The sequence below is a fragment of the Furipterus horrens genome, unplaced genomic scaffold (genome assembly GCF_987537825.1).
Source record: "Furipterus horrens unplaced genomic scaffold, mFurHor1.1.pri manual_scaffold_7, whole genome shotgun sequence".
NCBI classification, from domain to species: Eukaryota; Metazoa; Chordata; class Mammalia; order Chiroptera; family Furipteridae; genus Furipterus; species Furipterus horrens.
The window spans coordinates 11,242,609-11,530,966 of NW_028327177.1; the positions used below are offsets into that span (position 1 = coordinate 11,242,609).

General features: G+C 39.1%; 1 pseudogene; it reads right to left on the minus strand.

The window, feature by feature from the left end:
- Positions 1–173,739: 173,739 nt before the first annotated feature.
- On the minus strand, positions 173,740–175,042 carry LOC150004035 (histone H1.0-like; annotated as a pseudogene).
- Between the last annotated feature and the right edge of the window lie 113,316 nt (positions 175,043–288,358).

Here is a 288,358-nt window from a genome sequence, read left to right on the forward strand (position 1 = left end):
AATATACAATTTTTTCATTCTTTAGGATTTATAAAGAGCATTCACAAATATTACCTCATTTAAGTTTCACACAGATATTTTTTTAACTTAATCTCATTTTGATGTGCATTTTAGAGATGAGGAAATGGAGGCCTATAAAAATGAAGTGTTTTTTTCCCATATTATGTAGGTAATACATAGCAAAGCAAGGATCAGAATGCTTTTCTGTTTTAATTGGAAAGACTAAGTCCTTGAGTCACAGATACAGTTAATGCATTAGGAAAAGCAAACACAATTTAGGATTTGATATATTCCTTATTAAGTTGAATTGTAATTCTACACAAAATTGAAATTTTTCTTATAGCTATCTTATACTCTCTTGACTATGAGCAGGGCCTGGGTCTTATTGATTTTTAAATCCTCAGAGATAAGCAGAGTGCCTAATGCGTAGTAGATGCTCAGTAAACAGTTGCTGAGTAAGTGTTACTGAGGGTCCTTTGTGAGCCAGATGCATTCTGATTTTAATTATGAGTGGGAAACCAGTCCAGGAGGGAAGTTTGGGAGTCCAGGTGGAAGCTTTCAGACAGAAAGGCAGCAGAGGCGATGAGGTGAGGAGCAGGCTGGAGGACTGGGGGTGCCCCATGGTGAGCTTTGATATTCAATAATCCAGACCTTGATTTCCATGCGTGAGGTTCAATTGCTGCCTTTGTGTACAGATTCATCAGGAAAAGGGGAGGCTTTTCCTAAGTCGGTTTTCTAATGAAATCTGTACAGTAGGGACAGAAGTCAAGTCTACAGCTCTGGCTTCCTTTCTTGGACACATTTCAGAGGAGATCCATGCAGAAGTCAGGGGTCACTGGAGCAGAAACGTGCCTGTGATTACTGGTGCCAGTCTGGAAGCTGGAAGGATGTTTGCTGGCAAAGGTTGGGCTGGGGAAGGTTGGTGGTTCTTTCCTTTGATTTCCTTTCAGATCTTGTCAAGGTGGTCGGTGGACATGAGCCTAGTGGCAGCGAGACTGGGGGAGGGGGGTTGGGGAGGAAAGTGTACTCACTTTCTTGCTAGAACAGCATCTGTGACTGCTGGATACATGGCAGAACCATCAAAAGGACATGACAAACCTACCTGCACAAACTGGACAAGTTAAGCCATTGCCTGTACTGGTTTGTGACAACATAAAATTGTAAGTTGTCTTCCACAAAGAAAGGAAAAAGAAAGAAAATGATGAACATCATGTTATGGAGACGGATGCTACCTAGTCAAGAAACTGTTGCCTTTTCCCAGTTCTCTCTTCTGGGCGCGCCCTCATTATCTTAGACAAATGCTGCCAGTGACTGCAAGAATTTAAAGACGGAGGTTGTGGCCTTATTAGCTTGAACGATAGTTTCTCTTTTGCGCTATTAGGACTGCTCAGGTACGCTACGTGGACCTATTGCTAATGAGAGCTTCAGCCACTATGGGGTTAATTTATCATTGTACACGACCAAGGCAAATCTTGTTGGAGAGCTTAATTTATTCGGTATCACCACACTGATCAACTACAGAGGGTAAGGACAGGAACACTTGAAAGAGATTCAAGTCATCCATGTGTTACTAGTTAGGCGTGTGACTTTGAACAATAAATATATCACGCTGGACATTCATTTCTTCATATTGAAGAAGAGAGTGTTGGAGGAAGACCATAGAGAGAAAAGCTGAAAGGCTGATGAACATCTGACTTTTTTGAAGAAGTTATTCTCACCTCTTGAATCTCCTTTGCATCCAGAAGCTGAGATTATGAGCCTACTTGTGAACTGGATCTATTAAAGATAATGATGAACAGAACAGGTGCTTGTTGCCTCAGAAAATGAACACAACACACCTCAGTCCTAAAAATATTAAGATACGGGCACATCCTTGCACAGTGTGAGTGGCTAAGGGGCTTGTCTGCCGTGTCGATTGGATGAAATGCCCAGTGATGCACATGGCCACGTCCAAGAGATAGGAGTGGTTACAGCTTCAGAACATTCCCAGGTTGGAGTACAATGTCATCAGAGCGGAGCGAGTGGGTATTGGCATCCTCACACCCCGCTGGGGCCAGTGGAGAACGGTGTGATCCTTGTGGAAAGCAGTTTGGCGTCACACATAGAAAGTCATCCAAGGGCTCACGCCACCCGCTCGTTCTCACTTCTGGGAGTTTATCCCAAGATAATAGTGAAAAGGAGAACAAGTTATTCATGAAGGTATCACGGGAATATTGTTTTTCTAAGGGTGAAAAATTGGAACTGTCGAAACCAGAGGTTGGTAAACTTTTCCTGTCAAGGGCTGGTTGGTAAATGTTTTAGGCTTTGTGAGCCACGCAGTATCTGTCTCTAACACTCACCTTTGCCATCATAGTGCGCAAGAAGCTATAAACAAAATGTGAGTAAATGGGTGTGCCTGGGTTTCAATAAAACTTTATTTATGGAAACTTAAATTCAAGTTTTATATAATTTCTACATGTCATAAAACAGTTCTTTGATTTCCTTTTCAATCACTAAAAATGTAAAAAAAAAACATTTTTAGCTTATGGGCCTTTTCAAAACAGGAATGGGCAAGAATTAACTCATGGGCTATAGTTTTCTGTCCCTTGGTCTAAACAATAGGAGAATAGTTTATTAAGTTATTATATAACCATGTAATAGAATGTTATATAATCAGTAATATGATAAATTGAGAGAAGCATGTAATAACATGAGTTATGCTTATAATATATGAAAAATTCAGGGCATGAAATGGTAAGTACATCCCAAAATATAAGAAATGAAAACATTTGAGGTTAGGCTGGAAAGATTATGAATACATTTTCTTTTTATTAAATTTTCTTTAAAATTTTTATGTTGTCTCTATTTTTTCCTCCTGGAACTCTGCTTAAATATTTTCTCAATGTTCTCATTCTAGTCTTCATGTTTCTTAATCTCTAGTTTTATTCTGAAAAAAGGTGACTTGATAGAATAATAAAAACATCAGCATCAACATTTTAACATGGTTGAAAGGTCTACCCCTGTGAAAAGGGCTTTATATTCATTATATCACTTAACTTTTACAATAATCCAGTAAATAAGCCAAGGTTCAGAGAGATTTAAAGCTTGCCTAAGATCCGTACTTGGAAGTGGTAGATCATGGACTCATTGCTCAGGGATTTAAGCTAAAGATCATCCCTCTTGAATAGTGGAAGTGATTGACAGCTAAAGGAGGTTCTGAGTTAATGACTCTCCAACTCAAGTCCATGGGCTAATAGTAGTTCTTGGTGGCCCTTTACAGCGCTCTCTCAAATTGATGTGTTTATACATTAAACCAATAATCATTTATTGAGTACCAGTGTCATAACAATGCATATGACCTAGTTCTGGTTTCATATGTAAAGTTATATAAAAAGTATTTATGTAAATAAACCCCAAACTAAGAGTCACATTAGTCAAAGGGTTGCCACACGTTGAGCATTCAAGGAAACCCTAAGAAAGAGGAAGAGACCCCTGATCTGGAAGGGCATTAGAGCAGAGAGACCAGCGTGTGCAAAGGCATGGAATTGTGAAACAGCTTTGTTCATTTGGTGAACAAGTATTTTGGCATGGCTGGAGCACAGCTGCATGTAAGTTATGTTGGGCAAAGAAGACGAAGAGACATGTAGGGTTAGAATATGAAGATCTTGCGTGCTCTGCTAAGAAGATTGGCTACGATACTCTAAAATCAATTACCGTCGCCACAAATATGCTGCATTACAACCCCCACAACCTCAGTCGCTTACAACAGTGACTGCTCACATGTTTGCATTGGCTAGGGGGCTCCTGCTGATACTGATGGGGTTCATTGCCATGCCCGGGGCTTGGCTGGCTGTCAGTGAATCTCGCGTGGCCTCAGCTGGGGTTGCTGGAGTGACTCAGCTCTTCTTGTCTTTCGTCCTCTGGCAGGTTAGTTCTCATACGGACGTCGGAGCACCAGAGGGAGAAAGCCCCATCACTCCATGGCTTTTTCAGCCTCTGCTTATACCACGTTTGTTAATATCCTATTGGCCAAGGCTAGCGATAGGCTCTTTGAGTTTCAGGAGTGGAAAAGTAAACTGTGTTCCTGTAGTGGGAGGAACCCCAAAGTGACGTGGCAAAGATGTGACTCTAGGGAGGGGCAAAGACTTAGGCCTTTGGTGTCATCGGTTTATAGACCACCACCTGTCTGAGAACTATCAGGGCTGATGGTCAGTCATACGGATGCTAGAGCCCAAGTAGAAAACATAGATCCTGAATCAGAACAAGAGGTGTCTTGCTGGGCACCTGTATTTTTTACGTGATGGGTGATTGATTCTTCTACTTAGAAGGTTTGAGAACAGCTTCTGTAGGCATTTAAACAGGAGAGACAGAGTTGGGTTTGCTTTTAGAGGAGTCGCTCTAGCTCCTTTGTGAATATATGTTGGGGTAGAGGTGGAGAGGCAAGACTTAGGACAAGAAGGCCTGTTAGAGGCTGTTCCTTACCTGGCAGTGCAGGGTAGTGTTCGGCTGGAGGTAAGGCAGGCCTGGGATTGAATCGTGTGTCAGCTGTTTGCAACCTCTGTGGCCTTGGTGAGTTACGTGAACTCTGAGGCTCAGGTTGTCTGTCTCTCCAGTGAGAATAATAATAATTGCCATCACCAACTTGTCACAGAGGCTTTCATCACACAGGGGTGAGATAGTGAGCTGAGGGTGGTGGGGGCCTAAACATAAAGGGAATGAACCCCTGTTTAGCAAGGCAACCTGCAGGCACCATTGGACGCCACACACACAAGGGGTTGACTGACCACAAACCACTTATAATTAAGAATTATAGCTTCTAATTAAAAATATATCTTAGACTGTTCTTTAAAAAAAGAAGAAGAAGAAAAGGATGGGAGGCCGACCTTTTTAGGGTAGTTTTGAGTCCCCAGCTAAACACCTAATTGACCCGAAATGTTGTTCTGTCTCCTTCCTGAAACACTGCATTTCTGGTTATAGGATTTTCTTGAAGGTTCTAGGTTGGGTCTAGTTTGGTGGGAGATGGAGCGGGGCTAGGCGGGAGAATTACTTGACCCAGGCCTGGAATTCATGGGATGCACATTTAGACTTCTCATGGGCCTTCCAGGCAGTCTGCCTGGCAGGGATGGAAGAAAACTCCTCCCGGAACTGTCAACACACCACCTCGCTCATGTCCTTCTTCATTTTTCAATGCCCTGGGATTGTAAAAACAGGATACTAGCCAGGCTGCCCTTGGCTTCTAATAGGGCCTGGGTTTGAATATTCCTGCCTTAGGAATTTCTGGGTGCCACTCATCTAAGTTACACCTGGAGCAGCAAACGGGGCCTGGCCACTTGGGAGGCAAGTCTGGGCCTAATTCCAGGCTATGATGGTTTCAGTGACATTGCCCATCATCCTTGCTTGGCTAGGCCTTGGAGGAAAGCATTAAATATCTAGCAGCACCCGAGAGAAGCTCTGGGGGTCTAAGAGGGAGGGGTTTTGTCCTTAGAGCCACAGGGCTGGGTTGCCTGCAGGCTCATGGAAGCAAGCAGCCCGGTACTGCGGATGCAGAGGTGGTGGCAGCTGGAGGAGGGAGAAGATCCCCAGGCTGTCGCTCTGCCATCTGTCGGGAAGCATGCACTTCTTATGACCCAAGTGCTGGAAGTGCTGCAAGCAGGCAGGCTGATTAATTATTTCCCTGGGGTCTCCCTAACAGGGGATCGAAACTGATGCTTGGTGGGCGTGAAAGAGAGGCCAAAGCTTTCAACTAGTAGGGAATTTGTTTCCTGGCCTAACTGCAGCCACATGTGATGGTATAGAAAACATATGTGCCTCTGATAAAAGATCACATTGAAAATAAAGACTCAAAAGAAACCTGCACCACAGCATCCTGTTTCTCATCAAACACCAAGCGCCACGTTTTCAAACGTTTTGTGTTAGTGGAGGATGTTGAGAAGCATTCCAATGGGGCTGGGCTCCATTTCCATGAGCACCTTTGGTGTGTTTCTGCTGTTGCTAGCTGGTGAAATCAGTCATTTATCACAGTGGGCCCCAACCTGCAGCTTCTCCAGTCCACTGAATCCGAATCCACGGGAGTAGCCGCCGGAAGCTGGGCTTTTTAATAAGCTCTTCTGGCTGATTTGTGTGCAGCAGCCCTTGAACTTCTCTGTGAATTGAGAGATGGACAGCTACAAGTTTATTTTTTAATTTTTTATGTTCATTTTCTTTTTCTTAAAGATTTTATTTATTTATTTTTTAGAGAGTAAGGACGGGCGGGAGAAATAGAGGGAGAGAAACATCAATGTGAGAGAGAAACATTAATTGGTGGCCTCTCGTTCGTACCCTGACAAGAGATGGAACCTGCAACCCAGGCATGTGCCCTGACCGGGAATTGAACCCATGACGTTGCGCTTTGTGGGATGATGCCCAACCAACTGAGCCATACCAGTCAGGGCTGGACAGCTACAGGTTTAGAGAAAATATGCATAAATAAGGGTGCATGCTGAGTAGCAGTTTGACAAATTACTATGTATACCTATCTATATCTCTGTCTTTATTTCTGTCTGTCTGCCTGTCTGTCTCTCTCTAAAGTTTTCCCTACACTCAGGTAAAGGAAGGGATGGGGAAGTGGACAGATAACAGCAGGGAGGAATAAGAGATAGGCACTCGTAAGAGCTGAGGGTCATTATAGGAGCAGTAAACACACCAAGAGAGTGAATCTTTGAAATAATAAACAGCCAGTAGACACCTTAGCAATATCTGCAAATCCTTCTTTGTTTCTCTTCTCTCCTCTTCCAAGTGATCACCAAATCTTGTTTGTGCATTATGTTGATAACAGCAAGTTGCTTATCTCCCAGCCAGTCCTTTCTCTTCCCTTATAAACAGACCCTGGGGTTTGCTTGGGAATTAGGAAGAAATGTACTTCCTGGACTGTTGCAGTAGCTCTTCAGTTCTCTTTTTGTCAAAAGACTACTTCTCCTTTAATTCATCTTCTCCTATGACTTGGGAATGATTGTCCTTAAAAAAACTCTAATAGGCTTATTTTTTCACCTAGGAAAAAAATCTCTCTCTTTCTTTAAAATTGCAAACAGGATAAAATATAACCTCTCAGGATGGTTCTTAATTTGGTCTTACTTTTCTTCCCCCAAATCATCTCTGTAGCAAGTGATGTAGAGCAACAAATTCTTTGACACGCCTTCTATAGAGAGGTGGCATCTTTGTGCCCAGCTCTTGTTTCTGGGTGAGCTTTGTGATGATTTTTACCAACATAATATGGTGGAGGTGATGCTTTGCCTGTTTCTGGCCTGCACCTTAAGAAATGACCAACTTTCATTTTCTTTGTCTTGGAATCTTTTATTGTTTCCTTTTATTGAGACACCATGTAACAACTTAAACTACCCTGAGAGGCTAGGTGTAGATGCTCTATCAATGGTATTGGCTATACCCAACTTTTTCACCTACCCTCGCCAAAATGCCAGATATGTGAGTAAATCCATTTGGACTCTGCAGATGAGATCATCCTCCAGCTGAATGTTAATAAGTGACCTCAACTGATGCCTTTTAGAGCATAAGAATCTCTCGGCTTTGCCCTGCTCCAATTCCTAATTCACATAATTGCCAGATATAGCAGAATAATCACTGTGTTAAGCCTCTAAAATTTTATAGGATTTTCTTATGCAACAGCAAACCACTGAAACACTTTCCTACCAGTCTTCATAAGCACCCCCACGCTAATTAGTTACCTAGACCAATCATTAGTTTCCTTGTAAACGCATTACGCTTTCATGCCAGAAATGCCCTTTTCCGCCTCTCTACTTGGCCTATTTCTGCTCATCTCTCAGATACAGCTTAGAATTTAGCTTTCCTCTGAAATCATTGTTGAGCAGATGAATGAAAGAATTTCTTCCTGCTCCATCCTACATAGCCATGCATTCTTGGCAAATATCTCTTTTAAAGCAACATGGTGTTGTGATTCTTGAAGTATTTATCTTATTTCATAGTTTGATCATTCTTGGAGGGTAGATATTGTGTTCTCTTCATCTTGGCACATCCAGTGGCAGCCATGGTGCCTGGTCTATAGTGGGTGCACAACAAATGTTTGTTAAATGAAGAGAGAACTGAATAAACAAATAAAAACAAACAAGCAAAAAACATTTTGGTCTCTATATTTTGGAAGGTCCAATCATATCTTACTGGTTTGTGCCTGTTAGAGTCACATATATAATAAACAATAAACTATCGGCTCTAATTCCCCAAGTGATGCTGGAGCCCCCATGATGGAATTAGAGTCCTCATAAGGAAGGAAAAATGCACCAGAGCTTTCTCTCATTGCCGTGTGAGGCTCTAGCAAGGAGGCGGCCATCTGCAAGCCAGGAAGAGAGCCTTCACCAAGAACCAAACATGCCAGCACGTTGATCTTAGACTTCCTAACCTCCAGAACTGTGAGAAATAAATTTCTGTTGTTTAAGCCACCCAGTCTAGACTATTTTTTTATAGCAGCTGAACTGCCTAAGACATACGGTGAGCAATGAGTAGTATGTATTGGTTGATAGCTTCTTCTCACTTGACTAGTCATTTCCTTTGATTTGTCACTTTCCCTTCCTTGGCTAGTCATCAGATCTTGGACTTTCCATCCATTTGCTTTTCCTTAAGCATCATCAAGGAGGCTCTTCTGAAGGCTGGTGGGCCAACAAAACCCAGTAAACTATGTATGATCCTTCAGGTTCTTCTTGGGTCTTCTTTTGTCAATTGGTTTTCCAATGGCAGAGAAATACCATCAACTGAACAGCCAGCCCCTGTGTGTTGAGCTCTCTCTCAGGAAGCTGAGTCCTGTGCTTGGCACTAGCACCACTTTGTTTATTTAGGCCTCATAAGTTCTCCAGGAGGAAGGATTATTGTCATCGAGTCTCAGGAAAGTGAGTGAGTTTCTAAGAGCACACAGTTAGTAAGTGACAGAGCTGGAATTCAAACCCAAGGCAGCGTCCCTGCAAGTGTGGTATTCTTGGTTTACATCCTGGCCAGAGAATAGAGCCCAACCCTTCTGCCTGGACCTGCCTGGGGTTGAAAGAAGATACTCTTTTCATTTTAGAACATCTTAGATCCAAAGTTGTTACTGTGTTCTGTATACGAAGCAGTTTTCAATTTTTTCTTTTAAGTTTGGGAGGCGTTTCCCGATACAAGAAACAATAAAGTTTGGATTTAAATGTCAATTAATGCACTGAGACAAGGAACCCCAGCGTCCAGCTGGAGAAGGGGAAAGCTTGCCAGGCAAGGCACTCATCTTGGAAGTAATTGCGTATTTTCCTTGGCTTTAGCTTTCTGGAATGAGACCTTTGAAAAAGAGCTTTTTAATTTTACATCACTTTCATTCCAGTGGTGTGGACTAGGTCTTTGTGTGAGCTGTAGTGGGGACATTTATCTCAATAGAGGTTGGAGAGCTGATGAGCCATAAATTCTCCCTCTCAGCACCTTGTTTGGGTTTCCCTTTCTTGCAGCTCAGTTGGGACCTTTTTGCCCTTAACTAGTCATTGAGACAGGCTCTCGCTGGCAGAGGTCCGGGGAAGCTGTGGGAGAAGGTGAGCCAGGCCTGGAAGCAGCACCAGCTCTTTGTGCTTGGACAGTGTTGGAAACCTCCTTCTCTCTCAGACACTAGCTTCTGTCCCCCGGTGGGTGAATTCTGTGAAGGGAACATTTAGTGGATCCTCTACTCTTTGGGGGTTAGGGTTACATGGCAGATCTATGAGTGCTATGAGGGACATGCTGGCTTCTCTGAAACTGTGTATACCTCTTGGGTCCCATGCCTTCCCCCCAAAGTTTGAGACCAGCTCTGTGCCAACTTGTGTGGTCATCAAAATGGGCTCCCAGGAGCTGGTTCTTGGAGTGTTTATCTTCTCTCCTGGAATACTTCCTTCTTTCTCTCCCTTCAGGAGAAGGTTCTCCTATTGGCTCATATCATGCTTATACTTGCTCTCCCCTTACCAAAATACTCTACTGAAAATTCTTCCTTCAACTTGAAATAAATCAAGTTCAAACCAAGTTTGCAAAACAAATTCTGTAATCTTGGCCCTACTTAACCCTTTGGCTTTGGCCTTGATACAATACCCATGTCATATTCTGAACAGCTTGAATCGAACCCTGAGTGAGTTCAGTTCTCTTGACCATCTCACCTCAGGGCCTTTGCATATGCTGTTTCCTCTGTGTAAAACTAATTTTCTAGCTGTCCTTTGCCTTTGCCTTTTGTCACTGCTTGGCCACTGTCAGCATGGATGTTCCTTCCACAGGAAAAACTTTCTCTGACTCCCAAGAGTGGGTTGGGTACTCATTGCCCCCTGCTCTTCCCACTCGACATACGCTGTTTTCTTGTAAGGCTTTCTCACTACACTGTGAGCTCCTCAGGAGGAGGATTGTACCCCTTGATCTAGCAGAGTTACCCGTTAAATATTTTTAAATAAATGAATAACAAATGGCCACTATTTCTGTTTCTTTCACAGATCTTCACTTTAATAGGCTTACCTAGGTGACTTTGAGCTGAAGTAAAGGAAATTCAATTTTCTCTAGTTTGCATTCAACTCTTCTCTATGCGGCTCACTTCTTTGGAGAAGTGGTGGCTTCAGAGACGAGGTCCCAGCAAAGGAGCACTCTAGGACCCAAAGACACCAGAATGTATTTTGCTTCAAAAGGTCAAGTTTGATGTGATCGATCAGGCCAAACACATTAAGGCAAAACTTTGTGGTGAGTGGTAAAGAAGTTTCAGAGGGTCTGCAGAATGCACAGAACTCTCTCTGCTGCATTTACTACAGCACAACTGGACACTGGACACCGGGACCCTTGAGACAACGGCCACAAGAAAACCCAATGTCTTCAGTATCGCGTGTGTCCAAGGAGCTGTGCAACTCTGCTTCGTGATGACCTTTGCTGCCTCTCGTGTCTTATAGGGTGGATTTGCTTGAGAGAAGCTGGGTCACATAGGAAGTCCTAATTACAAAAGAGTTTGGGAAATGAATCTTTTAGCTTTGAAGTTGAGCACATGGGAAGGAGCCGTACATGGGTTCTGGAGGACTGAGTGATCCAGATTGTAATATCTGTCCTAATATGAGATGAAAAGTCCAGCTGGAGATGAGAAATTCAGTCTAATTACCTTTAAGGTAGCCACAACTTCGTATTTACAAAACAGTAGTTATTATTCAATGTAATTTCATTTTAATCAGAGAGAAAACATAAGTGACTTCATGTATGATCTATGTTTGCATAAACACAGATGAAAGTGTAGATGTTGAAGCATCAGACTTAGGCCTGGATTTGAGTTCTGACATGGATGGGTTCTTTTTACTTCACTTTACCTCACAGACAGCACAGTAGTGGTCCAGGAGATGTACTTAAGGACGTATCATAATGTAAGTGGGTGTGGCTTCTAGGGACTTCTAAATTCCCTAAGCAGAGTGAGGGACTCAGGTCAGGGGAACCCAAAACCACTTCACTGCCTTCATCCTTTAAAGACAGGGAGAAGATTAGGGACAGGCCAGCCCATGGTATCTGGACCTAATGTTCCAGATTCATAATTTCTTGCAACATCACAATTGTGTAACTAAAAGACTCTGTACTTTATTTCTCATTCTTGCTATGCTCTTGGGCCTCCTTGAATTATGAGGACAATAGACCTGACCATGACTTTCCACTGCAGACACTGAAGATCTCAAGTGGGTACACAATGAAGGGAGGGGGGAGAGACCCTTATTATCCAGTTGAACATTACAGATAAACTTATCAAACTAGTTAGCATAGTATTTATATAATGATAAAACTTTCATGTTTAGCTTTCTCATATGATATACTTTTAAATAGCCAGCGGTAGAAAATTTCAACACAATAAATAAAAATCTGCTGGACCATTAAAAATGTTCTAGGGTAAATAGATGAAATTCAGATATTAGAATCATCAGTAGGTTTGAATGGGGTGTGGGTACATGAAATGCTATATTTTTCTCTTGTTGAAATGACAAGTGATGAGAGGAGCTGGTCTAGGAAGGAAAAAATGTTCATGGGGAAGCTCATGTTGACTCCTTCTCTTTTAAGACCACGTGGAATGGTGGCTAAGAGTGTGCATCCAGGGGCTGGGCTAGCGGGCTTCATTTCTTGCTTTCATCACTCAAAAGATTTAATATCTTGGAAAACTTCCTTAATCTCTCTGTGCCTCAGTTTTCTCATCTCTAGAGTAAGGTCATAATAATAGTGTTTGCTTCAAAGGACCATGATGAGGATTAGATAAGATAATTTAGTCTAAAAATGCCTGTCCAAAACCTGGTACATAATAAATATTTCATAAATGCTGGATGGCGTTGGAGGCACTTGGCATTAGAAGAACATTTGTGGCTGGGTGCAGGAGCGTGGTACGAATGTCTGGTCTTTACTACTATAGTTCTTTAAAGAGACACATGGGATATGGAAAGGAAGATAGGACCAAATTAAGGAAATGTACCCCCCCAAATCAATAATTAATTATGATGGTTGAGGAAGATACTCCAAAGACCATAGTTTTATGGAGGAACTTAATCAATTATTCAAACCATCGTCTTTTCCAAATAGAGTTGAAGCATCTTAAAGTAGAGAATATTTGAGCTACACATTTGATAAAACCGAAATCTGACATTAAGGCAAAGGAAAGGAGGAAAGACCTAAATTACGAACTGAAATGGCTATGACTGAATGTCAGGGTTATAGCAGAAAATGTGAGAAGACAAATGGAATGCCTTCCTTATTTTCAACTGAGTTTTTACGGAGTGAGGGTGTAGAGGAGGAGGGGTTAGAAGGCTGATAGGACAGGAGGCAGCTCTGCCATCGGTGCCATATTGGTATTAGTATGTAAGGTGATGCTAGTGTGAAAGTGGTTTTACATGTAATGATATGATTTTAGCTAAATATTTTATGAGACTAACATCAGAGATGAAGGCTCCTCATCCTCTGCACTTACCCTACTTGCACCCCAGCTCCCCACAAACATTGTACCTACCCATCTATCTACCTATTCATCCATCCATTCATCCATCCATCCATCCATCCATCCATCTATATGTGTATCTACCTCTGTTTTTACTCTCCAGGTAAAATAGACAATGCACAGAAGAATTACATGACATGCATGCCAAAATCATCATATGGTTCCTTGCTAGGCCATTGAGAGCCACTCCTTCTGAAGTCAGGAGATAAACTCTGCTGTGAATCTGTTGTTATCCACTCAACTAAGCAACTCTTCCTGCCTTCAGCTCCTTCCCAGGTATGATTAGCAAAAGTTTGATGACTGATGGAGTAAATACATTTGGTTGAGCCATGAACACTTATGGGATTAATCCCCATCCAGACCTTCCGCTCAGACTCTATCCATCGCCTACCTTGGCACTGCTTGCTGAAACACATCTGAAGTTCATCCTTTGAAGTCATCTTCAAACAGTCTTTTACTCAGATCTGATGGTTTCTAGGATGTCGGATGTCTTTTCTTTTATGGTCTGATTCAATTTGAGGATCAGCCAGAAGTCAGGAGGTGACAACTTAGGTAAAACCAGAGTTGCTGTATGACATGAACGTTTTTACTTGCCAGAAATTGTAAGATGATGAATGATATGCTCAAATTGTGTGCTGTTCAAAATTGTTGCTATCATGAATAAAGTTATTGATGGATGGGAGTCAATCAAAAGGTGATATAGTCTTGAGGGAATTTTTCTAGAATAACTCTGATCCACTGAGGTTCCCCTTTTACTCTGTGATCATTAATTGTGGGTTCACTGATTAAACTTTTCAGTAGCAACAATTAAGGAGTCATCAGTGTAGGTCAACCTGGTTCAAGCCCTGCTGCCATATTGCTTATTTATTAAGCATATACTTCTGTATATGCATGTGTTTCTAGAAATGACATGGGTCCTTGAAGGTGTTCCCCTTTCTGCTCTTGGAGCTTTGCCACATTGAACACAGATGTCATTTAGGACTAGGTTGTCCCTTGGAGATTTAGTTGAAACTGATCCAAATCCCACTTTGAAGGCCAGTGGCAGTCTGGAGACTTCACAATTTCTGTGACCTTTTGGATCTTACTTTATCTACTTCTCTTTGTGTTCAATGTCTTGCTTTTGTCTGCATGGGTTATTTCTTTCTTGTCTTACTCTGTGTTAGATAGAGAACTGTCCTGTTCCCTCTGATAACCCAGCACACAGCTTTCATGTACCAACTGTCTTGGTTTCCTATGGCTGCTGTAACACATTTTCATAAAGTTCATGACTTAAACAACACAAATTTGTTCTCTTGCAGTCCTAGAGGTCAGAAGTCCAAAATAAGTCTGATGGACTAAACATCAGGGTGTTGGTGAAACTGAGTTCCTTCTGGAGGCTCCAAGGCAGAATCCATTTTCTTGTCTTTTTCAATTTATAGAGGCCACCTGCATTCCTAGGCTTGTGACACCTTGCTTCATGCTCAAAGCCAGCAACAGTGCACCTTCATATCTTCCTCTGAGTCTCCTGCCTTCTTCGTTCACTTATAAGGATCTTGTGATTGATTATACTGGGCCAGCCTGAGTAATCCAGGCTACTTGCCCTTTCTCAAGATCCTTAACTGAATCACATGTGCAGGTGAGGTACCATATTCACAGGTTCCAGGGATTAGGGCGTGGACATCGCTGGGGTATGTACATTATATAGTCTATCACTGCAGCCTAGGATTTCCTGGAGTTCCTTCCCGGTTTCCTATTATTTAATAAGCCACAGCAGGGAGAACCTAAGAGCCATTAACTCTGGGAGACATCATGTAAAGTTGGGGAAATTTTGCTTTTGTGTCCTGGTCTATTAGGTCTGTGCTCTTTGTCCTGGCTTCAGACCTTTGACTTTACCGATTTTCAGATTAATCTTTCTTTCTTTTTGGTGAACTCAAATTTTAAAGGTGTTAAGATGATGAACAAATTTTCCAGCACTGGGAGCAAGATAGAAGATGGTGAGAATTTGATAGATGTAGCAACTGAAATTTTCAAAGATTGAACAATCTGTACAATCTAGGGAGTGGTCAACTGAGCCTGAATCCCTCTCATTGCCTGATATTCTCTCTCTCTCTTTCTCTCTTTCTCTCTCTCTCTCACTAACCTGGGAATTCACTTTTTAGGAAAAAAAGTAAGAATTGCTATTACAGGAGAAATTAAAGTTCTAATCTGGCATCAAGCTATTAAAAATGGTGAAAATATATTTAGAAAGACCTTTAAACTGACTGGTTAATAATGGTGGAAACATTTGAACAATCATTTTTCAGTCACTTTTTCCTTATAAATCAAATAGAGTTAACTATAAAATTAAGAAACAGGAAACATCAATATCAAATACATTTAAAATTTCTGGAAGAAAAAGACATAGATAATATTTCTCTTCTATATCAGTGTTCTTAAAATCCCAACTCCTCTTTTGATGAACATAAGCATGTTACCCTCCACAATTCTGATATGTTCCCTTTGTTTGCTTGAAAATTATGGCATGTTCTGTACATTTCTAACAACTGAGAAGATGTTGTTCCATTTTGTATTTTGTATTCTGTACTTTGTGTTATGAAAAAACACTTTGTTCCAACTGTAAAATTCCACTGTAATTATTAGCTATGTTTTTTCATACTATTGTGTAGAGTATTCCTGACTTCCCTGGGCTGAAATGTGTATTTCTGCACAATTTAATTATGGTAAAGTGTGGAGGTTCTGGGTTTGGCTCAAGTGTAAATATTTTGAGGGTTGAGATCTTTTGCTCTCTCAAAAATATAATTTACTGCTTCTGGAGTAAAAACAAAATTAATAAATGATATAGCACGCAAGCCTGTCTTAGCCTCACACTGCTTAGCACTGTTTAAGTGCGTTACATTTGAATGAATGAGAAACATATGGGTGAAATGTCCCTTGTGGCTACTCAGAGATGGAAGAGGGGAGCGTGCTTAACCGAATGTACCATATTGGTATGAACACCGTGCTTGAGAGCACATTTGGACCTTTCCTCTGGATCCAGTGGGAGAACGGTCTTTGTCCTCTGTCCCTAAAAGTGCGTGTTGGCAGGGCTGATGACGGCTCTCCTGTGTTTGAGCCTTTGGCAGGGGGAATGTGGAGACTAGAACTGGACTGCAGTGGGATTCTCAAGGCATGATGGTAGTGAGTGTTGAGTTAGAGCTGGGCTTTATTTCTTCCTTTGGTAAAAATTGTACTCAAGGAACTGTTCTGAGAAAGTTGATTTCCAATAAAACAGTGGGACAGAGGGGCCTTCTTAGAATCAGGAGACACGAAGGGAGAATCTGGAAGTGTGGGTCCCCACCAGGTGTATTGGTTGACCAGTTGGTTCTGACAAAAATTGGGAATCTGGGTGCTGGGCCCTTGAAACCTAGTAAGTTTTAGAGATAGAGGAAGGCCCCCAAACTGTCTTCTCTTCAAAGGTAGATAGCAGGCGAATTTCATGCAATTCTCAATCTTGACACCTCCCAACAAGTTATTCCAGGAAGATGCTCTACCTGACTCCAATAGGTAAAGAAATTGCAGCTAGGAGGAAAAAAAAAGATCCACACGGTGCTGCCTTGCTAGTCAAGTTCAGACCTAGGCTGCCAAACTATTTCTTCTGAGCCCCATTCCCACGATCTTTGCCCTAAACCTGGCAGTGACACAGGTGGCCCTGCTTCCCATTCAAGATGCTATGACTAAAGCAACAGGAAGAAGTCCTGTTTTCATCTCTGTCTCCCCTGAGCCCAGGGAGCCGGGCTTTCTGCTCCTTAGATAGTCACACTGGTCTGTTTCTTCCTCTTCCCTCTTTCCTGTGTGGTGAGTCACCCAGTAATTACAGCCTCAGTGAATAGGTCAGTGTTTGTTGACCAGTTTTCTCCCAGCTGGACTAATTTCAGGGTGAAAATTCCATGCAAACAGGTGAACACAGGTACCTGGCTGAGACATGATGGTGGAATATGTCTGATGTCTCTGCTTGATTCCTCTCTGTTTTTTCCCTACCTGGCCACATTCACATTGATGGTCCCCAAAAGGTCCTTTCTGTGGGGGTGAGGATGTCACTGTTCAGTTTCAGGTTAAAAAAACCCTGTGGGACCCCACAGCTGGTTACTTGCTTCTCTGACTGAACTTCTGGCCAGAACCTGTAGACCTTTTCTCCCAAATTAATGCACCCCAGTAGGGCCTAGGACCGTTTGTCTCTTTCAGTTTGAGGGCGTTCTTTCTCCTCTTGTTTGCTTTCTGTGAGTCTTGCCTTTGCTTTTATTCTGGCCTATCTAGGACCTGTTAGTGAGTCTCTGTTCACTCTTAGGTTGTATCTTCCCTCAGGTCAAGTCACTTCTGCAATGCGATGGCTTTGGGTGCCTCAGTTTCTTCATCTGTCAATGGGCCTAGCCTACAGTATTGTGGGAATAAAGCAAGACGACATTTACAGTATCTGTCACTTAGTCATCATTTGAATGATAAATAGAATGTTTCCCTGTTGCCACGAAAAAAAAAAAAAAAGAAGAAAAAAGTTGAAGGTAAGAAGTTGAGTGACTGTCACATAATGTGATAGATCAGTGGTTCTCGACCAGGGGCAAATTTGCCCCCCAGGAGACATTTGGCAATGTCTGGACACATATCACCACTGGAGGGAAGGATATACTGGCATCTAGAGAGTGAAGCCAAGTGAGGCTTTTACTCAGTCTACAATGCACAGGACAGCCCCCCCTGAGAAAGAATCATCTAGACCCAAATGTCAATAGTGCTGATGTTGAGAATCCCTACCATAGCTAATAAATGGCATACTTTGGGCTCAAAGACATATCTGAATACTGCTTTGATCTCTGTGATATTAATATCAGTCTATATCAATAGTATCAATATCAGTAATAAATCCATAATAATATTAATACTAAAAGAACAAAAGCTTTATTAAGCACTTGCTATATACCAGACACATGTATTTATAGATTTCATCATCACAGTCACACTTTTAAAGCATTACTTTTGTCATCCTTATTTTACTTAGACGAAAACAAGGCTCAGTGCAGTTAGATTCTAGGTCGTATTTACTGGACTACATACTCCCTCCCCCAACGGGAGTCCTTAAGTATGATTTGGTGTCACCGCTGTTCTGTTAGTTGTTCCTCAATTCTTGGTGTGAGTAGGAAGAAGATTGGGAAAACGAGGTCAGCAGGAGATAGTCTAGGACTTCCCAGGAGCCCGTTAGAAGTTCCAGCTGCCGCGCGGTGTAAAGAATCAGGGTGATCAAGTCCGGCCCTCACACTGTGGTGAATTCTGGCCTTTTCACTGGGTTTCCCAAAGGCTGGCAGGGACTCTCCATGGTGGGGGGTGGGGCGTGAGTAGGTGACCTCCAGTTGCACTATTAAGTCCAACAAGAGGATGTCTCTGTTGACAGTTACCGTTGGGGGGCAAGAAAGAGTGGAGAAAGGGTAGGAAACAGTGCAAGATAGTAAAAAGCCTGCTATTAGAAGAGCCTCTCTTTTCTTCCTCTAGTGAGGGAGCTGGCCCTTCAGGGCTCCTCAGGGCAGTGGACATAGTGGTGGGGAGCACAGTGGACTGCGGTGCATGGCGAGCTTCTGAGGTCTTTGCTTGCTTTCCTCCTAGGAGTTGACTCTAATGAGCCATTTACAAGGAGGAAAATCTGCTTGAACGTCTTTTTGCATGGGAGGACTTCCTGTGGCAAAAGGGGTCACACATGTATCAGCAAGCTCTGTTCATTGTGCTCTGGCCATCTGGACCACCCAGGGGCCGTGTTTTCCCAAGGAGGGCAGGATGAAGGAGAGCGGCCGACACTACCGCCCCAAGGTAGTTACCAGATGGCAGAATGCTTGTTTTCACTGGATGATTCAGAACAACCGCGTCACCCCCGGAGAGCTAATCGGATTTCGTCTTCCACTCCGAGCTTTTCGCCTTTCCTGGTCCGGCGGTGGCGGTGGAGGCTGCCTCTTAAAGGCTGGAAGATGACTGTCTGATCCTGAGATGCTCTTGGTGTGGGTCAGCATCTGCTCACTTCTCTGGTGTGGCCAGAAGAGGTTTGATGGGGCTGGTACAAGACTGGAGTGAGAAGGTTCATGAAGGGGAGCCCAGGTTTGCCACTGAGGTGGAGGAAGAAACTTTCCTCTGCCCCCAAGATTCTTTCTGCTGGTCTAATAATCAAATATCTATGAGACAGATAAACAAGAGAAAGTGATCAAATTTACCTACACGTGTATGGGAACGCTGTGTACATGAGAGAGTTAGAGGTCCTGCCTACATGAGAGATTCAGAGATAGAAGGGGAAACTGAGGAATGTAAGACCCTGAGCTAGCTGAGGTGCTGCACCCTGGGGCTTCTGAAGGCCCTTGTAGAGAGCACGTGCCCAGTACTGGGCTGTTTGCCCTGCCATGGTGGTAGGTAAAGAGTCATTTCTGACGACGGCTCTTATTGTGGGCCAAGCTCCTAATTTAAATTCTTGTAAATAGTTAAGGAGGAAGCAGAAGTTTCTCTTGAGCCCACAGGGTCTCAGTTGTCTTTAGCTCAAAATAATCTGCCTACCACTGAGGCACATCTTGGGGTGACTCGTCCTGAACCCCTACACCACACTCTAGCCATGCAGCTGTGGGCAATGTTACCTAACTTCTAAGAATTTTGCAAAATGGGGCTTATCATTCCTATCTTATAGGGTTAAACAACAACACGGACAAGATGTGCTTGCCCCAGGGTCTATTTAATGCCTCTTTCATTACTATGCTTCACTGGCCTTATTAACAACCATCAAACACTTCCCTGGTATTAGAAGGCAGCTGTTTCTGAAATCAATGAACCCGTGTATTAGTGTATCAGAACAGCTGGGTACGCACGTGTGTGTGCAATGACTGGTCACTTTCTGCACTGCAGTGACATCCCGCTTTTTATCTGCATCGTGGCCCACCATCAGTTTGCGTGCCCCGCTGCCCCGCTAGTGCAAACTGGGTTAAGGGAGGAAAACGGATATGACACAGCTTGCTCATAGGAATAGCAGAGAAAACAAGATTTATTTTTTCGTTTAGAATATTCTTCCTTTAAAGTTTTTGTTTTGGTCACCCTTGGAATGACTGCCATCCCTGCTTCTCTGTGTAAAAAAAGAAAAAAGAAAATGGGGCACGGATTTAGATATTAGGGAGATTTTTTTTTTTTTTTTTTATTAGGGAGATTTTATTGCAAAGAGCTGGTTGACTGGCTCCCTCAACCGCCCCCGCCCCCACCCAACACTCATTTCCAGCAGCTGAATTGTGACCAGCAGAGGGCGCCAAAGCACAAGCTCAGTGATGCTGGAGTTTTAGATAGACCAAGAAGGGGTCAAGTGCTTGTTACCCGTCCTCAGAAGGTCAGTAGTAGCCTAATGCTACATCACGACGCCTACGTTATTCACTTCACTTCACCCTGTCACATGGGCACTGTATCACCTCACATCATCCCAGGAAGAAGGAGCGTGAGTTTGGTATAATAAGGTATTTTGAGAGAGAAAGAGAGAGAGACCACATTCATGTAAACGTTTACTAGCAGTATATGTAATAATTGGTCTAATTTATTACTAGTTATAATGGCTAACCTCTTAATGTACCTAAATCTTAAATTAAACTTTATCATAGGTATGTATGCACAAGAAAAAACAGTTTATATAGGCTTCAGTAATATCGGGGGTTTCAGGTGTCCACTGGTGGGGGGGGGGTGTCTTGGAATGTATCCCCTGGGGATGGGGGCTATGGTACCCAAAGTGGAATATTGTGGTAATCACTTCACAATGTATATGTATATATAACCATCACACTGTATACTTAAATATATACACATTTTGTCAATCATTCTTCAGTAAGCAGGGGAGAAAAAGAAATTATGGTATGAAGATTCTGATGTGGTGCTATTGTAGGATAAACATATGAAACTACATCGGAGGTAAGAGTGGAGAAGCCAGAGAGGACTTCTTGGAGGAGGAGATAATGCCTGAGCTAAGTCTCAAAGAACCAGAGGGAGTGAACTGATTTTGGCCAATTATTCTTGAAAATGAGTGGAAAGATAATGTTAGAGGTATTTCCTAGCGTCCATCAAGCCCTTCATGTATATTTAAAATTATGATGTTATTAAAGAAAGAAATTGAGCTCCCATAATTCACCTCTTTGATTTGAACCTATATTATTATTTGTGTGTGTGTACTACTATTTGTTGCCATGCAACTTCATATACATTTCATCATAATTGCAAGCACAGGCTTACTGCATTTTGCATTTTAAACATTAACTGTTGCAGCATGTTAAATGAAAGCATAGTGAGGAAGGTCATGGGCTCTGAATCAGTCTGTTCTGGTTGAGTTTCTTGATTCTCCCCCTTATAAACCCAGTGAACTTGGCTACATTATGTAACTTCTCTGTGTGCCCCAATTTTCTCATCAGGAAAAGAGAGCAAATAAGAGTAACTACTTTATGTTCATAGCAGCACTGTTTACAATAGCTAAGTGCTGGAAACCGCCTAAGTGCCCATCTGTAGATGAGTGGATCAAAAAACTGTGGTACATTTACACAATGGAATACTATGCAGCAGAGAGAAAGAAGGAACTCCTGTCATTTGTGACAACATGGATGGAAGTAGATAGAATTATGCTTAGCGAAATAAGCCAGAAAACGAAAGAAAAATACCATATGATATCACCTAATACAGGAAACTAAAGAACAACATAAACAAATGAACTAAATAGGACAAGGAGCAGAATAACAGTCAATAGAGGGGAGGGGGTGAGGGAGAGAAAGGGGATAAGCAAGGGAAGAGTTTAGTCAAGGAACGTGTATGAAGGACTTATGGATACGGACAACGGGGAGGGATATGATTGTGGGAGAGGGGGTGGGCTGGGTGGGGGGGAGCAATGGGGAAAAAATGGGACAACTGTAATTGAAAAACAAAAAAATACAAAAAAAAAGTAACTACTTTATAGAGTTGTTGTAAAAATTAAATAACTTCATGTATGTAGAGCAGTGGCTTGCAGCCTATGGGAGCAATGATTTTGACTCCCAGAGGACTTCTGGCAACGTCAGGAGATATTTTGGGTTATCACAGCTGGGAGATGGAGATGCTTCAGGTGTCCAGTGGGTAGAGGCCAGGGATGTTGCTGAATTTCCTAGAGGGCGCAGGCCAACCTCCACGCAAGGAATCTTCTGGCCCAGAATGTCAGGAGTGCTGTGGCTGGGAAATGCTGCTGTAAGTTGTGAGAACAGCATCTGGCACATAGGAAACTTTTAATTATTAGTTCCGAAAATCCGAAGTCGGAAACCTGACAATCCAAGATAAGTGTGATTACATCCTGCCTTTCCACATTTCTCTCCCACTTCTGCCTTGTACAAACCATACACACTAGCCAGGCAGTCTGTCTGCTCTCCCTTGACTGCGTCATGCCCACCCCTGAGCCCAGGTCTCAGTCCCTCTATCTGGACCTCTTCTATCCTCACCGTGGCAGTTCCTCTGCCTCCTTCCAGACCTATCTACTCTGTGGAAACCTCATCGCAATTTCTCTAGGAGTCCAGACAGCACGTTGTGCAGCCCATTCCAATGATGGTCGCGCACCTTTCCGCCTGCATGCAGGTTCTGGTCCCCGTGTGAAGTCCTGGATCACTCCAGAAGGCGCTGACTCTGAGCAAGGCATGGAGCTCAGTGGAATCCACATCCATGACATTAAACAAGGAATAGTACTACCTGCAAGGAATGTGCATTGTGCCTTCCTTGATCTAGTATTTGGGCATGGTCATTCAGCAGCTGATGGAGGCTTTGAGATGTAATGGAATGAGTTTTGCAGGCTGGCCCACTTGGGCGAGGTTAAATCTAGACTCTGATCTGATTAGCTCTGTGACCCTGGTTGATTTACTAATCCTTAGAGTCTCACCTTTATGATGGGAGGGGGGCAGCTTACAAGTGTTCATGCCTTTCCACCCCTGTTGACGGGTTTGCTTTACAACTGCCCATCTGTCTTCCCGTCCGAGGTCATTCCTGGACACCCCTCACCACCTCCATGAGTCACTCTCCAGGGTCCAGCATCGTTCTAGGAAACACCCCCTGATTCAGGCCGCTGCTGCGTCATTCTGTTTAGGTTGCACGCCCGTGGTGCTGAGCCAGTGCTACGGCTCTTCAGTAGAATTCCAGGAAGAGTGAGTCCTCAATGGAGCTACACTTGGCTGAGTCTGTGTGTTCTCTGCCCCTTCTCTTTGGTGTATCCACAATACGATCTGATGTTGAGATGAATCCTTGTGGGTTGTTTCCACACAGTTGGGGGTAGAGAGAACATCCCCGACTGGGGAGATTCTTAATGTGTAGTACAGATGGCACATGTTTCAACTTACAGAATGTATTGTCTGCTTTGCTGAGTCAAAAGACATGCAAATGTTTCTGGTTAAGCTGTTCATTAGGCTTTGCTTTTGCAAGGCATGGAGCTCAGTGGGGGAGGACTGGAAGGAACAATATGATGACAAGCCAGAGGTGACGATGCTTTTATATCTGATTGTCACGTGGGTGTTTATTGGGTGGCTCCAAGCAAGTCACTTACCCATCCTGGCAGGTTAGTATAGAAGTTAGAAAGTTAGAATTACGCTGACCTGTATCAGCTGGATGACGGGGGGCATGTTCCTTAACCTCTCTGAGCCTCAGTTCCCTCCTTTGTAAAACGGAAATAGTGGCAACATGAACAGTAACAAACGAATCGTTGCGGAGATGAAGTGAGATAAAACTCAGGGAATCTTAGCGCAGTGCCGTAGATGCTGTGGGTGTCCCATACACCTTCCCCATCTCACCCTGCAGATGGCCCTCTCACCGACAGCTTCTTTTGCTTTTCTTCCTGAGGGTGGTCTCTGGTCTCAGGAGGGTGCTCAGTTCTTATGTGTGGCAGCATGGCAGGCTGGGAGTACCAAGGATTTAATGCTCCGGGAGTGACCCAAAACAGTGTGGGGCAGAAGTTGGTGGGCAAATACCCCAGCCTCCTTATGCCCCAGTGGGACAATCCTAAAATACACTTCACATGATCTCTCCAACATCCCCTGTAGGGTTGGGCCTCAGTCGCCCACAGCGGTAACCTGGTTGTTAATATGTTCTTTATTGGTTTGGCTCTATTTCTTGTCTCACGCTTGTACTCCCTTGCTATGTCCCTTGGGATCCCATCCCAAATGAATCCTTATCTCAGGCTCTGCTTTTGGGGAAACCACAGGTCAGGGATGCCTATGTCACATGCCTGCTTTTGGCATTAAAATGTGAAAGCACTTTGAAAATAATACAGCCTCCACACGTAAGTGTGAATTCCTCTTCTACAGAGCAATACGCTGCTGTTATCCAGCGGTGGCACGGACTGCAGCAGATGAGTTGATTGTAGTGCTGACCCCTTTCAGAGTCCTTAACTGGACAACCAGAGACAGTACAGGTGTGGAGGTCATGCTGAACCCCAGAGGGAGCTGAGGTATATGATTATTTTAATTATTTTTTATTAAAAATTTTTCCTATGATAATATATACATTTGGTTTTGTTATATAGAGGACAAAAATGTTAACAAGTTGTTTTAAAAGTTTTAGGAAGCAAGAGGGTAGAAAAAAGGATTATTCATGTGGAATATGGCTGATGAAAAATGGCCATGAGTTCTCCCATTGAGAGGCGGGGTCTACTTCCACTCCTCTTGGCTTTATGCTGGTATTTCTGAATTATAACCAACAACTGTGCAGAAGTGGTGCTGAGTGACCACAGAGGCTAGGTTAGAAGGAGGCCTGCACATCCTGGAGGGTTCTCTTGGAACATCTGCTCATAAGACCCTCAGAACCCTGCTTCCATACTGAGATGATCTCAAGGATGCATGCAGAGGCCACGAGAGGATGCTCTGATTGACAGTCCTTGCTGAGTCCTCAGCCTACTTCCAGAATCAACTGCCAGTCATGTGGGTGAGATGCTCTGAGCACTGGCCCCATGGACCCTCAGACAACTAGACCCCCAGTCAAATTCTCACTGCAGTATAGGAGAGATCCCCAGCTAGGACTCCACATGAGTTCTTACTGAATTCCTGAGTCATAAAATCAAGAACATGGTAAAATGGTTCCTTTGAGCCATTGTGTTTTGGGATTATTTGTCATGCAATGGCAGATAAATAGGGAAGAATGGAGTTACAGAGTGGAGTAAGGTCATAAGGACATTTAATTTATATAAATAAAGCATATATATTTGGCAGTATGTGAGTGTGTGAGTGTGTGCATGTGTGTGTGGGAGAGAAAGAGAGAGGTATAGGGAGGGGAGAGGGTCAGGGAGAGGAAAGTATAAAGAGTGTGGACAATTCCACTTTTCATTCTGTCAATGAGCTATGACATGAAATAAGAGTGACATGGGTGTATGAATTTTCTTTTTGGTTAGTTGAACTCCCATCTTGTCACACTGGGTATGATTCTGTCATTCAGAGCAAGTTGACTCTTTTACCTGGTGCTCAAACAAGGACAACATAATGTGTTCTTAAATTAGAGAAAACAGAGAGGTTTCATGTTTTCTGGGAAATGATGTGCTAGTTTGGAGGTAATGATGCCCTACGAAGGCAATTCCAATATGAGATTTAAGCCTCATGATCTGAGCTGAGAAGTAGCCCTTGGCTTAAATGTGTCTTCGCAGAGGAGATGTTTGAAACGTATTAGCTGACAAATATTGGATGACTTTCGGATTCTAGGAAGGGCCCATTAAGCACAACCACAGTGACAGTGTTGGCTCATTGCCAATATTTCCACCATTGCTCATTGCTCAAGGGGATTTTGAAGTTTCCTCCATTCTAGCGCCTTTCACTTGAACTTGGGTTTTTCTCTGCTAGACAAAACTTGGGCTACTGCCAGGAGTATCTTCCAAGAGTAGGGAAGTACTCTGGAGGGGTAGGGTTGTGTAGCATTCAACTAAGATATTTACTATAATCTTTTAGGTGAGGATAGAGGATACAGGCCTCCTCTTGTTGCTTAGGGAGTTAGCAGTTTAGTTAGGAAGGCAGGCAGTGAAGACGGATTTCAAATGCGATGAGTCTTATCCGAGGTGGTGTTGCAGGAGTGAGCGTAGAGCAAGAGATTTAACCTTATCTAGGTGAGAAAGGGAAGCTGCTTTTAAAAAGTTGCCCTGAAGGAGAAGATACTAGCTAGTGAAGGGAGACAGGCAAATGTGTCTCAGATGGGCAACAGCGCATTCTGCAAAGGGCCAGATAGTAAGTATTTGAGGTTTTGTGGTCTTCATCGTGACTACACTGCCATTGTAACATGAAAACAGCCATAGCAAACTTGTTAAAAATGAGTGTGACTGTTTTCCAATAAAACTTTATTTACAAAAACAAGTGGTAGGTCAGATTTGGCCCAAGGTCCACAGTTAACAACCCCCTTGCTATAATCCTATCAAGCAAGTAATACCATTCCACTTACTGGCTGAAGAAATGGAGGACTGATCGCATAAACCTGGCAAACAGCAGATCTGAAATTGAAGTCTAGTTGACTATGACTCCAAAACCTGCCTGTTTTTCAATCATACTAGGTACCTCCTTTCTCAAGTATCTTTTCAAAGGTTTTATCAGAGCAGCAGAGCTATGTAACTGCTGGTCACAAAAATGCCAGGTTCATTGTGCTTCCATACTGACTATAGCAACCTGATAGGAACAGCTAAGTGGTCAGTGTTGAGTGACTGTTCAGTCTTTCTACAGATTATTCAATGTGTATTTATCTTACAATACATATTGTTTCCACTCATTGATAGTGGCTAATTTTAGATTGACTGTGGTTTGCTCTCCTATAGATAAATTACCCAGTCCAGTCATGCATTACTCCAGAGGTTCTGAGAACCAAGTGTTTCCTCTTGGCACAACCCTGATCTGATGTCAGTACTATTATGAAGACACTTTTGGAAGTCATGGTATTTATAGACATCTTGTTCCTTGGGAGGATGTCTGGGAAACTTAGAATGTGTCGTGCTGGCATTGGGGCGTCTTCTGTTCTGCATTAATAGTCTACTTTGATGGTGTTCTCTAAGGAGCTGTAGGCATTTTATCTCATGTATGGCCAAGGTTACTCCATTTATAGCATTTTAAAGTTAACTTTTATTTATTGTTATTAGACAGTTCTCCTTAGGAGCACCCAGATCCTTAGAGATTAAGTTATAAATGCTTCAACATGCATTTCTGGGGGACATTCAGATAGGGGTTGTCAATGCTGTGCTAGGGCTTCCTGCTTCCGCTGGGCGGTGGACCAAGTACCTATTGTCACGTCAGCCCCCAAACCCTGGTGGCGTGGACACCTTACAGGTGTTCTAGACACTTCACTGTTTCCCTGAGTTCCTTGATTCATTCAACAAATATTCATTGAACCCCTGTGTGACTGGCACTGTGCAAGGTTCTTGAGTAAGAAGACAGGTCCTTGTCTTTATGGAACCAACAGTCTAATGGGAGAGATTGATGTCAATCAATCATATCCATGAATGAATGTTTTCAAACTGAGATAAGTCCTTTGAAATAAAGAAACATGGTACCGGAAAATAGCCTGTCTCAGGCTGAATGGTCAGGGACGTTTCCCTGGGAAGGAGGTGCTTAGAGTGAGATCTAATGGGTGAATTAAATGTAGAAGTCTTTTTTTTCCTAGTGGGTCTAGATGAGTTATTGTTCCTGTGGCTTTCCCACTTTTATATCTGAGCTGGTTTTATCATCCACCCTCCACCTCTCTCCCTTTCTTTCCTTCTCTATTTTCTCCTCTCTTTCCTCCCCTCTCCTTCTCCTCCCTTTTTCTGTACAACATTTATTGAATGTGAATCCATAAAACACACTTGAATCCACAAGACACTGTGCTTGTCACTGTGAGGACAGACAGAGAAAAACAAAATACAACCCCTGCCCTCCAGGAATTTGAGCTTCCCCAGAGAAAAATAGCAGCAACGGCAACGTTAACAAAAAAAATAACAAAGAAGGTAATAGATGCTAATATTAATTGAGTACTTCGTGGTGACAGTCACTGTGCTAAGGCCTTAGAGGCACAAATTCATTTAAATTTGACCACCATCCTATGAGGTCAGAACTAATATTTTCTCACTTTACAGATGAGAAATTTGAGATAAAGAAAGGTTAAGAAACTTTCCCAAGGTCAAGGTCACACAGAAAGGAATGGTGGGAAAAAGATAGGCACAGGCGAGGACGAGGGAAGGAAGGGTGGAGTCTATACCTGTGTCACATCCTGGGCCATGTGCACATCAGCAGGTGGACTCTCCAGTTTCCAAGCAGATGCAATCCTAGCTTAAGAGGGTTTGTGGAGAGCTCTCCTCTTACCTAGCCTTCTGGAGAGGTCTTAAAGTGATTCTTTGCAGGGCAGGATTTGGAAATCGTAGCCATCGATAATGTCTGGTGATTGAATCTGAGAAGGGTTCATTAATCAGTCTAAGGCATTTGCTCCTGTGGGTTGGTGGCAGGTCCATGGGAAGTGTGTGGAGGCCCTCCTAGGGCAGGGGCCACCATCCCTATGACTCACCTCTACATCTCCAGGATGTAAGGTCCCTTCTGGAACCCTGATCTCCTCTGGCAGGTCTCATGACCATCATGCTGACACAGCCCATTGCCCCTTTCAGGATTCCTTCCAGCTTCTCATGGCTCCTCCCCAGCCTGGAACAGAATCCTTTGTGGTTTTCCCCAGTCCTGCCCAGCCCTGCCATTCTGAGATGCTTGCTTTGGAAATGGAAGGCATACGGCATCCTCTTTCAATAGAGTAAGTCTGTCTATCTGTGAGCTAAAAATGTTCATCTCGGGGCTTTATAGGATTAAATGCATTTTGGCAAATACTCTACGTACAAAGAGAAGTTGGAGTAAAGGCAGTCTATTAGGCTTTTAGGTTTCCATCATGACCCCTTCTTGCAGAATGAGTGATCAATGAAGATGTGGTCTCTTTGCTCAGTTCATCTTAATGAAACAAAGATCATTATTATTCATAAACAAGCAGAATGAGAAACAACCATTATAATCAAGATAAACACATACATATTGAGAACTACCCTTTCCCTCTTCCTTTCTTTTCTTTGCTCTGTATGCTCAGAGGCTGTCATGATGGCCGTTCCTGGTCTTCATTCTTTATACACAGATAAGGTTAACACGTTTTGGCAAATGTACCCTGTTTACAGCCAAACATTCTTGTCTCTGTGTGGTTTCTACTGGGCTGCCTTTACATGACGAAAAAAGGAGGTATCATGAGGGGTGAGGTGGATGGATGGGGAGGGGAGAGATTGTTTTGTTTGCTTGGGTGGTGCCTCTCTTTGGGCAATGTGTCAGAAAGCCATTCTCTTCAAGTTCACGTTGCAAGATTTAAAGTGATAAACAGCCCTTCCCATTATGCAAGGCGTGATGGATGAGCTCAGTGAAAGGCAAGACCAGTGACTGGGGTGGGGCTCTCCAGGCTAAGTGGTCATGAAATAAGGGGTTTAGTGCCCAGTTACCCTGCTCACGGCATCCCAGGAAACCTCACAGCAAGGTCAGGTGAGGTGCCCAAGACTGAAGAGTCCAGGTCCACGAGAGGAGGGCCCAGGAGTCTTGGACAATTACCTTTTTTCGGGTGAAGATAGTCACTCTCTCCTTTGTGTGTTGTACTTCTCTTTGCTGCTGGGACTTTCTCATCAGCACTGAAACATGCTTAGATTTCTCTCTTCATTTTCCTAAAGCTGGGCTACATCTCTTCCCCTTCACAGTCAAACTTGTTGAAATAGTATTCCGACTGGCTTTCGACATTTTTCCAAATTCTCATTCCTTCGGTGGTTACTCCAATCTGCCTCTATGCTTAAACACCACCCCTAGCTGGTCTGTCCAAGGTCATCTGCCCAGGACTTTCCTCTGAGTCCTACCCTTACACGGCTTCTCAGCCCTATTGATGCTGCTGCCCCCACCCTCCTTGGGAAGCATCCTCTTCCTCTGCCCTCCCTGTTACCAGCCACCCCTGACCCACCCTGCTTTCCCACCACCTTTGTGACAAAGGCACAGACAGTCTCCTTTATTGGCTCATCTTACAGACTTATACCTCAAAGGCTGTTCCTCCCCTCCTCAGGCTTTGCCTTTGCCTTTGCTCCTCTTCTGTTTCAGCATACTCACCCGTGTAGACCCCACCACCTCTGATGGCCATGGGCTCCAGCTCTCCATCACAGAGTCTCATAACCCCAAGCTCATATTTCTCTGCTAAGGCTCACACCTCGGTGTCTAACGTTATTCTAGAAAACCTTGGTTGTCTCATGGGATACTCATCTCCCTGCCCCAATATCTACTTCTTCTGTCATTCTTTGCAGTAAATGCCATCACTATTCTATTTTCCCCAAGCAGAAAGCTAAATCAATCTTTTGTTTCTCTCTCCTTTCATCAAGTCATATTCATTTTATTTTTATATGCCTACAATATGAACACTTCTCCCCCGCCTTTACTGCTCCTAGTCCAGGTAACAAATGTCATATAGTAGTGACATGAAAAGTGTTTGCATCTGGGAGTCTGTTCTCTCTTGCTGTTTACTCCCTCACCACATGAGTGAGCCTGGCCAGTTTGTTGCATGACGTGAGAAGCACAGCCCGGCCACCCCGGTCACCCGACCTGACAGCGCAGCTACTTAACCATTGGACACGCGACAGGCCCTCTGGGACCACGCTCTCTCTTCCACGGACACTCTTTCTCCCACATTTCTTGTCAAGGACCATGCATACCTCTGGAATCAGCCTGAATGTTACTTTCCTGGAAAGGTCTCACCTGAAGCGCTACCTGTATCAGAGGTACCCCTCGCATAAGCTCCCCTCCAGCCCTTTGTAGTTCTTTCACAGCGCATAGTGCGGCTTGTGCTTAATGCTCCTGACTGTGTGACTGTTGGTTTAAGTGGTAAACTCCGCAAGGGTACGGGACAGACACTTAGCTCATCGCTCATTGCGGGCCCTCAGCTATTTGTCAATGAACGGATGTACGCGCAGTTAAGGCCGGGGGAGAGAGGCTCTGCAGTTCGAAGGAAGGCCAAGTGGGGAGCCATAAGCAGCTTTGCATTTCATGCTGGCTTGGTTTCTCCTGTTACCCTGTTGTGTCTCTTGGCGCTTGTCTACCTGTTTCTTGATCTTTGTAGTCAGAGATCACACCTGAGGTAAATGGCCACTAATTTTACTTTTCATGATTTTCATGATGTAGGGTCTCTCAGGCCAGTTTAATGTCCTGTTTTCTGGCATTTTAGTGCCGTTGGAGTCACGGAACGCAACTCTTTTCCATCTGAGATGTAGAAAAAAAAGCCTAATGTGGCAGAAAAAAGTAAGGGCAAAGGAATCAGGACGTAGAATTTGGGCTCCCACCTGACAGTGACCAACTGCATGACCTTGGGCAAATTCTCAACACCTCTGAACCTTGTGAGGACCGAATGTGATAGTGTTAGTAAAATATGGAAGATGCCTCAGTAGTGCATCTATCTTGCCCACCATCCTTTCTCTCACATGGCTGTTTTTAGCCTATTTCCTCTTTTTTGTTTCTTCTTGGTAATAGTAGGCACATGATAAATCCTAATGCGGTGATTGAATGGGAGAGCTGGAGGACTAATGATTTCCTGCTCACCATCTTCTTCTCATTAATGGCAAGTTTAGTATATAGCACACGACCTGCTGAAACACGTCTTGGTCTTTCTCGCTCTTCAATCTGTTTCTCAGCAGGAGTCCAGGCATTGTGCACAGATTTTTCTCTAATCTCTACATTTGCTCTGTGCTAGACCTATGGCATAAACCTATATAGATAGTTCTGTGTTTGTCGGGGCTGAAAAAGCCAAGGACGTTACAGTCCATCTTTACTGGTGGCAAGTCCCTCGCTTCCAAAAGAAAATTAGAGGATGATACTTCAAATAAGAATTCTAGTTGGCTAAGTTTAGGAGTCTGAGAAACAAAAAGTCAAATTCAAGAAAATTATCTGGCTCATAGCCTGAGGCTTTTATATTGGAATATAAATGGGATTCTGTGTCATTTGCTTTTAAGTTTTCACCTCACAGAGTCCTGTTTTCCAGAAACAATCACATACTCATCCAACAACCACGTTAGCAGTCCCTGCGTCCTGGGGCTGGAGCAATGAGCCAACTTCCGGGAGATGATGAAGAATCTCTGTAAGACCTGATGCTTCTGTCCCTCATTGCCTCTCACTTGTCTTTAACTTCTCAACAGACAGGGAGGCCTTGGGTGGTGAGCAAACTGGATGATAGAAACAATGTAAAGAACCTTGGGAAACTTAGAGAAAGTAACTTCACCTCTTTTCTTGACCTGGGTAAGGACATAAGAGTCTCCAGGGCAGGGAGGACAGGAATCTTCAGATCTGAGGAGAGACAGTGTGTCCTTTCCTGGTCCAATGACTTAATGGTAGACATCCCACTTACAGACCATTTTATCTTGAACATTTTGGTCAGAAACAGATACTGTGCACAAAAGTGGATTGCTAGTTCTATGATTATTCCCACTTCAGTTTTCTTACTGCTCATTACACCAGCAATACTGGTACAGAATCTGTATTTATGATTATTTGAAAGGTCCGTGACAGGGGGGACCATGCCTGCTTTGTGTATAGCTATATGCCCAGCTCTTAGCATGGGGCATGGAAGAGTGTGGATGTTGAATTGTTGAATGATTAATGAATCACTAGTTTTATATGTGTATGTTATCACCTTTAATGTATGGAAATATCAATCACATAAAATAAATATATAAAACAAAAGAAAGAAAGAGAGAAAGAGAAAAAGAAAATAAATAAAAAATGAAGAATGATCCAAACTTTCAAACCAAGATCACAAATTGCACAATTATTTATTCAATAAATATTTATTAAGTACCATGCTTTAGAGCATTAATGGCCCCCGTGTCTTACCTCTGTCTGTAGCTACTTCTTTGCCATATAGCTTCGTACTTCCTCTCACTTAAAGGACAGAGATTATTTTCTTACCCCTTGAACTGGGGCTCAGTCACACAACTTTCTTTAACGCAGAGTATGTGGCAGCAGTGCCTGTAGTCACGCTCTGAGTCTCGTCCTCTGCAGTTTCTGATTTCCTTCTTCTATTCTGTCATTGTCATTCTATTATGCCATTGACATGAGAAGGCCATGCCCTGGCTGGCCACTGGTCCCAGGTGAGAACGTGAGAACCGTAGAACAAAGCTGCCTCTATAAGCCCAGCCTAGAGGGGAGCTCCCAGCCAGGCTTGTAGGTGAGTATATATATGAGGGAGACCAGCTGAGATAAGCTGAATCCAATTCACCCCATACATCTGCGAGCTTAATGATACTTGAATAATGTATTAAGATGATGAATTTTATTATTCTGCTTTTTATACAGCATTTTTAGAGCAGTAGCTGTATTGATTCAAGCACTTATTGTGTGGCTACTTTTGTCAATAGGGCTTAGTTGGTTGTTTCAGGAAACTTTTGCCTGGAACACACAAGAGGACAAATATATTCACTGTTGGCTTCTGGAAATTCCTATAGATCAATTTATGAGACAACAGCCTACTCACCAGGGCAAACAGTTTACTTATCAAACAACAATGTGCTTGTTGTGTGCTGTGTCCACCAATTCTAAACGATTGTATTGTAGGCTTTGCCCAATCCTAGTCAGTTTTCCAGCCATGAAAAACCCACAGTAAACTACTTGAGTGCTGACTCCAAAGCCTTATAACTATCCCGTTTCTGACCCCAGTCTTCTGGAGCACTTAAAACTCTGTCAAGGAGGGTGTTCTCTACTGCAGTGTGTTCTAACGAATTAGGCTTTGCTGAGTGACAGGTTATCTAGTAATATTTTGGAGGACTCAGTATTGCTCACTGTTTTTTAGATTAACCTTCATTTTTTAAATTCTTTGTAGATTTCTTTTTTCCCCTCTGCCATGATGCCTATAAAATGTTCTTCAGCCTTACGATGCAAAAAATTTTCCTGTCTTGAGTTCCATCAAAGATAGGGAGGTTTTCCCCAGATCTTCCTAATCAGATCCAGCTGGAGAGGGGGCCCTGGGCATCTGATGTTCTAGGATTGAAAACCAATGCTCTGGAAGATGGGTTCTCTCCTGGTGACTGTTACAAATGCCTGGCGCCATCTAGGTTTATAGGCAGTAGAAAACATGAGGTACTTGGTCTCAATGTCCCTGGTGATTTGCTCATCACCTTGAAAATGGCACTTGGAAATGGAGATTTCTGCACATAGTAACTCATCTGTCTGAGCTGCCATCTTGTCATGAATATGTATTTGACCTGAAACCATGCCTAAAATGGGCTGTTGAGTCACCTGTGCAGTCCAAACTCATCTATTCACAGGGTTAAAATAAACACAACAAAACAATGAAATGCTTCACTTCCTCCAAGGCAAAGTGATTTGATTAAGTTCATTGATTCATTTACTCACTCATTCTTCCAATCAGCAACTTTTTAATTGAACTAGGAGCATAAGATAAGGGATAATGGATTTGTGACCCAGTTAGCTTGTTTATGAAAGCTAGACATGAAAATCCATCTTGTTTCCACATGATTTCATTTTATACACAGAGCAGTGATGTCCTGTCTGTTATCTAATTTGTGGTGATGGTTTGTGATGGATTTTATGAATAAAACCAGGGTACTACAGGGCACCTTTCTGTTGAATCACTTTGAAGCCATTATTATTTAGACAAAGAAGTGGCATCACCAGGGAGCTTGTTAGAAATGCTGAATCTTGTGCCTGCCTTCCTGTCCTCTCCCCAGAACTCCTGATTTAGAGTCTGATTAGTCATTGAAACCTTCAAATTTGAGACCCAGTGGTGTGTCTCACTTGATTCTTAAAATAACCCTAAAAGATAGACGTTATAATCCCCATTTTATGGATGAAAAACTGAGGTCAAGGGAAGGAATTGAGTTGAATCATGTCCAACAAACAGGACACAGCAGAAGCTGTGTTTTGAATACATACCATTGCCTTGCCTAGGAGCTCAGATGCTGAGTCTTATCTCTGCTCTGTTGCTTCTTACCTGCATGACCTGGGACCTTAATTTCTTCATCAGTATGACAACTTAGCTGAGCAAGCTGATCTGTAAGGTTCCTTCCAGTTTCAAAAGTCAGTGATGTTAAGGAGCCTCTTTTACATGCGCTCGCTCATTGTTGAAGAGTGGGAAGCCGCTGAAGTCGGGCAATGAAAGGCTTTAAAGTCCTGGAATTAGTAGGACAGCTATTTTGGCTTTGCTTTACTGATGTGAGATTTATTGCTGACTGATCACGAGCATCTGCCTGTTAAATAGAATCCTGATTTCCTTCCTCCGTTCTCCTAAGCAACAGTGGGAAATAAAGTCACCCCTTAGGGAGGGTAGGAGAGACATCATTTTGGAACCATGAAAGAATTCCAACTAATCATAAGAAGGTGTTGGCAAAACATAAAGGAAGATGAGATAAAATGTGTCCTTGGTTGGGCTTTATAATTTTGAGATGATCTCTTTGGGAGAGAAATGTAATCACAGTATGAATAGGAGCTTTTCTGTGGATTAGTTAAATTCTCTTTTCATTTTAGGGTTATTAGGGATTTCACACATAGGGATTGTTCTTGCCACAGTAGTGAGAAGAGTGTTAGAACCAGCAGTTCAGAACAGTTGGAGCTGGATGAGACCTGATAGTAGACTTTTTTAATGGTTGAGAAAACAGAGGTCTAGAAAAGTTGCCCCTAATTACTGTGTGAAGCAGCCTCGATTGGAACCCAGGACGGTGACCCCTGGTGCCCAGTCTGCTGTTCACAAGTTTTTCCAAATAGTCACAATGATATACAAGTGAATTCTTTTTAACAGGTACTTATTTTTCCAACTCTATGCAAGATAAATGACAGTAGTTTTTTATTTATTGTAGTTACAAAGTTTTCTCTGAAACATGTATTTAGAACACAATCATTTGCACATTAAAATATGAACTAAATGGTGATACAGCTGGTCACAGATATACAACAGTTTTCAAGGTGATAAAAGAATGAGGTTTAGCAAATGCTCTACAATTTGCCCAGTAATCCTCAAACCCTTGGTATTTGACTATTCTGTTTCATGATTGAGGAGGGAGTCACGCGTGTAATATTAAAATTATATTTCATTCCTTTTTAGTCCTATCTTAGCAGCTGAGGCAGGAATCAGTCAGGCCTGTGATGATCCATCAGGCAGTCTAGGTGTTGTGATGCTGCTGCAACAAATGACCTCCCAGTCCCAGTGCCTTAGAGTCCCCATTTCATTTCTGGCTCCCTTGTATTTCTATCATTGATCGGGCTTCAGCCTTTCACTCAGACAGCCGGCCTGAGGGACAGTTCCTTAGAGGTATTGCTGGTATTTTGACAGAAAGGAGAAACTGACACAGAACCAGAAGATTCTGTTCAAAAGTGACATGTGTCACATCACCTTCCCTCACGTTTCACCGGTCAATGTAAGTCATGGAGTCCCTCCGAGTTTGTCCTTCCTTCTGCAGGAAGGTTTTTGGTACCAAATTGAATGTCATTATTAAGAATGAAATGGGTGATTATGCAAGGTTATGGGGAGAGCCAGGTCCAGGCAGACAGCCAGTGTTGACATGTCACCTGGGTGACTGTCCCTGTCTGACCAAATGTCACCTCACATGCCGTATGTAGAATCCTGCACAAGTGCACCTCATGCTTATGCAGATCCTGTGAAAAACCTGGGAAAACTGAGGTTCAGAGAGGTTAAGTCACTTAACAAAAGTCACACATCTAAAACCGAAACTCGAACTTTTTTTGGGCCAAAACAAAAATCTTGAACATGCAAAAGAAAAAAAGTATGTAGTGGTGAAGTATTATATGTCTAAGGTATCAGGTTTCTGAAAAGGCTCTAGATTTTTGTTTTAGTAATAAAATTTCACACGGAATAGAGGTTTTTATATTTACTATTGTTGTGTATTCCCCCCTTTTATTTTGTAGACCCAAATCCCCTGTTGGTTCACCATCCCCCAGCTGGAATGTCACAATTTTATCCATCGATTCCATTCTGTCTCCCAACAACAATACTCTCTTCCTCTCCACTCTCTTGCTGGGCACTGGGAGCTGGGCTCAGAGAGTCAGCTCTATGCAGGTCTGTTCAGAAATCTTTCCCATTGCGTTGTGTGTCTCCAAGGCTCCTTGCGAACCTCACTGCTAAACAAGCAAACGAATAAGGTCATGGGGGCACAAGTGCATTAGAAAGGTTCAGGGGGGAAATGTGGGTGGATCATAACGAGCGTGACTCTCCAGCTGCCCCTACAGCCAGAGCCCAGAACTTCCAGCCAGTGCTTCACATGTCATCGGTCTTGACTAATTGCAGGGGGCAGTCCATTAGGCAACTTCTTCCCAGAGAGTTGTGCCTGACCCCAGATGGGTTCGCCAACATTTATGAGGTAACATTTGGAAGACATCAAAGTGCGTGGTAATTACGCAGCAAATGGCTAGTGCAATGGCTCTGTGCTGGCGGGGCAGCTAAGACATCAAGTCGACGTGGGAGAGGGGATTGGTTGTTTTTCCTGCCACACGATCAGAGTTAGCAAGTCTGGCAAGGACTAATGAGGTGAGTGGAGGGGTGAGACCCCATGGAATTGCATCAGTGAGAGTCAGGGATGCTGGCAGTGCCCGTGAAGGCAAGAATGGAGAGAAACGGGCTGCAGGTCCCTGATGTCCCGAGGGAGTCCCTGGACTGGTTAGCAATAAGTGACAGGTCATTGTTTCAGATTCTTGTGCCCAGGATGAGAAGAGAGGCCAGAAGTTTATTTCGTGATATTCTCCATAGTGCTTCTTTCTCTCAGGAATGCCCCTCCCCCACCCCCTGCAGGACAACTAAGACAGAGTGACAGGCACACACTGTGGAAAGGGAGCCAAAGCCCCAAACACACGCTCTTGCCTCCTTTGCAAGCTTCTGGACCTGGACGTGAACTAGATTTTTCTTCTATCCACCAGGGCACTTGTTACGCATCACAAAGAAACCCGAAGTATGAGTGATAAATGATAAAACCTTGGGATCGCTAGTATAAAATAAACTGGCCAGCCTATATGGGAAATTATAAAAAATACTTCAAAAGTAACTATAAGTGATACTATGCTGTTGAAAGTTTTATAGTTGGGTGGACAGGAGCCCAATTCAGATGTTTGCAAATTGGCTTGGTGCACAATAAAGCATTGTAACCTTCCGCCCATGGAAAGAATGTATCTCGGTAGCTTCTCTTTTGGACACCCTCCTTTCTTTCTCCGCTCCTACAGTGCCCCCTAGTCTTCTGAAAGGAGCTGTTGAAGGTGGCTTAGTACATAGATTCATACAAAGCTTTGTAGGTTGAAAAATTTTTTTAAACTAATTATTTTTTAAGCAGCTAGAAAAGGTTTAGTAGAGATCTGTTGTTTTTCGTGCAGAGAATTCGTTTTCTTTGGATGACAGGGGTTCACGTTTCCTGGAGTCCAGGCAATTCCCAGTCATTGTGTCCCCTCTCCCATTCCCCATGGCCACAGGACTGATCACGCTTCTCAAGCTGGGGCGGCTGATGTGGGTCATGCCCCTCGCACTGATGGGTGCAAAGTCCTGTGAACTAGGCGAGTCAATCAGATCCACTTTCTTGGGAAAACATTTATACCAGCCATTGGAGGTAAAAGCTGAGCACATCGTAACTTTAACCCTCAAAAATCTTCTAGTGGAGCATGCGAACAGAAATGAAAATAATCACAAGGAAATACGGTGATGGCTACAAGAGGACTTCAGTGTGCACAGCAAAATATGTGTCATTAAACTCCTCAGAGGTGGAGTTGCCAGAACTGGGTATTTCAGGATAAGGAAGAAACTGTTAGGCAGCCAAAAGGAGGGAGGGAAGGAAGATTTCAGCAGAGGAAGAAAAAAAAAAAAAAAAAGACATGAAAACAGTATAAAACTCTGTAGAAATGTTATTATTATTGTTATATTTGATTCTTTATTTATTTGTAAATTGAGAGATTGGGTGAGATCTGGGTTTCTCAAACTGTGGTCTAAGAATTGTGGGGTGATTGATATAAATAGAAATTTCTGGAACCCATTCCATATTTACTGCATTAAAACCTCTATACGTCAGGCCCAACAATCTGTATTTTTAACTTAGCTCCTCAGGTGATTTAGCTGCACACCCAATTTGGGGTTACGTAATCTCTGAGATCACTTTCACTTATACTTCTGTGTCTACATAGACACGGATTCCTTTGCTTGGCAGACAGGAGGTGCTCATGAAATTAATGATAAAATAAATAGATGAATAAATAAGTGAACCAGTGAATGGACTGTGCATTCGTCCAAAGATTTAGGGCCTGATAGCAAATACTATTCCTGCTCCACCCACATGTTTTTGGAATTTACCTTTGTAGTAAGCGGTCACTCAACTTCCAATCGCCTGAAGATATTTTTCTGGAGCTGAAGCTCCAACTGTCTGCCTGCTCGGCAGTCCTCACTAATGGCTGATACATGTTAGCATGTAAACAACCGCCTCCTTCATTTTTATTTGGGATAATTCTGATATGGTGATCTACGCTGATTTCCAGAGTTCTCAGGAGGATTTAGCTTAAGTTATTCCTGGAGAAATTTGGTGTACTAATGCCCCTCCTCTTTTTGTCTGATTTCCTTTCTGTATTTCAATTCCACACCCCTGATGGTGTTTCTTGGACTCAATAATTGCATGTGACTCTTGGGTGGAGAAATTCAAACCAAGACTACCTCTAAGTAACACTGTAATTAGGATATATACCCCCCCTCCCATTACACTGCAGTCCCTATGCGTGCAGGTCCATTTTGTTCTCTGAAGGATCCCATCCACCTAGAGCAATGTCCTTCCTTCATATCAGAGGCTCCATGAATGTTGTTGAATTGAGTTTATTGTTTGGCTTCACTATTTCCCAAGCCGTCTTCCTGTTTTTCCAGAGAAGAGCACCTTCAAACTGTGCCGAAGAGGAGGAGCCCTGTGGCCTTGACAGGAGATGGGATAACTGGGCAGGTGGGGTAGCAGCACCACCTACAGCAAAGGGGCTGGATGAGGTGCCTGCCTGTTCAGGAGGGGTCTCCCCGACAAACAGAACTAACCATATAGTCCCCTTCTTAACCATCTCTAATGCCAGTGCTCTTAACCTTTTGGCTGGGAATTCATGTGAGAATCTGCTAAAAACTATGAGCTCTCTCCTCATGTACCCACCACCCCAAAAAAAGAACAAAAAAAAACAAAAAAAAAAAAAAAAGAAAAGAAAAAGAAAAAGAAAGAAAGAAAAAGAGAAAGAAAGAAACCTCTCTAAAACCCAAGGACATTTAAAGTCTAATGGAGAACCTCCTGAAACAGTGCTTCTCAAATTATCTATGGTGAAAGACAATTTTGATTTATTTTTCAAAATTTAATCTGTCACAAATCAATACTAGTTTCCAGATTGCACCATATGGAACTCCCCGCACAAGGGGGACCACACCTGCCCTTGTCAATAACCCAATATGGTTTGAACCCACTGATCATGTGCCTGGATGTCATATCAATGCCAAGTTTGTGAAGACTCACTCTCAATCCTGGTGCCCACCTTGGTGAATTGTCATCTGTGGCTGTGGCCTGCGGATCACACTCTGAGTGGCACTGATCCATCATCCAAGGACTGCAAACTGAGAATGCCTACATTAAGTGCTCCTTAGTTCTTCCAGAACATATTTCTCACTAGGGCACACAAAGCCCCTATAAACACTGCCCCAGCCACAGCGCATTAATTTTCTTTTTCTTTTTCCATTTTATGAATTTCACTCCTTCTTTTACTTTCCCCCGCCTCTCCCTACCTTGCCTCCTGTCAACCTAGGGGGGATTTATTGCTTCCTCACCTGTATTCCCCCTGATATTTAAAAGATACTATTTATCATAACATGTTACAATTATTTAGTTTATAGCTCTCCTTCCAAATAGCAATCTCTTCAAGTGTGGAGATGGTGACTTTACTTACGTCTTTTGTGTGTGTGAATTGCTGTTCACAGAGCCTGGAATATAACAGGTGCTCAATAATAGATGGATGATGAATTGAAGTGAAGTGAGGTGAATTGACCAGCAAGGGCAGGAGAGCCCCGATATCCAGCTCCCACGGAGTTCTGTGTGTTTCTTCTCTGGCTCCTTCACTGGGGAGAGATCAAGGGCTCAGCTGCAGGTGCGGGTTGTCGTTGATGAGAAAAGCAGAGCTGAAGATGTAGCGTTGGCCAGTGAGTGTTTGTCACCTCCTGGCAGAGATTTGGCTTTGGCTGAAAAAAAAAGGTTCCTTTAGATTTATCCCTGGCCTCTGGGGGCTGGGCTCAATGGGAAGAGGGGAGAGGGTATTTGGAAGTTTAGGTACAGCTGCTGTTAGGAAAAGGTACTCCTCCCTTTCATAATGTTTTACTCTCAGAGCAGAAGCTGCTGGCTTCCCAAGTGAATGATTGATGTTACCTCCAGGTGGGAATGTTTATCTTTTACTCACACGGCCATAGCTTACTGGAAACATTCCCTACTCAAATGTCAAAGGGGACTTGGAGATGATCATCACCTTGGCTAGAGTCAGGGACTGAACTTGAATTACATGTATATGGGGAAACAGCTGCTTCTTGAACTTGGAAGGCAGGAGCTTTCTAAGGCAAGTTGGTTATGCCAAGAATGGGCATTATGAAGAAATTAAACTTGTACACATTCTGGAAAATGAGTGTGGGCATTTTAAAAGAAAAACATGTGTCAGGAAAATAATGAGGACACTTGGCTAAGGTGAAGATGAGAGGAAGGGTTGGGGTAAACCCTTAAAAGAAATTTTAATTATTGGAAGACTAGTGAAAATTGATCGTGACTTGGGAGAAATTTTTGAGTGCTTTAAACCTGCACCAGGTGAACTGGATCATATCCAACTGGACAACATTTAGCTCATGGATAGAATGTATACCTGGAGATTCATTCTCTTATAGCAGCGATTTTTAATAGATGTGTGGCAAGAATTTTTAAAACGTGAAATACCTGACTATTTACTCAGGAGGCACTGACCTCTTTTCCCTTAGGTTTTCAAATAAAAAAGATGACAACAGCCAACACAGCAATATCTGTCCAGTGTGGATGAATGAAAATTGTGTATATTTTTAGATGTGTCAGATTGGCGAAAAATAATAATATATTTCTTGGCGTGTCACAGAATTTTAGTAATTAGTTGATACGTGCCATGAGATGAAAAAGGTTGAAAGTCACTGTGAAGATCAGGTGCTCTTGGGTTGTCAACCTGGCGCAGGAGTGTGCTGTCTGAGAAGCACTGTGGTGTGCGGTGTGGGAGGAGGTGAAGGTGAAGGCTGGGTGGTTTGCTGTGTGAGGCACTAAAAATGAGCTGTGTGATAGGCACCAGGCACCCAACCTGACAGCTTGGTATTCACGGTCATTGCTGTTGTTATATTATATTTGGGTGTGTTGTGTGTTGGTGCATGTGTGTGCACATTCTGTATTTTTGAGAGAATCTAAGGGCATGTACTGGGAAAGAGCCATTCTTTTGTCTTAGGTAACCTGGCAGAATTTCTCTTGAAAATGCTGTTCCTTAGAGAGTTTTTCACACAGTTCAGTGGTTTATTACCTACTGTCAGGACATAGGAAGAAGAAATTGTCTTAAATGACAGCAGGCAGTGTATAGTTTAGACATAAGGGATGGTTTTTAATAACTTGTAGTGTCAGATTTCCACTTGACTAGAGAGAGACTTGGTTGTTCGCTTCAATTCTAAATTATATCACATATTCAAACAGCGAGAACTTCATATTGTAAGTTCTACTGAAAGGGCATTAGAAATGTATATATGTACTAATTTCTTCAAAATTATGACTGATATAACTGAATATCCAGGTTGTCTGTATTCTGACTATCGATGCATGTGTTCTAGTTCCCTGCTCTGTCTCTTTGCCAACAGGGTGCAGAGAGCAGAGGTGAAAGTCATGCCCTCAGGAAGAGAGTTCAGCAAGACTCAACCATCATCTACTCTACTTGAGCTGACCCTTAGCTATGTCTCTGGTTTCTTTCTTCGCCCCCTAGATCAATGAGCTCCAGACACACTGGCTTCCTAGCTGTTCCCCCAGACTCTTGCCTTAGTGCCTACACTGGCCTTGCCTTCTTCCTGAAAGGCTCCTTTCCCAGGTGTGTGTGTGTGTGTGTGGTGTGCCTGGCTGGACACTGCCATCTCCTCAGTGGGGCCTTCTCTGACCACCCTATCGAAAAGGCAGCCCCGTCTCCCCCTATGCCTATCACGGAACTGGTCACCACATGTCAGCTTACTAATCTTCTAATTATCTGTTTGTCTGTTTCCCTGATGAGAGTACAAGATTGACAAGAGCAGGAACTTTGTCCATGATTCTCGTTGTTGGATCCCCAACACCTGGACCGGGGCCTGGGAAACAGAGGGCGCTCAATAGGGATCTGTGGGATCAATGAGTCCACGCACAGAAAATATTTGAACTATTTCAGTCTTTTGCACTTTTCAGTGTTTTAGGTAAAGAGGTGTAGTGTCCACTTTTTGTCGTTATTGTGTGTAAGTACCCTGGGAACATAAGGCTCTTGCGTGGATGTCACCATTGGGCTCCAGTCTGATCACTTTGAGCTTTGCCATTTTGTTTTCCATTTGTTATTTCTTGAGCCTGAGAAACTTGTGTGAGAAGGGGAAGCCTTAAACCTTGTGTGTTCTCCTAGTGATCCCTCCACCTCCTCACCACAGGTTTAAGCCAAACATAACCACGGATTATGTTTAAACCATCACCTTTGACAGCCTCACAATACAGGAAATCCATTCCTCTCTTTCCACTTGCTTTCTCTCTCTTTTTATCCCCACACCTCTGGTATTTTAATAGGAAAAAAACATCAAGCACACGTAATAAAGGAACTGAAGTGACCGGAAAACTATTACAAAAAAGACCTCTTTAAATATACACTTGAAGACTACATAAGAACAATATAATATTTCTTCCTTCAGTGAGTTCTGTAAATAAACCAAGTTCTAATAGAACTTGAGACTGTGTTTGATTCTCTTGCCCAGGATCAGAAATTCCAAAATTAGAGGGGAAAAATGAAAAAAAAAACAAAAAACCACTGCATGATAATGGACAGTAATTTCATGAAGAACCTGGTTTAAAAATGAGATATTATGGAAGAAAATATCATGAAGGTAATAATCCTAAGAGAATTGATTTTTAAGCACAGTAAATTAGAACCTTAGTCTTTAGGAACATACTATAGCTTATACAGAAAACTGTAAGTGTACAAGACCCCAGGGAAAAAGCCAAAATATAAATTATTGAGCATTCTGTAAGGCATAAAAAATTTTTTTCAAGACATTCTTTTAATAAATAGGCTAGACACAGAGGTAACACCTAGAGACATGTAAGTGGCTAAATAATGTGATTAAGAGCTCAGACTCAGAAGCCCCCAGACTCACAAGCCAACCCTCCTCCAACCTTTACAACTTTATAATCATGGGCACGTTACTTCATCCCTTCAGGCCTCATTTGTAAAATGGAAAAGGTGATACCTAACTACTAGGGCAGGTGTCTGGATTACTGGGTTATTATGTAAGCATGAAGGACAACGTGTAAGGCATAAACTTTTGAGGGGAGGGAAAAGCTGGCCAACTGAATCTTAAGGATACAGAACTATGACAACTTCCTGGGACAAAGGGTCCTCCACATAGAACCATACTTTGTGAAGACATACAACTTAGATCTATTTTTTACAAGGAAAGAAAAAAAACTGAACAATTTCAGCCCCTTCCAAAGAAGGAAAGTTTAAATTAAGAGGGAAAAGACTCTAAAAGTGTAAATGAGTCTGGTTCAGGAAGAAAACTGAACAGCATATCCAAGAGTCTGTCTCTAAAAGTAATGATGATAAAACCTTTAATAATGAAGAAGTAAGCTATAAAAAGTTTATCTTAAGAATTGGTCTTAAAAACTCATCTGTGCTCCCTAGTGGGTGCCTACTAAGGGTTTGTTCACTTCCCAGTATTTCTGACTGGTCAGTTCCAGAGAAGAGCCACTAAGTACAGTGAGCTGCCCACTGGTGGTTGCTATGTAAATGATATACTGCTTCTCACTCCTTTGTAGTCATGGTGTTCTTCAACATTCCCAGGCAAACTGGGCACATTAATTCACTGTGGAGACTTCGAGGTGAAATCACAATTTCCAAGCCCTCCATTATTGCCTCCTGAGGTGTTTGTCACAATTCATATAAACTGAGTTTCTATGTTTTGCTTAATGGTTAAGTCCCGTTCACCAGCACAGCATGAATCATAGCAGCTCCTGCCCCAGCCTGGTACTCGCTCACCACAGTCGGAGCAAAACTCAGGTAGAAGGTCCCACGGCAGCTGATGCCACGGCACACCATGGCGAACCTCAGCTTCAGCAGTGGAGGTCGGGAAATACAGCAGAGGCTGCTCAGTGTTCATGAGACGAAGGGGAAGCTGGCTCCAGCTGGCACTGTGGGGAGGGCAGGAAGGAACAAGTGAGCGAGGGGGTGATAGCCCCCAGTTGCTCTCTCAATGAATTGAAATATTTTTTGGTATGTGTTCAGGAAATACTCTCTGGATACTTGGAGTGTAGATTGTTGAAGGCAAGGGTGGGATCTTATCCACGCTGCATTGCCTTTGCCTGGCAGAATTCAAACATGAGAGGCCCTCTGTGTAGTGCAGAAAGGCGGGGATCTAAGGTCGTACAGATTTGGGCTCAAATCTTGGCCCAGTCATTCTCTAGCTCTCTGACCTTGAATAAATTTCAAGTTCCCCAAGGCTCAATTTTCACATCTATAAAATAGCAATAATAATAATAATTAACCAAGTGGCTTGTTGTGGGGACTATATGAAATGATGTGTATATAAGACAGTGAATCACAGTGTCTAGAATATCCAATAAGCATTAGTCGTACTGCTGATACTTTGTTATTATTAGGATCATTATTTATGTTGCATTGTTGGACAAGGCTGACCCATGGGCATTTGCATCTCATCTTCCTAAAATGTCTTCTGCATGGTGAACTTTTATTCATCCTTCAAAGCCTTTTTCAAACATGTAACTGGAATTGAGATGCAAACACCTTAATGTCTTAAAGCCTGTCGTAACAGGGGCTAGTAAACACTTTTTTGTTTTTTATTGAACAATGACCAGTGGGAAAGAGATTGTGAAGATTTCCTGAGAGGTCAGCATACATTGTAACTGAAAGTAAGGTGCCATCCAACTGTTGCTCATTGCTATTGGAAATAACAAGAGCGTGCCACCCTGGAGGGCATCCTCTGGTGGTGTGACAGAGAAGCTCAGGAAGTGTGTGACCTGGGACACCATGAAGTGTCTTGTATTGTGCAGCTAAAAGCAATAACTTGTCTCTACCATCTCCTCTAGCTTTCAGATTTCCAAGTTTCTATATTGCTGTGTGTGTGTGACTAATAAACATACATGCAATAAAATAAACATTGGCCTCATAATCCAGAATTCCAGAGTCCATCCCAGATGTTCCTCTCACCAGCTGCATAAGCTTAGCAGTCACTTACTCTAGTGTTGTTTTTTTCTCTAAAATTGGGATGACAGCAATACCTGTTTCACATGGTCTATGGGAGGAATATTAGGAACAATGAAGTAATTTTATATAATTCCATGAAATGAGTAACTACTATTAATTACCTCTGAGACAATGATGTTAATAGTGGAGAATAAAGAGTGCTAATTTGAAAGACAAAAATCAACCAACCCAAACATCATGGCACTCTTATCTGAATTTTAGGACTGCTGTAGAGGAAAAAAAATATTCTTGGAGAGAGAATCACTCCGTTATTTGGGAAAATAGTTTAATAGACCCCTTGCTTTTCAAGAGAAGGCCCAGAGATAGTCTGGATGCCAGTGGAGGGTGTTGAGACCCCTCTGCGTAATCAACTATAGGAATTTTCATCTTTTTCTCTTCCCTTCGTCCATCTCTTACAGGCAGAAGCAGAAAGACAGATGAGAGATTTGATAGAGGTACCCATTCTTACGGGGCTCGATGCAGGGAGAAAGAATCCAGCAGTAAGTTGTGGTTTATGCCCCAGAAAGGAGGTGGCCCAACCTAAGAGAGAGACCCCCATGTCTGAGTTGGGTACCCTAAGCTAAGCCTATATTAGGGTTTCCAGTTCTGTCCTGTTATTCACTTCTTTTATCCTCATGCCCTCAGTAGAGACGAGGTGACCTGTGTCCCTGCAGAGTGGGGCAGGGAGTGGGCAGCAGCCAGAGAAAGCTGGTGCCACAAAGGCCAGAGATGATCAAGCAGTTGCCTTGTGTCATCTGGAATTTAGAACAACAGACAAGAGGTCCCCGTCACCCTGAGGAGTTTTCAGATACATTTATGGGGGTGGGAAGGATGGAATTTCTTGCAGTCAATCAGGGATGGAGCTTGAATATTTACTGCCATATTTAAGGAGGGCTGGGGTACTGGGTTGCCTGAGCTATAGTTCTTTCCTACTAGATTCTAGGTCCCAGGTTGGCAGGGACAAAGCTTTTCCTGTTCACTGTTGTGTCTCTGGTGCCTTACATTGTGCCTGGAGTTTAGGAGCTATTGAGTATATTTTTGCATTGCCTTTTAAAACAGTCTGTTTAAATAAACTTGTAATTCTGGAGTACTTTTAGATTTACAGCAAAGTAAAGATGGTCTAGAGAGTTTTCATATGCCCTCTCCCAGTTATTCCTAGTGTTAACATCTTATATTACCACGGTCTATTTGTCAAAACTAAGGACTTAACATGGGAACATTACCCTAAACTAAAGCCAGATTTTATTCAGGTTTTACCAGTTTTTCCACCAATGTCTTCATTTTTTTTCTTTTCTGGACTCTCATCCAGGATATGACACTACATTTAGTCATCATGTCCCTATAGTGTCCTTTGGTCTGTGCCAGTTTCTCAGTCTTTGTTTTCTGTGACCTTGTCAGTTTTGAAGGACATTGGTCAAGCATTTTGTAGAACACCCCTCAGTTTGGTTTGTCTTTTATTTCTCCCACGATGAAACTGGATCTCCAGGTCTCTGGGCTGGTGCATCTGTTTAAGATTCTACCCTGAAGAAGTTGCAGAGGGGAGAGTGTCTTTGGCTGGTGAGATGACCTGGTGGGTGAAGCCCAGGTGGCACTGGAGCCTGGAGTGCTTGCTTTCTTTCATGCTGACCTGCCACGTTGCGGCGATGCCCCTAAGGCCAGCTATCACACAGCCAGGGTTTGAGGCCACTGATGGGTTGGCACCAAGCCATCTACGCTCCTGGACAAAGCAGTCAACTCATGAACCTCTCTCACAGTGCCTGGCCCACAGCAGGACCTTGATTCATGGTGGCTCTTATCATGACATATCCAGAGAGCTGTCTTATTTTATGAAGAATGACCTCATCATGACCACCTTGAGAGAGCCTGGAATCACACAGCCAGCCTTCAGTGACTTCCTCAGCTAAGAGAGCTTTCTCTGTGAGTGTTTCTGAGAAGGAACCAAGGTCTTTGGGAAAGAAGGAGAAGGAGGGGAGAAATAAGCATCAGTTATATATATTTTTGAAACTCTTTGAAGCTTATTGTCCCAAAGGCTTCCTATATTCCTCTCTTTTGCTGTCTTCAGGAATATTTAATATTTAGCTTCTTGAGTGATTTTGCCTTGATGAGTTGACTTTCTGCTCATTCCATTTCTTTTCCAACTAAATGGAATCCTGGTGATCTCAGTAGAAAGGCCCTGGGCTATAGGAAAGGGAGTGTCAAGTTTGAAGTTCAGGGATTTGAATGCTATATTACCCATTAACAGTATCATCTTGGCTAAGTCCATTATTCCCTCTGAGCCTCAAGTCTTTATCTATAAAATGAGATGAATAAAACTGATGCTACAGGAGTGTGTTGAAAGGACCAGAAGAGAAGTGAGATGTATGTGAAGATTCTGGTAGGTGGCGAACTTCTACTGAAATACTTGTTGCTACTTGCAGAATTTCCATCTCTCTAAGGCAGAGCAGTTGAAATCATATAGAAAAGAAACACTATAACCAAAAGGTTCAAGTCTCCTGCCTGGATACTTTGCAGACAGAGGGTGGAGGAGATAGAGAGGAAAATGGGTATTACATCCAAATCTTTCCTCCTCTTGGCCTGCTATAGTTTAGGCTTCTGTCCAGGGCTTGCTGGTACCATAGAATTCCAACCTGCAACCCACTCTCTGGGTGTCTCCAGGTCTCTGAGATCTTTGGGTGCTAGCCCTTGAGCTGAAGAAGACACATAGCGGATGGAACGGTGTTTAATGAATACGGATCCTGAGATGCTCCAGTCCTGGGGTGAAGAGTAGAGCCTACTGGAGCTTGAGGTTTGTTGCACACTCTTCCTTCCTATTCTGTGAGTTGCAGGTTACAAGCTGTTGTGGCGTTTCAAATTCTGAGCCTCCAACCAAAACATAAAACCCCTATTTACCTTTGTAAATGGATGATGTTCCCCCATTAAACCTTCTGATTGCCTAGGCATCGCCCATTGAATTCTTACCTGTATTGAAGGCCAATTTCTAGAAGACAGCAGGGATTTTCAGACTGATTGGGGCAGAGTAAGGAGAGAAGCAAGGGTAGGAAAGATTGCAATTTTTAGGAAACAATAAGCTTTTTCATCTTGGGTGAATTAAAAAATATTATGTCTCAAGTGGCTTCTTGAAATCTTGCCATTCCCACTGCCACTGGGTTATGGTCCTTATATTTTGTAGTGCATGTTATTTTTCTGACTTCTCATAACATTTAATTTTTACATATTATCTCATTTAATCAACACAACACCAAGGTTTGATTACCTCACCTGATGGCACTTTCTACTCCAAGTTATAGTGAGTAGTTGCACTGAAGAACCTTGTTTCTTTCTCAAGATAAGAGTTTTTCATGAAGGGATCATATCTTGCTTACCTTCATTATTTCCACGATGTCTTGCTCAGTGCATGGCACACGTGTTCCCTAGCTTTTTTGTTGAGTAAATACAGCTTCAGTGACACTCTTCCATATTTTTTAATGGCACTATGTTGCTCTAAGAACAGTGAGTGCTTTCAGAGAGTAAACGTATCTCATGAAAGCTTCCCAAACACAAGCCTTGAATTCAAGAGCCACAGCTGCAAGAAACCTGTTTGGTCCAAACTGTTGTATTTATTGGTTTCTTTTGGATTCATAAGCCCTTTGGAATTTTGCAGTTCTTTTGGATATAAGAAACGAGAAATCCGTCAGCCATCAAAGTTACTAAGAAAGCAAGAAGAGAAAGAAGCATGAGAAGATTGAGAGGTGGGGAGTGGCCCTGAGCTAACCCATCAACAGGGGGAAGGAAGGAAGTAGGAAGACTACAGTGTAAGCACAGGCACATGGCTTGAGGAAACTTAGTCCCGCTAAGGAGCACCGGGCTCTTGGACTTCTTGATTCCTTCTCAAGGCAGCCTTACAGATCAAGTAAGTGAAAAGTTGTATAATTTTCAGACATCTTGGACTACGGTGATTTGAAAACCAGATCCCACCTACAGCCTGAGCCAACTGTATTGACCCGTCTCTCCATTTGGCTTTGGGCAATTCTGACTTTTTGTCTCTCAAACCTATGAGAACCATTTGTGTTCTGGATGCATGAGCTGGCCAACATAGTATTCCATCTGTAACAAGGGGTGAGGTATGAGAGGGTGTAGCTATCTTCCTTGGTATTACTGTTATAGGTTATAGATGTGTTTCAGTGTTCCAACTTTTCTTGATAAGCAATGTTAAACATAAGTGGATTTCAACTCTTCCTGTACTGACTTGATATTTTAGACAGAATCACTGTCTCCGAGTTAGCAAGGCTCATGATATTCACTGCCTGCTGTACAAAAACTCCCCTTTATTTGTCCCAAATAAAGTAACTGTGGTTTAGAGGACACGCCATAGACTTGATTCAGAAGACTTGAATTTGAATCTCTGGGTTTCCCCTTACTAGTTGTGTATTTCTATAATCAAATCTTTATTGGGACACATACATGCATATGTATACACTGAAGTAAAGTGGCATGGAGGTTGTGCAGTTAGTTGGCCTGATCAGTGTGAATATTGGAATCACATGACTTGGTTTATGAAATCCCTTCCATTACATACCAGCCATGTAATCTTGAGATGTTTACATGGTGACTTAAAGAGAATAAGCTTCTTCACTGTACAAAGTTGTTGTCATGATTAAAAGAGCATGTTGTTACATGAAAATGCTTATTAGCACATTAGTCAGCACATAGTAAAAACCTAAAAAATGCTAGGGATTATTATTATTGTTATTATTTATATTCATATATACTAGCTATGCAAACTTGGGTGAGTCACTTAGAATCTTAGCTTCAGGTTTGTTATTTGTGAAGTGGAAATTAAAACTTAATTTCTGTGCATCAGAAATCACTATACAATTCATTATAGAAATTTATTCTTCAGGGATTCAAAGTGGGTATTCTCTAGTCTCTAGTACTGGTACTTGGGATCTGCTGAACCAATATATAGTTATTGTGTCCACAACATCTGTAATGGTTTAATATATTTCGACCATATCCATCTTCAGCCTGTAGGTTTTTTGGACTCTTTGTTTTCATATGGCAGCTTGCCAAATCTTTTGGTCATTGATTTACTTTTATCTGGACCTTTTCCATTTCTGTTGTGTCATTCTTATGGAGCAGTGACCAGAGCTATCCTGGAATATACCAGATGTCAAAAGTAGAATAAAGACAGGAGAGAATTAAAGTGTGTATTGGTGATTTCAATTTTGTTTTTGTGACTCTGTCCTGTTCAATCTAGGAACTAGAAAAGAGACAGGTATAATTAAACAAGCTTGCTAAGTAATAGTCCAATGTGAAGAAGGTTTTCTCAGGTCTGAGCCAATGGATTTACACTGGCCAAGCATTTGTTATTGATGGGCCACAACTCAGTTTATGGGCTAGTTGTTATTTATAAGGCTGACATATATTCAAGTGTGGTTGGAAGATTTAGAGGGAAGGATTTTTATTTTAAAGACACAAGATGCTTTTTTCTGTGAGCTCCACTCCATCACTAATTTTCTGACAGATAGGAGGAGACAATATGTAAAAAACACCACCTACTCCTCTGAATTGGCCCATATTGCTAGAGAGTCATTGATTCTTAGAATTGTCAACAAATCACAACTAGAAAAAGATTATTCCTGACAATGAGAACTGGAATAAAATTTCTCATTTCCTGGCACATGGGTGAAACTATCTTAATTGCTTTCCAAGAAGCCTACCCTCCAAATTGTTTGGGGGAAAAACAAGGCCAATAACATAACTTTAATAACATTTGGTAAAATTTTGACCTAACTAAAAGATATCCGGGTCTTTTATGTTCAAACACTTGGCTTTTAATGACATAGCTTTAGATATGTTTACCCTAAATGACAACATATCATTCATATCAATTCATATCATGAATAACTCAAATTCACTGAATTTGAAAGTTCAACTGCTTGAGCAATGACAGAAATCTAGACTGGAGTATTTTAAGTAGTCGCAGTAAAAGAGCAAATGTCAGCTCTTTTTGTATCTGTTGCGGAACAGTTCATCGACTGTAGATGCTGGAACCTGGGACTTAGAGGTCTCTGAACTCAACCCTTCCACGTTTTAGTGGTGCAGTAATGGTGTATACAGAGAAGGAAAACTCTGACTCCAAAAAACCTCCGCTGCCTTGCGGCATACCTCTTCAGGGGAAAGGCTAGGGGAGTAAACCCCGACAGAAAATCCGGAGCCGGAGTCCCTAAGGCGGTTTGACGTTGTAGTCAACACCGGCAACTCCTGCGGCGCACCTGAAGCCAAGCTGTATTGACTCCGTCTTTCCCTTGGACCCTTCAGCTGCGAAGAGAGGGGGTGTCTGCTGCATGGGCAACAGCAGACCCTCCATATCACCCTGCCCAGGCTCTGTAGCTTCAGCTCCACTGGAGAGGACACTCCAGCGTCATCGCAAGATGTCGATTCAACACGGGAGGAGACAGATACCGTGTCACTCCCGAGTCGGACTGCACAGCCATTCTCAGCGGTGCAGATAGACTCTTAAGAAGCTACACCATCGTCTCTCGAGACGGACGGCTGCTGATGACGACGAATGGTGTATAGACAAGGTTACACCTGCTGCATTTGATGTCTGGCTCACCAGTGCAATGCGTCTGTAATTCAGGGAAATCCAATGCTGTGGTTCTCAAGTCTGCTGGCTCATTAGAATAGCCTGAAAAAATTAAACACAACAAAACAAAACCAATGCCTGATTCTAAACCTACTAGCTCAGAATCTATAGGGTATGGTTTAGACTGCAGTAATTTAAAACACTCCAGATAATTCTGAGGCCAAATGAGGGCTTTATTTTATACTTTTAATGGCATCCCTGGTATGTCTGCTAAGGGACTCCTCCTTAGTCATCTTTGGGTGAAATTTTGTGAAGTGGTTACTGGGCACATTTTGTCATATTAGTTGTTGAAACTGCATTGAAATCTCAAGGTAATCAAGTAAGACTTACCACCCGTCCTTCCCAAGTGCACGGCCTCAGTATCAGTCCTAAGCATTTCTCATCTGAACTACCGCCAAGTGAATTCAAGATTCATAAGGGGATTTTTGTCTGTTTTGTTCTTTGATGTATTTCCAGTTCTTAAAACAGTGCCTGGCATGCAGCACAAGCTCAATATATATATTCATTGAATAAATTAATGGCTATTACAAGATCATTGATATATTAGCCAGGTTTTGCTGCAAACAATCTTAAAATCTCAGTGATTTAAATGAGTCATTTATTTCATGCTCAGATTGACAAGATGATTGTGCTTCGGCAGATTTAGACTGAGTTTGAATGGGCCAGACTGGACTCCAGGCTTTGGTCAAGTCCAGGTCCGATTCATGTCTTTTCATTCTGAGATTCTTCTCATGATGAATCATGAGAAACCAGAGGTTGTGTGATTTCTCTGAAGGTCTTGGCTTGGAATTGGCATACTGTCACTTCAGCCCACATTTCACTGACTAATGCCAGTCAATGGCCAAGTTCAACATCAGTGAGATGGAAAAATATCTTCCCACTCTAGCAGGGAGTCCTGAAGCAAATAACACTCATTTTAAATTTTAACATGTGGAGGGAATAAGAATTTGGAGGAAACTGAATTTGGAGAACTACCTGTTCTACATGCCTGGAATCTCATCACCTTGCTTAGAGTCAGGAAGGGCAAGATTTCATCATCCAATTCACTTCCAAAATCCACTCATTCCCTCACCTACTCCTAGACACACATCTTCCCCCAAACACACTTTTAAAATATTTAGTTAAATTAAATCTCATTTAAAAAGAATATCAGAATCTTCAGGATATGAGTCCTGTCCAAGTTTATACCTTCATATTTCACCAGACTTTTATATTAAATGTGTACTTCCTCTCTTGTTTTCTTTTTGTTATTGTTGAATTTCCAGATATATTTATAAACTCACTTAGTGACTTTCTCTCCAGAATTAATCACTACTTGTGTTTATATTCTATAATTATATCTAACAATTATTAAGCACTTACTGTATATAAACTGATTTAATTCTCACAAAAGCCTGATGATACATTACAGGACGTGAAGCACAGTTTCTACCAGCTCTTGGGTGGTCAACATGGAAGGGGTTGGGAAGAATGAATGGAAGGTAAAGACTTCCGCTCTAGCAATATGGTACATTTAGATTTTCAAGTTAAGTTCAGCAAATGCCCACTTATTATTCAAATGTTAATGAAAAAAGGGACTTACATGTCTGCTCGCAATAAGATAGTCTACTTATTCTCCAAACAAGTCTTATTTAAGAAAAATATTAATTAAAGAGAAATAATTATCATTATGTAATTCTTTTATCAATCCTACATTGTATAATTATCAATGATTGTGGCTTTTGATTTTCTGGGAAATATTTTTATTATAATTCACAAATGTTCCAAATGTGATTTTATGAAAAAGTCAGATAGGACATGACATATGGTTAATCTTATATTAACAAATGACTACATACATCTAGAAGATACTAAAGGAAGAGTATAATCAATTTCTCTAAAACTTTATCAATTCATCCTGCACCAAAGTTATTTTTTATCCTCCAATAGCTTTAGAATTTTGAGACTCAATTTAGTGTAGCTTGTAAGTTGGACCTTGCCATGCCCCAATAATCTTACACCTAGGTATATATACCTAAGAGCAGTCCATGTACATGTGCACCAAGGGTTACATGCAAGAATACTTAGAGCTGAACTATATACAATAGCAAAATCCTGAAAACACCGTAATGCTCAAGACAAGAGATGGTCCAAATATTGTGGACCTGTATAATTGATTATCACGCACCTGTGAAAGTGGATGAACTTTATATTACACTAACATTGTATCCTAAGGAATAGAGTATAGTATATATAATACCTGTTTCAGAAATTTCAAATGTAAGTAAAATGAGACAAGTTACTGGACTAAAAATTAAAAAGAAAGAAAAAAATGAAGAGAATGATAAATACAATGAATTCTATCTCAGGAAACAAAAGGGAGCAAGGCCAACACATAGGAAGGTATAAGTTAGAGGTCATGGTCTAGTTCTTAGAGTGGGTAGTAGGTTTGGATATTTGTTATGCTATTTAAAAATGAAATACAATGAAAGAGGATTGTACATGGACCAAGGATGATAGTGTGTCTTGAAGCAAGGATTATAGTTGACATAATTCTGTGCTTTTGTGGCTCAAAAACAAAACAAAACAAAACAAAAACAAGAACAAACAAATAAACAGAAATAAGATTGGGGCAGAAGTATAAGCAGTAGCTCTGGAAATTGGTAAAAAGAAGCTGGACAGAGATATCAGCAAGGCATGGAAGGAAGACATCTGTCTGGGCAGCAAGATGGACACTTATGCTTGTTCACAAGATGAGTAGATTTCTGCTCGCATCGTTACTAAGGCATGCAAAGTCACATAAAAATTTTAAAAAGGGAGTGGGGGAGTTAACAGGCATAGATGGCATACTTAATAGTTTTGACCATTTTTGTCTTTTTATGAAGTCAATTTTTGAGGTATAGCTACGTGAGTAGAACAACCCCATTGGAAGTATAACATTGAATGAGTTTTGACACATATGTACATGTATAGTTAATATGCAGAACATTTGTATTACCTGTAACTTCTCCAATGCCCCATTCTGAGTCACTTTGCTCTTCTCCTCTCTCAGGAACCACCAATCTTCTGCCACTGTAGGTTAGTTTTGGCTTTTTAAGGCCTTCCTGTAAGTGGAATCAGACAATATGTACTCCTTTCCATTTAGCTTCTTTCTCTTACCATGTTGTTTTTGAGATAACATCCATGTTTTCATATGTATAAATAGAATGTTAATTGCTGAGTAGTAATCAATCATAACGTGAAACTACACTTTGTTATTTACTCCCTTTTGATGAACGCTTGGGTGGGTTACATTTTTTGACTATTGTATATAAAACTGCCTTGTGGAACATTTGTATTACCTGCCTCCAAACTTGAGTCTCTTGGAAATTATTTGGAAAATCACTTTTATGATACCTTTAGTGCCATACCAGTTTATTTTTAAACCAGTGAAGTCCTTCATTCAGACAAGTTAGTGAGGAGGCCCAATGTTAATAAGTCTGATGGAACTGGAGAGGGAACTTAAAGTCTGCAACTCACCATCTTACTCAGCATGGATCCCAACTAAGTGTAACTTGAAATCCCATGGATTAGTTTGAAACTCAGTGGTGAAGTGGAAAGACTACCAAACTAGGTGTTTGGATATGAGTTGAAGGGAGATGTCAACATTAATATAGAGGAGGGGCTTTGGGGTGGCAATTTAGGGGCCTCATTTACAAAGCTTGAACGCTGCTTTAACTTGTAGGCTATGTATATGTTTACTGAGGCTGCTGGAATAGAATACCACAGACTGGGTGGCTTAAAGAACATACATTTATTTTCTCACAGTGTCAGAGACTAGAAGTTCAAGGTCAGAGTTTCGGCAGGCTTGGTTTGTCCTGAAGGCTCTCTCCCTGGTGCAGATGGCAGGCTTCTTGCTGTGTCCTCACATAGTCCTTGCCCTATGTGTGCACATCTCCAGTGTAGCTTTTTGTGTTCAAATTTCCTCTTATAAAGACACCAATCAGGTTAGATTGGGGCCCACACTGATCCAGACAATCTTAGGGCCTCACTTTAACTTAATCACCCTTTTAAAGGCCCTATCTCCACAGCCAGACACATTCCAAGGGGATTGTTAAGGCAGTGAAACTGTTCTGTATGAGACGGTCATGGGGGATGCATGTCATCATGTGTTACTGTCAATTACATAAAGCAAATCTTGATGGACATAAAAGGAGAGCTTGACAGAAATATAGTCCTAGTCGGGTATTTTTAACACCCCACTGACTTTAATGGATAGATCTTTCAGACAGAAAATCAGCAAGGAGACAGCAGCCTTAAGTGATACACTAGTTTGGATGGGTTTAATTGTTATTTTCAGAGCATTTCACTCCAAAACAGCAAAATATAGATACTTTTCAAGTGCACATGGAATGTTTTCTAGGATAGAGCATGTGTTAGGACACAAAATTTACACATCTTTTTAAAGTCAGAAGATGAAATAAAAATCTAAATTTCTGCTTTCTTGAGAAATTGGACAGTATGACAATACTAGGACTGTATCTCTGACCATCAGCATTGAGTAGGGCTGAGTAGGGGCTGCTGATTTTAGAGGTGTGAGCTGTTCAATTTGCCGTTGTCACCCCTAGCTTGTTGTCTTCATTTATATCACTGCTAGACACCTTTATAGACATTTGAGTTTTAACACTTAAGGTTGATGAATTATTGGGACTACTAAAAAATGACATTAGGACCTAACCCATGTATAGTCTTCAAACACTGAGAAGGAGTAATAATAATAATGGTAATTAGAATAAATGGCAACATGTTTTCTAAGGGGAAATAAAAACACTGAATGCAAAACACAAAAGGTGGACTCTAATGCAATCAGTAAACTTCAGTTAAGAATAATCTATCAATACTGGCTCATCAATTGTAATAAATGTAGCACATGAATACAGGCTGTTGATAATTGGGGAAATGAAGGTGGGGGTGGGGGGCAAATAGAAATTCTCTGTACTGTGTGCTCAATTTTCCTGTAAGCTCAAGACTGTTAAAATAAAAAAGGTAAAGTCTATGAATTAAAAAAAGTGCTTCCTTAGAGGCCAGCTGTGAGGATCAAATGCTTAGCACAGAACGTATAAATTACACTATAAATAAAAGCTCCCTTCCTGTAAGAACAAACTTTGCAGCTTTTAGGTAATATTCAGTTACTTCACTTTTGTGGCTAATCCCAAAGTGTCCAAACTCTCTAAAGCCACATGTCTAAGCAATTTGAGGGGCCTATTAAGGTATCTTCCCTGGGAGACAAAAATGATTTTCTGATGTGTTTCAGAATGAGCTGCAGAAAATCTGGCATTTACTGAAGCTCCCAGCCGAAGCGTTGATTTTGCCTTTGTTGCAAAGTAGCTCCCAGGGCTTCTCTTGCCAAGGAAACCTCTCAGCATCTGAGTGACAGCCTGGCTCGGCATCTATGTGCAATGCAGACCACACGGGGCTTCGACTGACACAGCGAATGCCAAGCCAGCTAGCAACAGGAGACAGGCCAGAGCAGTCCTGGGACTGATTTGTGGGTGGTTCTGAAGCCTGGTCTCCTCTGAGAAGTTCTGTAATTGCCCTGCACGTCTCATTTGGAAGTGGGCCAGGAACGTGAGTTTGCTTAGATTCTCTCTAGGCTACCCTAGGACAGCTCTTTCTTGTCCCCTTTTCCGGAAGATCCATAAACCCCCCTTTGGGGGGTGTTTTTATTTTTGTTTTTTATTAAAAATTTTTTGAAGTTATAGGGAAGATAAATTGCCCCAAGGAAAGTAAAACCAGAAATGAAACAAAGAAACAATCAAGGGACTAAATTAAGAGTTTGTTGGAGCTCCCCTGTAGTCATGACCTTTGATTTCTAATCTTCCTCAATCTGGTTTTAGGTTAAAATTATACGTAGACTTAGAGCTGGAGAATCGCCTTGTCCATTTCCCTCTCTTTCCAGAGCAAGGTCTCAATGCCCAGAGTTGATACAAATGGTATGGGGCCACTCGCAGCTGGAAGAGACGGCTCATTTCCTGCCTTTTGTCTTCTGAACTACCTGTTTCATAGATAATCTTTCTCAAAGAGAGCCTTTTTCTCTCTTATAGTAAGTTCTCACTTAACATCATGAATAGGTTCTGTGACTTTAGTCCAAACCACGCATGGTGAAGTCAATCTTAACCAAATCAGTTTTATCAAAGGCTAATTGATATAAACAAGAGTTAAGGTCCTACTGTAGCTCATCAGTACACAATGAAACAATGTTGGATGAAATGATATTGGTTGAGGACCTGTGTTACACTACTTTTGGGGAACAAGAAAAATTATTTGCCAAAACACTGTGGATGCCAAATGTATATCTTTAGCTTCATTCTTTCTACCCTTTCTATTTTCTTCTGATTTATGGTAACACATTTTGTAATAGGAAGGGGGCCTCCTTTTGGTATATTTTAAGGGACGTTTCTGTTGGGAACATTGGAGAATTGTGTAAATAAACTTAAGATGAGAAGTGAGGGTGGGCTGGTGATAATAATGGTCTTTGACTTTAGCGATGAGAGATGGTCCTAGTGACCTTGAACTGCAGGGCCGAAGTAAAACTTATTGATTAAGTGTGAACCAAAGAGTCAGACTGGATACTTCTCAACTCAGCAAGGACTAAGATTAGAAAGAAGGAGACAGGTGCTGGGTGGCTGTTTTGAGGTTTGGGGAATAAATTTATTACAGTAAGGGTTGGACCCTTAAAAGTGTCCATTGGACAGATTGGAACTTTAGACTGGACTGCCTTAGCCACTCCTTGTTTGGTTTCCTGATGTCTCTGACATGTTCTGATACTGACCTTGCTCTTTCAGAATCATATATTTATTTCACTTTCACTCTTCTCAGTGACCTCCTCCTTTAGGATCAGCCTTGGCCTCACTCACAGGCATCCCATTGGATCATGGAATCTGTTTCATCCATGGCTTTGGCCAATAGAATATGGCAGAAGTGATAGTGTGCTTGTGCCAAGTTCAAGATCTGGTGCTTTTGCCATTGCCAGGAAAACATGCCCAGGTGATGGGAAATATAGTTTACCAACCCCAGGAGTAGAATAAGAGACACGTAGAGCAAAGCCACCTCAGGAGAGCTTTTTCGGCCAACCTGCAGGTGTGTGAGCCAGGAATCATAAGAGCTGCCCGATGGAGTCAGTATGCAATAGCCAACTCTCAGCCGACCTACAGACTTCCGGCAAACATCAATGCTTATTATTGCATGCCATTGAGGTTTTGTGGTCATTTCTTATGCTGCAGAAGCCAACTGAGGCCTTGCCCTAAGTCACAAAGCTAGGAGTTGACCAAGTCAGGATTTGAACCCAGATTTGTCTGAAACCAAAGCTTCACCGTTATGCCAAGCTTGATGACCTGTGAAAGAGACCTGACCTGAGCAGTTTCTAAGAGAGGGTAATTAATAATCTCTATATTTATGGGGCACCAGCTATGTTATCTTACTGAATTTCCATTGCAAGCCAAAGCAGTAGGACTTATTCTTATTTTATAGACAAGGTTTGGAGAGGTTAACTTCTTTTCACAGTGTTCACATAATAGAAAGTGGCAGAGCCAAGATCCATAGCTTCTCTGTCTACAAAGCTAATGCATCCTCTGCTCCCACTGCAGTTGAGTACATTTCTGTGCTGTGTGTGCGTGTTCACGCGTGTGTGAATGTGTGTTGGGAGGAACTTTGAGGGGTCCCCCACTCTGCTTTGTGTCTTTTCCTTGTTTGATAGATTAAGTCACAAAGTGAGGATCCAGTTACCAATAAAGACTATTCTCCAGGGCCAAGCATATGGATGTGTTCTGAAATTTTTACAGGGGAGAATTAATGTTACCCACCCCCCCATGTTACATTCATGCTCTTATCAATGGCTATCATTGTTTGAGTTTTCTCATTTTTCCTGTGTGACATTTTCTCCCTTTCTCTTAACAAAGCAAGTGGGAAAGTGCATTGCGTCTTTCAAAAGGATTTCCCCAGAAGCATCACCAACACTGGCTTCCCAGCATGCTGCTCGTGTTGAAACCATTGTCAAAATATGGCATTCTGCCATCGGTGAGAATGGAACTTGTCATTTACTCCAAGGGCTATTGTGGAAATTTGTCCTGTAGTTGTATCCCAAATCAGTAAGATTTATTTTCCTGTCTTTACTATACAGTCACAGCCTTTACTTCTTTGAGTCATTTAGATTGTGAAAACCAGCTCTTAGAGATTAGGACAATGTAGGTGCATGGCAAAGAGAAGTGCAAGGGGATGGGGGGAGCTCCATGCGAATGCCTCTCCGGTGGGATCTATAATCTAAAGGCTGTTGTGGCCTGAGTGGAAACAGGCATGTCTGAAAATCACTGTCCACGACAGGGGTCAGGAGAAGATGACATAGGGACATTGTGGAGTTTGGTGGAAAGCACACAGAACCAACCTGAAATAGAATTCAGCTCTGCCATTTAGTGTACATGTGAACTTCTTCAAGTTCACTGGTTTCTTGGCATCTCAGTTTCTTCACTTATAATAGGAACTGTTAACTGGGAATCTTTTATCTTCAATGTAATTGAAGGCAGTTTGAGCTAGTAGTATTGGTGTGAACTCACAATACTGGTGTACCTAGCTTCAGGTGTGGCTCACTACTGGTGTTGCTCACCTTCAGTTATGGCTGGATTCAGGGGTTCAGAGTGTGTCATCACAGTTCTTCCCTTCCCCATTGCTCAGGAATGAAAGCTTTGTGGCTGGGAACAATCAGAAAAGTATTTTCACTTGGTAGATCTATGATCCCCAAGTTCAAATAAGGAACAATTATTTATTGAGAGTGGCAGAGGTTGCTTTCATAATGTCTAGAAGAACCTCCAAGTTTTATCTTGGCTCATGACCACTTCAGAATAAATGCTCCTTTGCTACTGGGTGGGATCAGCCAAGGTGCCAGCAAGAAATACATGACAGATTTAAACTGGATAATTGACCAGTTTAATGAAGTGATTATTTACAAAGATCTGTGCAGATGTTTGTAAGCCCAGAGGAGAATGTGAAAGTAACTGGTCCACCCCTGGGCCTGAGGAGCAGGGGCAGGAATGGGTACCAAACCTGGAGAGAGTCAATGAACGAAGAGGAGTGATTGACAGGAGCTGTGACCCATGGAAGAGGCAGTGCAGCTGCTGGGGAGAGGTAGCAAACAGTGGGTGCAGTCTGTGTCTGGCAGGAGGAGTGGCTTATCTCTGGCATTGTTTAGAATTGTCTGCATTTCTGAAATACACAAAGAAGAAGACAATGTGAAGGTGGAACAGAGAGATTAAAAAATGCTGGCCTTGCCCTCCTTGGCTGGTGTGGCTCAGTTGGTTGGGCATCATCCCATGAACCGAAAGGTCACTGGTTAGATTCCCAATCAGGGCACATGCCTGAGTTGCAGGTTCAGTCCCCTGGGATGTCTACAGAAGACAAGCAATTGATGCTTTTATTGCACATCAATATTTCTTGCTCTCCCTGCCTTCACTGCTCTCTAAAAATCAATAATAAAATAATAAAATATTTAAAGATGCTATTTTTGAAGATTGGAGTGATCATAAGCCAAGGAATGCTAGTAGCAGTTAGAGTTGGAAGGAAAAAAAATGAATTCTTCCTTAGAACCTCTGGTGTGTGCATGGCCTTGCTGACATCTTGATTTTAGCCCAGTGGTACTGATTTTGGACTTATGGCCTCCAGAACCAAGAGACAATAAATTCCTATTGTTTAAACCACCAAGTGTGTGGTATTACAGAGCCATAGGAAACTAACATACTATCCTACTCTTTCCTTTCGCTCTCTAAGACTTCACTATTTATATAGAGCCAAAAAGCCATATAGAAAGTCAGAAGAGGATTCATAAAAGCCCACGCATCGCCTCAAGAACAAGGCAGTAACAAACATCTTTAAATATTACCAAATGGTTGACATAAAGATTTTAAAGTTCTTGTTGGATGAGGGAATTATGAAGTCTTCAACAGCCACAAGAATAGGTTCAATATTGGTGTTAGGGATGGCAGTCCATATCCAGTATGCGGTAGATAGAACAGTGATGGGAAGAAAGAATGACAAAATAAAAATAAATAAATAGAAATAAAAAGTTGACTTGTAGTCAGTTTTAAAATTATTTTAAAATCATCTATAGACAACATACCCTTTATTGTTGGAAACCTGAAGGAGATAATTCCCACTCAAGCACTAGATAGAAGGATAGAGCCAACCCCAGCAACTTTGAAGAGAGCAAGCTGGGGGAAGAGATACCCTAACTTCACTCTCCTCCACCTTTTCATTTCCTGAATGTATCTCCATTCACCTCACTCAGCAGAGGTCATAGGACAAGATAGCTCACTGATGTCATCCCTCCAGGTAAACCCCTCAAAGCACAAAACAGTGTAGAAAAGGGCAGGGAGTGGATGTGGTAGAGGAACAAACAGAAAATATCCACCACTGAGTTGCAGCTTTGATTGGATATGCAACTCTGTGGAGTATCCTTAAAGAAGGGACTTGCTCCTCTCTGCTCCTTTTTCCTGCTGATTAGAATTCAGATGAGATGGCTGGAATTGGAACAGAAATCTTAGAGTACAAGGTAAAAGCACATGGTGCAGATAGCAGAACAATCAGGCAGAAGAAGGGCCCCATGATCACAGAGGCTCCACCCATGCCTTCATTTACATGAGAAGGAAATAATTTTCCATTTTGTTTTATCCACCATTAGTTGCATTGCCATTTGTTGCCAAACCTAATCCCATCCATTGTGATGAATCCTTTCTAGTTATTTATAAACATCTATATACTAGGTCTGGAGAGAAGAGCATGTAGTCACTGACGGACCCTGATTTTGGTCTCTGATGTTGATATTTGCAGAATGAAGTGACCTCATTCATATTTCCCCAAAAGGAAGGATAAAGGATTTGAAGCCACTAATTTTTGGATTAGGAAGCCAGAATCTTACCTGGGTGGGCCTGTGGGCCCTAGCATAAAGGGCACCTAGCGTCATGGGTCCTCCACACCTATTTTTTTAAATCAGGAATTTCAAAACACATTTGATGTCCTCTAGAGCTGCCAGTTGCCTTGAAGATGGGAAATAGATAAGAGGAATATGCCTGCATCATGGAAATGCAGCGAGTCTTGGGTAGTTTTCTTTTGGCTCCAAGTAATGAAATAATCAGAATAATTAAATAAGAGTGATCAATGTAGAGAGGTTTTGTATCTCATTAACAAGAAATCTGGAGGAGTGAGTTTGAGGCGGACTAATTCAGAAGTGTAATGGTGTCAGGACTCTGCCCCTTTTGGTTAAAAGAGGGCTGACTAAACTCCAGACAACAAATAGCATTGTCAGAGTCAGGGATAATGGAAGAAAGAGGGCATATTCTTCTTTGTATCTTTCTCTTAAGAAGGAATCTCTCTCCTAAAATTCTGTTTCCTCTTTGCCTCTGCAAATTTTCATCAGCCATCAAAGCCTTGATCTTGTCACATGGCTACCACCTCAAATGGTTCCTTAAAAGAGAAAAGGGATTACAATGATTGAACTAGACCGATCACGATCCATCCATGGGCTCAGAACTGTCTTCCCCAAGTACACTAGTGCCTCCACAAAACAGGGCGTATTAACGAGGAGGGAGGGGAGAATGGCTGGCGTAGTCAATCACAGAGAGAAGCAAGTAGAAAGGCCATTCTGAAAAGAAAAAAAAGGAAATGCAATGGATGATTCAGCTACAAAAAAGTTAAGTGATGTTTTAGGCTGAAGTTCATTGAACAAAAGTTTAGTGTCTGGGCCATGATTAGGGGACAGACAGTTGACCTCCACGAATGGAAGGAACTATGCGGTGAGGACTTGGAAGAAAAAAGATTGTAAGTAGAAAAGATTCTCTGTTTCTATATCTTGGACTTTGCAAGCTGTAATGCTATTTTGCTCAAAGTAGCCAGTTAATGGATGAATCTGTCAAGGAAAACGGGAAACTGATGCTCATTCAAATTAGGCAGTTGAGGGGAGCTCAATACAGAGACTTTTTATAAAGATGTCAGCAGGGTTTAGGGAAATCAACAAGCCATATTGCAGGATCTTAGAGCTACCAACAGTGTGGAGCCATTACCATCTGCAGGACTGAAGAGGCAAAGGGAGATGACAATTCATAACCTGTAAAGAGACATGTGTGAAGAGAGCCGCTTGTTAGAAACTGGCTTTGGGCAAAGAACCACGGCTCAGCCACAGCAGCGTGACAGAGGGGGTGTCAGCAAACTGAACATCCCAACCTCCTCTTCTTCATCTCCAATATAGTCCGTTCCAACTCTGGCTGGAAAAAAACTGGAAACTAAAACAAGGAACATGTTGATATAGCTTACAGAGGATTTTGGGGGGGCACAAAGTAGAGGGTGGAGAGTGAACCTTGAGGTGCAAATGGGAAATATAGGAGAACCTCTAAGAAGTAGAGCAGACAAGTGAATTTCGAGTGATGTGTTTCTTTTCATGTAGTCAACAAAAATGTGGATAACAATAGACAGCAATAATAGCAGGATGTTTTTATTGTACATTTTGCTAGAGGAAGCCTGGGACTTGGAGAACATAGTTGATGTATCCAAGTTAGCACATCTTGGGACTCACATCCATACCTGTTCATGAGCATCCACCCAATCCCATCACAGGCTGGATGAGGACCATGGCATGGTTGTTGTGACATTATGAATCAGCTTTAGTTGCCCTTAGAAATCAAGGAGGCAGGAAGAGCAAGTGATTATGAGAAACTCCTTTCCTGTTTTAGATTCTTACTGTGGGGACTATGCTTAAGATGCTGAAGAGCTGAGCAGACCTCACACTTCCCTTGGGCCCTCTTGTGTTCTGACAGTGTGTATCTGTCTTTGTGCATCTCATGTTATGGGACTGTCCTTTAATAGTTAGCACCAATAGCCATCTGGTGACCTCTTCAGAGAGAAGCTTTCATCTCTAAGTCTAGAGCCTGACTAAAGGGATTGGTCTTGTTTGCAATATCATGCTTATCCTGCAAATCTGGCAGCCTCCCACATTTTTGAGAACAGCGACTTTTGGATGGAGGAAATCTCTGTGCTGTCAAGTTGAATTATAGGACAAGAGATGGTGGCTCGTGGTGATGGCTTCATGGACCTGGAAACCTGTTTATGGTTTTGTCTCTGACTGTGCTTTTTACATGAGGATATCTTTCTATGTGATGTGAATTTTGGTATTTTGAGAGAACTCCTCAGCTTCATCTCAATTCTAGTGCCTGAAATCTTGTGGTCCATGGTACATCCCTTTAAGCAATTTGATGTGTCTTTATTATAACACTAGCTACCGTTTTTTTTTTCTTTTAAGTAATATACACATCATCTCATTTAATACCTATCACAAATTATGATACTGAGGTTCCTAGGCGTTCAAGTTCATACATTTGGTAGTTGGTAGAGCTGATATTTGAAATAGGCTTGTTTGATTCTAAATCCAATGTTCTTAATGACTACATTTTGTTTTCAGCATGGGTTGAAAAAAGGCATGAATTTGGATACTAAACTCATTCTTATATGAGCTGTGGGATCTCCAGAACATTATTTCTAAGCCTCAATTTCTTCTTCTCAAAAATGGGAGCTGGAGGATGGGGAAACCACACAGAGTAGACTGGCTGGAGCTACCAAAGTTAAACCTGATCCTCTTTAGAATGTTTCCAAAGCCAATCCCAGAAGGTGGGAATGATTTCAGAGTGTTCCCTTGATGGACAGCATCATGACCAAATTATCTTTTGACTGTGGGGAGGGTCAGAATATTGGCACTGGGGAGAATTACTGAACTTGAAATAATAAAAATGGGGTCTTTACCCTCCCAGTTGTGACTGAGTGAACTCTGCAGGACTCTTATTTCAGACTTGCTCTGAGACTTTCTTTATCTGTTCAATGTACACTGATTCTATAAACCTATACACAATAGTGTGGAAAGTCCCAAATGATTAAATGAGAAAATGCTATGTAGTAAATTACTCTATGCTAGGTTATGTAATTTATCACTATTTGTTCACCTTATTTGACTTTAAAAAAATTTGAAGACAGAGCCAATAAAGAGGTAACTATCATAGAACATTTGAATAATAATTTATGACAACAAGTTTCATAAACTTTTGGGAAATATAAACCCATTCAATGTACTGATAAATACATGGTAAATTGCTTTATTCTGTTACATATGTTAACTCAATGCAGGTGCATCTGTAATTGTTTGATGAAATACTTCTTCCTTGAGTCCGATGCCAGCATAGTGGTTTCCCCCTCTCCAATATAACTGTGCATTTGGCTCCCTTGTGTGGCTGGATAGTGAGCATGTGGGAAAGGGATGGGGAACCATTAGGGGAAATAATACAGGACCCTTGGCTCCTACCAAGACACGAGTCATGGAAACCCACAATGAAGGGTCTTAGGGGAGTAATTTCCTTCTTCCCATCTGAGCATCATTAAAGGCCTATTTCATAAGTAAGGGAAACTAGGCAAACATGTAATCTGAGTTCTATAATGTTGCCTAGAACTGGAAGCATTAAAAGCCCATCTATATATTTTCCACCAGATGAATCAGACTCCTACACGTTCCAGAGAAAGTCAGATGTGTATGGACCATGTGATTATAGCTGAAAAAAGTGATGGATTATTAAGAGAGAAATTATAGGTCTTTCAGATGACTTTCCAAACTACAGCTTTCATTGCCTGCCCCAAACATACCGTTTGGTGTCACTATCAGATAGAATGCAGGCCCCAAATTGGTCATTTATTTCTCCTCTCTTATAAAAAATGTACTACTTTGAAAAACCACTATTAGACAATAAAAGGCAAGTTTTTTCAAGGTGGGATCAGGACAATGTTAGAATTATCTTATATTTTTGTGCTTGAAATTATTTTGTGCTTGGATATAAAGGTTGGCTAGACCAGAATACAAACAATTAGGCTAAACCAGTAGATTTAGCAGGTATTTGCAAAATATTCTTTAAGATACTTCGTGTCTTCAATAGATGCACATCTTGAAGGTAGAGTAGGCAAACTATCTGATTAAGCTTTATTCTTACCCATGGTTTTGATGATCAAACTAAGAAGAAACAGAAGGAAAACTTAATTATAGGCCTTTGGAGTTTGCTGACCTGGGTTGGAAAATACCCAAACCTTCCCCATTTCTTTAATTTAAATTGCATGTTCTCCTTATGTTACAAAGTTTAATGTAAAGCTTTCCAAAGTAAGGGAGGAGCCCAAATGAAGTTTAAATGAAGTTCATGTAAGTTTAAACTACTGCTGTATCTGTCAGGTCCTCACATGATGAGATCTGAGGTTTATTCCAAGTTCAGAAGGGGAGCTAGAGATAAGTCCTAGAAAAGTAGGGAGTAGTAGAGGATTTTTTTTTTCTGGAACTGATTGAATGCAACTTGGTTTCAGTCAAGTCTAAGCTACATTCTCTTCTTTCTTAAAAAGTTATTGATTGATTTATTTACTATTTAGAAAGAAGGAAAGGAAGGGAGAAAGAGAAGGAGAGAAACATCCATGTGTGAGAGATACATGGATTGGTTGCCTCTTGCACACCTCCAACTGGGATCCTGGCTCACAACCCAAGCATGTGCTCCGACTGGGAATTGAACCAATGACCTTTTGGTTCTCAGGCTGGTGCTCAATCCACTGAGTCATACCAGCCAGGGCTAGCTATACTCTCTTCTTTTGAAAGCTGTAACAGAATTCCAAAGCACATGGGGAGTTTTTGAAACAGCAGAATTCTTTAAGAAATTGTTTTGTAGTTTAGTTCACTCACCCATTCTCTCATTGATTCATTAGTTCATGGCACTGTGATGTAGTGGTTAAAAGTATAAATTTTGTAATGACCTACCCAAATTTCATACCCAAGCTTTGTAAATATGGATTCTTTAGAATTATAAAACTCCTTGAGCCTTCATTTCCTTAGTGGTAAAATGAAGAGAATTATAGTAATATCTACTTCATAGTTTATTTAGTGAATGAAGTGAGTTCCAAGTGAAAACGCTCAATAAACAGTAACTTAAAAAGCCCATCTATTTACCCATTCATACATCTGTCCTCCCATCCATGCATCCGTCCATCCATCCTCATTATCTGCCATCTATTTCCCGAGAACCTCCCGTGAGCTTGACTCTAATCTCGGTGCTAGGGATTCAAGGTACGTGTTGTCCAGTCTGTTTGTAGATAGACAATTATAATATCATATGGTAAATGCTGTGCAGACATTAAGTAGAAAGAGTTTTCTAATTCACGTAGGGAGTAAAGTGGGAACCTCCTTTTTCCTCCTGGAAGAAAAGAGACTTGCAAACTATATTTGGAGGAGTACATAGGATTAAGGATATAGACCTGCTTTGGTTCAATAAAGAGGAGGTCTTTCTAGCAGAGATACTGGAAGATCGATTAGGAAGTCCTGGAAAGCAATAACTTCCGTCACTGGAAGAGCCATCAAGGAGAAGCTGGACGATCAATTTGTAGAAATATACATAAGGGGCCTCAAGCACTGAATACGTGATTGAGTGGATGATTTTTAATATCCTGAGAACTCTGAGAATCCGTGATTCTTAAGGGAGCTGGAAGTGCTTGGATGAGGTTCTCTGAGTGGCTAAATCAGTATAAGACCTTGTCAGTCTGCACAATTTTGCTTGGTAATCAATAGTAACCAGCATGGTGATATGTTCAGGTCATGATATAACTGATTACTTTAAATTTATTTTTATTTTGAAAAAGGACATAATAGCATCAAATGCATTGTCATTATAAAAAAATTCAAATACTATCAAAGCATATAGAGTAAAAATAGTCTTGTCTCTACCCTTTTCCTCATTTGTATTTCTGCCCCACTGCTCCATTTCACACATACCTCTTATTCATTCATTTTATTAATTTCTGTGTCTACATATGTACATATTCATATTTAGTTTTTAAAAAAACATAAATGGGATGATACTATAAATACTATTCATTCATTTTTAAATTTAATACTAATTATGGAGATGTTTTCATGACAATACATATAAACAGTCTTCATTTTAAAAAGCTACTCTCTAATAAAGGCTGCTTTGTGTTCCATTGTGTGCCTATAACATGATTTGATAAGCATTTACATTGTTTCCATCTTTTTGCTATTGTAAACAATGCTGCAGTGAACAAAGATATATATATCTTTGTGTCCAAATGAAAGTATTTTGGTAGAATAGATTCTACAGATTCACTGAAGTTGAATTACTCAACTAATAGGATGCATCAGTTAAATTCTGATAAATAATATCAAATGCCCTTCCAGAATATCGAATCAGTTTATATTTTCACTAACAGTGAAAGAAAGTGACTGTACCTTCAAAGTATTTACAAAAATAATATTGAAGCAAACCAGAATATGTCACCCCCAAATTTGCCTCTCTGACATAAAAATTGATCTTAATCTGAAGGCAATTAAGCAGCAGCAAACCCAGAAAAAGCTCCCCATTTTCTGCATCAAGGCAGGACTTACATCTCATTTCATTGAACACAGACTCTTATCAGCCCAGAGATGGCACCGGAGAAATCTGCAAAGAAACTTTACTCCATTACTTCCCACCCATTTATTTACCTTCCCACAGTTTGCAGTCCTTGGACAACTTAAAACTGAGTTCCTCTGTCCTGTTGTTTCTCTACAAATTATTGTTTTTTTGTTGTTGTTGTTTTTGTTGAAGATTCTGTGTAAGCTGGAGTTCTGGGCCACCCCTTTGAGTTACTCTTTGTTTTATATTTCTCCCAAGTGATGTGCACTGAAGGCATTAATAAACTTCGGTTTTCTCTTGTTAATTTGTCTTTTTGTGAAAGAGCCACAGCTGAAAACCTAAGACAGGAAGAGGTCATATTTGCCTCCTCTACAACATAGCAACAATCTTTTGATTTTTGGCCAACCTATTAGATAAAATTGACTTCTAAATGTTTTTTTATTTTTGCCTTTTTTTACTGCTGTTCTTTTACAGTTGTCCCAATTTTTCCCTTGTTGCTCTCCCCTGCTCCGCCCACCCAACTCAAGGTTGATTATCTTTTAACATATAATTCACATCTGTGAATTACTTCTTTATGTCCTTTGTATTTGCATGGGAAACACTTTATTATGGGTCTTAATTTTTATGTGGATGCATGTATGGCAAATACTTTATTTACAATGAATTAATTTATAAGTACATTTTAGTCTTTTCTCATTGCTTCTTGTTTTTGCATGTTGATTTTTAATCTGTGCAATTATTAATGTTGGGTCATCTCTGAACTCTGAGGTTAATACATGTACAAGGAAATGATCATCATAATTTCTTATCTTTGTTTTCAGTCTTCTTTCTCTTGACTTCCCTTCGTACCCTCCTCTCTCAGGCTGCGGGGCACTTCTCCAAACACTATGGATTATGAGCTTCTGTACCTGAGTCTTTGCATAGGCGACTTCTCCCCTAGGAACATCTTCCTCCATATCCCACCCTGGGAACTTCTATTCACCCCTATGAATGATGAGTGCAAAGGCAAAATCCAGCAATCTCCCAGAAAAGCAGAGAATCGGGGTCAGGCCTGAAACTGTAATTTAAGCAGAAGATGGGGGTTGGGGGAGAATGGAAGGGCAGTATGTTGGATCTGAAACCCAGGTCTATGTGACCCCAAAACATGTATTTTTTAATGACTTCCTGAGCTGCATGATGTCCATAAAAGTTAACTCATGGAGAAGAAATGGAAAAGGTTCCAGAGCTTGGTTATAGATGGTCATATTGTTTCCTTAATTGCAGTGCTGGTATTTGCTCTAGGTGTTGGTGCCAAAAAGGTAAAGTAAGTCACCAACCCATGGGGACTGTATGGGGGTGTTTTCCTGAGCCTCTCACTGTTTACATCTTCATAGGGAAAATTGCAGCCACTTGCTAAGACAGAGGCTTTCCCTTCCCAATGCCTTTCTCTTCTCCAAGCTCCAGCCTTAGAAGGCAAGTGTCCATGTGGTCTCAATCAGCTTTTCTCCCTGCACCTTTGGTTTAATAGGCTTCTGGCATTTGAATGTGCCTGGAACACTGCAGTTTTTTTTTTTTTTTTTTTTTTTTTTTTACATTACAAAACATGTCCATAAAATGTAAAATGAAACAAAGACAGGGAATTAATATCCTGTTTTTGAGATGCAGTGACTAATTAGTGTGACACAGGCCTGTGGAGGCTTAATGTAGCTAATCTTTAGCAGGTGTTTTTGCTGCCAGATGACAACATCTTTCTTGGGAGGAAGGTAGAGTCAAAAAAAGCACTAGAACACCAGGAAAAGAGAAGCAAATGATGGAGCTATCATACAATGGAGAAAACTTAGAACTTCCCTGTCCACAGTAGAAGCCACTAGTGACATGTGGCTATTGAAATGTAAATAACATACATTAATTTAAATAATTAAATAAAATGAAATACTCAGTCCCTCACCCTGGCCACAATGCGGGTGCTCAATAGTCACGTATGGGCTATGGGACAGATAGAGAACATTTCTGTCATGGTGGAAAGTTCTGTTAGGCAGCATGGACCCAATTAAACTAGGTAAGGAACGTCAAAGTGCTCAGAGAAAACTAGAATTCTAGCTCTGCCACTTTTTAGCTGAGTGGCCATGACAAATGACCGAATCTCACGCTGCCCAGTGTATGTTTCTACAAAATGAAGAAAATACTGCTTGGTGAAGAGGGGTTCCATGAGCCAGATGTGTGCTGTGCCCAGTACAGTGTTTCCTCTTCTGAGAGGTCTCCCCAACCACCCTATCAAACGGCGTGACCACCTCTGTTATTCCTAGGTACACCACTGAAACGCAGCAGAACACCCCACCTCAGTAGTGATTATTATGAGCTATAGGCACTTGGAAAAAGCAGCAACTGCAGAGAGAGGCTTACTCTAAACTTCCCCTATTTGCTTCAAGACATCCTCCAAAAGGAATTCAATTGTCATAAATCCCCACCCCTGCCCAGGAGGTTCACCAACCAAGGAAGACTGACTCATCGCTGGAGAGGAAACTGGAAGTGGACACCGCACCCAGGCGAACTGTGTCACAAACGCTCATCTGTCCATCTATTCCTCTGAGGGCCTATTCATCTTTCCTCAAAATCACTATTCCCCAAGATGTGGATCTCCGCTCCCCTTTCTCTACTGAGATCGTATTTAAGTCTGAATTCTAAGCCAGTTCAGGGAGTAACTCATTTTCCCTGGGTATCTCCCATGTATACATGAAGTATACATGCTACTAAAGTTCTGTCTGTTTTTCTCTTGTTACTCTGTCTTTTACTACAGGGGGTCAACGAAGAACAGAAGGGTAGAACAAAATTACTCTTCTCTCCTACACCACCCTGTAACTTTCTTTATAGAAGCTATTATAGCTGTGATGCTGAGTTCCATCTTACTCTTTTCTTCCTTTCTCACCTAGATGCTTATCTCCTTATTTATTTGTCTGTTGTCACCCTTTGTGTGGTTTTTACCAGACACCAACCAAGTCTGCAATTCTTTGATGCCAACTGGATGTCCAACAATTTAATTCAATTATGACATTAACCGCCTGGAGGTAGAGCAGACCCCACAGAGTAAGGGCTAAATCCCATTAGAGTGCTCCCATTTTAGATGTCAGCTACAAACGGGGTACTCATCCTACCCACACTTCTGCTGCGCCAACTACAAATTCAGGACGTCTCGTGAGCTTCTCCTCAGGTTCAATAATTTGCTAAAATGACTCATAGGACACAGAAAAGTGCTTTACTTAAAGATGACTATCTTCTTATAAAGACTACCACTCAGGAACAGCCAAACAGAAGAAGAGCATAGGGCACCCCAGCATCTCAATGTGTTTGCCAGCCCAGGAGCTCCCTTAGCTGCACTGTTTCAGGGTTTTTACAAGAGATTAATTATGGAGGAACAGTTGAGTAAATCACTACCTATTAGTGATCGATTCAGTCTCCAGCTGAAGAGTCATGTAAGGTGCAAGTAACGGCACCCCCATGAGAAAGGGCAATGGGCAATGCAGGCAGTCTCCAAGAAGATGCTGATGGACCAGACCAGAGTGAGGTAGCCATCCAGGCACTTGTGGTGCTGATGGGTGAGGCTGAGCTCCCTTTAAACCTCTCTGAGACCCAACTTCCACCAAGAACCCTGGGTGGAATTGAAGACCATAGGTTGCAGCATCACAGTGGACCCAGCAGGCTCTTCAACCAGCGCGGATTGAGGAGTTGGGGTTCGTAATTAGCGAGCTGGCAAAGGCCATCGCTAATTACCTGTTAGTTGCAGCCTCAGAGTACAGCTGGAGCCAGAGCAGGTCTGATGATTTCTGGGAGCTAGGTTTTGGCAGAAACAGTGTGTTCTTTCTGAATCCCCTTGGGCCATGCAGCCTCTGCCTGACGAAGCACTGGGGGCTGATGGGAAGGACTTTCACTGCACATTTCCTTGGGGGGTGGGGTGGGGGTGTTTGGAAGCCGAAGAGGAGAAAAGCATTTATAGCGATGGGGGAAACTTCTCATGATGGAGTCAAGGCTTTTCAAACAAATGGTGGTTGTTTTCTATTCAAAAGCAAAGATAAAAATTATTTTCAAAGGAAAATTTTATGCTTTTATTTGTTTCCTTAGAAATAGTATCCTAAAAACAATATCTTATTTAGAGATTGCTATGTGCCCGGTAGTATTCAAAATGCTTTGAACATATTAAGTCAATTAAACCTTAACAGCCCTGTGAGATAGTTAAAAAAAAAATTATTTATTTATTTGTTTATTTATTTTATTTTTAGAGAGAGAGGAGAAAGGAGAAAGAGAGGGAGAGAAACATCACTGTGTGGTTGCCTCTCACTTGTGCCCCCAACTGGGGACCTGACGTGGAACCTAGTCATGTGCCCTGACTGGGAATCGAACCAGTGACACTTGGCTCGAAGGCCGACACTCAATCCACTGAGCCACAGCAGCCAGGGCTGAGGTAGTTTTTATTGTTCCCATTTCGCAGATAAGGGAATAGGCCCAGGGAGGATAAGTAACAACTTGCACCACTTTTAATGATTAGTCACCTTCCAATGTAACATTTGCATTTTCTAACGTGTTCATAAGACACATAATAGTCTCTCCTGTTCTTCCTCTCTGTTATTCCTGCTTCTCACATCAGTCTTACTGATTTTCTCATGGAGGGCTGGACTATTTTTTATTTCCTGGGATGGTCCATGGAAGGGTACCAGAATATGTCACCTTTTTGCATATGAATTATTTTGAGCTAATGGCCATTGCGAACCAGCAGGGCAAGCTCTTTACCTTCCCCAACTGCCTAAAAATAGAGTATAAACCTTCCCTTTTGTAAAGGAAACTTACATTCATAAAGGAAACTTTCATTTCCAAAGAAATCTCCAAATCAGGAAGTGAGCTACTCCCTGAAGACTACTCTTAACACCTGAGAGACTTACCTGTGTATCCTGGCAACCCTATTCACAACCCACAGGTCTCCCCTCTTCACCTTCCCACAACTTGCCCCCCAACCCAGAGGCCCCAAACCTCTTTTCCATTGTTTAACTGAAGATGGTACATTTGTCTCAATTACCTCGCTGCCTCCGGGAGCCATGCTTTTCTTTGTGAGCTCCTGTGTTTATATATATGCAATTAAAAGCGTTTTTTTCCTCTTGTTACTGTTTTCAGTCTGATTCATGGGCCCCAGTCATTGAAGCCAAGAAGGTAGAGGGAAGAAGGTTTTTTCTCGCCTGTACCATACACTGTAGGGCATTTGGCTCTCACCTCCTGATGCCAGCAATACACTTCTCCTGATTACTAATGGCAACCAGGCCCTTCTTACATATACGAAGCACGCCCCACCAACCCCCAGAGTGATTCCAGCATTCCACCTCTGATGGAGGACCACTGAGGAGTTTTCTGTGTATTTACTTTCTAGACATGCCCTCAGTTACTTTTAAACACAGACAGTCCCGACTTATGAAGGTTTGACTTACAATATTTTGACTTTATGATTGTGTGAAAGCGATACACATTTAGTAGAAACCATGCTTCCGATTTTGAATTTTGATCTTTTCCTGGGGTAACGATAAGCAGTATAATACTCTCGTGATCAGGGCAGCAGCAGAGAGATGACTTTGCCTAACTGTGGGCTAATGTAAGTGTTCTGAGCACCTTTAAGGTAGGCTGGGCTAAGCTATAATGTTTGTTTGGTAGGTTAGGTGTATTAAATGCATTTTGGACACATGATATTTCAACTTAGGATGGGTTGATGGGGATATAACCCCATCTTCAGTTGAGGAGCACTTGTGTTGTGAATTGCTAGCAACACGGCAGGAATTCTTACATTTCCCTTTTTGGGCAGGTGTCCTATATGAAAAATTCTTGCTCTTTGAATGCAGATCCTAGAGTCTCTGTTGTCAGCCTTAGGCTCAGGAATTGGGCCCCACAGAGAAGTGAAAAAAGTGTTTACAACTAGGTTGTAAACTACTACTACTCTTAAAAGATAAACTGAGGCATATTGAACATTTTAAGAGTTTATTTGAACAAAAGTTACTGGAAGTGGTTAGGAGACCTCCATTGACAGGAGATGGCAGAAAAACTTTATAGAAAAGAGGCAGAAGCAAAACAAGGAAATTATTTGATTGGTTATAGCTTACATGGTTGCCTTGTTTGGAAAAAGAGTAGTTCGCTGTTTGTTGTCAGATCTTAATTTCTTGACCTAGAGGTATTCACAGGCTTAGGTTTTGGTTTGCTTCTGTAGGCTGCGAAGGTATTAGAACTACCCCAGTCTAACAGCCTTTTTGTTTAATTTATTTAATATTACTGTTAGGCACAGGGTCCATGAACATGTTTTAATTTTTTTTTTTAAGATTAGGAGGAAAAAAATGAACACAATCTAACTTGGAATGTATTTGTCTTCATAACAAATGCAGTCACAAAATATAATCAATGACTTTATTTAATTGTTAAAATTCTTTTAGATGGAGGAAGGAGTATGAATGGAGAAACTAAACCTTGGCCTTATGGACCAGAGGCTACACTGTCACTAAATAGGACATGTTGCCATGAATATACCTGAAATATTCAGTTTGGTTGGATTCTGCCAACACAGTCCAAGTTCAATGTGTTGGTTTGGAATTTGATGCATAATGAGATTTTCTTATAGCTCTTAAAAATACCATGTTATAAAAAGCTATTTATGCATATTGGGATGGAGTATCTTTATGACCCCATTTGGAGGTCCTAGGCCAAGTCCACAAGCAAGTCTTACAAGCAACACATTTCAGCTTGTTATTAAAACCAGGTACAAAAGCCAGATGGTGTGTCTGAGATCATCACTCAGGTCAGGGTCTCACCGCCCTTCTTACCCACTTTCTCCCTCCACCATTTCTTGATATATTCAGAGCTACTAAATCTCCTCCTTGCTTCCAAATTTTTACTCCATGCACAACTTCAATTTCCCCTTCTGGTCTTTCATAGAATTTTCCTTGTTTCTGATTATACTTAATAATTGGGCTTTGGAGACCAGGTTTGATTTCTGGCTTAGCTCATCCCTATGCTCTTGTAACCAGTATGTTACAAATGAGTGCTGCCTGCTCTTAGACCCTGGTTCTGTAACTCCATACTGACCTTGGCTTTTGAATTGGGGTCACCTCTCTTTGGACTGTAGAGCCCTAGAGGAGCCTCTGGATGCTCTAAGCCTTCATCTAAATAGAGCCAGTATGGACTCTCGGTGCTCTTGGGTGCAGCCTGACAAATTGTCTTTGTTAAAGAAGATAGAACCTAATGGCTCATATCAGCCTCCCACTTGGAATTTCTCTTTTTTTTAGACACGCACTTTGACCAGAGTTTTATGAATTGTAGAAAAACATTCTATTATAATGGTACTCTTACACATTGGTTCCTGAAAATGAATTGTTTTCATTTTATCATCCTTCTAGAAAATATGTGTTTACATTGACATTTATGGTTATAGTCTTGAGACGCAGCCAAGCCACAAGTCTAGGTTTGGGGTAATGAGCATGGGGCTGGGAAGATGGGTTGTCTGAATGGAAGATAAATCAAACACTGACACTGTGGCCTGTTGACTTGCACTAAATGAATGAGAAAAGTAACAAGTCATAGGTTATTTTTTCAAAGGTTGATATAAAGCCCTCTTCCTTTCCCCTTAAATTTAGGAGAGGAATTATATTTGATTCTTTTGGCTACCAGCCCAGCTTAAACTTTTGTCAGGGATTCTCTGAGCCAGTGATTCTTAACTCTACACTACACTCTTCAAATTCAGAACATATTTGTACTTAAATTTGCAGGATTACAGAATCACAAAGTGACTTGCAGAGTAACTTGGGATTGTTCATAAGAGGGTAAGCAGGAGTTCTTACCTTTTTCATGGGTTTCACAGATTCTTTTAGGGGAGACCATGAATTATCTTTGGAGAGTCTACATAACTCATACCATTAGATGTAAAGCTAATACATACACGTACTCATGTCCTGGAGAGAAAACCCATAACTTTCATCAGATTCTCAAAGTGGTGTGTGGTGCCTCAAATCTCTGGAGCAACTAGGATAAGGTACAGAAGCAGGTAGTAGTAGCTCCAGGTTTTGAAGACAGACTGAAGACACATGACTTCTCTGTCAAACATTCAGGGTCTGCAGAGTCCCTGAGGGTGTGTGAATTCTTGTTTTTGTCACCGTCTACTTTGTAGCCCAGTGACTAGTCTTAGGACATTGTTTCTGTAGATTACATCAGCCAATTAACAGATATCTTCGCAGGAAAAAAATACATACATTGTGAATATTTAATGTAATTGTCACTTCAATTTCAGAAATGTAAAAATGTCAAAAAATGTTCTCAGAACTGAGAAAATATTATAGCATAAGCAAAGTTATTTTTTGTTAAATAGATGAATGAATACATAATCAGTATGAATGAATAATCATAATAATAATTCCCACTTATTAACTATTATGTGCCAGGTATTTAATCAGGCCTCCTATATGCATTGTCTCATTATTTGAAATTTCAATACTGTGCAGCAAGTATTTTTATCTCAGTTTGACAAATGAGGAAATCCAGGCTTAGAGAATAAATAACTTTAAAAATATCTTAGTATGAGTGAGAGGCAGAATAGAATTTGAACTTGGGTTTGTTTGAATATAAATTTCATTCTCTAAAGTTTGGGAGGTAAAGCAATATATGAGTATACAACAAATTTATAAACAGATCTCCATCCTTTCCCCTGACCCTAATCAAAAATAGAATTCTTGATATTGGTCTCAGGAGTGCCTTGGTTTCTTTTATACATTCCCTACTGCCTATTTTGTGTCCACCCTGACATCAAGTAGTACTTTAAGTCATAAAAAAGGCTACAGGTCTGATAAGAGCTAATCAAATAGAGGTGTAGCTAAAGGTGTTTTTTTAAGGTGAGGAGGAGGGTGATGGTTGCCTAATAATATCAAAGAAAACCTCTACAAGGAATATGACTTAGCATTTATCACAAATTGTTATACATGTATGACTATATGTATGCAAATATATCTGTTTTATTCACAATATACCAATGGGCATATTGGTAGTAAAAATAGATCATCCTAAATATCGTGGATCTAGCAAAACACACACACACACACACACACACACACACATATATACTAAAGACTTAAAGCAGAGTGGTGGAGTTGTAATTTAAGAAACTAAAAACTGGGACAGGAATTTTTAACACCATGGGCAAAGAATTTTCCAGAAATAGCAGACATGTTTTAGGAAATAATTTGAGAGTGGAAGAAATCGAAAGATAATTATCATCCAAATACATTCACTAATATTTTCTTTAAGAGAATAGAAGAGTTAGGTAGGTTTATAGGTTCATAACCATTTGAGGTTCCTCTGATTTTAGTGAATTTCAAGCCCATTCTTGATAAACGTGAGCACTTTTGAGTGTCAGGACTCTGAAATCTTAAGTCTTACTTTGCCCTTCACAGTAACCTCTAAATCCCAGACTTCCTCAGTGAATCAGAAGATTCTTGTAGTATAATTCAGGTTCTATTTTCTTGGGTTATTATATTCACTCCATTCAGACTGACACATTACCTGAATCTAACGTTTAGCATATTTTTAGGACTTAATTTCTTCCTGGGGCATTGGCAAGAAGTTTGGTGAACATTCATTTTTAAATCCTGCAAAGAGAGATGTAGTTTAACTGAGATCCCTTTGCAGGTCTCTCAAGTGAGAGCCGTAATTTCTTAGGAACAAAAGTGGTAGCTAGCCTGCCAAAATGCCTTCTTTTTTTAAGTGATTTTTTTTTTTTTGTTCACTTCAGAGATTACCCAGAACTACTGCTGGTGTTTTATATAATAAAATATAATAGTTTAGAAAACACCTTTGTGGTGTTCAAAGAAATGCTGACGTAAGTTTGCTAATAGGTATACACTGGTTAATATCCTATAAGACAGTGCAACTACACGTCAGGTTTATCTTTTCTATCTGATAGAAATGTACAGGGTATAACATGGAACTTCATGGAACCTGGGCTCTGATCAAAAAGTTAATAGCAAAGACAAATTAAGGTGACTTCTCCTTGATAATTATACAATTCCTAGGTAAATTTGTTCATCCCTTATCACAGAGAAAGAACATCCTCTTTCCAAGTTTTGGAAATATGAATAAATAAATAATGAATGAGTGAATGAATGAATAAATAAATAAATGTGTATATGTATTTACTAATAGAAAGACACTGGAAAGTTTTAAAGAGGAAGTGAGATGATACGAGTTATATTTTAGGAGACTCTCTGGGATAAGCTTACTTTGGGGTGATAGACTTTAGGAGACGAAGAGAGGAAGCAGGAAGACCTAGGAGGCAAATGCTTTAGTCAAAGTGAGAGATTATGTTGACATGGATTACAATGGTAGTGGCTGAGGTTGAGAGAATTTATCTGAAATAGATTTTTAAGATGGAGCCAACAGGATTTGCTGATGTATTAGATGTATTGTGTAAGAAAAAGTGAGGAGTCAGGTTGAATGCCAGGCTTTCTGAACCCTGGTTATGCAGTGGTAAGGAACACAAATTCCCTGCCCACATGGAGCTTACAGGCTACTGGGTGATTTTCTTCTTCAACACAAACACAATTTCAATGACCAATTCCAAATTGTTTGTAATAAGTAAAGTATTATGAACAATATAAGATGCTGAGGTAGTGAACAAAGGATAGGAGCCACTTTAATAGGTGCTGAAGGAAAAATCTCACAAGAAGGCAGGGAGGTGCAAAGGAAGAAGGAGTTAGTTACTAGAGTCAAGGGAAGAACATTCCAGAAAGAAGACATAGCTACACAAGGGCTTGGGTGAGATGCAGAGAGGGTCGGGTAAGGTCAGAGCAGTAAGCATTGTAGAGCATTGCCTGAAAAACAAAAGCATGTCTTGGTATGTCTTTTTTGTTATTGTTCAATGGAAAACAATAGTCCAGGGGGAAAAATGATGGTTGCTTGGATTAGGGAGGTGGCGTTGGGAATGAGATAAATGAATAAATACTGGAAATTGTTTGAAGGTAGAGTCCATTGTTTGCATTATACTAGTCAATGGGGAGATATCCCAAAGGGAGTTCAGTGGGGGAATAAAACCTGTATTGAGCTCCGGCTTTCTCACTTATTATGGACATCACCTATGAACAAGAGACTCACTCTCTGGTTCTCAGGTTTCCCCTCTGTGCATCTGACGTTGCAAGTCATTATGTTGTGAGAGAACCTCAATGAAAGAGAATCAGCTGGCTCATGGATTACCAGAAAATGTTGAACAACATAACTTGAGAAGGACAGAGATTCATCAGAGCCTCAGGAACAATTAGAACTAGGCGATGCTAGGTCTAGATGCTTATGGTAAAAGAGATCAGCTTCGGAGGAGGAGGCATGAAATCAAGTAGACATATGGTGGCTTCCATGAAATAACCGGAGAAGTGGGAGGAATGGAACCTAGCAATGTGTGTGGAAGGGTAGTGTTGTTACAATTCTCAGATATAATCTGAGCGTATTAATTATTGAGCATCAATAAGTATTTAAGGTATAAAATGTCTACTGAAGACTCTTGGAGCAATGAATGATGTTCTGCTGTTCTGTGAGATTTTTATAGCAAAATGATAAAGCAGCCAGTTGCTGATATCTGTGAATTTTAAATAATTATTTTCACGCTTACCATTCTTCGCAAGTAGTAGAAATAAATGGTTTTAAACCTCTGAGCAAAACAAAGCATTACATGTCTAATTATACTGCGCTTTAAAAAGCAAACAGACCTATCCCCTCTACGTTTGTATTTACTCAACACTACACTAACGCACGCACCTTATGTGCCTTGTCTGTCACTTTTCCCTCTATCTAGAAAGCTCTTCCCAAATTTTTACAAGGTTTGCTTCTTTACTCCCTTTAGAGCTTTGCTCAAATGCCACTGTGGGATGTAGAATAAGCCCTTAAAGATGCCTAGGTCCCATCCCTGTAACCCGGACATGTGTTAGGTTACGTGGCAAAGGGCAATTAAGGTTGCAGATGGAATTAAGGTTGTAATCAGCTGACTTTAGTAGGATTGGCCTGGATTATCCAGGTGTGTTCAGTGTGATCACAAATCCTTAAAAGGGAGGGAGATGGGAGGGGGGAGAAGGAGGTGCAAGAGGCAGAGTCAGAAGATGTGAGTAGTGTCCTTCAGGGAGGTGCAACTGCTGGTTTTGCAGGTGGAGGGAGAGGGGCATGAGGGAAGGATTGTGGGTGGTCACTAGAAACTGGCAAAGACAAATACGTGCATCTCCCTCTAGAGCCTCCAGAAAAGAATGGAACCCTGCTGCCACCTTGATTTTTTAGCCCAGAGAGTCCCACGCTGAACTACTGACCTACTGAACTGTAAGATAATACATTTGTCATGCTTTGTATTTAAGCTACTAAGTTGTAGAAGAGCCGGGTTGCTGGTAGAGCAGTTTGGAGTTGCTGGGGGTCAGGAGGTGGAGCACCTGTGGGGTGGAGAACCTATGGGTTGGGGTTGGGAGGCCTGGGGGTAGTGGGTTCATTCTTTTGGTGAATTTAAAGCACCAGAAGGGAAAAGCAGGGTCATGCAGAAGGCCAGTTATCTTGGTGACCCAGGGCTTTTTGGAAAGAGGAACTTTGTGGGTGGGGTGGCCTGGCTCCTCACCTAGTTGCATAGTTGGCAATGTGTTATTGGACATGAATGTCTTTGAGGTGGATGTTTCAGTAATCAAAAGCTTACCCACTTACTACACCTTGCTATCAACTGAAGCAGTCTGGGGGGGGGGGGTGGAGCTGCAGGTATGAAAACAGATCCTCATCTGGCAATTCCAAACGAGGCTAAGTATGAAGCCTCCTGAGGCCACCAGAAGGAGCTGCACAAAGGATTCGGAGAAGGCTTCTAAAGTCAGAGAGAGCAACAGGAGAGGCGGATAAGGACATTGACATAAAAGAAATTGTACTTCATACTTGAAACGTTCTGCCTTCTATAAGAATTACAAACTTGAAGAAGTCATAGATCATATCTGTGTTGAACCAGCCTGAGAAAACCATGCAATAAGTTCAAGGTTAAATTATTATGCTAACCCTTTGAGTTTACATAGCTTTGTAGAGTTTATAAAATATTTTCACGTACATCTAATTTAAGCATCATAAAGATTCTGAACGGAATGTAGAGCAGGTATCTTTTTAATCTTAATTTAATCAATGCTGAAACCACAAAGGCTGAATGATGAGAGTATAATTATTAGCATGCTTCTTTAGTATCGATATGGTGCTTCCATGTGTCGTCTTACTTCATCCTCCTCACAATTTCCGGTGAGCAGGTAAGTAGGGCAGGTGTTCTTGCCCTGATTTTGCTGATGAGGAAAGCACCTGAGGCAGTTTTAAGTGTCTGCCTTAAATCGTGCAACTGTGAAGAAATGAAACCAGGATTCGAAACCAAATCTTCCCACGCACATCCAGTTCGGTGAGTTTATTTTTAATTTGTTCATTCTGAGGAACTTTGGTACATTCCTGAGAGACATAACAGAGAGAAAAGAGCTTGGACTTCGGGGTGGAGTCCAACAGTCTTGGGTTCTTCCCTTTCTGTAAATCTCTGGGTGAGTCATTTAAACTGTTTAAGCCATAGCATCCAAATATGTAAAATGAGAATAACGTGGACTTGTTGCAAAGTTTTATAAAACAATTGTATATAAAATGCCTAGTGGAGTGCTTGCTTCCCAAGTAGATAATTAATGAAGAATTCTGCTGCTGCTGCTGATAATGATAATTAAATTCTAGTATGCAATTAGCTTTACAGGTACGACATTCAGGGGACCAGTTTGGCCTGGGTTTGGGGGACATGGGAATAGTACAGTCTAAAGTTCTTCTGCAGGAAGTTTAATGAACATTCTATTTGGTTAAGATCAGAAGCATTGAAGCCTGTGGCCTTTATATGGTCTCATGGGTTCCTCTATTCAACTGGTCATTTTCTTGGCCAAAAAAAGCTGAACCTGCTACCTAATATTATCCTTGAGAGAGTAATAGACACTGATTTGTTCTGAAATCAACGAGAACAGAGGCAATGTTTATTATATTGTATGTGTAGGGGTGTCTCAAGGAACCGAAAAGCAGAATGCAGTCAGACCTTCGGAATGAAAGGCCACTTGCTCACTTCTATTCTCTGCTTCATGCTCTGCATGTGCTGTGCCATTCTCTTCCCCTGAGGACCAGCTCTTTCATCCCTTTTCTGAGTGCTTGTTCCTCTTCCTCGGCCAGCATCTTATTGTCCCAGGCCACCCGTGGGGACAAACTCAATAGTCTTGGTTGAGATGCTAAATTCCTGGGAGACTAAAACTCATCATCCTGGCCTGGGTCAAGTGTTCTCCCCTGATTGAGTTTATGAAGCTGCAGCCAGGCCTGAGACCAGGGTAGGGTCCTAGAGGCTGGGCAGGCACCCCAAAGTTGTTCACAAAATTCTTCTACTCTCTCTTGACCATTATTATGAGGGTCTCAATTCTCAAAGCACTGACCTTTTCCTATTTGTATTTGGGCCTTATGTGCTGAACATGTAGCAGTAAATGCCTTTTATTACAGCTCTCAGACCCAGGGCTCAGCTTTCAAATGCATTATATTGTTTAATTCTTATATAGAAGACCAACGGATAGGTGTCATTTTCTATTTTCTATGTGGGACGCTAAGGCACAGCAATGGTATAGACCTTGACCATGGTCCATAGGTAGTTTAATATAGAGCAGGCATTCAAACACCATGACACTGACCCTTATCATTTGCTGTTTGGAGTGGCTTAATAACATTCCTGCCAACTGTTTACTATTGCCCTAAAATTTTAGTCAACTCTAAGAACTGCCTCAGTGATTGCTTTGGGAGAGAACTTTGTTGACCTAAATATTATTGGAAAGAAATGAATCACTGACTGCCTTTGGGAATATCTTTTGTGGTATCCAGAGAGTATTTGTTGAAATGATGGAGAGAGTGGAGCAGTCGGGACGAGAGAAAGTTTGAGGGTAGAGCCTCTTCATTTACATACAAACCTCTTTTTCCCTCTAATGCTTTAACATCACGTGTTAAACATGGAGATACTCACCCAAGCCTGCACGAGTAGGGCAAACCTCCCTGGTGCTTGGTTCCTCTCGTTCTGTCTGAGCTGGTCAGAAGGAGCCACTCTGGGGCCTCAGGATGTGGTGGGTGCCCCTTTCAGCGCTGGAAAGCTTTTCAGACTTTTCCTTTATGAAGAAAGAATCACCACGTGAAACATGATCTGCAGAGATGTATATACTTTCCCGTTACAGCAATCAGGAGAAGGCTTTGCAAAGGGCTGCAGTTTCTACGGTAGCTGAGGCGGGGAGCAGGCAGGCAGCCTCATTTTACTAAGGTGTGGGTGAAAATCAGCTCATCTATTAATGTAAAAAAACAATGGGAGTGTAATCAGGGAGCCGGGATCTTATTGGGACATGACTTTTGCTCTGAACATGTGGATATTTCTTTCTTTTGGGAGAGGTAGGACGGATTGTATATTTAGCCGTCTCACCTGGGTTTGTCCTCTATTGTGAACTTATAGTCAGACCTCGGTTCTCGTATGTCTTGCCTCTCAAACAATTTGGTTCTTGACCAACTTGTTCATGGAAAAAATGTCTCGGTTGTCTAACAAAACTTCGCATCTCGATTCTCTACCCAACAACCCTTTCATGCCGATACTTGTATGACAACCAGCCATGCATCTCTCAGGCAACCAAAAAAAGGAGATTTGGTTTTCAATCAAATACTTCTCCAACTATATTTTTTTTGGAATGAATTAAGTTTAAGAACTGAGGTTTCACCGTATTTTGTGCCTTTCTTTTCCTCTTGCGTTAACTTAGTGCTTTTTCAGGTCTTGCCCGTTCATGGAAAAGCTATTTTTTCCCCAAATCACAGCTTCATATGAAAGAGATCCCACAGACATCCCTTAGTCATGATCTGTATTTACAGTGACATCTGAGTTCCTGTCACAGACGCTCAGCTCACCATCTTCTTAGCCGCACTTGCTTAGTGTAGGTCTCCATTTGTTCAGTGTCTGGGTGTGAGAGATATTGCCTATAGAGGGAGACAGAGGCTGTGTCAATGGTTCAGGCCAGCAGAAAGGTCCCCTAAACTGTTTTGGCCACTTCTTTTTTTTTTTTCTTTGTCATGACAGTTACTTTTCCTTGTCTTTGTACCTGACAGCAAGTTCCACAGGAGCCAGCCGTTCCTGATCAGAAACCCGTGAGAGAACACCACAACTCATGATCTGATGAAAAAATAAAATCAAGGTGTTCCTTAGGAGCTTTTGGCTTTCCATTCTATGAGTAGAGACCACCCAAGGAAAGCAAGTAGCAGAATCATTCGTAGATCGCAGCTGTTTTTCCTTCAGAGGAACCAATCCTTTATGGAGTACAAAATTGTAGTTGACTTTCAGCCTGAAGTTAGTCCTGCTCTACCGTGCCTGAGGATACTCACTTCCCTGGTCAATGACTTTCTTTATAATTCACCCTTATGTCTGCTAATGATAGCTCTGCAGGACTCAGCAGCTCTTAGAGATGGTGACAACCTGAGAGTGGGTGTTGTATAAAGTCTTTCTGATAATCCATAGCCAGGTTTCTGAGTTCTAGTCTTTCTTTCTTTAACTACATTAAAAAAAAAAAGAAAAAAAAAATCACAGCAACTCTAGGGCTTCGGTCCTGGAATTTGCAAAGAAAAAAGTTTTACCTGGCCTGAGTGATGAATTCCTTTGTTAGAACCGGCACAGCATCTTGTCTTGCCTCCTTCCCCATCTTGTATGGATGGAGAGTAGACTGGGGACTCTTTAGATGGTTTTCCTGTTCTAGGTTAAATAGGATGGAGTTCTTTGGTGAAGGGATGCCCCTACACCCAACAGAAGGAGAAATAGGGTGATGTTTTGTTTTTTCATTAGGTTTTTATTTTTCCTAGCAGCAAACAGAGTTCCTGAGAAAAGAAGTGGTTCTACTCTAGAAGGGAGACACAAGATGCATCCCTGTGTATTTAGGGACCACTGAGCTGTCAGAATAGGGCATTAGAAATGGGGGCATTGCTGAAGGATATGTGATGAGACAATTTTAATATTTTAAGAACTCGGAAGAAGCTGTGTTCATCCTTGATAGATGGGAGAGTGTATAAGCTTGGGGAAGAAACTGGGACAAGCGGAAGACACCTGCTCCTGCTAGCAGAGTCTCACCTGATTGGAATTCTTTATCTGTGGTGTGCTGGTAAACATGTAACAACCAGCTCTCTTAAAAAAGGCCTGGCTTTAAGTGTTGGCCAATTTTCATGGTGTAAATATTTCTAGTATTCCTTCCATGACTGGTTTCAAGCTACCAATGAGACATCACTAACTGGCAGAATTGGAAGAAAAAATGTGCCCACTCAACTCCCGTGAGATGGTGTGAGTAGGCTTTAGCACAGCACTGTTCCTTACCCTCCTGCAATGCCCTCCAGGCTCACATGCCCAGGCTCTGCTAGCACAGGGCACCTAGAACCCCCCAATTCACTCATTTCTGGACAAAGAGAGCCAGACTTGAATTTCGTCTCCTTTGCTAGTTTTGTAAGCTGGATTGGGAAATCTTAGAAATCTTTCCTTTCCTTTTCTGGGACAAATAGTAGTGTGTTAGAGGCTGACACCAGTTTTTCTTCATAATGAGGCATCATTTTTCTTCTTGGGCCCAATCTGGAAGATGTTATTTCTACCCAAATATCAGAACTTATAAGTTTCTCTCCCATCATAGTGGAGACACACAGACATGGCTTACTGGATATTGAAGCAGAAGAGACAGGTTTGAGTTTTAGCAGCGAATTAACAAGGCAGCCAATTCTGGAATTGTGAGTGAAAGCGGCTGGAGAGCGTATTGGCAGAAATCAGCCTCATGGCACTCCATTTGAAAACCACCCGGTAGTAAATAAATAGGAACTCTGAGCAATTGCAGACTGAGTGATCGATAGTTCTCTGGCAGTAGTCCCAGATGCTCTGATATAAAAGTATCACCACCACAGTGCAGACTAGAAAGATGAAAACGGAAAGGAATATGGATTGAATGGAGTCCGATGATTCTCCAAGGACCTCAGACACTGGGCTCCTCATGCATTAATGCTTTATTGTGCATTCCCTGTCACGGAAGGACTTTGTTTAAAATACAGGTCCTCAGGTGTGGCAGACACTGTAAGTACAAATGCACGTATTCCCCGGGCCCTCCTATTCCTGTTTATTCCAGAGACTTCTTAGACTCCATTCTACAAGCACCTACAATTCTCTGCCTGGACTTTGCTGCAGGGACATAGTCAACTGCATGCGTGGCAGGCTGCACATGCCAGGGAGTTAGTATGTCCCCAAACGCTCATGCGTGGGAGTTGAAACGTAAATATCCCAGTTCCTTACAACTTTGAGCTGTGTCCTGCATTAGTGGTTCTCAGAGTGATTCCAGGGACCTCTGGGGAATCCTAAAGTCCTTTTAGGAGGTCTGTGAGATCAAAACTATTTTGAACTAGTACCAAGATATTATCTGCCTCTTTTACTCTGATTTTTTTTCGCAAGGGTACAAGGGGTGTTCCCCAGAGGTGATAATGTTACTCCTATGATGGTTAATGAGATGTATGCTTGTGAATTGTTATTTAAACATTAGTTTTAGTTTTGATACCTAATGCAGTAGGAATCAGTGGCTATAATACACACGAATACTCTTTTAATAGTTTTTAAGCATAAAAAGGGTTCTGACACCAAAATATTTGAGCATGGCTGTTACACCATTTCCCAGAGCCGCAGGGAGATGCGGCCCAGTTGTCTGAAGCAGGCACCTGCCCATTTGCATGTTACGTGTTGGTTTCTTTCCATCCTTACCTCGCTTTCCCTTACTGATTCTGAGGTATCCAAGATAAGGCACCAGAGATTTGAGGTGATGCCCAGGAATCTGCGTTTTAATAAGCAACTTGGGTGAATCTGACATGGACGGCACATGAACCTCACCTAGCTAAGGTGTACACACATTTCTTAGAAAGAATGGGAATAGAGTGGGGAGGATGTTGGAAGTTTGCACATGAATCACTGTAATGTATAGTACATGTACATGCACGAACATGCCCTAACACATGATTGCTGTAAGCGGTTCTCTCTTAGTGACTGTACATGCATATTTTAATTCTGCTTCCTCTCCCAGCTCCTCAAGGCTTCCAAATCTTCGTATCAATCTGTTTGTCTTTTTCTTTTTAACTCTTTAATTTACACCTAGTTTAAGTAAGCACCTATATACTATGCATGTGATATAGTTCTAGTTCTGTAGTGAGCAGGGGAGTCTATTTGAAATTGTTTAGCATTATAACTATGTTCTTGGCTTTATAAAAATCTGAGCTAAAAGACCCTCACAATACTGTAAGAGATATCCCCATCAGAGTGGCAGAACAGATAAGCAGCCTTTTGTTAGGGAAAGCTATCAGTATTTATACTAATGCATGTCTGTGTTGAAATATTCATTTCTCTGTATCAAGATTTAATATGTGTTAAATAAATCCTAATGGGCAGCAGTGTAATACAGTGGGACATAGATATGAGTCCCTAAACAGTCACATCACTAGCCCCTGGGTTATTATGAAAATTAAAAAAGAGCAAATGTAAAACCCAGCACAGTGTGTCTCACTGAGTAAACATTCCAGAAATATTAGCTATTATTGTTATTACCATGACTGTTGCTATTACAGGTTTTTAAAAGTATAAGCCATGTTTTTAACACTCAACTACTATTGGAGAGTAACAGAAAAGAAATTGATGTTTGAGACCAATACAATTAGGTGCTGAAGGACAGGACACAGCCTTGGGGGCTCATAAAACATCAGAGAAGAAGGGAGTCCGAGAGACTTGTAGGGATGAGAAAAAAGTCCAGAGTGGCTGTTCCACTTGAAACATATTTCTTCTAAAATTAATTGGCAGTCTATTTCCAGACAATAATACATCAGCTCACACTTTACACAGAAGACCGAGTGTGCAGCGTGTCAGGATGCCAAAACTTGGGCTGCTTCTCAAAACCAATGTTCCGAGTCAGAGTGTCGGCTGCTACCTGTCGGCGCCCACAGGACCTTGGGGAAGGTCCTCGGGGCCTATCTCCTACCATAACAGTGATGCTTTGCTTCTGAATGTCTTTTTTTTTTTAAGGCATTTTGTCATAGTCACAACATTTTTCCTGGGAAGAAGCATGTTCATTCTGTGCCTATTTAATGGTTGGTAAAATTGAGGTATCCAGTTTGTCAGTCCTATATGTTATTCCTTTGGAACTTACAACTGAGTATTTTTATATATATATTCTTCACTTGCAAAAAACTCTAAAATAAATTCTATTCCATATGTATACATATGTCTATGTGTGTATATTATATATTACACATATGCAATATATAAAGACACACATATGTGGATATATATATTTGAGCCATAGTCATGTGGAGAAAGAATTTTTATCATGTGATTGAACTTTGTTCTCTCTCACTAAGGAAAATGTGTTGAGGTTCTAATTGCTTTTCCCCCTTGTAGTAAATGGCTCATTTAGATATACATTATGACAACTTGTCATCCTATGATCATTATTGGTGACTATCATCACTTTGCTAATACTTCATTTTATTGATTCTAAAATACCATTGATTTTAAGACACACTGTGTATCATCAAGAAGGAAGAAACAACGCTGCCAATTAAACTATGACATAATACTTTTCTAGCACTTTGGATTTCAATCCATATTTGTTAAGAGCTTTTAAAAACTAATTTAGATGTGAATTTGTATCATAGATACTTTTTTGAAAACGTAAGGAAATCCTAAGAAGTATCACGAAGGTCTTCTTAAATGTCTTCCCTTCCACACCCATATCCTTTGAATACTTTTTTATAGCTCAGAATTGTTTTGTTTCGCCGCCAGCACTCTGTACTCACCAAGCTGTGCATGCATTCTTCAGTTTTGGTGTTGGCACTTTCCTATTTGATCCCCCCCACCCCCCCAGCCAGAAGTTAAGCAGTTTCTGTTTAAAGTCACTGTGACATTTTGACAGATCGATGTGTAGCAATACAATGGCAGCCCTGAGTGAGGCATAACTTGGTCGCACCAGTACTTCATGGCTTTGAAATGTCTTTAAACTACGTCGTGGATTTTGGCAGCTCTTCTGTCTTCAGTTGTGCCGGTTGGTGTGTGAGAGGAAGTCCTGTGACTTGTGTTTTAGTGATCAAACGTAACATAGCTTCATCTACTTACGTTGTCCAAAAATATGAAAGTATGGTTGTACCAGTCAGAGTGGGCTAGATGATGCCAACATCTTGGGGGCTCAAAACCACAAGTTTTATTTCTTGCTCATGCTCCATGCCTCTCTGGGCTGGCTGGGAGCTTTCATATCATTCTTTCTCCAGGCCTCATGCTGATGGAGTAGCCACTGTTGGGAAGATCACTGGACATGTGGCCGAGGGGAAAAAAGAAGTGATAAATGATCACACTGCTCTTAAAGGCATCCCTTCCAGATTTGGAAAGGGCAATCACACCAACAGCCTGGGAGAAGAAGTGGAGATATTTGACAGACATCAATCATGGCTCCCCCCATTTACCGTTTTGGTCACAAAATAGTCTGTTCTTTCTTTACTACATGCAGAAAATACTGATTTCCCTCCCCAAAAGAACCAACTCACAACTTGAATGCATTCCCTGCAGCCAGCTGGAAAGGCAGGACCTCTGGGTGATGTAAGGTGGTTTCTTCACTGGGGGAAGGTATGTAGTGGTCTGTAAATCAAGTGTGAATATAGTTCCTCTGGGTCCATAACAGGAGCAATTCCATTTACTCAGGGGAAGAATGAGATAGACACAGTAGTCACTTTTCTAACAATTTTGAAATCCCACCGGTCAGACACGGCTCAGGTCTTCTGTGTTGGTGGGGAATGTTCCTTGGTTACCACGAGGGAATGGGGGTAATCTTCTTACTTAGCTCTTCTCTGTGAACTTCAGGTTCACTTTCTGGGAGTTAATTCTTTTCCATTACTTTTGGCCACAGCTGAAGAAGGTATTGGTGACTATGCCCTACGTAGAGGCTGAATGCTCTTAGCCTACTATCTATATTTAGACAACTGGGAAACCCAAAGTTGGTTTTAAGTCTCAAACAGCATGGTCACTTTTAATCCCACAGACAAGAGTGTAGCACCATAACTGGCTAGGGACTGTGGTCTGGGGCCCTATATTGGAGGTGGGTGGGTGTGGCTTCTTACAGGGACTTTGCAGGATGGGCAGAATCAGTCACACCTGAGGCTAAACATATACTTCTTAGGCAGCAAAAAAACATTGGTCATATTTTGAATTATTTATGTATGTGGCATTAGGACTGGATTGATATTGAACTGGGCACTGAAGGATAAGGCTGAAATCATGTTGGGTGTAACATGTTCATAGGCAAAGCTGACCGTATTTAATTTACTCGTCCAATGGTCAGAACAGCCTCCAGGCATCCCTTCCTTCTCTTACTGACTCCTCACAGGCTTCCTGTAGCTATTTGGTTGTGGGGGGAGGGAGAGAAAAGAGTCATGCATGTAGAGATGGGATTTAATTTTGGAGTTGAAACTACATATTCTGTCTTGTTTACCTATTTCCCAAGAGCTTCCTGAGGATCTTTACTGATCAGGTAGCTGAGTGTGTTCTCCACAAAGTCCACATGGGCAACATTTGAAATATTCCCTGCTTAGTCTTTCATTGCTGTTAGGACGGCACAGATGTTTTATCACACGGGTTTTTATATCGAAGATACAGATAAGATTCTACTTTCAGTGACCGTAAGGGATTCTAATTGCCGTTATTTCCTCATGCTCTATCAATCCGCGTTTCCTACCACATAAGGTGAATATTACCGAACCTCCTAAGAAACATTCTGAACTCACGGGCTGCACATTAATTTCCTTAGAGTCCAAATTTGTTGAAGGTGTCATGCATTTACTTGCTCTGAATTTCATCCAAGCATTAAATGACCTTGAAATATGATTAATCACAGTAGATTTTTTTTAAGTAACATATCATATTTTTATTTAACTTGCCACATATATTTTTTCCTTCTTGGCTCCTGCCTCCTAATTGTTTTAATGAGAAACCAGATTCCTAGAGAAAACACTTCTTGGCACAGATACAAATTCTCCCAAACTGGTAGACAGCAATGCTGCTGGGGCCGACTCTCCCAGTGGGACGGGGCATCTGACTGAAGTCAGGTTGTTTTCCAAAGGTTGGCATTGGGGCACCGGCTATGATACTACAGTCTCATTCAGTCTTTTGTTATTCTTGCTCTGTAACCTGACTTGGGTCCAGGAAGAGGAAATCCTTGGGCTTAATTGAAGACAATCAGCCTAAGGTCATGAGGGTAATGCTAAACAGACTGGAGGTAAAGGTAGAGTGGAAATAAGGAAGATGGTAAGACCAGAGTGGATTCAAAGATTAGACTCAAAGGTGGAAGCCGAATGCACCTGGAAGGCAAAATATGCATGAACCCTAAAATATACAGAGCCCTGGGGAGATATAAAAATAAATCAAGCTTATTTGGTTTATTACCTTTCCACTTCCCTGGTGGCTTGTCCAGCTGTTACCCCAGTTTGGGCAGGCAGTTTGTAGGCCTGATTGTTAGGTGTTTATCATGGGGTGCCTGCTAGAGCAGCTGCTGGTAAAAGAACCCTCACTCAATGCCTTCATTATACATCAGCTCTCAAACTTCACAGTTCCTGATATTAAACTGCTTTGATTGGGGATTATAGTGTTTCATTTAACTTTAAAATGGCACATTGCAATGTGATTTTAGGTAATCTGTAATGAGCCTCTGGGCATAGCACTGTTTTTATGTAGGTGTCTAAATTACACAGGAGAGTGGGAATGCTTTGGATGAAAGTGAGTAAGCAGCCTGGCCACGGAGGAACATCTTTCGTTAGCTGCATTGCTCCTTGCAGTTCTGGCTATGGCCAATAAAATATCAGAGGAAAGTTACTGATTGCTTAATGGATTCTCCTTTGCAAAAGCCATTGAGGGCTGGCCGTCAGTTTTTCCTGAAGGGTAGTTGTTCTTAATACCATTTTATGGATGAAGAAATCAAAGGTTGTTTATATGAGACTCATAAATTCTTATAGACTAGCACTGAGGTCAGAAAGCTGGACCATGGAGACAAACTACTAGAATTTGAATCCCAGCTCCATCACTTACTACCTGTGTTGCTTTGAGCAAGTAATTCATCCTCTTTGCCCTTTGTGTTCACATCTGAAAATAGGAATAACACTAGTTTCTACCCCCTGGAGTTATTTTGAGGAATGGTGAGCTAATATTTTACAGCATTGAGAACAATGCCTGGTTCATGATAAGCATGATAAAAGTGTTTATGCAGAACCATAGTTTCTATCTGAAACTTAGGAGTATATGTGTTTTAGAATTCAGAATTTTTTCAGATCTTAGGAAGGTGATACGAGGCAAAAGAGTATGTAAGAGCTACAACAGGGTTTGGGCACAGCGACCAAACATATTGACAGTTTTGGAGCCAGTCCGATGAGCAATCATTCTAAGTGGGGGAAAAAATGTATCAGCGGGTGCCATTCGTTTGAACTAGGTTTAGGCACTACATTACAAAAAACTTCTGTTTGTTTCAGAGCCTTTATGTATTTTGAAACTGTGGGTAAGGGATTGTGGATCTGAAATAACATTGAGTGGTAGACAAATGATCAAAATCCAGAAATTTCCAAGGTCCAGGCTAGAACATGAAGCCAAAGTTCCTTCACGTAACCTCTCCGCAAACTGAAAGCAAAACTGAAGCAACTCACTCAAGGGCACACAGCCGGTCACATCAAACACGGGACCAGATCCTCAGCTTCCTGCTGCCGAGCCTAACGTTCACACTAAACATAAATGTGTCAAAGCCTCTCCCCCCCAGACCCCCACTAAGCCCATGGAATAGAATACTTAATGAAACTCAAAAAACATGAATTCTGGGATTCTTGTTTGAGAACTATATCTATTCAGAACTTCTGGGTTCTAATGAGCACTGTGAATCTACAAAAGGGAGGTATGTTACACACCTTTCCGAAATTTATTTTCCCACGCATTTCTTATTTTGAGAACATCTAACAAAGCACACTTTGGGCCATCCTGTTTACCTTTATTCTAAATGGCAAGACCTTTCATGACCATTTGGGTTCATGCATGATAGTGATTCCATCATTATAAGGAATGATGTCCCATTTCTTTTCAGGGCCGTCACTCAAGGAGAGCTGCATGCTTAGGAACACTCACTTCTGGAGGAGGTTCACTTGATTGAAAAGACACTACAATATACAATACCCACCGTTAAGGGATCCGGGAATCTCAATGTAGCAACATTCATGAGTGCAAAAGTCCTGAATATTTATGGAAGACAGTCTTACAAATCAGAGTCAGTTTTGTTTTGCAAGGGATGGGGCTTGTAGGTAAACAAAGAAGTGAACCTGTAAAAACTGACTTCATCCAGTCTCCCATCCCACAACTCCACCAGAGGAGCACCGTTTCCTTATCCTGGGGCTACCGAAGGATTTCCGTTTCATCATTTTCACCACAAGGCACTGAAGGGGTTGATGCTTACAACATATGTGGTTAAATCCATGGGCTTGGATGGAAATGAACCTTCCCGTGTATATGCCCATGAATCTTCTAAAGAAAGCGTAGTCTCTTTTGATGTTAAGATCTTCCAGAAATGTTGCCCGGACCCTTAGAGATGAGTTGTTCTTCCTGAAATAATACCAATTCTTTTGGACGTGCAATGAGTACATCACAAGGGTACATCATGTGCTTTTGAAGCACTTTGTTTTAATTAGGTACTTCTGGGGAAACTTTTGACTAGAAATTGGCTGTCGTATTAAAAATTTAGTAATGTTCTGTATTCCTGTGAAGTCTCTTGTCCCCCAAGTATTTGTTCTTTCTCTTACAACCAACTGGATTTTCTTCCAAGTTTATCATACTCTATTCTTTTAAAAATGTTACTTCTTTGGGGAAAGTCTTGTACACCTGGACTTAAACTTTTACATGTGGAGTTAGCCTATCCTCTAGCAACATAGTAAGTTTCATTAAAAGGACACTTGGAAGGACTGGTACTTACTTGGGTCACATTAGAATCATTCAGAATCTTTTGAATTTCCTGATGCCCAGGATGTACCTCAACAATATGTCAGACTCTCTAGGGATGAAACTCTGGCATCAGCATTTTTTTCAAAAGTTTTCAGATGATTGTATGTGACCAAGCTATTGAAACACTGCCTTAGTCAAAATGGTTTATTCTTCCATATTCAGGTATCTTTCATCAACCATATCTCAAGGGTTATAATCTAGTAGCCTATGAACTGAATCTAACCTAAAGATCTGTTTTGTTGGGCCGGCATAGAACCATGTTAACTATGCTAAAATTGGGAAGACCTTAGTCAAGTTTGGTTCTCTCTATGCTCAACAACATCTATGTGTTATACCCAGCCACTTCTCACGTGTATGAGACCTGCCTGACAAGTGTAGGTAATTGAGCCATGACCCCTGAAATATGTGGAGGGGCTCTCTAGTTTGGAAACTATATGGACACAGTAAGATTATTTGAGAATGACTAAACATGAACTGAAGGCTGAAAATATATATTGTTTATGGAAGCATGGATTCCCACCTGTCCCCTTGTAAGAGATTTCCCTTTGGGGAAAAAATAGGTGCTAGGCAAACTGAAACCCTGGACCGTGTCTACCACATGTGGTCACTGGCCACAGAGCTGGAGTGGAACTGACTCCTTGACTGAGAAGAAGGGAGTGAAGCAAGCATCCTGTCTGAGGAGCTAAAGTAAGAGCAAGTTGAGATTGAGGAATGTTCAGGAGAGGTGATCTAAATCAGGGCTGTGAGTGGGAAGGAGGAACCTTTCGGATTGGTCACCTGAGGGGGCCCAGTGAACATGATGGGATGTTTCATGTAAGTTGATCTGCTCCTGGGTGTGCCCTTCCCTCTATTTCGTGTTCAGGTATTGCACATAATACACATCACACAAGGACCAGTGATCATACATAATTCACATGTTTATTCTTAGGCACAGTCACAGAAGGAGCATCCCTGGAAGAGGGGACCAAACAACAAGGTGGTTGGTTCTCTGATGTCTGGGCAGAGTGTTTCTGATCCTGGAGGCAAGTATAGCACAGGAGCCCTCTGGTGACATTTTTTTGAATAATGCCAGGGGCAGACTAATTTCCACTGGCCTGTCCTCCTGTGGAGGCAGGTGAAAGGGGGAGGTAGGTTGAGTCAAGTACCATGTACAGAGAAGAAGAATTAGAGACCTTTCATTCTATTAATTCAACAAATTTTATTAAGCAGCTACTGTGTGCAGACTCTGTGATTACAATGGTGGTCCAAACAGAGATAATAAAGACACAAATAAATACTGTATAAAGTGGTAAGGTTGTGATTAGGGTGGAATGGCATTTAATAAAGAGTAATAGTCAGGGAAGACTTATTTGACAAGGTGAATTTTGAGAAGAGGCAAAATAAAATAAAAGAGTGAGCATAAAGCTGTCTGGGCAGATCATACCAGCAGTGGACCAATAAGTGCAAAGGCCAAAGGACCATGTTTGCTGGAAGAAAGGCAAGGAGTCCACTGTGGTGTTTGGAGTGGAGGAAGCAAGGGGAAGGCCAGCTCCTGTGGGACTTTGATGCTATCGGAAGGATTTGGATTTTTTTTTTAAATGAGAGAGGAAGCCACTGGCAGGTTTTGAGCAGGAGAAAAGAACAATCTGATTGACCACCCTTAAAGGAGTATTAATTTATGCTACACACACACACACACACACACACACACACACACGCACTTATTATAAATTGAGTTGGAGACACAAAAAACATGGATCAGACCGATGAGAACAAGGACACAAGAGGAAGAGAGATGTTTATTCTGCTCCTCCTGCATAAACCTGAGTAAGGAGGCCTGGAGATTGGAAAATGGTTAAGAGTTAATTTACCAAAGATGGAATTTGGTGCCTGAAAAGTAGAGGGGAAAACAAAAACAAAAACTGAGCCCTTCACAATAAAACATTTACTAGGAAAACCGAAAGATGGACAAATCTGAAACAGTTCCAGAATGGACACAGACATTTTGGTAGAAATGATTGCCCTTGGCAGTTGCAATCAATTGGGTAAATCTGGTTTGGATCAGTCTGAAGTGCATATGCTTTAAAATCTCAGATCTGCTTTCAAAAGACTGTACACGTGTCTTGTTGTAACCCTTCCATGAAAGATAGCTGTGGTGCCGCCTGCCCCGTTTCATGGGCCCGTGGAAGCCCTCAGCGCTGGCTGAGCACTTAGCTGGGGGCCCTGGTCTCGGATCTCGTCTGGGTCCCCTTCCTTCTCATCCCCGAGGCTCTGCGTCCGTCTCTCTCTTTCTTACCACTTGTCTGTGGTAAGATGTGTGAAGGCTGTCCCCTTCTGTTCTGGAGCTGAGAATATGTTAATTGCGGAGAGTTTTATTTCTTTTCATTCCTGATTTTTTGAAGTTCAATCCTTCCAAGATTTCTACTTCAACTACATTTAGCAACACATTGCCCTCCTCTTTTGACTTGTGTCCCCATTGCTGTCACACACACCCATGAGAGCAAGTGCCCTGGGAGTCACACTTTTGGGCTTGCAGGGGTTTCTGGGAAATGCCATCTCTCCACGAATATACTTCTACAGTTTCTGCTACTTCCATGGAAGAGTTGTTGTTGTTTTTTTTTAAATCACTTTTTATGATGGAAATACAATTTATTTTAAGGAGAGCATAGCCTCATTCTTAAATATTTATTTCTAATCTCACCCAATCAAATGTTCCTTCTCTCTAGCTCGCAATTTAGCAGTAGAGTTCCCTCTTTGTGGATTTGTAAATTTACTATTCAAGACTTATACCATAAGACTTACACCCATATGTAGTTCTTCACAGGGATCACTTGCTGAGAACACAGGGACCAACTATGAACATCCCGTAACATCATTATTCTGATTTCATTCTTTCCATTGCCCCTACCAACTCAATCTGCGATCATGTCAAGAGAATTATCTTTTAAGGAGATTCATACTCCAGTGGGATTTAAAACAAAACTTGTAATATATCATTTATGTAACACATTGTATTGCATAGAATACACGTTACACTTTTTTTCTGACTCCAAGAAGTCCATCAGTCATTCCAACCCCTGCACTGGCTATGGCTGATAAAGAAGAAATTGAAAACAATGACAACCTCCTGCAGGAACCAGCTGCGAAGGTTAAGGATACCATGCTGTTGTATTGAAGCTGCTGTTGCTAAGCCATGGAAGAGCTGGTACTGATCACCTAGTGATAAGATATAGAGCCAGAGAAATAACGGGGAACTCGTAATAGTTCAGCTTTGACGGTATGCATTTCCCCAGTCCTTGTTGTATTGACCCATAACTCAGTAATCATTTGATGAATGAATGAATTTCATGTGTTTCCTTTAATCAACTCTTTTGGATTAAATATCCAGCTATACCTAGATAATTGGGTCTAAAATAATCTTAAACTATATTCTTTATACATGTTAATAAAAAAAAAACAAACACAACAAAAACAAACTCAGGAACAGAGATCAAACTTATGGTTGCCAGAGGGAGAAGGGTCAGGGAATGGGGGGTGGGAAGGGAAGGGAAAAATAGTCATTAATATTTTGATAAAATGGTCACATGATTAGTAGACTTAATGGGGTGATCATATTGTAAGGTATGTTAATGTTGAATCATTCTATTGTCTGCTTGAAACTAATATAATATTGTATACCAACTATACATAAATCAAATAAATAAATAACATTATAAAAGAAACTAAGAAAATAAGTGCATTATAAATAATCAATGGAAAGAGAAACAGAGGTCCTTATAGTATCAGAGCCCTAGAAACATTTGTGAAATCATAATCCACGGAATGAATGTTTTTCTCTGGCATGATGTAGTCATCTCTCTGTGGTCATTTGTTGAATTACTGAGAACAATTTAAAATGGATTTCTGTTTGTCTTCAATGTACCTCTAATGCCCATTCTTAATCTCTTCTACCCCTGGGGGGGTTGAGATAGCTGGAGAACTAATGACGAGTTTTTCTTTGTTCAGACAACAACCAGATTTTGTTAATAGTAGGTGTCTAGTACTTAATATGTGTCAACCACTGTGCTTAGCTCAATGAGGTCCCTTAATTAATTAAGCACACTTAATTGTTTTTAGCTTAATTAAGTCAACCTTTAATGCAGAAACTATTATCTTCTTTTTACAGATGAGAAAAGGGAGTTTTAGAGAAGTAAGTGTATTGCTGGAAATCAGAGGTATAAAAGATGGTGCCAAGGTAGGAATCCAAGTATAAATGGAAAAACCCAAGGGACATTCCTATTGCCTTCTTTTTTCAGTTTGCTGGGGTTTAACTTTGAATCTTTGCATTGGGTAAGTTTGGGGGAAGAGTGATAATTAATTCTTGATCTGACTATCCTCTCTGTGTTTGAAACAAATTAATAAAAAGGTACAGGAGTCACAGAGAGCAAGGTAAAAAAAATAGCTTTACAATTGATAGAGTTATATTGTAGAATGATTTCTGGATTCACCAAGACAAAAGGGCCTTCTAATACTGCTACCTCCTAATTCTAGACATTGGGGTAAGCCAGCAAATGGAATTAGTTCTGCAGAGAAGACAAGCAGAATCACTACTTTGCAGAAGTCAGGAAGCTCCAGTAGAACAGTCAGAGAAAGGAAAGCTTCTATAAGGTGAGCTCTACCCCATGGGTTCTCACATTCTGGTGTGAAAGACCAGAACCAAATGCACTAAACCCATGAACAGTTAGATTTCAAAATTGAAAAGACTGCAGAGCTAGACATTGGTCAGCTGGGCTCACCAATCCTCTTTCCTTGGGGAAGAGGGGGTGAAGGGGTGAAGTAGACAGGCTTTTTCTGTTACTTTCCAAGAGGATGAAAGCCTTTATTTTAGGGGACCCAGACAAAATTTCACAATTTACATGGATGACTGGAAGGTGTCTATACCTTAATCTGTGTTAGTTTCTTAAACATTGGGCAAGAATTTTTGGGAAGACATGGTAGTTTTTTTTTTTTTTTTTTTTTTTTTTTGGAAAAGGACAATTATCCAACTTTTGGTCAAAAGGATTGACTAGATTACCTAAGAAAATGACTCTTACCCAACTCAAAGAATATTATGACAGAGAATTCTAAAGATATGAGTTGTTAATTCCAGAACATGCCATTCCTATGGGAAAATCTTTAATCATCCGAGGTACTGAAATTTCATGTGTGTTTTATGATTTCCTATATATGATCAACAAGTTCTGTCTTAGCCATAAGTGGCCTGCCTGGCGTTCTCCTGCTGTTTGTGAATTTCCTCCTCAATATACCAAACCTAGACTGACTGATCTATTTTTTTTTTTTAAGTGGGGCAAATGATTCAACAGTGTTTCTGTCCTTCACTGTCGATATTGTGGTTTTGAGCTACTTCATAATCTTGGTAAACTTCTGTTGATTTCATGAGATGCCTCATGGGGACATCTTATTTCTTTTAAGTCTCTTGGGGCACATTGAGACCCCTTTGTATTTTCTAATCAGATAAATGTATTACTCATTGTTTTCTGATAAATTCTTTGTCAGAGTGTTTGCTTCATCATAACTCAATGTTATTGCTTCTCAGCCTCGGGAAAAAAACTGAGGACAAAAATTGGTTCTTTAAGGTAAAGGGCAGTGAAAAGCTATAATATCTATCTAAGTCTACCTAGAGATGTGTGTGAACTCTTGTTTTGAATAGAGGCTAATAATCATGGACATGGATACATGTGATTATGATTTTCAACATTGGGGGTGGTAGGTCTGTCTCCCATTCTTCTGGGCTGGGCTCATGTGGAGGTAACAGCCATTCCCTATCTGCCTGGAAGGCCTTTCTTCCTTTTCATCTCTGAATGTCTAAATTATATTTCTCTTTCAAAGTCTCTCAAATGACTCTACTGTGGGAAAATACTTGAATTGTCTTTTCAGTCTACTGGATTTGGCTTTTTCATAGCTCAGCCACTTACAGGTTGTATAAGTTTAGGGAAATTACTTAACTTCTTTTAGACTCAAGTTCCCTTATATATAAACTGGGAATAATAAGACCTATCTCACAGAACATTTATAAGAATTAAACAATAATGTATGAGTATTACTTGGCATCTGTTTCAATGTAAGGACTCAATAAATTTAAACCATTATTATTAATAAAATGATTTTTAGGTTCTCAGGCTAATTGACAATTCTTTATTTGTAGGTACTCATCAATTTGTAGCTATTGTTATTATATTTTCTATAATAAGAAGTGATGGCTTCTCAACCCAAATAATCCCGAACGTGTGTATTTTTTCATGCTATCACTTATAAAATGCTATAGATGATGTGAATGACTATGAGACATTTCAAAGGTCCACTTGCTACCCTTGATTTCCATATGTAAGATTTTAGAAAACTTCCCATGGGTCTGAGTTATTATGAGCATGTCTATTATCATCTTGCTCCTTGTTTGCAGTCAGAGATTGCAAGCATTACACAGGTGTAACTTGGATAAATAGAATAGGTTTGGGTTTTCATCATTCATTCAACAAACCTTTATTGACAATTTACTGTATATTCACATGTGAGGTGAGAGATGCTGCCTTTAATTCTACTATCAGAATAATTGAAACTCGAACTCAAACAGACTTTAGCTGTATGTTTAGAAACAACACAATGATGAAAACTTGTTTTTCAACTTTTTGATTTCTTCATGTTAATCAATACTAGCATTATGCTACAGGACACATATTATTTTATAAAGTCTTACATGCATAGACTGTCCCCCAAAACAATTTTCACCCCTTTTCCTCCACAAACAAAAATCTATTTGACCCTGCCATTTCCCACAGGTTATGGTGAGGCTTTATTTTTCAACAGTGACAATGCCTCTGCTCCCAATATCTATTTCAACTGCTACATGCATTACTAGTCAAATTAATTAAACATCTCTCTTCAGAAAACATGATATGGTCCTCTCTCTTAGCCCTGGGAAAACTTCTAAAAATCCAATGAAAAGTGTTTACTTCAAAGAACCTGGGAATATTCTACTCACTTCTTAAGGCTTCTGACTTCACCAAGCCTCCTGCTTCAGTTTTTAGTGGACAAGTCATATGTGGCCATACTTGCTGGTAGCAATGACATTGCATTGAATAGGTCTTGCAGGACACTTTGGTGAGTTACTGATTAGAAGCCTAGGGATTACTGAGCTTGGGAAAACATCCCACATCCCACTGCATAGGGAAATTTGGACCCAGTTCTGCCTTTTCTCACAGAATCAGACTCTAATCTAATTTCCGTTGCAATTAAGGTTATCTAAAATATGTTCACACAGAAAGACAATGTGTTTTTGGCTCTCAGCATTTTTTGTTACCTTAGTGACAGAATACAGAACTGATTGTTAGAGTTTTTTCAAGCAGCTTTGCCAGTTTTGACAGCTGAGTATATACGTAGGCTTATATGTTTGATGCTATTTGCTTAATTTTCTACAACTGGCAATAACTATTTTGAAATAGCATGAGAGAGTATATTTGAAAATTTCATTTCTACTTTGATATAGTCATTTAAGGAAGGTTTTGAGAGAGTAATACACCCCCCCCCCATAGAAACACTCAGAAAAAATTTAAAAATGTATTCCCATGAAAGAAAATATCAAGTTTATTTCAGGAATCATAAATCACAGTCTATGTGATAAACATGTAGAACCGATTCTTGTCACAAGACAGCTGAGAAAACAATTTAACGTCAATTTACTGACAAATTAAGCTGCTATAATGTCATTATTGTTTTAAGAAACTATATTGGAAGCAAAATATTTCAAAGCTAACATGTATACAGTGCACTTTGTCAGTGTAGTTTGCTAATTACTGAGTGATGGAAAGTAAATCATTTTACAACCAGAATGTGGTCAGTAGAGAGTGGTAAGATTATAGGATTAAGGATTATTATAACAGAATGGCAATTCAGCAGTCCTCTAGTTACCTAATAGGAAAACTGAATCAAAGAGAGGACAAGACCTTGGCTCAAATTGTTCAGCACCATACCCCTTTCCTTTGTCTCCTCTTATTTCTGGTCTGAAATCCTAGGGAGCATGCAGAGTCAAAAATTTATGCTTATGTGGACTGGTGTGGTGTCTTTTTGGTTCCTCTTTCTACTCAGATATCTATTGAAAAAGATCAAATTTGAATGTAGATGGAACAGAATTTTCTTTATGAATCATAATAGCTAATAAAGTTAGGAACTTTTTTTTTTCTGTAGAGACAGCAGTTCAGATATCATGATAACCTTTTAAAATAATAAGATTTCTCTATGAGATTTATATTTGTGAGCATGGACAAGCTAATTATGGAGCTATCTACCTCAGTGATGCCATAATACATATTTCTAAGAGTTACTTTGCGTATATGTATGTCTATTTGAGGCTACAGTATACTAAAATTAATTCTACAAGCCAAATGCATTCTATATGAGTTTGTTGCAGATGAGCTAGCATCATTCTGTTGGAAAAGTTCACAACAATATTATCATATCCTGGGGAACAGAGGTAGAAACAGAATGGAGGTATTTTCAGCAAGAATGATGGCACACACAAAGATAGAAACTTTTATAAATGAAAGCTTGTTATCTAATTATAGAGAGTTGAGGCCATGCTATTGTGTGAAAATCACACAGCATGGTGATTTTTAATACATCTGCCAGGTCTCTCATCTAACCATATCCTATTATAGTCTTTGCTTATAACATATATCCCAAAGTAGATGGTTGGTAATGGGAATGATTTCTTTTATTTCAACTCCTAATCTGTGAAGTTTGAGTGAAGTTTCACCAGAGTTTGAAATCAGACACAAGAATATGTTAACTAACTCTTCCACAGTGCTCCTAAATACATCCTGAAATAATGCAAAATAGATTGAATCTAGATAACAAAACACCTCATTTTGAATGAAACAAACTGATCAAGTCACAGATACTTGTCATTAATTTGGACTCTTTTGGGTTCATGTGGAAATAACTTATTAATACATTCCTCACTTATTTAGCAAATATTTAGGCATCTACCAAATGCCAGAAACCATTAGACATTGGTGATAATTGTATCTGACTTTGTTTATTATGTGCTAGGTAGCCTTCTAAATGTTTCCCATGTCTTGCCTTATATTAATCTCACCGTAGTTCTATGTGTTGGGTGTTATTAGTATCTCCATTTTACATGTGAGGAATTAATTGAAGGGGCAGGTAAGTCTCCTGAAGAAACGAAGCTGTCTGAGATGCAAACCAGTCCAGCTTTGGAGTCCATGACCCAAAATGCTCTCCTTCCCTTCCAATGCATTGGTAAATGACTCAGGCCCTGTCTTCAGAGAACTTACTGTTCACAGGTAGATAAGTGGAATATTTCAAAACAGTATAAGTGCTGTGTTAGAATTAAGGGGCTCTGGGGAGGCACCCTACTCAATCTTGACTGGTTAGAGATGACTCCTAGCAATGATAGTTTAGGAGAACCCTGAGGTCTGGGTTGCCTTCCAACGTTTTCTAACAGACTCCAATCACAGGCCCGTAGAACTTTAGACAAGACTTCAATGTCTGTGACGTATGCATCAGGGAACTGTGGCTCAGAAAAACTATTTGGCTACAGGCTGATAGAATTTTAGTAACAAGTCAGGAATTTAGGCACCCATGTGCTTTTTTTTTTTTTAATTCTAGCATATATTTAGGCTGTACTTAAAAAAAAATAAGTAAATGGTACTTATATCTTTGATCGCAAATAAAATGTTCACCCTTGTCACAGTCTGTATACCTTATTACTTCCTTTCGATGTCACATGACCTTCAAACTAGATAGGAAAATGCCATGTGTAGGTTAAGTGATCTTAAAAAAGAGGGAAAGGAAAGCTAAGAGGTGATGGTCACTGCTCAGTATATGTGGTGTATTTAGAGGTGGAAGTCATACAGGTGGGCCTATTCACTAGTATATATTCTTGTTATGTTAGAACCCTAGCTTCACTCTGATTAGCTAGTGAACTTGGAAATGGTTCTGTTACTGGAGAAACCTGGTTCTTTTTGCTGATACAGTAAAGCGTTACAGGTCAGCGAGCCTATTAGCAGGCACGCAAAGTTTATTAGTGAAAGAGAGAGCAAAAGCAATGGTGGCCGGAGGGTGACCAGCACCCGTGCGGCCAGAGGCCAGGAGGCCAGTTCTCTCCCCATCCCCCGCCCCAGTGTGGCTTAAAAAGGGCCAAGAGAGAAGAAGAGAGCGAGTCCTTTGTTCTGAGGACTTGTATAATTGGCTGGGTGAGGGTGAAGGAGTTACACTTTGATTGATGGGTAAAGATGGCGCCAGCTTTCCTGGGGAGACGTGACCACCCAAACGTAGGTACCTGTGGGGGTCTGTTAGCCCGAATCCTTATCTTACTCCAGACTCCATTTGTTCATGTTGCGTACGTGACAGGAGGCAGGCAGTTAACCCAAGCTGTTGCAGGGGCTTCCTTTGCGCACGGAGGTCCTCCTCCCCTTCTAGGCCTGGGGATGAAGACGCAGTCTCAAGGTCTCCCTTTTCCCAGCTAGCGGAGATAATGCGCATGGACTTTCAAGGGCTCCCCCCGTCCTCCACTGTCACAGTTTTCTTGTGTTGTTCAGAATGCCTGGCGGCCTTGTGGGACCGGGCTCAGGACTACTGGGTCGCTCAACAGGCAAGACAGGTTTTCCTTTGCTTCAATGATGAGGGTCCTGCCTTTATTTCCCTTCTGGTACTCATTCGATTGTAACAGTACTTATCCTTTCTAGGCCTCAGTGCTCTCGTGTATAAACTAAGAATAATAATCACTTTAGTGTATCAGTGTTTTGAATTCAAGTTGCATTGGATTTCCAGTCTTTCAGTTGGTGATTACTCCAAGATCTCTCTTACAGGCTATTTATTTATTGGTTGTATTACTAATATTCGTACCAAGATTTCGAATTGAAACAGAAAACTCTTTATTTATATTCTTCATTGCAGGCTCTTTGCTTGAGGCCTATGTAACTTTTAAAGTCCATGAATGGCTTTGGAGAATTATTAAATGCTCAGTATTGTGCATGGTTTTCCTTGGTGTCTTTAGTGGCATCCAAGATCCCCACATTATAAAAACTAGTGTATGTTCTACAAAATGAACCCAAAGGTCTTGTTCCTTAGACTGATGCCTCTTTCTCCGTGCTAATCTGTAGTTTTTCACTTGGAGGGGTATATATTAATGGTGGGCGGAGAGGTTTTATATTCTTGTCTGGATTTCTCTTGAGAAAAAAAAAATTAGGTTATAAATAGTCAGAAAAGCTTTCTTATTACTAAATCCACCAATCAGTGAAGCAACAACCCAGAGCCAGGCAGGCAACTGGCAAACCTAAGTAAAGAAAGCCGGGAGAAATCCTGGGGTCTGAAGTAATGTCTCCTCTGACTTGTTTGACTGGGTACAAAGAGTCTGAAGAGAAGCTGATCTTTCCAGACAAACAGACTTTAAAATTGAGATCAGAAAAGTGGCCTTCTGTTCACCATTTGAGACTGCAATAGGAGCAGGAACCAGGTGGCGCTTGCTGCGTCCACTTGCAGAAAAGGGCTGAGCTGCTCACTGCTGCTTCTCACTAGCTGCCCTGGTAGGAAATGGGTTAGAGGCAGAGAGGCCGGCACAGCTGGTCAGTTCTCTGAATTGTCCCACAGCCTGACTCAAATGAACAGACTGATATTTGGAAGGTTTGGAACTGAGAGTATCTGCAAATATATATATATTCTTTTTTTTTTCTTTAATTGATTCTATTTTGTCCCATAAGCCAGAAGCACTCTATCTTACCTGTAGTCACAGGGGACCTTCACATCCTTGATGAATGTCCCTCCTGGGAATTTTGTCTGTCTACCCCCGTGACCTGCTAGGGCATCTATTCCAAGGCCTCCTTCATCTGAGAGCCTTCTACATCTCTTCCTTCCTTTCTTCTTTCCTTCCTCCCTTCCTTCCTTCCATCCTTCCTTTCTCTCTCTCTCTTTCCTTCCTTTCTTTCTTTCTTTCTTTCTTTCTTTCTTTCTTTCTTTCTTTCTTTCTTTCTTTCTTTCTTTCTTTCTTTCTTGTTTCACTTTATTGTGCTTCACAGATATTGTGTTTTTGTCTTATTACTTAAGAAATACATTTTGTAAGGCTATAGCTGCCATAGACAATGATTCTTCTGCTGGGTCTGGGCAAAGTAAACTGGAAACTTCCTAAAAAGGATTCACCATTCTATATACTATTTAGCATATTTGCTATTCATGGCAAGAGGTGAAAATATTGTATTAACATGAACAGGAGTTTGGAAGAAGTTGATTTCAGTCCTCATGGATGACATTGAGGGGCTCAAGACTTCAGTGGAGGAAGTAACTGCAGATGTGGTTGAAATAGAAAGAACTAGAAAGTAGAGCTTGAAGACATCACTGAACTGTTGCAATCTCATGATAAAACTTAACAGATGAGGAGTCGCTTCTGATGGGTGAGCAAAGAAAGTGGTTCCTTGAGATTGAATCTATACCTGAAGATTCTGTGAAGATTATTGAAATGACAACAAAGGATTTAGACTAATACATAAACTTGGTTAATAAAACAGTGGCAGGGTTTGAGAAGATTGACTTTAATTTTGAAAGAAGTTCTGTGGTGGGTAAAATTCTTTATGCTATGACTTAAGACCTCTTCTTAACTTCAGGCGACTTGGTGCTGCCATTAGAGAAGGGGCGGGGTGGCTATACTCTGTTCTTGGATCTAAAATGCTCCAAATGACAATCCCCTTTTTGGCTGGCATCTTCTTGTCTGTGTCTAAGCAACCTCATGTCTTCTGGCCATTGAAGGAGTTGAAAAGGTTTGGCTTGGGTACTGAGGAAAAATTAATTTCTGTGTCCAAGATAAAAACATTACTTGAAAATTGAAAACAAAAAGTTTTTCTTTGGGGACTAAATTCCCTAGAACAATGTCCAATGATTTTTAATATTCCAAAGCTGCAGTTCTTATTGATTGAAATTTAATGGTTGCTTTAAGCACTTTTAATAGGAATTTAAAATTTTCCAACTACATAGTATGCGTTCTTCAAATTTTGATGTTTTCTCCCTAAAGACAATCGCAGTTAAATTTAGGAAAGTGGTTGCAATGCTTATTGGCAAACTTGTCTGTCTCCTAATATTGTTTGGTAACCTGAGTAAATACTAAAAAAAAAAAAATTTTTTTTACATACTCCTGTTTTATAGCATAAGGGGTGGTATATAGATTGTCTTTTTATAATTCCTCAACAACTGTAGAATTAAAACCTAATCCAGCCAGATGAATGCAGTGGTTGTGAACATTTGAACATGTTCAGATGGAATAATCCTATGGCAGCAGAAGTTTGAAAGGAGGAGGGTTGGCACTAATTCAGAGATTTGGGTTGGGTTGTTTTGTTCAAAGCCAATAGGAACCTCTTCAGTAAAGTGATCAATATAAAATATCAAGTCACACAACACAGATGGACTTAGAGGGTCGTCGTCGGCAGCCGTCCGTCTCGAGAGACGATGGTGTAGCTTCTTAAGTGTCTATCTGCACCGCCGAGAATGGTTGTGCAGTCCGACTCGGGAGTGACACGGTATCTGTCTCCTCCCGTGTTGAATCGACATCATGCGATGACGCTGAAGCTACAGAGCCTGGGCAGGATGATATGGAGGGTCTGCTGTTGCCCATGCAGCAGACCCCCCCTCTCTTCGCAGCTGAAGGGTCCAAGGGAAAGACGGAGTCAATACAGCTTGGTTTCAGGTGCGCCGCAGGAGTTGCCGGTGTTGACTACAACGTCAAACCGCCTTAGGGACTCCGGCTCCGGATTTTCTGTCTGGGTTTACTCCCTTAGCCTTTCCCCTGAAGAGGTATGCCGCAAGGCAGCGGAGGTTTTTTGGAGTCAGAGTTTTCCTTCTCTGATGTGCCCTGACTGGAAGATCGAACCAGCGACACTTAGCTCGCAGGCCGATGCTCAATCCACTGAGCCAAACCAGCCAGGGGTTAGATACGTTTAGTAGCACCTTGTAAAAGTACATAGGTTCTTTTAAAAATCTTCCCGCAACCGTTTACAGAAACGATATCAGGCAGTATGTGTAACTACAAGAACATATTTTGTTACAAAATTCATCTGGGGCCTGATGCTTTTAAGGTCAGTAGAGGTGAAAGGACAACTGTCTTGAGAATGGATTATATCAAAACTTCTGAGGTTATATCCATCCTGAATGACTCTCTTTGGGAGAAATTATGTTACTAGAACAATATACTTTTTATCTTCTACCACATTATATTTTATCCTAACCTAACTACTTTATAGCTGGTAACCTTGGGTACATTATTTAATATTTCTACACTTGAATTTTTCATCTGTAACATGGGGATGAAGAAATGAGTTACTACATAAAGAAAGCATTTAGGGAGTGCCCAGCATTTACAGACATCATCTACCTTATTCCTGCTTGGCTGATGACAAAATTAAAATATCCGGGCTAAATGATATTAATGTTATTAGAAAAATGGTTCCCTTTGCTGACCCAGAAAAACAAATCTATAATATAAACACATAACCATCATGCCTTGAGCACAACAACCCAGATGAGACATGTTGTTGTAATGTTAAGAGTTTGTTAATAACACCTAGAAATTCTGGAACTTAAACGGAAAACTTCTGTTGAACAAGTCCCATTTGCATATTGATTTCTATTGTAGAACTTAAAAAGTTGGTCCCTAGATATAATAAACTTACCTTTAAAATGTACACATATAAATGGAAATATCCTTCTGACAAAACCATCAAACCATTATCTATTTATAATTCAGAGCTGTGTTTCACAGGATTTTTAAACTGTGAAAGGGTAAAAATAGAGTTCATATAGGCAGACACGCTGGAAGAGGATTGCTTTACTTTATTTTAAACTTGAGTCCCACTATAGTAGTAAGGATCCATAAAGCTTCAGAAACTTGCCAAGGTCCCAATCAATTCTGAATCGTGCTAATGTTTCTAACTTCATAGCCAAAGAAATTATTTTTCATTTTCTCCATCACTTAAATTTACTGGCTTCTTTCCAGACATTTGAACCTGGGCATATCTTCCAAGTGTATAAGAATGTCTTTAGATAAAAGGAGAAAATTATCCAAATAACTGTGGGAAGGCATATCTAAGCTGTACTTAGCAGTGAGGACTTGCATCAGTGCCAACAGAGGCTTGCCTTAATGTTTAATAATAATCATCAAATTGACCTATAATCTAGCCTGAGCTTTTGGTTCCCACCATAACAGTTTGATTTATGGCTGGGAATGATTAGCACATCAAAATCGTGTTTGCCGACAGTGCCACTTGCTAGATGGTTAAGAAAGCTAAGCTGTACCATGTAGACTGGCTGTAGGTCAGATCCGATGACCAGGGCTTGTGAGACAGCAAGAATCTCCAAGTCTGAGACTTTATCATTAAAAACTTAGCACCCATAGTTTTTTCTATGGGTGGGAAAAAACACAGAGTTTTAATAAACAATTTATGTTCATCATTAGTAATAGCACAGTAGAAAATTGAGTAATTCAGACAAGCTAACTGCAGAGAAAAGAACTATTAACATTATGGCATTTGAGCCTAGGTATTTTCTCTGTACAGAGAAATATAAGTGTATATGTACACAGAAAGATAATTTTAACAAAAAAGGGATTAAATATACATTGATTTTATGACTTTCACTTATTTAGCTATAATTCCATTTGATAAATATACTTTCATAATACATAATACCACTTTTGAAGAGCTGCATAGTGTTTCATTACTTTTCATTTATACAGCATCATTTTTTTGTCATCACTTGGCTATTGTTGGAAAAGATTTTCAATTTCTGTTTTGCTCTAGAAGGTATCCTATGAAAAATACCTTACTTTTTTGGCCTATAGCCTCTATTATTTCTTTTTTTTTAAAAAAATAATTTGTTTATTTATTTTTTAGAGAGAGGGGAAAGGAGAAAGAGAGGGAGAGAAACATCACTCACTCTCACTCTCACCCCCAACTGGGGACATGACGTGCAACCTAGTCATGTGCCCTGACTGGGAATCGAACCAGCGACACTTGGCTCACAGGCCAACGCTGAATCCACTAAGCCAGGGCCTAGCCTCTATTATTTCTGATTAATTTTGTACATGGTCCTTAGGATGATTTCCCAAAGTAAATAAATGGCCATGGGTAAAGGTATACACATATGTAAAATTTTCAAGAACTTTTTCCAAATTGCCCCAGGAAAAAAGTTTTGCCCGTTTAAGTTCCAGAATTTCTAGGTGTTATTAACAAACTTAGAGGGTATTACGTGAAATAAGCCCATCAAAGAAAGACCATATGATTTGACTTATATGTGGAATATAATGAACAAGACAAACTAACAAACAAACTAGAAACAGGCTCATAAATACAGAGAACAGGCTGACAGCTGTCAGAAGGGAGGCGGGCTAGGGGACTGGATGAAATAGATGAAGGGATTAAGCAAAAAAGAAAAAACTTCATAGACACAGACAACAATATAGTGATTGCCAGAGGGAAAGCGGGTGGGAGAGGTAGGAGAGGATAAATGGTGATGGAAGGAGACTTGACTCTGGGTGGTGAACACACAATACAATACACAAATAATGGATTATAGAATTGTCACTTGACACCTATATAATTTTACTAACCAAGGTAACCCCAATAACTTCAATAAAAATATATTTAAAAGAATATCAAATCAGAACTGTGCGCTAAACCATTCTCACTAGGTATCTACAAACTATTGATTTTAATACCTAATCTTCCCTTTGCTTTTGAGGGAGGGCAGGTAAACTTAATACCCCATGTCACAGGGACATGTAAAATGGCCCCTGAAGAAGACAAGAGGGAACTGTAGGGGCTCAAGAAACTGAAGCACATCTTGCTCCAAGGGAGCAACTGACACTCATTTCCAGACAATTGCGTTCTATAGGAATATGGGTCTTTGTTGCTAGAAAGTTTGACTTTCAAGAGAAGCTTACCATCTAAATTTTATATAAAATATCCTAATTTGTAACTGATTTTACTTACCTTTTTTTTAAAAACACTGTGTGGATCAAGCAGAACAGTTTTCACCCTGCGTTAGGATTACAAAGCACTCTTAATTCACATTTGATCCTAACAAAGAAGCTATAATATAGGAAGCAAATAAAGAAGCTGAGGAACAGAGTAGTTAAATGGCCCAAGGTGACACATTTATTATGAAAAGAAAGCAAGACAAGACTCCAGGTGTTTACACACCCCAGCTTAAGTGAAACTCTCCTTTGTCATAGACCTGTTACACAGATTCAGAAACTTGTCATTCTTCATATTCTAAGACTTCCTATTGGGATTTCATTCTTGCTCATTTGATTCTTCTGTTTTTTTTTGCATCGTATGTAATCTGTGTTGTTTCTCAAACAAAAATACAAAAAGTAACCTCAACATTTCAGGTTTGGTCTATTATTTCATTTACTTGGTTTGAGGAGTAACCAGGAACTTCCCTAATGCAATTAATTATCCTCTATCTAGTTTTTTTTTTTTTAATAATAATTTCAGCACATTTGCTGCTTGGAGGTTCTTTGCTGAAGTCATTATGGACAAAATTATGAACATAATCTCAAAAATAAATTATTTTACTTTGGCCAGATACATCTCAAAACAAAGATTTTCTTCAAGTTTTACTAGTGTGTGTTATCTTCATTTTATTGTCCCTATTAGGGTAAATAACAGATATTTTCAGATTATTTTTAAGGTTATTCCCAAACTAAACTTTGTCCTTTGCTCCCTGTTCAAAACTTCAGAACATTCTATAATACATTTGAACAAAAACATTTTTTTTTAAAAAAGGAGGATTGCCATAATGACATCACACAAACCAACAATGAATAGATTCATTTATTCACTTAAGGTAGTTAACTCAAGATTCAAAGGGCTCAGAGAACGTTGAAAACTTTTCTTGGAATTATGGAAAGAGAGGGTGTGTAATAGGCTCACATTATACAACAAGTAGGACGAGGGGCTAGAATCTGTGTATCTTGACTCCTGAACCAGTGCCCTCTCTCTCTGCACATTGTATTCCAGTTCCTTAGTCTCAGACCTGCCATCCTTGAGGTTTCCAGCTTGATTCTCACCACAGAATAATTTCACAACCTCACACCCCATGAAAGCATGAAGGTTTGTATGACTTGTTTCTACTGGGAGAGCCTGGGAACACAGAAGTCAGATGAGGCTGCCCCATGATTCCAGCACTGAACTTTGGATTTAACTTTTCCACCTGACTCATTTGTCATTTTTCACAAAGATTATTTTCATGAGATGCGATTCTTTATTTTGTCTTGCTTTCTATGCTTAAAATATGCCAATCCTTGCTCATATCCATAACTGGAGTCAGCCTCAGAAAACTATATAATTTCCATGCTGCTTTTCAGAGTCATTAAGTGTTTTTGCAAAACATATGGATCTTGCTCATTAATACAGGGGTTGGCAAAAGTAGCTTTACAGTTGTGAGTACATGAAATACAGAGTGAGTAAAGCTATTGTAATAACCATCACCTGATGTCTTTTTCCATATGAACAACAATAGACCTACTTTTGCCCACCCCTGTGTATTCTTGTGTCTGCTTCAGATGACAACAGTATGTTGGTGATGACGTTTATGTCATTTATTTATTTTCAACTTTTGAAACTGCAACCTATGATCAATTTTTACTCCAGAGCCACTTATCTTTATCTGCCTTTTCCTTCAGCACCTTAAAGACTTAATAATTGATCTTCACCAGTTTTTTTTTTTTTCCAGGAGGTAGAGGAATAGTTTTCTCAATTTGCTTGGTCTATATATGCTTTTCCTTACATGGCTTAGGAAATTTTAATTTTTCAGATGACTTCTTTGACATATGTGACTCCTTTTTAGGTGGAACAATGTGATTAAATAGAGTTAAATGACCTTCAGTTAGATTTTTGGTGACATCTGGGAGGTATGGATGTGACAAAGACTAGCTAGCTCTTCACCAAATCTGTCTTCTTTCTCCTTGGAATACAGCTAGGTTATATTTTCAACACCCCTCACAGTTAATTTGGTTCTGTGACTGAGTTGGAAGCAATGGCGTGTGGCTTATGCCAGGCCTGGGTATAGATCTATTACACTCTATTCATTCAACAATTGTCTGTTGAGTGCCTATCATGGTCCAGACCACAGTACACGAGGGTTAAAGAAGGTCAAGTTTCTTTAATGGCAAATAATATGGAAAGTTATCTCCAATGTACCTCCCCCCACCTGGGGTGATAAATTGATAGTATACTTTTTGTTTTTTGAGATGTAATTGACATATAACATCATATAAGTTTACGGTATTCCGTGTGTTGATGTGATACATTTGTGTATTGCAATTTGGTCGCCACTGTAGAATTACTCAGCACCTCTATCATGACACATAATTATCACTTCTTTTTTTGTGGTGAGAATAGCTGGTGTCTTAGCAACTCTGAAGTATATATAACACAGTATTCTTGACTGCAATCAGTAACTATATATGAGCTCTCCAGAACTTATTTATCTTCTAGTTGCAAGTTTATATTTGTTATTGGTCCTTTGACCAACATGAGATCAACTTAGAAGAGTGGCGAAGGAAGGCTTGGGAGGAAGTAAGAGAGGTGATCTCAAACGAGGACTTAAATGGGGCCCTGCTTTTTCTTTTTTATCCCTTTGTTGTAATGGGTCTAGCATCAAAGTAGGGGATGCAAACCACAGCATCCAAGAAAGACAACATGGGGAGGCCTCACTGCAGGGCAGGGTGGCAGGGATTCCTGATAACACGGTGTAAGAACGCTAAGTCTCTGTGGGGAGGTTAGGTGAGGGGTTGGCAGTGATAAAGAGCAAGATTTTTTGGATTTGTTAAATAAGAGCGCAATGTACTGTTATATTTGGCAATTGTTTCAAGGAGATTCCCCCCCCCCTTTTTTTTCTGTTCAGAGAGTATTGTTGGCAGCTCTGCATCCTCATGAGGACAACAAGGTCTGGGAAAGTGGCTTCTCTGTCAGCCTCTGAGCCTAGTCCTCTGTGTGGCCATCACTGTGCCATACATTTACTTCACTGCAGGAGTTCCATCATGTCTGCTGGCATTTTTCCATCAAATACCATCACTCTGGTGACCATTCTGCAACAATAGTGAATAAAAGACACACCGGACCTATTTTTACTTTGCTTGCAGGCGATTTAAATAGGCGTACAAATAAATAAGAAAGCAGCCCAATAAAGTCATAATAATGAAATATGGAAAATTCTAAGAAGAAAATTCATCAGAATGTGGAGAGTGCCGCTGTTGGCCCATTGTGCGCCTTCAGGCACACGTGAATAGGACATCTTCTCTGAACATGTGGCACAGAGCTCAGGGAGCAAGCAGAGAGCTAGAAGTAAATGCCCACAGGCCCCCTTCTGAGTTAGATGACTTTGTGAAGGATGCAGCCTGCACAGATGTACGTCGGAACCTGCACAGCCATCTGTGGCACTGTCCTTGGGGATAGACTCTGTTGTTGAAGGCTGACGGGAGAAACACGCACCCAGAAGGGGAGTCTGAGGTGCACTTTTTATCATTTCAGGAGCACGGTGGGTGAGGAGGTGGAATTAAACTTGTGAGATGATTTTAAGGACACTCCGTGAGCAGAAGCCCGCTGAGGTGCTGAGAGTGTCGCTGCAGTGTGAGCATGAGGAAAAATCAAATTGTGTTTAGCACTTTGCCCCATATTTCTTCCCAGATGTCCCCTGGGAGCCCTGGGGCCTGAGACAATGTAGGGGCTTGTGCCGTTTTCTCACTTGGAAGCAGAGGAGTAGTTAGGTGAAGGACCATCTCCAGGAAACGCTAAGTCAGAAGGAGGCAGACCTGCTGAAATTGAATTACTGGTCAAGGGAACAAAGAGAGAAAGGCCCACACCGTACTTAGGACACAAAGTGTGGGGCACTGAGGACAGACAGGATGGGAGTCAGGAAGGGGCGGCACTTGGGGCATTCCTGTCGTTGACATGGTTGTAGAGACCCGTTATCCAAACTCTAAAACAGAGCTCAGAGAAAGTCTGAGAGTTCTTACAAAGCATTTAGATACGATTTGGGAGTAAGTGGGATCATGTTATTATTATTGTTTTCTTTTATTATTTGGTTTTTCAATTACAGTTGTCCCATTTTTCCCCCATTGCTCCCCCCACCCAGCCCACCCCTTCTCCCGCAATCATGTTATTTTTAGTATTGAGTTCTTCACAAGTTTGCCATTTTGATAGAGAAGTCTCTTTCAGTTAAGTTCAAGCTCAACAATACGTAACAGAGCACAAAGCAGTCTATGGTAGTGGTCCTTGCCTCTCTTACTCCCATCTCTCTGTCAATAAAAATGTCTTTCATGGTAAGTTCTCGAGAAGTGGGGAACTTTAGTTGGTCTATCTGCCATATGACTAGACCAGTAAGAAATGAAAATTCTGTTCCTGTGACCTGTGGACACATGATTTGCTCTAGGTGTTTTCTGATGCTAGAATAGAAGAGGGTTTGGGGCTTGCTACGAAAAGGGTGAGTGTGCGTTTGGGTCTCTGTATCTGTCACTTTCTCAGAACAGCCCTGTCTTCAGTTGTGACCCTTGTGTCTGGTCATCATTCTGTTCTTTCTCCCCAATACCACTTTCACTCTCTGATATATTACCTTTGAATTTAAGTATTTGCTGATACTGCCCACCCTTACTGGAATGTGAGCTTCATGAGGGAAGAGTCTTTGTCTCTTCTTTGATATTTGAATGCTCAGTGTCTGCAATGGTGCCCGGCACATAGTGCGTGCTCAGTAAGAATTCGCTTAACAAATGTGTGGCGGGGTTGATGAAATTCAAAAGGAAGTGGTGAGGCCTACAGAGAACAGGAAAGATTTTACTATCCTAAAGCATTCAAATCAATGTTTTAAAGAGAATGTAAAACAAAAATAAAGTAATAAAATAAATGGAAAACCAGCTGCCTAGACTCAGGAAGAAGCCACCTGTTTTTTTCCCTTGAACTAAGGCTTAGATAATCTTTTCTAAAATTATTTTTCCTTTTTAAAAAATTGTTGTTCTATTCCCGTTGTCCCATCTCCCCACCCCCATTGCTCTCCCCTAGGCCATCTCCCTCCCCACCCTCCCACAGTCAATCCCCACCCTGTCGTCCATATCCATGGTTCATTTATACTAGTTCCTTGACTAGACCCTTCCCCCCCTTTTTCCCCTTCTTTCTCTCCGCTCTGGTCTGGTTTAGATAATCTTAATGGTTTCTTATCTGTCACCCAGGTTTTTCAACAATATAGGACCTGAATCCAGAACTTAGTTCTCCCTACCCAGGGAAATGACCCTAATATTGAGTTGGTATTCCCACCCCCCCTCTTTGTTGTCATGATAAACAACACCTTGGTAACACCCGGTCCCAGGTCATTATAGGCTTCATGCTTCTGGTGTGCTCTTGAATAACAGCTTGTAACTGTTCTAATGTGGTGGCTCCATGTGGCCCATCACGAACCAAACACAGGAGGAAGCCACTGAAGGTGGAGAAATCAGAGACATTTAAGCATGTAGACTGAAAACTTCTTTTCCTACCCCTAGTTAAAAAAAAAACAACAACAACTGCATGTAGGTAGTTGAAAGGCTGCTTTTTCAGGAAAGAGATCTCTTCTTTAATCACTTCCAGGACTTGCTTGGATGTGACTACCGTTCTGGGATTCTGGTGAGTGAGTTCCTTGAGCCGAGGGCATGCTGGATTTGGAGCCCTGGAGGAGGAAAACTATTCATTCGGGCTGTCAGCACATCTTTCTGCATGGATTACTCTCTCCAACCTATCAGACTTTCCCCCTCCTTTGGCATAATAGAAGACTTTCTGTAAGAATGGGGCCCATTCAGAGCAGGTCAAGATTTCCTTATTTATACACATTTGAGCCAAATTATACTTCCCAGTAAATAGGACCGAGAAGAAATGAAATGATTCAATCAGACTGCATTTGTTCTGTGGGTGTTTTGAATAGATTTATATTAACTCAGCCAAATGAAGGTGTTTTCTATCCTGGCACTGAACATCGGTGACTTGTTTGACATGGTGACCAGACATATGAGTTTATCCTGAAAATGAGATAACAATGTGTGTTAAGTGGGGGAGTAGGAAAAGAGTAGACTGATGTTAAGCCTCCCCAGAGCCCCTGAAAGAACAGGAACAGTACATGAGGTGCCGAGATCTAGCCAACTTCATCTTTTGACCTTGGCGTTCACTTCAAGTGTGGGTTTTGTAAAGAATCAGGGTGACTCCATCACTCATCTATCACTGGCTCTGAATGCAATGTCTACACTACAGCAAAAAACAACTGAGTGATTCAGGCTGCAGCTACACCAGGGATTTCCCAATTTGTTGTTGCTTCCAGTGGTTTCCAGGCGTGTTACAAAATTTAACCCACTGATATTTTTTAATGAATTAAGGTGAATATATTTTTTAAGAAACTGAAAAAGAAGGTACTGTTGAGGCTGACACTTCAAAAGGAATAAGGATCACTCATCTCTGTAATGCCTAAATAAATAATGGGGATCAGAAGAATTCATTCATCAGCTGGTTATTTGGCCTTCAACAGACCAAAAACACTTTTGATGAGATTTTTATTATTGAACAATGTTCATTTTCATGTCTCTTTAAGAAACACTGTGTTGTATTAAACTAAAAATGAAGTTGGGTTATTATTACAAGGAAGAAATATGTATAAGTCTTTTAATAAAACAAGTACAGGTCTTTTTCCTCTCTTCCATCCTTCTTTTTCTTCATTGTATCTGTTGGTAGTTGTTTGCTTTTTAAAACAGGGTGATGTGTAAATATTTAACTTTATGAAGAAACCTTTGTTTATACCACTAAGATACTTGGGTAGACCTTTGAATTTTCTAGTGGTAAAGAGGTAGGATGAAACTACAGTTATTTAATCATAATGCATTGCCTTTCTTGGATGTACCTCCACCATACTCATTTTCTGATATCATCTAAGTCTTTGCCCAACTGAGTATGGGTAAAGAGCATCACTGTGGATAATGTTCTCTTCAGCCCCCCCACTGCGCACTTGTCAAATTACATACCATTTGTGAACCTTGAAGTTTTTAAGTCTACATTCTATATTTCCTACTTCCCCAGGAAGTTGTAAGAGTTATATGAAACTACCTTGAAATTTACCTCAAGTAGGATTCTGGAATTATAATTCACATGTTGAATTCCAATTGCTCTCATATTAGCTGGACAATCATAACTAGTATTTCTCAATTTCTCTGTGCCAATTCCTTTATCTGTATACTCAGGATAATAGCAATTACACTATTAATAAAATTATTGTAAGAATGAAATAAACCAATCATGGAAAATAGCATAGTATGTGGCACAAAAGTAAGTCCTCAATTAGTGCTATCATTTTTATGCCTAGAGATTATAAAAGAGGCTTAAAATACTTAAACAAGATAAACATTTCTTATTTGTATTATATAATACAAAAGTAATCTTTACCAGAAATATCCTAGTTATCACGATTTCTGAATTAATAGAATTCGAAGAAAAACATGTTAGGTTTACTTGGGTTTAAAGTGAACTTCATATTCACAGGGTTAAATAAACAATTTATGAAAAAGGCAACAAAGTCAATAAATCTAAAAGAAGAGAAAAAATGATTCACGTTGCTATTCATCTAAGCTGCAAATCAGGCCTCCTCTCCTCTCTGAACAGTGTCGTGAGGTCATCCCATCTGGATTTCAAAGTCTTTTCCAATTTGGATCTTTCCTCTGGTTGTATACTTCATTTGTCGAGTTGTGTATTTCTCATTTCTTCTTGAGTGAATAGCAAGCACCTTAAACTTAACGCCTCTAAACCTGGACCTTTGATTCCCTTTGAAATTTTTAATCCCCTGATCTTCCCCAACTCAGCTGATTTCATTATATGCTCATTAACTCAAGACAGAAATCAGATGAAGTGATTAAGAAGTACAAATTGGCAATTACAAAATAGTCGTGGGCATGTAAAGTATAGCTGAGGGGATACAGTCAATGATAGTGTAATAGCGATGTAGGAGCAAGGGGAGTACTACTAGACTTATTGGGCATCGCTTCATAAGTTATATAAATGTCTAATCGCTGTGTTTTACACCTGAAACTAATCTTGAATATCAACTATAATTGACAAAAGATAAAAACTAAAAAGTCATTATTGACTTATCCCTCTTTATTTTCATTATTTACTTCTTGTAGCATTGTTTTTCAATTCTACCTACGTAATCCTTCTTGAGTCTGTCCAATTTCCTTCATCTCTGTCACACCCGCTCTAGGTCAGGCTACCGTCTCCTCTCACCCAGACTCCTGATATAGCCTCTTAATAACTTTTCCACTTCCATTGCCTTGTGTACAGTGTCAGAGTGTTCTTTTACAGAAGTAACCATGACCGTGTAACTTCCAAGTTTCAGATTAGTTGACACCCAAATCATAGAATAAAATCTAAATCCTTATCTCGGCCCAGAAGCCTCTGGATGGTCTGGCTCTAGCTAAGTAGATTTTAGACACATGTGCCTTTTTCTAGTTTTCCAACAAGTCAAGGCTAAGTTCCTTCTTGTCTTTGAACCTTTTTCAAAGCTTTCCCCTCTGCCTAGAATATTCTTCCCCCGCATCCTCACATGTCTCCATTTTTTAAGTCAGAGGTTAAATTATAGAGATTTCTACAGACTATTCTATCTAAATAGATATCTACTGGATGTTCTGTTTCAGAATTGTTATGTGAATAACACATAGGTAGTTTGGATCATGTAGGTTTTCAAAAAATTGGTGTTGTCTTCTCACTGGACTTGAAACTCTGTGAGGGAAGAGTTTTGTCTTTTCATAGATGATACGCAATACCTGGCACACACAATGCAGGGCTTGTCTTAGAAACTCAAAAACTATGTAAAAAGAAAAATGACAGCTTTAAAATTTAATCATTGGTTGTGTTATAAAAGGACACAGTGTAAATGTAATAGGAGACTTGGGTTCTAAGTTTTAGGTTTTCCATGTATAACTTTTATGACCTAGAGGTAGTAAAACTTTCTAAATTCCCAGGGTATTCTTCCCTATAAAATTAAGAATTAGAATAGATAATTTACGAGGTCATTTTTATCTCATTATTATAGCGTTAGCTCTTTATATCTCATTTTCTTAAAGGAAATGAGACAAAGCTGACAATAAGTGCATTATGTTGCATTTTAAACTTTTTATTCTTGGAGAAATTATTTGTATTGGGATGAGTGGGTGAAAAATAGTAGTCATTGTTTTATTGAGTCTCAAAGACTAATAACTGATGATCTCATGGTCCAATGGCCCAGTAGATTTTATAATCATTTTTACATGCACACACACACTCTCTCACACACACTTTTGTCTCCTTTAATGTAATTTCATGTTTAATAATTTACAGGTGTTTGCCTATAGTTTTTTCTTTTCATCCAGATGTTTGGGACTCAGTCATGTTGCTGGTTCATCTTCTAGCTCTATGTCATCCTTTTGAAGTCTTCTTCATAGACGCATCTTTTTCAATTCTCTGTTTATTGTTACAGTTTGAAGCTTCTTCAGTTCCCATTATCTTTCTGGTTCTTCCCCAAATCCTGACTCATGGACAGTTAGGAAGAAGCTTTAGATTTTGTGAATCTTTTATTCAGCTCGGCCAACTCAGATTACTTGACTCTAATTAACCACACACATTTCTGGTTCTTCTGGTAATTCCAAGAGAGTATTTATTAAGTATTTATTAAGAGAGTATTTATTATTGAAGGGATTGAGAAGTACAGATAGTAGTTACTAAATAATCATGGGGATGGGAAGTACAGCATATTATTTAATAACTCTGTATGCTGCCAGGTGGGTACTAGAAATATCAGGGGGAGCCCTTTGTAAAGCATGTGATTGTCAAACCGCGATGCTGTACATCTGAAACTACAGTAAAACAAAATAATATTGAATGTAAACTGTAATTGAAAAATAATAATAAAAAAAGACTGTGTTATCTCTCTGACATCCTTGCTTTGGTGTAGCAAGTGTGCCTCTTAGGCTCAACACGAACTTAAGTATCTGAGAGTAACACTCTCTATATACTCTGCTCAGGGATGGGAACAGGGCTCATCTTCTCCCTTAGAGACTTTGGCAGAGAAAAGCTTTGATTAGTATCTAAATACAGCTGAAACCTTTGGAACTGACCAAACACAGGAGGAACAATAATATATACACTGTTTTTCTCCATACTATGTATACCTGTTATACATTACATAGTGTGTATTGTCCTTAAATTTAAATTCACATATATGTCTCATTCGGGTATACTGTTTCTGTTATTCTCCTTAGAATTAAAAAAAGTTTTTGCTTTGTTATGCATTTTTGTCATGTCCAAATTTTTAATGAGTCTGATATGTCTTAAAATAGTTTTAAAATGTTTTATCCATTTACTTTTAGAGAGAGGGGAAGGAGGGAGATAAAGAGGGAGGGAACATTGATGTGAGAGAGAAATATTGATTGGTCATCTCTTATATGCACCCTGACTGGGGACCAAACCTACAGCCCAGGCATGTGCCCTGACCAGGAATCGAACTGGCAGCCTTTTGCTTTGTGGAACAATGTCTGAACAACTGAGCCACACCAGTCAGGGCTGTCTTAAAATGTTTTGGAAATGCAATTTGCATTGAGACAATTGACTTATGATTTTGTATAAGTCAAAGTATACAATGTGTTGATTTGATACATTTATATATTGCAATATGTTTACCACCATAGCATTAGCTAACACTTCTATCCGGTCACACATACAATTTGCACAGTAAGTTTAGGAATCTGTGTTAATAGAAGTCTGTGTAATTAAATCAACAAACATTTACTGGCATGGGACTATCAGGTCTAGTAGGACCTGGGAGAAACAATTACTATGAAGTAGCTCTCAGTTTGGTCTCTGTGTGCAGGTTTATAAAAAGTTCAAAGATTTGAGGTCACTGTACAGTACTTAGAATATTCATTTCAAATGCAGAATTCATCAGAAAAGATTGGGGAGCTTAGCATGAGGAAGGGAAGAATGTTTGCAGGGAACTCTAATTAGATTAATGATAAAAGCTTACATGTGTCAGGTTCAATTCCAAGAACTTTATATGATATAGCTACTTATTTTTCACAGTAACCACAGTACTTCAATTTTCCACGATTTTTTTCAGATCAGAACACTAGGAACAGAGAAGTAAGTCATGTGCCCAGGGTCACGTGGCTTGCAGACCTGTGTTTTAACTCAGACGGCCTGGCTCTGTCCAGACCCCACAAGCTTAAGCACAATGCAGGATGGCCTCCGAGGCTAATCAGAGCATCGTTTTGCTTGCTCATGCAGGTTCTGTGCCCCCTACTCCTCCCACCCCATCTTGCTCTCCCACTCTCTCTCTCTCATGTCTTTCCATGGTAGGATGGAAGAGAAAATAGAGTAGATGAAGGGATAGCACGTTTCATAGATCAGAGGGAGGTGAGAAGGCTACGTCAGGTCTTTCCTTAATTAACTGTGACAGGCCAAGCAGCAAGGCTACCCCAGCTCAGTGGGAGCTGAGAGAAACCCTGGGAGAGTTGGGATGAAACTGTCATGTTAAGCACAACATGCTAAACACAGTGTGTGTTTGTGGTTGAGAGAGTTGGGATGTCCGTTGGCAGGGCATTCTCTCTCTTCTTCTAATGCGAGAACACTCAGAGAGGAGGAGTATGAAAGGCAATTTTTAAAAGTAGTGACTTCCCTGGGGATGTAAGGTACAGCATGGGGAATATAGTCAAAGCATGGTAATAACAATGTATGGTGACAAGTGGGTCCTAGACTTGTCAGTGGGTCATGTCTCACATTATATAAATGCCTAACCATTATACTGTACACCTGACACTAATGCAATATTGAATGTCAGCTGTAATTGAAAATAAATGTCGTGACTTCTCCTAAGTCTCTACTGTTAATACTAATGCTTTTTGAAATATGAGCACGACCTAGCCATAAATAAGCTTAAACTTGGTTTTAATACAGCTCAAATAGTAGCTAGTATTTATGAAGCATTTAGAATATGCCAGGCATCATTATTCTTTCTCTGGTTTAACTCATGTAGTTCTTATAGCAACAGAGAATATCATATACTCTGTTTAACAAAGAAGGAAACTAAGTCATGAGAGGCCTGGTCTTTTGCCCAAGGTCACAGTCACACACCTGGCACAGAAGCCATGTCTTAATACTTTTTAGAAGAAGGGCACCTGCATCTGTTTGCCTAGTATATAGAAGGGACTCAATAAACACTAGTTTAATTACTGGATTGCCTGGATTTGTGGCAGTACTGTTTACCATTGCAGATCCAGTATTTTTTTTTTTTGTCAGGATAACTGTTAAATTAAAATGAAAACTTCAAGTCAGAATTGGTAAGTGGAGTGGAATTAAGAGCCACAAAATCTTTCACAATGATAGCTTTAAGATTTTCACAGTCTGTCAGTATTTCAATCTATTGTTTAAACAGACCGTCAGGCTTCTGTGAAAGTGCTGGGGAGACTCTCTGCCTGGCATACCTGTGCGGGCCTGTCTGATTAGTGCAGTTCACTGTTCATCTTTCAGAAGTTCCTGTCTTACAACCTCTCCTATGAAGTTGGCATCCTTCTCCAGCTCCCAGTGACTTAGCTGTTCTGCCTCCAAGCTGGTAGCTGTCAAGGAAAAATTATACTGGTTAAAAGTTAATATCAAGGAAGACTTTGTTGGAGACTATTGCAACAGGGGAGCAGGACTGAACTCCACTCCACTGAAACAAAAGCTGGGAATATTTTCAACACTGGAGTCAGCTAGGCTGTTAGCAGAGGAGCTGATCTTGTGTTTGCGGAGTATTACTTATTGAAGTTAAACTCCCATTCTCCCACAGAAACTAGGAGACAGAGACACTATCCTGATTGCATTTCAAAGCAATGGCTCCTACTTGTTGAGAAAGACATCCTTGGGTGTAAAAACTGGCAAGAGGCTGGGGGTTGGCAGGAGATTTACGTCTGAAAGGGGCCAAGAAAAAATTTACAATGAAAGTTAACCATGATTTTATTTTATAATCCCTAAAACAAGCGCTCTAAGAAGAGGGAGGCCAGGGGCCTATAGTCTAAGGTTTAATCCGACTGAGGGGATCTTTAAGGCTGTCTTGCTATATAGCACAAACATTTTTCACAGCAGTTTTCACTATATTGTAACCAATTTATTGTCTCATAAAGCATGAGCCTCTTAAATATAAGAAGTCGTGACTTGCCTCCATCCAGCCCAGCACCCGGCTCATGGGAACACCCAGTAACTCTTCATTGCATGGAGAAATGAGGACCCTGAACCATCCATAATATAAAGCGTAGCTTTATATTACCTGGCTTTTCAGTTCTATTTCCGTCCCCCTGTGCCTTTTGCTATAGACATTCAACTGACAAGAAACTGAAAGGAAAATGAGCTTTCTTTTGTGTAATTTTTCTCCAGAGTAAATTGAGTTGAAGGGATCTTGATGAGAGAAAATGTTAGAAGTTAACTTCATGGCTGATGACAATCATGTCAAAAATGTCTTCTTCAGTAAGTACTTCTTTTATTCTCTCCCCGCCTTTTGGTAGAGCTGTCCCAGTCAGGCCCCTCCGCCATCTGGCTGCCCTGTTCTCACCTTATCTGCGTACACATGTGGCGGAGTCTTTGGTTCCGAGAGCGGCGTAGAGAGAGCGCGCCAGATACAGAGACGCGACGTGTGTGGGAAGTGGGCCGCTCAGATGGGAATGTGGCAGTCAGGACACTCAGAACTTTTGCTGCTCTGAGCATGTCTGTGAATGACCAGGAAAGTACCAGTATCGATTTAGGGGGTTACTAACAAATTGTAGTGATAGAGGATTTTGCAAATACAGAATTCGCTACTAATGAGAATCAACTGTATGTGTTTTAACTGCGACCCCTGGACTGGGTTAGATATTCCTGCTGGTTGCTCCTGAACTTCCTCTAGCAAAGCCTTTATCACCCAGTATTAGAATTACATAGTTATCTCCCTACCCTGTGAAAGGAACTTTTCTATATCTTCTATTGTTGTATCTCCAGGTCCTATTCTAGCCCTTCACACATAAGAGGAACTCAAAAAGTATTTGTTGACTACATGAATTAGTGAAAAAATGACAAAGCATCCCATACTGCCTTGTTTATATAATAACCTGAATAATGGGGGTTTAGCAAGTCTCTGGTTAGGGTCTTACCAGTGGAGGAAAGTGGGCACGTGCCTTTATCAGCTTTTCTATAGTTCTTGTGAAAAACAACAAGATTGCAGAAACTTGGAGATCCTGGGAGTTTTCTTTCTTTGTTTCCACATACTAGGAAAGTCTCTAACATGTCAGAAGAGTCCTTTGATCAAAGGGTGCTAGTATTACCTTGAGTTAGAAGAGATTTCTCCTTTTGCCCAATACACCCATAAAATATTAGCTGTGCCAGAAGCTTAAAAGGGAGGCTGACAAGTCCAATTTCCTGGTCTTGTCTTTGAATATAGAGGAATTATCCAATGGCACAAATAATGAAATGTTAATCATGGAAGAAGTCTGACAAGGTCAAAATCAAAACAAACCATCGTGGGACTGATTTTAACCAAGCCATTCTGCTTGCAAAGGGATGATAGTTATAGTAAAAACAAATACATTACACTATGAGGCATAAGCTTCAAGTAAATGAGGGAAAAGTTCATTTTTACATAATAAAAATCATTAAAAAACGATTATGTTACATCTGATAGAAATGAACCATCCTATAATTGCTATGATTATGACTAACATTGACTAAGCCTGTTATAAGCTATTTCTCTTGGACCTCTTTTGTATGGGTGGTGTCAAAGCTTCTAGAAGGAAATCTGTGCTGGCCGTGTGTCAAGTCATAGTAGGAGGCATGGATTGAACTGTAGGCCACCGGCTGTCAGGGACTTCTATGTCAGGCTGCTCTTCTTATTCCAATATTGAATTTCTTTCTGGGTTCCTACTTTCATAAGTATCCATCTGATGGGTGTCTCAAAAAAGTTTCTTTTTTTTTGTTAATTTGGATAATGTAGTGACAACAATCAAAACAGAACATTGGTTCTAATAAGTGATTTAATTTTTCAAAGCAAGAGAGCTGTTGTATAGGTTCAAGGTTATTTGCAAAGGAAGTACTTGCCAATAATAACTGTCAGTGATAGACAGTAAAATTGCCTCTGGTGACAAGTTTTTCAAGGTGTACCTAAATTGGAAATAATTTGCATTGATATTATTCCTCTCTCCTATAACAGTCTATGATGTAAGAATATTAATGTGAAAAGTTCTTAAGCTGACTGATTATTGCTAATACATCATTAATAAGTTGGCTTTTCAATTTTTATCTTCAAAGAAACAAGGCCACATTAGAATTACAGAATGTCAATTAGTTTGAAACCTAGTAACTTGGCAAGTAATGTCCTTTAGCACCAGTGATAATTTCACTGACTTCTTTAAATGTATTTTGTCCTGAGTTTTTCTTTTTAAAATCTTTGTGCTTATAGTTGGTATTAAACCTATTTATTTTTAAATAAAATGTTTGGCTAGTCCCAGATAGCTACATCCCCCCAATACTTAAAGAAAATTTCTTTCTATCTTTCCCCCTGAATTTCTATATCTCTTTATTTTCTTTCACTTCCTTATTCTCTCTTTTTTTCTTTCCTTTCTCCCCACCTGTCATACAGAATAGAAGCAATTAAAAAATTATGATAACTCGAAGCTTCTTCTTAAGCATCTCTTTTAACAATTTGAATTCTCAAGTTAATATCTGAAATAAATCTAAACATTTGCATGACATTATATACCCAGAGAGGGTATTGTTAATAGCCATCAATTAAAAAAAATTATGGAATGATTGTATTAAACGCAGTCAACAGAAAGAAGAGGACATTGTCTCTAAAGAGAAATATAATCAACAAATGAAAATTTTAAACAAAAAAAATTAGGAGGTAAGTCTGATGGAGTTTTGATAGTTTTGAACTTTTATTATAGTCTCTTTTTTTTAGATTCCATGCTTTACACAGAGGAATTATTGAAAAGAGATTTTGAAGGCCTGTCTGAGCACTAATTAAATTTTTGTGGTCTATCAGTGATTATTGAACACTATTGATTTGGAATTTTATAGAAAATAAAACTCATTATTTTATAGCACTTCATCGTAGTTCACCATTGAAATCAATTGTCAAAACATTTATAAGAATTTACAGGTTGCTTTTCCGTTTGCTGTGACCACATGTGTAAATTTGGTTATACTGGCCTCTGTTAATCTCACATCTTCAAATAAAATATGGAAAATATGAGTTGCCCACTAAGGAGAGATATTTCAAAAGTTGTTGTGGTATTTGAACAGTTATTTAAGTCTAGAAGTAAGAATGCATGTGCTGCCCTGGCTGGTGTGGCTCAGCGGATTGAGCACCGGCCTGCAAACTGAAAGGTCACTGGTTCAATTCCCAGTCAGGGCACATGCCTGGGTTTTGGGCAAGGTCCCTGGTTGGGGTCCTGTGAGAGACAACTGACTGATGTTTCTCCCCCTCTCTTTCTTCCTCCCTTTCCCCCTCTGTAAAAATAGATAAATAAAATCTTTGAAAAAAAAAGAACACATGTGCTGAGTTTAATGTTTAAAACACTGTCTGGTGTCACTTGGGTAATAATCAGTATTATATATAGATATGTCACAATAAACCCCAATACGAAAAGATCCTTGATTTTTTTTTAAGGGCAAAGATAGATGCAAATTCAAAGGTGAAGATTCCTAAGAATCTCATTAAAATTATGACCCACATGAATACACCACAAACTTTCAAGAAGTGCTCAAGACCTATTGGGTAGAATATTTTAGCTTATGTTTGATCTTAAATTTGGATCCCAGACCCTGCATGGTTGTATGCATGTGAAATGATTCCTGTAACTGTTTTACTGACTCAGTTTTGAAACACAGTCATGTGATGTACTGGAAAACTGTAGGTCACAGATACTAAAAGTACCAGTCCTGGGATGTGCATGTCTGAATCTCTGGTGACTATAATGAACAAGTCATTTAGTTGTTTCCAGTGTTACTACTCATTGTTCCTGGAATATACACATAATGCCTGTTAATAATGGCACTTGTGACTATTGTAAATCCCCATTTATTCAGATTCTGGAATTCAAAGGAAAGAATATGGTAACAGCACACTTCCCTCCAATTCTCAAGGGGTGGCTGAATATGGAGAGAAAATGACGTCTTTCTGCTCCATGGAACAAGAAGGAATTCTAATTTATTTATTTTTCCAACAGTTTTTGAATATACATTGATATAGACATGAGCTGCCCTATGGGTTTATGTTTCTGTCAGTTTCTTTCCCACTTGGAACTCAAGCCCGTCTTAAGAATTCTCTAATAAATGATAGCAACACATGTTAAACCCACTGTTCCTACTGACTTTCGGTTGGATTTGCTGTCTGGTAACAGAATTATTTTCTTATTCCAGCAACTCATTTTCCACACAGCAACCAGAGTGATTTTCAAAAACATAAATCTGGTTACAAAATGCTCCTGGTTAAAAATCCCTAAATGTTTCCAATTAGAATTAAAAAGAAATCCTTACTCTGTTCTATAAAGCCCCATGTGATCTCTCCAACATCATTTGATAGTAATCACTTCCTGGATCCCTACATTCCAGCCAGTTCCTCTAATACCCGAGCCTTCTTTCTGATGCAGAAACTATGCACAAACTGACTTTCTGCCCCATGTCTTTATCTCAGTCTTGGTCTTTGTGTGAAGGTCTTCTTTGCATCCTTTATGGTCTTGGCTTCTACCATTCTTTCGTAGTGTGCTCTGTATTTTTTGTGGCATGTATGGCAATCCTGTATTATATATTTGCCCATTTTTATTTTTTGCTAGCGTCCAAGACTTGATTTTAAAAATATTTCATTCTCTCGTGGATTTTTATACCTATAATATATTCAACAAGAAATGAAACTAAACAAATGAATGACCAAACAGCTGGAGCCCATGAATGCAGTTAAATAGCATAGGCTTCTATGGAGTGGCAAGAAGCTAGAAATTCTTCCCAAGAACTTTCTCACTTCAAATATTAGACATTTGGGAGGCAAACTGTGAGTGAACTGATGCACCATTTAGAGTGGGATAAGAATCCACTTCTTGAAGAGATGGCTGTCACTGCATGGATAGCCCCTAGGAAACTCTAAAGGTTACCACGTGAGTAAGAATTTTTCCTACCACACCCCCCAACTTTTATAAAGCTAAAGGTTTAGTTAGGTCATTAAACATGTCAAAGTAAAAATGATGGGTATAATAAAAAGGAAATTTGATGATATGGAATATCAGAGATGCGAGTGTATTTTAGTTGAGAGCTTAACATTATAGCAGCATGCCACTAAGTGCCTGGTGTGTGTCCAACACTGTCCCAGGGCACATTCTGCATTTTATCTCATTTGATCCTGTATAGATGGTGTTAATTATAGTGTAGTGGGAAATGGAGACTTCACATTGTTTTAAAGTTTATTTACTAGAGTCACTTAATTTTACTTGTAAAAATAAATTTTTACAAAAAAGAATGTGTTAAACTCTATTCTTAATTTTAAGGGCCTCTGCATACTGGTTGAAATAATTAGATCTCTGTCAGTGAGATCATGGTTAATGGTTTAGTTATGGCCTATTTGATGTGGTAAGTCAACTTGCTATAAGAGTACATCTTGAAGTGACAAATACTTTAACAACTATATTTTTCTATAATTTTTTTTCAGTCTTAAGGTTATGTGTCCTTGGAACTGTTAAACTTTTGTTCTAAGATACTGACTTCCTCCCTACTGACAATATATAGAATCACTATAGGTATAATTTATTTACCTGGTGTGTAAATAGTTTCTCACTCTTTCATTATCTATCTACCAGTCGTGACAGCCCAGGGCGCTGTCACCTCTAGCACCTGAGTCAGCTGCGCAACCTGTACATTGCTGAAGACATTCCCCTAAGTCAGAATAATTTTCTGACGTAGTATGTCTTCAAGCATCCCCCTTCTTGTTTTCTCAGCATTTATGGTCTCTAGTTCCCTGTCACAACTTTTTAAACATCATACAGAGAATGTTGAACCAGCAACAACTCCTCTGCCAATGTACAGTTGTATGCAGTCTTTTCTGATAAATGTCTGGTTTTTCATGACAATGTATTTTCAGTCATAGCTATACCCTTGTTCAGGCTGGTAAGTTCCAGGATTTCTTGCTCTATGGTTGGACTTTAAAACATGTTTGACCATAGGGGTTCAGAATCTTGGATAACCTCCTAAGCCAGAGGTATGACTAAGTGGACAGTGGCTTTGTTGGCTTCTGGGAAAACTTGAACTTCGTGTATCCAGTTTAGGGTTCCATTTCTAAGTAGCCCCTGAAGTTTGAAATTTTTTCTTTGAAAACAATAAGCTTGTATTTTTTAGGAAGTTTCTGAAGACTATAACTCTCCTACTCTGATTTCATAAACAGTTCTTGTTGTGTTTTTTTTAGAAATACTTATTTAATTTTAAAGACTTTCCTTTATAATAATGATGTTTGTGTGTGAATTCTTCTTCTTCCTCTCAGTTTCTCCTAGATAAACCTTTAAATTCCATGAGATGATTTACAGAGTTCAAATATCTTTCTAATACAGGCAGCTGTGCTCCTTAAGCATCTCTTCTGCACTGTTTTATGTTTACAGGGAATATGTTTAGATGATCTTTGTTACAGCACATCATGTTAAACCAGAGTCCAGGAACTACTGTCAACAACCTGAGCCTTGGTGTGAATTAGATGAATTGAAAACACATACACACACACACACACACACACACACACACACACAACCAGTAGGCCTGATGCTGTCTTGTTCCCAGGCACCAGGCTCCAGAGCAGGCGCCGGGCTGCATTCCAGCATTTGGATAGTGCACAGAACTCACAACCCTTGTGGCTATCCTGTCATGGAACTTCTGTCTGCAATCTGTGCACCTGTTGAGTGTTACTCACATGCTTCCCCAGCTAAGTATGGGAGTTCCAGGTTCAATGGGCCAGTGTTTACCTCAGTGGGTCAATGGCTGAGAGCCCAATTCTTTGTAATACTTCATGGTAAGCACATGGAAGTAAGACAGGGAAACAGCATCGTCTAAGGTGATTCATTTTGAAGTGTATTTGGTTTATCAGAAATTGTGGTGCAGTCCCTAAGAATTTTTCATTTCACATGAAGTGATAATGTACTAAGTTTGTACTAAGTAGTGAAGATGGACCTAGAAAACTGGATTCTTCAGAACCTTCCCTAGGGCAGAGAGGAGACGTTCTATGTCTCCTTATCCCCAGAGGCTAGTCTGGTGCCTAGTACACAGTAGATGCCTGATGACTATTTACTAAGTGGATATAGAAATGTTCAAACATTCCTAATATAACCTAGATGGGACAATTCTTCCATCCCCCAAACTTGATTTAACTCTGTAACTCATTAAAAAGACAAGATTTTACTGAAGATTTGGTGGCGGGGAAGAGAGGCAGAATCAATTTCACAATCAATCTTTCCATTTGATCCTCCCCCAAGTCCACTACCCATCTTCGCTCTTTCTCTAAACACCTGTCCCCCTTCTGTTTGCTGAACCTCCTTACTAAAAACTCGAATTTTGTGTAGATGAGTCAGCTTTGAATTAACCTTGTGGGCCTCACCCAGTAAAACATGAACCTAGTCATTAGCTGAACAGCACGTCCTTGTTTTCCTTGTACTGTGCTCCTTGGAATGGAGGTAGGAATCTTATCCTTTCACCTCAAGTGTACAATTTATACATCCAGTAAGATCTCTTCTAGAGGAGCCATTCTTTTTTACCCTCTTAATCTACCTCTAGGACAAACTATAGTCTGACAGGAGAGAGATTTTGGTTCTTAATTATTTATCTGAATCAGAGCAACTTAGGGTGTCAGTGCCCCTCCATGCCTGTAGAGGAGTAGGGATCAGTCATGTTCAACTCTGTTATGAAATCATGGTATGACCTTAGTCACTCTAAAACTCCATGTTCTTCTGTAAAGGTGAACTCTTTAGTGTTAAACCAAATCAGGGGTTTTCAACCTCCGCTGCATGCTGTACTCTGCAGGGAGTTTAAAAAATACGATGCCTGATTTAATTTAGGGGATAATTCCCTGAGAGTCAGATTTAAAAAAGCTCCTCAAGTGATACTATTATGTAGCCAAGGCTGGGAATTACTGCCCTAAGAGCTGTGGCGTCTGAAGACACTCAAACGGAAAGGGTTATATGAATATAGTTTTGTTCTAGCCTTTTTATTAAAGTATAACAAAACATTATGGGGTCTTTGTTTCATGCCTGCAGGCAGAGTGACCGACTGGTCCTGGTTTGCCTAGTTCTTACCTGGTTTCAGTACTGAAAATTTGTGACTTGGGAACCCCTCCATCCTGGTCAAAGCTGAATGACTAAGTTTCCCTACTGTAGGCCTTATTTTACAAGTGAAATGCCAGGTTTCTTGAGTCCAAGGTACATTTAAAAATCCCTTTACTATTTTTACAATACAGAGATATTCAATTGTGAGCCATAAGTCAAAAGAACAAAATGGCTAACTAAGTTGAATGTGTTTGGATGCACATTTATTCTCTCTGCCTCTGGAAAGCCCTTCACGGTTTCTTGTTTGTTTTCTGTACCTTTTCAGGGTAGTCCCTCAAATTGAAATGTTCTTATTCTCCATTGTCATCTCCCCATCCTTTAAGTTTTTGGGAGTTTGGTGATTCTGTAACCTTAGAAGAAAAAAAAAGCAGGGATTAACATTTGAGTTGAAAATCCTCTTAATGATGATTTTCCTCCTTTGAAAATATCAAGTTTGCACAAATGTTTAGAATTTAAATTGTGAGCATGTTTAGGCTCAAAATAGGTGATGGATCAAAGATAACTTTGTATAAGAAAAACAAAAACAAATGCATAGATACAGAGAGCACATGGGTGGTTACCAGAGGGGAAGTGAGTGGGGAGGAAGGCTGAAGTGGGTGAAGGGAATCAATTGTATGATGATGGTGTAACTAGACTTCTGGTGGTGAGCACTTTGTAGTATATACAAATGTTGTACGTATGTCTGAAACCTACATAATGTTATATCCCAATTTTACCTAAATTTCAAAAAAGAATAACTTTGTGTAAATTAATGTATCTTAGCCAGAATCATGGTTTGACTTTGAAAACTTGCCCTGATTAGTAAAAGAAAGCAATGAATTCAGTAATCATTCGGAATCCACTTTGCTGCCTGGCCCTCGGGAAGAAACAAGCCAACGAAAGCCTTGCTTCTGAGGAGTGCACTGTGTGTGTTTGAGTGTGCGCCATGTGTAAGTGTATGTGTGTACCTTGTGTGTATGTGCTGAAATGTCAGGAGGTGAGAATGGCTTTTCCTTCTCTTTCACCTTCTAAATCTCACACCAGGGTGTCTCATTGTCTAAATCTAACCAACTGTCTTGTGTCAAGGGGAACAGGGAGATGTGTCTCCTGGGTTCTCAGACCCCAGGTACGACAGGGAGCGTAGAGGGATGGAGCTAATACTAATTATTTGTAGGCAACATCTGACAAGTTACCACACTGACTTCAACTTTTTAACTAGAGAACACAACTGAGTCCATGCAAGGTGGCTAGGGAAAGGGCTTTGTGGTAGAATTTGATTCAGTGCTAATAATTTGGAGCCATATAATGGTGCACTTCTTGGCTCCTTTTACTGCCCAGGGAGCAGATTGAGGAGGGTCACCGCCCATCTGAGAACTTGGCATGTTTTATGCAGTCAATAAACAGTGGTTGTCATTACTATTAGAGCAACATGAAAGGCAATTAGCTTTTGGCAGCGTATTGGGGCAACAAGGCTGAGTCGCTCAGGAAATCTGGACATTGGCCATGGAAATCACTGTCACTTTCACATGCAAAAGACAGAGGACAAAAGGGACAGCTGATTGGAAAAACCACGTGTTGAGTTTTGGTCTTTTTACATCACACCCTACACCTCACTGCCCAGCATTGCCAGAGGCATTTATGAATTTCTGCTTGAAGATTTCTCTCTCCTTTCTTTCTCTCTCTGTAAGTGATGTTTTCAATTCTTTCAACAGATGCCTACTGAGCACTTGCTATATGAAAAACACTGTGTTTGGAACCAGGGAAATAGAAATATGTAAATAAAAGCTAATCACCAAATTTATGACATTTATAATGAAACAGGGTGAGAGGGAGGGGTGTGTGTGTGTGTGTGTGTGCATATAGTTCCTGTTATGCCCTAGGTACTGGGTGTTGAATTGCAACAATGTTTTTCTTCTCTTTGGGATTTTGTTGGCTTACCAGTAAAGCTAAGGCAAATATAAAAGACAGCTATGGGAGGATTTGAACATTAAGCGATTAATAAACAGAAGAGGTGTATTCCTGCTGGATTTGCTTCTAAAAGCGTGAAGAATCAAAAGGTAAGGGCGTGATAAAAAAATGATAGGGCATATCCCAAGGATACAGGTGCCAACTTGAAGGGATTACTACTGGCCAAGTCTGGGGCCATTTGAGTGCACAATAATCTACAGTAGTGAATTATAAACCATTGAAAAAAATAACAAATTTTGGGTTTATCCTGATAATAAATAGATAAATAAATAGAAAGGAAGAGAAAAGTGGGTAGGTGGCTGGCTGGCTGGTTATATGATAGGGAGACTGGAACTCTTCCTCACAATGGAATGCCAATTGGTAAATTTAAAGCATAGGGATTGGTTAATAATAATTTTCTAATCACCATAGTAAAGACTGTTTCAGGTAAGAATTATCAATAAATGTTTAATCTAGACAAATATTTGTAAGAAGCAGCATGTTTGCATGTTTGACTTCTCACCGGTTATTAGTTGCAAAGGAAAAAAATAGTAACCATACAGTGGTTATAACATTTTAAATTCCTGTTAGCAATGTCTGAGCTGCTTCCCACTCTTGCCTTTTTGGACTTTAGCTGTTCTAGTGGGTATGGAGTGGTATCTCATTGTAGTTTTAATGTTCACTTCCCCGATGACAGAGGGTATTGGGTATCTTTCCAGTTACTCAAACATAGGCAGAGCAAAGTCTTCAGTACCTTTGAGTCTGAAAGGACTCTGTCCCTAGATTGATCCCTACAGGAGTCAAAGGGATATATACCTCTCAAGATACCTCTTATTCCTTTGGTTGTGAATATCATTTTGGCTCGATTGTGGAAGACTGATTTCAGAAACCAGATCAGTGACTCAAAATCCATGAAAGTGGAAGTAGAAGTTCTAGGCTATTGATGATAAACCATGGAATTCCAAACAAACTCTTACTTGTTTCACGTACCCTTTGCTTATCTTATAAATGCACATCTCTTGAGAATCGAAAGGAGTAAATAATAATACTAATAATGACTACAGTGTCCACAGAATTGATCAAATTTGAGCCTTACAAAACATTTTAACAATCGTTTAATGTGCTATTCCAACAACGTTGTCTGTTTCAATTGTCCCAGCAACCCCAACATGAACATTGTCATCATTTTACAGATAATGAAACTAACCAGGCAGTTTAGTTACTCCCTTAGAATCGTACTGCTAGTGGCGAGTCAGGGAAGAAACGAGGGCCCTCTTTGTTGCCTGTTGCTTTCTGCTACACCGCAGTGCCTTGCTTTAAAACAGAAAATACTTACGAGGCACTTACTGTTATGTTAACACTAGAAAGGTTTTTTCCCCTCGGGATCTGAAACTTTACATTTTATCTATAATATCAATATTAATTCCTGCCTTAAAGGATTGTGGTGAAACAGACTGAGCTATCCTAGCAGTATACCCGTATTATTGTAGTTAGTGTTCATATGCAGCTCACGGGAAAGTGACATATGCTTTGTGTTTTTAAGCAGTTTCCCATTTTCAAGCAGTTTCCAGTGCAGCACAGAAATTTTAATTTATCTTGGTTTATTGAGTTTCACATTGTTATAAATATTTTGAAATTGGCACAGCCACAAAACCTGGTTGCCTTGGCCATTTGGGTAATAAGTTTGATAAGAAAGTACCTATATCTGGAATGGGGTGGGAAATTATTCTTCTCCCAGGTTTGGGTCCCATTCTTCTTCCCCTCAAAAAGGCAAAACCCTCAGTTGCAAAATAAGGAGAACCATCAGTCTATACGTGGACAATAATTGATTCCAGAAGTTAATGAATAAAGAGCTAAAATGGTAAAGCATTTAAATCCTTCCCTTTTATTTTCTTTTCATTGTTTTTGGTCTTCATTGACTGTGTCGGATATAAAGAAGTTCTATGTCTCTAGCTTCAAAGACATCCACTTTTTCAGCCTTCCTCAATGAGGAAAACACAGTCTTCCAGCATGTTAAAAAAACCAACACTGCCAATACTGTAAGTATCTTGCTGACACATTATGATATTTTTGTCTCTTTCTTTTTATTTCTATCTCTAGGCAGGGGGTAAGTGCCTGCAAATTAATCCATACAGCCTTACTCCTGGGACTACCTACCCCTCTCTTAAGGGAATGGAGAGATTCAGAAACACACATGTGTTAACCTGTTAAGTCCTCCGGCAACCTGGCTGCCAGAATGTAGTGCCAAGAGGCTGTTAAATCAGCAGGCCTTCCTCACTCATTATACAACTTAGTCTCCTGATATGCAAATGCCAGTCAGTAACTAGAATACCTGCCCAGATGTCAGCAGCCATCTTTGCAGAAGGACTCAAGGGGCCATTAGGAAAGAGAGAGAGACTGGGAAGTCTGTCTTATGGCCAAGAAGACAGACAGATAGATGTCACGGAATCATGCTGTCTGTGGGCCGCCTCAGCCCAAGAGGCAGAGGGCTTGTACAGCTGACAAAACCGCATGCCAGTGGCTGGAAGAGGAAATGCGGCCGGGTGAGCAGTGGTTTTCTGTATTGAGGCCGTGGTTTCTATAAGTCACCAAACAAACAAACAAACAAACAAACAAAAACAACACACAATAGCTTTGTGTATAGTAGATAACATGATGTTTATCCCTCCTTTGCCAAGGATCCAAAAATTATTTCTGTCCAAAGTAATCTTTAATACTTAATTGCTTTTAATATGTTCTGATTGGTAATGGAGTGTGGCAGTGAGTATCCAGTGAGGCTCCTTCTAATAACAGGTCTTTTCAACATAACAATGATGCTGCCCACCATGGGGTTTTAGCCATCCCTTACTCCTTAATTTGTCTTTCATCCAAAAAGCAGTGAGGATGCCATCTTCTTTTCCATTCCCTAGTAACATACTACTTTCCACTTATGTTGGGAGCTCTTGATTCTTTGCTTGCTGGATGGTTATGGCCTTAAAACAGGGCAAACACTAGAAATTGTTAAGGATGCAGGCTCTGTATTCAGCAATATCTAGTTTTTAAATCCCAGACCCTGCACGTTCAATAGCTGTGAGATCAGCTTCTGCATTTGTAACATGAGGATCATAATAGTACTTACTGATATGATGGTTAGGAAGTTTAAACAGTTTGTTGCTTTAAAAAAGTGATACAGTAACTGCCACGCAGATGAATTCTCAAAACTGTAAGCTATTCTGTATAATCATTGTCATCTTCATTATTATTATCTGTGTGTACTCTATCTACCCCCCAAATAAATGTACTTTTAATGATATTCTCATATAATTTTTTCACACATTATAGGTTTTTTGGTTATATACTATGCATCACTTTATAACATCATTTAAGTGTTATTTCTCCAGCTAGAATTTGTCTTTATTGCCCAGTTTAGTAATACTTGGGCATGGTGCATGTCCAATATATAGCTGTTGAATAAATAAAGTTTTTAAAAAACAACTAGATATTTTAGAGCCTGTAATTTGCTCATGTTCATTGTTAACTTAAGGGGCAATAGGAAGTCAGCACAGGTAGATTCCAACACTGCCGCTGTTTTTATTTTATTTTATGTATTTATTTTTTTATTGTGGTAGAAAACACATAACATAAAATTGATGATCTTGACCATGTTTAAGCAGTAATGGTAACTACCAGTGTTACTGAGCAAAAAGGGGGTTCTTTGACATGGCGCCTTGCTGTAAAACCCAACAATTAGTGTTGAGAAACATAGGTCTTTATTTATAATATTCCAACCTGGGGAGGGTCGTGAGCATTTCTGCTCAGAGCCCTGTTCTCCCACAGGACCCAGCACTTCCCTTGCTCCCCAAAAGGCTATAAACTAAAACCATGCCCAGAAGTTCCCCATCCCTTACCTGTCAGCTCTCTCCTTCAGGATCTGGGGTATGATGTCATCAGCCTCTCTCTAATAGTCCAGGAAAGCATGTGCCATGTCGCACTGGATCATGGTGAAGTCCCAAGTGTTAACGGAGTCCTTTCTGCTTGTCCCAAGTTCCAAAAGTTCAAAAGTCCAGGTTTTGGAGTCCGCTAAAGTTGGCATGATTAAAGCATCAGCAGACTGGCTTTCTTACTAACCCAGGCTGCATGGCTTCTTTCCTCTTTCAGAGTGCATGGCCCTGCACCCTTTCAAAACCACATGGTTCTCTTTCTGCATATGGCTGCTGCTTTATTTTTATTTTTTATTTTATTTTATTTTTTAATGTTTTTTATTGATTATATTGTTACAACAGTTCCAATTTTCTCCCCCTTGTTCCCCTCCCCCCAGCACCCCTCTCCCCCAGCAATCCCCCCCAAGTCCATACCCCTGGTTCATAAAAATTAACTATCCCCCCCTCTCAAATATTAGGACCCTTTGTAATCTTGTAAAGGACAATGGGCGAAGGTCTCAAGCTCCTCTAGCTGCTTCAAGCTGGACATGCTGCTTTATTTTTAAATCGCCTGTGATGCAGCGGGTGTGATAACTGGTTCTGACCATTTGCAGAAACTTGTGCAGGCCCCTTAAGCTCTTTCCTCACCATTCTATGGTAAAACCCCTCCCATCTCCTTGGGGCCTTGGAAGAACCAAAGCCATTTGCATAACTAAGACACTAATTACCAGCCGAGTCCTGGCTGGTTTGGCTCAGTGGATTGAGCGTCGGCCTCCGAGCTAAGTGTCGCTGGTTCGATCTTCCAGTCAGGGCACATCAGAGAAGGAAAACTCTGACTCCAAAAAACCTCCGCTGCCTTGCGGCATACCTCTTCAGGGGAAAGGCTAAGGGAGTAAACCCCGACAGAAAATCCGGAGCCGGAGTCCCTAAGGCGGTTTGACGTTGTAGTCAACACCGGCAACTCCTGCGGCGCACCTGAAGCCAAGCTGTATTGACTGCGTCTTTCCCTTGGACCCTTCAGCTGCGAAGAGAGGGGGGTTCTGCTGCATGGGCAACAGCAGACCCTCCATATCACCCTGCCCAGGCTCTGTAGCTTCAGCTTCACTGGAGAGGACACTCCAGCGTCATCGCAAGATGTCGATTCAACACGGGAGGAGACAGATACCGTGTCACTCCCGAGTCGGACTGCACAGCCATTCTCGGCGGAGCAGATAGACTCTTAAGAAGCTACACCATCGTCTCTCGAGACGGACGGCTGCCGACGACGACGAATTACCAGCCATAGATATGCAAAGGCATTTTGAAAGCTGTCCCTTCCACCATCCCCCAACCGCAGGCTCTGGGGAATTTTGGGGCCCTGCTCTGTAACGTGTGTACATTGTTCTTCAACATATTTCTAGAACTTTTTCATCTTGCAAAACTGATATTTTATATTCATTGAACAACTCCCTTTGCCCCTGGAAACTACCCTTCTATATTATGGTTCTAAAAGCTTGACTAACTTGAGATACCTGATGTTAGTGAAATTTTGCAGTATTTTTATTTGTGATTGGCTTTTTCACTTAATGTATTCAAGAGTCATTCATGTTATAACATATGACAAGATTTTCTTCTTCTTTTTTAATGCTGAATAATATTTCATGGTATGTATGTATCACATTTTCTTTACCCATTTATCTACTGATAGACACCTAGGTTGTTTCCATATTTTGGCTGTTGTGACTAAAGCTGGAATGAACATGGGTGTGCAAATATCCCTTGAAGATCCCATTTTCAATTCTTCTAGATATATACCTAGGAGTAGGGTACATCTCCCATTCCATAAGCTGCCTGTTTACTTTGTTGGTTGTTTCCTTCGCTGTGTAGAAGCTAAGTTTGATATTAGTCCCATTTAGCTATTTTCACTTCAGTTGCCTGTGCTTTTGGAATCATTGCCTAAAATTCAATGTCATGAAGCTTTCCCCTTACATTTTCTTCTAGCAGTTTTACAGTTTTAGGTCTTACAGTTAGATGTCTGATCCATCTTGAGTTAATTTTTATATATGGCATGAGATAAAGGTCCAACTTCATTCTTTTGCATGTGTATTTCCAGTTTTCCCTCATACCACTTGTTGAATAGAGCATCCTTTCTACATTGCATATCCTTGGCACCCTTGTCAAAGATTATTGACTGTATAAGTGAAGATTTATTTCTGGGATTTCTATTCTGCTCAATGGGTTTATATGTATTACAGTCTTTCTGTCAGTAACCATAGCATTGTGATTAATGTAGCCTTGCAATGTTTTGAAATCAGGAAATATAAAGCCTCCAGTTTTGATTTTTTTTTTCCAAGATCATTTTGAATATTTGAGGTCCTTTGAGATTCCCTATGAATTTTTTTTCTGCAAAAAAAAAAAAAAAAAAAAATTGCCTTTAGAATTTTGACCTGGATTGCAACGAATCTGCAGATTGCTTTGGATAGTACAGACACTTCAATAGTGAGTCTTAATCTATGAAATAAAAATGTTTTTCTATTGCTCTGGCCAGTACCTCAGTTGGTCGGGACATCGTCCCTTACACCCAAAAGTTGTGGGTTTGATTCGCAATAGGGCATGTACCTAGGTTGTGAGTTTGATCCCTGGTCAGGGTGCATACGGGAGGCAAATGATTGAGGCTTCTTTCTTACATCGATGTCTCTCTCTCCCTCTCTCTTCCTTCCTCTCTAAAATCAGTAAACATATCCTCGGGTGAGGATTTTAAAAATGTTTTCGATTTATTTGTGTCTTCTTTAATTTATTTTATCAATGTTTAATAGTTTTCAGTGTACAAGTCTTTCACCTCCTTGGTTAGGTTTATTCCAAATTTTAAAAATTTCTGATGCTCTGCCACAACACTGCTCAGGATATACCTGTGACTTTGTGACCCTGCTAGACAGCAATGACAGCCAAAAGCTTCATCTGAATCTATTAGGTTGATGGTAGGGAAAGAACAGACCCAAAATATACAACACACACACACTCAATATATGTGTATGTATATGTATGTATTATAGTCAGGTTTCATTATCCTTATTTTATAAAAAGAAGATGCTCTGACATTAAGTTACCTGCCTAAGGTGACATAGGTAGTAAGAGGGTGGATGAAAAAGGGGATTCTATGGGAAGTAACCTCACAGGGTGATCTGATCATAAATTTCTAACTGGCCACATGCCCCAAGCATCTGCCTTTTTAGTAAAAGGGTTATTTTTGCCTTAAGCAAGCCCTGTCCAGTGTTGTTTCTGTGCACCTAGGTAACACATCTTTGAAATAACCATCCTCAGGAGAGCACAGGAACCTTGGTAACTAGCCTGTAACCCAATCCCCGCCTTGCTTTCTCCCACTTCCAGGTAATTTTCCTTACTTCCCTCCTTAATTTCAAGTGCACAAAAGAAGCTGAAAAACTGTTATTATTGGGAGCATTTGAGATTTTGCTCTCTGGCATATGTCATCAGTTTGGCTCAACTAAACTCATAAAAATTCTCTAAAGGTTTGGACGTTTCTTACATCGACAGAGGACTTTAAGAAAAACAGATGTTATCCCAGTGTTAATGAATTATAGATTTAGAGCTGAAAGTGACCTAAAACTATAATGTGTAATCTTTTCCCATGGTTCTCAAACTCTTATTTGTTGAGCTGAGGAGCTGTGCAGGTGTTCCAGAAGAGGTGGGAAACCCCTCCTCATGTTCAAGCATAGCAGATTTGTGTTTATTTGTCTTACATTTTGGACTCCATAAGATTCTGTAAGAGAAAAACATTTCCTGTGTTGGAAAACGTTTCCAAACAATCGCTCTGACTCACTTTTTTATTATAAAAAAGTGACTTTCCCAGTGCTATAATGAACCCAAAGGTGCCCAACAATCATGTTAACTCTGCCAATGTAAACCAACAGCGCAAACTGAAATGTATTCAATAATCCTTGAAGTAAATAGTCTGAATGAAGAATAGATATGAAAGTTCGCCCATTTCTCAGTTGGTTGGAGCATTTAAAGACATTCTCAGCCTTTTCTTGTCAACCTGAAACAATATGACCCATTTTATGGAAGTAATTCCAACCTAAGAGGGAGTTATTATGTTAAGGGTAGAGATGGGGAGAAAGATCTCTTATGTTGTAAAAGTGTCTCAAGTTATTCTAAAATTCTGATGATTGCCCTTTTTTCCCCCGTACTGAGTATGATTTAATGAAAAATCCTTAAAGTTTTGGCATCACAGGTTGTAACTCAAGTTCTTCAGGGGCGTGACATGTCATGTACAGTTGTCCACGGGGCTGGGCGTGACACCAAACTGGATTGTGCCCACTTTGTTCGCAGGAGGGTGGCCTCTGTCCCATTGTGCCGCCTGTTGCCATTATTTGAGAGATTCTTTTTTGAGTCAGAACGGAATTCTTATGTAGATGTTTAAACATTAGAAACTCAGATTAAAGAAAAAAGAACATGTTCTTTAAAAAGCACGTCTATAGTCCAAAAAGGCCATGGGTTACCCATTTGTGACCTCTATTTTATCTAATTAATGCGTGGTGAATAATTGCACTATTATTAACTTTCTTGAGGAAGACTGTTTCTTTTTCCTCTAACGTGTGGTCCAAACCCGTAGAATATACAAAACAGTCACATAGATTCTGTAAAAACAGATACTTCAAAGAAAAAATGTTTAGAGGACATAATAGCCTGAAATAGGGAGCAATACTTTTAATTCATTTTTTATTAAAAACCTCTATTGAATGTTGTGTTTGGCTGAAGCTATATACTCTTTGGTGCCTAATGTATCTTTATTTGGGTGTGTTGACCCCACCCTGTTTATCAAACCGTTCTCTGTGGAAGAATGAGCTTATTTCTGGAAAAAATGCCTAAGAACAGAGGAGACATTTACTGCCTTTTACACACTCCACCCTCGACATAAAAAATAGTTCTTGCTTTCAAAATGTATTTCATGTTTGGCTAATCCACTAGTTTGCATCTTTGATCCCAGTCTTGGCTAGACTTTGTCTAAGTGCATAATGAATCATTGTTCCCCCTTATTTTCTACCACTATCCCTATGCTACCCAAAAGAAAGACTTAAACTCTGTGTGTGTGTGTATGTGTGTGTGCATAATTTTTTCTTATACCCTTCTATATTATCTGGCTAGACTAATCGTCAAATTAGCATTAAACACATTAACAGGAGAAAATGACCCAATTTATTTTGTATGTACATACAGGGGTAGGGGTTCCATAAAAATATGAGACCCAAGAACACATTGGTCAGTTAAGATTTATACACCATCTTGAGCTAAAGGGAAGGGCCTGGGAGGTTGGGGATTGGAACATCAGAGGGCAGGAGGGTAATTCCCATGGAGATGGAAAAGCTAATGTATGGTAAATGAATGTGTGCTGGGCTGTCTTTAACAATGGGATGCAGAGAGGACTTGGATCAAATGGGTCTTGCTAGGCTCCTCCCTGTCTAGCATACCTAATTCAGATTAAACTAGTTATCTATGATGATACCTCCCTTCCTGCAATAAATCCTCTATCTAAATTCTTTGAGGCAGCTAGGGAAGGTCCAAGTTTTTTCCCTGAGTTTTTCTTTTGTTAAAAATAACTAGAACCCCCATCCCAGAAGGAGTATTTTAAGGCAACACACTGCTTTACTAAACTCAAGAGGGCAGCAACAGGCATGTTGGGAAAAAGCTGTAAGGTCAGGACGGGATTGGAAATTGGCAAATGGAGTCCACATATAGTTAATATCACAGAAGAAAACACTAAAGGTGAAGGGAGGCCTTCTAGAGCTTGTTTACCTGGAGACTAGTTTAATTACTTTCATTCTCCTGCCTTTGGATTTGAATAGGTCTCTGAGAATCATCTGTTTTCTGCAGAAATGCCCTGGAGGTTAATGGGGGTGAAAAGGCCTTGTGAAGGAATCAATGTGCAGGTATGAGTGATCATTTTCTTGTCAGTTCTGCAATGAACGAAATGAGCAAGCTTATGGACCAAGAGTATTCCCTAGAGTTTTAAGTCAAACAAAAATAAATTTGGAGTCTTAACTTGATCCCTTCTGTGTAATCTGGGCCAATTTCCTTATCTTCTTTGCCTATCTTCTCAGTATCAATTGCCTATCTGTAAAATAAGAATCATATTAGCACTTTTCTCACAGGGATAATGAGTTTCTGGCACAAAGGAGGTTGCTAGTAGTTTATAAGAATAAGAATTCCTGTAAGAAGAGGAGCTTTGCCAACATTAATAGCATCCTTTGCCAAATACCCAGCTTTGGCCACAAGATCCTTTTTGTTGGGAAGTTACTAATTCACTCAATCAAATCATTCATTTAAACAATTAATGTTAAACACCCTCTGAATGCAAGAAAATGAGCTATTTGTGTATTAGTAATAAAGTATATTATCTGTTTATAAGTTTGAACTAGCATAATAGGTATTCAACAAGTGTTTATCGAATGAACAGCAGGGATATTTAAGGCCAGTAACAGTCTGGTGCCTCTTCCCAGAGGCATAAGCGATAGGTAGCCCCTAGTTTAGGTCAGCAGGGTTGCTTCTGTTGGTAGGCTGTTGAATAAAAACGGGTTTAGACTCAGGACTCTGATTTTAGAGGAAGCAACAAATGTTAAGCAGTCCTTGGTAGATGATTTTATTCAGCAGGTGGAGGCTTAAGTAGGAGTTGGGGATTTATACAATAATTACATGCCAAATCTTATGTGATATGAACAAACTGGTAAAGCTAAAATTATAATGACTATTTTCCTGCTGTAAACCCCGCGGGGCTTGAATCGTGTCTTAAGTTTTGTTTGAATTAGAGCTCAAAGACCTGAAAACCACTGAGGACTTGGATGCTGATGAGGATGTGCCTCTCCCTAATCCCCAAGCCTTTCAAGGAAAACGATCTATCTCCTTTTAAATTCCCAGAAGATCAAGATACGCCCATACTTGTCCAACTTTCATTTTCATGAATTTCAGATCGACTCAGGCACGATTTTACTCTGACAAGCGAGTGCTTATGTATATTTACTCAGACAGACATTTTGGTTTTTCAGAAAAATTTAGGACTAAAGACTAAGTTCATTCTTTCTAGCAGAGACCACATCAGACTTAACTTCTTGATGCCAGGAGAGTCTCACTGTGAAGCTAATGAACCAATGCCTGGTGTGTTTACTCTCCAACTGCTAAATTTAATTCAAGGAACATGGCTGACTGCAAACAGTCTTGCCAAACACCGAGGGAGACTATTCATGAAAATGGCTTGCCTTCCAACAGGCTCTCGTCCAGATTTCTCTTAACTGTCTTAGCAGGGAAAACTGCTTTGATTTTCTATGAACTGGGCAAATAGAAACACCAGGGGCCAATATCTTTCTGTAGTTTTTTTTTTTTTTTTTTTTTCGATGATAAGTTGGTGAACTATGGTCCATGAGCCCAGTGTGGCCCATGGCTTTTTGTCGTACGGCTAATGAGATAAGAATGTGTTGTACATTTTTAGATAGTTGGAAAAAATCGAAACAAGAATACTACTTCATGATGCCTGAGAGTGAGTGATATGAAATTCAAATTTCAGTGTCTATAAGTGATGTTTCATTGGAGCACAGCCATGCTCATTCAAGTACGATCGTATGGCTCTTTTCGTGAAACAACGGTAGCATAGCTGCAACAGAGACCACATGACCTGCAAAGTATAAAACACTCTTCACAGAATGCATCTGCCCCTTCCTATACTAGGAACCTCCAGTGCGAGTTTCGGAAAGCGTATGTTGTCCACCACCCTACCTCTCCCTTGGAGGTAAGAAATGAATAAAATGAGCCCTAACAGACCTTCAGGATTAGACAGGGTCAAAGGCAAAGGAACAGAGGAACTGGCATCAGAGAGACATAAGTTTGAATCTTGGATTCTCCATTGGTTAGTTGTATGGACTCAGGCAAAGTGTTAAGTGCTAAATCTCTGGTTTCCAGTTTTTTAAATTGTAAAGTGAAATACATAATTCTTCATTCTCAAAGGGTTGTTTTAAATCTTAAATTTGTATCTACATCTGTATAGATAGCAATAGATAAAGCTATACAGAGATGAAAATAATTAGGTAGAGATAGATAGGAAAACAGGGAGATAGATACATAGATAGGGACGTATCTCTATCTCTACCCTATATGGCAAAGTTTGCCACATAATAAATAGGTGCTCAAGGAAAAGTGGTTATCTTTTTCCTAGAAGTCTTCAGAGAATGGAGCTTTATGTTCTTTCATTCTTTTGCTCATTTTTACATCGAGGAACTTATGCTTAGTGCCTTATCAAGATCACTGCCATGTAAATTCTCAAATGAAAACTGCAAAGCTGTTTAATATCAACCAACAGTGGGGTGGAGAATCTTTATTAAATTTCTCACATTCCATACTGATTTCTCTTTTCCTAGGGTAAGCAAACAGAGTTCTTTTGTCTTTCTCATGGCAGCTATTTTTCCCAATTGTAATAATTTTAACTTTCTCTGGGCCTTGTTCCAGGTGTCCATTCCAACCCAGTCTGCTGTGTTGAGTGATTATTAAAAACTTACTCTGAACTTAGTCCCATGACTAGATCGAAAGTCATTTTTGTGTACCCTAAGGTGGGAATCCTAGTCATCACCAAAAGATAACCAAAACTTTATTTGCCCCAAATATTAGATTTCCAAGACAGGGCAGATAGACACTACATATGCATTTTCCCACTGGATGTTCACACAGCCTAGTGAGGAGTTACAGTGGTGACTTTTAGAGCCAGAGTCACATGTGTTTTAAGAATTTATTAGTATAATCATGACCAGCTGGTCCAACATCGATGAATGCATCATAAATACACTATATAGGCAAACTTTACATGGACTGGAGATCCTACCTGTTACACAAGCATTCACACATTTTGATTTTGTAGAACTAATATTGCCTTCTCTTATTTTGAAGTCTGATCTGGGTCCAAGATCTATCTAGGACATATGGAAGTAGAGAGATCCTTGTTCTAGTGCATTTGCATGATGGACTTCTGATTCATATTCAACTTACATTTACTAAACACTTGATAAAGGCCTGGAATGCAATTGTCACTTTTTGTATACATCATATTATTTAGTGTTCATGCAGTGTGAAATAGATATTGTAAGTTTCATTTTACTGTTGACTTTTTTTGTTTATATTTATCCCCTCCCTTCTTGCTTTCTTTGGATTATTTCTAATTTCTCTCCACTGACTTTCTCTCTCTATTTTTTTTGGAATGTACATGCTTTATGCCTATTCTTTTAGTGCTAACCCAAGCTATTTTAGCATACATGCAATATTTTAAAAAGCAATCAATAAAGATATTAGGATAATTTACCATCTGATCACACCCTTTTAAATTCAGATAATTTTTGTCAGCTATTATAATTCTATCTTGTTCTTCCACATTACACATTTTAGTAAGATCATTTAAAAAAGATATTCATATATACTTGCCAATATTTTTCTCTTTTCATCTTGCAACTCAGACCTTCTATTTGGAATCATTTTCTTCCTGCTAGAAACACAATTCTTTAGAATTACTCTTCCAAGACACTGTTAGTGGGTGGTAAATACTCTTAGTTTTTGTTGGTCTGAAAATTGTTTCACTTATCACAAAAGTAATAAATATTTATTGTTGAAGATAGAGAAAATCAAACAATACATATTATCACATGCAGACAGTCCTCACTTTTCATGTTTCTGATATCCATAAATTTTAGTTGTTGTAGTTTAAATAATATTAGTCTCCCATAACACAGTTCAAATTTCAATTATTATGTTAAACTAATGGTGAATATTTGCATAAATACAAATTTTGCTGCTAGCACTTCACTCTGCAAATGACTATATAAATAACACATGCTACTTGTGGTCAGTGGTCAATCATGTCACCTCTTTTAAAATCTCTCAATGACTGCTCACAACACCCTCTTCCTGTTCAGTTTATTTACAGAGAGCAAAACATATAGTTGTGTTCCTCCTTGTCTCTCAGTGACAGTCTCATGCAGCATTTTACAAAAATAGATAACCCAAAGAGAATTGGCCAAACAAGGTGGAAGTTCAGCAAACACACACACACACAACAAGGCTGCAGGTGAAGTTTGAACCTGCTATAAGTGGAGTGATAGAAGAAATAGCTGCCTATGAATATGTTGACAGTGCTGCTGTTTGACACTATAGATGTGACACTACATGAGCCCAAGTAAAGGTGAACTTGTCAACATAAACAAGGAACATTGTTGTGACAAATGATATCCCAGAGGAAGTTACGGTGACATAAAAACACATTAAAACAACTCTTGGAGATAGTTCATGACATTGAAAAGACAAAGGATAACTTTGGAAGCTGATGTAAACCTAGAAATGAGTATTACAATTCAACAAGTCATATAAAGATGTTTGGTCAATATTATATATTATACAGTGAGAAGGCAAGCACTGCTCAAACTGGTCCAGATAAGTTTTTATAAAAAATAGAACACTTTATTTCTCAATATTTGTAATGTACTCAAAGACAGTATACTAAATATTAGTTTTACTATTTTTTTTTTACTTCTCTACATATTTATGACTGACAGTAGGAAAGTATTTAGTGTTTTGACAAACATTTGTTAAAGGTCAAGAAGCAATTGTAATTTTTTCTGGTGATTATTAAAATTGCTTTACAAAAATTCAGCTGGCTTATTTTTATGGTCCTCCACTATTGTGCAAAGCTAAGACTGCTTGTTTTTATCATAAACATTTATTTATGAATATAATATAACAATCACAGTACTCAAAGACAACCATTGTTAACTTTTTATAATAATATTTTTACTTCGTTCTTGATAGTTTTGGTGTAGAGTCATTTTCCTTCAACTTGTTAAAAATTATATTCCACTACCTTCTAGATTCCATTGTTGCTAATAAGAAGTCAGCTGTCAATATGATAACCAATAGATTTCAGGTGATATGTATTCTGGCTATTTTTAAAATTTCTTTCTTAGAGTTCTCTAGTCTTTCTATAATGTGTGTAGGAATGTGTTGTATGTGTTTTATTTAATTTTAATTATCTATTTAATTTTATTCATTAACTTTCATAAATACACATGCACACACACATAGATATATGTACACGTTTTCTTCATCACTTTGTTTATTTTCATGATGGGCATTCAGATGTCCAAGAACATCCATACTGCCAAAACCAGAAGTTAATCTTCAAAATTTTCAATTTTAAGTATCTTAATTTGATAATTTATTGTGTTTTGATGTGGTTCTAAGAATTTTACATTTTCCACTCTTGGATCTGTTGTGTTTTGCATTCCAAGGCTGGATATAATTTTATTTATATTCCCAATCCTCTCAATAACTACATAATTAAGAACAAAGAACCCAGACTTGAGAGGACTGTAAACAAAGACATAAATTTCTTTTAGTCCACATATAACCACAAAGATATTTTCAGAACTATGTATAGTTTGTACTATTAGGACATGCCAACTAAAACAAGAAGTAAAAAACTGCTGCAAAATGTATGTATAAATCTCCTAGATTGAAAGGATATGGCTTTATGCTCTTATGGTTCTTGACTATAAACATTCTGACATAACTGCTAAATTCCAAGACACTTGTAATAACTGATGAAGTGTAAACATGAGAGAGACTTTCAAATGATTTCAATATAACTCTAAAGTAGCTTTTATAGAAACAATCATACCTTTGAAGTTAGGGAGGTTTGACTATTAGTTAAATAGACTATTTCCCTTCTGAACTGGTTTATATTTCCAAAGGAGAAATGAAAAACCAAATAAAATAAAATAAAATGCAATGGCTTCTGCCTCATCTAAGGTGACTCTCTTCTCTGGGCTTCAAAGCTAAGCCATGTCTAGACTGCATGTTGTGGGAAAGCATGACTGTTAAGAAAATCTCAGAGTAAGACAAGTTATGTCAATAGAGTAAAATGAGCATGGATTTTTAGGGTCAAACAGACCTGGGTTTGAGTATTCCGGGATTTTCCCTTGCTAGGTGTACAACCTTGAACGAGTTAAATAACCTTATGCATGTTACCTTACCTCTCTGAACTCCACTTTCCCGATCAATTATATGGGGGTTTTAACACCTACCTCACAAAGTTGTAATTGATTATAGTTTTAAAATGTGTGAAAAACCTGGAAAAATACACATAAAAACATGGGAATAAAGTAAATGGTATTTTATCTTTGTGAAATAATGAATACGACGTATTCCCCCGCCCCCCATTCTGATATTTTTCAGAAACAAGGTATTCTTCTTACATGCTTTTTATTTTAAGATTCTTTGGCTATGTTTATTTATTGCATAACATTTTTTTAAAACAAATATATCATCTTCCAATGCCAAAGTTAGATTTTATGATCCCTAGATAATCCTTGAGATCTCTTCCAATTCTCATTCCATGAGTATAAATCCATATGCCATTTTAATTTTAACTCTTGCATATATGTAATTTAAAGTAAGTACACTACTGAACCACAGCACATTAGAGCTATAAAAGACCTTTTTGACTTTCTTCAACTTCTCATTGTACCATAAGTAACCCAGGAATTAAGGAAGTATTTTGATTTATGTAAGGCAGGTGTTTGGGCAGTGTGGTAAAGCCTAGACCAGAATCCCATGCCTTTCTTCATTGTTTCTGAGTTCTAGGTCCAAACAGTTTTTTAAAAAGTAGAATTATTTTATCTAAAACATTTCTAGACTCAAAAAATTGGTTATGAGAATATTATTGAAAATAGGCACATATCTAGAAAAAAAAGTAAGATTGCTTTGACTTCACTCTCAGTAATGATCTATATTTTTCACCTGATTATGTGTGTGTGTGTGTGTTTCCTGTCACTGAATATGCATGTTTCAAGGAAAGTTGTCCAACAAACTAATCAACCATGAAGATTTAATCACTTAATGTGTTTCATAGAGCACCCCTGGTTAGGAAGACGCTACTCCATGGGTTTTTCTGACAGGTGTTTTGATATTAGGGGCACATAGGTTACAGCCTCTTGTACCTAATTTAAATATAGACCTAGAAATATTTTTTTAGACACCACTTTCAATAGAAACATTTCTGGGTTACGGTCAGTTAGTAGAAAGCTAGAGGATATATTCAAATATAGTGTTATTCTCGTTGAAACTAGAATTCACTAGTATTGAGGTTTAGCTGTCAGACCAGATCTGCAGGTAAATAGAAGGCACTGGAAGAAAGAAGCCACAACTGGCACTTTTTATCATCAATAGAGGCATGAAGCCCAATGTTTAGAGTAAAATGTGAATTTTCTTCCTTGTTTTGGAAATGAACAGAAGAAGATGCTCATTACTGTGCAGAGGATTAGAGAATTAATAGACCTAGAAGAGCAACAAATATGTCATATAATAGAACTATATATTAGACCTCCCTCAGGTGAGAAAAATAGAAAAGAGAGAGAGAGAGAGAGAGAGAGAGAGAGAGAGAGAGAGAGAGAGAGAGAGAGAGAGAGAGAGAGAGAGAGAGAGAAAGAAAGAAAGAAAGAAAGAAAGAAAGAAAGAAAGAAAGAAAGAAAGAAAGGAAGGAAGGAAGGAAGGAAGAAAGAAAGAAAGAAAGGAAGAAAGAAAGAAAGACAGAAAGAAAGAAAGAAAGGAAGGAAGGAAGGAAGGAAGGAAGGAAGGAAGGAAGGAGGAAAGAGCCAGGGGTTACTATACAAATTATATTATCTTTCCATAACACAGGGGAACAATTTTAACATAACTCCTGTTGAGTTTGATTTTTCAGCTGTTTTAGACTTAGATAAGCATGCTGATTTCAAAACTGCAGTTAGTTTTCTTCTATCACAGCATGTTTTTTCTCAACAGCTTATCTTAATATGACCACTCTAGGCTGGATCGAGCCTGGCTCGAGGGAAGCACTAGTGCTCTTCTATTGGCGGAGAGCAAACCTCCCTTGAGTGGGGAGGGGTGGGGGATGACCTTGGAGACCAGTGACAGGTTCATACTTGTCTAGACTATTCAGTTACACACGAGACAGTGTGGTGAGAGGTTGTGTGCCGCTCTATATAGTGAATCATATTCCGAAGTATTGTCTGAGTTCTTGTCTGTATACAAGGAGTCAGCAGAATTTATTTTCTTATTTACATACGTACTTATTTTCTTTCTTACAGATCATGTCTGCCTTTGCTATTTCTCGTCATAAGTGTCTAAACAGCCCTGATTCATTTTGTTCTATCTGTGGCAGTTTCACTATTTCCAGTCAAAGGACAAACATCAGCGCATTTGTCAGGCAAGCCTATTTTGCATTTTTAAAGTAAAACTTGGTGATCAAGATAAGTCTTGGGTCCCTCACAAGATGTGCAAGCAGTGTGTTGAAAGTATGGATGTGGACAAAGGGAACACGTGATAATTGCCATTTGGTATACCTATGGTTTGGCGAGAGCCCAGAGATCATTCAAGTGACTTTTACTTTTGTATCGTGAAAACATCAGGATCTAACAAGAAAAATAAATGTGAAATAGAGTATCCTAGTTTACCATCAGCTATACGCCCAGTTCCTCATTCAGCTGAAATTCCAGTGCCAGTTTTCATTGAACTACCCTCTTTCAAAAAATACAAGTATGGTGAAGAACTAAGTGACAGCAACGATGAAGATTTTGAAATTGAAGATGACTCAGTTCATAAGGGATTTGATCAGCATGAGTTGAATGATCTGGCACAAGATTTGGGACTATCCAAAGAGGCTTCAGAACTCCTAGCATCAAGACTGCATGAGAAAAACTTGCTTGAAAAAGTAGCGAAGGTATCCTAATTTTGATCAAGAGACAGTGCATTTCTGCAGTACTTTCGAAGTGATGGTGGCTTTGTGTATTGCCATAACATAGATGGTTTAATGGAGGAACTGGGAATTCCAATCTAGAACCCAACTGAATGGTGACTGTTCATCGATAGCTCAAAGCAGAGCCTGAAGTGTGTCCTCCTCTGCAATGACAATTTATTTGGCGCAGTCCCAATTGGCCATTCAGTTTGTTTTCGTGAAGAATATGAAGACATAAAGAGAATTATTGATCTGTTGCAATATCACAAGCACAATTGGATCATGTGTTGACCTTAAAATGGTCTGCTTCCTTCTTGGTCAGCTACGCGGATGCACCAAGTATCCCTGTTTTCTGTGTATGTGGGACAGCAGAGCTTGTGAGAAGCACTGGGTGGAGTCTAATTGGCCTCAAGATCTGACCTCAAACCTGGTGATCCAAACATTCTACATGAGCCACTTGTTGACAGAAAGAACATTATATTCCCCCCTCTGCACATAAAACCGGGTCTCGTGAAGCTATTTGTTAAAGCTTTGCCAACTGAAGGAGACTGTTTCAAGTCTCTCATTTTGGCATTTCCTAACCTGTTGTTTGAAAAGAAAAAATACCTTAATACGTATGTTTGGTAGCAGAACTTTACTACTTGTACACAGTGTGACTTACAGTAACAATATATAGCCTTTATATGAATAAAATAACTAAATAAACAGAATATTTAGGTAATTTTTCCTTTACTTTCCTTTGCACGTACATTTTGTATGATTTTTGGGACAAAGGGAAGGTGTCCTGTACCTTAAAAAGTTGATGTGATAGAGAAAAACTGGGGCCATTTTTAGATTCAAATGCCAAAAGTTAGTCAAAAACAAGTGTCAGTTCTAACTCAATGAAAACTTGTGTTCCCCAGTAAATCTAGGCAGTGTGCAGTGTGTTCTCAGTAGTGATTTTGTTTTTCATTATGTTCTTAATTTTGAAAAATAAGTAATGCACTATGGAAAACATTGAAATACAGGAAATAATACAAAGGATATCTCTTCCTATAATCTCTCCACCATCTCAAGGTCACATAATTATCCACCTAAAATTTCTTTTACTTTTTATTATTGGAGGTTTTCCATTTACTTTATTTATTTGGATTTTATTTTGGTGCCTGGTGGAGGTGGCAAATGTTGGGTGATAAAGTACCATTATAAGGTGTTTGTAGGGCAGGGCTATTGGAGGCCAGCTGCAGTCCTGCCTGCTCGTTCCAGAACATTGTGCCAGGTATTGTTCTAAGTGCTTTCCACTATGTAACTTAAATGTTGTATCGGCCCATACAAGGTAACTATTATTCCCATTTTAAAGCTGAAGATACTGATGCTGAGAGATTTGTAGTGACTTATTTAAGTTCATATAGCCATGTGAAGAGCATACCAGGAGTCACACTCAAGCCTGTCTGAGCCTGAGGTTTGATGTCTTCATCACAACAAAGACTGACTGCTGATTCCATAAAGTGCCTGGTGCTTGTGTACGAGAGCTTGATGTAGGTAGCTACTAAATTTGGAAATCTCCAAGGATGCTTTGATAGATGACTTCAGGTTCTGAGATTTTGGAAAATGGTCATTACCCACAATCCCATTTGGAGTGTCATGTTCAGTATTGGGGTTGCTTAGTTTTGAGCAAACGTATCAATCCGTTTGGATGCTGAGACTTCAGGCCCACTGATAGAAACCAGTTTCTCCATACAAGAGTAAAACCCATCAACCAAAAGCTGTGCTGACAGTAGTTGCCCTGGAGAAGACCATCCAATCCATCCCATTGAGAGTGCTATCATTAACATGTTCCTATTTTGCTAAAGAATGGAGCATCCTTATTCTCTTTTGATCTGTATATTTGTTTAATGTTAGCATTGCATTCTGGGATTATTAACATTTAACGTTTAACATCACATGGTTAACTGTTCCATCATATCAGATGTTGAAAGCTGGAGTCTAATTCAAGGGTAAATAGATATTTTCAAAGCTAGAAATTTGATCACGTCTCTTGTAAGTACTTTCTGGTCAATTTTATAACAATCTTAGAATTTTGTCATTTTTGGAGTGGCTATAAATTTGGCACATGATTAGTTAGTCATTAATTTTAGATTTCAAGTTAACAATTAATGTAACTGGAAAATTTGGTGATATCTAGTTATTTATTTACTTATTTTTTAAACTTTAATAGTGAGCAGAAATAACCACCAGGGGAATATATTCCACAGAATTATCCTCCCACTGCCCCTCAGCTCAGATTCTTACCTTATCTGCTAATGACTGCTCTAAAAGTAGGACATAGTGAATGACTGGGTGTTCAGATACAAAACTAGTTGATGTTGACACCAGGATTTCATTCTGAAAGTTTTTTAGACTTTATAGTTTCACTCTGTACTTACAAAACTCCAGTAATGCAGTGCTAGGCTGTAAGCCCATCTACAAATAAAAGCAGACTCTGAGAACAGTGAGATTCGGAGAGATTTTGTCTTTTGCTTTTCTCTTGCTCATTCATATGATATATGTTATATTCATATGGTATATATGTATATGCATATGAATTAACTAATTTATATATAAATTAATATATAAACTAATGATGAATAAACTAATTTATATATAAATTAGTTTCAAGACACTGAACATAATTTTTAAAAACTACATGTATGTTTCTTAGCTGTTTCTATATGGTGACTTAATTCTCAGGAGAAACAACAGAAGGCTATTCAGTTGTTCTATGAGTAATTTGATAAACATTAAAGTTATTGATGATTGCCTTTTTTCTTGATATCTTGATACTCTCACTTGAAAGTGTGTATTTGACTAGAAGAACTATGAAAACTCATTATATTTAATGTCCTTCTTATGATAGCTTTTTATATTAACCCATGACCAGGGCATCTGGTCACCACTTACTAAAACATCATTATTTAATACTGTTGTTTCACATTTCTTATGTTATATCCCCAAAGGAATCTTAGTTTTTTTTTAAGTCACTTCCCCAGAAAGCACACTAGCTATTCCTTTCAGACTTATTTTTAACCTGAAACAAATGTCACTTTCTTGGGAGGCATTAGAAAGCTGAGTTAACAATTTTCAAATATGAGCCCTCTGTATTGCATTTTAAAATTCAAAACTATTTCATAAACTCTGATAAAATTTTTCACTTTAATATTATATGAACATAAACAGCATAAATGTGTAAACTCCTTATGCTTATAGCTTCTGTGTAACCATAAAATCAAATTTATAAATTAGTTAGAAGTTGTAAAACCGATGAAATTCAAATAAACAATTTAGTAACAGGTAATTTTGTCTTCTGGAGAAGTGCAGACCTCCATGCATGCTTGGATGTGATAGTAGAAACGCTGAAAAAAACTGTGGTACGTCTACACAATGGAATACTATGTAGCAGAAAGAACGAAGGAACTCCTGCCATTTGCAACAACATGGATGGAACTAGAGAATTATGCTTAGTGAAATAAGCCAGGCAAAGAAAGAAAAATACCATATGATCTTACCTAATACAGGAAACTAAGGAACAACACAAACAAACGAACTAAATAGGACAAAGAGCAGAATAGCAGTCAATAGGGGGGAGGGGAGAGGGAGAGAAGGGGGATAAGTAAGGGAACGTGTATAAATGACTCATGGGCATGGACAATGGAGAAGGATATGATTATGGAAGAAGGGGTGGGCTGGGTGGGGGAGAGAAATGGGGGGAAAATGGGACAACTGTAACTGAAAAACAAAAAACAAAAAACAAAAAAAGGAAAGAAAAGAAAGAAACAGTGGTGTAGAGCAAAGGCCTTGGGTACCAGGATCAGCCAGCTCGGGTTTGGAGACCAGTTCAATGCCAGTGAACCCGGGTGACTCCTCTGGGCTTCTCATCTTTGGAACTGTTTTAGAAATATCTTTTTCATATCTTTGTTTTTTTACATTAAATCTAATCACATGCTGCATGCTTAGCTTAATAGTTGTTTTAGGGAACTGAGAGCATATTTCTCTCTCTTCTAGGCGGGGATTTCTAGTATAGGAGCCCTTTTAGCTGCTCTGTCCAGTGTTCTCTCCTTACCAAGGGAAGAAAATGATATTTGATAGGTGAGGTTGGGAAAGGCCTCAGCCTCTTTTAGGTTCTATCTTATCTCTTACTCACCTGCCCAGAAAGGCAGCCCCCTCTCTTGCCTGTCCCAGATAAACTTACTTGGGATAAATCAGCAGTCTGCCTTCTAGAGATATAGATCTAGAAGTTGTTTCTCTCTGCCCCTCACCACTGAAGCGGTGCAGTGCTTGAGGCAAATGAGTAAAGGGAGGCAGTGATTTTGGGAGAACTGACCCCACAAACCAAGCTCCCTTGTGGGTGGGTTCTTTCAGGTCCCAACCTGATGATGCTAGGATCCAAGGACATCCAGTAACAGGGCCAGGTTGCATCACTTCTGCAGTGCAGATTTATCAGTGATGAAGCTGAAATTTTTACCTCCATTTTCTGTCTCTTGTGTTAACTCTTTCTGAATTTGGTAGTGGGGTGGTTGATTGTGATAGTCACTCACCAACTCTTAGACATTCCTCTTTTATTTTTATGCTGAAGCATGTCTATGACTTCCATTTGCCTATAGGAGTTATCTATATTCACTCTTTGTACTTTCAGACTTAATCTTTTCTCTTTAATCCACTGGAAGTGTCATTACTAGAACGTAAGTTTTGTCAGAGCAGGAATTGAGTGGAACATGTTCACTGCTACATCCCCAACACCCTAGCACAGTACCTTCCACGTAGTAGGTGCTCAATAAATCTTTTAATGGATGAATGAATGAATGAATAAAAGTAGTAAGTACCTGTTTCTTTATATGGTACTTAAAATTCTCCATTCTATGGCTCTAGTGACCATTTTTAGGCCCTTCTTATCCCACTCACCAATTTTTCTACCAAGATGCAATCAAAGGTGTTAAAACTCATTGAGTTTTTAAGTAATATTATTCAAATAATTCTTCAATCAGTATAGGCTCTATTTTTTTTTTAAAGAAATAATCTTTTAGAAAGGATTGTCTTCTTCGAGTTCTGGATGCTTCAGGGCTGTCAGATTACTTACTGTATGTCTGTGATTATGTGAGGTGCTATTTTCCCACGCTGAGCAATGTCCATTTTGTTGCAACATTAAGTGCAAAAATGTTCCCTGTGGACTTTCACATTTCTTTGAAGAGGGATAATACATTTGAAAGCCTTACTGATGACACATATCTTTTCTTGCTTTAAAGCATATTTAACATAATTTTGAACTGAAACTAAACTAAGTAAAATAGCACTGTTAAAAAGTCCCCAGTGTGTAATTTCATTTTAAATCAATTATTGAAGTTACAGTCGTGAAGATATTTATACTTAGTGTGGCTCAGATTTTGTGATTAGATGAGTACTCCCTATAAAACATTTATAATTACAGACATATACAATAAAACTGTCACATGCATTTGCATTGTAAACATATGTCTTTCAATAATAGAGCTATTTTTTGTTATGTGTCTCCATTTTTTGGCTATTAATCTCTTTGATTTAGGTTTATTTCCATGTAAAGGTTTTCTGTATTACTTTGATCAGTTACATTTTGCTGAAATAATGACATTTGTGTAATGGCTCATTCAACATGACATAATATTTAGGATTGTCTTTGTCCATGAAAACTGGCTTGTGTGATGACAATATCTATAGTCATGTTAATATAGAAGTCAGCTTTCATTGTAGAGGTTGTCTAAATGCTGACTTTACTTATACCTGGAAAAATGTGAATAAGGAAATAAATATTGTTGCACACTTCCCCTCCTTCCACCATACAGCTTAACGGTAACTGACCTCCTTAACACATGTGAACACTTCCATTGTTGTATAGGAGAATCTTTGTTGGCATCCTGATGTGTCATTCTTTTGTTTTGCTGGAAGAGATTATTTCTTCACTTCTTGGGAAGAGTGATTCCTCTTCTTGAAAGTGCCTTTCCCAGTTTTAATAAAAAACTTTTTCAGACCTAACATTCATAATCTTCATAGATTTTTGTTGTTGTTATCTTAGCAGACATTTGAAGAATGGCAACATTTAGAGAGTTGGTTTGTATCTCTTCAAATCAATAAATGCTTCCATCTAATGACTTATTTTTCTGAAGAGAAAACTCCCAAGTAACCATACAGCCATAGACACACCCCATGGCCACACACATGCACATACACATAAACACAAATTTGCAGTAACTGTTGAAATGTCTTCTAATGTCTCAGCTATCTTCCATTTTTGTTCAAGGAAATGGCATTAGTTAGTATTTAGACAATGCTAGCAATGTCAGTATTTCAGCAAAATGTAACTGATGATGAAAGTAACACAGACAATACTAAATACTAAATAATTACTGCTCTTCTGCACCTGGCTGGTTTGGCTCAGTGGATTGAGCGTCGGCCTGCGAGCTAAGTGTCGCTGGTTCGATCTTCCAGTCAGGGCACATCAGAGAAGGAAAACTCTGACTCCAAAAAACCTCCGCTGCCTTGCGGCATACCTCTTCAGGGGAAAGGCTAAGGGAGTAAACCCCGACAGAAAATCCGGAGCCGGAGTCCCTAAGGCGGTTTGACGTTGTAGTCAACACCGGCAGCTCCTGCGGCACACCTGAAGCCAAGCTGTACTGACTCCGTCTTTCCCTTGGACCCTTCAGCTGCGAAGAGAGGGGGGGGTCTGCTGCATGGGCAACAGCAAACCCTCCATATCACCCCGCCCAGGCTCTGTAGCTTCAGCTTCACTGGAGAGGACACTCCAGCGTCATCGCAAGATGTCGATCCAACACGGGAGGAGACAGATACCGTGTCACTCCCGAGTCGGACTGCACAACCATTCTCGGCGGTGCAGATAGACTCTTAAGAAGCTACACCATCGTCTCTCGAGACGGACGGCTGCCGCCGCCGACGACTGCTCTTCTAATATCCTGCCCTCTTTCCACCTGTGCTGTCTTGTAAGAGTAAGCGCTTTTAAATGACCCTTCCTCTGTTCTTCAGTCAAATAGACACAGATCTTTCCGTGACGCTATTGACTCTGTACTCAAGAGGGTCGGAGCCCTGAGACAGATGATAGCAGTGAACAATAGGTAATGGTACAAGTCTCAAATCTTCCTAAGTTTTTTGTGAATTCATTTTGGGGGTGGGCGGACAGTCAATACCAGTGACTTCACCATGATAATCCAAGCTTCTTCACGTGTGAGTTGCTGAACTTATCTTTCTCTCTCTTATAGGAATATAGAATACAGAGAGAGAGAAAATAAGAATAAAAAGCTGCAAAACTTAAAAAAATAATGACCTGAACAAAATGGAAAGAAAGCATATTTATTTTGTTATTCAGCTGATGCTAGCACTTCAAACTTTGAATATTCATTAAAGATAATTTATCTGATCTTTCTTTCAGTGCCTTAATTCCCTTTGCCAAGTCTCTAGCCAGTGGCTCCTTAACCTCTAATCTCTTTAGACCTCTGGCCACTTGTTTTAGGTTTTCAGGCAATTAGTGCAGTGGAAGGGGCAGGAACACCATTGACCTTGAAGTGAGAAGACTTGAAATCCTATTCTCATGGAGCAAAGAAGGTTTAGATTGGCAGCAAGAGATCTACATTCTAGTACTAGAAATGCTACTTAGCAGTTGAATTAATCAGCTGAAGCAAGTGGCTTCATTACTCCAAACCTTAGTTTATTTACCTATAGAATGAGATATAATAATAACTTACCATATAATTCCATAGACTTGTATGGTTCAAATAAGACTGAGGACAAAATTGTTGGCAAACTAGAAAGTTTATAGTAATATTATGACAGATAAAAACATTCATTGTACTCTTATTCAGAAAACAAACATAATAGGCAGGTGCAAATTCTTGATAATAACATTAATTTACAACCTGTAAGCCTTATGTGGGTCAGATTAATAGTTGATTATAAAAACCAAAGCATTTCACCCAAATATGTTGATTTTTAAATTGAGTGGATGTAATAATATGGAAATTGATAAATATAAAATTCTTTTGATTCAGTTTGCTTCTATACACACTTAATCAGTATTATGGGATAAGGGAAAAAACCAGGAAGGCATGAGCCTCCCTACCAGGAGTCTGGTACTAATCTGATGATTCACAAAATAATATAGGCGGAATGGTGTTTAGAGATCAACTACTATTTTATCCCTTTCTTATTCCTGAGAATAAAATCAGGCCCACAGTGATACTGTACTTCTCATATCACAGAGCTAGCGAGTGTTAGGGACAGGTCTAGAATTCAGGTGTTTTCATGGCCAAGTGCTGTGCTCTCTCAGTAGTACTAGAAATGGCAAATAGGTGGCATGGTGTACTGTCATTCTCTTTGCCACTTTACCTCCTGGGAATTGCTGTGAATCAAACTCCTGTGCTGTAAGCCTGGACAGACTTTGCAAGTATGGTCAATAATGCAGCCAGTTAATTAGAACACATAACCCCTATCCTATAACACAGAATTTCTGTAGATATCACTAGCCACATTTCACCAGTAGACAAGACCAGCTACATTTACTTACAGTAGCTTAGTCTAGATGCATCCAATTCAGGGTCACTAAGGGAATACATTTTAATGGGAAATCATGCAGTTAGTTGGCTTAGTAGTCACAGAAGAATGCATTTCTGGCCACCCACATTATGTGGGAGCCCTAACATTGACACAGGCATTTGGACAAAGATTTGCAGCAATCAGCTCTGCTAACATGGGCTCCCGGCCATCCTGGATTCCCCCAGAGTACTTACAGAGCATGAGAATCTGGCCCATTAAGCAATAATACAGTCATGGAGTTGAGGCATCATTATGAAGGGCAGTATCAGGGATTGAGGGGATCATGAATTGTACCATATAGGATTGACTGCACAAGAGAAGCCTTTAAAGGGGAATGATGGTTGAAGAGATTGGGGGATATCCCAGGAATCTCATATGTAGGGCTGAGAAGCTTCATGCTGGCTGTTTCCCCCTCAGAGTGTTTGTAGGGCTTCCCTTTCCATCTGTGTGTCAATCTGATGCCAAGTCCCATTATGCTTCTGGGGACACCAAGTGGGGAGCAGATGGGGATTCCAAAGCTACTACTTCATACCCCTCCACACCCTGCTCCTCATCTGTCTGGAAACTAAACGATTACTTCAAAGACAAAAGCTCCACCTACCAATTCATTCAGTTTAGTATTAGACTCATTTCCTCTGTCAAATGGGGAAACCTAAGAATTCATCAGTAAGGTATGTGTTGCTCAGAAATAATGAAAACATCCTACCTTTTCAAAACCAATTTAATTTACATGACCACTTCATGTCCCTGTTACTCTCTTATTATAATTTTTGTAAGGTATAATTTGCATACAGGGAGATGCACAGACCTTGAGAGCACAGTTCAATGAGTTTTGATCCACGTGTAGATAAAACCAGCACACCTATCAAGATATAGAGCATTTGTAGCCCCGCAGGAAGTTTCCCAAGCCCCACCCTTGTCAATCTCCTCTCCACCAGAAACAAACACTTTGTTGATTTCTACCACCATAAATTCATTTTCTTGTTTTAGGTATTGATAGGACCATATAGTACATATACTTTTGTGTATGAATATTTTGCTCGATAATGTGTTTTTGAGACTCATTTTATATACCCGTATATTTTAGTCTTCTTTGTGTCTATAATTTACGGTACATAGTTTCTGCATTGTCTTGCCTCTACATACAAGAGTCTGTTTTTCCTGCATATCTAACTGCTGGTAGAACTCATCAGTAAATTTTTCATTCCATGTATTTTATTTTTAAGCTTTGCATGTCTCTTTGATTTTTTCATACTTTTCATTTATTTGCTGAGATTCTTCATCTCTTCACTCATTATGCCCACCTTTTAAAAATTATCTTTGAGTATATTTGTATAGCATTTAAAATTTTTTATCTGTTAATTACAACTTCTGGGATAAGTCAGTATGAAATGACTTTTGCCCCCCCCTCTCCAAATGATGACAATTATTTTTCTTTTCTTTTTTCCATGTCTAAATAATTCTTTAAATTATTATGTGGGAGACATTGTAATTATTTTATTATTGGCAGTCTGGACTTTCTTCTAGTGAGTCTGAGTTTTATCTTGGCATGTAGTTAATTTGCTGACAAATTGCTTTTATCCTGCCAAGCTTGTTTTTAGGCTTTATTGGGGGAAGGGCTATGCAGCCCTTTCTGTAAGGCCAGAATGAACCTCATTTTCAAGTACAGCCTTTCTGGAATTCAACTGAACACCTGGGGCTTTCAGCAAAGTTTCTCGAATTCTGACTGTTGGACTCCAATACTTTTTAGCATTGTGCGGATTGTTACTATACAACTCACTGTCCTTTCCCCCAGTAGCTCTGTGTGTGTGTGTGTAATACCCATTTTATACATATAAAATGAGTATTATTTTGATGTGAAAATTGTAGATAAAAGGGTAATTCTCTAGTGATTTATTGAAAGGTAAGCATGGCACGTGGCCTCTTTTGGAATTCAAAGAATTCTGTGATCTTTTATCTCCATGTGGAGATAAAATATACAGACAAGAAACTGTGAAATTCTCTTAAATGGAAGGTTGATCAATCTAGAGAAGAGAAGGTATTAAATGAGTAAAGATTTTTCTTCCTGGTGTGTGACAACACATTTGCCATCTGTAATGGTATCATTTCTCAGGCGTGATGACTGGTTCCTTTGTTGCCACTCAAAAATAGACTTTAATATTTGACACGAATCTTGTAAAGGACAGAAAGACAACACTGTTTTTGAGGTCATTTCTTCACATTTCTCTTCACCACTGTCAAAAGGGAATGTTCCATGACTTTTCTCTTTCTTTCCACTCCTGAATCTCACATGTATTTAGTATTAAATGCGCTGTGATGAGGAATCAAGCAGGTTATGAAAATGGCAAGTAATATACACCATGTATTAAGTCCAAAGCCTGGCCCACTGCTCTCGCAAATGTAGTCATTTTCTTCTCTTGTACTTATGTTGAACGGAATATGATTTTCATTTTTGTTTGCTACAGTTACTTATATTAATGATAATATCTAATATTTGAATGATAATTGGCAGCTCTTTTATATCTTTTGGCTCTTGACATATATGAAATAAGCTGATCGGACATGGGAAATGGCTTGGAGAGATCAGGCATACTTGGATTCAATCCTGGCAAATCCATTTATTTACATGGCTTTGGGTAGATTACTTAAGTCTCTGTGCCTGTTTCCTCATGTGTCAAATGAATTCAGTAATGCTACTGACTCCACATAATTAAAAAAAAAGGGGTGTGCATATAGTTAGTGCCTTAGCACAGTGGTCCTTAGAAAGTGAGAACAAGTGTGAGCCACTGCATTATCAGAGTTATTTTACCTGTTAATGGACGATAAACACAGTGTCGTAAAGTGGACCTTAAAGCCCAACAATAATTGATAGTGGTATTGACTCATACCTAAGTTTTCTGATTCCCATCAAAGGCTATTTTCATGGAATTAAATGCATTTTGTCTAAAATAACATTAAAATCTATTTGAAAAAAAATTATGTGAGATTTTTGTGGATCTTCTAAAAAGATGACTAAACTCTACACCAGAAGTTAGACTTGGTAAATGGAAAGTCCCTCACCAGACTTTTGGGTTCTTTTCTTCCTTTTACAGAGTGTGTGTGGTCTCAGTTCAGGGAAATCATCCTCTGAGCTGATGCTAAGTGGACTTGAATGGACGAGTCAGTCTCATGAGATAGCAGCACTTAACTAATACTTTCTCCATTTTCCCAAGGAGTAAACTGTTGTATGCTCAGGGTTTTTCTTTCAATGGTGTCTCAAATTCCTACTTTGATATTTAGTGGGAAGTGTAAGTTTAGGCAGAAGAATCCCAGATCAGGATATGTGACAGCTTCCTTCTCTGCTTCATTGCTCTAAAAAATCAGGAGCTTCTGCCTCTAAGGCAGGGGACTTCAAACCCCGGGCCTCAGACCAGTACCAGTCCATGGTCTGTTAGGAGCCTGGCTGCGAGGGAAGCCCCCCACCTGAGCTCCATAACCTGTCTCCACCGCCCCCTGCTCCCCCCAATGCAGTCCACAGAAGGAGGTGAGCAGAAAGTTAGCGAAGCTTTCCCCCAACCCCCCCCCCCCCCCCCGCATCCTGCGCTGGCCTGTCAGTCCCTCCACATGGAAAAAATGGCCCCTGCTGCTCTAGGGTACTGAGATAGCACTAGGCTGTGTCTTTTAAAAGATAAAAAAAAATTTTTATTGCATTTATTGGGGTGATGTTGGTTCAAGAAGCCATACAGGTTTCAAGTGTACAGCTCAACAAAGCATCTGCACACTGCATTGTGCACCTATCACCCAAAGTCAAGTCTCTTTCTGTTCCCATTTACCCCCCATCCTTGGCCCACCTCTACCTACTGCCACCCCCTTTCTTTCCCTCCGGCTATCACCACACTGTTGTCTGTGTCTGTCTGTTAAGCACAGATGTTTTTGTAAAAGCTTTGTCTTCTTTATGTCTCATGGGAATTATTAAAAAGTCAGGTTTTTTTTTACCCTTTGGGATGTTTCTCACAGTGGCTGTTGCCCACAATGTGCAGTGCCAATTGCCAGGGTTCAGTTTTTGAGGAAAAGGGCATAGTGTACACTTTCTGTACTTGCAGTGTTCGATGCTGGACTCTGATGGGGCCACACTTCAGCTGGAGACGTCATAGCTGGTACACGTGTTTGGGTCTGATTTCCTTGAGTAATAGCATTTTACAGACGCTTGCACATTTCCACTTTCCTTCCCCTTCTGTTTTACTGGTGTCTTCTTTCAGAGTTCAAGAAATGAACCCTCTTTTTCCCACTGCCCCTGCTCATGGAATCCATCTATCCACTTTCTCCCTAGTATTCCACTGTCATAAACAAAACTTTGAACAGTCATGTTCTTCTGTGGGCATCAGTAGAAAGACAAAGGGGACAGCTTTGTTGTCTGATGTACCTCTTCCCCAGCATCCTTCTCTCTCTTCCTGGTCATTGTTAGCCCTGTCAATAAAGCTCAGAGCCTTGTGGTAAATATATTTTTAGATCTTAAGAAATAATCAGGTAGTCTGACTAGTCTGAATAAATAATGTTTTGCTTTTTTTTGGAGTGTTTGTATTTTTTCTCTTTATTCCTAAATCCTATGCTAGATGAAGTAACTGCAAAAATTTTGGGTTGCTTCCTTTGGTGAATGATTGAATTTATTAAGAATATAATTTTTTGTCATAGTGTGTATGTGCATGTATGCGTGTGTTGAAAATATCTATGAGAAAGAGGGTCATATTCGATGTTGGCCAGGCTTAGGCAATGACTATCATGATGATCTGACAGTTTTTAATATGCCAACCTCTGGATTTCTTTGCTGTATAGGAGGAATTCATAGTGATCTTAGTAAAAGATAAAGCTTACCTCCAATTATAGAAGCTGAAATTTCTAGATGCCATTTCCCCCCAGGCTTTCTTATAGCAAGGCCATGGGCAGGTGATCTAGATTCAGACAATGAAATGACCTGGTACAGGTGGAGAGTCTATCAATGACAGTGTCCATTTTCCAAGGGAAAAAACTACATCAGTGTCAATGGTGCCATTTATTTCTCCTATTTTTATTTAAGATTCCTGTATCTCCCAAACTGCACATGACTTTGTCTGATAATAATAAAAGCTCAATAAGTGGTCATTAAATTGTATTAAGTTACTGTCTTACCTCAGCTAATGATCATGGTGTTTTCGACCTAGAAGAGATTTCATAGTTCATGTAACTTATAAAATTTAAAAGCAAGAAGAGCTCATAAAAGTCAAGTTTTCCTTGATGATTGTCAGAATTGGTGGGAACTCCTAAGAAAGGCTATTTTTTTGTTATTGTTTTTACCTTTAAGATTATGAAAATAATTCATGCCAATTGATAGTTTTGAGATAATATCAAACTATGTATTGTAAAAAGCATAAAAGTCTACCATCTCCTCTCTTCAGTTCTATCTTCTGTTGGTAAAATATTTTAGCTACTTGGCTTCCATAAGATTCTGAATAAGGAGGAATTGTCAAATGACACATATACATTTTTTCCTTAAGGAAAGAGTCGTTCGGACCTTACATGCTGAAATATCTTGAAAATTTTGGGTATTGGATTTTGAATTGGTTAAATAAGGGATATATTATTTAAGAAACAGTGTTGGTAATTATTCTGATGTTGCTGGTTTTTTTTTCCTTACGTGATGCCAAATATCTAGATATTTGAAGACCTGTGGAAATGACTCTTACCTTAACAACTTTAAAAGGAATTTATCTTCAGCAGAATTCTTATGTTAAAGTTGCAATGAATCTGAATACTTTTGCCTTTTCAACCAATGAAAAATTGCTAAAGGTTCTGCATAAGAAAAAAAAAAGAAATCTAATTGAGTTTGAAAAAAATGGGAGAGTGAATTTTCAAAACCTATAGATGGTTGATGTCAAGTAGACAGAGTTTCTGGTGGTTCACTACACTTCTACTATTTCAGTGAATAGTTGAACATTATAAAGATCTTATTACATTCCTGCATGGAGGCAGAGGGTTACATTCTCTCGGCAGCTCTGAAGGGCCCCTCTCTGGTTGGGAATCCAATAATTTTATTTTTTTGTTTTGTTAGATCTACGTTGGGGGAGAATCCTTCTCAGCTTCCCCATATTAGATGCCAGAATTATTTTTGGCCAAAGAGTTCTTGGTATTGAATTTTAAAAAATCTTATCATAAATCTATTTAACTGCCTAAGTCACAAAGTGATTGGCCAGTTGAATTTTAAGTTTTAAGTCTTCAAACATAGGAAATAAATGTCCAGGGATTTTTTTAATGTCATGAACATACATTTGACAGGTGTTTATGATCTGACTTTCCAGGCCCATTCCATCTCTTTAGTTTCCTAAGGTTTTAAAATATGAGTATGTTTCACCTTCACACAATGGCTAGTTTGTGAAGGTGACAGGTGACTCTTATTTATTTAGTGACGTGGTTAGGGCTGAAGTTAACCTCCACGCATGTGATGGCTACAAGGGTAGGTTAGAACATTTGTTGTGGTTGCTAGTTGAGGATCATTCACCAGAACAAGATAGAAGTCTTCTCTGTAGGACAATGGGAATTCAGGGCTTGGATGGAAGAAAATAATGTATAGCTCTCCCAGAAAGACACTTGATATGGGTCAGTAGAACACTGCAGAAGACCAAGGAGACTTCTTTTACCCCCCCCCCAAAACAAGATGGTTTAAGCAGCAAATAAATACCAGTAACAGTTCTTTAGTATTGAACCAATTGTGAGTGAAATGTGCTAACTTGACAGTAGGAATGACCTAGAGATGTTTTGAGGTTTTGTTGTCCCTGGGACTTAGGACAGAGCTACAGGGGTTACCATAGATCTACACATTTAGACACTCAATATTAGGAAACATTAAACACATACATTTTTAAAATTTCTCAGGACTAGTGTCTCCAAGATTACTGATAAAGGAACTTCTTGATGTTTTGGAGTTGAGAGAACTCTAGGAAATCACTGATCTGGCTACCAAACCATCATACTTGATGACAAGACACCCTTCGCACCTACATGCACACATGTACACATGCAGCATACACAATGTCAGAATTCCATTTCACACATGTTCCTTTGTTTCATAACTTCTTTTAATGTACTAATTCTAAAAATTAGTGTAATACTTAAAGGAATTGTCTTTTGAGATAGGTAGAACAATTACATATCTTTACTCTACCACATACTAGTGGTGAGAACTTGGGAATGCATCTGTAAAATAGCTTAAAGACAAGAAAGACCAAGGTAACCCAGAGAGGTATACTAGACAGGACACCTGGTGATCATTTTGCCCATTTGAAAGTCTTTCATGATTTTTCCTAACAGTGAGAGGCACTGAAGCAACAAACTTGAAGCATGCATGCTAAGTTGGAAAGAAACCTGAGGAACTAAGCATCTGGGAATCAATCAGTGTTATGGGGAGGGCTTTGGACTTTGACAGAGGGTGCAATTGGGGTTCAGGCCAAATTTAACTCAATTGACATATGGTTTCTGTTTTATGGTCCTTAGGATAAATGGTAAATAGGAAATTCAGATAGAAACCCCAAGTTTTCTGCCTCCAAGTCCACTGCAATTTTCACTTCACTATATTATATCAAAACATTCTAAATAAGTGCTTCCCTTTCAGTGAGGTTATATGATTGCTGAATGACATTGAAATGAAAATTTTCTTCTTAGGCCAAAAGCATGAACACTGAAAAGCTATGTTGGTTTTTGTGCACTCATTTGAGTAGGCAAATATTGTGTGTTGGATTGCGCCCACCAAAAAGATATGTTCAAGTTCTAATTTCCAGTACTGTGAATGTAATTTGATTTAGACATAAGGTCTTTGCAGATGTAATAAAGCTAAGATAAAGTACTACTGGATTAGGATGGGCCCTAACATGAGAGAAAGGAGAAAGAGGTTTGGGTATAGAGATGCAGAGCCAGAGACCCCCACAAAGGGAAGGTGGCCATGTGAACATGGACACAGAAATTGAAGTGAGTGCATCTACAAGTCAAGAATTCCGAGAATTGTCTGCAACCACCGGGAGTGGGGTAGGTAGGGAAGGATTCTTCTCTAGGGCCTCCAGAGAGAGCACAGGCCTGTGTACACTTGATTTTGGACTTCTAGCATCCAGAACTGTGAGATAATAATAAATTTGAAGCTACACTAGTTGCGGTATTTTGTTATATCAGATCTAGGAAACTGGTGTAGTAGTTAAGGTGACAGACATCCTTTCATTCTTTTCAAAAATGATTTAAAGAAGCTTGTAGTGATACAAACAATACAGGAAGGGTAAAACAATTTAAAGTAGGTGATAAGAGTGACAGACACCAAACCAAACCAAAACAAAAAAACAGAAAGGTGGCTTTAGATATAAATAGGATATTACCATTTTTCTTTTTCTCTCCCTTTTTTTCCTCCCTCCCTCCTTTCCTCCTTTCCTTTTTCATTCCTTTTTTTCTTTCCTTCCTTCCTCCCCTCCTCCGTCCCTTCCTTTTCCCTTCCTTCCACATGAAAAGCCTGTAACAAAAAGTCCAAGAGGAAATAATCTCTGACTGCCATAAGAATGGAGTTGCATAACTATTCTGAAGAATAGTGATAAAAGTTGAGAGAAGAAAAGATCATGAGACAGAATGGACAATACACTTTGAAATTTTCTACTTTCCTTGTGGACTATATATTGATTTGAAAGGTATGATTAAGATATGAACAGTCTAATTTATGTTTCTTTCAGATTCTGTATATGCACTAACTGTTTTGAACCATGGGCTATCCTGCTAATTTTTTTTTCTGTCCTTTTTTCAGTTTTTATTTTAAAGTTTTAAAATTACAAAGACAGCAAATTCTTCCCGGCACACATAACTTTCCAAAAAAAAAGGGGGGGAGGGGTTATGACGCGCAACTGCGCACTTTCCTATTTTGAGAAAGACAACTGTACAAGTTTTTTCTCCCAGCTCCCGGGTGTGAAACTACATGCCAGCTCTAGATAGATATATACACATTTACACGCACATACACAGACCTAGCTCCGTGAAACTACTTAGCAATTCAAAAACGACTGCAGTATGTCTTACTGTCCACTCCCCGCCCCCTCCCCCTCCCCCCTCCCCCTCCCCCTCCCCCATCTACCACTACTTAGAAAATACTCAGAAGGAAAAGAGGTCGGGAAGTTTTTAAGTGGCGATGGCAGGGCTGGAGATTCACCAGACCACCAAAGCCACCTCTTGTACAGGAGGAACCAAAAACCCGGGGAATACAATCCAATTGTGTGGAAAAACCCAAGTTTCAATAGGGCTCACTGAGGCACTTGGATGACTGACTCCCCAACCTTCCCCCAAAAGTTTCCACTCCCATGACAGGAGACTTTCCAAAGCACAAAGACAGCCCCCCCGCCCCCATGGCTAGTTTCCAGCTGAGAGTAGCCACAGCTTCCCAGACCAGCTGTCACTTCTAGAACCCCTCCCCTCCCCAGACCAATACGGAGGCCACAGGGACAGACGAACAGAAGTGATAAGTAAACTGGATTTGAATCCCCCACCGCTCACCACCGGGAGGTGGAAGTCAGCCCAGAGCGGGTTTATTCCACCTCCCTACTTGGTGTCCAGCTGCTGCCACCCCTCTCCTCCCCAACAAGGTTTTGAAACTCACAAGGGCTGCTCAACTTAAAGCTCACTTGTCTTAAAGATACTCCTACACACCTTACAACTCCTGGGCTCCCTCTCAACTAGCCAGAACAAGCTGCTTTCCAACCCCCACTTTTACCTTCATACCAACAAACCAACAGAACACCAACCCACCCCAAACCCTAAAGTAGATTAATAACAAATTAACAGAACAAAATATAAGGACATTCTCATCATTACAGAGATGAGGTTGTTTTTTGCTGTCCTTGCACGACTGGTTAAGGAAAAATGAACTATTCCTTAATTTCAGAGAAATCAGATTCTGTCTCCCGTGAAGTCAGAATACAAAGGGGCAAGGGGCTACAGATGAGGACTAAGAGAAAAGGAAAAAAGTGTTTACAGAAAATAAGGAGACAGGCAAGAGTGTCCACAAGAAAATCTTCACTGTCACTTCTTCTTGTTGGCCCTCTTGGCACTGGACTTGCTTGGCTTTGGGTTTCACTGGTTTGGCCTTCTTAGGCTTGGATGCCTTGACTGGGTTGGCTTTGATAGTCTTGGGTTTTTTGGTTTTCTTGGGCGTGGCAGCTGGCTGCTTCTTGGCCTTCTTGACTGGGGTGGCTTTGGCCTTCTTGCTAGGGGCTTTGGAGTCCACCTTCTTGGGCTTAGCTGCTTTCTTTGGCGTAGCCATCTTCTTGACTTCTTTCTTCGTCTTTTTGAAGGCCACTGACCTCTTAGGCTCATCGCTCTTGGCCAGCCGGAAGGACCCTGAAGCACCCACTCCTTTGGTCTGCTTGAGGACCCCGGTGGTAACTAGATGCTTGATGGACAACTTGATCTGCGAGTCTGCATTCTGCCCTGCCTTGTAGTGGCTCTTGTACTTCTGGATGGACTGACGCGAGGAACCAGAGCGGTTCTCCGCCTGGATGGCAGCCGCGATCATGTCTGAGTACTTAGGGTGGTCTGTGGACTTCTTGGAAGCCTTGGCCTGCTTAGGCTTGGCTGCAGGAGTAGACGTGGAGTTCTCGGTCATGGTGGGCTGCCTGGTCTTGCTGTTGAAGGAGGCGCCTTCAAAAAGGCTTGCCCCCGTTGGAGGCCGAGGAAAGCCCGACTTGGGATCGGCTTTCGCGTCCCTGACTCTCAGGCCAGTCCAAAACCTGGCTCTCTAGGACCTGGCTCGTCGCGGGAGAATTCGCTGGACTGGTTCTGCGTGCCGTGGCGTGGCCCAGCCCAGCCGGTCAGTCTGTTTCTGCGAGCGGCTGCGGTTCTAGCCCTGGCTTTGGCTCTGGCTCTGGCTGTAACACCGCCTCCGCTGCCTCTCTTTTCCCAGCTCCGCGTCTTATCCTGTTAATGTTAAGGCTGGTTTTTACAGAAATTGACTTGTGTGCTTATTAGGTCAATGTCTTTGTCCCCTGTTGGGGCTCTAAGCTCCATGAAGGCAGAAACCTATGTTTATTTAGGTCATCTCTGAATCCCCTAGGTCCTAAAACAGATCTTGAAAAATAGTAGATATTCCATGATGAATGGTTGACTTAATAATAGAAAGTAAATAACTTCATAAAAATTTTTATTAGTAACTGGTGAAGCTGCAAATTTGTACAGTGGCCTGGTTGAATGACCAACCTAATTAACTTGTGGTTTCCACTGTTAGGCCAGGAGTTAACAGCTCAGGTTATCTTATTGGAGTAGCCTCTTCGCGTGTCTCTGTGTCAATCTAGGTTTTGTTTTCATTTACTTTTTCTCGAATGAGTACCACAGTCTTATGGTATTTGCATATATTTACTGTATGTAAATATAATTTTTATTTTTTTATTATGGAATAATTTAGTATTTCAGAAAAGTTGTGAAGATATTTCAATGAACCTGTATGTCTTTCATTTATCTTTCTTAATATTAGCACCTTACATGACCACAGTAATGTGTCCCAACTAAAAAGTTGGCAATGATATAAAACTATTAACGAAAATACAGGTGTCATTTGGATTTTGAATAGTCTTTTGACTGTTCCAGGATGCAGTGCAAGCTAGCACAATGCATTAAATAAATATTTTGATATTTTCTATAGTATTTATTAAAATATATAATATATACTATACAAACTATAATTTATATATTATATAGTTTTCAAGGAAACTTCTTCTAGTGACCATTTTTCAGATGAAAAAATCTTTCCATGGAGCACACAAATACTGAACTTATCAAATTTCTGGTTTTATCTCATTAGGTCTGGCAGAATAGAGGACTTGATAGTGGTTCATGTTGCTTCAAGGGAATATCTTGAGTATAAACCTAAGCATTTCATATATTCAACAGTAAATTTCCTTAGGGGCAAAACACACAGTGGTTGAACATTCAATTTACCTGTTAGGGATATCACATTGCAGTGGGGTTCCTATGTTAGTGGAACTGTCAAACCAGGTCACTACTCAGGTTCCTTCAGACCTGGATACCCCTTGGTTCATTGCTCTTCTCAGACCTCATTCAGTGATTTGGGGCTCATATGTCCTTGGTTTCAGATAGCCTGTTTACACATTGGGCAGCTTAACTTAAAACTAAGGGGTAGTCCACTTAGCTTTTCTCTAACTGAATCTGAAAAATAATATTTTTGGTTTCTCTTGAAAAACCAGAAGTTCTGACAAAACATGCATGACATCACTGGCTGGAGTGAGTGGCATCGGTCACTTTACATGGAACATTGACTTTCCTGGCTACCACTGTCAGCACATTTCCCTAATCGAGTCGGCAGCCGTCCGTCTCAAGAGACGATGGTGTAGCTTCTTAAGAGTCTATCTGCACCGCCGAGAATGGCTGTGCAGTCCGACTCGGGAGTGACACGGTATCTGTCTCCTCCTGTGTTGAATCGACATCTTGCGATGACGCTGGAATGTCCTCTCCAGTGAAGCTGAAGCTACAAAGCCTGGGCAGGGTGATATGGAGGGTTTGCTGTTGCCCATGCAGCAGACCCTCACTCTCTTCGCAGCTGAAGGGTCCAAGGGAAAGACGGAGTCAATACAGCTTGGCTTCAGGTGCGCCGCAGGAGTTGCCAGTGTTGACTGCAACGTCAAACCGCCTTAGGGACTCCGGCTCCGGATTTTCTGTCGGGGTTTACTCCCTTAGCCTTTGCCCTGAAGAGGTATGCCGCAAGGCAGCAGAGCTTTTTGGACTCAGAGTTTTCCTTCTCTGATGTGCCCTGACTGGAAGATCGAACCAGCGACACTTAGCTCGCAGGCCGACGCTCAATCCACTGAGCCAAACCAGCCAGGGACAGGCCTATTTCAGATGGCCTGATATATAGTATGGGCTTGTGTCTCAGTCCTCTGTGGTCCTCATAACATCCTAATAAAGAACCTCTTCAGCTAGATGTACGAAAAGACCATGGTTGACAATTTTAATACAAAATCTGGTTCTCAGAGTGGGGAGATAAGGAAATACAATCCCTTACGGAAGGTTACCTGAATGTGGTCCGTTGCCATCTGGGAAGAATGAACTTGGGCTGATAGGTGCTCATAGTATGTTTTCATTGATTTGAGCTCTGCATTTGTGGTATCCACACAGTCTCTCTCTAGTTTTTAAACCTTTATTTTCCCCTCTGTCATATGAATTCTTTCCATTGCAAAGTCATGGTAGCTAACTAATTAGCATGTTTCCTATGGATGAATAATAATAAAGACATGATTCTCCCTGGTCTCTTTTTTTTAAGCTATAGCTTGGAAAACCTCAGAGACGTTGAATTGATTTCTTGGGCAAATTACATAAAGAAGGGATTCCAAGAACACTTGCTCCTGGAGAAGTTTTATTTCTTCCAGATCATCTGGAACACAAACAAAGTGAAACTAGCAATTTTATCCAGGTTTCAACAGAGCCTGATTGCTATGTTTAGCCATAAACCAGAACAATGAAATATACAAAACTCTTTTATGACCTATTTATTCACTGGTTCAAGCCATCTGTTTGATATTATGTGTCCGAATTTTGAGAAGGCAATAAAAGCTAAGTAAAATTGAGGAAATTAGTCTACCTTAAGAAAATGACCTTGCCAAATTGTTTCAGAATAATATTTAGCTACAGGTAAATTACATTTCTTGTCTATAGTGGACATAATTCTCTGCTATTCAATGTCCTTTGTCAAAAGTAGATAGGCTGCTATTGCCTAAAGTGGCCCCAAGATATGAGCAATTAAGCAGCTTCTCAGCCTTTCAGAACTGATATTGAGGTAGTTGACCTGTCTCAACGTAAGTAAGAGGGTCATTCAGTGGAGCCAAGAGGTGGAAATCAAACTACTATATTTTGATTTAATGAAGACACTTATTATTCTCCAAGGATTTTCTCTGCTCCTGTTGGAATCAAGACGTTGCCTACTACCATATTCATCACAAGCCAGACCTCCACCCTAAGACCACCTGGCAAACCAGGAGGGAATCTCGTCTCTCTCTGGCTTTCTACCTAACAGAAGAGTAAGCAAGCATTAGCTCTTGAGGTTTCCAAATAAAATCAGCACCAAGAGAAGCTCACCTTGATCCTGGGCTCACAGATGAAGCATTGTTGTGTTGCTGGTGTTGAACCATTCATTATTCAGGATTTCCTCTCCATACTGCTTCAGCACCCCTCCCCCCCTTTTTTTATTGGTTGGAGATTGGATACTAATTCCAGGTTTCTCATTGGATTTTGCATCCTAGCCTTTCATCATATCATAAAATGGCTTTCTTGAATTTAATCTTGGCTCTGTCTCTTGAATCACTTTCTCTTTTCTTCTTCCACCATTGTTTGATATTTCTGTAGTCCTGCGTGTTTGGACAGAAATTCTTAAGCCCAGTTTCTGATCTTCTCTGTTGTTTTTTTGAGCTTTCTTGTTCTTGTATTTGGTTCCTGATCATAGATTTCAACTCTTTATGTTTAAAGGCCTCAATTCAGGGAGCCTGCCATTATTGCCATGCACTACTCAGCAGCTGCTTACATGGAAAAATCTGGAGCTATGTTGATGGAGCTGTTAGCGTAGAATTGTAAGAAGATCCCACACCATGAAGCGAGAATAAACATCTGCCACTGATTATAATTAGCTATGTCATATCAGAAAAGATACTGCATTTCTTTGTTATGTCATTTATAAATTAGAGAAGAATGATAATCACTCATTTTGAAGCTTTGCTAAGGCTATGCTATGCTTTATTAAAATACATTTTATTGATTATGCTATTATAGTTGCCCCAATTTTTCTCCCTTTACCCTCCTCCACCTGGTGTACCTCATTCCCTCTGGCAATCCCCCCTCCCTTAGTTCATGTCCATGGTCATGCATATAAGTTCTTTGGCTACTCCATTTCCTATACTGTTCTTAACATCCCCCTGTCTATTCTGTACCTACCAATTTGTACTTATTAATCCCTATACCTGTTTCCCCATTCTCCCTCTTCCCCCTCCCAAATGATAACCTCAAAATGATCTCCATATCCATGATTCTGTCTCTGTTCAGCTTGTTTGGTTAGTTTGTTTTTGAGATTCAATTGTTGATAGTTGTGAATTTATTCCCATTTTAATGTTCATAGTTTTGATCTTCTTTTTTCTTAAATAAGTTCCTTTAACATTTCATGTAATAATGGCTTAGTGGTGATAAACTCCTTTATCTTTACCTTGTCTGGAAAGTACTTTATCTACCCTTCCATTCTAGAGGATAGCTTTGCTGGATAGAGTAATTTAGGTTGTAGGTCCTTGCTTTTCATCACTTTGAATACTTCTTGCCTGTCCCTTCTAGCCTACAAAGTTTCTTATAAGAAATCATCTAACATTGTTATGGGAACTCCTTTGTAGGTAACTATCTGCTTTTCTCTTGCTGTTTTTAAGATTCTGTCTTTATATTTAACCTTTGGAATTTTAATTTTGATTTGTCTTGGTATGGTCCTCTTTGGGTCCAACTTGTTTGGTACTCTCTATTCTTCCTGGACTTGTATGTCTGTTTCCTTTGCCAAATTAGGGAATTTTTTTCATTATTTTTTTCAAAGAGGTTTTCAATTTCTTGATCTTTTTCTTCCTCTTCCAGCACGCCTATGAGGCTTCTTAGTCTGTCCTCATTTTCTTGAATTCTTTTTTTTCTTCTTCCTGTTCTGGTTGAGTGTTTTTTTCTTCCTTATATTCCAAATCATTGGATTTGATTCTTGGCTTCATCCACTCCACTGTTGGTTTTCTATAAATTTTTCATTTCACTCAGTGTAGCCTTTATGTCTACCTGTCTTTTTTATGCTGTGTAAGTACCCAATGAGTTCCTTGAGCATCCTAATAGTCAGTGTTTTGAACTCTTTATCTGATAGATTGCTTATCACCTTTTGTTTAGTTCTTTTTCTGGAGTTTTGTTCTTTTTTTCAGCTTGGCCATATTTATTTGTCTTCTCATTATGGTAGCCTCTCTGTGTTTGTTTCTGTATATTAGGTAGTGCTGCTTTGACTCCCTGTCTTAGTAGCGTAGTTGGATGGGGTGGAGCCTTAGGTAATCGCCAGGGTGAGGCAACTTGTGTGAACCAGGTTGATGGAGTCTCTGATATGGTGTCACTGCTTTGTGGCTATTTGTGGAGGAGCACTCAGAAAGGGGACAATGCCACTGCTTGACCTCTGAAGTTTTGCCCAAGAGGAAGCTGTCCCCTGGCACTTGCTCTGGTGCCAGACACTTCATTGGCCCTTCCAGCTTTCTTAAAGTGAAATCTAAAGATAAAAATCAATAAAAAACATTAAAATGGAACTGCTTTGCTCAAAATTCTTGCCTGCTTGTCACTGCCGTCATCTCAGGAGCATTCCCTGGAGAATCTCAGTGGATTTCCTTGCGCCCATGTAAAATAAATAAAAAATCTAGGCCTTCAGCTCAATTCTATAAAATCTGTGGTTCCAGGTAAATCTTCTATTTTTTAGGCACTTAAACAATAATGGGAAAATCAGTCAGCCAATGTCATTAAATAATGGTTTGGATTTTTTTTAAATGTACTTATTTATTATTTGACTTTTCTGCCAACAAACTCTATAGGTTAGCATGTATTCTCCACGGGAACACGAGAAAAGATCAATGGCACTTAAAAAGAGCAGATAGATAGGTTGGGGAGAAAAGTGAGTAAGTAAATGTTAACAACTCAGTACCAGTGAAACTTTTCCTGAGAGATAGAGATATTTTACCATGTGGCATATAGCGATGGGATATTAGCAAAAGATAATTTTCTTTATAATAATAACAGCAACCATTTCATACACGCATATTTTTAACTTATTAAATCCTAACTATTGCCCTCAGAGTCCTTAGTGTCTCTCATGACCATAGGTAAAATTATGTGACAGATTGTTCTTTCATTCAGTAAAATAATGCATTTAGAATTTTATTAAATCTCAATCTTCTTCAAGAGCACCTAAGGAAATAAGATGTCTTTGCAACAATATTTGAGTGCAAACATCTCTCCTGCAAACAAGTAAATGATGTTAAAAGTGAAGACATATGTGAATCAGAGAGAAAAGGGGTGAGGGGTGGTGTTTTCAATCAGTCAACAAAATCTTTCTAGAACAGGAGTGACAGCTCCACCTGACATACAGAGGCAAACAAACACAGGAACCTGCCAAGATGAAGAGACAGAAAAGTATGGCCAGAAGGAGAAGAGGAAGATGAAGAAATTGAAAACTTATATGAGAAAATAATGAAGAAAAACTCCCTAAATTTGGCAAAGGAAATAAACATACAAGCCCAGGAAGCACATAGAGTCCCAAACAAGTTATACCCAAAAGAGACCACACCAAGACACATCAAAATTAAAATACTAAAGGTTCAAGATAAAGAGAGAATCTTAAAAACAGCAAGAGAAAAGCAGAGAGTTACATATAAGTCTGTCAGCTGATTTCTCAAAAGAAACTTTGCAGTCAAGAAGGGACTGGCAAAAGGTATTCAAGGTGATGAAAAATAAGGACTTACAACCAAGATCACTCTATCCAGCAAAGCTGTCATTTAGAATGGAAGGGCAGATGAAATGCTTCCCAGACAAGGTAAAGCTAAAGGAGTACATCATCACAAAGCCATTCTTATATGAAATGTTAAAGGGACTTTACTTAAGGAAAAGGAAATAAAAATTATAAACATTAAAATGGCAACAAACTCACAACTATCAACAGCTGAATCTAAAAAATAAAAACAAAATCCAACTAAGCAAACCAGAATAGGAACAGAATCATAGGTATGGGGATCATTTGGAGGGTTATCAGCTGGGAGGGGGAAGGGGGATAAATGAGGAAATGGTGCAGGGACTAAGAAGCATAATTGGCTGGTACAAAACAGACAGGGGGAAGTTAAGAATAATATAGGAAAGGGTGAAGCCACAGAACTTATATGCACGACCCATGGACATGACCTAAGGGAGGTGGGATTGCTGAAGGGAATGGGGGTACTGAACAGATGGGGCAAAGGGGAAAAATTGGGACTACTGTAACAACATAATCAATAAAATACACTTAAAAATAATAAAATATTACTGACAAATACTATATTATCACTGACTTTATGGTGTCAATCATAATATCTGAAACATCAAAACATTTTATTTTTCCTTTTCTAAGGGTATATTCTTATATCAATAAGTATTTTTAAAGAAATATTTTCATGCATAATATGATACATGCTCTTTTTTCCCCTGAGTCCCCCTGAGATTAAATAATCACAAACAAAATTTTATAAAATATTAAAAAAAAATCTTTCTAAAGGAAATAAAATGAAATAAAAGGTGGCAGGACAGAAGCTCACCTCCATTCAGCTGCCATCTCCCCCCACCAGTCCCTCTGGCCATAACTACATATTATTTGCACATAAATGGTGCTCATTTAGTACTTTTTGATATGGTTTTTGATTTGCAGACAGGGAAATGTAGTCAAGATATATAATTTTGTCTACATGACAAAAAACAATAGATGGTTCTATTAAAAAAATCTCTCAAACAAAATGTCAAAAACAGAATTTGAGATGAAACATTTTATTCTTTATAGCAACATGTTTTAAAATTTTTTTATTTCAAAATTATTTTTATATTCTTTATTTACATTGTTCTCTTAATAACCCTGTAAGGTAAGAAGGGAAGATCCTGATCCCACTTCAAGGGAAGCAACAAGCCTTGAGGAGACACATGACTTGTTCAGTGTTTAGTGATTAATAAGGTACCGACCATGAGTTGGAACTGGTGCTCCCTGGTCTTAAATCCAGAGCTTTTCCTTGTGTGCACCTGAGGAAATCCTAAATATTCTTCCAAGCCATTAAAAGTGGGTCATGAATTGACACAACGAGGACATATCTCGGTATTTTCTCTAAAGAGGACAAATGTAAACAAGCTCTTGATTTCATGGAAGCAGTCCAAGGACAACATTAACACCCTGCGGTATCTTGGAGGTTATTGATCTGTTCTTCTTTGGTACCTGTTCTCTTGCAGTTTTTGTATCAGAAATGGAAGAACCAAGGGTGGCAGAGTTCATTGTAAGTGTTAGATGTGGTAGAAAATAAATAACAAGACAATTTATTTGTACTTCATTAGGCAGTTATAAATCACCCTTCTTCTCACAACAATCTGTCGAAACAGCCTGCCAAATTATTCTCATCACAGGTAAGGGCCTACAAGCCAAAAAAAAAAAAAAAAGAAAGAAAGTAAGTAAATTGCACAGAGTCACGGAGCTCTTAATTTACATCCAAGAATAGCATGTCATCTGAAGAAAGTAATTAAGGAAGATACAAATAAATGGAAGCAAATACCATGTTCATGGATGGGAAGAATCAACATCACTAAAATGTCCATACTACCCAAAGCAATTTACAGGTTCAACACAATTCCTATTAAATTACCAATGACATATTTCACAGACCTAGAACAAATACTACAAAAATTTATGTGGAACCAAAAAAAAAAAAAAAAAAAAGATCCCGAATAGCCAAAACAATCTTGAGACAGAAGAACACAGCGGGAGGAATTACAATGCCAGAAACCAAACTATACTACAAAGCCACTGTGATCAAGACAGTCTGGTATTGGCATAAGAACAGACATATAGATCAATGGAATAGATTAGAGAGCCCAGGAATAAACCCAGTTCTATTTGGTCAACTAATATTTGACAAAGGGGAAAGGAACATAAAATGGAGTAAGAAGAGCCTCTTCAATAAAAAGTGCTGGGAGAACTGGATAGGGACATGCAAAAAAATGAAAGTAGACCACCTACTTACACCGTCGTCGTCGTCGTCGGCAGCCGTCCGTCTCGAGAGACGATGGCGTAGCTTCTTGAGAGTCTATCTGCACCGCCGAGAATGGCTGTGCAGTCCAATTCGGGAGTGACAATCCCTGCCGCACTTGGTACAGGTGAAGGCAGATGGCTGTTGTTGCTGCTGCTGACGCTGCCTCCGCCTCAATCTTTTCTGGACCGCCTCCTCGTTGCGCGCAGCCTCCGCGCGTGACGTACCTTGCCTGACCGCGAGCCTCCAGGCTAGGCGGTCCTCTGCTTGAACTTCCCATGTGTTGAGATTGATGGAGCATTGTGTCATGTCCTTTTTGCAGATGTCTTTGAACCGCAGTTTTGGGCGCCCTGTCATCCTCTTGCCTTCTGCTAGCTCGCCGTAGAGGAGGTCTTTGGGGATACGGCCTGCATCCATTCTTTTGACATGGCCGAGCCACCTGAGGCGTCTCTCACTAAGAACTGCATGCAAACTGCTCATATTGGCTCGCTTCAGCACCTCGGTGTTGGGGACCTTATCCTGCCAGGCGACATGCAGGACGCGTCGCAGGCACCTCATGTGGAAGCTGTTGAGTTTCCTTTCGTGCCTTGCGTAGGTGGTCCACGTCTCGCTGCCATAGAGGAGAGTGCTGAGTACGCAGGCTTGGTAGATGCGCAGTCTGGTTTTCTCAGTGAGGCTGGAATTGTTCCACGCTCGCCGGTTCAGTTTGGCCATAACTGTGGCTGCCCTGGCGATTCTCCGATTGACCTCCAAGTCGACTGACAGAGAGCTCGAGATGGTGGACCCGAGGTAAGTGAAGTCGTTGACAACCTCCAGGGTGTATCCGTCGATGGTGATGCATGGGGGAGTCCCCGTGCCTTGAGCCATAACATTCGTCTTCGTCAGGCTGATGGCTAGTCCGAACTCCTTGCATGCGTGGGAAAGGCAAGTGACTAGCTGCTGGAGTCCCTCTTCGGAGTGTGATGTCAAAGCTGCGTCGTCGGCGAAGAGCATCTCACGGATGAGCACCTCTTTGACTTTGGTCTTGGCTCGTAGACGGGCCAGGTTGTAGAGCTTGCCATTGGATCTGGTGTGAATGAAGACACCCTCGCTGCAGTCCTTAAAGGCGTATTGGAGGAGCATGGAGAAGAAGATTCCGAACAGCGTAGGCGCGAGGACGCAGCCCTGCTTTACTCCGCTGCTGACTGGGAAGGCCTCAGAGGTTGCGCCGTTGTAGGACACCGTGCTGTGCATGTTATCGTGAAAGGACATGACCACAGCAAGCAGATGTGGTGGACAGCCAATCTTCCGTAGCAAGCTGAAGAGTCCGCTTCGACTGACCAGATCAAACGCCTTCGTGAGGTCAATAAAGGCGAGGTAGAGTGGTTTATGCTGCTCGTGACACTTCTCCTGCAGCTGGCGTAGGGAGAAGATCATGTTCACTGTTGATCGGCCAGCTCTGAAGCCACACTGGGACTCTGGGTAGACGCGGGAAGCAAGGGTCTGCAGGCGGGCAAGAGCGACCCGGGCGAATACTTTGCCGACGACGCTGAGGAGAGAGATGCCCCGGTAGTTGTTGCAGTCGCTGCGGTCTCCTTTGTTCTTGTACATGGTGATAATGTTGGCGTCTCTCATATCCTGGGGGATGTAACCCTCCTTCCAGCAGAGACAGAGTAGATGGTGGAGCGGCTGTAGCAGGACTGGTTTCCCGCTCTTTAGGATTTCTGGAGGGATTCCGTCGCTTCCTGGTGCTTTCCCGCAAGCAAGGCGGTCGATGGCTTTGCCGAGCTCTGCCACAGTAGGTGGGGTGTCTAGCTCCTCCATGACTGGTAGGTCTGGGATGGCTTTAAGAGCAGTGTCTGTTACGGTGTTCTTCGTTGCATACAGCTCGAGGTAGTGCTCGGTCCACCGCCGCATTTGCTGTTCCTGGTCAGTGATGACCTCACCTGTCTTGGACTTAAGGGGGGCGATCTTGGAGGGGATTGGGCCTGTTGCCTTCTTGATACCCTCATACATTCCTCGTGCGTTGCCTATATCGGCGGCTTCCTGAATGCTTCTGCACAGGTTTAGCCAATAGGTGTTGGCACAGTGGCGGGCGGTCTTCTGGACTTTGTTCCTGGCAGCCCGTAGAGCTTGAAGTGTACTGGGAGTGGGCATGACCTTGTAAGCCAGTAGGGCCTTCCTCTTAGCCTCGATCACGGGTTCCATTTCTTCCCAGTGAGCCTCGTACCAGTCAGCGTTCTTCTGCTCTTTCTTCCCGTAAGCAATAATGGCGGAGTTGTATATGGCATCGCGGAGACGTGGCCAATTGGATTCGATAATGTCATCTGCCGCCACTCCCTCGCCGAGTGCATCTTCCATCTTGTTGATGAATTGCTGGGTCTTAACTGGGTTGCTGGCACAACTGGTGTTGATGCGTGGGCGACCCTTCATCTTGGAGTGGTGCAACCTCTTCGGCATTATGCGCACCTTGCTTACCACGAGGGCATGGTCCGTGTCGCAGTCTGCACTGTGGTAGCTGCGGGTGAGGAGGGTGCTGCCAATATCCGTTCTTCTGGTGATGACGAGGTCAAGCTGGTGCCAATGGCGGGAGCGGGGGTGCCTCCATGACACCTGGTAGATCTCTTTGCACTTGAAGAATGTGTTTGTCATGCACAGGCCGTGGTGACACAAAAGCTCAAGCAGTCGCTGACCATTCTCATTGATCTTTCCTCTCCCAAAGTTTCCAAGGCAGGTGGGCCAGGCCATGTGGTCGGCTCCTACTCTTGCGTTGAAGTATCCAAGGAGATAGAGAGCGTTACTTCTGGGGATCTTGGATAACGCTTCGTCCAGTGCATGGTAGAACTGTTCTTTCTCTTCGATGGTGGAGCAGAGGGTTGGGGCGTACGCGCTAAGAATGCTGACTGGGCCGAAAGTTGTTGACAATCGGAGGGTAAGTAATCTCTCTGTGCCTCCTGTGGGTGGCTCTATGGAGTTAACAAGCGTGTTCTTCACAGCGAACCCAACACCGTGCTGTCTTGGTTGGTCTGGAGACTTCCCTTGCCAGTAGAAGGTGTAGTTGGTTTCTCTGATAGTTCCGTTGTCGGCCAACCGGGTCTCCTGTAGAGCCGCAATGTCGATGTTTAGTCGTGCCAGTTCCCTATCGATGACAGCGGTTTTCCTGGCACCCTTGATCCACGGAAGGTCTGCAGTAAGTCCAGGGCACATGGTCCTGATGTTCCAGCTAGCGAGGCGAAGAGCCGGAGGCTTCTTTCTTGTTGTTTGCTTGGAATTAACTGGTGCGGGTGTTTTGTGGCCCACTTTTCGAGAGGCGCCTCTCTGATCCCCACGCACCCAGTGGGGCAGGCGAGCCATGGCAAGACGGTAGCTGTCCAGTGAGGTGCGATGACCTCTCCCACCGTCAGAGGAGACCCCTGGCGCTCGTTTCCTTTGCCAATCGGATGAGCTGATAACCGGTATCTGTCTCCTCCCGTGTTGAGTCGACATCTTGCGATGACGCTGGAGTGTCCTCTCAAGTGAAACTGAAGCTACAGAGCCCGGGCAGGGTGATATGGAGGGTCTGCTGTTGCCCATGCAGCAGACCCCCCCTCTCTTCGCAGCTGAAGGGTCCAAGGGAAAGACAAAGTCAATACAGCTTGGCTTCAGGTGCGCCGCAGGAGTTGCCGGTGTTGACTACAATGTCAAACCGCCTTAGGGACTCCGGCTCCGGATTTTCTGTCGGGGTTTACTCCCTTAGCCTTTCCCCTGAAGAGGTATGCCGCAAGGCAGCGGAGGTTTTTTGGAGTCAGAGTTTTCCTTCTCTGATTTTAGAGATGTCCTTCCTCTTTCCTCCTTTACAGTCTTGAGGGCAGCATTTACAGGCTAAAATAGAAAACTGGCAGTGTAACCTTCTAAGCAGATACTACCAATACCCTGCTTGGGTATACTCACCCAACAATAAACATCTCTTAAATGTCCTCCAAGTGCCATGCCTCGAATTAGTAAATGGCAGTGCAATGGCAGCCAAACATTTGGATCAGTTTCACTAAGTAAACCACCAACACAAGTAGGTTTTTAAAACAATAGAATAGTGTCTCATTTTATTAAAAATAATAACTATTTTTAAGCAACTTACCAGCAACACTGAGGATGTGGAGAAAAGGGAACCCTAATGCACTGCTGGTGGGAATGCAGCCACTGTGGAAAACAATATGGATTTTCCTCAAAAAACTAAAAATGGAACTGCCTTTTGAACCAGTGATTCCACTGCTAGGATTATACCTGAAGAATCCTGAAACCCCAATTCAAAAGAACTTACGCAGCCCTATGTTCATAGCAGCGTTGTTTATAATAGCCAAGTGCTCGAAACAGCCTAAGTGCCCATCTGTAGATGAGTGGATTAAAAAACTGTGGTACATTTACACAATGGAATACTATGCAGCAGAAAGAAAGAAGGAACTCCTGCCATTGCGAAAACATGGATGGAACTAGAGAGAATTATGCTTAGTGAAATAAGCCAGGTGGCAAAAGAAAAATACCTGGTGCTGTCACCTATTACAGGAGACTAATGAACAACACAAACAAATGAACAAAATTGAACAAGGAACAGAATAACAGTTATCAGGGGGAGGGGGATGGAGAGAAGGGGAATGACTGTGGGAGAAGGGATGGGCTGGGTTGGGGGGAGCAATGGGGGAAAAATGGGACAACTGTAATTGAAAAACAATTAAAAAATAAATTAAATAAAAGAATATTCTATATCAGGAAAATAATTAAATTTATAATTCAAACCCTTTGTACTAAAAAAAAATCTTGACCCAGGTGGCTTCTATCATGCATTCTTTGAACATTTAAGAATTATTTCCAATCTTATTTTTTTTAATTGTTGATAAAAATAAAGGAGAAAATACTTCACAACTCAATAAAACCAGCTTATTCTGGATAGCAATACTTGATGGAAATATTATTTCAAGAAAGGATGGATGAAGACATATAAAAATTTCAAAATAACCCCTTAAATCAAATTTAGCAATGTATAAAGTAATACTATATAACAAAAGGATGGTGTTAATCTGAAATATACACTGGTTTCATATTCTGATATAAATTAATGCAGTTCATTACATTAACAGAATAAAAGAGAAATCCATGTAAATATTTCCCCAGGTGTAGAAAATGCATTTGACAAACTTTAATGTCTACTCAAATAAGATCCAACTATCTTAGCAAACACGAAACAAGGAGTGTTCCTGGTGAATGACATGTTTGAAATCCTTACACCTAACTTTATATCTGATACTGAGGGAGTGCATGCTCTCCCTCTAAGATAAAGAATAAACAGGGGTGCTCTTTGTCACTAATATTCAACATTGTGCTTGCCAAAAGCATGATGACTGAAAAGGACAAGACAATTATTAACATAAAACATCCAAAGAAATCAACAATACACTAAAAATCAATTAAGAACAAAATCACTATACGGTTAAAAGAACTAAAAAAGCGGACATATATAATCAATGCTATTTTTATATACATGCTGCAAAACATTGAAAAAAAAGAGTTTAACCACTTAGCACATTAAACACAAAATTCAGAAGAATTAGTTTGTCTATGGCATCTCATTTACACTCCTGTCAATTGATCCCAGCTTTCAGGGGGAAGCTTAGTTTAAATGACCACATGTGGCAGAAAATTACTTGTATTCCCTTATTGTCTTATTCTGTTGGGACTGTTATAACAAGAAATGCCGTTGATTGGTTGATATAACAAACATTTATTTCTCACAGTTTCAGAGGCAGGAAATCGAAGATCAAGGCCCCAGCAGGTCTTCAGTGTCTGGTGAAAGCTGTCTTCTCAAAGTGTCCTCACATGGTGAAAAGGAACAAGATAACTTCCTAGGGTCTTTTTTATAAGAACACTAATCTCATTTAAGAGGAGTCCACCCCCATGACTTATTCACTTCCCATTGATCCTACCTTCTCTACCATCACATTGGAGGTTAGGTTTTTAACATGTAAATTTTGTGGAGACACAAATTCAGTCTATAACACACAAAGAAACGTATGATAGTTATAACTATTACAGGACTCTCAACAAGGAAGAGGTAATCTTATCTGACAGGGAAGAGAAAGTTCTCTCAGTCCAAATCTAACCTTTATTGTTATTCTTGATTATTCTGGAAGTGACCCTTGAAAGATATAAGTCATATAAATCCTTCATTTTTCCAAGTTTGCTGTGGCTATTCTAGGTTATTTGTATTTCTATGCAAATATTATCTGCTTACCAATTTCTACAGAAACACCTGCTACTATGCTTAAAACTATATTAAATATTTTTTAAAGTTGGGAAAATATCATAAAATATTGAATTTTCAAATTAGAGTAACAATAATTTTCTGTTCATTTGGTAGCATCTCATGAAGAACAGACCTTTGTCTAGAGTCAGATCCCAGCAAACCCTAGACTTGCAAGCATACCTGTCCCAGGAGGGAAGTCATACGTGGCAAAAGATTGCACAAGTTGGTTAAATGATGTTTGAGAAGACGTGTGTGAATGTAATATGAGGAATGTATACTAGAAGAAAATAATCGTAGTGAATTTATGGGTATAGTTACTCTAACCAGATATTTTAATATTAAAGTGCTAGACTCAGTAGTTGAAAATAGTTTTGTTTTGTTTTTTAGGGATCAGTGGAAAACCAACCTTAACAGTAACATACCCTACATAAATTTAAGACACCAAAAGTTATTTGTTAGGGTCTATACAAAATAATCTAATGTCTAAGGGGGTACGTTGGAGTTGATTGATTGTATGTATCCTGAGTCCCATTCTTTTATGACGTACCCTGACAATGTTCAAAACACAATTCCTTTATCAATCATTAATAATTACATAGAGGAGGAAAATGCAAGTAATTTTGAAAATTACTAAAATAGACTCTTCAGTCTGGTAATTACAGTATGATGATGTTATTGAGTTGGGCTCTTAAATCTCAATAGGAATGACTAAAATCTGTCATGGAAGATGCTAAATGGTCAAAAGACACAGTTGGCATTATCGCAGGATTGATTTTCATGCAGGATCTTTGAAGGTTGCCATTTATCCAATGCATGCACTTACAGGTTTCAATGGATGGGTGGCAGGTTTGGGGGATCTTCATATTTGCTGAATATGGGTTGCATTTGAGTTATTGCAATGGAGAATTCGTTGTCTTAACTACTTTCAAAGATTGAGCTTATTCATAGACACAGAGCAATTTGATTGAAAGGCAGATTCTGGTAATCCTGAGGATTGTGTTGTACAACACCACAATTACATACATTATAAAAATAAATTGATAAAGGAAAATAATTATAATCTACCCTAGCTAGTAAAGCTGTTACATTTAATGAAGTATCTATGGCAACTCTTCCTATATCAAGATTTTCATGTCCATAGACAGTTATTTTCTGTCTACATGAATCAAGAATAATCTCCGTTCTCCCAAATAATATCTGCCTTCTTGTCAGGATTTGACTGAATTTTTTGGCCTTGAACTTCAGAACTGGTTCCATGGGAAGAAATACTTTTGCTGTTATTCTGCCAGTAAAGGTGGAAAGGGCTTAGAGTTCTTTCCTTCATGCACGTGTAGATACCATTTAAATTTCAGATAAGTAAATCTGATTGCAGAAACCTGAGGGTATCTGCAAGGGTGACCTGGAAAGTAGGTATAGCCTCCAATTTTAGTGTTTTATAATGTGTGTTATCTTCTGTTCCTTTTAAAGACTTACAGTGTTTGTGGGGGGAGAGTATGGGGGCTCTTCCCTTAACATAGAAAATGTTTAGATTCTGGTTGAGAAAAATGAATAACAAATGACCATATGGTTTCCTCTGACTTGTGATGGGAGAGAATTTTATTTGATGAGGCAGAAACACATCTGATTGATAGAGCTGGGTACTACTGACAGAATGCACTCCTTTGATCATTAATCAAGTAGACAGAAAAGGAACTCCTTTAACGGAGCCACTGATTTGAATGCATTCAGATTCTGAATATGAAGACATTTGATGCTAAATTGTTTGAAGTCTTATTACCATGCTAGGTTCCAGCAGATGTTCAAAGGACATAATGGAACCTGAATGAGAATTATTATTTCTTCAGACACTCACGGTTGTATTTCTCCTGTCTCTATTTTATTTTATTTCTATCAACATCCACTTGTTTAGGAAATAATAATGTTCTTTACAGATTATCCAGTACAGAAGTTTTTAACTATTTCAATACAGTTTCTCCTCTTAATATAGCGAAGTGTTGTGTGCTCAGCTCTAGTTTGCCAACCTGATGAATTAATTATTTCTCATACTACACTTTGCCCATAGCTTAGTTCTGGATCCCACAGACTGATTTCTGGTGTATTTCTTTACTGATCTACCGAACTTCTCTCTGATTTTTCTAAATTAATGATTTGCCAGAGCAAGACTCTACTGTCCTTGACTTCATACTTCACACAAAATTTACTGAAAATGGAATACAGATCTTAATGTAAATCTTCAAACTATAATGACTTTAGAAGAAAGCAATATATAAAATATTTTTTGATCTAGGGTTAGGCAAAAGTGTTCTCAACAAGATAACAAGGCATAGGCAGAAAAAAAAACACAATAAACAGAAAGTTATTAAAAAAAAAAGAAAAACTCTTGCTGTGTAAATGTCCCTATGAAGAAAGTTAAAATGCAAGCCACCAACTAGAACAAAATATTTCCCAATTGCGTATCTTTCAGAAGATTTCCATCCAGAGTATATGATGAAAATTCTAAACCCAAGAGTAAAAAGCAAATAATTCAAAGAGAAAATGAGCAAAAGAACCCTTTATCAAAGAAGATATATGAGTGCCACAAGCCCGTATAATGATGATTAACATCATTAGTCATTATGAAAAAATGTAGATAAATCCATCAGTAGATCCCACTCCAAACCTAATGGAAAACATAAAAAATATACAGACAATACTAAGTTCTGGAAAGGATGCAGGGCAGCTGGATCTCTCACACGTTACTGGTGGTAATGTAGAACCATTGCAACCAATGTGGAGAGAGTTTAGTACTTTTATAAAGTTAAGCATATACTAACAATTGGCTCAGAAGTTCTCCTGGATATTTATCTTAAAGGAATGCAAATACCCATACAAGGATATTTATAACATCTTTGTTTTCAATAGTCAAAACCTAGAAAAAATATAAATGTCCTTCAAATAGCGAATGAATAAAAGGATTCTATACTCTCATCATCAGGGAGATGCAAATCAAAACCACAATGAGATACCGCCTCATACTTGTGATTTTCTTATCAAAAAGACAAAAGGTAAATTTGGTGAGGATGTGGAGAGAGGCAACCCTTGCACCCTGGTGGTGGGAATCTATCAATAAATCAGTGCAGCCACTGTGGAAAACAGTATGGAGGGTTCTCAAAAAATTGAAAAGAACTTCCATATGATCCAGCAATCCTGTTTCTGGATCTATATCCAAAGGAAATGACATCGGTATCTCACAGAAGTATCTGCACTCCCATGTTCATTGCAACATTATTCACAATAGTCAAAATATCAAGATAATCTGTCTGTTGACAGCTGAATGGACAAAGAAGATATTATATATTACATGTATAGACAGAAATAATAGATACACATACAAAATGGAATGTTATCCTACCTTTAAGAGAAGAAATCTTGTCATTTGCAACAACATGGATAATCCTGGAGGACATTATGCTTAGTGAGTTAAACCAGACACATACTGCATGCTCTCATTGATGTGGGAATCTAAAAATGTCAGACTTGTAGAATCAGAGAGTATACTGGTGGTTACTAGGGGCAGAAGGGTGAAGGAAATGGGAAAATGTTGGTCTAAAGGTTCAAATATTCAGTTATGCAGGATGAGTTAAGTCGGAAATCTAATGTAGAGGATGGTAACTATAGCTAATTATACTATATTTTTTACTTGAAACTTTCTAAGAGAGTATATTTTGATTGTTTGCAAATAGAAATTGTCTGAGGTAATGGACACATTAATTAGTTTCATTATGCTAATTGTTTCCCAATATATATAACAACATGTTGTATACTTTAAAAATGTAGCATATTTATTTGTCAAGTATACCTTAATAAAGCTAGGAAAAAAGCTGTATACATACATACAATGGAATACTACCCTGTCTTCAAAGGGACAAATTATTGATGCATATGACAACTTGAATTGATCTCACAAGTACTATGCTGAATAGAAAAAGGGCCACTTCAGAAGGTTACATGTGGTATGATTTCATTTATATAATATTCTATATGAGCTATTACTCTGTGACAGGTATTTCCTGAATGATTTCTCTCACAATCACACATTTAATCCATCCTTGGAACAAGCCATGGAGATAGGTATAACTATTGTCTATATTTCTTGGACAGGAAATGACAACATGAAGAAGCTACAATAGAATCTCCCTCAGTTTGCATAGCCATTAAGTGGCAGGACAGATGTTCACCTGTAGGGAATTTCTTTCCAGGGCACAAAACTCAAGGCACTAATATCAGTGTTGCTCATATTATAATGCCCTGTCCTCAATTTTCTGTCTTTACAGAGAGGTGTTTCCTAATCATCTTGTCTAATGTCACTCCAGGCTTTTACCCCCCAGTTATTGGGATTATATTTGGTTAATAAAATTATACATATTTAAGGCATATAATTCTATAATACATCGCCTGTATATTGTATTGCATGTTCGCCACCCCAAGTCATGTCTCTTTTCATCATCATTTATCTTCTTTACCTTAATTACTTCTCCCATCCCCATTTCCCTCTGGTAATGACCATACTGTTGTCTGTTTATGAGGCTTTAGTTTTGTTTTGGGGGTTTTCTTTTTCTTTTTCTTTCTTTCTTTTCCTTTTCTTCTTGCTTAATCCTCCTTATTTCCTTAAAAGTCTTTATTTTTTTATCATGACATTTGCCCCGACATATTATTATTTGTCTTCTCTTTCTAGAAGGCATACTCATGGGAAGAGAGACTTGATCTGTGTTGTTTGCTTCTGGATTTATACTGTCTAGAAGTGTTACATATTTATTGGAGGTTGGAAGCAACTTTTTTGAGAAGCATATTATTTTCATTTCTTTAAAATTGAAGAAGTTAAGCAGCTCACCCTATGTCATAGCATTAGCTAAAATTCTAATATAGTCTTGTGGTTTGAAACATGGTACAATAAAATATTACTTCTTAATGTAATTAGGGTTGAACTTCCTGTCTGAAATGTGCTACCATCAGCTCTGATCTTATTAAAACATTGCCCGAAAGTCTTCCATGAAACTCCCTAGTCTCTGCTAATAATTTTTGAACTTCAGCTTCCTCAAATGTCTACAAAACATATTTCCTCTCAAATACTAGCTCTTGATTTTATTATTATTTTTAATTGCACATCTGCTTCATCTTAGAATAAAAGTCTAAGTTCATAGTGTTGGTAGAGTTCTCTGAAAGTTAAAGAATAAGATAGATAACAAACCTCAGAAAACAAAGGCAACAGATTATCTTGCACATGTTAGGATTGGCAATGATCTCCTTTTGCTTGGAACCACGTTTGAGATAAGTAAGTTCTTCCTTCATTGTGGATTGCATTATCTTCAAAGAGAAAAGAAATAGAAGCACACTCATGATACTACAGTTAGGCATGTGCCAAGTATGGGGAAAAAATGGGAAAAGGAAAACTGCTGAGTTTATTGACTACAATCAATTTCTTATCTCTCCACATCATTTCACATCCCCACTTAAGGACCAGCTCTACTATGATTTTTCTCTCTAAATTCATTGAACCCTTTTGTGACTCTCCAGGTTAGAGATGTAGTAGCCATTGCAGTGGTCACTAATGACATGTGGCCATGGAGTGCTTGAAATATGGCTTGCTTGAATAGAGATGTCTTGGAAATATAAAATACAATATATACTGGACTTCAAAGACAGTATGAAAAACAGAATGTAAAATATTTTGTTTATATTTTATATTAATTATATGTTAATTCATAACATTTTAGATATTTTAGGTGAAATAAAATAATAATACTTAAGTTTATATCATCTGTGTATTTCCACATGTGTTTAATATGACCACTAGGAAATGGAAAGAAAATATATGGTTCCCATACAATATTTCTATTGGGCAACAAAGGCTTAGACAGTATTCACACACTTTTCTTCTCATTTTAGTTTGGTATAGATTCTGTGCTGTATTCACTGGAGTTATTAATATCATTCCCACTTTACAATGTGGAATATAACCCTCAGAAAGCTTAAGTACTCACATAAAAATTAAGTTATTGCCATCTACACAAAGAATCTTTTCACTGACACTCTGAAAGGAATCATTTTTTATTTACTCACATAGATGCCTTCATTTTAGGCATCTTGTACTAATTTCCTTACGTATTTGTGAGCCTTTGACCAGCATTGGTCATATCTTGCTTTCTCATCCCACTTCCACTTGGTACCTGGTACAAGGTTTATACTGAAGGCATATTTATTTATGCTTTCAAATATTAGTTCATCGATTTCTTTGAATTGATTCATTTTCCCACAATATCTAGAAATTGCCACACCCCAGAAACATTGGTAGGAACATATAGAAAACCCTGTTCATCTCCAGATATTTACCACCTTCTTAATCTGGGAAACGTTACATGATGGAACCAAGCCCAACTCTCCCATGAAAGCAGCCACACAACTTTGTGACAGAGATTGCCTGTGGCTTCTGTATGTAGTGTGCTCACTATGGCTTAGTGGGAAATATAGTTCCTTAGCTCTTAGAATCACAGTTATTCCATCATTAACCCTTTCTTAAAAACCATCAGCAGGTCTCTGTCTATTACAGATTTCTAAGTAACATTGCAGGGCAGCCATGTAAGCTAGATTTCCTATTTTGTCTTTTTAAATCACAGAGTAGTTTAAGCCCTGGTTAGATTTAACTGGGAAACAATAAAGATTTTTAGGAGTGGATCATACCAGTCCCATAATCTAACTACAGAGGGAAATTTCTTAAACTGTTGAATATCATCTGTAATTTTATCATTCTTAAATTGAGTTACTGTGATTTCTTCTTATCTCATTAAATTCCTTCCCACACAGATTATGTCATGTAGTGTCTTAATAGCATAACATTTTCATTCTTTACTGATAGGATTAATTACATGGCCAAAACGTCAGTGTTCTTGACCATATTTTGATTTGATACTTTTAGTTATTGTGACTTTTATTTATTTATTTTGTGGTGGTAAGGTTTATTTGTTTATAGACTCTATTTGTTGAGAATAAACATTAAGATATAGCTATTTATTTTTTTCTTATTTAATGTCCAAGGTCTCTGCAGCATCTCTTCTCCCATTGAAATTGGCTGAATTCTTGAGTGTTTTTAATGATTTTTGCAATTTTTCTGGATTTTTAGTCACTGAATGTGAGATTCACCTGTCAGAAAAACAGTCCATTATCAGTGACCAAACATAATTGTTGACACAAACTGAACTGAGACAATAATTCGAGCAACTGAGAATCACACGCTAAGTCACACTATGAAGAAATAAGAGGGTAAATCAAGGGTTACAAAAAACCTACAATACTAAAAATAGGTTTTAAAAACTCAGCCAATTAGAAAAGGAAGAGCAAACATGTGTTTGGATGACAGTTTTATTGTTTTACACATTAAAATATATTTAAAAATTTTGACCACCCTCCGCATACCAGATCTGAGTTAAGTTAAGATTGAAGCTAGACACCTAGACACGGTCTCTGCCCTCACTTTCCTTAGAGTCTAGTAGGGATGGCAGTAACACACAAATTCTTACCAGTGTTAAGAGCATGAGGAATGATTATGTAATACTCTGGGAGTGTAGCGCCAGGAAAATAAACAGGATTTTTTTTTTTTTTTTTTTTGATGGAGCATGTTGTTTAGTCTGGGAAGAAAAAGATGATTAGGGAAAAACTGGGGAAAATATTGATTATTGGCTGAAGAGAAAGCATTATTGCCAGAAAGTGCAGCTTTCACATAGATCCTCAGACAAGGAGCATGACAGCACTTTAAAACAATGGGAAAAAGTGTTAGTGCATGAACAGAAAAAGGATAAATTTGGAATGTAAAAAACAGATCATTAGGGAATTTTAGAACAACTTCCAGACTTTGAACTTTATTTTAATTTTTATGCAAAACTTTGAAGAGGTTCAGGTTTGCATTTCCTTTATGGAACTATCAAATAGAACACAATGGAATAAATTGGAGAGCTAACGGTGGATGATAGGGACCAGTTAAAAGACATTATTTAAGGTGAGGGGTTTTGGAAGATCTGACTATATTTAACACAATGAAGAGAAAACACTTATGGCTATCCATTTATTACAATGCTAAATTATAGAATAATTTGAACCATATTGGATTACAAAAAATAAAAAGCAAGGTTTATTACATTTTTAAAGTACAAACCGCTTGCCAAGTTTTTGATGAATAGAGAATATAAAGAACCTAGCACTGAGCAGAAGATAACTTGAGAACCAAGATAAAAGAGAAACGTCACATGAAAGAATATATTTTAAGAGTATTCAGATTTCTAAGTCGTGACGTGGAATAGGTACTTTCATATGCCTTTCTTGCTTTTTTGTTTACTTTTATTTCTCCAATATTTAATATTATTATTGTTATGTAGTATAAGACATGTGGGTACATAAATAAATATATGAATACACCAATAAAAATTAATAATAAATAAATGAACCCAAAATTAGTGTTATGATATAGATGTCCAATTCAAACAAGATGTTCTAAAGGGAAATTTAAATGAGTATCATGGTTCTGCTTTAGTCAAACCTGCTGGTATTAAACATAAATCTACTGTATTAAACTTAAAAGAGTACATTTTAACTGGATATTAAATAAGCAGTGTGCTCAGATAAAGGAAATCATGGTGATCTCATAAACTTCCAGTTTGGGTGTGTAAGAAATGGTTTAGGTTTTTGTTTTTTTAAAGTGCTATGTGTATTTATTTTTTCAGTTGTCTTCAAATATACTGGCTGTGGCAAAAATAGGTTTACACTTGCTCATATGGAGAAATAATACAATAATTAACAAATTAGAATACAAGAATAAACTCCGTTTTGTGTATGCACAACTGTAAACCTACTTTTGCCCACCCTGCACATTTGTGGGTAGGTTTTTCTACTTCCCCTCATAACGTAAAAAACAAGAAAGTGCATAGCTTCCAACTTAACATATACATCACAACTTTCCTGAATTTGTTGGAGAGCTGAGGTCACAGTGAAACCAACTATAATCCCAAATTAAAGGACAGCTAGGCACCAAAGGCAGGACTGGACGAGAGGACTTGTGTACCTGGACTTATTGCTACCTTCTGGATGGCATCCCAGACAGTAGGAAGAATTGGGCTAAAACTGTCCACAGAATGACTGACTGAAGACTAGTGTAACAGTATGGGAGCCCAGATATGCACAGACAGAGGGGGATACCCACCCACTTGCAGACTCTTCGGCAAGCATCTCACTGAGTGTCCACAAGAGAAACTAGGGGCAAGGCCAGAGAGCTGAGACAGGCTCCCCTTGAGACGGGCCTAGTGGACGGGGCAAAAGGCTGCTGTAGGAAGCATGAAGCGCCCCCACCCCCATCCCGTATTATCCTGAAGCATGTGAAGGACAAATATCTAACCCCTTCTAAACCTCAGGACAAAGTCAAGACCCATTGCAGCTAATGGAATGGACAGAAAACCTTTACCTAGAGCAGTGTCAGGGATACATCCAGGACCCAGGTCTCTAATGGAGAGAATCACCGAGAAGAACTTACATGAGGCTCCAATGTTCCAGTCACTGATTCACAGACTCTCAACTGCAAATGCATCCTTTCCCATCCTGACTAACACGGAAACATCTTTTTTTTCCCTTTAAAGAACACGGGAAGGGGAGGAGCCTTCCTCTCCCCTTGTTTTGGGTGCACTATGTCTTCTTGCGCTGGTGGAGGGGCTGGTGAGAGGACACCAGATGAGTGTCAGTGGCATTCTGCAGATGTCTTTGCTGGGAGCTTCCTGTGTGAAATGCCCCCATAGGCACCTTCTCTGATCCTCCTGTTGGACCCCCCAGGCAGCTTCCCAGTGTCACAGCACCCTCCCCTCTGACTGCATCTTCCTGGTGACTTTTTGGTGACTCCAGCTGCTGTCTAGCCAGGTTCCTTGGAAGTTCAACAACACACCCAGCTGACAGCTTGACAGCTTCCTGGTGAATGTTCTGCCCACCTGCCTCAGCCTGCTGAAATGCTTTGGGGAAAAAAATATCTCTGGCTGCCACTGCTGGTCCACGAATCTCTGTCCACCATCCTTGGGTTGCTAGTGCTCTGGTGGGAGGTTACTAGCTTGCTGGTCCCAGCTTATAATTCCAACCCACCTGCTTCAGGCCACAGACTGTGGGTCAGCTCTGGCCAAACGCAATTTAGCAAGCATGTGCCGGAACCCCACACCCTCCAATGAACTCAGAATTCCAGGCATGCAAAGGGTTATTCGCATCTGGAGTCTGTCTTCCTATTCTCTCAGCAGTAAGCATTGTTTTCTTTCTTAGTAGTCCATTCTTTGGACATAGTTCATAATTCTTTCATATGACTGTGTGGTTTCCATCTCCTGACTGGACCCTAAATGACACTGTCAGTGTCCCAGGAGATAGATTCAGAAGGAGAGGTCTGTGATTGATTGGATCCTGCTCTCAGGGTTGAGACCAATGGATACACTGAAGCCTTTATTCATTTCTTACCTATCAGCCCCAAATTCACCAGATTGCCCTGTGATACTGAACTTTAAAAAAGTTTTAACAGCAGAGGGCACTGGAGGGACACTCTAAAAGAATGGGGCTTTAGGCCCTGGTTCTGAAGCGCTCTGTGTCCTGCTGCTGGGGAAGGGGGCAGGTGTGCCCGGCACCAGGGAGGGAGAGCTCAGTGAATTCCACCAGCACTTCTCACAGTTGGTTTTACAGCCCGACCGGTTTTCTGGACAGTTCAGCAGCTCCACTTAGAGTCCCCAGCAAGATCTGCAGCCCCAGCTGGCTTCCTTGTCCTTTAGCAATTCTTCCCCCACACAACAGAGTTCCACAGGTGCCTCACCTGACACCCTAAGGCAAGTCCAATGGCTGTCCCCAAGTGCTATGTCTGTGCAAGTTCTATAGGTTCTTCATCCAATTTCCTGGTAAGCTGAGTAGCCACTCATGTGGACAGATTCCCATGGAATCCCATGGATGGTCCACCTGGCTCCCCCACGGGCAGTAGTGTCACCACGGTCAGTTTCCTGGTTCTACAAGCTCCCAGCCAGCTTCCCAGAGGAATTAATATATCCTTCTCCTCCTCAGCTCACTGCTTCCCAGGGACTTTCTCTTGAATCCAATTCGTGCTCTGTCTAGCCTTCCAGCAAGTTCAAAACCACCCCTAAAGGCAAATTCATAGCAAATTTCATCAGCACCCTAGGAAGCAGGTCCAGCTCACCAAATGTGGTCTGCTGGCATTCTAGCGGGAACATCCTACATGCCATTCCCAGTTGATACTTCATTGCCCACCAATCTCATTCTTCAAGCATGCCACTACCAACTATAGAGAGTCCCTTGTCTGGAAGTAACCCAGGAGATTTCCCCACTGTCGAGTGAGGTGCAGTCAGAATGACTTCAATGATGACTCAGTCCCAGCTGGGGAAGAGCCTACGCTTTAAATTGTGTTTCAACCCAAGGATATTCTTTTGAGTTTTCTTTTATCTCCTAGTAATATTTAATTTTTTGTCCATATTTAATCATTCTTTATAATAAAATTTTTCATTTCATGTTACTCTGAGGTCTCTCTTTATTGACTGCACCTAACTAATACATTAAAAAAAAAGTGCTTAACTAAGATTTATGTTGAACTAAAGAAAGCTAGAATGCCTCCCTACTGCCCTAACTACCTCAGCTAGCATGTATTAAGTAACAAGAACAACAGTCTGTGGACGGGAAGCATGAAAAAGGTGAATGGGGACCTTGTGTAAGACAGTGTCGGAGATAAGAACTAAAGCTGAAATTAAAGCCAACATTGAGAAAAACAATGTCTCATTCTAAACACAAAGTTATGTTAGATGACTCTGAAAATGTTGGTACATTGAGAACAACCATAGCAACAATACAACTCAAACTGAGAATAATTACTATCTTGACTTACAGTCCACGTGAAAGTTTGTACAACATGAATTATACCCAAGCTCAGGTATGTATATATCTTTATAAAAATATGCAAGCAGTAGACTTGAGACTACTGAAGAAGGAGTCAGATATGTAAAGACTGGTGAATAGAAATTACCCAAACCGAAATATAAAGAGAACTAAGATGGGGGAAAAATGGGATACTGAAACTAAACGTCTTGGAAAATATTAAACTATTTAACCTACATTTGATTGATAGCCATAGGGAGAAATGAGAGGGCATGAGCAAAGGAAATATAACTGAAAAGACAATTGTGGAGAATTTTCCAAGAAGCAATGAAAGACCAGAAACACAGATATAAGAAGATTGCAGAGCATGAGCCAGAATAAATACCACAATTCCAACAAAAGCCATCTGGATACATTATTTTTTAACTACTAAAAACAAAAGACAAAGAGAAAAACCTAGAAGACAACCAGAAAAAAGTAGACACTTTGCAGAGTTTTGAACTAAGATAAGAATAGGCGGACTTTCCATTACTTGGCTGTAGAAAGAATAAAATTTTACCATCTGCAGCAACATGGATGGACCTAGAGGGTATTATGCTAAGTGAAATAAGTCAAAAGACAGGTACAATATGATTTTACTTATACGTAGAATCTAAAGAACAAAATAAATGAACAAGCGAAATGGAAACAGACGCATAAATGCAGAGAACAGGCTGATGGTTGCCGGAGAGAAGGAGGGTTGGGGGACTGGGTGAAAAAGGTGAAGCAATTAACGAGCACAGATAGGTAGTTACCAAACAGTCACAGGGATGTCAAGTACAGCATGGGGAATACAGTCAATAATGTTGTAATAACTGTGTAAAGTGTCAGGTGGGTACTGAAAATATGGGCGGGATCACTTTGTCAGGTAGATGATAACCTAACTACTATCCTGTACACCTGAAACCAACCCAAAATAATATTGAATGTAAACTGCAATTGACAAGTAAACTTTAAAGAATATTCAGACTATTCATCAGAAGAAAATGGATTAAATTCTTAATATTCTGGAGATAAACACATCTGGTGAACCAGACTTTTATAAAAATCAAAAATATTTTTCAAATATGAAATGGCAGTAAGTAATTTGAAAGATTAAAAAAAAGTTGATGGAAATCATTAACCATGGATCCATACTATAACAGATATTAAAACAAATTATTCTTACAAAAAAATGATACCTGACAAATATAAGTCTGCACCAAAAAATGAATTCTTTTAAAAATGACACAAATAAAGAGACAATAAAAAATTTCCCCCTATTTAACTGCTCTTAGAAAATAACATTTGTCTGAATGTAGCATATGAAAAGGAAAATATAATACAAAATTAGTACAATGAATAGGAGAGATGCATTGAGAGTTTATTGTTTGAGGTCCTTCAATTACAACTAAAGTGCCATAATACTATTTGGCACAATCAATTAAGTACACTTTAGTAAATAAGTCCACAAACCTCTACTGGGGGACAGACTAGTTATAAAATTTCTGTTTTATAAGCTAATTGTAAATATAAAATGAAACAATAAAAGAAGACTCCTTCCAAAAGAAGCAGAAAAAAATAAACATAGAACAGATGAAATGAACAGAAAACAGCTGGGAAGATTTTAACCCAACCATATCAATAATCACATTAAATGTCGATGATCTAAACCAGGGGTCAGCACGCTGCATCCCAAGGGCTATATCTGGCCTGGCCCATTTGTTTGTGCGTTGATTATGTCTGCTTGCACACTACACTGACAGAACTGATTATTTGGGACGTGACCTAACGGCCTGGAAACATGAAAATATTTATGATCTGGCCTTTTGCAGGAAAGTTTTCCCACCTCTGGTCTAAGCACATCAATGAAAAAATACAGATTGTTAATTTGGATTTAAAAAAAGAAGCAAGAACCAACTACGTGCTCTTTATAGGAAACATGCTTTACATATAAAATTGTAAGGAAGTTAAAAGCATAATAAAAGAATTGAAAAATGATATGCAAACAACACAATAAAAATTTTAAAAAGAACTTTAGTGGCATTGTTTCAGGGGGAGTAGACTTCAGAATAGGGAATATTATCAGGGATAAAGAGGGATAAATAAGGATATAATATAATGATAAAAGGATCAGTTCATAGCTATGTACTTAATAAAATAACTTCAAAATATACTAGGTAAATACTATTAGAATTTTTTCTAAATATTAAATAAATCCAAAATTATGCATGAAGATTGCAAAACTAATTTTGGAAAATGGTATAAATAATGTAAAATCAATAGTGTATAAAAGGCATAAACATCACTATCAGTCAATTTGACCTAATATATATAAAATATATACATTTTCATATATACTCACATTATTTTTGATGGCTTATGGTAGAATCAACAGTGTATATCATTTCCTAGACCATAAAAAATTCTCAGTAAAGAGGATTGAAAGAATATCAAGTATGTTCTCTGACCAGAGTGAAAATGAGCTAGAGATCATAAACACAAAAATGTGTGAAAATGGCCAAATATCTGGGATTTACACTTGACTTGGGGATTTGAAATAAACCATGAAACAAATAGCTAATCATGAAAAGATATAGAAATATTTTAATTGAAAGAAAATTAAAATGTAACATATACAATTTATAGACTGACACTAAACTTGTGTTTGGTGAAAGCTTTAAAGTTATCAAATTAGTGATTTAAACTTTCATCTTAAGAAACTAGAACAAAATATATCAAAAAGAAGGAGAAATATGAAATTGAGATCAGTGCCCAAATGGAGTTGTGTCAAAAATAAATTGGTTTTTAATATACTATCAGTGAATAATTGGAAACTGCCAATTAAAAAAAATAGCATCAGCGTGATGAATAGTTATGCTTACATTTCACTAAGTAGGTATATTACCAGAACTGTGAAAATAAAATATTGGTGAGACAAGTTAAAGAAGACTTCAATAAATGGGGTAATCTACCATGTGGTGGATCAGAGGACTCAATTCATTACTATTATTTGTCCAAAACTCCCGAAGGCACTGGAGAGTTAATAGATTTGACCATCTAAGTGGAGGGAGATAGGCTAATAGATAAATGAAAGGTAGAGAAGTGTTAGATAGACAGATATAATACGTATGTGTATGTGTGTGTAACTTTAGATAGCAATAAGTGATATGGAGAAAATTACATGTTTACCTTGTATCTAATATAGCTAATTCTATGATAAATACTATTTCTTTGGGAAGACACCTTTTTATTTGTTGCTGATACAAGAATAATATTAAGCTCTAGATCAGTGGTTCTCAACCATCCTAATGCCGCGACCCTTTAATACAGTTCCTCCTGTTGTGGTGACCCCCAACCATAAAATTATTTTCGTTGCTACTTCATAACTGTAATTTTGCTACTATTATGAATTGTAATGTAAATATCTGACATGCAGGATGTATTTTCATTGTTACAAATTGAACATAATTAAAGCATAGTGATTAATCACAAAAACAATATGTAATTATATATGTGTTTTCCGATGGTCTCAGGCAACCCCTGTGAAAGGGTTAGGGTTAGGGTTAGCATTTCTAATGAAAGAGCAGTGAGTCGCAGAGGAGCTGAAAAGGCCCTTCTCCATTCACTCCAACTGCACATACATCGTTGGAGCACAGGAGATGGGGGTGGGGAAGGGAGGTGGCACGGGCCCAGAGCTCACTGTCCCGGTGTCACGGCAGGAACACCTGTGACTCCCAGGTGAATGGTAGGCTAATGCAGGACAATGACAGGCACCCACTGAAGCGAATTTCAATCAGTAAATAAGTGAAAACAGTTTTGAACAACTTATTTATTTATGTTTTACTTTGTTGTCATTTTATTTTTTTTCCTGTGTAATATTATCCACACTGTTCTGTACTTTTTCATTTAACAATGTATCCTGGAGATCTTTCTATACCAGCACTTCTGAATTCTCCTCATGTGCTTATATCACTATGTGGGCATTCCAGATGATTCTTTAAAAAAAGTAAATACTGTGGCAGGCCCTGTCTTTAATTATAAAATGATTTTCTATTGATTATAAAATAAAAAGCAGTAGTGAGCAGAATGATGTACCCCCATAGTATCCCCACATTAAATAATAATTATTAGATAATTGTGCGAATAATTGATTAATATTAATCTCCTTTCCTAGAATGCGGTGGCTCACAAGAATAGACACCGTGACCGTCTTTGTCACTGTGTTATCCCAGGAAACCATCCCAGAGCCTAGCACACTGGTTGAATGAATGAATAAGGGAATTAATGCTCTTCCTAAATTTAAATTTGGAGTTTCCAGGGAAGTAGTAGATGTGTGTTTTCAATATAAAGATTTTGACCCCGTGCTGGTGGAAAAGATTGACTTTGTGCGGAAAAATCCCAGCGGTATGAAAAGGGAGAAAATCTGAATATAAACACAGATGAGTTTCAAGCTTCTCATGCCACACTTGGCGGTTTGGGGATGACAATGGCTTGGCCCCTAGTCTGCCTCAGATTTAGTTCATCTGCCCCAGGGGATTCCTGAGGGGGATTTCTTTAATGTCTGTTACTGCGCAGGATTTCCCAGACTTCCTCACGTACCTCCTTTGACTACTTCAGTTCCGGACCCCTCTTTATAGGAACCCTGTGGTTGTCTTTCAGCAACTCGAGTGATAAGATAACATTGGATTTTACCTTTCATTTCTAAGTTTATTGACGTTTATCTTCCTCCTGTCGGTGCTTTCAACTCCTGCTGTCTTCCTCAGATGCCTACTAATCTCTTCTGATAGTTACCGTCCTGACAGACCACAGCTCTGCGCACAGAGCCTTATCTGCTCCAGCTCCTCCCGCCCGATCTTTTGCTACTGAATGTTTTCAAAAACCATATGCTCCAGAGTGTCAGGAAGTTCTGTCAAATTTTATGAAATATTATGAATAACATAATTGAATCCTCCTTGCTCACATCCCTTTCCTCTTTAGATTTCCATATAACTCTATCCCAGGTGTCCCTGTGGTTCATGGCCTCTTAGAAGAATAACTTAGAGAATTTAAAAACTAGTTTAGCAAATAATATTTTTTTTAGAACCACTATAAAAACTGGCACTATTCTGAGTACTTTGCATGTATTTTTATAATTTTAATAATAGTCTTGCCAAGTAGGAATTATTGTTCCATTTTCTGGATGAGAAACAACCAGACTCTATGAATCTCTATGATAGAGGTCACATCCTATATGTCTTCGTATAGAGGTATAGGATCTATACATCTCTGAAAGTTATACAAATAATGATAATGTTTCCTCATTACCTGTATCTCTCAGAAATAAGAGACTAACTGAACTCTCCACCATTGTCACCCTTGGAGTGAAAAAATAATTCCATAGTATTATTTTTAGGTATGCTAGAAAATACAAAAAGGGAATTTTCAGGGTTTTCTCTATTTAAAAAAAAAACTGGTAGAAAAGTCCCAACATTTCCCTAGTTTAACTGCATCAAAGAGTTTGGTCGTGACTGAGAACATAGTTGAGTGCAGGATGGTTACGGTTACCTTCAAGAAGCAAAAGCAGCTTTAAATTTCTATTGGTGTCATGTCTTTGAAATTATAGTATTGCTTTATCCATGTCTCAGCTGTATCTGCCCTTCTTAAAAATATTCTCTACAGGGACACCAGGTAGAAATTTCTAAGTAAAAATATATTATCTTCATGTAAAATCCTTCTGTGGTTCTCTTTTACCATGGTTAAGCACAGACTTTTTATCATGACATACAAGATGCTTCATAATTTATATCCTACTGGGTCTCCAAACAATTAACACCCACTTCTTCATGTCCTGCCTTCTGGGTTCCAGCCACATGAGTGAGATTTAGTTGTTCCTGTGTATCTTGCTATGTTTGCGAACACTGTTCTTTTTACGCCTGTTTCTCATCATTTTGTCCCCAGGATCAATTCTTACTGGGAATTGTCTCTTGTCCTTCAGATGTGTTAGGGACAGAAAACAGTTGAGAAGCTCTACCTATGGATTTCTACAAAATCATGGTATAGATAACATACCATAGCAATCATATATTTACCTGACCACCTGTCTTTACTATGGTAAATCTTCCTCAATAAACGTGTTTGTATCTCAGTGCCTGACACATAGTTGATTATAAATTGTAAGTATGTTAGAATGTTTTCCAGAAAGATGACTTGCACAATATCCTTCTTTCTTGTCTTTTTAAAATATTTATCTTCAATCTGATTGAAGGCCCCAGTATTTGAATTTTTGTTTTCTAAAGGAAAGGCCACTGTAGAAATATAAAATAATTTTTATTAATACGGTGCTACCAGTTCTATTTGTCACTATTTACTCTAAAATATTTTTAAATATCTCAACAGTAACACAAATACCAAAAAATAGAAACCCAACCTGGTATGATTATGTTCAGAAATGACAAACCCAGGGCATTGTGAGAGATGACCATATTTGATGGCATCAAGAATCCCATTTGTGCACAGTTAGGGGAAAAACATTCTCAGGATCACCACAAGTATTATGCAGGGTTCTGTTTTCAGCACATCATAAATTCAGCTCAAAAGAGAATCTCAAAGGGCACATTCCCAACTAAGATTCGCAAATTGCATAGTTTTCTTTGAAAGCTCCTTTCTGCTGGAGTGGGGAGCACTTTACCACAGTGCTTCCTAGTTTCCAGTAATGCTCTCCCTGGCTCCACTGTTTCATCTTTATGTTAATGCCAAGTCCTCTTGATGGTGACTGACATACCATTTCTTTAAACAGCAGGGGTCACAGAGAAGGCCAGTTCTTGAAACAACAGTTGTTCTACAGGCACGGATGGGTCTGTGGCATCCACAATCCTATCCTGTCTCACAAACAATACTTGACATTTGCATCAGCAGCCTGCATGTGTTGAAGATTGCGTAGTGTCGGGGAATCTTGGAGGGTCTCTATGGGTACCAATGAAGATAGCCAACATTGTCATCTGGTTGTTCCTATGAGGGGGAGGAAAAAAACAGAAGTTTTTAATTCAATATTGGAATGAATTAAGGAGTGAATAGAAACTGTTACAATGAGACCAACTCCCATCCTCCATTTGCCTGTGAGAGCCTCTCATTTCCTAGTAGCAGGATGTTAGTTCCTTGAATGTTTGCCTTAATTGAAATAGTCATTAAGTGGAGTAGAGTTTGGATTATTTTTTAAAAGGCAATAGGTGAATTACTTATTCATAAAAATTTGGAAGATTCTGCCCTTTAGGAATTGAATAATGCAGCCAATATTTACTAGAAGCCTACTACATACATATCCAGTAAAGTAATAAGAACAGGAACTAGAAATATGGATTTCTTTTTCACTACCCCAAAGCAATTCAAAATTATGTAGAGATATGGAGAGGCACATTTATAAACCAACTATTGTACTTTGAAAAGTATATGCTCTGTGATATCCTTTATCTACAAGTCTAAGAAATGCAAACTCACACACACACACACACACACATATGTATTAGACTTGTATAAAAAGGGTATCACATAGAATATGTACTATGTTTTATAATGTCAGACATGAACCTCAGATGGAAATTGGTTCTTCTCTATCAGGATTGCACTGAAGACTAAGAAACAGCTAATATATTTTAACATCCTGAGATTTTTCTACCATGTTCCCTACCCTTCTAGGTTTGGTATGCACATGGACTGAAATCCAGATAAATGTTTAACCATCTCTTTCCCTAATGTGTGACCCAGGGAGTTCTCTCTTCTCCCCTCAGAGGATCTCCACTTTATCTTATCTCAACCAGTTCCTTGTTTTGGAGTATGTTACTGTCAACATGGACATCCTATTCTCAATTTCTATGTATTTTGTTAATTATTCTATTTGAAAGTCAATAGAAATGCAACTCAAGCTAGCTAAAATAGGAGGATTTATTAGCTCTTTTGTCTTGGAAGTTCAGGAGTAAACATTCCCTTTCGGCTGGGTGCAGAGACACAAGCGATGCGATAAACTTCCTCTTGTTCTGCTTGCTTCTAAGTACTGGCTTCATCCTAGTAGGTGATTCTGCGGCAGAAAGGGGCAAATTTGAAGAAAAAGTGGTCTGAGTCATGATATGCTTTAGAAGGGACCTGGGAAGCCAAGGCAACACTTCCACATAGAGGCAGGAAATGCCTTTGTAGAAGTAGTGGGGTAGGGGTATGTAGGTTAGAAGAGCAGAAGGGATCATGGCATAAATGAGATGTTAAAGGGACTGGTTTAAAAAAACAGAAGCTAGGGAGATGAAACAAAGGCAAACTAAATAGGCAACGAGAGTGGAAAAGGAACTGTGGGTACGGGAAGCATATTGGGGGGAGGCCAACAGGGAGGGGGAGTGGGGAGAGGGAGGGAGATGATATAGGAATTGGGGATCAAGGTAGGAGGGAATGGAATAGATGGAGAGAGGTTGGGAGGAACTGTATGCACAACTAATGGACATAATCTAAAAGGGGGGGACAACTGGAGGGAGGGGGGCCACCGGGTGGAGGGGAGCAGAGGGAAGGGAAATTGGCACAAATGTAATATTTTAATCAATAAAACACATTAAATCTGAAAAAAAAAAAAAAGAAAGAATAAGGAAGGCAGAAATAAACTTGACCTGCTTCAGAGCTCCCACTGAAGCTGTTTCTGCATTGTAGGTACAAAACCTTATCTCTTTCGATCTCTCTTTGTGGTGTCTTATAAGGACAATGAAAGAGAATGAACCTTTCTCTGATTAATACGGAACATGTTTTATCAATGAACAAAAATTGAAGTTCAGAGATGGGCTTCTTCCTTTATCCAATGAAAGCTCCTCATTCTGGGTACGTGGTGGAAATTAAATTGCCGCCATAACTCAGAGGAAGGAGCTTAGTCACAGACTGTAAATTTGGGCCCGTAGAGTAGTACCAGTGAGGAAAAGGCTGAAGAAGCAAAAACTGTTGTATGGATTTTTAAAAATTACTCCATGAATTTAATTTATGTGACCGCTTGCATTTTCACCACTATTATACTTTCATGAATATGCTTGAATTTGTATTTCAGACCACATAATAATTACTCCCTCAGCACAGATTCCTAAGCATGGTTTTCACTAGATCAAAGAATATGAACATTTTTATGACAAAAAATTGGTAAAGAGCACAAATAGCACACACATACAATTATATGTACATATGATAAGGTCTGTCCAGAAAGTATCCAGCCACATACTATGAAAAATATAGAAACTTGTTGGAAAAGATACAAGATAGGAGGAACATTGTACACAGGACAATGATGCCTCCGTTACCTTAAAAGTAGGCACCTTGGGACCTCACACAGTTCTCCCAATCACCATCAGCTGCCCCATCATATTTTCCTGAATCTCATTGATGGTCTGAAATCTCTTCCCTTTCAAAGGTGATTTTAGTTTGGGGAAAAGCCAGAGGTCACAGGACACCAAATCTGGGCTGTAGGGGGGCTGAGTCATCTAGGTGATCTGATGTTTTGGCAAAAAACTCTGCATGAGACATGATGCATGAGCTGACGCATTGTTGTGATGAAGCTGCCAATCACCAGTTGCCCATAGCTGCGGCCTTCTGAGTCATATCAAATAGTTTCTGCGGAGGAATGTTCAAGCTTAATGCAAAATTTGATACACATTCATTGCTATCCTTGCTTAGTCATTTTGAATGCGATGGCCACATAGTACATGTGCTCACTCAATGGCGCCTATCAGCCTCACTGACTAGTACAGTGAAGTCATCATTGTTCATGCATGCATAATTTAGTTCACTCTCCTTGGCTGCCAGGTTACATTGATGTCGCACAAAAACCATTCTCATATATTAACAATGGTTGGACTTTTTCAGGACAGACTTTATATATATAATATATAGAATTACATGTAGTATATATATATTTATTATATATATGCATGTGTAATATAATATGGGGTCTTACTGGCATTTCATTGATTGATTATAAGTAGACATCTGAATAAAGTGCTTCTTTGTAAATTTTATTTGTGTGGGTATATATTATGTTGTTTATTTATGTTCCTTACCAATTTTACTTCTGTCATATTAAAATCCTCTCAATATTATTGCAAACACTTTAACAATATGGCTCAAGAGCTTTAACATGTTACTATTAATTTTTATGCTTTATTAAATAAAAGATAAACTTTTAATAAAGTTATTTGTTATCTTTTTGGAAAAGAAAAATATTTAAACATACAATTCCTGCCCATATCCCCAAATTCCTGTCACACTACCATGAACTATGCATCCTTCTTGTAAAGTACCATTTCTTTCATTTCAAGTAAAAGGGAAAGAGAAAGAGAGAAGGAAAATACACAGAAGTTTTTTTTAATAGTTACTTCTCATTAGTTTTATTTGGAGTAACTTTAATTTCTTTCTTTATCTTTTATGGGACATTAACACTATGGAATACTACTTAGCCATAAAAAAAGAAGAAAATTTTACCTTTTGTGATAGTATGGGTAGGCCTGGAGAGCATTATGCTAAGTGAAATAAGCTAATCAGAGAGAGACAAATACCATATGTTTTCATTCATATGTGGAATCTAATGAACAAGCTGAACTAATAAGCAAAATAGTGTCAGTCATAGATAGAGAGCTAAGGGGGTTAGAGAGTAGAGGAGTTGAGGAAAAAGGACTCATGGACATAGATAACAGAGGGTCATTTCTGGGGGGAGGGGGTTATAAGAGGACTAAATGGTAATGGAAAAAATACAATAAAAATAATTTTAAAAAATTTAACTAAATGTTATAATCAATAAAAGTCAATAAAGTAAAAAAAAAAAAAAATCCAAATACTCAAAGAGCTGAGATCGATGGTCAGGCCTAGTCCTGCTGAGGTCTTTCTCTGACAGAAGGAACAAGAGGTGCTCTGTATTTACATGCCCCGTTGGGTGCTGAGAAATGGTAGAAAAGATTGTGTATTTCTCTGGGTCACTTGTCGAAGTTCTTACAGTAGCCTCCTTCAGGTACAAATTGCACATTGTAGAAGTCATGCCTAGAATCCCCAGGAATAACAGTTCAGCTGATGGTGCATGAAGCCAACTCCAACCCATGGCTGAGAGATGAAAGTCAAGCATTATAAAAATGGAAGAGGCTAACTGAAAGCAGTTATAGGTTTTCTTTCTGGTGACACATCAGTGGCTTTGGATGGTGTAACAATCCAAATACAGGAGTATATTTTGTGGTCATTATCCTTCTCTTTTATTATGGTTTTATCTTTATTCATTAAGAAAAATGTAACAGACCTCCACTCTCTTCATGACACTCAAGGTTTTACAAGTGGTGTTCTGGAAAAGCAGAGTCTGGGTTGTATCCCAATAGCTCCCATCTGCTACTGCCTGATATTTCCCCCCAAATCCCTCGGGGCTAGAGTAAATGGTGTTTCAGATGTTGGGGAATGGAGAGAAACAGAGAACTGATGAGCAAGCCTATAAAAAAACTGAGTCACTGGGACGAATAATGAAATGGGCTAGAATTTCTATTCTGGTAAATGGAGAAAATAACATAACCTTTCATTGTACTTAAAAGTAAAGATTTGACTTGACCATGCAGAGAACATCATTTCTTTTTTTCCACCATTTTTATTAGAATGATACTACGCATGCATTTAGCTTGCATGCTACAGTAGGCATAGTCCCCCAGTCATGTAGCATTTTATTTAATTTGTTCCATTAGAGATACTCATGATGCCCAGGTCACAAATATTTAAGTAGGGCAAGAAGTACCTGAAAAAAACTGAACTAAAAGTGAAAAAAGTATTAAGAACATATAAATCACTAAGAGAGCCTAATAAAATCTATTTCAGATATTGACTGGTTGCTGCACCCACCTATTTGAGTATCAGCTTTTGCACCTGTACGTTGTGCAGATTTGTTATATTACCTGTGATATTGAAATGCTTCTGTGAATTTCTTAAGAAAATTTATTTCATCACCTAAAACAATATTTGACACATGAAAGGTACTCAGAAAGTATTTGCTGACTACATCAATGAATTAATTAGGAAAGGTGATGAAATTGCTATTTTAGCAAATATGAAATAGGTTCTTAGAAAGATGTTGATCTGAGTCATAAAATTAAAAAATACTAGAGAGCTGTTTATTTTAGGACTGATATTAATACTGACACTGATTTGCTGAGAGACCCCCAAAGGTCATTTAGTCAAACAACCAGTTCACTTAATTCACTGAGGTTATGGCACTTATAGTTGGATCTACTTCTAAAGCCTACAGCAATGCAGGTGGGATGGATTGGGAAAGCTACAGTGACATTCATGGAACTTTGATCTGGGGACAATAATACCCTTAAATCCTCCTGTTGTCACTAGCCTCCCTTCCTTCTGCCCGGCCAGCTCCACACCAGAGTCTCTGGGACTGGCAGCACGGGCAGGCAACGCTTTGCATGGAATCTCCTGTCTGTCTTTCTGCCAGCAGAGGGGCCCCTCGCTCTGCCTGGTTTTTAAGTTCCCGTATCAGGCAGCTGGCAGAGAGACTAGTGAATGTTTTTTAATTAGCTATTATAACAAAATAAAAACAAACCTAATGACTCTTTGCAGAAATCTTCAGGCACAGATAAATCCTTCTGGATTAATCTTATGCATTGTAAATGCCTGAACAGTTAAAATGGACAAGTTTGTTCTTGTAAGTAAATATAAAAATATGGAAAAATTTTAAATCAGCAGCATTTAAGAAGAATTTTGAAATATGCTTAAATGTTGGGAAAATGAGGGGGAAACTTCAAAAAGATAAAAAAGAAATCAATATAAAATGACATATAAAAAGAAGTTTTTGTTATAGTCATAAAGACAATATTTAAGAGAAAAAAATAAGTAATCTTCAGATTAGATAACAAATTGAACATCTCTTTTAAAGTGGGTTATACAAGTTGATATTTATTAAATCTGTTCCATAACATTCCTTTAAGAATAAGATTTTAAATCTGTGAGAGTATTAATCATCATCATTAAGATCTTGGTAGATTGATCTATTCATTAAGTTGGATTTTCAACAAAATGATGCTTTGATAAATTAGTTTCTAGAGGGTTGAAACTAGAGCCCACTAGAGTATAGGATGTGCGTGCTGATGGCCAACCTGGGGAAGAGATATTAATGTCTCCTGATTACAATCTGCCTCTCTTTTAGCATCATGAATGGTCCTGTTACTCCTCATGGCCACAAAATACAGGGTGGGGCAAAAGTAGGTTTACAGTTGTTCATATGGAAAATAACACCGTAAGTAATAAATAATAAAACAAGAATAAACTCTATATGTTTTATGTACTCACAACTATAAATCTTTTCAGATAAAATAAAGAACTAATTTCTAAATCATCAACACAATAGAGTTTAAAAGTAAGGTGAAGAGCAGAATGAGAAAACCAACAGTACTCATGGGACATCTGTGAAATTTACTCTATAAATTAATTAATATTAATTTGAATTTCAAGAAGGCAACCTTCCCAAGGGCATGCAAAGAGTAAGTTTCTACTGTTAATTTCTCCTTCATCTTTCTCTCTCTCTCTCTCATCCTCTGCCTCTTCTACATCTAAGATGTCAAGATTTTCTAAGGCGTGATTCACATGATACATTCCTTCTCATCTTCCATACTTAGTCTAAAATCCAGAGCAATTCTGCTAATGACACGTTGGTTCTGGATTTTATACCTGCTCTATTCCGGTGACGTTTTGGATGTTCCCATACAAAACTATTCTCCCATTCTATGTTGTATTCCCATTACCTCTTCCTCATTTTGAAATCAGGCAACAGTGATACCTAAGTTTATTTTGTCATTATGTACCAGCTATTTGGTAAGTGCTTGAAGTGTCCTATCAGGGGAGTGAGTCATACAGAGTTCCCAAAAGAATCAGCAGGCAAATGACATCCTAAAGCCACATGAAAACCTCAGTTTCTATCCCACAGAGGTTTTACCACAAGAATTTTCACCGCGTCTTAGGCAGAGATGAATGATCTCTCTAGTTTCCAGTATTGGGCAACTATTCTTTCTAGACTCTCTAAAGGGCAGGCTGATATCTGAATCAAGAATGAACAAAGGTTAAAGATCAAAGCTAATTTTCAGCATGGAAAAACTCAGTTCCAGCCAAAGGGAACTGAGTCCTGGTAGTAAGGAATGCTGTGTGTTACTGAGATGTTGCTGAAATAATGATGGAGAGGTGGAAATTTGTGGAAAATGTTTAATACTGGTTCTGCAACAGCCTCTTCCTTTACATAGATAGTTAAAGGAACCAAAGCTTTGTCCAGTTTTTAGTATCAGTTTCTACAGTTCTTCCTGCCACTTACAGACTGTGATAAAACGCATGGGAACTTGATTTGTTCTCTGTCTCCAGTGATATTGGTAAGCTAAAGGAAGTAGTACATATGTGAGCAATGCAAGCCAGGGACAAAGGCCCAAATTAGATGTACAGTCAACTAGTTATAGAATTCTGAGTCTGGGTAGATGACTTAGTCGTGTGCACACATTAATTTCACACTTTGTGAAATTTAAACCTAGGGAATACAAGTGGCTGTTTCAGAAAGAGAAGGAAGGGTTATTTTTTTGCCTCTCTATGTGTTAACTATTGAACTGATAACTTTTAACATTTGTTTAACATTAACATCGTCCTAGAAAAGTAGTACTATTTTCTTATTTTGAAAGACACCAAGTAAAGAATTAGAAAGTTGAAATAACTTGTCTGAGTCATATGGCTTACAAATGGCAGAGCCACATTTGGGATTCAGATCAATTTGATTTAGCTGTCACCATTTTTACTGTAATGTAAAAGATTTGACGAATTGTACATTTCTTTTTACCAGTCCACCAAGTGCTTCAGAGGATCTTCTAACCTTCTATTCAAAGGGTATCACTTCTAAGGGTGACTAAAACTACAATGCCTTCCATAATTCTAGAGACCAAATATTTATATTTTGAAAAAAATGTTATAAGTTAGTGATCAATTCAATATATACAGAATAAATTTATACTACTGAAATGTCACATTTATCCCTTATTTTGGTCTTCTGTATAATATATTTAAGGCTACACTCACAGACTGAACAAAAAATGGAAGAAAAAATTAGAAAAGAAAGGAAAGCAAGAAAGCCAGAAAGAGAGAGAGAGAGAGAGAGAGAGAGAGAGAGAGAGAGAGAGAGAGAGAGAGAGAGAGAGAGAGAAAAGAAAAGAAAAGAAAAGAAGGAAGGAAGGAAGGAAGGAAGGAAGGAAGGAAGGAAGGAAGGAAGGAAGGAAGGAAGAAAGAAAGAAAGGAAGGAAGGAAGAAAGAAAGAAAGAAAGAAAGAAAGAAAGAAAGAAAGAAAGAAAGAAAGAAAGAAAGAAAGAAAGAAAGAGTCCGCAGTTTTCTCTAGACTTCCAAAGGACTTCATGCTAATTGTTTTTACAGACTTTAGATTCAGAAATAAATGTTGTTGAAGGCCTGTTCCCACTCCAGATTCTGTGATTCTCAGATTACCATTTTATGCCAGAGAAAAATATGAATATTTAAGGTAAAGTGTATATTAGTGAAAAACACTAATGGTTGGATATATCCATTGGAAATACTGAAAGATCATGAAAGAGATGGATTAGATTGAAAAAATACCCTCAAACCATCTATCTTGAGTTCAACAAGTCTAAAATCTTTGAAGACAGAAGAGCCTGGCTTGATTCAATCTCTTATTTGCCTGAAAGAGGCCCACTTAGCTCATAACGACATATCATCTTTTACTCATCACTCATTCATTGAAGTGTAAATTTTATCCCCATTTCAATGGAAATTATTAAATTCATGAATATACTCTTGAGCCCATAAAATGATAGGCATAATATATTTTTGTTAATTCTTTCTTTAAATATAATGTGATAAAAAAAGAGAAATCCTACCTCTAAAATAGAAAGGACTTCTATTCTACAACTCTGCTAGTCCTCCTATTCTAAAAGATTTTACTGAAAGTAGATTCTTCAGTAGGCATTCTTTTCTTGGCTTCTGGATTCTCAGGCTTAAATAGTGTTTATTGTTCAATTTGAGACCCCATTCTTTCTCATCAGTGTTGTTAATACCTCCAGTTACCAAAGCAAATGCACAAAAAGGTTTTATTTTTGGAAAGGATTATTATTTTATTTCAATTTTAGTTTTTTTTTCCTTAGTGCATGACTAAGCCAATACCTTATATTTCCAATTCAAAAAGTGGGTTATGGAATATTTTGATTTTATTTTCTTAATTTGTTCAGTGGAATTAGGAATGTTCAGAATATCTCTAATTTTCTTCCATTCTACTATAAGATTTATTTTTTCCCATTCTATTAATAAGATATTTTATATAATTGTTAAGAGTGTAAAATAATATACACATATTTATTTAAATTTGGATAATGAGTACACATTTTATTTTACTGTCAATAGAATGTATCAATAGTGGTAACATTTCAGTGACTGTGACATGATGGCTGTCATGCACAAAGGGAATTTTAGGTAAGGGTGCCATTTCAGAAGTGTCCTTCATATCAAATGAAGAAGTCCATCACCCACCTTACCTACAGCTCAGCTAGCCACTGCTGAAAGAAAATCTATCAAATTGTAAAGAATCTCTCATTGTTCCTGTCCCAAACATTCCTAGGAATATAATGCTTTGTTCTTTGATGGTAAGCTAGGTAAAACTTCAAGTTCTAGCAATATTGAGGAAAGAGTCAGAACAGACATTACAGGGGGCAAACAGCAGTGTTTACCATGACATAGGAACTAAAACTAGATAGCAGGTATTGAAGAATAAATGAGAAGTGAGGGAAATAATATGACAGGTATTAAGTTATCAATAGATTGAAATTCCCATGGAATCAAAGACTGCTTCTCACACTAGTTTTGAACGTTTGTATTCTCTGCCTTTCTATAGATTTCTCTCAGTACTCTGCTCAAAGAAGATATTCAAAATATGTGATCTATATATTGTTTCCTTGTAACAACAATTTTCTTAACGATGGAAATGTCTTTACCAGCGATCTCAAAGTATAGTCATTCTTCTGATTACTTTTCTGTTGAGTCGCTGCGAACTTCAGAGAGAAATTATGCTTCAAATGTATTGTTAGTCTTCATCTGCTGTTTACCATGGGGACATTCAATATTTTGAGTTCATGCTGTGTATGGCTGATGTTGGGATCTGCTGTGCAAAACTTCTTAGGGCAGGTGCTATTAATTATGTTGCACAAACATGTCAAACTACGTGTGGTCATTTTGCAATGAAGAATAAATGGTAGAAAGTTAACTAAAACCATAAATTATTCAATACATTTTATTTCTGAGCCTCATCAGAGACATGCTTTTTTCTTTTCAGGAATTTTTTGCTTCCAACTAAAAGCTGGATCAGGACAAATGCCCAGTTTTGGCAAAAAGCAAAATTGCCTTTAGTCTGATAACAAGTTATATTGGACACAGATATTGGTAACAGGATCCAAAATGTCACAGATTACAAATACAAAGTGATTCTACAAATTCTAAGCAAAATTAGAATAAAATTTGGCTTGATCATTCCACTATAACTATGCTTTCCCAGAGTAATAATTTTCCACTCTTTATATAGCTATTTCTGCAAGTCTTGAAACTTCAGAAATTTCTTACTATCCACCTAGAAATACAACAGCCATGATTAGAGAACAGATACTCATGGACCAAGTCCTAATATGAATCTTAAAAGCCATGGGAAATTTAGAAATACAACTGTGCATCAATTAAGCTTCTTTATCTCTATTTTGGCAGGAGAGTAGAAGTTCTGGGTGGTAGGAGCCTGAATGTCTAGAAAAGATTAAAAGATGGTGTTTTCTTCTGTTAATCTCCCTACTCAGTAAACACCAGCTACCTTATGTAATGGAACTGAGACATCATTTCTGAATATGAATCACATTGTAGGGACTTAGCCAAAACCCTGCTAAGAAATGGAACCCTGTACTGAATATTTCATCAAACTCTTATGTGAGCACAATAGGCTAGTTGTAATAAATAAACAAAAAAGTAAAATATATCATAAAGGGCTATTTTTCCAAAGTCTTGTTAGATCACCTGATTCACATCTAGAGCAATGGTTCTTAAATTTTGATTTGAATAAGGATAATGAAGGGAATTGTTTCTCTTAGCATAGTATCCTCAAGGTTCATCCATATTGTAGCAGGTGTCAGAATTCCCTTCCTTTTTATAGCTGAATAATATTCCATTGTGATTATGTGTGTATGTATGTGTATATACATATAGTCATTTTTTTCAGTTTGTTTTGTGGCCTAATATGTGGTCTATCCTGGAAAATGTTCCATGTGTACTTGAAAAGAATGTATATTCTGTTGCTTCAGAGTGTAATGCTCTAAAACATCATTTAAATCCATCTGGTCTGATGTGTCATATAAGGCCACTATTTCTGGAAGATATATGCAGTAATGTCAATGGGGCATTAAAGTCCCCACTATGACATATTACTGTCAGTCTCTCCCTGCATGCCCATCAATAATTGCCTTATATTTTTAGGTGCCCCATGTTGAGTGCATACATGTTTATAAGGGTTATTTTCTCTTGTTGGATTGATCCCTTATCATTATGTACTGTCCTTCTGTGTCTCTTGTTATAGCCTTTGTTTTAAAGTCTGTGCTGTCTGACATAAATATTGCCACCTCAGTTTTTTCTGTTTCCATTTGCATGAAATATATTTTTCCATCCCTTTATTTTCATTTTCATTCTCTGCGTGTCTCTTGTAGACAGCATATGTATGGATCTTGTTTTCTTAGCCATTCAGATACCCTGTCTTTTCATTGGGGCATTTAACCCATTTACATTTAAAGTGATTGTTGAGAGGTATGTAGTTATTGGTAAAATAAATTTTGACAACTTTATGTCAATCTTCATTTCTCTTGTGAAATTTATGACCAGTGACAGCTTGAAAAGCTTGATGAAATAACTGAGCCGGTACCCGGCCCTTCTTTGATCTGCAGTAGCTTAAGGAAGTGGCTACTTACCAATCATTACAATTTAATCCTACCACTGTGAATGACTCGGTATGAGTTGTGCTTGTTTATATATTCTTACGTGATGCCTATGTGGTACTTATGTATTGTTCTGTGATCTGATTTTCCACTTTATAGTATATTATGAAGATATAATTATAGTAATTATTCTACTCTTGATAAATTTAGCATATTCTCTAATTTTTGTTGACATATTGAAATTTTTAATTAACATCCTATTACAAATTTATTGCAATGTACAACGATTTCTATAAAGTGTATTTTAGAAATACCTTTTAGAGAGATAATATTATTTTCAGAAGTCAGGATTATTTTTAGTTCTGAACAAGAGTTCATTGAAGTTCTTATTCCCTTACATGAGGTATTACCAATATCTCTCATTTCTAACAATCTAATAGGAAAAATTTGCATCTTAAAACAATTTGTCTTTTTCTAGTTTATATATACCTTTGAGCATTTGCAATTTTTCTTCTATGAACCGCATGCTTACAACCTTTTTCCATTTTCTGATTATTTTTCTGGTTCACATTATTTTTCTCTATTGTTCTGATGAGAAAATATACCTTTAAGAGATTCCGTGTATGCCCTAATATTATACACACAGCTCATTTATTGCAGAGGTCATATCTACAGCCAAACAGTTTGGCTCTGTCTCCAGAACTCATTATCACTTTACTGATACCACCAATACTGCTGGGCTGGAAAGGCCAAAGCTGAACAGGAGGGCTAAAACCACAAGGTAGATGGCCAAAGAAATAAAGCTTAGATTTCAGAACCTGTTCTGGGAGAAGCCACTTGGTTAGAAATCTAGTTGGGAAATCGTGAAAGCAAAGACAATTTAGTGCAAAAATTTTTGGATGACTGTGTTATATTAAAAGCCAGCAGAGCCAAGAAAATAAACAAACTTGGGAAACCAGGCTTGCGTTTTAGGGAGTTTCCATGGAGTTTGTTTTTCTTCTTGCTTATGGAAGACACAAAACTCCATGTGACCCAGTGGGGAACTTGATTCTGTTCTAAAGACGTGGCTCGTCAACACATTCAGGCACAGCTGGTTCTTGCCAAACGGTCCTACCTAAGGTTTGCTCTTCCCAGGCTGGTGCTGGTCTCACTGCTTTGGTATGTCACCTAATAAATCCAGGCGTCATTTCCTCGTGGGCAAGTTCTCCAAAGGTTTTACAGTAGGACTCATTCTGTGGTTGAGACTGTGTGCTTCAAAGAGGGAGATAAAAGGGTTTTACATTTCCAGGCCTGTCTAGTATCTTACACTTGGTGACGCCCAAGCCAAGGGGTTTCAACGTTAGTGATTTAAGCTTCACTTAAGAGCTGGACAGAGAGTTGGAAGAAAACTGAAACTCATGAGCAAACCAGCTCCATGGGTGGGGTCTCACAGGCTTGTAGACCCTAATTTAGGCTGAAAACGCCAAAGGAAATAGAGCAAACCAAGAGGAAGTCTATCCGCCAGGGAGGGAGCCCAACAGAAACATTGGAGAAAATGATGTCTTGTCGTCCCCAAATGCATTTTCTTTAGATGTAGAAATTTTTCATTTTATTATTTTTCTCTTTATTAGTTTGAAAGTTTACATATTCAATCCATTCTGGTACTAACTATATTTAAATTAATATTCAGCTTAACAAAATTTTTATAAAGTTTAACAGAATAGCTTTTTTATTTTTTCAAACAACACGAGGATATTAGAATATTGTGGGTTGTATTCCCTCCTGAATGGCGTGCTATGCTCTTGAGTGATTAAGTTCCATCTTGTAAACTGTAAGTCCACAGAATTAGATATTATTGTTACGATATTTGCAATTCTTGTTTAATTTAATAATTTTTCTTGACTTAGTTTAGCCATCTATTTACTTTTTTTCTCTCATTGTTCTTCCTTTTCTCATCTCATCTTTATTCTGACATTTTTTCCCTTGAGTGTATTTTTAATAATAATTTTTAGAAAGCATATTGTCTCCTTTCTTCAGTATATTTAAATAATCTTTTAGTAAATCTTTTCAACTTCTGTATGGCTGAATTTTTAGTTTGCTCTTGAATTATGTAAAAATTGAGGGTTTTTTTTTTTTTTGTCCCATATTGCAGAACTGATGCCACTTTTCTAAGGTTTCTCTTTTTACTGTTGCAGAATCATGCTCAGTGACATTTGTTTTTATCTTTTCTTTATGACCACTTTCAGTTTATGTCTTTATAGGTATCATTATTTGGGTTCACTCTAACATTCTGAGTTGTCAATGTTTATGTAATTGAGCTTCCTGAATATAATAAATCCTGTCTTTGTTTATGAGTGAAATTTTTATTATGTTTTAAATATGTCCTTGTTCTCATTCTGGCTCCTATGAAATTCAAATTAAACAGATATTTTTAAAAATACCTATTACATTATTATGTGGCTTAATATTTTTTCATTTTTTTTCACTATAGCATTTTTATTTTAGTTTTTTATCATGGACACTATTACAGAGGTCCCCTGTTTTCTCCCTCTTTCATGGTTTCTTCACTCAGCCCTCTGTGCTGTTTCACTATCTTCAAATCACTCTTTTCGATTTTGTCTAAATTGATGTTTAATTTAGCTATTACATTTCTAGTTCTAATTCTCTTTGTAGGCTTTCTTTAATTCTTTGTTAAAATTTTTAAGAGGCAAACATTGATAGCCTCTATATTAGTTAGACATCTTTTGTAAACTTTTGAACATAAGAACACAACTTATTTTATGTTCTGCATTTGGTGCTTCTAACACCAGCAGAGCTTTTGTCTCTGATTCTGTCACTTAACGGTAAAGGTTTACCTTGGTCCTGTTTGTCTGTTCCTCATGTATTTATTCTGAGTTAATTCTGACTTTCAAGTTCGTTTCTTCATGGAGGATTTGTGTCATATAGACATACTATCTAGAGGATAAATGAAATAAATAAATAGATAGATAGAAGGGTTGGGCAAGAGGGAGAAAAAAATAATGACAGAAAAAGTAGAAGGGTGGGAGGAAGGAAAGAAGGAAGGAAGGACGGAAGGAAGAAGGGACCAGGGCAGGTGGAAGGGCGAAAAGAAGAAAAAGAAATAAAAAACATCATAAGACAAATTGAAGAAATTACTTACAATAAATATATTGGCAGTTTCACAAATTTTACCATTAGACAATAAGCTCCATGAAATTCTGGATTACAGTTGTATACCATTGTATCATCAATATTGATCATATATCATATCATGCAGTTTGCATAATCTGTAGACAAAAAATACAGACAAATGAAAAAATAAAAAACAAGTCAACTTAAAATAAATCAAATAATTACAGAGCAAAAGAACTGACAAGGAAAAAAATAGGCATCTATTATGTAGATGTTCTTTTTATATTTTAAATAATAGTACTTTTTACTTACATATATCCCTACTATTTCTTCCTATTTTTTAAACTTCTTTTTGCTCTTTTAATGATGTGTTTAGATAAAGTCATTCTAAAATTTAATATAATCAAGTTTAGCCCTATTATCCTCCATGGCTAGTGTTTTTAGTGTCTTTCCCAAACATATTGCCCTCCCCCCTGGTCATGAAGATATCTTTCTACATTGCTATAAATGGTGCATTGGATTGCCTTTCATAAACAGGTGCATCATTTTGTGAAAAGGATGAGGTAGAGGTCTAATGTTATTTCTTGCCATGTGTGTTATCAGTTGTCTACCTTCATCATTGGAAGCACCGTCCTTGAGCTCTCCTTTGAAGTGCCAACTTCCAAGTCCATATATGTGTGGAGGCGTCTTTCTGTCATTAGGCTTTCCGGGCTGTTCTTAATTCTGCTGTTGTGTCAAGAAAACAACCACATAGCAGATATAAATAAATATGACTGTGTTCTAATAAAATATTGTTTTAAAAAAAAGGCTATGGCCCTGATTTGATCCATGGACCATCATTTGCTGATACCTCTCCTGGCCAATGTCTAGCAAAATGCAGGTAGTGAATTAAGGCTTTTAACACCCAGTATATGTAACAGCCTACCGAAGACTGTTATCTATGCTCTTATAGTTCTCTCCTTTTACACATGTCAGATTCAAACTGGCCTTAGTGTGTGAAGAAATTATTTGTCTTCAAATTCCTCCCACATTTTTCACTTTATCATCATGGCATATCCAGGCTTTCATTCTTACAAGGGTTGGTGACAAAGAAACCAAGCTATTTCTTTCGTCTTCCTCTGTACTTATTTGACTCATATATACCCAGCTTTCTTCTTCATACAACTCAGGTCCCAGAGAATATGTGATTTTGGGACTGTGCTAAATGAGTGTGGCTGCCAAGACCTCAAAAGGTACATTCATATGCTGATCATGAACAAAGCACATCTCAGAATTCTCTGCTCAGATGTAGGGAACATGGGGCGCTAGGTGAATTTGCTATGTTTCCCAAATGTGCTCACAGAACAAAGAATTTCCTATGGTCTGATGTCTTTTTATTTCTTGTTCTTCTTAACGTGGCCCTTCAGCCTTTCTCTTTCCTCCAGCTCTTCCTTGTTTTGTTCTGCTCCTGGCAGTGTGAAATGCAGCAGCATTATGGCACTGAAATGCAGTGGAATTCCAGAAGGCACGAAACATTCGAAACCCCATCTTATAACACCCTTGGGAAAGGGGCACCAATGGGCCCAGGTCTCTCCTTTAAACACAACAATCTACTTCAGATTTAAAAGAGTAGGGTTTACCATCTTAGAAGCTTGTCTCCATGGCACTTGCCAAGATGAATGAATCAAAATTTGGCAGCTCCTTGGTTTAAAGTCCCTGAAAGCCAAATCTCTATAAGTGAGGCAATGGGAACCAGGAACTTCAGTAATTGACCTCCTGTGCTTCACTGAACACTGAGAAAATGTTGCTTTTTGTTTGTTGTTACTTGCTTCGCTTTTGTGTTTTAAGAGAATGGGGAGAAATATTTTCTCAGCTTCTCTGATTGGTCCTCACATCTTCTTTTCTAATTTGTAGCTTTTGCTTTTTTAAAAAAGTACCATGTTTGACCAATTTTATAAAATAATGTGATTAAGTATTTGATTAACATCAACTCCTTGCAGTTGGAATTATTCAGTGATTTCAGTGGAGTATGTGAATTTCCTTTCATTTTAGATGTTCAAAATACCTCCCCTACGGAAGACAGGTAGTTTATTTTATTCAACATGTTCTAGCAGGCTATAAGTCTTTATCAGGGGAAGCCTCAACCCTGCATTTAAGCCTAATTGGTTGAGACCCATCAGATTATCCAGGATAATCTCCCTTCCTGAAAGTCAAGTGTTTAAGGGCTTTAATTATATCTGCAAAAGTTCCTCTCAGCAATACTTATTTTAGTGTTTGATTGAATAACTGGGGACTTGAGCTCAACTATGTTGACACATCCAAAAAGCTGTCACAATGGTCATTCTCAATTACTATTTCACTCTCTTCTTCTAGCTCATTTCTTTCTTTTGTTTTTTTCCCCCTTTCTCTTCTTATCTTTCTTCTTTTAGCCTTCTCATGGAGTCATGACTGTGTCCACAGGTACTCCTGCTTCTCCTCCTTTCTGCACAGATGATGGGCTTCACAACCTGGCCTCTGATAGTTGCATTGGATCCTGTACCCAGGGCTGGCCAATTTTATATGAGGGTATCACTGGTGAGAAATCACCTATACTATGATGGATACAAACTATAATTTATGAAGGTCACAATCCAGATTGGAAGATAGATATAAACTCCTGAATTATGTACCGATAAGTCTACTTAATTCACAGTATATTACAGAAGGTTACAGAGTACAGAGAAAAGAGATACCCAGTGAGCCAAATACAGGCACAGCTTAGCTGGGCAATGGGAGGTGGTGGGGGGGGCCACAGGCACTATGAAACACCCTGTTTCAATTCCTTTTATCATTTAAAAAGATTTTTAAGTGTGTTTATTTCTTCACATTTTGTATGGACCTAGTTTGTTCCAGATATTATTCTAAGACCCATGACTTCCTAGAGATTATGAAATAAAAGAGTAAACATATGATTATATGTGGTGATAAGTATTAAGTAACAGGTTGCTGAAGTGGTGAAAACTCCTCCAACCTGTTTTAGGTGAGAGGTTCAGAGAAGGCCTTCTGAAGCGACGGTATGAGAGCTACAACGTGAATAAGAAGTCTGCTGTGTGAAGAAGCAAGGCAGGTAACGGACACATGGAACAAGAAATGGAAAAACTCAACTATCTAAGAAGTCAGCTGAAACAGAGAAAAGTAAAACCTGGTATGAGAAATATGGAAACATAGGTTGCTACTGGATTTGTTTAAAATTGTGTAGGCCACAGAAGCTAAGGGAAAAACATTTCTTTTTAAATGTGAAAAGGATCTGGGTGACCTAATGTAAGATGGTTCTGTCTCTGAACCACAATTTCCACTTATTGAAAATGAAAATACTTCCCAAAGTCATTATAAGAATTAAATAAAATGAAGCATGTAAAAATCTTAGTATAGTTCTGAGCCACTCAAAACACAAAACCAAAAAACCTCAATAACAAAATCTCACCAGTTTCCATAGTAAACATAATCTTTTGTAATTCTAGGGTAACTGAAAAGAGAAAGTTGAGTTAGTTTGTGTGAAAAATCGTAGGGCTTCTTGTGCATGGCTTTAATTTTGGTAGCTGGGCAATATCTCGGGCTATCCCCTATTTGAGAGAGGAAAATTTTTGTAAATACTTTAACATTAAAATATTACTATATTTTAACTACTCCTTTTCAGTCACTGTGGCACCAGATCCAAGAAAGCACACAAACAAGCTGAGTTAGTTGTACATGTCCTTTATCTCAACTAACATTCAGTAATTTATAAGATCCAATAGTTTCCACATTACTGTCTGTAAAGTAAGGTACCTAAATTTTATGGGTGACTGAGGTCCATCAGACAAAGAGGGGAAAGATATAAGAGGGTGCGGAATGAAAGCTGTATTCTAAATTACCTTGGGCAACAAATAAAAAGAAAAGAAAAGCACTACACAAATATATAACCATTTACAGTTTTGAAAGATATTGTGGTTTATGGGAAAATATCAGAGAACGGCAGCAGACATAGTTGCACATTTTCTGTTTCTCCGTGTTCATTTTTTTTGTGTTTTACTACATCCTCACAGAATGCCATTTATTATTTTTCAATAAGACTTCACTGCGAATCCACTGTGGAATTTGGCAACTGACATTTAAACCCTCTCAGCCCTACTTTTATTATATGTAAAATGAGAAAGTTGGATGAAATGATCTCTAATGTCATAAAAAATTAGGTCTCTCATTTCTTTAGTTCCCAGAGAGATATGTTAGGCTGCAGTTTAATTTGCAAAGTAATTTGACAGCCAATTCTCTTTGATGACATCTTATTGTTGGGGGAGTTAAAATAAAGATGGCAGTCTTGAGTCATAACTGCAAAGGCCAGAATTCTGCATTGTAAAATGCAACGATTTCTTCTTCTTATCCTCCTGTTCTTCTTTCTCCTCATTGTCCTCCTCTTCTTCCTGTTTTTTCCCTTTATTATCACCATCTCCAATTACAACAAATAACAACGGTTCATTGCATAAACAAAATTCTGATGCTAAACCATATCTTTTGGAAATGTATTATCTAAAACCAACAGCGGGACATACTCTACTGTCTTTAAAACATGAAGGCAGATTTAAATCTGGCTTTATGAGACTCAAGTAATATCTGGTCTACCAAGAAATGATTTTCATCTATCTCACTTTACTCATTATGCATAGCTCAGGTTAGATATAACTTCCTACCTAAAGCTTTTTATCATACCCCCAATATCACTCTAGTTAGATGCTCCTTTAGGATATTCCACTAATAAAGGTAAATATTATGTAATCTTAACTGCCACTGTAACACACTACTATAATTTTAAACACAAAGTAGTTTCTCAATCAATATCTGAATGAGCAAATGTTTCAGTAACGGAAAGAACTGAATGTAAATACCCTGAAATTTCCATAGCACAATGCCCAAAATATAACTGCACTTGTAACTATTTGTAGAAATGAAAATGGATATCAACTAGAAATACTATTAGATCGCAGAGTCTGGAGGATACAAGATGTTATGTAGTTTTTTATGCTTTTGCTCAAGCTGTTGCCTCATCTCCAATTGCTTCCCTTCAGTTAAATATTCTTTAAGAACTAAATCAAATGCCCTTTGCCCAAATGCCCTAACACCGTCTCAAGCCTTAAATGGAATATTGATTTCACTCTCTTTTGAACCCCCATCGCATATCATTTGTACTTGAAAGATTCTTCTTAACATATTATAGCTAGTATGTGAACTCTTCTAGGGCATTTAAGAATATTTCTAGAAATAGTGTCTATTATTATCAGTAGCAGTAGTAGTCTTATTGACAGATTTATTGCCAGAATCAGAGAAAGCTCAAGTGTGTAAGCTGTTTAAACTTTCCTTAGTTAAGGCACTGGACTTCTTCATACCCCTCTAAACTTGGAAACATTTTACAAAGTTTGAGAAGTTGGAAATAATTTTCATTGTAAATTTCCAAGGATATACTTTAAACAACTTAAGTTTTATTTCTGTTGTCAACTTAAGCCCCTAACCCCTGGAATTTGGGACGATGAGAATAACATCATTCAGATGTTGGGACTAGACAAGAAAACATCTTGGAATGTAAAATCCTAGTCACTTGGTGATAGGCTGTGGGTGAGCTGGGTGTCAATTGTATTTATAATCTACCTTTGTTTATTGATATTAGATCCATAACCATTCTGTAAATCACTATAGCATATTTATTAAGATAATTAGGCCTTATATAATTAAACATTATACATACAAATTTTATCTTATTCTTTATCTTCTCTCCACATGAGTGCCTTAGATTCAGAGGCATGGGAAAAGCTGAGAAACAAGCCACTCTTTCTTTTTCTTCAGACATCCTATGAACACATACGCACTGCTTTTCTGAGTGTAGCTCAGTTGTTTTCCTGGGTCTTTTTGTTTTTAACAATATAGGTAATAGTATTCTGAACAGCCAGTTCAAAATATTGTGAAGCCTAAATCTCACCCAAAAATATCTTTGAATTCGTGGATGAGGTGAGCTGAGTGTTGTTCACTTGGTTTTCCCCTGGTTTCTAAATCAGCCTCTCAGAAAATCTCCCAAGTTCCCAAAAGAGTAGGATGGTTTTATATCACAGCAAAACAAAAACTTAAATAAATATTACTTGCACATTGTGCTTAAAAGTACCTTCAACCAGCCAAAGAAAAATTTTAAAGATGGTTTCTAGAAACGTCTTCCCCTTCCTCTTCTCCTCTTCTTTCCTTTTCTTCTGTTTATTCTTTTCAATACTTTTTTCTTTTTAAGTATAATTTATTTACAAAAACTGTACATATTTAATGTGTACAAAGTTGGACATATGCAAACATCCTTCATACCATCACGAAAATCTAGGGAATAGACAAATTAACTCTTCTCAAAGTTTTCTTGTGCCTATTTATATATTTTTTTTGTTGTTGTTGTTCTGGTAAAAACAGTTAACATGAGATCTCTCAACGAATTTTGAAATACATAATACTGTTTTGTTAACTATATAGTCTCTGTACAGCAGGTCTCTAGGATTAATTCGTGTTGCATAACTGAAACTTTATTCCCATTGAATAAAACTTCCCCATTTCTCCCAACCTCCAGTCCCTGGCAACCACTATTGTATTCTCCTTCTTACATGCAAATCCAGCGAGAGGCAACTAAAACAAAATGGCCTCCTTTTTACCAGGATCAACATCCATTAGAAAGCCATGACATTGACAATGATTTTTTTCAATAGTACGAAGTGCCTCTCACTCACCTGTAAAATAGGGACAGTAATACAAGTACTTCTTGTATTGGTCAGAGCTGGACAAAACCCTGAAGTCTAAAGCAATCCTTACTGTGACTGAACCATCTCCTAGATTTTCCTCCTCTAAAATAGATTTCAAAAAAATTTTAGATTATAGTCCTCAGGTCTTAAACATAATTTCCAGGAGATTTTATTTCCCAGGTCAAGTATGAGTAGTCATTTAGGAGCCCTGCTTCATGATATTTCCTCTTCAGCAGCAAACAGTAGACGGAACTTCCGGTGTCCAGCGTCTGCTGCATGTTTACCGATGGACAGTTAGTGTTTCACAGCCTCCTCCTAGTTTTGACTATTGGCTCCCAAAGTCTTTTGGGAACTTCTCGCCTGAAAGATGCTATACAATTATAAACTCCAAATCCACATTCTTCTCCTCTGCTTGTTAAAATCTGCAGTTTATCGTCGCATCGGGTTACCTGCCCTCCAGGGAAGGTAAATAACAATGCGGATGTGCCCGTATTCATGCAGAATGTGTACTTTTAGTCGCTAATTCATGCTCACTGTAGCTGAAAGGATGCAGCTCTAGACAGCTTCCTTCTCTGCGAGGCCCTCGGGCTGGGAAGCCAGCTTGGCGTTTTGTGTTCTTTGTCTACACAAAATGAAAGCTTGCTAACTTAGATCAGACTGTGACAACTCTATTTCTGAAAGGATCTATTCATTACTCACTGAGCCAGTGTTAATGTGAGAATTTCCCAGGAGGTAGGGGAAAAAAAAAAAAGCACGGATTCTTTTATTTTCCTATACAGCCTGGAACCTGGCACTTACTAGGTATGTAACTGTGGTGAAGTCACCGAACTTTTGGGGACCCCAATGTCCCTTCCGTCATTTGAAAATAAGAGCAGAATCACCCACTGAACAGATGTGGCACAAGTGAAAACATGCTTTGAAATGTGCTGAAGTATAAAAATCGAACTGTAGTTTGGCTTATTAGGATTTCTAACATAACAACAATAACAATAATGCGCTTCTAAGATTAAACCAGCAGATTAGAGAACAGTAGGGTGCTTGAGATGAAAATTAAGCTTCAGACTCTTAACTTTTAAAAAAATAAAAACAATGTGAAAGGTATGCTTCTACTTCACTTAGGCACATAATATGTATCACATTCATTACTTAATTCCTATTTTAATTTTCTTTTTCCAAAACCCATTCTCCTTATTTTCTTTTACTTATAAATGCATGAGCTATAATAACAATTATATGTTATTTTTGCTTATCATATGGACAAAAATATTAATAAGCCAAAATCTCCAATATTGTCTAAAACACCAGTATTCTGAAATGATGGCCATCAGGAGTGAAAATTGATATAATCTGCCTGCAAGCAATTTGACCTTATGGACTAATATTTCTGTAAAATTTATATTCTTTGATATAGCAATTTTACTTCTGGGGTGTTATCCAAAGGCCAAAATTGAAGATAGTAAAAAAGATTTAGCTATGAGGACAGTGATTATAGCATTGTTTAGAATTGGGGGGAGGGGAGCTATCAAAATGTTGAGAATTTTAAGATCAGTGAAACAATGTTGTATCATGTAAAACAGCCAGTAATGATGATTGTGACACATATTAGTAAAGGAGAAAATAGCAGGTGAACTGGAAATTTCTTGGATGGTCAAAGGGAAACTAAGAAGTATGAGAAAGTAATTCCACTTATACTGAGAGAACTGTATGAATTCACCTTTAGTAGTGTGTATGTGAGTGTGTGTAGGTGAGGGAAATGGTAAAAATGTTTTCTTGGGTCAGAGTTTTTTTACAAGAAAAATATGATTGGATTGTGTTCAGTAGATGAAATGCATGGCAGCATGAGAGATAGGTACATTACTCAACACAATAAATTCTAATAGTTCTAAAGGATATGATTCCCAAAACTTAGGGAAATGTGAAACACTTTCCAGAGTAGAAACTCCGCACTGACTTTTCCCAAGCAGAAGAGATGACACTGAACACAGATTCACCCCATTCCCGCCCCCACACACCAGCAGAAACTGGGCAGCAGAAGTCATTGACATTCAGATAACTTTTGTAGCTTTTGAGCTTGAAAACCTGAAAATGGAGAGTAAATAGGGAACTGGAATACTGTCTTTAGTGAAGGTGTGGAACATCCCAGAAGAGAGTGCAGTATAAAGATACCAAATGAGAAAGAGAACGTTGTGGGAGGATCGTAGGCCATGATGAGCAAAGGGACACAAGGACCAAGCGAATGAGCGCACTGCGTGCAAGGTAAAGCAAACAATATTGAAAACTGACAAATGGTAATCATCGCTTCTGCCACGATTGCACAGCGGAAATCAGTAGTGTTCTCATTGTCAAGTGCAATATTTATACCTGGTATTTCTAATTGATAATATGGGGGGGGTGGATTTATTGCTGATTCTCATTTCCTTTTCTTATGTTTTATTTTTCTCATGTATAATCGTGTAATAAGGAAAAAATAGTCTACACTGATGGCTGATTTTGCTTTATGATAATGTTCCCCATCAAGGCCTTGACACAGAAAGACAACATAGAAAAGGAGTCAGCATGCTGAGTGACAATTAACAGCGAGGCCAGGAACATGGACAGAACAGTGTGGGCCCTGCAGGTGACCAGTGATATTGGTGGTGACAGTATGTTTAAAATGGTGGCATCAGTAAGATGTGTGCATGAGCTAAGATTTTAGGATGGAACCTATATTCTTTGAGTTTTTAAAAGTTTACTTTTTGTATCACAGGATAGTGTCCTGAGATGCCTAAAGGTTTTCTCCTGTGGGCCACATTAGGTCCCATATGCCACCTGAAAAAAGAATCATGTGCCCCCATGTGGTAGCTGTTTTTGCCAGTTACTGACATGGCAGGAAACTGTCAGGACCCTTTTTCCAAGTTGAGTTTTGTAGCAGAAAATGTGAGGCCTGAGGAGAAACATTACTCACTCTCCATATGCACAATTTAGTTCAAATGTCGCAACCCACTTGGTGTCACAAGGATGCCCTGATAGTCTGACAAATAGATTGATTTACCTAGATCACCTCCCAGGGAACGGTCCCCACTCCATTTAGCCCAAGTCCCTGGCAGGTTTGCATTAATGCCACCCACTTTATTCCTACTGAGGATGAATGTGTCTGTGTGTGTGTGGCAGAGAGGAGAGTAGGTTAATTGGAAGCATTCAGTGTCAGGCCCAGACACAACCTTTTCCTCTACTTATTCCAACATAAAATACCATCTGTATATTGTATTATAAAAAATACAATACAATATACAGATGGTATTTCATAGAATTGTACATTAAAGCCTAAATAGCCTATATAACTTTATTTACCAATGTCACCCCAACAAACATATATATATATATATATGTCCTGTCCTGATGAAGATGTTAGTTAATGTTTAGGTCATCTCTGCTTCTTCCCCAGGATCTGTGGAGTTGTGAAGGTGAGGGGGTGAGATGGGCTGCTTGCATGAGAGAAAGAGAAAATTCTTGAGTTGATTTTCCTATTCCTTGGGAAGGTGAAAGTAAGACTATGACTGTACATACCCTTTGAAATAGAAATCCCCCATGGTACTGGACAATCTATATCCAAAGTAACATGGCATAGGCCAATAGAGCAGATTTTCAAATATTTTTTCGATTGGACACTTTAAAGTTCTAGTGTTCAAGTTTTGGATATTTGACTTTCAAAATAAGTTTTAAGCTCACCATATATGTCTTTACCTTTCTGAGCCTCTTATTTATTTTCTAGTATGTGAATATATTTTAAAACTTGTGACAGGGTTGTTTTAAGGAATACACGAGAGAATCTTTGTTAGCTGCCCCATGGAAGCTCACGACTGTAACTTCATTGGCCTTCTGATTATCTGTTCCTGGGGAATCTTCTCCTGAGCCCCAGATGGGCCTGAAGCATGCTCTTTCCGAAAGCACCATGATTCTTAATTTTCTTTTATCAAAAACACATGACATGGGACATGTATAACCCCTTCCATGCTCTATCTTGTTTACTGTTTCTTCTTGTTAGATTAGAAATTCTTTGAGACTAGGGATTTTTTGTTTTGTTTTAATACTGGCACATGGTAGACACACAATCGATATATGTTTAATAACATAAGAAGATCAATTTGGATGCAATGTAATGGATGTAGGTAGAACATGCTCCAGGAACTGAAGGCAGCAGTGATTAACTCGGCATGGGAGAGTCAGAGCAGACTTGCATTTCATTTTGGGCTCTGTTTTGCTCTAGGACTCAGTCATCCTGAGATTACAAAGGAAGTGTCCCCCTTTCCCAAGGACTCATAGTGGAGGAATTGGGTAAGCATTCAAGCAGACATGGTCCTACTGTTAAACAGGACTATTTTCAGTAGCCAGGAAGCAGCATGAGCTCACCTCTGGTTGGAAAAAGCTGCCTCAGTGATAAGAGAGGAGCCATGACTCCAGATAAGCATGGGGCAAAGGCTATGAATGGAGCAAAAGAGAAACACAGCAGCTTAAAAAAAAAAAAAAAGGAAAAAGTGGGACAAAAGACAGTAGCAAGGGGCAGAAGGGCACATATTCTGTTGTTGATAGAATGAAAATTTTGAATTATGCACACACATTCCACACGCAAAAACAAATGAGGCCAAAAAGACAGAATATTTCAGTCTAAAAGGCCTATGGAATGCAATTTTCTTAGTGGAGATACGTAAGGCAATCTTACTTTGGGATTTTTTGGCTAGAAAGGAAATTCTACTGGATAGGGCATGATACTTAGAAGAAAAGTGCCCATTACGCTGTGAACTGGCCTTGGAAGCTTAGACAAATCACTTAGACTCAACTCTGGCGTGAAGGCCTCTGAGAAAAATAAAAATGAGGTAGCAAGTATCAACAGTGTATTCTTTAAAACACTACAAAAATTAAACTATTATTGCTTCCGAAATTGAATGCCATATGAAGGAGGCATATCATAGGTAGATATAAATGGGCAGAACTTTATTTTCAATATTGCCCTTATGATAAGATGCCTCTGAGAAAAGAACCAATTCTTTCAAACTGAAAAGCTTGAGCCAGAATCAGAGTTCAGAAGACACATGTATCTAGCAGAATTAGTTCCTTTGGAAACCATTAACACATGGAAATATACAATATAGGTCAAATTCCCATTGCATTATAAGCAGGGACTGTACAGTTGCCAGCATATTCTTTGTTGTTTTCTTCAGATTTGATTGCAGTACATGTAGCCAAGAACCTTATCATATCGCAGTAATTTTTGCCAAAATAATCAATCTCCTGAATCAGCAGAATTTTTTTTTTTATCATGGATTTTATTTTAGGAGAAAAAAAGTATATATGTGTGCTATAAGATGGGCTGTCAAGAAATTATTTAATTATAATAAAATTTGCCTAGTAAATCCAGATAACAAAACCTTTCTAAGCCAGAGTCTTGCACATTAAGTTTACTGATCAGAAAATTGAGCCATGGGCATCTCAAGATCTTAAACTAGGGAATGGCTAAAATTGTTCATTATTCTCCAAGGCAAGAAAATTAAAATAGCAAAGAACTGAAACAGAGAGTAGATGCTGGCAAACACTATGTTTGAAATTTAAGTTTATCAGTAATTTCCCATAATCTTTACAATTTCAAATTCTATTAAAAATATTTAGCATGTATATTAGTTAATTATTTAAAATCTTAATAATGTTAGGGAATTTTTTCCCCAACAGTGTATGAGACTATTTCTCAGGCTTGAGGAATGTGACAAAGATGATTTCAGTGAAGAGGGATTTATTATTTTTTGTAAAAGGCCTACTTAATTAGGTGACTGTGGTGAGAATAGAATTGAATTTAAAAATACGTTTCTACTGAAATGGAACTTTATGATGCATTTTAAGTTAGGAGTTAGAGATAGCACGATATTATATTATACGTTTATTTTTGAAGGAAAAAAAGAAAATCATACCATCTTAAGAGATCAAAATCTCTTAAGAAATTATCTAGACTGAAAAAGAAAAATGGAATGCAATAATATACATGGCAGAAAAAGAAATTCAATCACATACAAGGCAAGTTAAAAATGAGGAAATTTATCAGGAGTTTTATTGCCCAAATATAATATTGTTTCAAGATGACAGGCACTTCAATTTAGAGGTCCAGTCACCCAAAGAATCTGCTAATATCAAGAATTGAGTCAGTTACTTGAAGTTTGTACTGGACTATATGTCCAAGATAGTTCCTCCACTCAGGCCTGACATGACAATTGGTATGAGCTGCGGCCAAGTCATACTTCTCTCTCTCTCTCTCCATAACCTCGGCCGATAGCTCACTTGGATTTCTTTGATGCATGGTAGTCTCGGGGTAGTCAGGCTTCTTACATGGTGGAATTCTCCCCTAGAGCATGTGTTCCAAGAGATCCAGGTGTAACTTGCGAGGTATCATAGGACCTGGTCTCAGAAATCATGACTCATCAACTCCACCACATTCTGGTTGTCAAAAGAAAATCAAAAGTCCAGTTCAGACCTAAGGGGAGGAAACTACACGTGGAGATAAATACATTAGGGATGGTTCATGGGGGACCATCTTCAGAGACTAGGTACCACACTGCTCTTAGTACTTCATTAAACTGCTGCGTATAGATTACTCAAACACCCCTCCTTTCATCTCACTTACAATGTTTTCAGTTTAATTCAGAGACAGTTTCTCCAAGTCTGTGGCAATAATTCTTCATGTTAGAGATATTTAACTGTTCTTGGTTTCCTTTTTATTTTGGTGCTACTCTTGTTCATTAATTAACTTATTTATTAATCCAACAAACTATGAGTACCTGTTGTTCTGGTTTGGGACTGCAAAGGTGAATATAGAAAGATCTCTGCCCCCAGGGTGTTGCCAGTACAGTAGAGGATCAACATATTAACAAATAATTAGAGTTATTATAAGATAAATACAATTTTGTTGATTATATCATCAATAACACATAAGAAGCAATTTGAAAAAGGAATACGGTTTCCAGGTGATTGAACATAAAGTGTGAAAGTGATAATTCAGAAGCTTAAATTTTGAAAAGAGGTAAATTGAGTAAATTTCAACAAAATGTTGAAAGGCTGTTACTGAGGCCCTGCCCTATTAATCTGGAATTTGCAGTAAAGTTGTTGAACTGGTGAAAAGCCAAGTATGATTTCTGATGGACGCCAGAGAAGTTGCCAAGTTTTCATTTCACTGAATTGGGAATAGACCAACACACAAAGCAAGGAAGTACGAACACTGAAGCTGAAGGAAGCACGGAGAAATGTGGAATTCATGAGAAGACCCTTTAGCTGCCTCAGAACCTAACACTAAAGTTAGGGCTATTTCTACCAGATCTTCAAGCATTAGAGGGCCTCTCAGGCGGTCACCACAATACGACATACTAGGGGATATTCTGCGTATGATGGCAATACAGGAGCGCCTGAGACAATTGCCTTCTCACAGGGCCCATCTTACCTGTCCCCCTCACATGTATTAAAAGTCTGCAGAACAGATCAATACAATCTACTTGTAATGTCATAAAACCAAATACACAAAGTTGCTTCCAAGTATGTCTGTTCAAGTACTCCTGGGACCACGAGAACTAGTTTTACCTAAGTCTCTATCCGTCCTTGTATCAGAGGACCACACTGTTTGAAGGAAGACTACAGGGAGAGAAATAAAAAGGGGAAAATGCTGGAGAGAGCTTTGAGAAAAACAGTATCTCTCACCCTACCAAAAAAAAAAAAAAAAAAAAGGTACAAATGCAGACAGGCAGACATAGCTAATTTTTCCAGTTTTTGATTTTCTACTAACGTATTTTCAAGAGGATTCCAGGCAGAATAGGTAAGCATTCTATTGGGAGTATAATGTTAGTTTTCCAGTCCCGACAGTCAATGAATTTACTTCTCTAAAATGAGAATTTCAGGAAGGGCATGATTGTGTTGTTTTTTTTTACTGAAAAATATTCCTTTGGTGTGTGTGTGACAGAGAGAAGGTATATAAGTGCATAGGTACAAAAAGTCAACTATGAGCCTGGAATTTTTGGTCTGTACAGGGCACTCTTTTGTTTTAGTTTGGTTTGCTTTGGTTTTCCTACTTCGTCCACAGTCCTTAGTACCATTTCCTCACAAGAGATAACTACTCAGATGTTTTATATATGTAAGTATATATACACATATATGTATTTTTTGTCGGCAGCCGTCCATCTCGAGAGACGATGGTGTAGCTTCTTAAGAGTCTATCTGCACCGCCGAGAATGGCTGTGCAGTCCGACTCGGAAGTGACACAGTATCTGTCTCCTCCCGTGTTGAATCGACATCTTGCGATGACGCTGGAGTGTCCTCTCCAGTGAAGCTGAAGCTACAGAGCCTGGGCAGGGTGATATGGAGGGTCTGCTGTTGCCCATGCAGCAGACCCCCCCTCTCTTCGCAGCTGAAGGGTCCAAGGGAAAGACGGAGTCAATACAGCTTGGCTTCAGGTGCGCCGCAGGAGTTGCCGGTGTTGACTACAACGACAAACCGCCTTAGGGACTCCGGCTCCGGATTTTCTGTCGGGGTTTACTCCCTTAGCCTTTCCCCTGAAGAGGTATGCCGCAAGGCAGCGGAGGTTTTTTGGAGTCAGAGTTTTCATTATATATACATATAGTGGATTGTGTATATTATATACATTTATGTATACATATAGAGGTATGTATACATAAACATGTATAATAATTTTTGGTATTTTACATATACATAGTTTTCAATACACATGGAGAATGTTGTGGTATATATTTCTCACTTGTTTGCCACTCAGCTTTATATTTTCAGGTTTGTCACTGGTACCTCCAAGCACTGCACATTCGCCTACTAATACAATCCCAGTTTGCCTCCAAGTCCTCACTACATAACTGACGCCACAGTGAACATAGTTGTCTATTCCCTTTAAAGACTTGTATCTTTGAGTCAGGAGTGTGATCACTGGGCTTCGGGGTTTATGGATATTGATTTACACTACATTTTGCCAAATCATTTAACAATTTAATTGCTAAATTTTACCAGCAGCGCAAGAGATTACTTGTCTTTCCAAATCCCTGCCAACATGTGATGCTAGCCAGCATCTTAGTTTTTGCCTTTGGATATAGGAAAATGATATCTTACCCTCATTTTTTTCATGGCTGCATCCACTCCTCCCCAGCACAGAGCTTAGAATTTAGTGGATGCTCATAAATGTATATCGAACAAATACATGTACCAGAAAGGTAGAACACTTCAATCTGAAATAAATACATTTTTTTAAATTATGAATTTAATATGCTTAAATAATTTCAATACTCTGGAAAGTTACATTTGTCTGAGCCAACTTTTGGAGTTCTCTGGCAGAAAGTTTGAGTTTAGCAGAGGTCAACTGCCATTTGGATCCAATATTTTATATGCTGTTGACTTTCTTAACATCTTACCATTTCTTCTGGGGATTTATTTTTAATACATGAAATTGCTGTGACTTAGCATCTGATTTATTTGCATGTGTAGCAGACACACTCTTTGGTTTTCTTCCTGTTCCACGCCCTACCTTTCTGAGAAGTGAGTCCTCCCAGACTCACAGAAGCACAGCCATCCTGAAGGGTTATTGTCTGTAATGAGTGTCATTGTCCCTCTGCCTATTTTGCTAAACAGGCAAGTCATGGACTCATAATCTAAGTGAAGTGTCTCAGGGACAGCCAGAGGTCTACACTTGGACTTTATACTTTGAACATTAAGGGGATAGAGGGGACTCACCAGGCTGAGAGTAGCCCTGGAATTCCCTTTCTCTCAGTTGACAGAAACTAACAGAGAGCAGAAAGTCTTAGAGTGGAGAGAGGAAAGGGTGTGGGTATCATGGAGAAATCCTTTAATCTTCTAGTTAGGAGAGAGAAACCACTTCTGAGCACATGTGGTAGTATCAATATGGCAAGACCAGGAGAATAAGTGTAGTGCTTTTTTCTTCGAAGGCTAACTTTGTGTAGCTGGGTGCATAATAATCGCCACTCGATAGAGTCTAAATTTCAAACTTCTATTTATGCTAAATGTTAAAAATTCTCACCTATGACAGTGTTATAAGAGCATGCTGATCAGTGTCTAATAATTTAGCCAATAGTCAGGATCATCCACAAGGAGAGTCATTAATGTCTATGTGTGGACATGAGAAAGCTGGGTTAAAAGGATTTTAACTCAGAGTTTCCTCAGAATGAATTAAATTAATTAAATTCTTCCTTAGGAATTTAGAATCTAGACATCCAGTTTTAATTAGTCTCCATAGCAATGTGACTTTGGTGAAAGACGTATGAATTAAGGACCTACAGGTGTCCGAGTTCAGCAGAGTACTCGGAAAAGAGAAAACTATCTTTCTAGAAAGAGAACCCCTATAAACTCATGGACAATGGAAAATGTCTTGGCAAGTTTGTCAGGCACCTAACAGGGGAATTGAAAGATCAGGAGAAAGGCCATTTAGAGTAGAGGTATTTGTATGTATCTGCAGGAGTAGTCACATTATCTGGACATCTTTGTATTACAAGTTACTGCCCCCAGAGAGCAAGTACTATTAAAAATAAATGGCCAAGTAGATATAATGAATGAACCTGTTGATGATTAAACCTGTCATCCTCTGTCATCAACCACCCTGGTGCTAGCACAATGGGAATATGAAAAGAATAGCTAGCTCTTTGGGCAGGGATGGAGGTTATGCATGTGTGCCCAAACATGAGCTCCCACTCACAGAAAATTGGTTTAGCTGTTTTCCCTGGCAAAGGTCCAACCTGTCAGCAGCAGAGACCAGTGCAAACTCCATTTCACAATTTGAAGACAAGTTGACTGCATTGGATCTCTTCCACTATGGAAGGAACAATGATTCATTTCATTGACTGAAGTAGGTACCTATTCTGGATAATAGGTTGCATTTCCTACCCTTGGTTTATCTTCAATACCTTCTGATATTCCACTAACAGTACTTCAGGGCTTGCGCAGTATTTGAACCACCAACATAGGATCCCATGTACTGCTGTGACGGGTCATAGAATCCATTTTACAACAATAAAAGAGAGGTAATGTGCATTTGACAATGGGATCCAATTGTACAACCTGTAAATTTTTGGCACCATAGAATGCTAGAATAACCTGTTGAAAGCACAGATGAAGCACCAGAGATCATGCCTTATGAGGATTGAGAGCCATTCTAGGTTCATATGTGCATTAATTTTATATGGACTGTGTTCCCAACATATATAATGCATAGGTCTAGGAACCAAGGTATGAAAGTAGGAATGGACCCATTTATCATTCTTGAAGTTATATAAAGAATAATTTATACTTTCTATACCCACAAATATGGCTTTCTGGGTTTAGAGGTCTTTGTTCCTACAGGAGGAATGTTTCTACTAAGTGAAGCAGCAAAAATCCTATTTGAATTTAAGCTATAGTTGCTGTCTGGGTGTTTGGGGGCTCCTTAACCTAAGAGAATATCACACAAGAAGAGAAGTCCCCATACTAGCAAGGATGTTTGGCATAGAAGTGATTCATTTCAGTGTCTTGTCACACCCCTGGCCAGTGTGTATGATAAATGAAGGAGACCAGTAGTTACAGTCTGAGAGTGGCATGGTGACCCTTCAGGGATAAAGGATCTATGTTAACCCACCAGGTAAGCCATCATGACCAGTAGAGATGCTAGTTGAGGGGTAGATGAATCTAGAATTGATCTGGAAGAGGAAAAAGATAATGAGCATCATGGTGCCAGCCTTCACGAGACAAGGACGTTTATTGGGAGTAGGTGGCCTTACAAACTTGTTTTTACATGTTAGCCCCATCAAGAGACCAACCAGCCAGTATCCTGGAGGAGCACTGTGGCTCTAGATGGTGCAAAGAGTGGACGGTGGCAGACTTCGTGCCATGTTTCCCAGATCCAGCATGCAGGATTAAAAGACCTGTCCCCTAGATGTTGGGAGGGCAGCTGGTTGAAAGCCCCAATCTGTTAATTTTCCGGAAGTTGCCATGGTTTAAAAAGAGCAACATCATTAAGGTCATATGTACGTTCCAGAGGCAGCCTACATATCCTGATGGCTTGACGTAGGACTCTCATACACCCTCATCCCAACTTGGGGGTATTAACAATAACAACTCCATCTTCAGAACTCCCTGCAGGTTTGGCTGAAGCCTTTTGCTGACCGCATCATTGCCCAGCCTCTCCTGCTACCCAATTATGCTACCTTCCCTTTCCAAGACTTAATCCTATGAACACTCTAATAAAATTTCCACATTATAATCTCAGAATTTGAATCCCCAGGAACCAAATTTGCAATAGCAGCCATCAATCAATCAGTCAAGTAAATAAACAAACAAACAAATAAATCTTTTAAGTGCTTTTTAACAGTATGTCAAAACCCCCAGTCTGCCAGTGAATGCTCACTTTCACATACTCAATTCAAAATACCTACTATTTAAAAAAAAAAACCCAACAAACTATTGAATATATAAAAATGTTATAGATTTTTCCGCTCTAAAGCTACCTCAAAGAGTTTTCTTAACATTTTGTTATCTTTTGGAATCAGTTGTTGATATCTATGTAGAATAGAAAAGGAAGGGTGGGAGAAGAAACGAATGTTCATTGAAATGTGTGTTAATTATACTCTAGGTGATATATTATCTCATACAATCTGCGTAACAGCTGCACGAAGTAGATATTGAATTTGTGTATTTCTCCTTAATGTAGCTGTCTCAAAGATAGCTATGTGTGAAAGCAAAGAATCTTAAGTTTCAGACCTATAACTTCTACGGGCCTTTTCTGTGATCCTTACAGTGTCCCTAACACTACGTGCTTGGTTGTAGATGTAAATTTGGGGAGTATATTCTTTAAAATTGGTCTCTAAAAGAGGGATACACAGATTATACAAGTTTTGGACCCCACAAAATCTGAGTCTGCCTCTGGTGCTAATTTATTGTGGTAGATTCTTTCTTATTGGCCCTACGCTTGGTGCAAATTGGGCACTGGCTTTAAGTGAGAGCCAACATTAATTTTACTTCACTGATTTTTCCTGTAATTTGATCAAAGTTTTGGGTGAAAGCTTCTTTTCTTTTATTGGGGTTGGATGGCTATTCCTCTAGGACTTTCATTATTTTTCAGGGCAGAGATACAGGGGCTTTTCATTATCAAGATTTCTAGGTTTTCAGCCTCAGTTATTTTAACCTCATCACCATGCTGGAGTGCATTGATAGAATGTGAAGAAAATTGGCCTATACACCAAAGAAATGCTTCCAATAACTTTTCTCTGACCTTAAGGGTGTGAGAGCAAGACTTGAAAGTGGTTCTCCGAGCACTGGTCTTACCGCATATAAGAAACCATTGCGTTCATCCAGATCTCTCTTCCAATGCTATTGGCTGTTGGAAGCCTTATTTTCTAGCTCAACAATCCCCCCTTGTCACTTACCAGTAGGGCATGATGTCATTTTCACTTAAAGGTGCAGCACTCATTTTAACAGCAGAATGAAAGCTGATTTGAAATCTTAGGATATAAAATAGATGAATTTTTTATGTTACCAAAATTAATAATATACATCACATTCTTTTAAAGCAGCTATACATTGGGCCCAGCTTCCCATCATTGACCAATATATGATGACGACCATCATGAAGAATATTGCTGAATTTGTAAAATGAAACATTATTTTCATTTAAAATTAGTATTGGTCTGTGATTATGCTGGTTTTGAACACATGATATAAAATAGCTCACCTGACAAAATGGGTTTACTGTTTTGTTCATGTTCATTTTCAAAACATATAAATATGATCTAACTAACTTTTTTAAGAACTTATTTTTCTTTATTTGGGGAGGGGGGCAGTGGTTGGGAAAACACTATCTCCTGAGTCCTTTGCCATAGCTAATTTACCTCCAGAGCCCTCCAGTTTTCATCCGTTGCTATGATCATCGCACATTGAACCTGGGCTTAGCTTTATCACTTCTACATGCAGCTATACCTTCAAAGGTCAGCTTGAGATAGATCATGGTTTCTTGGCCTGGATCCATTGATCCTTGGTCCAAGAATAGACCTAGGTCTCAGTATAATCTCTCAAATTGAAGTTGTTAATAATCTCCTATTAAAATATTTATATTAATTCACTGCTTAAGCAATATGAGGATGACTCATAAACTTTTTTTTCTAGAGACTAATGATTTGGTCTTAGTTTTTAAATCCAGACATGGTTTATTAGTTTAGAGAAAAATAGTTGTATCTCTTAAGAATATTTTAGTTGAAATTTAAAATTTTATTATAACCACTGTTTCTCACATGGATGACTAGCCCCAAAGGTTCTGCCCCTGTGAGGTGAGTAGGAACATATTCTCTCAGTGGGGAATACGTTTGTCAACACAAATTGATCCCTTTAATCCACTCTAAATCAGGGAGGCTTAGTTTTTTGTTTTCAGACTTTAGAAGGCATAGAGTGTATAGAAAGATGAGTGTGGCAAAGGTTAAGAAAACACACAACAAGAGTGAATCTCACTGGAAAATACATTTTCTGTCTCAAGCCCACGTAGTCTTTATTATACTCACCCCAGAGGCAGACATTATTTTTGGACAGGGTCACTCTATGATCTTATCCCATACTCCAATCCCAATAAATTTTAATGACAAGAAATCCAAACACTGACCAAGACAAAACAAACTGCAGGATGGAACAATGGAAATGGATATTATATGAAAAAGCAAAAGTCCAACACCCTCCTCTTGGTCAAGCAGAGAAAAAAGTGGGTTCACTCAGTGAGATAAGCCTGTAGACTAAGACTAAATATTTGTAAGGTATCCATTCTCTCCAAGTTAATTTATAAGTGTAATATAATCCCATTTAAAATGCCAATAGAATGCCTTAGCTGAATGGATTCCAATTACTTTTAATTTAATAAAAGTAAAATAACATGACACACAATTGTTTTCCCTGAGATGGGAAGGTTTCATTCTTATTCTTCCAGCAGGTTTTTTAAGGTACACCATCTTTATGCTTTGTGCTGTCTATAGAATGCATCACTTCTATAAAGCTTTTAGTGATTTCTCTCAAATGGAATGAATTGTTCTTCCATTCTTTGGCCCCAATGAACAATGTATCTGTACCTTGGTTTCAGTATGTCCTTTTTTTTTTTTAAATGTGTTTTATTGATTAAAATATTACATTTGTGCCAATTTCCCTTCCCTCTGCTCCCCTCCACCCGGTGGCCCCCCTCCCTCCAGTTGTCCCCCCCTTTTAGATTATGTCCATTAGTTGTGCATACAGTTCCTCCCAACCTCTCTCCGTCTATTCCATTCCCTCCTACCATGATCCCCAATTCCTATATCATCTCCCTCCCTCTCCCCACTCCCCCTCCCTGTTGACCTCCCCCCAATATGCTTCCCGTACCCACAGTTCCTTTTCCACTCTCGTTGCCTGTTTAGTTTGCCTTTGTTTCATCTCCCTAGCTTCTGTTTTTTAAACCAGTCCCTTTAACATCTCATATAACAGTGGTTTGGATCTAATGAACTCTTTCAGTTTTTTTTTGTCCTGGAAACACTTTCTCTGTCCTTCTATTCTGAATGACAATTTCGCTGGATAGAGTATTCGTGGTTGTAGGTTTTGGATTTTCATTACTTTGAATATTTCTTGCCAGTCCCTTCTTGCTTGTAGGGTCTCCCTTGAGAAGTCAGCTGATAGTCTAATTGGGACCCCTTTGTACATAATTCTTTTCTTCTCTCTTGCTGCTTTTAAGATTCTCTCTTTATCTTTAATTTTTGACATTTTGATTATAATGTGTCTTGGAGTGGTTCTCCCTGGGTCCAGTCTCTTGGGAACTCTCCTTGCTTCCTGGACCTGCAAGTCTATTCCCTTCCCCAAGTCTGGGAAGTTCTCCTTTATTATATTTTCACTCAATTTTTCAAGTTCTAGTTCATCTTTCTCATTCTCTGGCAAACCAATGATTCTTATGTTGGGCCTTTTATAGCTGTCCCAGAGGTTTCTGATCCTCTCATCGTTGCTTCCCATTTCCTCTCGCTGCATTGGTTGACTGCTTGTTCCTTCTCCATATTCCAGTTTGTTGAAATGAACTCTGGATTTTTTTTCCTCACCATCTGTCTCATATGTGGTTTTGTTCCTTTCGTTATGAATGTTTTTCGCTTCTTTCTTATCTTTTTCCTGCTCTTTTGTGAATTCTGTAAGCCACCTGATAACAATGGCCCAGAACTGAGCCTCTGACAGGTTTCTTATCTGTTCATCTGTCAGGTTCTCTATCTGTTGCCTGGTGAGCTGTGTCACCAGGATTTCTATAGTTGTCTGCCTCATTTTGACAGATGCGTTTTGTTTTCTTGGGCGGGCTGTCCGGGGCAGTGCCTGTGTACTCGTCACAATTCAGCGACCGGCGCCTGTCCGCGACCTATTTCCAGCCCTGTGGTGCTTTCTTTGGGGGCGGGGGTCCAAGATGGATTCACACAGTTATTCAGCTAGGAGACCGGGATCCGTCCTCCCGCCCCCCTGGGCCTCACTGTTCAAGGCGATGCGGTGGCTGCTTTCCCCAGCGCCGGGGTCGCCCACCACCAGGGGCTTGCGCAGCCGGGATTCCTCGCCGCCCGCCGCTGTCCCAGGTGCGACCGCTAACAGCGCTGCCCTCTTTAACTCTTACCTGCCCAAATGGCACCGCTGGTTTATAACTTCATATGTTGGGCTTCCGTGTAGTTTTATTTTCTGGAATTTCTAGTTATCCTTTGTTTTGAAGTAGTTGTATTCCTCTCTAGTTGTAGAGGGAGACCTAGCGTGTCCGTCTAAGCCTCCATCTTGGCCGGAAGTCCCCCCCCCTTTTTTTTTTTTAACCAAGGTTATATTTCTGTGCATTTTACCCCCCTACTCTACTGCAGATTCCGTAATGGCAGTGTCTCTGTTCCCAACGTAGCCTTCGTCATCGGTGCAAGGTGGGCTGCCGTCTCCTGAGAGCACCGGCTTTTTTTTAAGAACGTCCTCTTGCGGTTTCCTTCCTAAGCTCATGTCGGCTACCAGCCTTGTGTTAGGACTTGTGTTTTCTCATCACCAGCATAAACACGTTCCAAAATCAGTCCCCAAAGGATGTTTTTCAGTTGATTTAAGGTGCCAAGACGCAGAGGTGTGGTTTTCAGAGCATTCCCCCCGCTCCCTCGACTTGCAAAACTCTGCCGCCTTCCCGTTAAGTGACTGGTTGTGCCAAGCAGGCAGAGCGTCCCCACCAACTCCACGCCCTCCACATGTTTCAGTTTTCAGCACGTCTCTCACTGCCACGAGGAAGTGGAAGTCTCTTGTCTGTCATCCTGTTGCTTCTCCCAGATGAAGTCAGACATGTGTCTACAGTGGGATGTCCCAGGGTGTCCTCTGTGGGCTGGTGCACCCAGTGCGGTGGGGAACAATATGTGCTCACGCCTTGGTGACGACCTCTGCTTCCTTATGGTGTCCTCATTCCCTCAACGCTGTTCTTCTGTTGCCTCCCAATTTTGCTTGGCAATTATACCCTGTAGGTACATCTGGGAACTGCTGATAAAGAAAGAAAAACGCTTCTAAAAGCTTCTAATTCAGACAGAGAAGAAACTTGTCTACATTTGACAAAGTTCCGTTACTAGAAATTTTATGTAAAAAAGAAAAAGTTTTCTTTTTTTTTTTTTTTATTACAGATTGGAGGAGAAAGGTGTAATGGTAAATTAAGTTCTAATTGATTAAAACTTTTATTCATTTATTGAAAAAATTTTCATTGAGCCAACTCCATGTATAGCATTACAGGGGACTCATCTTCTGTAGGGGAGAGATTTTTGCCTTCTTTACCCCACTGTGTATTGCCTCCTTTGCCGGAGGTTTATTGACCATGTAGGTGTCAAAATACCAAGATTTGATGTTCAGTGCCTAATATCACTTAGCTGTAAAGAAAAGAGCATGTAAATGGAAATTCAACAATTTGACACCAAAATTTGTACTTTTAATCATTATGCTGTTCTGCCTCAAAATTTAAGTGTATAGAGTGTAAAGAAACAAAATAAATAATGAAAAGCAAAAAAAGGAGCATAGACACAAGGGTTTGTGTATAATGGTAGTAAAAGAAAGCAAAAATTGAAGCCATACTTTGAAAGAACATTAGGAAAGTAACTTTTTTTCCTAATGGCTGTTGTCAATTATTTAGCATAGGAGATCTGTATGCACATTTCAAGGCAGAGTGGGCCAAGCAGGATAGTGGAGCAAGGTAAGAGGGAATAACATTGGGAACAGAAGAGGAAAGGGGGCCGCATGTGAGAATCAAAGCTTACTTTGGTGGCAGGTTAGGTGGTAACTTTTCTAAGAGAGGATACAAACATCAGTAGAGTGAATGATCATTTTGAAGACAAACATACCAAATCGCTGAAGACAAAAGATCAGCTAATTCATGCTTCATAGACCCGATCAAGGTCAAAGATTTTATTGCCTATGTTTTCTTCCAGGAGTTTTATGATTTCAGGTCTTGGATTTAAGTCTTTAGTCCATTTTGAGTTTATTCTTGTACATAGTGTAAGAAGGTGGCCTAATTTTATTTTTTGTGTCTATCTGTTCAGGTTTTCCACAGTATTGTTAGCTATAGTCATCATATTGTAAATACATTATAGCCTTAAAAAGTATTTATCTTATTACCAAAATATTTTCAAAGAGTGCATAATTGCTTATATTTCAATCTTCAGATGTTTTTTTGAGAGTAGTATTTCTTAAAATGTAGCATGAAAGTCACCAATATTGGGAACATGTAGGTCTTTAAACACAAACACACACAGAATGGTGATTCCTGTAGTGCCCTCTAAATCTATTTAATCCAGGTTTCTGTGATGGAAATTGAGAAATTGCATTTTTACTACAAAATTTGAAAAATCATCAGAAATTTTAACTTGTTACAAGTTCAGGCACATTTTTGTGTATGTGAATATTTCTGTTCTTTTTTGTTATTGTTTTGTTTTAATGCAGAAACACTAGTTCCAACACTCCCATGTCATTGTACAATAGCATAGGTGTCCTTCATTTCACTTCAAACGCGACCAGCTGGGAAAGTTCAGGCATCTACTTTGAGCTCACAGAAAATTGGCAAGAGAATGCTGAGGCCCGGAGGCTCCAGAGCAGAGGAAGGAAAGATAATTTTGAAACCCCAGTTTTCAAAAAGAAATGCTTTTGCAAAGGTGGAGGATTGTAGTGACTCATTTTATAATTGTTCACACATTACATTACTGTCAGCTACTGTGACCATGCAAGACTTTCGTGATCTTAGCCTAAAGGTACCTTCCGAGAACAGATCATTTAGCCTTGATCCTTGATGAATGATGTGTCAGCCTTAGGTCAGAGGTATAATCAAGTGAGAGCTGAGATTTCATTTCTAGAGTTGAAGAAAGACATTTACCTGGGTCAGGTAGGGCCTACTTTCCCTTTGAGCTTCCAGTGCATTCTGTGCAGTCTTATGACTGTATTGGAGAGGAAAGACGGAGTGAGAAGAGTTTTAGGGAATGAGAGGGTGGGGGAGAGGGGTCGCTGAGGACTCATAAAGGGTGAAACATCTGGATTAGAACAACCATGTTACCAACATACCCCAACTTGAAATTTATGCTACCTTATGTCAAGCCTTTTTTCCCCCAATCAGTACTTTCGTAGACTTCCTAAGGCTTATATATTACAAATTTAATCATTTTAGGTGTTATTACAATACAACTTACCTCAACAACATCACCTAAATCTAGACTCTCTACAAACCGTTAACTCTCTCACTCCTGACTCTCCTCCCCAACTCTTGTTCTTTAATTTTAGAGTTTAAAACACATATGCCTTCCAGGTAGTTTATATGATTATTCTAAATTGGAAACTGCAACCTGAAACTATGTTTCCTTCCACTTAGAGGCTCAATGAGTCATGTTCTATTTCTGAATATTATTAAAATTATCTGAAATATCATTTGCCGTCCTTTGTCTTCAAAGATGATGCCGCCTGTGGCAATCAATAAGAAAAAAATGTATCATATAATTGTTTTTGAAAAAAGGGATGAATTTCTGAAGATCTCTTCACAGTTTATCTTGAGATTTGCACTCAGTACAACTTTATAGGCAAGCCAGGGAGACTGTCCTATTTTCAAAAGATATTTTTTCAATCTCATTATAAAAATTTAACCTAGTTGTAAGTAGAGGTTACTAAGGTGAAATTAATCCATTTTCCCAACAAAGATCTGTTCAGTGATTCTTATATTCATAGCTCTATTTAAGAAATTTATTATACAATTAATTACACAACCTTCTCAAGAAAGTGTCAGATATTAGAGGAAAACATCAAAACAGACAATTATATTTCTATGTACTAAAAGTAATAATGGAAAGATAACAGATAATTGTAAAGATATTAAGAATAGAAGGATATATAACCCAGAATTAAGAGTAGCATTATTAAGAAAGAGTTTTACCACAGTTGACAATCCATAAATAGAGTTATGAAGGATGAAAAGGAATTAGCTAATAGGAAAATTCTCTTCCAAGCAGAGATGCATAAGCACCCATGACAGAAACACATTTTTTTAAAAGTGGGAGTAGACACAAGGAAAGTGATGAGCTGTTGGATGCTGTTGGAGTGAATTATAAACCTGGAGAGGTAGGCAGAGGTTATGTCTTAGAGAACCCCCACTTGCCACTTCAAGAAGCTTCACTCATATGATAAATGATGAAAAGTCATGGCGTCCTGAGCAAAAGCAAAAGTGGCACATTTATACTTGCATTTAGTTCGAATGCAGTCAATTGTGGGGACGCAGGCTAATGGCAAAGAGAACTGAGAGGGAGGAGGTTGAAGCTGAGTCCATAAAATAAACGATGACAACATTTAATCTTTCACATTGGCGTACACACCATTTATAGCACAAGCCCAATATAGTGGCTCACACATATTTAAAATTCAACTTCAGAAAGTACATTGCAATGGAAAAATAAATTTAGGCAATCACTTAAAACCTAAGCTTTTGTAACTTGGGGGTGATAGTACCTTCCTTAATTCATCCATGAGGCTCAAAGAAGCCAAGGTATAGACAGCACCTGTTCAGTGGTCACTGGATTGCATAGTTGGAGGATAAGGCAGAGCCAAGAGGGCAAGTTCTAGGAATATAAATATTGGTTATAACTCATAAAGATCATAAAATACTGAAATAAAACACAAGATCATTACAGGAAGTCTCAGGACCACACCATTTCAAGGAGAACAGCTCATCGCTGGGGTATTTGTACATTAATGCCCTCTATGTCAAATTTTACATGTGGGACTTCTGTGTGAAAGTAATTGAGTGTTTACTTTTATGGTAAAGTCAGTGCGGCCACAGGAAGAAAAGATAACGAGGCTTGGAAGGAGGATGTTCATTACACTCACAGTCACAATATGCCAAGGGCCACAGGAAAGTGCCGGGATTTGGTCAGATGGCAGAAGACAAGAGTGAGGGGAAGAGTCTAGGGCACGGCCTTTCTTGGGGATTCCACAGGAAAGGCAGGCAGGCCAAGGACAGTAGTTTAGGGTTGGCTTACTTCAATCATTCCAGCAGGTGTTGGACTAGAGGGTGATCTCTTGTTGCCTGACACCTGGAACAGAGGGAAAGGAGACATTGGCTTGGTGTGTGAGAGCCGGACAGGGGGTGGTTGGCACTAGAGGCTTGGGACTGGTTGGTTTATATATGAGCAGTGTTGTCTGTTGAGCTCTCAACTAACACAGCCTTGAGAGCGGCAGTTTCTTCCCAGCCAGAAAACTTCTTCAAATGTCAAAGTACCAGAAAATATAGAGAATATACAAAACATGATTCTCATTTGTAGCAGTACAGCCCATCTGTTAGACTTTTACATGGTGGCCATTCATGTAAAATTTTATGCATTGAACTTCCATGTCAAATTTTTCTTGAATAAGGATACGGTATATCCATTAAAACAAAGAAGGAAAAAGGAAGTGAGGGAGGAAGGAGGGAGGGAAGGAAGAAAGGAAGAAAGGAAGGAAGGAAGGAAGGAAGGAAGGAAGGAAGGAAGGAAGGAAGGAAAGGAGGAAAGGAGGAAGAAAGGGAAAAAGGGAGGGAGGAACAGAAGAATGAAACCAAAATAAGTCAAAACTCTGAAACTTCTCCATTAAAGTCTTCCTTCAGTAATTATCTTTGAATAAAATCAGTTTTGTTAAATTTAGGTTAGTCATTCTTGTCCATCTTCCCCTGCCACCCACAAATGTCTGGAAACATTTTTAACTGTCACAACTTGGGGACTATTACTCGAATCTAGCGGGGACAGGCCTGGGATGCTGCTAAACATCCTGTAATGCATGGGACAGGCTCTCGCAAACAAACACATCAGGTCCAGAATGTCAATAGTGCCAAGACTGGGAAACCCTGATCTATAGCAATATCATTTTAGAGAGAGATGACAGCTATTGCTCCTCTAGGGCAACGGGGAAACTAAGGCTAAAATAAGGAATTATGAAAACATTTATATGCATTAGAAAAAGCTGTGTTTAAAAAAAGTGCATTTAGTCAAAATAAAAATGTATGTTTTACTTCAAATTATTTTACAAAATTTTTTGGAAGCAGTGTCCCATGATTTCTAAATTTCTTCTCCGATCAGCCACATTTAGCTGCTTCTCTTGCCTTTAGTCAAAAGGAGAACTTTAAAAAAATTAAAAGTGAGAAACAGCCAAAGTCTGCTTTCTCTTGAAACTGTATACTTCTGGGAACCCAGCCCACCAACAGAGCACCTAACAGCTTCTCGCATTATAAATGAACTTCAGGGTCACAAAGAGAGAGGTGGGCAGAGGAAGAATTAAGAAGTTGACAGTTTTATTGCTCATTATAGATTAAAACAAGAAGATGGAAAGATTATCACCAGGCAACATTGCTTTGATTCTGCTATCATGGGAAACAGTATCTTAAGGCTAAAAAAATAAGTGGGAAAGTTGTAAACTTAAAAAAAAATTTAGGTCATCATTCAACAAATATAGCCATTCTTGACATGTTCTGAGTTAGATGTAAAACACAAAAAGTGGTCTGAAGGAAGCAAAGACACCACTTTTGAGGAACATCTAATTGTAGTGAATTCAGATAAAAAGCGTGATACTGTGACTAAGTTGTGTAAAATTGAAAAAATTGTGTAAAAATTTATGTAAGTCCACTGCTTTGGTGACTTGGTTTTGTAAAAGTAAAGAATTTTATATTCAGAAATGTGATCAAAATATGGCTAACTGCAGTACATTTTACAAATTCATTTGATGAATTACCATGTTACAAATTTTTTTTCCTAATATAGTAGGTTGGGGTTGGTTTATAGCCTCTTTAATTTTTTACTATATTACTTTGTTCAAAGTCTACATCCATCCTAGCAAATAGTGAGCACTGGTAGAAATCATTTAGTTGAATTGAAATGACTTATACTACACTCTTGTCTTCTGATTATTTTTAATTTCCTTGAATAATCCATAAGGTTCTCATTCTTTCTACTCCCATGGGTTCAGCTGTCATCTATATGCTAATGATTCTTAAAATTGCATTTCTTTCTGGCCTAAATCACTATTTCTATCTTCTTCCTATGGCCCCCACACTTTCTATATTTTTTCATCTCGGGGAATACCTTCTAAATTCCCAAAACGGTAATTTGTAAATCATCTGTGATAATCCCTGGTTTCTTGAAAGAAGAGCTCAAACTTTCCATGTACAAAGAATGGAAGAAATACTCGAGGGTCTTGAAACTATGGGTGCATCCAATTTCTACATGTGTTAATATGTTCAAAATTGGCCATGAGAACAAAATAGAGGCTGTCCTATGTAGGTGCCATTAAGTTATCATCAAGGATCTTGGCAGGAGCAGCTTTGATGGTGTGTTGAGGATAATCAGACATTGTGAACAGGGGAAAGAATGAAATATAGTCAACTTCCCTCGCTCTTTCTAGCCCACTACCTTGCAAAGAACCTGATATAAAGTAGACACATTGAAAATCTGTTGCATTCATGGCTAAGCTGGAACTCAGAAACCCCAATCTCTTTGGTAAGCTTTTTTTTTTTTTAATTAAAAAGACCATATAGTAAATATTTTAGAAGTTGGGGAACATATGGTCTCTCTTACAAATATTTAACTCTGCCTTTGCAGGGCAACAGCAGTTGTAAGACACCACTGCCTCCCAAAGAATAATTTAGAATAAAACTTCTATAAACTCCCACTTTCATATCTATCCACTTTGCAGTATTGATGCCTGCCTACGTACTCTGTTTCTCCCCACTTCACAGTGAGCTGTCCATACCCCCAGTTAAGGCTTAGAGTCAATGCCTTCCTCTGTGAGCTAGATCCTATTCCCTTTTACACAAGTGCCCCTCCACCAGTTACCCTCTCTGCCTTGTACCATCAAGTTCTCTGTCTCCTGAGTTAATGCTGTCATCACACGCAGTTACTTCTCTCACTTTCCTACAAAGGAACTTCTCTTAAATTTTCTTTTTCTCTCCTGGTATCGCCCCAACTCTCTGGTCTTTTTAAAACAAAGTTCCCTGAAAAAAATTGTCTGAACTGGCCATCTCCAGTTCCTTATCTCTTATTCTCTCCCAAATCCACCCCTCAAACAGAATTCAGCATTTATTACTTCGTAACAAAAAACGACACTTGTCAATGTGGCCAGTGGCCTCCACATTGCTCAACTCAATGGCCAGTTCTCACGCCTCCACTTCTTTGACCTACCAATGCTATTAAACACCGGTCACTGTTCCTCTTCCTGAAACACTTTCCATGGTGTTCTGGATATCACACGCTCCTTGTTTTCTCCCCAAAGTAGTAACCTCTTACTCTCAGTCTCCTGGGCTTTTTCCTTCTCGTCCCTTAAAATATTTAACAGCTGAGTGCTCCAAGGAACTTCCTTACATTTCACAACTTCTCTATCTTCACCCACTTTCTTGATGATCTCATCAAATTCTATGTCTTTAAGTAATTATCTACTTACTGATAGCTTCCAAATGTATATTTCCACCCAGGATCTCTCTTATATGAAGATCTTTATACTCCGTATCTCCACTTGTATGTCTAATTGATCTCCATGCTAAACTCAATTTCTGATTTCCTTTCCTACTTCTACCCCACCAAAAAATATTCTCCCATTTGCTTCCTCATTGTAATTTATAGCAAGTCCATCATTCTACAAAAAATTGGAGTCAAGTCATCTTTGACTCTTGTTCTCTAATATCTCACATTGAATTAATCATTATTACCTCTGAAGTCTATATTAAATATATATATATATAATCTAATCACTTTCTACCACTAAAAATGCTTCTACTTCGGTCAGGTTATCATTCATTCTCACCCAGATTACTGCAAGCATTGCCTCTGTAGACTGATTGTTCTTGCCCTTTCCCCAGCCCAGCCACCGTCTAAACAGAACAGCTTAAGTGATCCCTCAAAAGCTAAAGTAGCAAGGAAATGTCACCCCTGAAAACTGATGCTCTTTCATAATGCTCTCCTCTTGCTTCTCCCCTTCTCCCCACAGTTCTACCTCCACCTGCCAACCCCAGACAAGCACTGGTCTGCTTTTTGGTCATTATGTATTATTTTATATTACCTAGGATTTTTGTAAATATAAATCATACATATGAACTTTCTTTTACTACTCTTGTTTTTTTTTGACTCAGCATAAGTACGTGGGCATTTTAATATATTTTTATATGTATGACTATTTCATTTCTTATTATTGCTGACTAATATATCTCATTATGTGGATATACCACTTAGTTTATTCCTTTATTAATGGCATGTGGCTTGTTTCCTGTTTCTGGTGATCAAAAATAAGACTGGTATAAATATTCATGTACAAGTTATACTTGCTTTTATTTGTCTTAAGTAAATAGATAAGATAGAATACTATACTATATGGTAGGTATATACTTAAATTTTAAGAAACTATCAGATTGATTTCTAATGTAGTTTACATTTTCCATTTTCACCAGTGTTTATGCAAGTTTCAGTTTTTACACATTTTTGCTCACACTTTGTAGGCTGTCTTTTAAATTTTTGTCATGCTAATATTGTTTAACGGTAACCCAATATAATCATCATTAATGATGACTAATGATATTGAGTATTTTTCCACATGATAAATTGCTATTGGTAAATGTTTTTGATGAAGGGTCTGTTTGTATCTTTTGCCTATTCTTTTTAAAAAACATTTTATTGTTTATGCTACTTCAGTTGTCCCAATTTTACCCCCTTCCCCCATCCCCCACTTCCATTGTCAGTCTCCATGCCATTGTCCATGTCCATAGACCCTTCATATATGTTCTTTGACTAATCCCTTCACCTTCTTTCAATTGGTCTCCATCTGCCCCCTCCCCTCTTACAGCTATAAGTCTATTCCATGATTCTATGCCTCTGGTTCTACTTTGCTGGTTAGTTTATTTTGTTCATTAGATTCCGCATATAGTGAGATCATATTTGTCTTTCACTGACTGGCTTATTTCACTTAGCATAGTAGTCACTAGTTCCATCAATGCTGTTGCAAAAGGCATGAGTTCCTTCTTTTTTTACTGCTTCATAGTATTCCATTATGTAAATGTACCACAGCTTTTTTTATCTACTCATCTACTGATGGGCACTTAAGCTGTTTCCAAATCTTGGTTATTGTAAATAGCACTGCTATGAATATGGGGAGTGCATAAATTCTTTTGAATTGTTGTTTCAAGATTCTTAGGATGTATTCCCAGAAGTAGAATCAATGGGTCAAAAGGCAGTTCCATTTTTAATTTTTTGAATGCATTCCATGATGTTTTCCACAGTGGCTGCACCAGTCTGCATTCCCACCAACAGTGCACTAGGTTTCCCTTTTCTCCACATCCTTGCCAACCCTTGTTTCTTGATTTATTAATGATGGCCATTCTGACAGGTCTGAAGTGATATTTCACTGTGGTTTTAATTTGTGTCTCTTTGATGGCTAGTGATGGTAAGCAATTTTTCATATGTCTATGGGTCATCTGTATGTCCTTCTTAGAGAAATATCTATTCAGGTCCTTTGCCCATTTTAATTTGGATTGTTCATCTTCTTGGTGTTGAGTTTTATAAATTTTTAATATATTTTGGAGATTAAACCCTTGTCTAATGTACCACTGGCAAATATTCTTTCCCATATAGTGGGTTCTCTTTTCATTTTGATGATGTTTTCTTAAATCTGTGCAGAAGCTTTTTAATTTGATCTAGTCCCATTTGTTTATTTTCCCTTTGTTTCCTTTGCCCTAGGAGATATATTGGCAAAAATATTGCTACATGAGATATCTGAAATTTTACTGCCTGTGTTTTCCTCTAATATTTTTATGGTATTGTGACATAGTTAAGTCTTTTATCAATTTTGAGTTTATTCTGGTATATGGTGTAAGTTAATGGTCTAGTTTCTTTCTTTTTTTATTTTTCATGTACCAGTCCAGTTCTCCCACCACCATTTTTTGAAGAGACTATCTTTACTTCACTGTATGCTCTTGCCTCTGTTATCAAATATTAATTGACCATAAGAACATGGGTTTATTTCTGGGCTCTGTTCTGTTCCATTGATCTATGTGTCTGTTCTTATGCCGGTATCACTGTTTTGATTACAGTGACACCTAATATTCCCAAACTGAATCAGGAAGAAGCAGAAAACCTGAATAAACCAAGAACAAGTAGTGAAATTGAAGCAGCAATTAAAAAAAACTCCCAGCACACAAAAGCCCTAGACTAGATGGCTTCACAGGCAATTTTTACCAAAAATTCAAAGAACTAACACCTACCATTCTCAAACTATTCCAAAAAATTCAAGAAGAGGAAAGACTTCCAAATTCATTTTATGAGGCCAGTATTATCATAATTCCAAAACCAGATAAAGACACAACAAAGAAAGAAAATTATAGGCCACTACCCCTGATGAACACAGATGCTGATGCTAAAATCCTCAACAAGATAGGGGTGTCCTCTTTCATCACTCTTATTCAACATAGTACTGGAAATCCTAGCCCCAGTGATCAGAAAAGAAGAAGAAATAAGTGAAACCGTCATTACCCACAGATGACATGTTGTTGCACATAGAAAATCCTATAGGCTCCACCAAAAAACTAATTGACCTAATAAATGAATCTGACAAAGTAGCAGGATACAAAGTCAATATTCAGAAATAGATGGTATTTTATACATCAGTAACGATATATCAGAAACAGAAACTAAGAAAACAATCCCATTTGCTATTGCGACAACAAATAAAGTACCTAAGAATAAATTTAACCAAGGGGGTAAGACTTGTACTCAAAAAATTATTGGACACTGACGAAAGAAATTGAGGAAGATAAAAATAAGTGAAAGCATATACTGTGTTCATGGTTGGAAGAATTAACATCATTAAAATATCCATAGTACCCAAAAGCATCTATAGATTCAGCACAGTTCTTATTAAAATATAAATGGCGTATTTCACAGATCTAGAACAAGTATTTCAAAAATTTGTGTGAAACCCCAAAAAACTCTGAATAGCCTCAGAAATCTTGAGAAAGAGGAACAAAGTTGGAAGGATCACAGTACCTGATATCAAACTATACTACAAGGCCACTCTATGTAATCTTTTGCCTGTTACTTTTAATGGGTTTGTTTCCTTGTTGGGTTATAGGAGTTCTTAATGTAAATCACTTATGATATTTGATTTGTACTATTTTCTCCTTGCCTATGGTTAGTCTCTTTATTCTTTTAACAGTGTCTCTTGAAGAGTAGACACTTTTAATTTTAATGAATTACCAAGATTATCTATATGGGTATGTGTGTTTATGGACTGTGCTTTTGGGGTTTTACCTATAAAATATTTACTTAACCATCTAAAGAATTTCTCCCATGTCTTCTTCTAGAAGTTTTGTCATTTTGAGTTTTACAATCAATACTGTGATTATTATTGGTTAATTGTTGAATATGTTGCAAGGTATGAATGAGTTACTGTTTTTGCAAGTGGTTATTTAGTCATTTACCAACATTTGTGGGAAAGATTAATCTCTTAAACCTTGTACTTATTATGAATCAGTTCTTCAAAAGTGTGAGTCTATTCTACACTCCCTTTTCTGTTTCATTTGTTTGGCTTTATCACCAATGCCACACAGACTCTCCAGAGCTTTCTGTGTCGCTATCATGTCTCTGATAGTTTGTCTGTAAATGGCAGCACTTCCATCTTCAGGACTCAACACTCCCTCCTTAACTTAAACAATTCTCTGGGTTCTGACTGGGTTCCTGCTCCCTACACTGAAGCCTGAAGAGTTTCTCAAGGCAGTAATCTGGGCAATCGTTTGGTTCTCATCTTCCAGGGATAATCAACCTTTATCTACTGATTTCCAATGTCTTCAAAATTTTTGTTTGTTGTATTTGTTTAGAATTTTGCTTGTTTTGAGTATCAGGGTAATTCTTTTGCTTGTTATTCCCATCTTGGCCAGAAGCCAAATTTATTATTCATGGGTCCCATTTTACTATACTATCACAGGCAATCAATAATAATAACTTCTTAAAACTTATTCTAAACTGCATAGAATAATAGAAAAGTAAATGTTAATAGTTAAAGGACGCACACTTAAAGAACATCATATATGTAGAGAATGAGAAGATTAATGGGACAAATAAAAGAATTGTGTACACATTGGCTTCTGAATAGCATATAATAACTTATGGGATGCACTTGAACTGTTGGAAGAGAACACATTATTTAGTCTGTATAAATTTCAAGCTGATAGGTTTTGACTATTTTAATAATTAAATGATTTTGGCAGTTGATCGGTCTGTTCAATGTTATGAAATGTATTGCACAACTGTCCCTGAAGCATGGTGACATGCTGGTATATCTCACTTCTCACTCTCATTTGAGAACTTGGATTGACACCACGATGTTTCTTGGTTACAGGGTTGTTATTGAATTGTAGTTTTCTCCAGTGGAGTGGGAACTATAAAATATTAAATTGGAGAAGTCAGCCAAGGCAGAGGAAAGTTAACTACTCAAATGGCCTGACTGGAAGCTCCCCCAAAATGGATTCTGGACAAGCACAGAGACAGTCGATCTCTCATTCAGCTCTACCATCTTATAGCAAGTACAAAAGCATAAATTCCTCATTGGCTTAATAACTATTACGAAGTTCAATAATTTTTTTATATCCAACCTATACAAGGTCTGTCCAGAAGGTATCCAGTGAGGTAATGTGAAAAACAGAGATGTTTATTGAAGAAAATGCAAGAAACATTGTACATAAGACAGTGATGCCTCAGTCCCCTTCAAAGTCGGCACCCCACACAGATCCCCCAATCGCTATCAGCTGCCTCATTATATTTTCCTACATCTCATCAGCAGTCTGAAATCTCTTCCCTTTCAAAAGTGATTTTAGTTTTGGGAAAAGTCAGAAGTCGCAGGGCGCCAAATCTGAGCTGTAGGGGGCCTGAGTCACCTGGGTGATTTGATGGTTTGCCAAAAATCTCTGCACGAGATGAAAATCATGAGTGGGCGCTTTGTCCTGATAAAGCTGCCGATCATCAGTTGTCCATAGCTGCAGCCTTCTGAATCATCTGAATAATTTCCATGGAGGAATGGTCAAGCTTAATGCCATATATGGTGCAAATTTGTCGCTCTACTCGCTCAGTCATTTTGAATGTGATGGCCACACAGTACACATGCTCAGTCAATGGCATCTGCCACCCCCACTGACTAGTACAGTGAAGTCGTCATTGTTCACACATGTGCATTGCAGTCCACTCTCCTTGGCTGCCAGGTTACACTGATGTCATGCAAACCATTCTTGTTATATGAACAATGGCTGGACTTTTCATATATTCATAAAGTGATTATGAATTATTTTGCTCAAAATGTGCTAAAGCAAAAATATAACTTTTCTCAGTCAACTCCAGGAACAAATGTTTAATTTTCTTTATCTTTCCTTTTTTACCTCACTCAATCTCAGTCCTAATAATAACTCTTCAAACAAAAATAAATTGTTTATTTTGTCTCAACTACTATGCTAAGTTAAGAAAATAGACAAAATTTAGGTCATATGGTCCCAGCATTTTAAGAGCTTACAAAAAGGTTTGTAATACCTAAAGTTAATATATAAACTTTGTTCAATTACTTTCTGCCCCAATTCAGTCAAGAACAAGTAGAAAAAAATTATATAATAAGTATGGTTTTAATTCTCTTAAAACGTATTCAAGTTCATCTGCAATATTTTTGGTCAGGGGGATTGGTTTCAGAAAAGTAATTAAATCTAGTTGAATCCCCCAGGATCCACTGAGAATAGCTTGAGATCATGGAGTAATGCCTGAATTGGGATGAGAAGGATTGTTTTTGTCTCAAATAAAGCTACTCACTAGCTAAACGAGTTTAAGGAATTTTCTCAATCTTGGATCCTCATTTCTTACAACTAGACATTGGGGATATTTTACTTCAAACAACATTGGCAGGACAAAATAAAGTAATATATGCCAGTATTTTTATAAAATGTCAATATTTTGAAAAAGTAAGAGACCATGTCATAGAGGCATACTGTTATCCACCCCCAAATCCTTCTGTAGAATAAAGCTGATCTTGGTAAGTGAATGTACATTTCTTTGGTTGCATTGTATCTACATGGGGCCTTAAAGTCCTCAATAAATAGTGAGCAATAATGATGTGACTTCCAGGCCCAAGTAATTAAGAAACAATGTGTCCTCTTTGTGATCACTTTTCCTGCCTGTCAACTGGATACAAAATACCCTTGGAATCTAGGTAATGATAGAGCTATTCTCTGGAAAGAACCTGGATCTCTAACGGACTACTCAAGAAGCACCATCTACTTGGCAGGTAGTGACCACAATGGATTATATAAGAAAAAAAAGTAATTTCTAATTTTTAAAGAGATATGGAGTTTATTTACTATAATTAGAATTACTTAATACAGTTTATAAACTTTTGCTTCCAGATAAGTGGGAGCAACAGGAAATAGATTTACCCCCACTTGAAACAGTGAAATATATATGAAATGTATGAAAGAATAGTTGGTAAAACACTAAATTTCAATCATTGAAGAGACTAATCACTGAGAGAAGGAAAAGAAATAAGGTAACCATAAGATTACCACAGCAAAATGCCTTGAGAGAATTTCCAGGTTGCGGTGAGCAAACCCAGTATTGCACTAAACTCTCTAAACTGAATTGGAGTTAACAGTTTTGAGAGTTTACATGGCAAGGTGTCAGAAAAAAGACAGCTATGTGGGAGGTGAGATCAGGAGAACTAAAGAAGATCTCTATTTCCAAATATAACAGCATTCAGCACCTGTGTATGAGGAAACTACCTGAAGGGAGGGAAAGAAGGAGCTGAATTAGAGGGAAAGGTAACCAGTGATCAAAAGTCATAAATAGCGCCTGCTGCCACCAACCAGATTGGAAAAAAAATATAACCATCATGATTCACAGGCTATTGAATAAAATACACAGAAATATCATATTTTACTCCTAACAAACCTTAAAAGTGAAGTCTGAAAGTGTCAAACTATTTCCAAGTAGTTTAATTACATCCCAGAGCAAAACTCAAAACTATAAAATGCTATCTGAAATGAAAAAAAAAAAAATTCAGCACCAAACATGGTAAAATTCACAATAGCCAACATCCAATTTATACACACAAAAGGTATGCAGGGGAAAAAAAAAAAAAAAAAAAAAAAAAAAAAAGGGCAGAAACATGCACCAAAAAAATAAGAAAAAACTCAATCAAAATGACCTAAGACAGACAGGTAGATGTTAGAATTAGCAGATAAAGACATTAAAATTTTAGTATTGCTAGCATAGGTAAGTAGATATTAATAAAGGTAGCAAAAAAAATCAGACATTAAGAAACCTCATCTGCTTTGAAGTGATAGCTTCACACACTTCCCAGAGGATCACCCCATTGCCCCACCAAGGGGATTAAGACCCTTCCCTCTGCCACTAGGGTGAAAGGGCCAGCTTTCCAATCTCCCCAGGTTACAACTGGTTCATTTGCCTAGACTGTGATGGGGAAGGATTAGAAAAACAAAGGGGAAGGAAGCACATATGCAGTAAAAGCCAAGATGATGACCATAAAGGCCTGTCTGTCTAGCCTGGGAAAAGGATCAGATTGGGTAAGGGACACAGAACCCTGGAAGATCTAGGGAATGGATTGGTTAGGGGGAGAAATCAGCAGAAGCCTGTGAAAGATTGAGAAGTTGATTGGTTAGTTTGAAAAAGCACCTTGTCCTTCCCAAACTATAATCAGCTTAACAGAGAGCGCTCCCTCTCTCCCTCCCTCCTTCCCTCCCTCCCTCTCTCTGTCTCTCTCTGTCTCTCTGTCTCTCTCAGTACCACATGCTTGCCAGTACACTTGTGCATTCTCTCTCCATAGCAGCTGCGTGAACCTAGCAGCCAGGCAGCCGGGAGCCCCAGGACTCCACACACAAGCTCCAAGTGTGATGAGCATGGGTGTCACAGGCAGCATCCGCGGGAGCACAGCTGGGAAGAACTAGCTGGACAAGGACAGGAACTGAACAGGACTGAACCAATGGCACAGACTTCATGAACCCTGTCCTTAGTTCTGGGCCCGATGAGAACAAGTTTGGATTTTTTTCATGGTGGGATGGACAGAAATGAGACATTAGGAACCTGGGTTCAGCCTTCTATTTCCACCCCAGTAAATCTTACCAACAGACCTCTATCCTCCCATGCAGGTCTCCAGAACACTTCTCTTGCGATGCCGCAAGGACCCTATTTCTGCTGGCAACAATATCACCGTATTTCATAGCTATAAAAACTAAATAGAGGTATGGACAATTTAAAAAAACCAAAACTGAAATTCTACAACACTAATGGAAAATTTAAATTAACGAGATGAGAACTATACTTGATGGGATTAAGGGTGGATCACACATTGCAAAAGGAACGACTAGTGAACCTGAAGACCCAGCAACAGAAATAATTCATAATAAAAAACATGCAGAAAAAGAATTATAAAAAATGAATAAAGCATCAGTAATTTCTGCGACAATTTCAAACTAACCCCCCACCCCCACTTCGGGATGCCAGTTGCAAGCCCAGTCCGTTACCTGTACTTCGGACTCAGTGGCTATAAACCAGAGGTTCCCACAGTCTCCTCCCTGGGCACAACTGATTTGCTAGAGCAGCTCGCAGAACTCAGAGAAACACTTTACTTACTAGATTATTGGTTTATTATAAAACAGCATAACTCAGAAACAGGAAGAGAGGCACAGGGCAAGGCATGGGGAAAGGGCATGGAGCTTTCATGTCCTCTGCAGATGCGCCGCTCTTCCAGCACTTCCACACGTTCACTGACCTGGAAGCTTTCCAGCCTTGTGCTTATGGGTATTTGTGAGGGCTTCATTACTGATGGAATCATTGATTCAATCTCCAGTCCCTCCCCGCTCCCAAAAAGTGGGGAGGGAGGTACTGAAAGTTCTAACACTGTAATCACTAGTTGGCTTGCCTGGCAACCAACCCCATCCTTAGGTTATCTAAGGGCTTTGCAAAAGCAGCTTCATTACCATAGCCAAAGACACCGTTGTAGCTCTTATCACAGGAAGTCCAAGGGTTTTAGGGACTCTGTGCCAGAAAGAGGGGTGAAGGTCAAATATATATTTCTTGTTGTCAAGTTATCACACAGAGTGAAAAGAACCAGATTTTAAAAAGATATATGCTGTATTATTTATTTACATTAAATGCTATGAAAATCAAAGTAGTATAGAATGACAAAAATTAGATCAGTGGTTACTTAGAATGAAGGGAATGGGAGGAGCAAGAGGATAAAATTTATAAGGGGGGGTGATGAATTTATTTATTTTTATTGTAGTGATGGCTTTGTGGGAGTCTACATGCCAAAATTCATCAAACGGTACACTGAAATACATGTAGTATGTTATATCAATTATACCTCAATAAAGCTGTTGAAAATTCAGACTGATTATAATAATCAATACAATATATCCATAGTATCTGCCATTTACAGGGCTCACCCTGGACAATTAGAAAAGCAGAGTCACTCTTTTTGACCTCTCTCTCCAACATAGTCTCCAGTTTCTAAGCTCTTAGGACTCATGTCTTTATATTATACTGCTCACGTCAGAAAGAGTAGAGGGAAAGACAAAAGTAAATGTTGCCTAGGAGCCAGGTATTTAAGATGAGGTCCTGGAGACCTATTCACTCTGAGCTGTGACTCTGTTACTCTTTTAGGAGGCATGTTCATTGTAAGTGGAAATCTGAGAAAGCTTACTTAGCATAAAGCAATTCATTACACATAGTAAAAATGACAGGTAATATTACATCTCAGTAGAGTGTGGGTTGATTGGGAGAAAGAGGTCACCAGGGGTCATTTTCATTGATCAACAAATAACATTCTTTTTCTAAAGTTGGCTTTGAGTCTTAGTAATAATAATGACTTATATTTGTATAGGATGTCAATGATTACAAAATGCGTTCCCATTTATTCTCTCATTCAAGCATGCAAAGGCCTTTGGAGGTGAGTTAGCTCCAATTTATGGATAATAAAGTTGACAGTTGAGGCAGCTCAACCACTTGCTTTCTCTTCAAAGGCAGGAGTGGAATTTGCACCAAATGATTTGACTGCCTGTTCAACAATCTATCCTTGAAACATAGCTGCATCCAGCGGCACTGAAAGCCCCTTGAAAGTAATGTACTTCCCCCTCATCTTAACTTCACAAAATCCTCGCTGAAGCAATCAACAGCATTGCTCGACTTATGGGTCAGAATTTTGGCATTTTAAATAAACATTTAATTTCAGGCTATGGAAATGATGATGAGACCCTGCAAAATAACAAAGTGGCTTATAGAAAATGAAATGCTATTGATCCTGGGTCTAACCCACTAGGACTCATGTTGGATTTCTTGTCCTAGGAGAGGCTAACACAAAGCAGCGTATGTATGATTAAGGAGTGTAATCTTATCCCAACGTTCGTGATTTCCTCTGAACTTGGCTTAGTTTAAGAATTTGTTTACACAGCCAGTTGTCATGCTCTTCAGCACCTTCTCTGAGGAGGATTCAAATGACTCTCAGTATCTTGTTCACCACAGAACAAAACTTCTGTGCTGGAGATTGTGGGTCTTATTGTGGAAATAGAAAAAAGAAGAAAAGTCCTGTACTTGAAGAGGTTACCAATCTAAGAAGGAAAGATTTAAAAATTGTTAAAAGCAAATAAATTACCACTTCCATGCATCTGCTAGATACTAAAAATTTAGTATGTCTTACTATTTTGTGGAATTCTTAAGAAATCTCAAAAGTTACCTGTTATAATCACTTTTTTACTGGATCAGAAATCTGATTGATAATAATAAATGGCCTTAGAAAACCTAGCTAGAAAACAAAGATGAATTTACATTTCAATACATCTTCAAAATCATAATCTTCTCAGTAATCTAAAATGAAAAGTAAACACTCATACATCTGTAGCTATTGGTTTATGGGAAAGCTGCCAAAATAATTTTAAAAAAAGCATAATCTGTTAAGCAAATTGTGCTCGATTACACATCTACATGATCAAAATAAACCTCAGCACTTACCTCACACCATATACAGGAAACAACTTTATTTGTATGACAGACTTAAAAATAGAAAAGGTATAGCTGTAAAATTTTAGAAAAAGCAATAGAAGAAAACTTTTGTGACTTTTAATGAGGCAAAGATTTCTTAAACAAGGCTCAAAGAAAACCCAGACAAGAAAAATAAACATAAACTGGATTTGTCAATGTAATAAATGTCCAGACCTGTAGAGAATTTTTATGAGTTACTTTGAGCCAAACTGTTGATAATTTCCAGGAAGCAAAATTTCAATGGACTGAGAAAATGCTCCAGAGAATGGCAGTTTTGTAGTTTATTTAATATATTATAATCAAAGGAGGACACACAAGGAGGGTTATATAAAATTCATTGGTGATAGATTAGGGAGGCAGGAGAAAATAAAGCAAATATTTTTAGGAATTAATAAGATGAACAATTTAATTTTTAAAATAGGTGAAATATTTGAAGGGATGTGTCACCAAAGGAGATATATATATATATATAGCAGGAAGCAATGTTTGACATTATTAGTCATTAGGTAAATGCAAGTTAAAACCATAATGATGTGTCACTACATACTTACTCAATATCTAAAATTTATAAAAAACAAACACTAACAATACCAACTTTGATTATGTGATACAACTGAAACACTCATACATTGTTCATCATAATGTAAAATAGTACAGGCACTTTCAAAAAATAGTTGGTATTTTTACATACATATTGTTAAACATTGATACCTTATAATCCAGAAGTCTCACTTAGTGTTATTATCCAAGAAAAATGGAAACACATTTTACACAAAGATCTGTGTGTGGATATTTATATAAGTTGATTTATAATAGTTATATATTGAATCAAGCCAAAGGTCTGATGACTTAGTAAGCATATAAAGAAGATGTGGTACATCCATATGATGGAATGCTACTTAGACATTAAAATAAATGAACTATTGATACATAAAGCACTATGGATGGATCTCAAAGGCACTATGCCAGAAAGCATATATTATAGCATTTCTTTTAAATAAAATTCTGAAAAACGTAAAACTGTAGAGGCAGAGTCTACTTCTTGAGCACCTAAGCAGGGACCTATGTCATAGATCAAATCAAAAATTAAATATTCATAAGTACCGTTTAAATGATTGCACATTTTTAAAAGAATTTTAATTATACTGGAATGGTGAAGCTAATCTGAATTTGGCATCTTTTCAATACAGCTGTCGAGAGATTTCATAAAGTAGTAAGTCATTATATGATTTATAAGCTAATATTAAGAATAATTGGTCAAAATATATGAATATTTATATATTCACTTGTAAACAGTTCTAGAGTTTCTTTATGTGCAAAGCATTTTATAAGTATGCTAAGAGATGCTAAGAATTGTGTAGTCCATCAGAATCTTCCAAAAAATAATCATCATCCACAGAATTGATGTGTTTAATTATTTTTATTTTAAAAGCTTATTAAATATGAGGCAAGAGGAGATAAGCGCTAGATGAGCGGCGTGGGCAAGTAGGTTTGAAATGTTCAGCTTCGATAGCTTAGTCTTGGGGGAGGTTCCTAAAGGAGTTGACAGTTGAAGTTAAGTCTTGAACAATAAGTAAGAACCGGACGGACGAAGAATGTGATGAGATAGGTGTCAAATTGGGAAAGAGTGTGAGTCGAAGGACACAGATCACTGTTCACAGGGGAATGAGATGATTTATCTGCTTGTTTGAACATTCCTCCTGGGAAAGAAAAGGGGCCCTGGGCCTTTGGTAGATGAAGTGTGAGATTCTAAAGGCCAGAGATGGGCACAACAATAAAAGCAGAGGTAACCTAATTCTCAAGCTGGAGATCAAATCAGGAAAATCTTCAAGGCAGTGTCCTAGGTAGGCATATAGCCACGGACTGATAGTCTGAACAAAGCATCAGTGTATTCTGGTCTGAAGGACCAAAATCAGGGGACAGGAAACAGAACAGAAATCAGAGCAATAAAATGACAAGGAAGTTTATAACAGTGAGTAAGAGGTTAGATCTGGAACGATTCCTTCATAGTTTGGGGGTCCCTGAAAATCAGATATTTTTTATAAGACCTGGCAGCCTTGCCCTATTGTAGGAAAGTGAGTATTGAGAACACTCAGTTGGTTCAGGTAAAGAGATAGTTCACGATGCAGGGGTGTGGGAGCAAATTACAGATGTAATTTGTCAAATCCACTTCTGTCTGTATTCTGATGAATTTAAATGATGCCTAAATGTAGGTTTTTATGGTAGTAATTCAAGTATTGACATAGTAATCATTTATTAATAATCAAAACAATTTTCCAAAATGGTTCTGTCTCTCGCATCCTATAACAGTAATTGATTTCACATAGTCAGCAAATTGAAAGAATCAGTGAGGCAATCAGTGGCTTGGGGAATGGAAAAGAAGTTGGCTTGAGCTGTGCTTACTTGGCCCAACGTTTTATTTCTTAAGCTTTAAGACCCATGTTAAGATGATTGAATGATGGGTGCCAGTGGGTGTTTCTCAGTTGCTTCCTGGAATACTGCCAGCTGCTTCATTCCCTTGCTTTGCAGGGCTAGTGCATGAGTATATTATTTTCTTAAATTATTTATTCATTCAGTGAACATTTATTAAATATTAACTGTATTCCTGGCATTATTATTTGTTCTGAGGCAGAGGGGGTCATTGGAGCCATCTGATGGGATTTGAAACTCTGAAAGACAAAAATAAGTATGACACCATTCCCCCCTTCAAATACTCACAATAAACTATATGTGAAAGGTATATGTCTGTTGAATGTGCTGGAGTCTTGCCTGTGCTCCAAGGAGAGGGATTATATCATGAGCCATCTATTAACAAAATGATAAAAATCCTGTTGTAAAACACACTATTAAAAGCTAGGATTCTCATAATACTTCCTAGGGAATTGTATAGGATTTTTCATTCTTCCACCAATACAATTTGTAGTTAGACTCCAAAACAATCAAAGCAAGTGAGGATCAATTTCCAAAAATTATCTCATTCATTCAGTTTTTAACAGCATATGGAGAAAATACTTGGTGTCAAGAAGCCTAAAGGATGAAAATATGAATGAAGTAGAGGTTATAAAGATGAATGAGACTTAGCCTCAGAGACTGATAATTCATTTCTTTGACTAGCGTTAATTTGTTGATCTCCTGCTAAGTATCAAGTTTTGTACTTCAAGATATTTCCATCATAATCTTATGGACTCTAAGACACATATTTTTCACACACAATATATAACAATATTTGTTACTTACAGCTTTATCTACTCATAGCGTTATCTACTGAAAAATTATTTAAAAACTAGGTAACAATTTTCCAAAGTGACAAATTATTTATGACTTTTAAACATTTTTACATTTCAGTGTCTTTATATTTAGTTCCATTCAAGTAGCAATTATGGTATTTTCATTATATGCAAAGTCTTATTTAAAAAACCGTCAGACTCTTAAATGTGATTGAGGTCTTCAAAAGTTTATTATTTATTGAGAAAGAAAGAAAAAGAAACAAAATCCCGTTGAAAGATAGGATGTAGTACACGTTCCTACAACCCACATGCAGAGATGCGGCACGTGGCTAACAACATAAAGCCAGGCAGAGAGAATGACTAATGACATAGAAGAAAATGTAGACGGAAAAAAAATTATGTTTTGATGTTGTTTTGTGGGGTGTGTGTGTATGACTGTGTATAAGTGCTATAAATCAAGACTCACTGAAAGTGAATCTTTTCCTTATGAAAGCCAAGGAGGTTAATAAAGGCCACCTTTTAAACAGAGATCCAAAAGCTACTGGTGAATTCTTGAGTATTTGCTGTAGCTAACCATTTTGTAGAAAATGCTATGGTACCAAAGAGTAGTATTTTCCACATTAAACAGATTTGAACTCAAAATATAAATTGACATGTACTCTGTGAAAATGTATACACAGAATTTAAATTCTAACCTTTTTATAAAGTCTGAAAAATCTTAACAAATGTTAGATATGATATAAACAAGTAATAATCCCAATTATTATGGAATATGGCAACAAGTAAATGACAAAGGCAAACAAACAAGCAAAAACAAGGAAAATCTAAGAAACTAGTCAGGAAGAGGGGAGTATAAAGAAAATGAGGTCTGTCCAGAAAGTATCCGTCCGTGTAATATGAAAAACAGACATTTATTGAAGAAAATATAAGATTCGAGAAACATTGTACTTAGGACAATGATGCCTCACAATTCATCTCTGTTTATGACCTTCTTGGAGAAATCTGATTCATTGGTAGCAGTTTGAATCAAGTCATTAGTAACTGCAGCACGATGCTCCTTCTGCTCTGGTAGCAGAAGCCATGAAACAAATTTTGCCATGACATGTTTTATGCCAAGATCCTGTGTCAAAGTCTCAGACACAGTAGTTTTTGGGACACCCAGACCAGCTTCTAGTTCTCGCACTGTCGGTCGCCAGTCTTTGTTGATTGCAGCCCGTACACATCCCACATTCTCAGGTGCTCTGCTTGTTGCAGGCCTTCCAGAATGTGGGTCACTTTCAACAGATTCTCGGCCACCTTTGAAGTGTTTGTGCCACACTTTTATTTGCACTGCACTCCTTGCATTGTCCCCAAAAGCCTTCTGAGTCATCTGAATCGTTTCCACGAAAGACTGTTCCAGCTTAATGCAAACTTTGATGCAGATTTGTTGCTCTGCTCACTCAGTCATTTTGAATGTGACAGCCACACAGGACACATGCTCACTCAATGGTGTCTACTGGCCTCACTGACTAGTACAGTGAAGGCATCATTGTTCACGCATGTGTATTCCAGTCCACTCTCCTTGGCTGCCAGGTTACGTCAATATCACACAAACTGTTCTCATTTTATTAACAATAGCTGGACTTTTTCCAGACAGACCTCCTATCTTCTTCAATAAATGTCTCTGTTTTTCATAGTATGTGGCTGGATACTTTATGGACAGATCTTGTAAAATAAAAAACCCTCCTTTACTTCGAAATCCAGGGAGATGGAGCAAGAGTACAAAAAAAATTTCCGGAAACAATGTGGTAAATTTACATTTATTAATTATTACTATACATGTAGTACATCTATATCGTCATCGTCGTCGTCGTCGTCGGCAGCCGTCCGTCTCGAGAGACGATGGTGTAGCTTCTTAAGAGTCTATCTGCACCGCCGAGAATGGCTGTGCAGTCCGACTCGGGAGTGACACGGTATCTGTCTCCTCCTGTGTTGAATCGACATCTTACGATGACGCTGGAGTGTCCTCTCCAGTGAAGCTGAAGCTACAGAGCCTGGGCAGGGTGATATATACTGTGCACTAAAGTCTCTATTTTATTTATTTTACATTAGACCACATTACATAACCCAATAAAATAAATGGTGCTGTTAAATGTAAACGTAGACTCATATATGAAAATGGTGTATTTTCAGTTCCCAGGGTCCTTGGCCCAGACCTGTGGTATATACAACGTTAATTCCCCACCACTGAACACGGTTTAGAAAAAAATGTGTTGCTTTCATTCATGCCTTGGCTTCTAATTGAATAAGTCCTTAAGCTAACATTTCTGATTTCATATATACATTGCATTTTTAAGGAAATTCTATTTGAATGTTCTGATACCCATGCTATTCCCTCGCTGGTCTTGTTTGGAGGGGCTCTTGTGGTTCATGTTCTAATTCTCCTTATATACTGCCATTTGATAAGTTTCATCTTGCCCTTACTTGAACTAGGCTGTTTTATTCTTTTTAGAAACTGCTGGTTTGCACATATCATCAAGATTTAATACCCTAAATTCTTCACCTTATTCTCTACTACCCTGTTCTGTTCTGAACTCTCATTCTTTCTCCCTTGGGTTGATCCCCCCCAACAAGTGCCCAAAGGACTCATTATGTAATTGGCTGATCCTTCTGTGTTTCGGGGCAATTCTTTAGTCTCTGGGCTGTTCCTTTGCCTCTCTGCTCTGAGATCCATCTCCTGGTCTTTCCCTGCTTTGCTCTGTCATGGAAGTCTGGTCTCTGCAAACTCTACTTCTGGATAGTTTTATCTAACAAATGGAAAGTGTTAGCAGTAGATTGAAAATGGAGAAAGGGACAATCCAGGGTACTTCTTCCCTCACTTTCCTTTGGGAGCAGTTCCAACAGCAGCAGTGTCTCCTTCGTGACTCTAGCTTTTACTGGAGGACCAGGTTCTTAGCCGCTGTGAACTCTACCTCATTTTACCTTCCAGCTCAGGAAGTGTTACAGGCTCTCCATGCTGTTCATCTCTGGGTTGTTTCACATCCCTCTTGACTGGCTTTGCAGCTTTCCCAATACTTGGACAGCTATTTTGTTGTATTGAGTTTCTTCCATTACACTCTCCTTGATTATCCTTAAAGTTCTTGAGCTGCTGTAAAGTAAAAGGTATTATTGAGTTTCTGGATAGATCAAATAACACGCTGCATAAAATAATTATTTTATAGATTTGACCCCAAACTGGTAGAGAGGATAGTTATACACAGCACTTGCTCTTTTTAGCATCCTGCCTGAACGAGGTCCTGTTACACTCAAACATTATGTATTCATTCAACAGCTGCTCCGTTGACACAGGTGATATGTACAGTTACATCTTCCCTGGACCTCAGTCATGTGCATTGAATCGTCCACGTGACATCTCCATTTGGGTGTACCCAAACACCCAAAACTCATCATTTTTAAAAATAGAACTTTACTCTTGTGTTATCTATTCAGGGAAGAGCACATAAACTACTTCTCCCCGGAGAGATTTTGAATTATTCTTGATTCTTCAATAGTTACTTCTACTTCCAATTGTTAACAGGTATTTTAAGTTTATTTCCTCTATATTTTAAAAACAATTTACCTTTACTCACCCATTGCCAATACTTCATTAAAGAACATCATGATCACTTGGTCAGGTTACAAACACAGGCTTCCAAATTCTCACCCATCCTTTATACTGTAGTGGTTTCCCTGTACACTAATATCTCTTCTCTACTTTATAACCTGAGCGGGATTGATTTTGTGAGCATCCACATTTGACTATGACCCCTTCTTCTTTTAACTTTTAAAATCTTATTTATTGGAGTGACATTGCTTAATAGAATTATATCGATTTTTGTGTATTGATGATGCTATTTTCATACATAAAACTCATAACGTGTCCTGGCTCCCAGAGTAACCCTTCCTTGGCATAGAGTATAAAAGTCTGAATGACCTGCTCCTACTTTCTTCTCTAGCCTCATTTCTCACAAATCTTTACCTGCTACTTCAATCTCCAGTGGTGCCAAACATGTTGTGGTTCTTAACTAATCTTAACCATCTACCTTCTGAACACAACCTGGAAAAAAAAAAAAAGAAGAACATCTGGAAAGGTACAGAAGTTATCTAGGCATGTGGGAAGAATTTGTGGTCTGGAATCTTAAGGCCAGATATAGAGGGGAAAGAATGAATTCTAGTATTAACCCAATGGATTCTGTTGAAAAGTAACAAATAGATGAACTTCATAGAAACACCGCGATTCTGTGTAAGAGAGAATAGGGGCGACACTGAGGGAAACAAAAAAATTGAGATGGGGAGCTGCACGTAAGTCTCTCCATCTATAAAATGAGAATGACGCTGTCTGCCGGACCCTTCTCCTGTAGAGTTATCATGAAAATAATGTAACAGGTGTGAAAGTGCTTTGAAATAATGTGATCTCTGTACAATCTGAACAGGCTTGATATTTCATGAATTGGCCAGACCACTCGGTGCTGTTAGAACTAGGGCAGGCTTTCCTTTTCCGTGGGGCTCTATGTCCGGAAGGCAGCACCCAGGACGCTTGTGGAGGTTAGCGGCTGCCGGAAAAAGCCCATACAGTTCCTGAAACATCAGTTGGCACTTTTGTTAGAAATGATGGTATGTAGGTGTATTTTTGGACAAAAGGAGCTTTTCTGGGCAAAAGAGGTTTTTTTTGTTGTCGATTGGTGACTAAGTAGTGCTTGGTTCTGGGGTCAGTTCTGCAGTGTCTGAAGCCGGCAGGGAGAGAGTTAAATGAACTGCTCAGCTGCTGATAACACCAGGCTTCAGAGACAAGATCAGAAACTGACATCACATTATTCGTCTGGCTGCTTTTCAGCCAAATTGGAGAATACAAAAGAAAACAAATATTATGTCACAATTGGGCTCGATATTAAAACACACATGCAGTGTGATCAAAGAGGACAGAATCAAATTTTTTTTTGAGGTAAAAGTTTTTAGATTGCAAAATGTGCGATTGAACTCTCTGCTTCTGGAACTTTATTCTTGGGGGCCACAATGGGCAGTGAACTTTCAAAAACAAATCAGGAATTTTTCAAACTATATGTCTGGATCAATTTGTTTAAACATTAATTTACAAGAAAAAAATATGCAACAGATATTTCTTTGGAGCCATAGTCTAAGAAATAAAAATGATAACTAATTATAATTAAGTAGGTACAAGGAAGAAAATTAAGACTGTGAAAAAATAATCAGAAATGGGTTTTATTTACCATCATAATAAAAGCTCAGAATTAAAGATGTCACAAATATACCTAAATGAATGCAAAATCTCTATTAAATTTATTTTCTGGTCCTTCTCCTTCTCCCCTTCTCTCTCCTTCTCCCCTTCCCCTGTCCCCTTGTCTGAGCTCAATCAGCCATCTTTTATTATGAAATAACCATGAAGAGGAAAATCACAGGCTTTAATAATAGAATGGAAAAATAAGGACTCGTGTTCTAAACAATACTATGTAATGCTACTTTTGGAATTGTTTTTCCATGAGAGAGAAATGAACTGTAAACTTTCTCAAACACTATAATTTTCTGTCGTTTTCATCGGAAGCTAAATCTAATTTAGTATAGATCAACAGACCTCAAACATCTTATAAATCCTAAAAAAAATGCCCATTAAGAAAGAAAGGAATAATATAAGGCAAAAGACTTGGCTATAAAATCACTGGAACAGGTTTCTTCTTTGCAAGACTTCTCAGAACCTTAAATGCTAATAAGCATGTTTAGTCTCTAAGCAGTAAATAGCATTCCACATTTGCGTTATATTGTGGAGTCTTTTTACCTGGATGAACATTTTCTAGAATAGTGTTTTGGAAGAGCTATTTTATGGTTTATAAAAGTTATACCAATATACTAGAATGTTCATAGTTTCAATTATTGTTTCCTTATTATTATCCTAAATAGTATTTGTCACCAGACACACTACTTGGTTGTAAGAAAATATGGACATTAATACCATGAGACACACTGTTATATTGTTGCATGAAAAAGCGGGGAGTTGTGTCCCAACTTTTACTAAACTAGAAACGGGGAGAGAAGAGATTTTCTACAGCAAAGTATTTGTGATTATCACGTAACAGAGTCTGCAACGTAAGAGAAATGGGCATCTGTAGAGAAAAAAACCATGTAATTTGTGCCTATTTTTCCAAACAACAGGAGACAGCAGACTATCAGAAAGGAATAAGATCAATGCTAAGAAAATAAACTCACAAGGATAAAGCAAGAAACATTTTCAGTTTGTTCTTTCCTGGTCTGTTTTGGAATATTTCTTTTTTTCATGGGCTTTGTTTTAGCTTGGCATCAGCCTGTGAAAAGGCAATCTTTTAAACTAGAACATTCTCTCAGGCTTTCCCAGCTGTAAAAATAATGAGTGTTTCTTAGAAAAGGACCAAGTAGTTCCTAAATATGGCCTCTGAGGAGGGATACTCTAGCTGGAACATTTTTCTGATATTCTGAATATTTAATGACTATATTTCTCAATTTCCATCTCCTTTTAAACTAAGCTCCGTGCAATCAGCAAGAGTATTTCTATTTTAAACGCAACGCAACAGTAATTTATCCACTGTCTAATATTTCCAGAGCCCTGTATAAGATCATGTGGGGAGTATATTGTATACTGAGTCCCTGTCCTCATGGTGTTTACATTTTGATTGAATTGGCTAATATAATAATATAGAGTAGAATGTTTTCACATCTACCTAAAAGTAAAAGCAAACATTGATGAAGGAGAGGCAAAGGAAGGCAGGAGAGACAGAGAGAGAAACAGGGAGGGAAAGCCTATCTGGGAGAGAAACAAGGGCAGGATTTAGAGAGGAGGAACTATGAAGAAAATTTCTGAATTATAAGAAGGATTCATACTTCAGAGATTCAGGGAGAACATATCAAGCAAAAAGGACCACACAGACTAAGACATGGAAACAAGACAACCAAAGATACATTAGCATAGCGTAAACTAGTATATTACGAGGTCACATATTTGGTGAATACTTCATAGAAACAAGATATTTTGTAGCAATAAAGTATCCAGCAAAAAAATACCAAAGATTTTCAAACATGCTTGACACTGAAACAAAACGATTGTCCTTTAGGTTACTTACAGAATGGAAATGATTGGGGGGAAATATAGGCAGAAATTAGAAGTAGAAGAAAGAGGTGGCTGCAGTTAGAAAGTTAGAGAATCACAGGTTGAACTGGGAAGTTAGAAAGAGGGGATGAACAACAATTGAAGGCAAGGAAGGCAGAAAGTTAGAGTATTTGATTCCTGATTCTGTGTAATTAGGTGCTGTTTGTTGGGGTTGTCTCAGAAGAACCACTCTAGTCTGGAGCACCCCCATTGAGTTGTCTAAGGCCATTTCTGTTTTCTTCCCTTCCTCAGGTTTGGTTCCAATTCATTAATAAATGCCTTTCATGTTAAATTCCATCTCAGAGCCTACTTTCCTGGATCAATTTGTTATGAACAGTGTTAGCCATATATTTTGTTTGCATTGCAAACCATCCACAGAAGAGAAATTAGTCTGCATCCCTCTCTCACACTCACCTTCACAGGCTGTAAAGAAGACCAATCAAGAGGACTCCTCCTTAACCATGGGTCTATTTTAGAGCATAAGACTCAAGAATGGTATTCAGAAGGCAGAACTGAGAAAAGAAGACATGAATGCTAGATAGCAAGATAAATTCTAGGAAGAAAGTTAGCTGGGTTGGTGAGGAGGTTCATTACAGGAGTTGAGAGGTTGTATGTTCGTGGTAGGCAGACTGAGGTCCTGGAATGCCCAAGGCCTACATTGGAACCTGTCAATATGTTACCTTATCCGTCGTCGTCGGCAGCCGTCCGTCTCGAGAGACGATGGTGTAGCTTCTTAAGAGTATCTGCACCGCCGAGAATGGCTGTGCAGTCCGACTCGGGAGTGACACGGTATCTGTCTCCTCCCGTGTTGAATCGACATCTTGCGATGACGCTGGAGTGTCCTCTCCAGTGAAGCTGAAGCTACAGAGCCTGGGCAGGGTGATATGGAGGGTCTGCTGTTGTCCATGCAGCAGACCCATGTTACCTTATATGGTAAAAGGAATTTTGCAGATGTCATTCATTTAAGGACCTTGAGGTGGAGAGGTCATGCTGAATTACCAAGGTGAGCCTAATGTAACCCCAATTGTTCTTAAAAATGGAAGAGAGAGGCAGATCCTAGAGTCTAAAGGAAATAAAAAATAAATAAATAAAGGTCAGAGAAGTGCAACATTGCTGGTTTTGAATATGGAGCAAGGTAGCTGTCAGCCAAAAAATGTGGGTGGCCCAAAGAAGCTGAAAACGAACAAACAGAACACAAGGCAACAGATGATTATCCTCTCGAGTCCCCTTAAAGAAAGACAATGCCGCTGACACCTTAATTTTAGTCCAGCGACATCCGATGAGCCTTTTAACACAGAGACCTGTAGGACAATGAATGTGTTGTTTCCAGCCAGTAGGTCTGTGGTAAGTTTCTCAGCAGCTATCAATACATGCTGATACCAGCTAAATGGCAAATGTGGGAAGAGGAATAATACACTGGGATTGTAGTACAGGGACCGGTGCCCAAAACCTTCATCTGCCACTTAGAACTATGATTTTCATCAGATCACATAGTATGCCTGCACTCATGTTTTCCCATCGATAACTAACTCGTAGGAATTCTCCAATCTTGAGTCCAACACTTGCTGGATGTATAATAGCATGTGCTCAGAAGAGTAATGATTGGACTCAGGAGCTTGTGTTAACTATGTATTGTTTCCTCCTTTATTTCATTTTCTTTCTTCCCTTTGGGGCTCTTGAGCTGAGCCTCCATCCTTGTAAAGTGCCTTGAGAAGTGAAACCATAAGGGTGGGCTTATTTATTCCAGTCCTTGGATGTTTAAAGCTCAGGGAAATTGGGGTCGTTGTGAATCCTGATTATATCTAAGAACATATATTTCCCCAAGTAAAAATGAGGAGCAAAGAAAGACAAGAAAAAAAAGTGCGGTTTTATATAACCATTATTGATCTCAATTGGCACTGGCCTTCCCACTAAGGAACATCTAAGTCTTTATCAAGTTGGTACCCATGCTCTCTAACCCCATCTGGCAGCCCAGTGCCTGCATTTATTGTTCTCAGGGTGCAAACGTGCCACCCAGCATCTGGTCTGCATTTGTTTTCCTTTCATTTCCTTTACCCTCCCCTACTTCCTTATCCATTCTGTTATCTATGCTTTTCTAAAGGCAGTCATTTGAATGGATGTAAATATCGCTTAGCATTTTACATTCAAACCTCTAGCCTGAATTCAGCAAAGAGATCAGAGATTCACCTAAATGACCCTGAGAGGTGCCAGAAATAAAATGCCTCTATCTACATGTAAAAAGTCATCACGAATACATTAGAATTATTCTTTCAGTCTGAGAAGAAAGATGCTCTGTAATGCAAAATTTACAATACACACATACCTAATAGGATGTATTTTCCTCTCACATAAAAGAATAATGAAAATAAGAAAAGAAGCTTGTATTTAAAAATGTGTTTCAATTGGTCCTTGGGTAGTTACAGAAAAATATCTAGCAACTGAGGGATGTCCCCCCCTGAGTTCCTGAGACATTCTCCATGGACAGAGGAACAAGGCAGATTCGTGACTGTCTTAGGGACCAGGTCAACCTGCGGCCATAGCTTGAATTAGTCACACCGTGAAAAGAAAACAATGGGTAAACCTGAAGTATTTAATTTTTTAAAAATCACGATTGGAGTAACATCTGTGCTGAGGAAAAGGGAGCTCTTGGGAAATGTGGCTGCTCTGTCAGCACTGCATAATGCAAGAGAAGGAATGAGCAACCGGACGGAATTAGAATTGTTCTACACGCATGTGTCAGAATTCCCTTCAAGTCCAACGGGTCTCAGCATTTTTAAAGCTGGATTTCATCTGGGGCATTTGCAAATCTTGCAAACCTCCTGCATGCCAAAATGCAAATACAAAGTAACTCTTTTTAATCACACCCTCCACTTGGTCAAATGCAATTAATTAACTTCAAACCCAAAATTGTTTCTATCTATTAACTCTCAGAATTTATATTTAACTGTGTAGTAGGTTAACCGGATTTAACTGACCCATAGGTATGCATCATTTGCTTAGCATGTTCTTCTGAATTTCAAGTACTTCCTCACACACAGTGTCTTTAACCTTCAGTCATTCTTTTTCCATGCCTATTATTATTATCCTTAGCAGGAGAACTGAACACCAGCCTGTTTTCTTTGGCCTCAGGGATTTCTGTGAAAGGAGTACTAGGGTTGACCCTTGTGAACTGGCTTTTGGACCAAGGAGGACTGTAGTAAACTCTTCCCAGTTTACACCTTACACCTTAATAAATATATCCAGGTCATCTGGTCTGAGCCTCTTCATCTACCGGTGTGTGACCTTTAATTCTAGCTACATTCATTTTTAAATTTTTATTTATTTTTTACTGAGAAATATATATGTCTGTCTTCCTTTCTAAAATTTATTCCTCAATTTGAATCTGAATTTAGTTCCTCCCTTCATCCCTTTTGAGACTGTTTCTTAAATGATCTCATCTTGTGTTTGTATCCTTGGTCATCTCCATCCCTACTCTGAAGGCTTGTCCATCTAGTCTTTGCTTTTTCTGAAAATCAAAAACAAAAGCAAAACCACACCTACCATCTACTGTCTAATGTTTCTAGTTTCCGTTACTAAAAAAGAATTTCTTCTGTAATTAGTGTTTCTGATTCCGACATTTTCCTCAATAACATTTCCCAAACTCTAGTAAACTGGCACATTTATCAATCTTCCAATTATTAAGTTCAGTGAAACTTCTCAGCTTTAATTTCTCTTGAAACAGTTGTTTCTATAAGACTTAACTATTATCATTATTCCATTTCTGCTCTCTATAACTTCTACTATAATTTCTCATCTGCTTTCCCTTTATCTTACTCTTGGATTCTTACACAAGGATAATTGGTTTATGACATTCTCTTTCCACAATATTCTTAGCAAATTTACTTACTGTTTTTAATTTTTCCTCATAGAAGTCAACCAGTCTCTGAAAGGAAGATTTTTTAAATGTTATCACAACCTATGATTTTATTCAACCATTCAATCATAACACACTTATATTCATTGAGTAACTCAATCTGTTTAATTCCAGAGTCCATGTTCTTAATGACTACACTATAGAAACTCCAATTAATATAACTTTCACTAAGCATAGTATGGCAAACCAAAAATCTTTAAGTCCCTGACCAAAAAATCAATAGTCTAATTCTTGTGGGAATTCCAGTCCTCTATCTCTATCTTCCCAATGATTTGCATGTGGCCTCAACACTGCAAACTCAACACACATAAATTTATCTCCCTAGAAACATATACTTTTCTTTAATTCTAATTGTCCTACATGAATAATCCTACATATGACATATAGAGCAAGTATCACAATATCTCTTTCTTCTATGGTTTAAAGTTCCACCCAAACCCCCTACCTACCACCTCCCAGAAATAAAGGTGGAAAACACAATATATGAACATAGATCTCACCACAGAATGATGCTTTTAGTTCATCTTTGTACTTTCTAAAAGAGAAGGGGGAAAAATATGAGCTCTTCAGAATCTATTGAAATGTGACTGATGTTTTAGAATGTTCAAGGCCTGATTTAATGTGTTGTCCTATTTCATATTCTATCACATGTTTGACGAATACAGATTACAATGTATTCTAAAAGGGGGGAGGCATTGTGATTTCAATATAGAAAGGAATTAAAGAACGTTATGTTGTGAATCCCAACGACACTCATTGTACTTTAGCTTTTCTATTTGTATTAAATTTTCCAAGAATCTCTAGTTCAAAATCTTGCATCAAACTTTGGCTCTCCTTACTCTCTTGAGAAATATATTAATTCTTCCTTCTCATTATATTATGTTAACCTGTTCCACAGATGTACTGTTTTGGCCATTTTAATTTAGGCTTTTATTACCTGAACAGAGATAAATGGACTCAAAATCAGCACTTAAGAATACACAGTTTACTGGAAGACACAGGAATGCAAATAATTAAGTGTATTATAAAGCAAAATAGAAATTATGTCAAATGAAAATATAGCTAACTCTGGGAATGCTTGTGGTTGGCTTGGCACATTTTAGCTATGCATAAATTGCTGTTTAATTTAATTTAATTTTGCTTAACAACTTTTAGTTCAGCTACTACAAAGGCCTCAGAACTAACCCATTCTATGACGGAAGTATAAAGAGACATTAAGATGTGCTCATGCCCTTATTTTATCAGCTAGTTGCAATAATAAGACAGATAATAAGGGATTCAACCAAGTAATAAATTGAAGGTTCTCAGCCTGGCAGAATTCAGGAATATTCACTAGCCTCCAACTAAAATTTAGCATTTTTTTTTCAATTATAAATGTAGGAAAACCCATCACATAGTCACACACACACACAGTTCTTCTAACAACACCTTTATATTGTCTTCAGATTTCTAGTTTGTCATTACTCACTACAGTGTTGTAAATATTTCAAAATATTATTTGTCACCATTACTTTGAAATTATACTAATCAGCCTGCTACTAGGTCTTATTTTTTAATGCATTAATAAAGAGCCATATATCCAAATTTATTTAATATTTGGATAGCTATATTTTCATATAATTTCTATTGCATCGTTTCTATTGTGATCCTATGTATGTTATTTTACAAATTTAAGGAACATTTTATATTATTTCTAGGAGGAGCCCATAGTTTATCCCAAAATGCGAGGGGTCCATCGCACAAAAGTCAAACCTATGATATGAAGTCTTGTGCTTTGGAAATTCAGAGGTATCAGAGACTGATAAAACAAGTGGATGTAGCTTTCCAAAGGAAGCAGAGTCTCAGTCACATACAAACTTTTGCATAGACATGGAATATGCAATAGCATTAGGAAGTGTAGTCTAGATGGGCAGAATGAAGTGCCATAAGGACAGAGAGTCATAAAAGAGAATGACTCTTCCAACTGAAAGTGCAGGTGACATCTTCTTAGGGCGCAGGCCATTCCTAATGGCATAAAGGAATTGTCAGTACCTTTTCTAGTTTGTAAAATATTTTCCCCAGAAAACCACATCTACCCTGGCAAAATCTTATTCAATGAATTTTAGGGTGGAGTCCTTGACTTAGTGCTAATTTTTTTTTTTTATTTATGTCATATACAACTTAAAAAAAAACCAATAAGAATTTTACATCATCCTTACTTGGTTCCTATTTGCTCTCAGTTATGTAGTACAAAATGAGAGCAGAAGTGATTTAAAAACAGAAGAGCAGAATAATGCTTGGAGGAAATGGGACCTGAAGGGGAAGAACCCACAGAAAAAGATCGAATCAGGGTATCACGCAAAGTGACAAAGCCCACAGGCCATTTTAAAAAATTCCCTGCTCATTGACACTCCTGTTCTAATCCTCAGTGGTTTCTAACCACCAAGGTCAACCTCTGACTTGTCTTCAATGAACTGATGCCCCAATGTGCTCTTTATTTCCTTTTACATGGAGGTGAAGTAAGGTCACTGGGGCAGCCGAGTATTTAATAGGCAAGGAAAGATTTGGGCTCTGGGGCTAAACTGTAATTCAGTTGAAAGCCCACCAGACAGTGCTTTTTCTAACCGAAACTTCATCACCATAAACGTACTCAAGAGAGAATCTCTGCAGTTCTTTCTTCTGCAACTCTGGTTTTTGTTTGATTCTTGACATGTGTTCATTTGTTATTTTTGAGCAGGTAGTATATGCTTTTTTTAAAAAATCCACCTTAAACTTGATTAACCACAATGTCAACCTTGTTACAGAGCAGACTACAAATTTTTATTTTGTGTGTTTGTTCCTTCACATGGAGTAATCAGCAAGCAGGAGTAGCAAAGAGACTCCCTTCTGACTTGGTCTTGAGTCTAGATTACAAACAGTAGGTAGAGAAGTGATGGAAGCTTCTGGAGAAACATTTCCACCATGGATTAATTTGCTTTACAATTTCCTAGATTTTCATTGTTTGTTCAACTTTGAATCCAGTTATTTTTGCCCCACTCACTTCTATAGCTTATTCCAGCCAACACTGCCCCAACAGGAGAAAGGCTTGTAAAATAAATGCTAATTGCTACCAAAGGGAATTGCCAGGCGTGTTGGAGGCAGTGGTGGTGCAGTTACGAAATTCAGACCTTTACCCCTGGGGCCGAGAGGGAGAGCCAGCACTGGAACAAGGCTGCTAAATAACTTCTGGATACTGATTCTAGAGACGGTGTATGTACGTTGCTCACTGTGACTTCCTGTTCGTTGTTACATCCTCTCCAGCCTCTCTCTCCTTTTTGTTAGAAAGAATATTGGAAAAGATACATCCTCTCCAAACCTCACTGATTTTTCTCTTCTCTTCACTCCCGTGGAACTTTATGTGTCATGCCATTATGGGTGGCATTTAATGATGCTGAATTATGTCCATCATTTGTGTACGTCTCCCCTGATTCGCAGAGCTCTGGCAATCCAGGATGCTTACAACTGCACTCTGGGGATCTACTGTTTCTTAAGTCTGCATTGAGTATCGAATATGGGTTTTTCACCAGGCCCAGTACTGAGAGAGTAGAAAATATATATATATATATATTTCCAGAGAGATGAACCTGTAAACAAAACTGTTAGGAGAACATGTACAAGCAATACATAAAAGTATTTGATTAAGTACTATATAGTTTAGAAGGTTTAAGATAATGTGGAGATATTGTATGGGCCAAGTGTTGGGTGAAATCTTAGTAGTAGATGTCAAAAGACAGACAGAGAGATAATCTGACCCTTTATTGTCAGGGGAACAATAAGAGTGACAGTATAGAGAGGAATGGTAATGATACATTTCTGAAATAGACTCATTTGCCTATGGACACATTGGAATGGTAGTTTAATGGGGGAAATTGGATTCGGTCTTCAGGGACTGGGGGAATTCAAATTCTAGCTCTACCACTTGTTCAGCTGGGTAACTATACTGGTTATATTTCTTCAAGACTGTGCCTCAGTTTTTGCATCTATAAAATGAGAATAATAGTACCTCACAAGATTACTGTGAGCCATAAATAAGATAATTAAGGTAAATTTCTAAGCCCCCCCCCCCCCCGCACTGATCACAAAGATTGAACTGGAAATTGGTATTTGACCACTGCTGGGGCAATTATCCTTCTTCTTGTACTCGTAGCCTTGTGTAATCTCTTTTCAGTTATTGAATGAAGAGGTCAATGTGACCTAAAGGTACAGGGTTACGGAGACAAAGAGTGATCAGGTAAGTAGAGGAGAGGAGCCTTTTTTCTGGAGAAACAATCATAACAACTGTAATTTGAGTTCCTGGTTGAAGCCCTCATGTGGAACACTTGAAATATTGTCTGGGAATTTCAAGAAATATACTGTTAGTCTCAGTAAAGACCCCTTGTTTCTTAAATTAGCTTGAATAGGTTCTCAGTTTTATGACTACAAATATATTACTTAATCCCTACTTCAATGTGACAGTCAATGTTTCTTTCTCAGTAAAAATACCCTATACCCCAAACGTACTAAATTTGTTTAAGGCCAAACCCAAATTCCTTTTCTTTTTCTTATTTTTATCACTCTATAGGCATTAAACTTCCAAACTGTGTTACTTATTTTTGTTCATTAATTCATTCCTTAATTCCACAGAAATCGCTTAGCACCTGCCATATAGCAGGCAGCATGCCAGACATAAAGGCAAACAAGACTAAAAACCCTCCTCTCCAAAATGCTCGTGACTTTTTACAAGAGACTTACAACACCAGCAAAATGATGTGATGTAATATGACACAAAGTAGCAGTTTGAATGGAGACCACAGAATTCTGATCTGCAGGGGGAGGAATGGTTTTTCTTTTCTATAGTACGGTAGTTCCTCTCTATATCTTGGTTCACTTATCGCAGCCTCACTGTATAGCAGGATTTTTAAAAATATTATATTTAATTATTTATCGCGGATTTTTCGCTATATTGTGGGATTTTTTCTGTACTGTATACGTATGTTGTTAAAGTTACGTAGGTTTAAGAGTGTAGAATATGTTTAAGAACATAAGTAGTGTTTATGAAAGTGTGGAAAAGGTTAATAAGGGAGTGGGAAAGGTTAATAAGGGACTGGGAATGGTTTATACGTGTGTGGGAAGGGTTTATAAAGCCTTGTATATATATAAATACTAAAATAAATGGACGGTTCCTACTTCACGGATTTTCACCTATTGCGGGGTGAGGGTGGGGGTCTAGAACGTAATACCCGCGATGAGTGAGGGAATACTGTACAGTTAGTTGCTTGTCATTTTCGCTCCTTCACTACATTGTAAGCAGAGGCACAGTGACTATCCATCTCTGTAACCAAAACCAACCATCACCACCCAGTACAAAGAAGAGCATTTTTCTTGGATCAAGTTCCTTAGGAAACGACTCTGAGTTGGGGATTTATAAGCAGAAACTATTGGGGAGTACTCTTGGTAGCAAGACCTCTAAAGGGTTAGAAGATCCAGATCAGACAGAAGAAAAAACTGAGCTGTGATACAATTTTAATGGCGACCTCACTCATCTCCTAGGGAGCTCGAGAGTTGAGCTGGCTCTTCAGAGATAGCTCTCTTTGAGGCAAAGAGAAGAGGTCATTTGTACCCTTGCAGGGACCTTTTATTGGCTAGGGCTAGCCTGTTTGGGAGGCCTATAGACATGGGCCTATGAACTCCTTCAACTGAGGCAATCCTCAGAGAACTCGTCAGCTGCGAGTTTGTCACAGCAAGTTAGCAATGAGTGCCACGTGCTAAAGGAGGGGTCTGGGTGCCACATCATAGGAGCTACTGCAGCCCCTGCAAATGACAGCTGCTCAGTAACTCCTAACAGAGGTTTAGCTTTATGCGTGAGCATTCACTACTCTAAAATTTTATTTTTTCAGTACCAGTGAGCATAGTCTTATCTGAGCACTGGATTCGTTGTTATTTTCTGAACTTCAGCTCTGAGCTCCTTGTCTTGTGGGGAACTAAGGGGAAAAGATTCATATTCATATCATGCATCCTGCTCGTCAATGGACAAATGCTTCCCTGCCTGTATCACTCAGCAATTGGAATTTTAATTAAGTCATGATCCCAAGAAGATCAATCATGATCAAGACATTTGCAGTTGGCTGACAATGATGATAAGAGTTAAGGGGAAGTGGCGTTATATGCTAACGAGTTGGGAGTTCCTTGGATTAGGCCCAAGTTAGAATGAATGGTAACTCTTCCCAAAAATCTAAATCAAAGAGAGTTTTCTCTGGTAAAGACAGTTTAATCAAAACAAAACCAAACAAGAAAAGCAGCCAATGAGTTTGTTGAGTAAGAAAAAAATGATATAACCTATGCCAAACTAGCCAGCTTAATTCACTTTATTAGAAAAGTCTAGACCCTCTTCTGTTGGAAGAGG